The 288,358-nt window shown below is 44.5% G+C and overlaps 1 protein-coding gene, 5 long non-coding RNA genes and 3 pseudogenes across 46 annotated transcripts; 5 read left to right on the forward strand and 4 right to left on the reverse strand.

Annotated features, from left to right (window-relative positions):
- Positions 1-3,769: 3,769 nt before the first annotated feature.
- LOC140605330 (aldo-keto reductase family 1 member D1) lies at positions 3,770-130,564 on the reverse strand. Of its 15 annotated transcripts, none has more exons than XM_072777612.1 (17): positions 130,157-130,564; positions 126,165-126,223; positions 124,244-124,287; positions 123,192-123,267; positions 91,692-91,767; positions 91,039-91,151; positions 89,383-90,641; positions 77,480-77,638; positions 59,875-60,050; positions 48,711-48,878; positions 38,606-38,722; positions 31,700-31,777; positions 26,910-27,032; positions 18,537-18,646; positions 17,654-17,819; positions 7,950-8,032; positions 3,770-6,004 (listed from the first exon to the last, which is right to left on the reverse strand). In XM_072777612.1, exons 9-17 carry the CDS (start codon positions 59,965-59,967, stop codon positions 5,962-5,964), a joined length of 981 nt encoding a protein of 326 aa, XP_072633713.1. In that variant the 5' UTR covers positions 59,968-60,050; positions 77,480-77,638; positions 89,383-90,641; positions 91,039-91,151; positions 91,692-91,767; positions 123,192-123,267; positions 124,244-124,287; positions 126,165-126,223; positions 130,157-130,564; the 3' UTR covers positions 3,770-5,961. The 15 variants fall into 15 exon arrangements, with proteins under 15 accessions (XP_072633713.1, XP_072633710.1, XP_072633709.1 ...); XM_072777609.1 differs by having other exon boundaries at positions 89,383-90,766; XM_072777608.1 differs by having other exon boundaries at positions 89,383-89,511; positions 89,730-91,151.
- LOC140605377 (synaptotagmin-17 pseudogene) lies at positions 53,313-54,205 on the reverse strand (annotated as a pseudogene).
- On the forward strand, positions 97,806-100,792 carry LOC140604538 (sal-like protein 4 pseudogene; annotated as a pseudogene).
- On the forward strand, positions 130,322-158,503 carry LOC140605332 (uncharacterized). Of its 2 annotated transcripts, XR_012008039.1 has the most exons (5): positions 130,322-130,608; positions 130,696-130,766; positions 130,967-131,610; positions 152,601-152,729; positions 158,489-158,503. It is a non-coding gene; the product is annotated as an uncharacterized lncRNA (long non-coding RNA). The 2 variants fall into 2 exon arrangements; XR_012008038.1 differs by lacking the exons at positions 152,601-152,729; positions 158,489-158,503 and adding an exon at positions 131,696-132,003 and having other exon boundaries at positions 130,323-130,608.
- An 18,960-nt stretch (positions 158,504-177,463) lies between these two features.
- Positions 177,464-191,776, reverse strand: LOC140605338 (uncharacterized). 2 transcript variants are annotated; one of them, XR_012008073.1, is made up of 6 exons: positions 191,491-191,776; positions 191,333-191,403; positions 190,489-191,132; positions 178,374-178,502; positions 177,841-177,996; positions 177,464-177,719 (listed from the first exon to the last, which is right to left on the reverse strand). It is a non-coding gene; the product is annotated as an uncharacterized lncRNA (long non-coding RNA). The 2 variants fall into 2 exon arrangements; XR_012008074.1 differs by lacking the exons at positions 177,464-177,719; positions 177,841-177,996; positions 178,374-178,502 and adding an exon at positions 188,489-190,403 and having other exon boundaries at positions 191,491-191,773.
- On the forward strand, positions 191,741-226,201 carry LOC140605336 (uncharacterized). 23 transcript variants are annotated; one of them, XR_012008056.1, is made up of 11 exons: positions 191,758-191,942; positions 196,118-196,176; positions 198,054-198,097; positions 199,074-199,149; positions 219,535-219,641; positions 221,392-221,905; positions 222,410-222,582; positions 222,787-222,878; positions 223,896-224,004; positions 224,303-224,501; positions 224,656-226,201. It is a non-coding gene; the product is annotated as an uncharacterized lncRNA (long non-coding RNA). The 23 variants fall into 23 exon arrangements; XR_012008054.1 differs by having other exon boundaries at positions 219,538-219,641; XR_012008055.1 differs by lacking the exons at positions 219,535-219,641; positions 221,392-221,905 and adding an exon at positions 212,619-213,761 and having other exon boundaries at positions 191,742-191,942.
- Positions 226,202-232,006: 5,805 nt separating this feature from the next.
- On the forward strand, positions 232,007-241,781 carry LOC140604540 (sal-like protein 4; annotated as a pseudogene).
- Positions 241,782-253,501: 11,720 nt separating this feature from the next.
- On the reverse strand, positions 253,502-258,814 carry LOC140604474 (uncharacterized). The gene is made up of 3 exons (XR_012007337.1): positions 257,942-258,814; positions 254,139-254,315; positions 253,502-253,685 (listed from the first exon to the last, which is right to left on the reverse strand). It is a non-coding gene; the product is annotated as an uncharacterized lncRNA (long non-coding RNA).
- Positions 258,815-268,896: 10,082 nt separating this feature from the next.
- On the forward strand, positions 268,897-282,886 carry LOC140605333 (uncharacterized). 3 transcript variants are annotated; one of them, XR_012008042.1, is made up of 7 exons: positions 268,897-269,743; positions 269,948-270,039; positions 276,383-276,583; positions 276,687-276,825; positions 277,292-277,343; positions 278,713-278,816; positions 280,623-282,886. It is a non-coding gene; the product is annotated as an uncharacterized lncRNA (long non-coding RNA). The 3 variants fall into 3 exon arrangements; XR_012008041.1 differs by having other exon boundaries at positions 277,292-278,816; positions 280,623-282,880; XR_012008040.1 differs by lacking the exon at positions 280,623-282,886 and having other exon boundaries at positions 278,713-280,093.
- The last annotated feature ends 5,472 nt before the right edge of the window (positions 282,887-288,358 follow it).

The following is a 288,358-nucleotide window of genomic DNA, read 5'->3' on the forward strand; positions in this document are numbered from 1 at the left end:
TAAATTATGTGACATTGATAAATTTTGACTGGATGAATTTGCAAAATGGATCCTAGAAGAAGTAGAAAATGGACAGGCTCCCTATAGACAGAGCTGAAATTCTTAAGTAAATTACATCAACACTTGAGGAACAAATAATTTTTGTATTTTTATTTTTTATTTATTAAAAAACGTTTTATTTAAATTCTGGTTAGTTAACATAGTGTTATCTTAGTTTCAGTTGTACAATAGAGTGATTCAACACTTCCTTACAACACCCAGTGCTCATCACACCAAGTGCGCTCCTTCATCCTCATCTATTTCACCCTTCCCCCCACCACCTCCCCTCTGGTAACCATCGGGTTGTTCTGTGTGGTTAAGAGTCTATTTCTTGGTTTCCCTCTCTCTCTCTCTCTCTCTCTCTCTCTCTTTATCCCTTTGCTCATTTGTTTTGCTTCTTAAATTCCAAATGAGTGAAATCACATGATATTTGTCTTTCTCAGACTGACTTATTTTTGCTTAGCATAATCCTCTATAGCTCCATCTATGTTTTTGCAAATGATAAGATTTCATTCTTTGTCATGGCCAAATATAGTCCATCGTATTCATATACCACATCTTTGCTCATCAATTGATGGACACTACAGCTGCTTCTATATCTTGGCTATTGTAAATAATGCTGCTATAAACATAGAGGTGCATGCATCCCATTGAATTAGTATTTCTGTGTTCTTTGGATAAATACCCAGTAGTGCAATTGCTGGATTGTAGGATAGTTTTATTTCTAACTTTCTGGGGAATGTCCATACTGTTTTCCACAGTGGCTTCACCAATTTGCATTCCCACTAACAGTGTGCAAGTGTTCCTTTTTTTCCACATCCTTCCCAACACCTGTTATTTTTAAGTTTTTGAGTTTAGCCATTCTGATAGGTGTCAGGTGATATCTCAATGTATTCTTGATTTGCATTTCCCTCATGGAAAGTGATGCTGAGCATCTTTTTCTGTGTCCCTTGGCAATCTGTGTATCTTCTCTCTCTTTTTTTTTTCCAAGTTTTTATTTAAATTCCAATTAGTTAACATACTATGTAACATTATTTTAGGTGTTTAGTGATTCATCACTTACATATAACACTCAGTGCTCATCACAACAAGTACCTTCCTTAATACCCATCACTGATTTAATCCATTCCCTCCCTCCATTAACCCTGTTTGTTCTCTATAGTTGTGTTTCCTGGTTTGCCTTTCTTCCCCCTAACCTGCCACATTCAGCTGTTTTGTTTCTTAAATTCCACAAATGAGTGAAATCATATATATTTTCCTTATTCTGACTGACTTATTTCACTTAGAATGCTTTCTAGCTCAATCTGTGTTTTTGAAAATGGCAAGATTTCATTCTTCTTTAATGGCTGTGCGCACACACACACACACACACACCCCACATCTTCTTTCATTCATCAGTTGATGGATGTTTGGGCTCTTTCTGTAATTTGGTTATTGCTTTTTTGGGAGAGGGGGATTGGCTATTGATAATGCTGCAATAAATATGGCCTTTATGATATTGAGGTATGTTCCCTCAGTCCCTACTCTTTAAATGTTTAGTAGAATCCTCCTGTGAAGCCATCTGGTCCTGGACTTTTTTTGGGAGATGTTTGATTACTGATTCAGTTTCTTTGCTGGTTATCAGTCTGTTCAAGTTTTCTATTTGCTCCTGTTTCAGTTTTGGTAGTTTATATGTTTCTAGGAATTTATCCATTTTTTTCCAGGTTGTCTAATTTGTTAGCAGATAGTTTTCATAATATTTTCTTGTTATTGTTTGTACTTCTGTGGTGTTGGTTGTTACTTCTCCTTTCTCATTTGTGATTTTATTTATTTAGGTCCTTTCTCTTTTCTTATTGATTAGTCTGGCTAGGAGTTTACAAATTTTACTAATTTTTTCAAGGAACCAGCTCTTGATTTCATTGATCTGTTCTACTTTTGTTTGTTTCTATATCATTTATTTATGCTCAAAACTTTATTATTTCCCTTCTGCTGGTTGGTTGTTCTTTTTCTAGATCCTTTAGGTGTAAAGTTAGGTTGTTTATCTGAGGTTTTTCTTGCTTTTTGAGGTAGGCCTGTATTGCTATGCACTTCCCTCTTAGGACATCTTTTGCTGCATCCCAAAGTTTTTGGACCATGATGTTCCCGTTTTTGTTTGCTTCCATGTATTTTTTTTTAATTTTTATTTATTTATGATAGTCACACACACAGAGAGAGAGAGAGAGAGACGCAGAGACACAGGCAGAGGGAGAAGCAGGCTCCATGCACCGGGAGCCCGACGTGGGATTCGATCCCGGGTCTCCAGGATCGCGCCCTGGGCCAAAGGCAGGCACTAAACCGCTGCGCCACCCAGGGATACCCCATGTATTTTTTTTAAATTTCTTTTTTAATTTCCCAGTTGATGCATTCATTCTTTAGTAGGATGTTCTTTAACCTCCATATATTTGTGGTCTTTACAGATTTTTTCTGTGATTGACTTCAAGTTTGATAGTGTTGCGGTCAGAAAATATGCATGGTATGATCTCAATCTTTTTGTACTTGTTGAGACCTGATTTGTGGCCTAGTATGTGATCTATTCTGGAGAATGTACTATGGGCACTTTGAAAGTATGTGTATTTTGCTCCTTTAGGATGGAATGCTCTCAACATATCTGTTAAGTCCATCTGGTCCAGTATGTCATTCAAAGCCCTTGTTTCCTTGTTGATTGTCTGCTTAGATGATCTGTCCATTGATGTAGGTTGATTGTCTGCTTAGATGATCTGTTCAATAATGCATGTGTAGATCTACTATCATTGTATTATTATCAAAGAGTTCCTTTCTGTTTGTTATTGTTTTATATAAGGAACAAATAATTTATTTATATTTTAAAAAGATTTTATTTATTTATTCATCAGACACGCATACATACACACATACATAGGCAGAGACATAGGCAGAGAGAGAAGCAGGTTCCCTGCATGGAGCCCAATGTGAGACTTGATCCCAGGACTTCGGGATCATGACCTGAGCCAAAGGCAGATGCTCAACTAGTAAGCCACCCAGGTACCCCAGGAACAAATAATTTAAAGCATCACTCTGATCTCTGTCTTGTTATGTACATGGTGTTCTCCCTGTATGTTATCTGTGTCCAAATTTCCCCTTGTTATAAGGTACCAGTCTTATTGCATCAGGGGTCGCCCTTTTCCATTATGGCCTCATCTTAACGAATTACATATGCAATGACCATATTTCCAAATAAGGTCACATTCTGAGGTGCTAGGCTAAGTTTTGAATTTGGGGAGGCGGGAACACAATGTATCCCAAAATAGATGGGAAGCTTGTGAGGGGTGAGAGTGGAGGGAGAGGTGACATGCAGAAGCTCATATCAGATTGTCACTATTTCCTGACCTTCCATTTTCTGTCTTCAACCCTTTCTCCTCATCTCTGTGTAACTAAGGTAGAGTTCCCCTCCTCTAACCTTTGGAAATATTTTTCCCCCTGTGAAATCGTAAAACTCTATCCCAATACCTGTCTTTTAAATGTGGTTTCAACAATATGAACTCTCCTTCACACCAGCCTCCCCCCAAATATTTTGAAGACATTTGATAACAGGGAACAGGGCTTAAGTTTCTGTTCTTGCACTATGATACTCTTTTTTCCTCCCATTTCCCAGTGCTAAATGTAGAGTAAGAACTTCAAAGTCTTTCAATTGAATTGAATTCAGATGATTTCTCCCCTCCCTCTGTCATTAGCAGCAAAAAGGAGATTTGTGTGGTTCAATAAATCATCACATTTTATTATTTGTTGTAAGGAAAATATTTTCCAGAGAACAGCATTACATTAGAATCAGTAGATACAGAGAGTAGAGATCAAATTTTCTTCAAGTGCTGATTTTTCAGAAATGTGTGTTTTCAGGTCACTGAAGATCATCTGTAAGCAATTGGTCTTGAAAAAACATAATTTTTGAAAAACCCTCTTACCCTATGAGAGTGACTTAATATGAATGAAAAAATACATTGCTCTAGTTGAATTGAAAATTGGTACATCTCTATTATAGAATTCTAATAATCTTCATACTCAAAAATTAAAAATTTACATGCAGTAAAATTAACCAATGTTTGGGCAGCCCCGGTGGCGCAGCAGTTTAGTGCCGCCTGCAGCCTAGGGCATGATCCTGGAGACCCTGGATTGAGTCCCATGTTGGGCTCCCTGCATGGTGCCTGCTTCTCCCTCTGCCTGTGTCTCTGCCTCTCTCTCTCTCTGTGTCTCTATGAATGAATAAATAAATAATCTTTAAAAAAAATTACCAATGTTCTTTTGAGAACTTGCTACTTCTTTAAATTCACATAGTTATTCTTATAACACTTTCAAAGTCCTAAGTATAATATCTTTTTTTTTAAGATTTATTTATTTGTTCATGAGAGACACAGAGAGAGAGAGAGCTGTGGAGATATAGGCAGAGGGAGAAGCAGGCTCTTCACAGGGAGCCCAATGTGGGACTTGATCCCAGGACTCCAGGATCATGCCCTGGGCCGAAGGCAGTGGCCCAACCGCTGAGCCACTCAGGCATCCCCTAAGTATAATATCTTATGAAGCCTCCTTTTTATTTTTATTTTATTTTTTTAAAAGATTTTATTTTTAAGTAATCTATGTACCCAGCATGGGGCTTAAACTCACAACCCTGAGATTAAAAGTCACATGCTCCACCAAGTGAGCCAGCCAGGCACCCCTAATGCCTCCTTTTAAAATTCCTTCCTTTAAAATAGTTATCTTTGGGGATCCCTGGGTGGAGCAGCGGTTTAGCGCCTGCCTTTGGCCCAGGGCACGATCCTGGAGACCCTGGATCGAATCCCACGTCGGGCTCCCAGTGCATGGAGCCTGCTTCTCCCTCTGCCTGTGTCTCTGCCTCTCTCTCTCTCTCTCTGTGTGACTATCATAAATAAATAAAAATTAAAAAAAAAAGAAAACTGGGATTTCATATCCATTAAAAAAAAATAGTTATCTTTGGGGTCACCTGGGTGCCTCAGTCAGTTAAATGTCTGACTCTTGATGTCAGCTCAGGTCTTGACCTTTGAGTTGTGAGTTCAAGCCCTGTATTGGGCTCCACACTGACCATGGAGCCTACTTTAAAAAATAGTCATCTTTGGATTATTTTATGATTCAGAGTTTTATTTGTGTATGTTGACTGTCTCAAGCTACTTCATATAATAGTGGTTGTATGATGAGTAAGGCAAGAGTGATAGGCAGTGTAAGTATGGATCATCAGTTATGTTTATGCTCAGGCCCTTGAAAGCATGCAAGAGAGAGCCAGCCATTAACCATCCCTTAGAGTGGGTAAAAGCTAAATGAACACACATGGGATGGAAACAAACAACAACCAAGTCATTATGTCCTTGATGACCACTGTGATTGTTGAATTAGCTCTATTTTAAGACTTTTCTATGCTTAGCTCTTTCTCATTACACAAGGTGCAGGAAATCATGTCCTTGTTAATAATGCAAGTGTGGATCTTATCTTGGCTGTGTCTGTGTTACAGTCAATGGTCCAAATCATCAAGGTCACTGCTAGCACAGGCATGCACTACTTCACCACCCTCTTTGTTGCCCAGTTTACTGCTTAAAGTAAGGAACTCAGACTACGAATGGCAGTGCTCACATTCAAGAGTTATTTATCTTCACACATTGCCTCTGAAGTCTTTTCTAAAGCCTAATATTTTTCTATCTGGGACCCAGAAGGCCTTGATCCAAGCTTATAATTTCCAAATAATTATTCAACAGATTTAAACATATGTTTTTCTTCACATACGTAAGCCAAAGTCATTTACGTGGCACAAAACTTAAGCATGTTAACGTCATCACTTTATCTAAAGAGAGTAAAACTTTTTAAATTTCTCCATCAGGAGGAACCACCCAACCCAAGGTTCTGGCATGCATGGGAGGGAAAAATCAATTCAGGAGCATTCTGAAGTCAGTATTCATCATGAAATGGGTACTCAGGATGATCACACCACCTGTCAAAACAAATTCCCGAAAGGGAAAAAGTTCACTTGCAAACATTGCACAGCTGTATGCGTTACTAGCCTCCTTTGACAATTTCACTGACCCTTCCCTTTCTCCCCTAGTCCTCCCTCTCTGTTTCTCACCCAGTCTCCTCTGTTTTCCTGCAAGCCAACATGTTTTACTGAAGCTCTGGACAGTAGTGTGTGTGTACTTGAGTAAGTGTGTGTGTGTGTGTGATGGAAGGCTGGCTGCCTCCACATCAACATTTTGCTCAGAACAAAAGCACAGGAAGTGAGAAATGACTGCTCATTTTTTTTGTGCCCCTTCTCAATTCCTTCCTTCCCTCTGCTGTTTTGACACAGGCTGCCTTCCATGTCAATGATCCACATATGTGTTTCTCTTCAAAATTCTATTACCCATCAGTATCACTTTCTTTCCAGAGTTTTTACCTGTCCTTCTCACTGGACCTCTTCAGAATTGAAAGTTTGAAATCTAGAAGCGTGAATTTAAGTTTCCATGATAATGATGATGATCATGAACCTATCAAATAACAGTGATGGAATAGCCAATAAAAAAGGACTAGTGTGTGTTGTGCCTTCCATGGACCATGTTTAAATTCAGTTCTCTGCAAGTACTATGAGCTTTAATTAAAATAGAAAACAAATTAAGGTTCTTCAATGTTAGAGATCAACTGGATGAAAAACAGAAGAATCATAGCCTAACATCCCTAAGTGGTACATTTTTTTTTGATCAATGAGGCCTAATGTTTGTTTCTCCTTGCGGATTTATCTAGTTATTTCTTATGAGTTATTTTCCCATTGTTGTGGGAATTAGGTATTAAATATGTCAAATGTCAAACTAAATAATTTCACCAATTAACCATAAAAAAATCAGTACATTGGTAGCTTGTCTCTTACTATCTCTTTTGAATTTAATGATATTTATTCAATTGAAATAATTTATCTTCAAGAGCTATTAATTAACCATTAAGTGTTGGTGTGTTTGTGTTTACCTTTCTGTTCCCGAGGCTTAGTGGTACCTTTTAATGTTGAATAATGTTTTACTCTAGAAAATTAACATTAGGAGGCTGTTGTATTAATTCAGAAATTGATTCAGAAATTTGGTATTAGCATTGTCAGTGTGCTTTCTGACTCATGAGAAATAGTGGGACCAATAAGGTAAGTGTTCAAGCTGTATGAATTAACCTAATGAGCATTTTCCAAATGCTCACTTAAAGAGGAGATTACAAACAGATTACTGTCCAGGTGATTTAAAAAATTGGATATACTAATGAATAAAGAGAAAGAAAAGTGTATACACCAATATATGTATGTATGTATCTATCTATATATATCTATGAGAACCGTATTATTTTAAAGACCCTATACTATTTAGAGAATAAAGGGCTAATTCAGTTGATTAGCTGAATTTACAACATTTTGAAGGAGTGTAAGGAATTTTGCTTGTGGGAAGTCAGCTAATAGGTGGAATTAGAAGCTCCACATCTTATAGGCAGGCATTTGCCTAAAACCCTAGGTTCTTCACTTCTAATGTGGCACTCTTTCTACTCTACTCCCATGTCTCTTTCATTTTTGTTGATAACTTTGCTCTAAATTGTGCATCACTTTGATTTTTAGGAAAAAATAAATAGGTTCGAGTATACGTGTTGCTGTTATATTAACATATATACACTATGACTTAATTCTCATCAAGATATTTAGCCTGCCATGCCTTAACCTAAGTCAAGGGATGTCATGAATACCAGAAATCTTTTTTTTTAATACCAGAAATCTTTTAAATAAAACTGTGGCATGTAGGAAATTCCTAGAGTAAAAGTAATTTACCCAGACCTGTTTAATATTCAAAACATGCTGCCCACTGGCTTTACCCTTGTGATTTCTATGGGCCTATCCAGTACCACTGGGTAGTATTTGATGAATGGTCCCCTGAACTCACATGAGCATCTCCACAAAGCGAACATTTTTATTCAAGGCCTCAATGTCCTTCATTTCTTCTTCAGTGAGAGAAAAGTCAAAGATCTGAAATAACAGAAATAAGACATTTTTGAAGGTAGGAAATGGGTCAAGCTTGGGATCAGGGAATGAGGCCAGTAGGAAGATCCCCTCAAAAATTTATGAGCATCTTTTTTTTCTTATGAACATGTTTAAAATAATTATTCACCATGACCAAGTGAGGATTTATTCTTAGGCTACAAGAGTAATTCAATATTCGCAAGTCAATCGATGTGATACACCACATTGATAAAAGAAAGGATAAGAACCTTATTAACTTCTCAATAGATGCAGAAAAAGCATTTGACAAAGTACAGCATCCATTCTGGATAAAAACCCTCAACAAAGTAGGGATTGAGAGAACATACATCGATATCATAAAGTCCATAAACAAAAACCCACAGCTAATATCATCCTCAATGGGGAAAAACTGAGAGCTTTCCCTCTATAGTCAGGAACAAAACGTATGTCCACTCTCACTATTGTTATTTAACTAGTAGTGGAAGTTTCAGCTTCAGCAATCAGTCAATAAAAAGAAATAGAAGGCATCCAAACTGGCAAGGAAGATGTTAAACTTCCACTGTTTGCAGACAACATTATACTCTGTAGAAAAACCAAAAGACTCCACTAAAAAATTGTTAGAATTGATACATGAAAAAAGTGGGAGGAGGAGCAGAGGAAGAGAGACAAGCAAACTCTGCATTGGGTGAGGAGCCCAATGCAGGGCTCAGTCTCAGAACCCTCAGGTCACAACCTGAGCTAAAACCAAGAATTAGACACTTAACCAATTGAGCCATCCAGGCGCCCCAGAAATCTGTTGCATTTCTATACACCAATAATGAAGCAGTAGAAAGAGAAATAAAGGAACCGATCCCATTTACAATTGCACCAAAAACTGTCAGATACCTAGGAATAAACCTAACCAAAGTGAGGGGCAATTTATATTTTGAGAACCAGAGAACACTTAGGAAAGAAATTAAAGATGACACAAAGAAATGGGAAAACATTCCATGCTCATAGATTGGAAGAAAAGTATTGTCAAAATGTTTGATCCACCCAAAGCAATCTATACATTCAATGTAATCCCTATCAGCAAAAGATTTTCCACAAAGCTAGAACAAATAATCCTTAAATTTGTATGGAACCACAAAAGACCCCAAATTAAAAGAAAGACCCTGAGTAACCAAAGCAATCTTGAAAAAGCAAATTAGAGCTGGGGGCATCATAATTCCAGACTTCAAGCTATATTACAAAGCTGTACTCATCAAGACAATATGGTACTGGCACAAAAACAAGCACATAGATCAATGGAACATAAGAGAAAAACCCATAAATAAACCCAAAACTATACGGTCAATTATTCTTCAACAAAGCAGGAAAGAATATCCAATGAAAAAAAATTTGTCTCTTCAACAAATGGTATTTTGTTGGATTACTTTCTTACACCATACATAAAAATAAATTCAAAATGGGGGAAAGACCTGGGGCACCTGGGTAGCTCAGTGGTTAAGCATCCACCTTTGGCTCAGGTTGTGATCCTGGGGTCCTGGGATCAAGTCCTGCATCAGGCTCCCTGTAGGAGGCCTGCTTCTCCCTCTGCCTATGTCTCTGCCTCTTTCTATGTGTCTCTCATGAATAAATAAAATCTTTATAAAAAATGGATGAAAGACCTAAGTGTGAGACAGGAAACCATCAAAACCATAGAACACAGGCAGTAACCTTTCTGATATTGGCCATAGCAACTTCTTACTAGACACATTGCCAGAGGCAAGGGAAACAAAAGCAAAAGATGAACTATTGCGACTTTATCAAGATAAAAAGCTTCTGCACATCAAAGGAAACAATCATTAAAACTAAAAGGCAGCCTATGAAATGGGAGAAGGTATTTTCAAATGACGTGTCTGGTAAAGGGTTAGTATTTAAAATATATAAAGAACATGTAAGACCTGACACCTAAAAAAAAAAAAAAAAAAATTCAGTTAAAAAGTGGGCAGAAGACGTGAGTAGACATTTTTCCAAAGAAGACATACAGACGGCCAACAGACACATGAAAAGATGCTCAACATCACTTATCATCAGGGAAATACAAATCAAAACCACGATGAGATACTACTTCATACCTGTCAGAACGGCTAAAATTAACGACACAGGAAACAACAGGTGTAGGTGAAAATGTGGAGAAGAAGGAACCTTGTTACATTGTTGGTGGGAATGCAAACTGGTGCAGCCACTCAACCCAGCCACTGGAAGGCAGTATGGAGGTTCCTCACAAAGTTAAAAATAGAATTACCCTATGATCCAGCATTGCTGGATGTTTACCCAAAGGATAAAAACATACTGACTTGAAGGGATACATGCACTTTGATATTTACTGCAGCATTATCAACAATAGCCAAATTATGGAAAGTGCCCAAATACTCATAAGTGACGAATGGAAAAAGAAGATGTGGTATCTATATATTGGAATATTACTCAACCATAAAAAGAATAAAATCTCTCCATTTGCAATAACGTGGATAGAGCTAGAGCGCATTATGCTAAGTGAAACAAGTCAGTCAGAGAAATACAAATACCATACGATTTTATTCATATGTGGAATTTAAGAAACTAAATGAACAAGGGCATGGAAAAGAAAAAGAGGGAGACAGTGAACCATAAGAAACTCTTAACCAGGGCAGCCTGGGTGGCTAGTGGTTTAGCGCCGCCTTCAGGCCAGGGCATGATCCTGGAGACACGGGATCGAGTCCCACGTTGGGCTCCCTGCCTGGAGGCTGCTTCTTCCTCTACCTGTCTCTGCCTCTCTCTCTCTGTGTGTCTCTCATGAATAAAATATAAATAAAATCTTAAAAAAAAAGAGAGACTCTTAACAATAGAGAACTGAGGGTTGCTGGAGGGGAGGTGGGTGGAAAATGGGCTAAATGGGTGATAGGCATTAAGGAGGGCACCTGTTGTAATGAACACTGGGTGTTATATGAATCTCTAAATTCTACTCTTGAAACCAAAATTACACTATGTATTAACTAACTGGAATGTAAATAAAATTGATACAAAAATAATTGTTAATATCTTTGTTTCAGTTCTGTCAGGTATTTCCTTTTAGTCCTTCATATATGTTGAAGCTCTGTTATTAGTGACATACACATAAAAGATTATGTCAAAAAATTTATGTCAAAAATTTACATCAAAAATTTATGAATATCGGGATCCCTGGGTGGCGCAGCGGTTTGGCGCCTGCCTTTGGCCCAGGGCGCGATCCTGGAGGCCCGGGATCGAATCCCACGTCAGGCTCCCAGTGCATGGAGCCTGCTTCTCCCTCTGCCTCTCTCTCTCTCTCTCTCTCTGTGTGTGTGTGACTATCATAAATAAATAAATAAAAAATATTAAAAAAAATTTATGAATATCTGCAAATGTGAAAGAAGTTGGGCTGGTGCTGGGGGGCCACATCCCCATGCAGAGCTGGGGATGGTCTTTGTCTTTGAGACACTTCTGCTGGGTCCATCTTGCAGGACATTCCAAATACTCTGCAATAACATATATTCAGGACACCTAAAATTTCAAGAGTGAAGAATTTTTTATTATTTCTGGATGAGATGCTGAACTTCTGATTCTGGACTATGGCTTTTGTGCACTTGTATTTAAAAATATTCCCTAGTCTCTAAATTTGCTTATGTATTTTTAACTTTTAATTTGCTTTATCTTCTTTTTTTTAAGATTTTATTTATTTATTCATTATAGACATAGAAAGAGAGAGACGGGGGCAGAGACACAGGCAGAAGGAGAAGCAGGCTCCATGCCGGGAGCCCGACGTGGGACTCAATCCCGGGGCTCCAGGATCACACCCTGGGCCAAAGGCAGGCACTAAACTGCTGAGCCACCCAGGGATCCCCCTTGCTTTATCTTCTTAATCATTTTCCCTATCATTTTTAATAGGTTTTCTACTTTTTAAATCTATTACATTTTCATTGATTTATTTTTTCTTAGCTTGTAAATTTTATACTCTTGTTCTTTATTAACATTTTAATATTTTATTTTAGCTTATTTGTTTTTAATATTTGCTTTGTTAATAATTATCTCCTCTTTATTGCCTTATCTTGTTATCCCTTCATTTTTATTTTAGTAATTTATATTGATAAATTTTAATTATATAAGTAATACATAAATATATGCTTTTTTAATGAGAAATTACTACAGAAGTATATTGGCATGCATGGAATAATAAATGAAAGGTCCTCTTGTTACCCACCAACCCTAGTCCTATTCTTCCTAAAAATTCCTTCCAAACATTCAACATATAAGTAAGATGCAATAATTTATTCCGCAACTTTTTTTCATGCATATAATATATCTTGGTGACCTTTTCTGTCAAAATAGACTGATTTAAATTTAATCACTGCATCCTAACACAATTTACCTAATCCCCCATGGATTGCTTCCAAGTGCTCTTTTCAGGGAATGATTTTCTTTGATTATTATTATTATTTTTTTTTATAAAGGAATTTTTTTTTTTTTTTTTTAATTTATTTATGATAGTCACACAGAGAGAGAGAGAAAGGCGCAGAGACACAGGCAGAGGGAGAAGCAGGCTCCATGCACCGGGAGCCCGACGTGGGATTCGATCCCGGGTCTCCAGGATCGCGCCCTGGGCCAAAGGCAGGCGCCAAACCGCTGCGCCACCCAGGGATCCCTAAAGGAATTTTTAAAAAATTTTTATTTATTTATGATAGTCACACACACAGAGAGAGAGAGGCAGAGACATATGCAGAGGGAGAAGCAGGCTCCAGGCACCGGGAGCCTGATGTGGGATTTGATCCCGGGTCTCCAGGATCGCGCCCTGGGCCAAAGGCAGGCGCCAAACGGCTGCACCACCCAGGGATCCCTTTCTTTGATTATTATCCAAATATTGAGTTTATGAGATTATATAGGGAATCAAAAGTTTGCATTACATAGAAACAGTCATGAATGAACTAATCACTTATAAAATAAATCCTTACTCAAACCTTCTTTTTCAGTGTTGGTGAGTCATTTTCTGATTTCAATGAATATATAATGTAGAATGAAGTTGAAAATCTTGCCAAAGATGCAAGATTTCATGAAGTCAATGAAAGTGATCTTGGTTTAGGGATGCCTGGGTGGCTCAGCGGTTGAGCATCTGTCTTTGGCTGAGGGTGTGATCCGAGGGTCCAGTATCGAGTCCAGCATCGGGCTCCCTGTGAAGAACCTGCTTCTCCCTCTGCCTATGTCTCTACCTCTCTCTGTCTCTCATGAATAAATATAGAAAATCTTAAAAAAAAAAAAAAGATCTTGGTTTGCTTTAATTACAGGTAAAATATTTTCAAATAAGAATCTGATGCAGTTAAAATCTACTTTAGTAGATGTATCAGAAGAGTGTGACTTGAAAAAAAAATCAAAGGATTTACAATATTCAGATGAAGCCCTGTGAAATTTTACCAGAATTATTCTTTTTATGATCACTTAGCAAAAACCTTTGTGAAATAGAGAACATCACATTGTTATTATGTAATTTCATCTAGCATGTTTTTAAGAATGAATACTGATTCATTCAGGTTCTTCTAAGATTTAGGACACATATACAATTGTAACCTAAATTTTGTTGAATCTAAAATAAAATGATTCCATGATTTTCAATTTTAATTTTTTTTAAGTAGGCTCTACACCCAGCATAGAGCCCAATGTGGGGCTTAAAATCCTTGCCCTGAGATCAAGACCTGAGCTGAGATCAAGAGTTGGACGCTCAAGTTACAAGACAATCAGGCACCCTTTAGTTTTAATTTTAAGGTAAATTTCCAAATTCTTCCTCTCCATTCTTTCTATGCAATGTTTTTCTTTATTTTATATGAATTTTCTTTAAAAAAAAAAGATTTTATTTACTTATTCATGAGAGACACAGAGAGAGGCAGAGACGCAGGTAGAAGGAGAAGCAGGCTCCATGCAGGGAGCCCAATGTGGGACTCAATCCCAGGATCCTGGGATCACACCCTGAGCCAAAAGCAGACGCTCAACTGCTGAGCCACCCAGGCATCATTTTATTTTATATGAATTCATTTTATATGAATTTTAATTTTTTTAATGACACAAATTATCCTAAATTATTCACTTATTTAAGATTATATATAACTGAATACCTGATATTCTTTCACGACCCCAATCTACTTCTCTTATAGTAAAGATTTCTAGAAACAAAAAGTATTAACTATATTAAATGCTGTTGAAAAATCTACCAGGACAAGGACAGAGAAGTGATTATTGGATCTAGCAAGGTGGAGGCCATTGGTGACCTTGACAAGAGCTGTGTCAGGTTTCAATGGGTTTAACAAAAAGTAGGGGAAAGGGACTTGGAGACAGTGAGGATAGAATTCTCTTTTGAAGGGGTTTGCCGTAAACAGAAAGAAATGGATAATAGCTGGGGCGGGGGTGGGGGGGTGGGGCGCGGGAAAGAGTCTAGATTGGATTCTACCTTTTAAGACTGGAGGTCACAGCATGTTTGTATGTTGATAGGAGTTATGCAGTAGAGAGATAATGCAGGAGAGAGGGGGATTTTTGAGGGGTATAGAGGAGTTATTAGGTATTAGTAAGGCAAGTTTCCAAGGAATAACAGTGGGAATTAGTGGCTGAAATATATAGGACAAGATCATTGTGGGGGAGGAGGTTAAAGAACTATTAGGCCAGGTTATTGGAAGGATCATCCATATTTATGTTGAATTTACTAAGAATTGTGACAGGAGTAGTTTTGGAGAGAAGGAAAGTGAGTCAAGAGATAAAACCTTCGGAGATCCCTGGGTGGCTCAGTGGTTTAATGCCTGCCTTTGGCCCGGGGCGTTATCCTGGAGTCCCGGGATTGAGTCCCGCATCGGGCTACCTGCGTGGAGCCTGCTTCTCCCTCTGCCTGTCTCTGCCCCTCTCTCTATCATGAATGGGTAAATAAAATAAAATCTTTTTTTTTTTTTTTTAAAGAGAGATAAAACCTTCAAGGAATGGGGGTCAGTGGATGATGGCAACAAGGCAGATAGTGGGTGTTAAAATTTGATTTTTTGTTATTTTAATGTTAACAATATACCACTTTTTAATTTTCTTCATTCTTTTAATTTAATATAGTTTTTTGTTTTTAACTTTTTATTATATAATTTTTATTTGTATGACTTTTTCTTCTCATTGTAAACATATTTAATTTTCTCTTTATCCTTTACATTTTGTGGTTATTTCCCATTATTTTATTTTATTTATTTTATTTTTAAATTTCTCATTATTTTAAAATATTTTTAAAGGTTTACCTCAGTTCTAAAAGAGAATAAATTTCTATTTTGTCAATTTTTGGTTTTAATAACCATCAAAATCTGTGGTTACAGGACAAGTATAAACCCTATAGAGTGGTATTGGCTGTGATTTCCACTGTCATTTTCCTTGTAGATTGGTATCTCCTTCATATTTTTTTTGTGGTATGTGAACCTCTGGACTCAATTTCCGTATTATCAGGGCTATGGAAATATACGGAATAAAACAAATAGTTGCAAAACATTTTTAAGGAGAATGATAGTATCTCTAGTACAAAATTGTGATTCACTAAATGACATAAAGTGCAAAGGCTTTAGACTTCCATTGCACAGACCACTAGTAACCACTCTCATTTTATTTATTTATTGATTGATTATTTTATTTATTTATTCATGAGAGACACAGAGAAAGAGAGAGGCAGAGACACAGGCAGAGGGAGAAGCAGACTGCATGCAGGGAGCACGACGTGTCCCGGGTCTCCAGGATCATGCCCTGCGCCAAAAGCAGACGCTCAACCTCTGAGCCACCCAGGCATCCCACCACTCTCAGTTTCTGAACAGTAAAATTTTGAGTCCATGAAAACATTTGTTGCAGGTGCATTAAACTTGTTTGTTTTAATTTTTGATGAACTAACACATTAGCCATCTAGTTAGCTTATTTTTTTAAGATGACTGAAAACAGTGTCAACTACTTTTAGCAAGAAGGATTTTGTTAAGTGTTAAAATACTGCCAGTAGTGGCATAACTGTTTATCATTCTTTCCTCTTTTTGCCAATAACAGTATCCCCCTTTTCCTTTTATGAATTTCTCCTCCATCACCTAGTAGGGCTATTTGTCATGAATTCATTTCCAGCACAGGAATAGAGGTGTAGCCCAGGGGGCCAGTCAAAGTATCTTATTCACTGGATATAGTCATTAATATGGGAGTGGTGCATGACCCAGAAAAGGACAATCAGGGGTTGATAGAGATCCTCACAGAAGCCTTTATCTGTGATCATCTTCACTGAGTATGAGTAATAGATTATTAGCCTGGAGCTGTCAGGGACTGTTGGTGCCATCATGTAGATACAGAGAAGGTTGGGAGAGGCGTGGGGAGTGTGGAGGGAGGAAAAGAGCTCAGTCCTTTTATAAATCATTTGAATACCTGTTCCTGGTCATGCCCGATTTATCCATGGACTTTCCAGTTATGTGACCCAATAAATCATGTCTCTCTCTTTCTTTGGTAAGTTTGAGTTGCTTTCTGTCATACAGTAGCAAAAAAGCTCTGAAGATAAATTGTCTAATATCATGAATATCTTCCCATGGCAGCACTTATGTTTTCACTCTATTATTTTAAAAAAAAGGGTATATAATATTTCATTGTATAATTATAATTTGTTTTATAAGATTCTACTGAAGATTGTTTTCAGTTTTTTAAAGTGATAAATCATGCTGTAGTAAACATCCATATATGTGTGGTTAAATATAGGACCAAGATTGTTTGGGTCAAATAGATATGTGGGTTGGAAAGGTGACATCCTGCTCCTTCAAATCTTATATAAATTAATGTTTCTAACAGGAGTATATGAAGGTGCCTGTTTTCCTACATATTCAATATTCTGATTATTTTCCTAACTCAGGGGATAAATCTGGTCTTATTTTTATCAACTTACTTTTTGAGATTATTAAACTTATTAAACTACTTATTTTATTTAGTAAAAACTTATTAAACTACTGAGATTATTAAATTTATAAACTACTTATTGAAACAAAAACAACTTAGCTTTTGAGATTATTAACTGATCAGTCATTAATTAATTTTGCATGATATTTTTCTATGGCTGTATTTACCTAGCAGTTTAGTCTTGAGTAGTAGTAAACTAATCATGCCTTTGTCTAGCGGCCTCTTCTCACCTGTAAGTTATGAGGCTGATTCCAAATTATTTATAGAGGAGATAAAGGCAATTAGCATTCATGAAGTCTAATGATCCTCTTCAATAATGTCCAAATTTGTCCCCAGCAAATAAAAAAAGAAGATGGAAAGTTTCCTATTACGAATTTCAAATTTTATATCTTCTATTTCTGCTGTGCTGGTGAAGTGAGTAGGTAGTGCCAAGAGTCAATAGGTTAAGGAAACGGAAGAAAATAAGGGAGCTAGGTAAAGTACAAACAGCAAAGCAATCCCCAAAGTGCTGGGAACTGTCTCAAATTCACCTAAAGTTAAGTTCAGATATAAAAAATGTGGGTTAGAGAGCAGGTGTACAATAAAATATGAAGGCATTACGAGTTTCTTATTAATCTGAACAGAAAATTCTCCAAAAAATAAACAAACAAAACAAAACAACTCTACTTTCTACATTTCCAGAAGCAGTTATCTTACTTGAAAGTTTTCCTTGATCCTTTCAGGGTTAAAGCTTTTAGGAATAACAACCACTCCTCTCTGGATGTTGAAACGCAAAACGATTTGAGCTGCTGTCTTCTTGTACTTTTTTCCCAGTGCGTTAAGAAGTTCATCCTTTAGCAAAGGTGGGGAAGATATGTTCACCCTTAAAAAAGAAAAAATCAAAACCTGCATCATATTTAGCTCAAGTAATGAGAACAGATGGTTAGTCAATCACCTCCCTCCTCTGGCTCCCTATCCCCCTGGCCACCTACCACTTCAGGTCACCTGTAACCAATTTCTCAGAGAGCAGAGCACTCAGTGAAGAGTTGCTTTTAACATGAAAAGATCAAGAGAGGCAAATTTATAGAGCTGCCTCTTTTGGAGGGTAAATGGTATTTCTTTGATGGGTCTTACAGAGAGAACTGGGTTGGAAGTAGGCATATGGGGAAGGCAGGAAGACCAAAGTGGAAGAAATAGAGGCACAACTATTAGAGTCATCTTCACGTAGAAATATTTCTACTTAAGCCTATGGAACACATCACAGCAGAAGTGCTATACTGGAATACAGAAATCCAAAAACTCTAAAATTTCAGTATATGGTCATGGAGACTGTCAGATAATACCTAAACATTTGTGGGGGTATATCCCATGTTTCAGGCATTGTTAGGTAATTTCATACATACAGTGTAATAAATTCTTATACCACCTTTGTGAGGAAGGTTTTATTAGCTCCAATTTGTGTATATAGAGAATGACTCAAAGACTTTGTTACTTTCTTAAAATCACAGAGCCATATAATCTTGCCAACCAAGTAATTCACATCAGTTTCATACTCTACACCAAAGGAAACACTGCTGAAGAGATATACAGCATTGCTTACCAGGTTGGATTCCTAGAAGTCCCCAAAGGGCTGTATGCAATAATGACGATGTCATGCTGTTGGCAAAATTTCAAGAGTTTTGGCTGGGTGAAATACGGATGGCACTCAACCTACATGGTTGCATTAGAGAGCAGAGCACAAAATTAAACCCTTGGAGTGAATGCAGTTTTACACAGTTTTTAAAAATTTCTTCAATAAAACCCATTTAAAAGTATGGATAATGAGGCAAATGCTAAATATTATTCCTAACAAGGAAGTTGGCATTGTTTATTGGTGAGATTAATTAAAACATGGTTACTGAGGTCACCATCTGTAGAATAATCCTAAGATCAGTGGGAAGCAAATTCAGTTTTGTCAAGTTAGCATAGTTTAAAACTTTGAAGGAACAGACCTATCTAGTCACCATTCTAGCAAGCACATTTTTTTTTTCAAATACAATTTTCTGTAACAAAAAAGCAGTCTCAAGGTTCAGATTACAGCCTGGTAAGTAGAAGTGACATGTTGCAAAAGCCCTTTCTCTGCAGCTATCAGGCATCTAAGAATATTTTCACAAGAGGTAGAATATGTATAAAATGAAATTTAAAGATGAATTGTGTCGTCTTGGCCAAGAGTTCTTTACACTGTCCAGTGCAGGCCTGCATTCATCTTCAGTATCTTACTGGCAAGATTCCTGCATTAAAAAGTGCTTGTGTCATAAAGTTCTTCTCAACATGTCTTCTTAACCACTATGGTAATATTTGACCTATGCTTTTCTTTCCTTTTTGGTTTAAAATCAACCAACGCTGAATTAAAATAATTGAAGTATATACTTATCTTGATTGTCTGGAATAGTATTTGGTGAGTTTTATTTCTAGAAGGTACAAGGAGATGCTACTGATGAAATGGCAAAGGTAAACTGGGCCTCTTTGTAGTGGGTCTTCTTTCTTCTTTCTGTTCTCTAATTTGATACACTTTTTTTTTTTTCTGACATAATCTTGTTCCTTTATCCTAAGAAACACTTGTGGGCTTTCCACCCCTTGGAACATTTCTTAAATAATTCTAGAAAGTAACACAGACTAAAAAAAGGCAGGAATCACACTCTTTAGTGTTTCCTTCCTTTATCTCTCTGACTTCCAACATCGCTTTCTACTTTTTCACTTCCAATCTTGTCTATTATTGGTAGACTAGTCTCTCCAAGACATGTGTTTTATCACATCACTTCACTGCTTAGAAACTAAGTATGAATTCCTTAATTTAATGCCCACCTGCTCATTCCAAATACAAAATTTAAGGACTCCTTTCTAATCAGACTGGTGTGCTGTTGCATGTCTCTGGCCTTATTAAATATGTAGAAGTATGTAGGTATACATCCATATGTATATGTGTATGTGTGTGTTCATAAACACATTGAACGTTTTATAATCTACTCTTTGAAAAAGGACTTCATATGGCTTATACCAACATGTGTGCATAATAAGGCTATCACAATTAGAAATAGAACAAATAGATAAGTGCATGTTGAATCTATGACTGAACAATCTGTGAACTGAAATCTGGGAGATTAGAGAGAGTTGCATTGGGCAACATACTAGAAACATCTGCTCAATGGGAACTTTTGAGTTAATATATAAACTCAAATAACAGCATAACAATATAATATAAATCTTTGCATAGAGAGTTGTTAGGTAAAAATCCTAGGGCATATCACTAAAGAGACACCCAGTGAGGGAAATTCTGGGGGTGGGAGTAGATAAGTTAATAAGATCCAAGTGCATACGAACTCACAGAGAACCATATTCCTTCTTTTCAGAGCATTTATCTAAGTTTCTAATTACCAATAACTTTTGTGATTGATTCATATCTGCTCCCCACTAGGCAGCTAGTGCCCCAAGAGGAAGGGCTGTATCTGTCATTGGTCTCTTATGCATGCCTAAAGCATAGCAAAGTGACTGGCATAAGGCAGGTGCTCAATGACTGTTGAATGAAAACAGTAACAATACAGAGAGAACCAAGTCAGCATCTTAGGAAGGGGCTTCATCAGGGCTGCAGCTTGGTGGGTCATTTCAGGCCAGTGGATGATCCTTGTTTGGTATGCTGGCACTGGATGCTCAGTTTCAGGTAGAGGGTAGTGATAGTTTCTGTTGTCACTTGATGTCATCATTGCCCTGAACTAGCTCATTTCCAAGGTGAAGCATATCTAAGCACACTTGCTTCTGTCTTTCTTAGGAGCTGGTTATAGCCCTTTGTGGATGGGCTAGTGGAGATTCAGTCTTTACTTTTTCTTGTTTATTCTGTAAAATTGAGGTCACTTGTCAGTGTCTTGATATGTCTGGGGCTTTTACAACACTATTTGATAGTGCAGAACTTCAGATATCAAGAATCTCACAAGGTGAAGTTAAGCTGGCTCTTACGACAGGTGAGTTCTTTGACTTGACTTTTTTTTTTTTTTACTTTACTTTCTTAAAGATGGTGGTGCCAGAAAGTGGACTATTAATTTGCATTACTATTTCCCCCTTTATAGCTTACTTTCTGAAAATTGGAACTGCTGAAAATGAATGATGGTTATGACCTGTTCCTCCTACCCTTCTCTCTTAGACAGACTCTGTGAAGGAAGACAGTAAACTCATTCTGTGTCTTTCTTAGAAGAAGTGTGTTGAATTTTCATTTAAGTTACTCAAAAAATATATATAGATTCCGAAGTCAGGACACCTGTGATTTAGGCATAGTGAATAGGGTTAGGAAAAACTGAAGAATTTGGAGATCTTGCCTTTCTCCCCACCTCTCTCCCTTCGTTTGTTACTAGAGTTAGGTTTGTGAGATTAAATGGCCTGAGGTAGAGCCACAGTCTCCTTTGAATTAGGCTGGGAAAACACTGCATGACAAATGACCCACTAGGAAGGCATTCAGAGAGATTAAGTGAGGGACGGAGCCTGGAGACACCTTTGTGTAGACAGGCATCAGAGGTAGTACTAAGGAATGCTCAGTTCATGATTGGATTGTTTGTTTCTTTGGTGTTGAGTTTAAGAAGTTCTTTATAGATCTTGGAAACTAGCCCTTTATCTGATACGTCATTTGCAAATATCTTCTCCCATTCTGTAGGTTGTCTTTTAGTTTTGTGGACTGTATCCTTTGCTGTGCAAAAGCTTCTTATCTTGATGAAGTCCCAATAGTTCATTTTTGCTTTTGTTTCTTTTGCCTTCGTGGATGTATCTTGCCAGAAGTTACTGTGGCCAAGTTCAAATAGGGTGTTGCCTGTGTTCTCCTCTACGATTTTGATGGACTCTTGTCTCACATTTAGATCTTTCATCCATTTTGAGTTTATCTTTGTGTCTGGTGCAAGAGAGTGGTCTTGTTTCATTCTGCTGCATGTGGATGTCCAGTTTTCCCAGCACCATTTAATGAAGAAACTGTCTTTCTTCCAATGGATAGTCTTTCCTCCTTTATCGAATATTAGTTGACCATAAAGTTCAGGGTCCACTTCTGGGTTCTCTATTCTGTTCCATTGATCTATGTGTCTGTTTTTGTGCCAGTACCACACTGTCTTGATGACCACAGCTTTGTAGTACAACCTGAAATCTGGCATTGTGATGCCCCCAGCTATGGTTTTCTTTCTTAAAATTCCCCTGGCTATTTGGGGTCTTTTCTGCTTCCACACAAATCTTAAAATAATTTGTTCTAACTCTCTGAAGAAAGTTCATGGTATTTTGATAGGGATTGCATTAAACGTGTACATTGCCCTGGGTAACATTGACATTTTCACAATATTAATTCTGCCAATCCATGAGCATGGAATATTTTTCCATCTCTTTGTGTCTTCCTCCATTTCTTTCAGAAGTGTTCTATAGTTTTGAGGGTATAGATCCTTTACCTCTTTGGTTAGGCTTATTCCTAGGTATCTTATGCTTTTGGGTGCAATTGTAAATGGGATTGACTCCTTAATTTCTCTTTCTTCAGCCTCATTGTTAGTGTATAGAAATGCCACTGATTTCTGGGCATTGATTTTGTATCCTGCCATGCTACCAATGGGCAAAAGACATGAAGAGAAATCTCACAGAGGAAGACATAGACATGGCCAACATGCACATGAGAAAATGCTCTGCATCACTTGCCATCAGGGAAATACAAATCAAAACCACAATGAGATACCACCTCACACCAGTGAGAATAGGGAAAATTAACAAGGCAGGAAACCACAAATGTTGGAGAGGATGCGGAGAAAAGGGAACCCTCTTACACTGTTGGTGGGAATGTGAACTGGTGCAGCCACTCTGGAAAACTGTGTGGAGCTTCCTCAAAGAGTTAAAAATAGACCTGCCCTACGACCCAGCAATTGCACTGTTGGGGATTTACCCCAAAGATTCAGATGCAATGAAACGCCGGGACGCCTGCACCCCGATGTTTCTAGCAGCAATGTCCACAATAGCCAAACTGTGGAAGGAGCCTTGTGTCCATCAAAAGATGAATGGATAAAGAAGATGTGGTCTCTGTATACAATGGAATATTCCTCAGCCATTAGAAACGACAAATACCCACCATTTGCTTCAGCATGGATGGAACTGGAGGGTATTATGCTGAGTGAAATGAGTCAATCGGAGAAGGACAAACATTGTATGTTCTCATTCATTTGGGGAATATAAATAATAGTGAAAGGGAATATAAGGGAAGGGAGAAGAAATGTGTGGGAAATATCAGAAAGGGAGACAGAACATAAAGACTCCTAGCTCTGGGAAACAAACTAGGGGTGGTGGAAGGGGAGGAGGGGGGGGTGGGGGTGAATGGGTGATGGGCACTGAGGGGGGCACTTGACGGGATGAGCACTGGGTGTTATTCTGTATGTTGGTAAATTGAACACCAATAAAAAATTAATTTATTTAAAAAAAAGGAATACTCAGGCTCTGAGAATGAGTACAGAGTGATAATATTTTATGTGCCCTTGTTCATAAAGTCTTTGAAGAAACATAAACACCGGGATCCCTGGGTGGCGCAGCGGTTTGGCGCCTGCCTTTGGCCCAGGGCGCGATCTGGAGACCCGGGATCGAATCCCACATCGGGCTCCTGGTGCATGGAGCCTGCTTCTCCCTCTGCCTGTGTCTCTGCCTCTCTCTCTCTCTCTCTGTGTGTGTGACTGTCATAAATAAATAAAAAATTAAAAAAAAGGAACATAAACATTTTGCAAATTATGCTTTTGATTTATTCTAATGGGAAAATTAGTTTTTAAATATGTGAATTATGAATTACACAAGGTCTTCAGGTATGTATCCCTTATATATAAGTTGTGACCACCCTGTATAATGCCCACAATATGTCATCATGTTCCTGGGCTGAAAGCTGTTTGAACTAAACGTGTGTTTCTGGAGTGTAGGTGGTCATACCCCAGGCATAGGGTAATGGCAGGTGGCCAGTAGACCTGCACTTTGATCTGCACCATCTCAAGAGTATTGATATACTCTGCTTTCCATATCATGAAGCAAACAAACAAGCCTGGGATATGATCTTCCCACATGTCTTGTTTCCTTTGCAGGGTACATTTGTGAAGCTGTTCATGATTCTTGTGCCAACATATCAGGGTATTTCTTCCTTGGCATGAGAAGACACACTGTCAAATTCTTACTCCATTTTTCCTTCTGAGGTCAAAAAGCATCATCTTTTTTTGTACATTTGTAAGAAAAAGTGTGTCATTTTGGCCTTTTATAACAAAATATTGTCCTTGGGGGTGCAGGAGGGAGATGAGCTGGTGAGAGTTAGGGTAGGAATAAAGGGAGAGATTGAGATCAATTAGGAAGTCAAGGGTTGTTGCTCTCTGCTCCTTAGAGCATATGGTATAGTGTTGGCTTAGGTGTCAATTAGGAAGTGATCCTTCTAAATATAGCAACACTTCTATTTTAGCTGTGGGCTATTGTCATGATAGGTAATAATTCATTCTTTCTGTTATGAACTCAAACAAGACTGTTTTGAGTTACTAAATATGATGAATCAAGCAAACAACTCAACCATAACTCCAATACATGAATCTTTACCCTAAGGGCATTTTTAAATGTAGCCTCTTAGTGTTTTATGAAGTAGAGTGAAGAGAGTATCATTATCCCCATTTAACAATATTTTGTTGTGATTATAAAAATAACATATACTCCTTACAGAAAATTTGGAAAATATAGAAAAGCATAAAGAAGAAAACAAAATTCACTTGTAAAATTCACAGGCAGAGTTAACCACAGTTAGTATTTTGATATATTTCTTTCCAATATTTTTCCTATGCATGTTTTTATTTTTATTTTATCTTTATTTATTTTTATTTTTTTTAAGATTTATTTATTTATTCAGAGAGAGAGAGAGACAGAAACACAGGCAGAAGGAGAAGCAGGCTCCATGCAGGAAGCCTGACGTGGGACTTGATCCTGGGTCTCCAGGATCACGCCCTGGGCTGCAGGCAGCGCTAAACCGCTGCACCACCAGGGCTGTCCCCTGTGCATGTTTTTTTTTTTTTTTAATAGTTTTTTTTTAAATTTTATTTATTTATGATAGGCACACAGTGAGAGAGAGAGAGGCAGAGACACAGGCAAAGGGAGAAGCAGGCTCCATGCACCCTGTGAGCCCGATGTGGGATTCAATCCCGGGTCTCCAGGATCGCGCCCTGGGCCAAAGGCAGGCGCCAAACCACTGCGCCACCCAGGGATCCCCCCCTGTGCATGTTTTTAAATAATGTCTTCACATCAATACTCTATTACATTTTGTATCCTGGTTTTTCCCTTTAATATTATCGCCACTGCTCTTTTGCTCAAAAATGATTCGAGAACTTCTTTTATTAAGATTTTATATTATATGAGATTTATAATTTATTTAAATATCCCCCTAATTTTTCATATTTGTGTTGTTTCCTTTTTTTTCCCCTCTTGGCCTTTATCAACAGTGCTGTGACAAACACACTTGAAAGCTTTCAGATTTTTTTCACAAGGATAAATTCTTTTTTTTAAGATTTATTTATTTATTTATTCATTCATGAGAGACACACAGAGAGAGGCAGAGACACAGGAAGACAGAGAAGCAGACCCCCCACAGGGATCCCCACCCTCCCCACCAGGGATCATGTCCTGAGCCTAATGCAGAGGCTCAACCGCTGAGCTACCCAGGCATTCCCACAAGGATAAATTCTTAGGAATATAAGACTGTGAACAATTTTAAGGCTCTTGACAATTATTGCCAAATTGCTTCCCAGTAAGGCTGAACAAATTTGCACTTGCTAGCAATTCATCACTTGCTTATATGGAACGTTATGTTAAAAAACAAAGCAAAAGCCTTGCTGTTTTGACACAATATAAAATAATACTTTAAATTTCTGTAATTATCAGTGCAGTTGAACATTTTTCATATGTTTACTAGTCTTGCAATTTGTCTTGAATTTCTGTTCATAGTTCTTTTACTCACTTTTCTGTTGAGCTTTAGTGTTTTATCTTTGATTTTTTTCATTAATTTTTATTAGGCTCTTAATTCATAAGGATATGATCCCCTTTTCTATTATATTCAAAAATATAATTTTCCATTTTACTTGCTCTTTGTTTCTAATTTATCTATCTATCTATTTATTTATTTATTTATTTATTTGAGAGGGAGCAAGCAAGAGCATGGGGGGGGGAGGTAGATGCAGACCCCCTGCTGAGCAGAGCCTAGTCCCCCACCTCCTACCCCATCTGGGCTCTATCTCAGGATCCTGGGATCATGATCTGAGCCGAAGGCAGATGCTTATCTAACTGAGCCACCCAGGTGCCCCTGTTTCTAATATTTTTAGAGTTTGATGTTTTTATACTATAAATATGTCCAATTTTTAAATAATTTTCCCATGGCTTCATTTTCTATCTACAGATCTAGAAAACTAAAATTGTTTTGTAGCACTCACAAATGATTTCCTCTTTCTCCTTTAACTTCTGATCAAAGAGATACTAGGAGTAGGACATGAGGCAAAGATCTGTATTGGCTTCTACATAACTAACTATTTCCTCCACACTATTTACTGAAAAATTCACCTCTTTGCCACTCGTTTGTGTTATTGTCTCTATATTAAGTTTTTATCATACTTGGGCCTGTTTCTAAGATATTTCTTATTTTCTGTTAATTTAAACTCTGTATATCCTAATGTCTGGCAGATCTAGTTCCTCCTCATTTTTCTTCAAAAAAATTCTTTGGATTATTTTTGCCTGGATTTGAACTTGCAAATCTTTTTTTAAGAGACATAAATTGAGAGAAGTCAAAAGACTTGCTCTTATGGTCCTATGATGAGATATGTGTAATGACCACAAGATTTCCAACTCCTACTCCAGCATTCTCCTGTTAAGTAAATATTGGAATCTCCCTCTACTCCTCACATTCCCCTCTCCCCTCCCACCTCCTGTCAAACTGTACCTGGTTGCTGACTGGCTTATGTTTGAGTCCTGGTTTGTTCAAGATGAGCTCCAGCTGCCTGCGGTTAAAATTGGAAACTCCAAGGGATTTCACCAAGCCAGCATCTTTGCAAGCTTCCAAAGCCTGTTGAGTAAAGGCCAAAGGGTTAAGACAAAAGCCTTAAAACAAATGAGAATGTCTACGGGGGTGACAATGAATTCTTTAAAAGGAAAGTCCCTGGGTATGTTAACAGACATTCTGTGAAGATTTTAAAAAAGTGGGAGAGATAGACAGGAATTCTGTATTTGAATTAGTTTGGGAAACATTGTACAGCATATCTTCCCCTTGCATTTTCACAATATATACCAGTACATTAAAAATGATCTTATTTCTTGAAATCTGTTGAGGTTTGCTTTATAGCATGGTATCTGATCCATTTTTATAAATGTCTGGTGTGTGTGAAAAGGTATATTCTCCTTTTATTAGATACAAATTTCTCTCTCCTCTTGCTCTGTGTCTCATACACACACACACACACACACACACACACACACACACACAGACACACACACACATTATATACAAAGCTGAGTCTAGCTTTTCCTGGCTTCTCAATAATTTAAAGGAATATGTTAGAAATTTCCCACTATATTAGAAGAATTTATCAGTGTCTTCTTATAGTTTATTGACTTTTGCTTTATATATTTTGAAGATATTTTATATGATACGCATGTGTTTAAAATTGGCATATTTTCTTGGCAAATTGACTCTTTTATCATTATGCTATTTGCACTTCCCTATAAATTTTTTTAAAGATTTATTTATTTATTCATGAGAGACAGAGAGAGAAAGAGAGAGAGAAAGAGAGAGAGAGAGAGAGAGGCAGAGGGAGAAGCAGGATCCATGCAGGGAGCCCGATGTGGGACTTGATCCTGGGTCTCTGAGATCACAACCTCAGCCAAAGGCAGAAGCTCAACCGCTAAGCCACCCAGGCATCCCCCCTATAAATTTTAGAATCAGCTTTTCAATTTCTTTTGGTATTTTGACTGGGATTGCATTGAATCTATCAGTTTGTGGAAAATTAACATCTTAATATATTCGGTCTTTCTATCAAAGAAGACGATGTATCTCTCACCTTAGAGTTTCAAAAATTGCTCTCAGTAGTGGTGCATGGCTGGCTGAATTGGTAGAGCATGTAACTCTTCATCTTGAGGTTGTGAGTTCAAGCCCACATTGGGCATAGTAGGTTACTTAAAAATAAATTGCTCTTAGTAATATATTTTAGTTTTTACTGTTTAACTCTTGCACTGATTTTGTTGGATTTATCTCTAAAACTTAATATCATTTAAAAAGATTTAATTTCCAATTATGTGTTGCTAACATATACATTATGTATAAATACAGATCTTATTTCTCGTCCTATGGGTTATTTACATGTATGTTTTCAGTTTCCAAATATCTGATGGTTTTTCAGATATATTGTTGTTCATGACTTCAAATTTAATTATAATTTTATCAGACAGCCTACTTTGCATAAAGAATATAATTAAATGTGTTGAGATTTGTTTCATGTCTCAGTGGACTATTTTGTTAAATGTTCTATGTGTACTTGAAAAATAGCATTTTGCCATATTTTGGTGAAATATTCAATAAATGTCAATTAGGTTAAGCTGGTTGATAATGTTTATTTTTAAATTTTTAAAAATATTTATTTATTTATTTATTCATGATAGAGAGAGGCAGAGACACAGGCAGAGGGAGAAGCAGGCTCCATGCAGGGAGCCCAATGAGGGACTTGATTCTGGGACTCCAGGATCACGCCCTGGGCCAAAGGCAGGTGTCAAACCACTGAACCACCCAGGGATCCCCGGTTGATAATGTTTAAATCTCTTCTATAGATTTTATGTCTACTTATTATCTCAATTATTGAGATAGAGGTTTTGAAAACTTTGAGTATAATTGTAGATTATTCTCCTCTTCAGTTCTCTTCATTTAAGATTCATGTATTTTGGAGTTCTGTTATGAGGTGCTGTCACTAAGTTCTGTTATTAGGATAAACACACTTCTTTATCGTTGGTAATACTTTTTGTTCTGAAACCTTTGCTAACATTAAAATAGCTCCAACTTTCTTTTGAAGGAAATAAAAAGCCTAGTATATCTTTTTCTATCCTTTTACTTTTTTTTCTTAATCTTTTACTTCTAACCTATTTGTGTCTTTTTATTTAAAACAGGTTTCTTCGACAAATACCCACCATTTGCTTCAACGTGGATGGAACTGGAGGGTATTATGCTGAGTGAAGTAAGTCAATCGGAGAAGGACAAACATTATATGTTCTCATTCATTTGGGGAATATAAATAATAGTGAAAGGGAATATAAGGGAAGGGAGAAGAAATGTGTGGGAAATATCAGAAAGGGAGACAGAACATAAGGACTCCTAACTCTGGGAAATGAACTAAGGGTGGTGGAAGGGGAGGAGGGTGGGGGGTGGGGATGAATGGGTGATGGGCACTGAGGGGGGCACTTGACAGGATGAGCACTGGGTGTTATTCTGTATGTTGGTAAATTGAACACCAATAAAAAATAAATTTATTATAAAACAATAAAATGGGTTTCTTATAAATAATATATACAGTGGGGTTTTGCTTTCTATCTATTCTGATAACCTCTGCCTTTTAACTGAGTTGTTTAGACCATTTACATATATTGTGATTATTAATATAAGTGAGTTTATTTAATTTATTTTTTTATAAGTGAGTTTAAATCTCTCATCTTGCTCTTTGCTTTCTATTTTTCCCATCTATTCATTTTTCCTCTTCTTTTCCTGTCTTCTTGATTTATTATTGTTTCTTCCATCTTTTTTCTTTATTGGCTTGTTTGCTATACTTGGGAAGTTTTATCATTTTCTCTGTATATTTGATATTCTGAAATTTCACTGTAATGTACCTAGGTAAGGTTTTTCTTCTCTTTTCTCTTTGGTGATCCACACCTTATCTTTTTTTTTTCTTCAAATATTACCTCCTTTTCTTTTTTTCTTTCTTTTTTTCCTGAGACTCCTATTGTATGGATGCTAGAAATTCTAATTTTATCCTTTACAACTCTTAGCCTTTCTTTCATACTTAAAACATTTTCTTGTCCTTTCCTTCTTCACTTTTTGGGGGAGGATAGTTTCCTCATTCTGATCTTTCAATCTGATAATTTTTTCTTTGTTTATATCCATTCTATTTTTAATCCCATTTATTGCATTGTTTTACACTTTACTAAGTATTATTTTCACTTTTTAAAAAAAGTATATTCTTGTTCTTGTTTCATATTGCTAGCATCTTTTCTTATCTCCTTTGTTATATTAATTGGCTAAAAAAGCTAAAAGTTCTTGGTCATCTGTTTATGTTTGGATCTCTAATTGAGATGTGCGGTTTCTTTATAAAATAAATGCCTTGTAATTGGGAGTTTTAACACATTTTTTTTCTGAGGATACTGTCCTTTGGAAGGGAACACGTGACTCCAAACCTAGTCGTCTACAATGAGGTCAGGAATGAGTGTATGGTCTCTTGGGTGGAGATCCCCAGGCATCAGAAAACCCAATCAATGGCTTCTCACCCCTCAAAATAACTCTGCAATTCAGATAATCATCTATTACCTACGGAGGGTGGAGGGGAAGTCCATTAGAAAGAGGTACATGTTAGGGGCGCCTGGGTGGCACAGTCAGTTGAACTTCTGCCTTTGGCTCAGGTCATGATCCCGGGGTCCTGGGATCAAGCCCCATGTTGGGCTCCCAGCTCACTGGGGAGCCTGCTTCTCCCTCTCCCCCTTGTTTGTGCTGGTGTGCTCTCCTTGCTCTCTCTGTCTCTCTCAAATGAATAAATAAAATCTTTAAAAAGAAAGAAGGAAAGAAAGAAAGAAAGAAAGAAAGAAAGAAAGAAAGAAAGAAAGAAAGAAAGAAAGAAAGAGGTACTTGTTAGAGTGTAATTTCCCAGCCTTTGGAGTTTTGAATGGGAGAAGGAGGGAAATGGTGGCCAGAGGTCAGATAGTAACTTATGTTTTTTCTCAGTCTCTCACAAGTGTGGGATTTCAGTGCTATTCTTATTTGATTCCTGAAGACATCTGAACATGAGTCTTAAGTTTCTATATGTGTGGAGCAGATAATATTTGTTCCAAGGCTACAGGAGGAGAGAAGGAAGAGCAAAAAGAACTCTAAGGTCCTTTCCTATGTTATCCTCTTGCAGCTTGTTGGGTTGCCTTCTACTCTAGGTAAAAGCTGCCATATTACCTCATAAACAAACCAGTTGAAAGATCTGCACCCCTCACCCCCAACATGAATCCATATAGGTTTCCTTAATTACTTTCCCCAGTTTTCCTACTCTTATGATTTTGGGGAAGGAGCCATCAGCTTGTTCAGAACTGGAACCAGAATTATTTTTCAGTTTTTCATGTATCACTTTACGTTTGTTTCTTTTAAACATCATATTATTGATTTTCATAAATTCAATTTGAGAAATTTCAAAAATTTGTGATTTTATCTCATTGATATAGTCCTATTTATGGTTACATTAGAACTTATTTCCTTTACTTTCTTTTTCCTTCTACACTTCTCTCTTCTTTGGCATTCTTCTTTTCCATCAAAACAAAATCAAGAATTTTTCAGTGTACAGAAATGGGGATTTTACACATCTTTGCTTATGATTAGAAATACCTGTTCCAATTATTACTATACATTAGGAGTAAAGGCTGCATCTCTCTATAAATTGAACAGAAATAATCAGATCAGTTTAAAAATGTAGTCTTCAAGAAAAGAGGCCCATTTGAACTTACCTCCCAAGTGGCACACAGATTTGACTTGTGATATAACCATTTGCCATTCTCATCTTTAGGGTAGATTTCATCTCCAGGCTATAAAAAAGAATGAGTATAACTTATTTCATTTATATCTGGGAATTAAAATTATGGCATTTGAGTTGTCATTATACCATATACCCTGGGCCTGGGAAAGCAATTCAATTTTAATTATGTATAATAAATATGGCATGTTAGTCTCATCTCACTCTGGCATTCATTTTCCTTTATTTATTGACAGATTATTATTGTTCTTTATTTTTTTAAAAAGATTTTATTTATTTATTCATGAGAGAGAGAGAGGCAGAAACACAGGCAGAGGGAGAAGCAGGCTCCATGCAGGGAGCCAAGCGTGGGACTCTTTCCCGGGTCTCCAGGATCACACCCGGGGCTGAAGGTGGCGCTAAACCACTGAGCCACCTGGGCTGCCCCCTTATTATTGTTCTTAAACCATGAAGTTCTCTCATAATAAAAGGAATCTGTTCAACTACCCCAATGACACAGACAAAACTAACAGGTGTCTGCATTTGGCCCTAACTCTGTTTTTCTAGGGCATGGTGCCCTACATTCTTGAGAAATAAACTTCAACCACAAAATATATTCTTCTCTAGCCTGACCACGATCCACATCTCAGACAACCCCTGGACAGAGCCAATATACCTGCCATTTCTTGCTCTACCTGGCTAAGAGTTCATCCCCTCTCTACACACCAATTCCCGCATGGGTACAGCTACAATCCTCTCACATCCTTCAAAACTCCTTAAAAGGCCCAGCTTGACATAAACTTGGGGCCAACACTTTTCTAGATGTCGGGTTCCTCTCCTCCCTTGGAGAGTGAATAAACTCTCCTCTTTATTGCTCCACTCTTTGTGCAATTCTTTGCCACCCTCATTACCAGCCACTCTAACACTTAATAACAAAATTATTCATAAATAAAGAGTAGAAGTTGAGAATTAGGATATTTAGGCTCAGCGTTTTGATCTAACCCTAAGCCCAAAGTTGAGAACAGCAATTTTTTTTAAAGATTGTATTTATTCATGAGAGACACACAGAGAGAGGCAGAGACATAGGCAGAGGGAGAAGCAGCTCCTTGGAGGGAGCCTGATACTGGACTCGATCCCCAGACTGGGGATCATGCCCTGAGCCAAAGGCAGAAACTCAACCAGTGAGCCACCCACGCATCCTGAGAATAGCAAATTTTTCACTCTAATAAGAAAACAAGGATCATCCTTAAGGGTGAAAAGAAGTTTTTCAGCTAAAAAAAGTGTAGCTAATGAATGGAACACTCCCTAAACATACGGAAAACTTAGCACATTACTTCTTGGTTCTGAATAATCTGCCCAGTGGCTCTTTCTTTCCCTTTCTGGGACCTCCAGGAGTTTAGCATCTGTTTTCTACTTCACAAATTATCTCAGTATCAAACCTAGGTTTTTGGTGATCCTTTTCCAACTAAGACTGACTGTTGGCTTTCATATTTTTCCTCTTTCGCTATATCTAAAAATGGAAAACATCTCTTATGGGCTTGGAAATAGGATAGAGAGAAATAAAAGATGATTTCTAGGCTGCTTGGTTGGCTAGTGGTGATCATTCCCTGAGTTTAGGCTAGCAATCAAGAGTTTTATTTTGGATATTTTGAGTTTGAAATGGCAATTTCCACATTCAGTGGGTATTTGAGGAGGTAATTGAACAGAGAAGTCTGAGAGAGGCTCAGAGAGAAGTCTTGGTTGCAGACAAATTTGGGAGGGATCAGCACATAAAGTGGTATTCAATCCATGGGATCACTTGTAGAGAAAGTGTGGCTCAGTAAGACAATATTGAGGATAGAGTACTGGGCATAATGGCGTTTGGACGTTGGCAGGGAAGATGCTGTCAAAGCATCTGGAGAGGGTGATACAATAGAACCATAAGCTGAAAATGTTTAAAGAAAAAGGTAGTAGTCATCTGTATTGAAACAGATCAAATAACATGGGGACAAAGTGTCTTTTAGATGTGGATGATAGCATGGAAGTCTGTAGACCGTGATAATTTTTTTTGTTGAAAATCAAGCATTTGGACAAAGTCAATTATATTCTTAAATATTTAAAAAATTTTCCTTCTGCCATTTCACCTGAATGAAACTTCCCCTGGTGATAACATTTTCTTCATTGTCCTCTTTAGTGAAAATAATTTCTTCTCAATTCTGCCTGTCTCAATGAGTGAGAGCGGGGAAAAGGGCTCCTCTCCCCTTGATGTCCCATAATCACTCATGTTAATTGCCCTTTCTATCTCTGATTTCTAAGCTTTTTAACCTCTCAACACTTATGACCCACATTTTCACTCCAGTCTTCCTCCATATTTCTTGCCTTTTGCATATCCTAGTTTTACCTCTGTTCAGAAATGGCTTTATGCCTCAATTCTGAACTCTGCTAAATAATTTTTACCTCTACATATTTTAATTAAGTCCTTATCAAGCCTGCACCCATGTTAAATATTTCCATGATGCCTCCCTTAGGCTTCTGCTGTGTCTACTTTACTAGTCCATTCATCCTGATAAAACCATTGTCTTTATCCTCTGTTCTTTCTCTTTAGTGTAGGCCATTGCTGGAATAATCCAACCCTCTAAAAACCCATGATATTGACTCTCATTCCTGCTCAGCAGTAACTTCATCTTTCAAAAATGTTTTATTGTGGGGTGCCTGGGTGGTGGAATCAGTCAAGCGTCATGCTCATTTTCAGCTCAGGTCATGATCATAGGAGTCTGGAATGGAGGCCTGCATCTGTCTCTGTGCTCAGCATGGAGTCAGCTTGAAATTTTCTTTCCTTCTCCCTCTGCCCCCCAACGCTTGTGCTTTCTTCTCTAAAATAAAATCTCTTAAAAAATCCTTAAAAATGTCTTGTGATTTTTTGGTATTTTGTTGTTCTGAAATTGTGTCTGCTTGTTAAATTGACATTCAAAAAATAATAAAGTGCTAAAATGTTTTAGCAAGAAAGGTTTCTTGTTAAAAAAAAATCAGGAGAGGGCAGCCTGGGTGGCTCAGCAGTTGAGTGCCACCTTCAGGCCAGGTTGTGATCCTGAAGACCCCAGGTTGAGTCCCATGTCGGGCTCCCTGCATGGAGCCTGCTTCTCCCTCTGCCTGTGTCTCTGTCTCTCTCTTTCTGTGTGTCTCTCATGAATAAATAAATAAAATATTTTTTAAAAAGCATGCGATATTTTGGCTTTGAAGATTGATTTCTCAATTATAGGAATTACAGGTTCATTTGGGAAGCAATGTCTTTATACTGTGTCATTTTTCACTGTTAAAAATTTTACCTTCTCTCTGTATCCTTGAGCCTTGGCCCCATCTAAGAATAGGAGTGGAAATTTTCTGTTTACCTTTCCCGAAAAGATTTTACACATCATCGGTCAGCCACAGAAAAGTAAATTTCATTTTCTCACTTTTAGACATAGGTTTTTTCCAAATCTTTAAGAGTTAAGTGTAGAAATCTACTCTTTGAATATGAGTGAAGTTAGTTGTGTGAGGATGAGGGCTGAGGTTATAACACCCAAGAACCTGAAATTAAAAAATCACTGTAGTCCACAGGGTATTGGGATTGCTAGGTTCATGAGGACAAAACAGAGGGGCAGTGTTATGGGGTTGGCATCAGGGAGCCCACCTTGTGGTCCTGTTCTAATGGACTTTAAACCTGAGTGAGTTACTTCCTTGTTTGGGGCCTCAACTTTCTCTTCTGTGAAATTAGGTTATTGGGATATCTTATACTAAGGTTCCCTTCTACCTAAACATTTCAGAATATTATCTATAAAATGTCAGATATTGTGCCTGTAATTTCACATATATAATCTTAATGACTCCTCGCAACATTTGTCAAGTTAGTTGCTATTGTCTCCATTTTACTGATAATGAAATTGAAGTTCAGAAAGAACAACAACAAAAAAAGATCAAAGTGATTATTGCTAGTAAGTAGTAAAGCTGAAAATAAGTCCCTCATCTGTGTGACTCCAAAGCCCATGCAGACTTTGTCCACTCTACTATGTTAAGACTATATGGAAAAGATCAGATAATAACCTGACCAAGTCATCTGGCTTGTATGTGACAGAGCTGGGATTCAAACTAGGCAGCCTGCTTCTGGAACCCATGATCTTTATCACTATGCTAAGTGGCCTCTAATTAATTACAGTAGAAATCTGTTATTTTGTTTTCTATCATACTTGTGCTGTCTCCTCTGAAGGAGCCCTTTCCATGTTTTTTGGGTGGGTTGACCCAGCTCTTATTCTTGGTCAAAGATGTCAGTCAGTCCCCAATTTGGCCTTTTGCAAAGGTTAGTCAGTAACAGGTACATGACCTAAGGAAGGCTAGTCAATATTTCTCTGTGAGGTTTAATGTGTGTTCTCTCTTTCTCTGAATTGTCATGTTGTGTTGACAATGTAGGCTTGGCATGCATGTAAATGGCCATTTTGCCATCAAACAGAAAAGGATTTTTGAGGACGAAGCCAACCAAACCAGAGATAGAGGGCCAGATACATAGTTTGAATTTCTGGATCCAGCTGTGCCTGAATTAGATATCCCTTGGAATTCCTGGCTCCCTTTTTAGCTAACATCAACTTGAGTTGGATTTCTGCCATTTATAAAAACAAGTTCTGACTAATTCAAAGATTTTGGGGTATGGCAAGTAATGAGAAGTTGGTTAGGTCAACATGGGATAGTGGACAGTGAGAAGTATCCCCCCTCCAGCTGAGAATTGGCAATCCTTGCTCTGCAAGAGCATAGAATCTGTTAAATTGTTGTCTTGAGTCTCAGACAAATAGGCCTACTAATGGTGGAGCTTTAGGGAACATAGTAGAAAACCACTAGGTATTAGAATTTTCTGGCCATTTTGTAGTCTTCAGGCATGTGTTGAAAGAGGTTTGTTGCTACTGGGCTTGTAAAACAAGAGGTAAGATGACATTTTATTTTATTTTATTTTATTTTATTTATTTTTTAAAAGATTTGATTTATTTATTCACAAGAGACAGAGAGAGAGAGAGGCAGAGACACAGGCAGAAGGAGAAGCAGGCTCCATGCAGGAGCCCAACGTGGGACTCGATCCCGGGTCTCCAGGATCACACCCTGGGCTGCAGGTGGTGCTTAACCACTGCACCACCAGGGCTGCCCATGACATTTTATTAAAATGGGTACTTCGTACTTCTGGATGTCATCCAAAATGACAGAAGTTCATATCTGAGCCTTCTGGAGATAGATAAATTAGTGACAGCCAAGAAAGGAAGGTAAGAATCCTAGAGGGAAGTAGTATTGGACTTTATGAGAATGCTGGTTGTCTTTAAAGATAAGATCTCAGGCCACAGATGCCCTACTAGACAAAGGGGCATCCAATGAATTGCAGACTGGGTATAAGGAACACATTAACTGTGCCTGCCTGTTTTATAGTATTTTTTTCTTTTCTTTTCTTTTCTTTTCTTTTCTTTTCTTTCTTTCCTTCCTTCCTTCCTTTTTCTTTTTCTTTCTTTCTTTCTTTCTTTCTTTCTTTCTTTCTTTCTTTCTTTCTTTCTTTCTTTCTTTCTTTCTTAAGATTTTATTTATGTATTTGACAAAGAGAGAAAGAGAACAAGCAGGGGGTGCTGTAGGCAGAGGGAGAGGAAGGAGCAGACTCCTTGCTGAGCAGAGAGCCTAATGTGGGGCTTGATACCAGGACACTGGGATCATGACCTGAGCCAAAGGCAGATGCTTAACGGACTGAGCTACCAGGTGCCCCCGTTTTATAGTATTTCCAATCAGATGGAGGTCAGTAAGCTAAACGTGAGGCAGATGAATGAAACAAGAAGCTTCTTTACTAAGAGACAGAAACCATAGGCCACGGATTAGATATAAGAAATGTGACCCTATTAGATTTTTAGTTTTAATTACTCATTCATGGACCTGACTGAATGTAAATTTACTGAAAGCTTATTACATTTTAAGGGATATTGCCTTGTCCATTAAATCTCAACCTGACCAGTAAAAGCCTATGATTACCAAGGCCATTGTGAAGTCTCCAAACTTCTATCTACATGAAGTAGGATGCAAAAGGGAAATCTTTCCCAAAGCCCATCTTGGATGTGACTACAGAGGAAAGCCAACAAGGAAAGTATTTCCAGAGAAAAGAATAGGGGCAGCCAGGTTGGTCACATAAAGGAATTCTGGCCACTGTAATGGTAGAGTCTTTGTTCTTTATGACTAGCAGCAGAATCTGATTTACCTTGTGAACAAGTAGCCAATTTCATTGTTCAATTTCTCCTTCCCTCAATGAAATTTTAAAGCAGTGACTGCTCTTTAGCAGTGTATATATACATATAGGTGTGTTGTTTGTTGCTGGTTAAATAAACAAGTCCATAGATTGAGAAAGTTCAAAAAGGTAGTGAATTTGAACTAGAGGAATAGATATTACATAGATCCCCTGCCCTTGATCTAGCTCCAAGAACCTGACTATTCTTTGGGTTATTTCTTTTTTGGAGGGGATGGAGGATGAGTAAGTTTTCAGTTGCATATATTATGTTGCATTATGTTCTGCAGTGACATTTTCATGACTTTGTAAACAGGAAGAAGGATGTGTCTGAATGCCAGGTAACTAAAATGTAGAGTATAGTTGGGGGACTACACGTTGGTTTGGTGGGGAGAGTTTAAACTATAGTTAAAGACAAGATATAATAGCAAGTACATTGGATTATGAATCAAAAACTAGGGTTCCAGGTCTGAGTCTGTTATATATAATCTCTATAGGCATTGGAATTGGTCAGTACTATCTGATTTATAATAACAGAACACCTTACCACTCTACGGTGATAAATAATGAACTAGCTTCATAGCTTCACACACAGCTGCTGGCTCATGGTTGCCTAAGAGCAGAGACCTAACTTTAGGCATCTGAGCTCACCTTGAAAGCCATGGGTATTTCAATGATGTAAAGATCCACATAATCTAGCTGGAGGACGCTAAGTGTCTTCTCCAGGGTTGGGCGGACCATCTCTGGGTCATGCTTTGTAGCCCACAGCTGAAAGAATAAAAGGTGATAGTTAACTAACATCTGCACTTTTTTTTTTTTTACAATAATACAACCCTTAACAAAGCACTCATATACATTATTCATTCATTTCATTTTACAAAAATATGCTTACGCTGCAGTATCATCTGAGTATAGGATGAGCTCAAACAACTCCTGACACCCAGAGTATACTTTATCCAAATACAGTACCAGAGACTGGAAGATCCATCTGAAGTATAGAGTACCTAGTTTGGTGACAAAGTCTTGCCCTGCTCCCTGCTAATTTCTGAATTGACCCTCAGCACTTTCACTTTTCCTTATTGTGTAGGTGGGAACATTATCTGACTAGCTGGCTTCAGCATTGCATTTTCATGACAGTCTGATAAAAGGTGTGCTTTAGCGGGACAAGAAATATGGTTAGGTGAGTGACTTCACTGGATCCTTCACCTTGTGACAGGTGGTGCAGAAGCTGGGAAAACTTTAATTATTGCAAATGTTTAGATTTCCTTTTTTTGCTGCTTTGTTCTCATTTGGTCCTACTGAGACCCCAGGGAAACTCTGCCAATTCCTACCAAGAAATTACTGGCTCTCTGGCTAAACTGATAATGTCACCAAAATGGTGGTGTGGGAGACCCCAGCTTCATCTTCCAATAATTAGCTATCCACAGATGAAAATGGGGAGATATTCGTCAAACAGTACCAAATTCCAGTTATAAGATGAATAAATTCTGGGGATCTAATATGAAGCATAGTGATTATAATTAAAAGTTGCTGAGGGAATAGATCTTAAATGTCCTCACCACCAAAAGGAAATGGCAATTTTTTGATATGATAGAGATGTTAGCCAATACTATGGTGTTGTAATCATTTTGTAATACATTAGTGTATCAAGTCAACATGGTGTACACCTTAAGCTTGCAAAATGTCATATGTTGATGATATCTCAATAAAGCTGGAAAAAATAAGAAATTTAGCTTAATGAAAAAAATGAAATTAGACAATCTCTAAAGTGTTAGGTAATGAAAGATTAAGGTTTACATTGTCAAACTGAAGCAAGTGTACCCTTAAAGTCTTTTAAGCACAGGGTACTGAGGGATCCTCAGAGCCTTGGGATAAAGTAATACAACTCCTTGGAGCATCAAATTTGTTCAAAGTGTTTTTGGGAAAAAATCTTGAATTTCTGTACCCTTTTTGTCACAAGTTAGGGAAAGTAAAATTGATAAAATTAGATTTTTCTGTACATTGGACAATAATTTTTTCTTGCCTTCAATGCATAAAGAAGAGAAAACACAGTGAAAAGAGTAGTGGAAAAATATGTTTTTATCATTACTGTAGGCCCTCTTGGTGAGTTATTGCTGCCATCCCATCTAGCTGAAAATTGTTTTACACATTTTAATTTATTTTTATTCAACAAACACATATCGTCCTAGCTCTGTGCCAGGTACTATGTTTAAGTGCTTTGTAAATGTTAACTCATAGCAACTTTATGAACTAGATGACTTAATTTGTTTTAAAAAAATTTATTTATTTATTTATGATAGTCACACACAGAGAGAGAGAGAGAGAGAGGCAGAGACACAGGCAGAGGGATAAGCAGGCTCCATGCACCGGGAGCCCGACATGGGATTCGATCCCGGGTCTCCAGGATCAAGCCCTGGGCCAAAGGCAGGCGCCAAACCGCTGTGCCACCCAGGGATCCCTAGATGACTTAATTTGGTTCAAATTTTCCAACATGATAGATATCGCAATAGCTTCAACTGTTTACCAGAGTAGATGAGAAGAAAAGGTTTTCGGTTTAGTTTCCTTGGTGGTAACTTAGAATCTAATTTTTACACTGAAACAAAATGAAACAAATGAGTTTATATTATGGGGAAAAATATAAAAGTCTAAAAAAAATTTTAGGACAAGACATAAGTCTTCAAAAATACTTCTAACTTTGGGCAGGCTGCTTTGGCCTAAGTTCTCAGGATCTGAGTTCAATATTTTTCTTCCCCAGAAATATTTTGGGAGCAGCAGGTTAAGATTTGGTGTTTGCTCTAAGGAGAGACTGTGTAATAATAAAATCTTAAGGAATCAGAATTATAAAGCTATAATAAAGGAAAAAGCTTCAGGCTGATATTTTGGGATAGTGGTGATATGTGGCCCCTTGGAATCATAATCCATAAGTGGCTGGGGAGTTGGGGAACTACAAACACCTAGGGAGCTTGGCAAGGAGCCTGGATGGGGAGCTGGGAGGAAGGGGGCGGTGTATGGGAAATGGATGAAGTTAGAAGCAGTATCTTGTTTTCTTTTAGAACACTCAGGAGAATTGTATTACATGTTCTCCAAAGTTGTACAGCTTTATTTCTGCAAAGCTGCCTGTAAATATACATCCTATATTCCCACTGGCTTGCATTTTAATCATGATGCTTTATCCTTCTCATTGCACTTCAGTGGATAGTGATTTCTAATATTGGAAATCTCAAATGCTCAAAATGTAGTGATATAAACATCGTATATCCATGCAATAGAGCATTATTTGGCCATAGAAAGAAAATGAAATTCTCATACATGCTATAACATGAATAAACCTAAAAAAATGTTATACTAAGTAAAAGAAGCTAGACACAAAAGGCCACATATTGTATGATTCAATTCATATGAAATGTCCAAAATAGGAAAACTATAAAACAGAAAGTAGATCAGTGGTTGTCAGTGACTGGGGGGAGAAGGAAAAATGGGGAGTGACTACTGGTGGGTATGGGGCTCCTTTTGGAGTGATGAAAACATTCTGGAATAAAGGAGTTGAGATGGTTACATAACCTTGTGAATACACAAAAAAGCCACTGGTTTAAGTTGGTGAACTTTATGGCACGTGAATTGGAGCTCAATTTAAAAAAATAGCAATCTATGGACAAATAGGCATAGAGAAAAGAAAAAGAAGTCTGCCCTTTTATTTTTTTTTAAATTTTTTTACATTTTTATTTATTTATGATAGTCACACAGAGAGAGAGAGAGAGAGAGAGAGGCAGAGACACAGGCAGAGGGAGAAACAGGCTCCATGTACCGGGAGCCTGACGTGGGAATCGATCCCGGATCTCCAGGATCCCGCCCTGGGCCAAAGGCAGGCGCCAAACCGGGATCCCAGAAATCTGCCCTCTTAAAGAAAGCTTTGGCAAATGCTTATGTAATATGAACCAACTTCTGTCTTGCCTCTGCTCCTCAATTTTTCTGCTCTGTAGATTTGTTCTTCCCATATTGTCTTAACATTTTTTTTTTAAGATTTTACTTATTTTATTTATTCATGAGAGACACACACACAGAGAGAGGCAGAGACACAGGCAGAGGGAGAAGCAGGCTCCATGTAGGGAGCCCAACATGGGACTCGATCCTGGGTCTCCAGGATCACGCCCTGGGCTGAAGGTGGAGCTAAACCGCTGAGCCACCCGGGCTGCCCCCCATATTGTTTTATTTATTTATTTATTTATTTATTTATTTATTTATTTATTTTTAATAAAATAATTTTTATTCGTGCTCAATTTACCAACATACAGAATAACACCCAGTGCTCATCCCGTCAAGTGCCCCCCTCAGTGCCCGTCACCCATTCACCCCCACCCCCGCCCTCCTCCCCTTCCACCACCCCTAGTTCGTTTCCCAGAGTTAGGAGTCTCTCATGTTCTGTCTCCTTTTCTGATATTTCCCACACATTTCTTCTCCCTTCCCTTATATTCCCTTTCACTATTATTTATATTCCCCACATGAATGAGAACATACACTGTTTGTCCTTCTCCGATTGACGCATTTCACTCAGCATCATACCCTCCAGTTCCATCCACGTTGAAGCAAATGGTGGGTATTTGTCGTTTCTAATGGCTGAGGAATATTCCATTGTATACATAAACCACATCTTCTTTATCCATCATCTTTCGATGGACACCGAGGCTCCTTCCACAGTTTGGCTATTGTGGACATTGCTGCTAGAAACATTGGGGTGCAGGTGTCCCGGCGTTTCATTGCATCCGAATCATTGGGGTAAATCCCCAACAGTGCAATTGCTGGATCATAGGGCAGGTCTATTTTTAACTCTTTGAGGAAGCTCCACACAGTTTTCCACAGTGGCAGCACCAGTTCACATTCCCACCAACAGTGTAAGAGTCTTCCCTTTTCTCCGCATCCCCTCCAACATTTGTGGTTTCCTGTCTTGTTAATTTGCCCCATTCTCACTGGTGTGAGGTGGGATCTCATTGTGGTTTTGATTTGTATTTCCCTGATGGCAAGTGATGCGGAGCATTTTCTCATGTGCATGTTGGCCTTGTCTATGTCTTCCTCTGTGAGATTTCTCTTCATGTCTTTTGCCCATTTCATGATTGGATTGTTTGTTTCTTTGGTGTTGAGTTTAAGAAGTTCTTTATAGATCTTGGAAACTAGCCCTTTATCTGATACGTCATTTGCAAATATCTTCTCCCATTCTGTAGGTTGTCTTTTAGTTTTGTGGACTGTATCCTTTGCTGTGCAAAAGCTTCTTATCTTGATGAAGTCCCAATAGTTCATTTTTGCTTTTGCTTTTTTTGCCTTCGTGGATGTATCTTGCAAGAAGTTACTGTTGCCTGTGTTCTTCTCTAGGATTTTGATGGAATCTTGTCTCACATTTAGATCTTTCATCCATTTTGAGTTTATCTTTGTGTATGGTGCAAGAGAGTGGTCTAGTTTCATTCTTCTGCATGTGGATGTCCAATTTTCCCAGCACCATTTATTGAAGAGACTGTCTTTCTTCCAGTGGATAGTTTTTCCTCCTTTATCGAGTATTAGTTGACCATGAAGTTCAGGGTCCACTTCTGGGTTCTCTATTCTGTTCCACTGATCTATGTGTCTGTTTTTGTGCCAGTACCACACTGTCTTGATGACCACAGCTTTGTAGTACAACCTGAAATCTGGCATTGTGATGCCCCCAGCTATGGTTTTCTTTTTTAAAATTCTCCTGGCTATTCGGGGTCTTTTCTGCTTCCACACAAATCTTAAAATAATTTGTTCTAACTCTCTGAAGAAAGTCCATGGTATTTTGATAGGGATTGCATTAAACGTGTACATTGCCTGGGTAACATTGACATTTTCACAATATTAATTCTGCCAATCCATGAGCATGGAATATTTTTCCATCTCTTTGTGTCTTCCTCAATTTCTTTCAGAAGTGTTCTATAGTTTTTAGGGTATAGATCTTTTACCTCTTTGGTGAGGTTTATTCCTAGGTATCTTATGCTTTTGGGTGCAATTGTAAATGGGATTGACTCCTTAATTTCTCTTTCTTCAGCCTCATTGTTAGTGTATAGAAATGCCACTGATTTCTGGGCATTGATTTTGTATCCTGCCACACTACCGAATTGCTGTATGAGTTCTAGCAATATTGGGGTGGAGGCTTTTGGGTTTTCTATGTAGAGTATCATGTCATCAGCGAAGAGGGAGAGTTTGACTTCTTCTTTGCCAATTTGAATGCCTTTAATGTCTTTTTGTTGTCTGATTGCTGAGGCTAGGACTTCCAGTACTATGTTGAATAGCAGTGGTGAGAGTGGACATCCCTGTCTTGTTCCTGATCTTAGGGGAAAGGCTCCCACTGCTTCCCCATTGAGAATGATATTTGCTGTGGGCTTTTCATAGATGGCTTTTAAGATGTCAAGGAAAGTAACCTCTATCCCTACACTCTGAAGAGTTTTGATCAGGAATGGGTGCTGTATTTTGTCAAATGCTTTCTCTGCATCTAATGAGAGGATCATATGGTTCTTGGTTTTTCTCTTGCTGATGTGATGAATCACATTGATTGTTTTACGAGTGTTGAACCAGCCTTGTGTCCCGGGGATAAATCCTACTTGGTCATGGTGAATAATTTTCTTAATGTGCTGTTGGATCCTATTGGCTAGTATCTTGTTGAGAATTTTTGCATCCATGTTCATCAGGGATATTGCTCTGTAATTCCCCTTTTTGGTGGGGTCTTTGTCTGGTTTTGGAATTAAGGTGATGCTGGCCTCATTGAACGAATTTGGAAGTACTCCATCTCTTTCTATCTTTCCAAACAGCTTTAGTAGAATAGGTATGGTTTCTTCTTTAAACGTTTGATAGAATTCCCCTGGGAAGCCATCTGGCCCTGGACTCTTGTGTCTTGGGAGGTTTTTGATGACTGCTTCAATTTCCTCCCTGGTTATTGGCCTGTTCAGGTTTTCTATTTCTTTCTGTTCCACTTTTGGTAGTTTGTGGCTTTCCAGGAATGCGTCCATTTTTTCTAGATTGCCTAATTTATTGGCGTATAGCTGTTCATAATATGTTTTTAAAATCGCTTGTGTTTCCTTGGTGTTGGTAGTGATCTCTCCTTTCTCATTCATGATTTTATTAATTTGAGTCTTCTCTCTCTTCTTTTTAATAAGGCTGGCTAATGGTTTATCTATCTTCTTAACTCTTTCAAATAACCAACTCCTGGTTCTGTTGATCTGTTCCACAGTTCTTCTGGTCTCGATTTTGTTGAGTTCTGCTCGAATTTTAATTAACTCTCTTCTTCTGCTGGGCGTGGGGTCAATCTGCTGTTTATTCTCTAGCTCCTTTATGTGTAAGGTTAGCTTTTGTATTTGAGTTCTTTCCAGTTTTTGAATGGATGCTTGTATTGCGATGTATTTCCCCCTTAGGACTGCTTTTGCTGCATCCCAAAGATTTTGAACGGTTGTATCTTCATTCTCATTAGTTTCCATGAATCTTTTTCATTCTTCCTTAATTTCCTGGTTGACCCTTTCATCTTTTAGCAGGATGGTCCTTAACCTCCACGTGTTTGAGGTCCTTCCAAACTTCTTGTTGTGATTTAGTTCTAATTTCAAGGCATTATGGTCTGAGAATATGCAGGGGACGATCCCAATCTTTTGGTATCGGTTCAGACCTGATTTGTGACCCAGTATGTGGTCTATTTTGGAGAAAGTTCCATGTGCGCTTGAGAAGAATGTGTATTCAGTTGAGTTTGGATGTAAAGTTCTGTAGATATCTGTGAAATCCATCTGGTCCAGTGTATCATTTAAAGCTCTCGTTTCTTTGGAGATGTTGTGCTTAGAGGACCTATCGAGGGTAGAAAGAGCTAGATTGAAGTCACCAAGTATAAGTGTATTATTATCTAAGTATTTCTTCACTTTGGTTATTAATTGGTTAAATATTTGGCAGCTCCCACATTCAGGGCATATATATTGATGATTGTTAAGTCCTCTTGTTGGATAGATCCTTTAAGTATGAGATAGTGTCCCTCTTCATCTCTCACTACAGTCTTCGGGGTAAATTTTAGTTTATCTGATATAAGGATGGCTACCCCTGCTTTCTTTTGAGGACCATTTGAATGGTAAATGGTTCTCCAACCTTTTATTTTCAGGCTGTAGGTGTCCTTCTGTCTAAAATGAGTCTCTTGTAGACAGCAAATAGATGGGTCCTGCTTTTTTATCCAGTCTGAACCCCTGCGCCTTTGGATGGGGTCATTAAGCCCATTCACGTTCAGAGTTACTATTGAGAGATATGAGTTTAGTGTCATCATGATATCTATTCAGTCCCTGTTTTTGTGGATTGTTCCACTGAATTTCTTCTTAAAGGGGAATTTTAAGAGTCCCCCTTAAAATTTCTTGCAGAGCTGGTTTGGATGTCACATATTCTTTCAGTTCCTGCCTGTCTTGGAAGCTCTTTATCTCTCCTTCCATTTTGAATGAGAGCCTTGCTGGATAAAGTATTCTTGGTTTCATGTTCTTCTCATTTAGGACCCTGAATATATCCTGCCAGCCCTTTCTGGCCTGCCAGGTCTCTGTGGAGAGGTCTGCTGTTACCCTAATACTCCTCCCCATAAAAGTCCGGGATTTCTTGTCTCTTGCTGCTTTAAGGATCTTCTCTTTATCTTTGGAATTCACAAGCTTCACTATTAGATGTCGAGGTGTTGAACGGTTTTTACTGATTTTAGGGGGGGGATCTCTCTATTTTCTGGATCTGAATGCCTGTTTCCCTTCCCAGATTAGGAAAGTTTTCAGCTATGATTTGTTCAAATACATATTCTGGCCCTCTGGCCCTTTCGGCGCCCTCGGGAACCCCAATTAAATGTAGGTTTTTCTTCCTCAGGCTGTCGTTTATTTCCCTTAATCTAACCTCATGGTCTTTTAATTGTGTCTCTTTTTTCCTCAGTTTCCCTCTTTGCCATCAACTTGTCTTCTATGTCACTCACTCGTTCTTCCACCTCGTTAACCCTCGTCGTTAGGACTTCTAGTTTGGATTGCATCTCATTCAATTGATTTTTAATTTCTGCCTGATTGGATCTAAATTCTGCAGTCATGAAGTCTCTTGAGTCCTTTATGCTTTTTTCTAGAGCCACTAGTAGCTGTATAATAGTGCTTCTGAATTGGCTTTCTGACATTGAATTGTAATCCAGATTTTGTAACTCTGTGGGAGAGAGGACTGTTTCTGGTTCTTTCTTTTGAGGTGAGGTTTTCCCTCTAGTCATTTTGCTCAGTGCAGAGTGGCCAAAAACAAGTTGTATTGGGAAAAGGAGAAAAAGAGAAAGAAGGAAAGAAAAGAGAAAAAGAAAAAAGAAAAAAGGAAGAAAAAAAGAGAAGAAACAGAGAAAGAGAAAGAAAAAGAATGAAAGGGAAAAAAGGGTGGGGGAAGCAAACAGAAATCAAAAAGAAAAAAAAAAAGAACCACGGGGGAGTATCCTCTGATTCTGTGTACTTTAAGTCCCTTGGCTTCCCCTGGAAGTTGTCAGTCAGTCTAGCTGGTCTTCTGGGGGAGGCGCCTGTTGTGCTGATTTTCAGGTGTTAGCACTTGGGGGAGCTGCTCTGCCCCTGCCTGGTGCAGGGCTCAGTGGGGGTTGTTTACCCCGTGAGGCCCCAGGAGGAACACCCGCAGTGGCTGCGGCAGCTCTGGAAACCTGGAGTCAGCCCCCGCAGTAGCTCCGGCAGGAACTCGGTCTGCAGGGCCTGGAGGCTCCGGGGCGGGGCCGCTGATCTGCTCAGCTGGGGCAGGAGCGTCCTCGCTGTCCTGGGCCCTCCCGGCCTCTGCCTGTCCCGGGGCAGGCCGGATCCTGGGCTGTGTCCCGGCGCCCTGTGCTCCGGAGCCTGCCCTGGTGGATTCGCGCTCCCTCCCCGCAGCCCTCTCCGCGGAGCCGCCCCCGAGCCCCCCGAGCTGCTCCCGCCCCGCAGCCCCCTCCGTGGAGGCCCCCCCCGAGCCCCCCCGAGCTGCTCCCGCCCCGCAGCCCCCTCCGCGGAGCCGCCCCCGAGCCCCCCGAGCTGCTCCCGCCCCGCAGCCCCCTCCGCGGAGCCGCCCCCGAGCCCCCCGAGCTGCTCCGGGTCCCCCGTGCGCCGCTGCAGCCCTTAGGGAGCTCGGCGCACTCCCCGGGGCGCAGGTGTCTGTTAGTGTCCCCGGGAGCCCGAGGGCATCCCCGCCCTCCTGGGTCCTGCGCCACCTCCCCGCGAGCCCCTTTCCGCCGGGAAGGTTGGTGCAGCTCCTGCTCCTCCAGGACGGGGCTCTCCTGTCCTGGGGACACTCGCCCCGGCCTCAGCTCGGCTCCTCGCGGGGCCCCTCCCCCTTGGAGGCCTTTTGTTTCTTTATCTCCCCCCGCCCCCCCCCCCGCCCCCCCGTCTTCCTACCTTGGTAGAAGTGCGAACTCTTCTCACTGTAGTGTTCCAGCTGGTCTCTCTTTAAATCTCAGGCCGAATTCATAGATTTTCAGGATGATTTGAAGGCTTTCTAGGTAATTTGGTGGGGACAGGTGATTTGGGGACCCTACTCTTCTGCCACCTTGCCCCGCCCTGCCCCCCATATTGTTTTAAATCAATACCCATGTATGAAGAAGGAGATTTGCCTTAACCTTCAATGGCTAATTAATCAGTCCCTAAATTCTGGGCAAGAATGAGAAATTTGGGAGTTGAGAACTCACCTTTTTTTGGAGTTCTTTTGGGAGAAAAGTGACACCAGATCCACTATTAATATAAGGAATTAGAGATTGAAGGGAAGATCTTACCTTTCCACAGTAGAAAATATCCTCCCTCCGCACCTTTCCTTCAGCTATCTTCTCCCTGATGGCCTCCCCCACTTCATGCTCATTTTGGTAGATGTAGGCCCCATCAATGTGCCGGTATCCTGTGTCAATGGCAATCTTCACTGACTTTGTACAGGTCCCCTTAGGGGTCTGAAATGGCAAGGGGGTTATGGTGGGGAAGAAGAGAAATGGATCTTTCTTTTCATGATTCTTCATCAGGACACTCAGCACACAGACATTTTTTTTACAACAAAAATGACAAATTCCCAATTACATGTTGTGATTGAAAGATGGGTGTCTGGAGGCTAAGGACACTGACCTCACAGGAAACTCCCTTCCCACCCCCCATCCCTCTATCTTTCCCAAGTCTGCCCTAGCTTTGTGGCCTCAGAGATGGAATTTGATCAGTTTTACCAGGGACGAGAGATTTCACGACAGCCAAGTTATTAAAGGGCACAAGTTCATTGAAGAAGTCTCCATTATAAATTAAAGTTTGGGATAAACAAACAGATATATCCACAGAAGGGAATATCATTCAGTAATAAAAAGGAGTGAAATACTGATAATAGCAACATGAGTGAATATGAAGACAATTATACTAAGTGAAAGAAGCCAGACGAAAAATAAATAATGATTCCATTTGTGTAAAATACCAGAAAATGAAAACTAATGTATAGTTCAGACGCAGATCTGTGATTATCTGGGGTGGGAGACAAGGGGTGAATCCCTCCATGGGTGACAGGGAGGAATTATGAAAGAACACAAGGAAACTGGGGATCCCTGGGTGGCTCAGTGGTTTGGCGCCTGCCTTTGGCCCAGGGCGCGATCCTGGAGTCCCGGGATCGAATCTCGCGTCGGGCTCCCAGCATGGAGCCTGCTTCTCCCTCTGCCTGTGTCTCTGCCTCTCTCCCTCTCTCCCTCTCTCTCTCTCTCTCTCTCTCTCTGTGTGTCTATCATAAATAAATAAATAAATCTTTTTAAAAAAAGAACACAAGGAAACTTTTACAATGCTGGATATGTTTACCATCTTGATTATAGTGATGGCTTCATGGGTGTACATAGGAGTCAAACGCATCAAATTGAATACTTCAAATATGTATAGTTTATTGTATGTCAATTCTTCCTCAATAAAACTGGGAAAGAAGAGTGTTGGGGGGTGTTAGATTTTTCAAATTTGGTATCCAAATCTTTGTTCATTTTATTAACCTGCATGAAGCATAAGAATATTCTCTCCTCTGAACATTGAGAGAACCTAAAGACCTGACAAACTCTTGACACTGGAAACATAAGTTATCCATTCTTCAGATTGCACATAAATTGCTGTTCTTTAGGTCTGATGACATTTTAAATATACATGAGTATGTCTCATATTAGTTACATTTTTTCTTAAGGAGAAATGGAAGCCGTGATGGATATTTCCATCAAAGATAAGCATCTAGTCTCACTGAATAAAATATTCAAATCATCTTTTAGGTTGTGTGTGGAGGAGAGGGTTAATCCTATTTATAGATTTTTAATGACCTCATATTCAGATGGTGATCATTCTAATCTTGTTTACAAATACTGAGAACTCCTTGTGCTTGCTTCTATATCTTCAGTGTTCTGACCAAATTCTTGACAAATCTCAACAGACCTGTGAATTCTGGCCCACAGAAGTTGATTTATTGAGAATGAGTGAGAAAAGAAATCTCTTGCATTTCTAGTGACTTTGTAGTCCTGGCCTGGAAATAAAAAGCATTGGAAGCATAAATTGTATCTTCTTTCCCTACTTCAGCTGAAAGTCATCACTACTGAGAAGATAAGAGGATATGAAAAATGAAAAAATTGGCTACACAGATGGTATTAGGAAATAGGATTCATAGTCGCAAATATCAAATAGCTGGGAAAAGAGACACACTTCCCAGGAATGTCAGAAATATCTCTTTGCTTTATTAATTGACAACACGATTAATAGAGCTTGAATAGAAATTGAGGCAACACCCCCTCCCCCCAAACACCCTGGAAAATGAGATGTTATGGATGACAGCAAGCGTGATAACAAAACACACTGGAAGAGGAGACTTGGGGTAGATTCCAAATATTCAACGGTCAAAATAAAAATACTACTTCCATTATCAGGTATATACATAGTATTAATGAAAAGAATAAAGCTTCATATGAGATGGTAAATACAATCTCAGAAATAGCACTGAGATTTTGTGGCTGGAACTGATAAATGGAAGTACAGAACTCAAAATAGATTTAATACAAGGGGAAAACCCTCTAACAATGCATATTAAAGTATATGCTTATTTTTTCAAAGATCAACCCAAGACAAGAGGCACAGGGGAGAGAATTTAGGATAAAGAAAACAAGAAAGACAAAGGCTAAGTTAGGAGTGCAGTACTGAAGCAATATACGAAAGATGCTTTACTTCACGAGGGCACAGAAGCAAGTTATAGTAGTTAGAGTCTTCCATTATTCAGCTACCATTAAAGAGCCTTTTCTAAAAGCTGAATATCTGGTACAGTCTTTGCTTGCTAAAAATATTTTCCTTCAGATGGCAGAAGCAGTAATGAGGTGAATTACTATTTTGGACTTGATTTTAATCAATATGGAAGAACTAGTTGGAAATGTGGATGTGAGAAAAATGCTTCTTTTTAATTCTTAAATGTAGCATAAGAGAACTTGTATGTAGATTCTGACAGATTCTTTAAGAAAATTCACTTTAAGGAAAACTCAGGAAGATCAAATAGAATACTATATTTGGAGACTCAAATAAATGACACGACAGTAGAATCTTAAATGCAAAATTTTGACTCCACACATTAAGGATGGTATCAGTGAAATACAGAATTCAGTTTCCTAAAATGGTCAACAGCACCCTTCCTTCACTCAAGAAAGGGGAGAGTCCTATAAGGATACAGTGCCACCTTCCAGGAGGTAACATATATCCTAGGTCATCATCCATTATATAGTCCTGTGTCTCCATTAAGTGGAATACACAAATCTGAAAATGCAGCTGGAGTGGTTCAGCTTAGCATTATTCCCTTTGACTCACTTAGAAAATGTGTGCTTCTCATCCCTGAATTTGAGGCTCTGTGGATTCTAGGTCCTAGTTCCCAGGGGAACCCAGGGTGCTTATTTCAAGAGTTCAGTATTTGAGGAAAGATGTTGCCAGGCCGGCAGGGGTAAGTGACCTTCTCACAGGAGGAGATAGGGCTTCTCCGCTGTTACATGATGAGCCAAGGAGGAGAATGTTGGGTACCTAGGGCATCCAATGATACACCCCTTCCCAATTTTGATAGTTAACAGCTAAGAGCAGCACCATAATCTGAGAAGGACTGGTTGACCAGGAACTCTTACAACTCAGAGATGAGCATCTAGCTTCATAAGCCACCTAGCCCAGAAGAGATGTTGGATAAGGATGCAAGAAACCTAGAATGGGTAGTTCAGGAAGGAGATTAAGTTGTAACTTGAAGACAGCTTTCATGGCAGGAGTTATTCCCTCCCCCCCCCTTTTTTTGCATGGCACAAATAAATAATCTTTAATTTCAATAAATAGCTCCCCATTACGCCAGACAACAGGCTGTGGGAACGATACAGAAGCATCCAACAGGGAAAGATCTATTCTAACTACACTAATTCCTTAGCACGAGAAAAATGACTTTGGGTCACACACAAACACAGAGAGATGCTCAGAGTATGACAAAGGAAGGAGTCATCTTGGATGGGAGTGTGGTGGCCATTTTAATCCACGTAGCTGTCCTTTGCAGGTCTTCTGGGTGCCACAATCACCACGAATCGGTCAAATAAGGTTACTTTTGCTCTGTCATATTCTGATTACTTGATATACGCGCATGCTGTTACTGAAGGTGGGGTCTTGACAGACAGGAGGACACTGGGTGAGATTTCACTGGGAGAGGCAGAGAGAAGGGAGGGCGGAGGGCTGAGGTCCCGCCGAGCGCCTTGCTCACCAGGAGGACACACAGGGACACACACGTGTTCACCTGCGAGGGCACACACATGAGAGCGTTCACATACTACCCACAGGGGGTCCTTAGGAGTAGGATGACATGAGGACAAGTTCAGTTAAGCCAGGGGAGTTTCTTACACCGGCATATTTTTGGAAGCCACTTGGTTTCTTCAGAGTCTAATCTATCACGTCTACTAAAGAGAAGACAAAGTACTTACATTTTGGGAGAAAGGTATCAGGTTTGAAGAACCCCAGGGAACAGCAGGCTGTTCAGAAGCCACCCAGTCAGCAGCTGTGCATGCTGGGTGTGGGGGTCGGGCCTCCCGCACACTGGCCAAGCTCTTAGAGAATTTCATCTCAATGGAGGCTGGCACCCTTGGGGAGGCCCTTTCTCTGGCCTGAGGGTTGAAAGTGCATTTGGGGGTAGGGGTATCAACAGGAGCAAGCACTGCCAGTAAGTCTCACAGCAGAGTCCACTCCGCTCGTGACATACAGATGGGGTTTCCAGAAAGTTCTCAGGCTTTGCTCATTGAGGGCAACCGTTTTGTGTTCAATAGTCAGCCTCCTCTCAGTTCTCAGAGGATTTGTGTATGTGTGTTTGCGTTGTGGATATAATAGGCACGTGACACATTTTTTCTGTCTTAAATTTTCTTCCTTTTTTTTTTTTTCCCTCCAACAAATGAAAGCTGCTTTCCCTGCAGCCCTCGGGTCACCTCCAGCGAGGCGGGAGACACGCGGTCACACTCAGCCGGGGACCTCGGGCTGTGCCACTGCTCCACGGCGGTGCGGTGAGTGTTGAGCACCCGCTGCCAGTGGTTGGATTCAGAGGGGCCCGAGGAGTACTGGCCGATGACAGTTCTTCCGATGAAGTCATTGCTGCTTGGCATGTTGTGGCCAAACACTGTACACACTAAGCTGGCATTTTCAAGTTCTTCTTGGGGAACTTTGAAGCTGAAGGATTCATTGTAAAAGGGATCGAGTGTTCCTCTTAAGAAGGATGTCTTCTTTGTTTTCACAAGCTTGAGTCCATGTACCAGCTGGATTGTCACAAAGGGGTCTGAACCTTGGGTCACATCGATTTGAAGAAGCTGCTTGGCTCGAATGACATCCACATTCAGTGTCCCAGCACTGGGGAGATAATTCAGTGACAGAAGCAGCTCCCCCAGCTCCACTTCATTCTGAGAGCCGGGGACCAGCGCCTTCCACCAATGCCCGCCTTTCATCAGGTCAACCTCGCACAGAGGCACCGACACCTTCCCAATGACACGATGGCGGGAAAACTTCTCAAAATCCACCACGGTTGGCAGCAGGGTCCTCCTCTGAGCTTGGAGGAGGGGGATCTCGAAGGTGTAAGGCTCCTCACAGGCTTCTGGGTCTTGCGTTTGGCCCCCGTCTGCTTAGAGTTGCTCTGGTCTGGCAGGAGACGGATCTGGACACAGGGGTTCCATGGGCCCTGTCCCGTCCCGGCGCCAGCCGTCCTGGGGCACGGGCGGGGCGGGTCCCTGGCCTCCGTCCCCCGGCGTCAGGCGGCGGTGGCAGGTGGCACCGGGAGCTGAGCGCAGCACGCCCCGCTGGCCCCCGGCGGGGCCTCCCGGACTGTTAGGCAGCCCGCGTGGTCGCGCTGGAGTGGGGCGCGCAGCTGGGGCCGAGCGCTCTGGAGCAGTGCCTGGGCCGGGTCCGCCTGAGCCCCGCGGCCGGATGGCTCCTTTTTGGCACTGAGAACACCAAACTCCACGGCTTTCATGCCAGGAGGTGGGGAGCCGGGTCGTCTGGACTCGAGACTTGGACCCCTCCGGGTCAGGCTGCGCAGCCTGAGATGTGTCTGAGGACGAGCCTCCGCGTGCGATCTGGGGAGTTGGTCCGAGCGGTCAGAGGGGCTTTCCCGGCTGTGTGGACGAGTCCCCGTCCTGGTCACGCTCCGGCGGGCCGTCCTGGAGGTCCGCCACCTCCCCCTCGCGCTCAGCCGCCGGGGCGTGCCCTCCCCGCAGGGGCCGGGGGCGGGAGCCCAGGGGGGAGGAAGGAGGAGGCAGCCGGGCGGCCCCAGACCGGAGCGGCGGGCTCAGGAGCGGCGCCCGCCCCTCCGCCGGCCGCGCGGTCCTGGCCCTTCCCGTCCCCCTTCCCCTTCCCCGCGCTCCGGCTCCCGGGTTCGGGCGCTGGAGCCGGGGCGGCCGCGGGGCTGGAGGCGGCGGGGGCGGGGCGGGCCGGGGCGGGGGGAGCGGGGCGGCGCCCGGCGGCGGCACCTGCCGAGCAGGAGCTAGTTCCTCTTAACCTACCTCGTTAAAGACCTTTCCAGGGGAGAGACCAAACCACTCTGGGAGCGCTTCTCCCAGGGGGTGGACTTCGCATACGAAGCCCGCAGGCTCAGGAGACCTCCGGTAGCCGTAGTGGCGGTGGCGGGTGCCGCAGGGCAGACGCCCTCCTTGGCTTAGCTGCCAGCAGTGTGGGCCGCTGCTTACTCCCGTCTGATTCCCTGCACGCGCGATCCAGGGTAGAACAGGCTGGCTCTCGCACCCCAACCCAGCACAACCCCGTGGCCCCCTCCAGAGCACCCTGTGGGACCAAGGAGCGACCGGATCACAGTGCACTCTTCCCACTGTAGGAACTGCTATTCTCCCTTCTACAGGCCTGAGTCCTGAGAGTGTTCTCCGCTGAGCCGCCCGCATGCAAGTCTCCTTCTCAGAGGCTGTTCTCCAGAGGACCCAACCCAAGAAGACACTAGGGTAAAGAAGGATTTCTTGAGCTACAGAGAGTACTAATGATACATACATTAAGAGCGATAAACGGGACTATGAAAATAGACTCTGTTCATCGAGACACCATTAAAAGCGTAAAAAGACAAATAGGAAGGGGTATTTTCGCATAGATGTAACTGACAAAGGTCTCATACTATATATTTTACAAATCCACTATCAAGAAGAAAAGAGAAATCCAAAAAAGAAAAATGCACAGAAGGCACACTTCGTGAAAGATATCAAAAATGTTTAATAAAAATAGGAAAAACTGGCCAATTTCATCTAGAGTAAAGGAAAGGGAAATTAAACCACAATAAGAGTTTATTCTACACTTATAAAATGACATTAATTAAAAAGACACCAAATGTTGATGAGAATGAGGAGCAGAGCCACCCTCATACATTGTTGGAAGAAGTGCAAATTATACGAATACCTTGGAAATTATTTATATTGACATCATCTCCTAAAATTGAAGATACTGTACTCCACGGGACAGCAGTTCCACTCTTACATGTATATCTTAGCTAAATTCATACATGTGTGCAATAAGACCTGTGTAGGACTCTTTCTAGAAATAGTGTCTGCAAAGCCCCAAACTGGAAGCAATTCAAATGCCCATCAACAGTGAAATGGATACTGACATATTCTTATGATTAAGCAGTCATACAGCAATAAAAATGGCCAAAGACCGTGATTAATTACATGGGTGAGTTTTACAAGATTATATTTAGAAAAAGAAGCAGAAAAAAATGGGGCAACCAGTGTTTCTATTCATGTGAAGTTCAAAAATTGTATAGAAATGTATGTTACAGTTGTGTAACTCTTAGAAAATTCTTACAAAAAAAAGCAAGAAAAGTCATCACCGTAAGACTTAGAAGAGCAATCCCCTCTTGAGGGAGGAAGGCTTTCAGGTTGGGAAGGGCACACACAGAGTTTCTGGGGTCTGGTATGTTCTAATTTTGGATCTTATAGCTAAGGAGCGACAAAAAGCATTTGTCCCGCCTTAAGTCCATTGTACTTCAAAATTTTAAATGTTAAAAAAAGAAAAGGAGGTAGATAAAAAAATAAGGGAGTAAGTGACTCAGTAAGTTTCAAAGCCTTAGATTTGACTCAATAAGTTTCAAAGCCTTAGATTTGGGCCTAAAACATCATTTTTGGCCTTAGATCTACCATCTGCTCTCCTTAGCCTAGATCCAATTGGTTGCCAAGCTTTGTAGAGCTTCCCTCAATGATGTGTGGTCTTCGGCCAAGTTCCTTCCTTCCTAGGCTCCAGCCAAATTAGTTTCCTCAGAGCTACCAACCACGTTCAAGTCTTTGTTCTTTTTTGCCTGATTTATTATAGAAGCCTTCTCACCTGATCTCTATGTGTTCTGTCTCTTCTCATTTTAATTCATTGTAATTTGGACAGGTTAATATTTTTGAAAAAGAAACCCATTCTTTGCTCCCTGGTATTTTGTTGTTGTTGTTACCCGGCCCAAACTATTTTTTGCAGCTTGATGTGTAGCACTAATTGCCTCTGGAGAGGAATGATATGTGTGTGTGTGTATAAAACAAAATGCAGAGGTCATTTCTTGGTGTTTGATTTTTAAAAGCCAAGGCTTCTGTGGCAGGTGTGTGAGTATGAGGGGATCACAGGTATTGGAAAGAACTCAGGATATACACTGTACTAAAGTAAAAACAAACACCAACTGAATTCTTGACCCTCAGAATATCAGCCCACAGAACATTTTACAAAACCATAAATGAGTTGCCATTACCTAAAAATTCATAATTACTTTATAATGTTTTCTGAAAATTGTTAGAAAGTCAGACCATGCTGCACCCTTGCTTGTGCATACAACTGACTGTAGTGGAGAAGGTGCTATCCTTGGACTGGTCAGTGGGGTCTCCAGTTTTGCTGATTCTTGCACTCATGCCTGCTATCAGAATGGGAAAGCAGAACAAAACACAGAAATAGACTTACCTCCTCAGGACACTTATTTGTGCTTGCTGTCTGGTTCCTGGTCTCTTTAGGTGGAGGATATGGAACCACTCCGACTGCTGACAAAGATTCTTTTGTTTTTGCATCAACCGACTTCAGCAAGAATCCTGATAAGTCAGTTTAGGAACAACTCCTTGCCCTCTATGTATGATCTCTCTCCCTGTCTAATCAGGAACCCTCAACTGCCACCATCGCCCAGGCAATGTCATAGCAAGAATCCTGTTAATCAACCAATTTAGCCCTTATCCCTGATGTTTTCTCTCAGCATTTTTCCAGCCACTGACCCCCACCCTGCTCCTTTGCTGTAAATTCCCATGCTGTATTTGAAGTGGGAGCTCAACCTCTCTGCTCCCCCACTCCTGCAAAATCCCATTGCCGTGGTTCTTAGACCTATCACAACAGCACCTGCCCTTGAATCAAGTTCTTTTACCGTGCTTTCACAAGTGTCATTGCATTATTCTTTTCCTTTAGCATGTTGCACCCAGGATATAATAAAAATGCCTGGTATAATGTGAAATAAGTTTTCCTGGGTTGAGAGGAGGGGATTTGATGGGCATTGAAGAGAAAGTGAGGAATACTTAAAGGATGGCAAAAACCTGAGAAGGAGTCCTAAGCATATCCCCTCCCCCCCATCCCCTTCCAGCTCAGGGGCAGAACAGACTTGATTTTTCAGGCTCTCCCTTACTACTCATCAAGGGTTTGGACTTCACCTTTCCTTTGTCCCAGATACAAAGCCCTTGGCTCACTCTTCAGACTGTGAAACCTGCTTTTAGCTACCAACAAGGGCCACCCAGGAAAGAATACAGGATCATTTATGACTCCCAATCTACTTCCCAGATCACCACTCCTTCCCCATAACTTGATGTTTCTTGATCTACCTCATAACTGGATTTGCTCATTGCTACTTTAACATTGAACCAGTGTTCTCTCTCTTAAAGCACTTCAGCTTTTCCTTACATTTTAGTTATATGTGTGTGTGTGTGTGTGTGTGTGTGTGTGTTTATCCTCAGTCACTCCACTTAAATCCCTTGTTTCTAAACCATTGTTTCAATCCCTATGCTACCTAGAAAAATGCCCTGCATTTGGTGGGCACACAATAAATATCTGTCAAACTAAATTATTGTCCATTTTCCAAAATATTTACCATTGGTCCTGAATTTGTGTCATTTGCACATCTGGTAACATTCTTGAGTTTTTCTTAAAGTTTTTGATAAATAAGGATTATTAACCCCATGGGCTGATGTTCATAAAAACAGGATTAATTTCTATCAAAACTGAAAAAAAGGAGTAAGACCCAAACTCTCATCTGTTGGGGCCTTCCCAGATGGAGCTGTAGGGAGGTTATTATAGATTATTGCATCCCTGTATGAAAACATTCTGAGAAGCTTTCAAAAGGAGAAAGTCACATGGATAATTTGTAGGTGTTACTTTTCATTAGTCATCATGAGGTGGGATAATGCACAGAGTGCTTAGTGATACTAGGAGTTGGTTCCATCTCAAATTCCCTGAGTCCATAGGCATGAAACACTTTTACAAGAAATTTGGGTTCACTCAGTGTCCATCCAAAGATGAATGGATAAAGAAGATGTGGTCTCTGTATACAATAGAATATTCCTCAGCCATTAGAAACGACAAATACCCACCATTTGCTTCGACGTGGATGGAACTGGAGGGTATTATGCTGAGTGAAATAAGTCAATCGGAGGACAAACATTGTATGGTCTCATTCATTTGGGGAATATAAAAAATAGTGAAAGGGAATAAAGGGGAAAGGAGAGAAAATGAGTGGGAAATATCAGGGAGGGAGACAGAACATGAGAGACTCCTAAGTCTGGGAAACAAACTGGGGGGGGGGGGGAGTGGAAGGGGAGGTGGGTGGGGGGTGGCGGTGTTCACATAGCCCCTTTGACTTGACTCTACTGTCAAGGGGGTGAAGGTCAAATTAACGATTTTCTTTTCTGTATTTTCAGAGAGATAGTTTATAGTTCTAGGATAGCATTTACTGTTATTTTCATTGTTCTACAATTAGCTATTAGAGTCTGCTTCCTCTATTTGATTTTTAATCCCTAGGCAGCACAGACACTGTTCTCCTTACATTTGAAGCTCCTAAAGACTAGGTCTTTACACCTGGTAGGTTTTTACCAAGTATTTCTTAGACTAAAGTAGAAAGTCTCAAATATAAGTTTCTAAAACCCCACAAGTAATAAATTCAGAAATTTCATGTGCCTCAGTTGGTTCTAATGATCAGCATTCAGCTAAATTTCAGCAAAGGAAGAAGAAAGGTCTCATTTTCTAATTCAAGATAATTTTAAATTATAAACTGGTATAGTTTTAACCTCTGGTTCAATACTCAGGGATGCCAAATAGTACTCCTTGAAGATTACTTTCATTATTATGAAAAGTAAATCAATGAGATCAACACAATTAATTAAACATTATGCTCTAGGAAAGTTAAAAAAAAGAGACAGAGAAATTTACCAGTTTAGGTTCTGAGTAGGTCCCAAGACCGATGATAGGAATGCTGTTTCCATCACTTAAGGGTATGCGGTGATTTGCAGCACTGAGGTACATCCTGGAGGGAGTTTGGGTTTCAAGTTTTTAGGAGTGATTCTGGATGCCTCTAGAGAAGTCTTTTAGAAAAGATGTTCTAGGGCCTAGTTAATTAAAGAAAGGAGAGCCAGAGGGAGGAGAAGTGGGAGGGAAGAGAGATTAGCAGATGTATTTCTCAATCTGTTTTTTTTTTTTTAGGTTGTTTTGAAAATCCTGAGCTTGTCCTTTGAACTTTATCAGAGGCATGTAAATAACATAACCCATTGACAGTTGATTCTTACTTCTCTACAAAGAAAAGAGGGAAAACAAAACAAAACAAAACAAAAAAAAGTCTAGTTGGTTTCTACCAGTGAAGATGCTTTCATTGCCAAATAACATGCCGGTCTCAAATTCTCTTAAATCATAAAGGACATTTATTGGTTCATATTTTTGAAAGCTTCAATCTTAGGGCTAGCTTCAGGTGAGACTACAACAGTTTCCCAGGATTTGCCTTTTTTGCCATAATCCTCCCACCCCCCACCCCCGCCCAGTGAATGAGCCTGGGGATTCTAATGCAGCAGGACTAGGAAGGGGTTTAGGATTTTATTACCTAGTTAAGTTTGGGAAACACTGGGCCAGAGAAATAAGTAATATGGCCAGGAACCAGTTTCTCATCCTCCAGTCCATGTCTCTGTTTCCTTCCCCCTCAGCCGACTTCCCCCTTATTGTTAAAAGATGATGCCTGGCCCATGGAGTGATGTGATTCCAGATACAGACTCCAGAAAAAAGAGATTTTTATTTACCTCATTGCTCACACAGCAACCTAGGCATGGTTTTTTTGGTCTGCACTGCCAATCATGATGGTCAAAGGAAATAAAAGATTAATCACCTGCAGATAATTAGAAGCCATTTCTAAGTTTAGAGTTAGGGTTAATCTTATCTGGGCAGAATTTGGAGATTGTTAAGGAAAAGGAAAGAAGTAGCAAGTAGAGAAACAACTAACCAATGTTTATTATGCCTTTTCTCCAAAAGATTGTGCTGTGTGTAAAACGTGAGCTTTGGACTCTGTGACCTCAAAGATAACCATGTTCAGGATGGTGAGAATGTGCTGAAGTTTGCTTATAATTCACTTGCTCTCTGGGGCCATCATTCTTGCTTACAGATACATAAGCAGCCGGGGGATATAACGATTTCAAGTAGGTTGGGGAGCATGGAACATGGGCCATAGTGGTCTTCAACATTGCAAATTGATCCAACAAATACTTATTGTACACCTTTGTGTGCTAAGATGCTGGCTAGTATATGTTTCTCTATTTTTATTACTTTTGACTTTTTTGGTGTGTAGCTAAATGAACTTCTTGGATATTTAGATTCATGATTTTCATCCAATTTGGGAAGTTTGGGGTATTATTTCTTCAAACATTCTTTTAGTTTCTTCCTCTCCTCTCCTTCTGGGACTCTTGTTTTATATATGTTGGTGTATCAATGGTGTCTCTCATAGGTGTCTCAAGTTTGGTTATTTATTTATTTATTTATTTATTTATTTATTTATTATTTATTTTCATTCTTTTCTTGAACTGGATGATCTCAATGGATCTATATTCAAGTTCCTGGATTCTTCTGCAGGCTCAAATCTACAGTTGAAACCCTCCAGTTATTTTTTCATTTCAATGATTATATTTTTAATCTCCAGAATTTCTGTGTGATTCATTTTTATAATTTGTCTCTTTAGTAATGTTCTGTATCTGGTGAGATGGTGTTTTCCTGGTTCCTTTAGTTCTTTCCCTGTGACTTTATTTAGCTCTTTGAGCATATTTAAGAGAGTTGATTTCATGTCTTTGTCTAGTAAGTCCAATGCCCTGGTGTCCTCATGGACATTCATAATTTCCTTTTTTCCTCCCTGTGAATGAGCCATATTTTCTTGTTTCTTTGCACATTCTGTAATTTTTTGATTGAAAATTGGAGATTTTGAATATTGCAGTGTGACTGTTCTAGAAATCAGATATTTCCTCTTCCTTGGGGTTTGTTTCTGCTGCTTGTTTGTGAGTTGTTATTATTTGCTTTTTTTATTGACTTCTCTATTTTTGGCAAGTCTATACTGTTTGTCATGTGAAAGCTGTGTTTGGCTATCTTAGTGATCATGGTCACTTGGTGTTTTGACAGTTTCCTTTAATGCTTGCCTCAAAAAACCCTACAAATTCTCTTAGTGTTGCAGATTGGCTCCTTTGGGGGCATCACTTTGCTTTCCCACGCTGCTTACCATGTTGCCTTAGTCTTTGCTTCCAGCTTGCATAGAGCCTGAAGGCCAGTCAGAGATGAAAGCTGAGGGTGTTCTCAGGCCTTTCTGACCTTTTTCACCAGCCCTGAGAATATGTGTGGCTTTCATGATTAAAGTGCCCCCACCCCCACCGTCACATATCCCCTTTCCCAATTTTTTCTTTCTCAGGCTTTTCAGTCTTTTGGTCGTTACAACTAACTTAAGGCTGCCAGAGCCAAAATTTCTATCTTTTTTCTTCAAGTTTATATATTTAAATACTCTCTATGCCCAACACAGAGCTCAAACTCATGACCAAGATCAAGATCCGCATGCTCCACTGACTGAGCCAGCCAGGTACCCCTACATTTTCTGTCTTTAAGTACACAGAGCAAAAGCCTCCTAGGCAGCTGCCTTTGTCCCATAGGAATGCTTGAGTTAGGCAAAATAAAAGCAAGCCCTTTCGTGTTCCTTCACGGTGCCACCAGACAGGCTGGGACCTACAATGATGATTCTTTGAGAGTAACATCTCCATTGGTTCCTATGGCCCTAGCATCCTGTACCAGGAGTATGGGCTTAGTCCTCATGGCTGCCACAGATCAGGCTTATGGGGGATGGCCAGCAGGTCATTGGAACCACCACAGCCCTCTCTCTTAATGCAAAGCAGCAGCTTCTTTCTTCACTATGCTTATTACTGGTTGTTTTAGACTCTTGACTATACTCCAAAGTTCTGCAAAAAATGAGGCTGACAGCTTTACCAACTCATTACTTGTTTTTTTTTTTTTAATAAAAGGACAGAGCCCTAGAGCTCTCTACTCTGCTACTTTCCTCTTTTCCTTTTTAAAAAGATTTAAATCTTAGAATTATATTCTATTGTCTGGATGTACCACATTTCTCTCTTCCGCCACCCTCTTGCTCACTTTCAGATTGGTGGGAGGGATACTGAGACACTCCAGTGGTACATGAGTTCTGCTGTCTCTTTCCACATCTACCTGCTACTATTTATTTTTCAGATTCCTGAAATAACTTTCACATATATATTTCACATTTTGTCACTGTATTCAGTGGGAGAGCCATCTTACCTGGAACTAGAACCCTCACATATTTCTTAAAATAATTTTTAAAAAAGATTTTATTTATTTATTCATGACACAGAGAGAGAGAGGCAGAGACATAGGCAGAGGCAGAAGCAGGCTCCCTGCGGGGAGCTCCATGTGAGGCTTGATCCTGGAATCCCAGGATCACACCCTGAGCTGAAGGCAGATGCTCAACCATTGAGCCACCCATGTGTCCCCTTAAAATAATTTTTAATTTATTACACATCTTGATTAAATTGAGGTGAATTTAAATATTGGATTGTTTTTTGAGTGTGAGAAATGGCTGAAATTACTCTTTATATATTGATATTGTCAAAATAAATTGACTTAACCTATTTTTATTCAATAAAAGAATTGCTTGTAGATTATTATTCTCTTTTCTGCTCTAAATTCACAAATGATTTTAATTATAATGGAGATTATTTTTGAGTATCTACTATGTCTCTTACATGTAATTTCTCATTTAATTTTCACAACAGGGTTCAGAAGAAGGAGGTCTGAGGCTTGTGGGAACAAAAATAGCTTTTCAAGAATTATAGAATACAAGATTATGACCTGACTGCTGGTACACTGTTCCTGCAATATTATAAAAGTCTCCCCATCAATGTTTATTTATAGTCTGAGTCATCTTGTAGGTGAAGGAATGCAAAAACTGAAAAATGGGGTTTGTCAGTGAGCCACAAAGACCCAAGTTAAAAAGCAGTTAGTTAAAAAGATTTATTTATTTAAGAAGTGGGGGAGGGGCAGGGAGAGAGAGAAAATCTTAAGCAGACTCCACTCCCAGCATGTAGTCCAACAGGGGGCTCCATCTCATGACCTTGAGATCACCACCTGAGTTGAAACCAAGAATCGGACACTTACTTAGCCCACTGTGCCTCCCAGGTGCCCCTTCTAATTTTTAAAAAAATATGTTTAATTTCTGTTTTGAGATTGGATTACTTACTACTGACATCTATTCAGGTTTACTAACTCTTTCCTCTGTCTTCTTTCCTCCATTCTGCTACTGAGACCATCCAATGAGTTCTTTTTTCTTAGACCTTATTTTTTAGGGAAGTTTTAGATTCACAGCAAATTTGAATAGTAAGTAGAGAGGGTTCCCATCTGCTGCCCTCACACAGGCTCTGATTTCTCCCACTACCAATATCCCCCACCAGAGTGGTACATTAGTTACAACTGAGGTAGTTGTTTGACATATTACTATCCACCAAAGTCCATAGTTTACTTTAGGATTCACTGTTAACATTGTACATCTATGGATTTTGAAAGATGTATAATGTCAGGTATCTACCGTACTAGTATCATACAGAATAGTTTGATTGCCTTAAAAATCCTCTGTGTTCTGCTTTATTCATCCCTCTCTCCTTCCTAATCCCTGGCAGCCACGGATCTTATTACTGTCTCCAAAGTGTTTTTTTCAGAATGCCATACAGATCTCCAAATTGGCTTCTTTCACTTAGTAATATGCACATAGGCTTGCTCCATGTCTTTTCATGGATTGGTAGCTTGTTTGATTTTAGTGGTGAATTATATTCTTTTCCCTCTGCCCCTACGGCCCTGTTAATGTGAAATTCCCTAAGGACATTGGGCATCTTTGTGCATGTTTATGTGCCATCTGTGTACTTTCTTTGATAAGGTGTCTGTTCAGATATTTTGCTCAGTTTTAAATTGCGTTAGTTTATTGATGAATTTGAGTTCTTTGTATTATTTTAGATTGGATACCAGTTCTTTATCAGATATGCATTGTGCAAAAATTTTCTCCCAGTCTGTGGCTTGTCTTGTCTTTCTCTTCTGTGTCTGTGTCTCTTTCTTGCAGCAGAAGTTTTTAAATTTTCATGAAGTCCCCCTGAATCCATTTTTTCATTCATGGGTCGTACTTTTGGTGTTGTTTGAAAAAACTCATCACCAAACCCAGGGCCATCTAAGCTTTCTCCTATGCCGTAACCTAGAAATCTTATAGTTGTGCAGTTACATTTAGGTCTATGACCCATTCTGAGTTGATTTTTGTGAATGGCATAAGACCTGTGTATTTATTTATTTATTTATTTATTTATTTATTTATTTATTTATAGCTGTCTAGTTCCAGCACCATTTGTTGACAAAAGTATCCTTTATTGATTGCCTTTGTTCCTTATCAAAGGTCAGAGATTAGTTCCATTGATCTATTTGTTTATTCTTTTGTAATTATCTCACCATCATGATTATTGTCCCTTTAGAATAACTTTTGAAGTCAGGTAGTATCAATCTTCTGACTTTGCTTTTCTTCAATATTATGTTGGCTATTCTGGGTCTTTTGCTTAGCATATAAACTTTATAATTAGTTTGTTCATATCCACAACATAACTTGCTGGGATTTTGATTAGGATTGTGTTGAATCTACAGATCAAGTTGGGAACTATTGATATCTTGATAATTTTGAGTTTTCCTGTCTATGTACATGGAATACTCTTCATTTATTTATATCTTTGACTTCATTCATCAGTTTTGTAATTTTCCTTATATAGATCTTGTACATATTATTCTTATATATGTGTATATTTAAACATTTCAATTTTATGTGCTAATGTAAATATTACTGTTTTAAAAATCAAATTCCAAGTGTTCATTGCTGGTATATAGGAAAGCATTTGACCTCTGTGTCTTAACATTCTGTCCTACAACCTTGCCATAATTGCTTATTAGTTCTGGGATGCTTTTATTTGATTCTTTGGGATTTTCTACATAAATAGTTATGTCATTTGCAAACAAAGTTTCCTTCACAATTGTATATCTATTATTTCCTTTTCTTGTTCTTATTGTATGACCAAGGAGTTCCAGTAAGATGTTGAATAGGAGTCATAAAAGACATTCTTGCCTGATTCTGGATTGAATTAGGGAAGCCTCTAGTTTCTTACCATTAAGTGTTTGTTAGCTGTAGGCTTTTGAAGAGGAGCTTCCTCTACTCCTACTTTGCTGAGGGTTTTTACCATTAATGGGTGTCATAAATGCTTTCTCTGTATCTATATTACACTTTTTCCTCTCTGGCCTGTTTATGTGATAAATTACATTAATTGATTTTTGAATTTTGAACAAGTCTCACAAACCTGGAATAAATTCCACTTGGTCATCATATATAATTTCTTACACATCATTGAATTCAAACTGTTAATATTTTTGCATTAAAATTTGTGAGATATATTGATCTGTATTTTTCCTTTCCTTTATTTTTTTTAATAGATTTTATTTATTCATGAGAGACACAGAGAGAGAGGCAGAGACATAGGCAGAGGGAGAAGTAGGCTCCATACAAGAAGCCTGTTGAAGGCCTCAATCCCAGGACCTTGGGATCACAATCTGAGCCAAAGGCTGTCCCTCAACTGCTGAGCCTCCCCCCCAGGCGTCCCTGTATTTTTTCTTTCTTGTAATGGCTTTGGTTTTGGTATTACGGTAATGCTGACCTCATAGAATATATTAGGAAGTATTTGTTCTGCTTCTATCTTCTGTAAGAGATTGTAGAGAATCAGTACAATTTCTTCAATAAATGTTTGGTAGAATTCACAACTGAAATCATCTAGGTCTAGTGTACCTACTCCAATGGCATCAGCAGTGATGGTCCCTCTTCTGAGATTGGCAATTTGTGTCTTCTCTCTTTTTTGTCTGAGTAAACCAGGCTAGGGGTTTATCACTTTCACTGACTTTATTTTATTTATTTATTTATTTTTTAAATTTTATTTATTTATGATAGTCACAGAGAGAGAGAGAGAGGCAGAGACACAGGCAGAGGGAGAAGCAGGCTCCATGCACCGGGAGCCCTACATGGGATTCAATCCCGGGTCTCCAGGATCGCGCCCTGGGCCAAAGGCAGGCGCTAAACCACTGCGCCACCGAGGGATCCCCTCACTGACTTTATTTTAAAGAATCAGCATTTGGTTTCATTGTTTTTCTCTACTGATTTCTTGTCTTCAATTTCATTGATTTCTGCTGTAATTTTTATTATTTCTTTTATTCTATTGATTTTGAATTTAGTTTGCTCTTCTTAAAATTTATTTATTCTATTATTATTATTAGTAGTAGTTAATATAATCTCCACTCCCCAACATGAGCTTCAAACTCATGACCCCAAGATCAAGAGCTGCATCCTCCACCAACTGTGCCACCCAGGTGCCCCAAATCTAATTTGTTCCTTATTCTCTAGTTTCCTAAAGTGGAAGCTTAGATTATTGATTTCAGGTCATTCTTCTTTTCTAACATTTGTGTTTAATGCTATAAATTTCCCTTGAAACACTGCTTTTGCTACATCTCACAAGTTTCAATAAGCTGTATTTTCCTTTTCATTTACTTTGAAGTATCTAAAAATTTCTCTTAAGATTTCTTTGATTTATGTGTTATTTAGAAATGTATTGTTTAATCTCCAAGTACTTGAGAGGTTTTCCAGCTATCTTTCTTTTATTAGTTTCTAGTTTAATTCCATTGTGGTCAGAGAGCATACTTTGTGTAATTTCTATTCATTTAAGATTGTTAAGGTATGTTTTATGGCCCAGAATGTGATTTTTTTTTAGATTTTAGTTATTTATTTGAGAGAGAGAGTGTGAGTGCACAAAAGAGAGAGTATGAGCAGAGAGAGGGGCAGAATGGGAGAGAGAAGTAAATTCACTACTGGGCAGGGATCCCAACACAGAACTCAATCCGAGGACCCTAGAATCCTGACCTGAGCTGAAGGCAGATGCTTAACCAACTGAGCCGCCCAGGTGCCCCTAGAATGTGATTTCTCTGGGTGAATATTCCATGTGAGCTTGTAAAGTATGTGTACTCTTTTATTTTTAGATTACATAGTCTATAGACATTAATTAGATCCAGGTGTTTGGTGATGCTGTTCAGATTAATTATATCCTTACTGATTTTCTATCTTCTCCATCTGCTCACCTCTGATAAAAGGATGTTGAAGTCTCCAAATATAATAATGGATTCATCTATTTCTCCTTGCAGCTCTATCAGCTTTTACATCATGTATTTTGTGGCTTTTTTGGTTAAAAACTTTAGTCTAACTGTTGTTAGGTACACACATATCAGGAATTAAGTTTTCTTAAAAAATTGACCCTTCTACCATTATAAAATTCTTTCTTTGCTCTGAAGTCCACTTTGTCTGATATAGAATATTTGTGAGAGTATATACATATTAGAAAAAAAATCCAGAAACAACCAAATGCCATTGACAGAAGGATAAATGATTTGTAGTGTATTTACACAATGGAACAGTACACCTAAATGAAAATGAATAACAGCTACACAAAACTTGCACAAATCTCATAATAGAATATTGACTGACCAAAACAGTCCTAGAAAACAACAAATAGGGATCCCTGGGTGACTCAGTGGTTTAGCACCTGCCTTCGGCCCAGGGCATGATCCTAGAGACCTGGAATCAAGTCCCACATCAGGCTCCCTGCGTGGATCCTGCTTCTCCTTCTGCCTGTCTCTGCTTCTCTCTCTCTCTCTCATAAATAAATAAAATCTTAAAAAAAAAACAAATAGTAAGATATCTTTTCTATGAAGTTCAAAAGCCATCAGAACTAAAATGTATATTGCTTGGCACAGATATTCTACATTTCATGGATTGTAAAATGCAAGCTGAGGAAAATTTTTTGAAGGGGAAACACTGGAATGACAAATCAGAAATGAATAAAAATAGTTCCCTCTAGTGGAGATGGTGGTAGCTTGGAATCCTGGTGAAAGGTTTTGGAATAAAAGCAAATCCATGAGGATATATTTTTTACATAATTGCCACCTTGAAAGTACGTGTTTTTCATGTTTGAAAAAAAATAGATCATAATAGGAAAAAGGGAATCCTTAAAAATAGAAAAAAGGAAACAAATGAACTTGAACATATGTCCACTTGATAACATAATCTCAGAGAAAAAAAGAATTATTCCAAGTGAGCTTTGAACACAGAACTCTGTTCATCTTTAGTGAGATATAGATTAAGGATTTTTAAAAAAGAATAAATTTGGGAACTACAAATGAAACTTTTTCCTCTGTTAATAGTTTTATTTTTAGGAGTGATACTGGTATTGTAATTTTGAAAGTATTTTATGTTTATTTTAAGATAAAGCAAATCAGTAAATATCTTCAAGTTATTAGGAACCAAGATTTTTAGTGTTGAAGAGCTATAAATACAAAATCATGCCAAATCATGTTAAATCTTAGTTGGATATTACCAATATAAATTCAAGTTAAAAATATATACATATATTCTGCACACTGAAAGAATTTAAAAGCAAGACATTCCAGCAGTGAACCTTGCTGGAGCTCAGATTTATGTATTTATGTACTTTTCTCCACTCTAGGGAATTAGGGCTCTTCGGAGAAATGGTTGAATATGGACTGGGTCTGGGAAAGGATAAGGTGGGCTCATCATTTCTGGATGTACCAAAGAGAAGCAAGCATCAAAGACTACTGGGGTGATATCAAAGACACAGAGGGGGCAGCCCGGGTGGCCCAGCGGTTTAGCACCGCCTTCGGTCCAGGGTGTGATCCTGGAGACCTGGGATCGAGTCCCACATTGGGCTCCCTGCATGGAGCCTGCTTCTCCCTCTGCCTGTGTCTCTGCCTCTCTCTCTCTCTCATGAATAAAAAAATAAAATCTTAAAACAAAAAAAAGACACAGAAGTCAGCTTGCTCAAGCTGCCACTGGTAAAATTTGGGGCAATTTGATTATCAAAAAGATTAGTGATTATAAAAACTTGAAAGAAATACAACTTTACAAGTCCAAAGTTACAAAGTTATTAGAAAAAAGGAGTAGAGGGCGGGGGTGGGTGGGGGTGACTGGGTGATGGGCACTGAGAGGGGCACTTGATGGGATGAGCACTGGGTGTTATTCTATATGTTGATAAATTGAACACCAATAAAAAATAAATTTATATAAAAAATAAAAAAAAACAAAAAAAAAGAAAAAAGAAAAAAAGAGCAGAAAAGATTTACAGATGACCATTGCAGACAATTATTATATAAGATACAACAGAAATTGGTAAAGAAAGATAATTAAATTCTCATTCTGCCTTTGGCAAGGAACGACAGTTTATGTCCACTTGATGAGAGATGACTCTTCTTGATGGAGGATGCAGGCGATTCATGTAAGAATTACAATATAACTATTTTGAAACTCCCATTAAATAATCAATTTGGGTGAATATCACCGTGCTTGTGAAACCTCTACTTCCAAATATATTGGGCAACAAGATAATTTGCACTGTACCAAAATATCACCCCAGAGAGAAGTTTATATCAATGTGATCTAGGAACTATCATTTTTTAAAAAAATATTTTATTTATTTATTTTAGAGACATAGGAGAGAGAGCACAAGTGTGTGAAGGGCAGAGGGGGAGGGAGAGAGACAAGTAGACTCTGCACTGAGCACAGAGCCTGACGTGGGGCTTGATCTCAAGACGCTGAGATCATGACCTGAGCCAAAATCAAGAGTCAGATGCTTAACTGACTGAGCCACCCAGGCACCCCTAGGAACTACCTACCATCTTAATGAAATAATCAAACTTTGCATGTACTAATACATGTTTTGTTTTGTTTAATTTTTTATTTTATATATAGAGAGAGCACAAGCTGGGGGAAAGGGAGATGGAGAAGCAGACTCCCCATTGAGCAGGGAGCCCAATGCAGGGCTCCATCCTAGGACTCCCAGATTATGACCCCAGCCGAAGGCAGACTCTTAACTGGCTAAGCCACCCAGGTGCCCCTCTCATTGTTAAGCAAGGATAAGGGAGAAGTTGTATAATATAATCCCATCTTTTCATAAAAAAATACCCCATATATACATGTTTACAAATATGAGCATGTGTGTGTGGGGTATGTGTGTTTGTGTGCATGTGATTGTGTTTGGATAAGCGAGTGTGAACCTGAATAAAGAAATTTACACACAGGTTGTTAATAAGGATACCTGAAAGGCAAGAGAAGGTGATGTTAGTGAGGGAGGAGAAAAAAGAGAAGGGAAAATGATGTATTTTCTAGAAAAGTATAAAATTTTATTATATAAGCTAAACAAAATCTCTAGATCAATGAGATAATGGCAATAATCTAAATTAATTAATTTACCCAATGCCTTGGCTGTTAAATAATTTTAAAATTTAATTTTTCTCAATGTTACATTAAGATTAAATAGAGGCTTGGGAGATATACAAAAGACGCAAATCAGCCTTCCAGATGTCTGAGATGAAGAATTCACTGGATGAAGTTAATAATAGATTAGACATTTCAGAAGAAAAAGTTAGCAAATTCAAAGCCATAGAGGAAGAAACTGTTGAATGTGAAACAGAAAAAAAAAAAAAAAGGAATTTTAAAAATAAAAATAAGACCGGTGAGCTGTGGGACATCAGTCACCCTAATATATGGGTAACTGGATTTGTTGATGGAGGGGAGATACATGAAACAATAAATAGTTGAAGAAATAATGGCCAAGATGTTCCAAATTTAAATAAAACTGTGAATCTATATATCCAAGAAGTTTAACAAACTCTAAGCACAATGATAATGAAAGAAAGTATTAACTGGGAGGACATAACAACCCTAAATATTTGTGCATCTACTAAGAGAGCTTCAAAATACATGAGGCAAAAAACTGACTGTCAGCAAAGATAAACTGACAAATCCACAGTTACAGTCTTGGTCTCAAAACCCTTCACTCAGTAATCGACAGAACACTTAGAAAATTGCCAAGGATAATGGCAGACTTGAACAACACTATCAATCAACCAACTTGACCTAATTAACGTTTACAACAAAAAAGAATGTACATGCTTCTCAAATACACATGGAACATTCACCAAGATGCCATTCATTAAGTGGAGATGAGGTCATACTATGTAGAGTGGATCCTTAATCCATTATGACCGGTGTTCATAGAGAAGAGAAGACACATAGAGAGACACATATGATGAAAGAGGAGGAAACCAAGTAGACAAAAATCATGAAGGGCATTTAATATTTGATTATAAACTCTAGCTGACATTTATAGAATACAACATCCAACTATTGCAGAACACATGCTTTCCGTGTGTACAGGGAACATTCACCAAAATAAGCCATGTCTCAAAAAATCTCAAAAGATTGAAAAACTACACAATACGTTCTCTGACTGCAATGGAATTAAACTAAAAATCAACAACTAAAAGATACCCAGAAATTTCCAACATATTTGGAAATGAAGAGTAATCTGTAGGTACAAGGAAAATTTACAATGGATCTTAGATGATATTTGAACTAAACAGTGAACACAAAACATCAAAATATATAGGATGCTGTTAAAGCAGTATTAATAGGAGAATGTATAACTCTAAGACATTTATTGAAAAGAAGAAAGATCTCAAATTAATGATGCAAGTTTCTTCTCAAGAAGGAGGGTTTTCAGTATTAGAGCAATTGGATGACTGTATGGACAAAGACAACCTTGATCTTTGCCTCACATCATACAGAAAAATTTATTTTGAGATGGATTATAGACCTATAGGTAGAAGGTAGAATTATAAAGCTTTTAGGAATAATAGGACACAAAAAGCACTAACCCTAAATAAAACATTTACAGAATGGACTTAATTGAAACGTAAAATTTCTTTTTTTTTAAAGATTTTATTTATTCATGATAGACACAGAGAGAGAGAGAGAGAGGCAGAGACACAGGCAGAGGGAGAAGCAGGCATCATACAAAGAGCCTGACGTGGGACTCGATTCCGGGTCTCCAGGATCACGCTCTGGGCTGCAGGCGGCGCTAAACCACTGCGCCACCGGGGCTGCCCGAAATGTAAAATTTCTACTCATCACAAGTCACCATTAAGTACATGAAAAGGGAAACCGCACAGTAGGAGAAAATAGAAACATTACTTGTTACAATACATTTCATGTATTTGACAAAGGATTTATATGCAGAGTATAAGGATTCCCATATATCAGTAATAAGAAAGATAAACATCCCAATTAAAAATGGACAAAAACTTGAAAAGGAACTTCATAAAGAAATATCCAGATGGTCAGTAAATGTATAAAAAGGTGTGCGGCATCACTAATCATTGGGAAATACAAATGAAAACCACCAGTGCACACCCACCAGAACAAATACAATTCAGAAGACTATCAGTGGCAGGTGTGAAGACGTGGAATGCCTGAAACTCTCATATTGCTGATGAGAGTATAAAATGGTAAATTACCTTGGAAAACTGTTTAAGAGTTTCTAATCAAGCTGAACATGTACAGTAATTTCACTCCTCCAAGAGAAATGTGTGCATTTTCACAAAATAGCTTGTACGGGAATGTTTATAGAGCCTTACTTCATAGTAGCCCTCAACAGGAAACAACTCCAAATTCCATCTATGGGTGAATGGATAAACAAATAGTGCTATATACATACAATGGAATATTACTTAGCACTAAAAGGAACAAAGAATAGATACAATCGATCCTTATTATCTATGGATTCTATGTTTGAGCATTTCCCTATTTGCTGAAATGTATGTGTAAGCCTAAAAGCAATACGGCGCTCATGACCATTCATGGACATGCACAGAGTAGCAAAAACTTTGAATTGCCTGGTATGCAGGTTTCCAGTGAGGATGAATAAAGTCATGCTGTCTCTTTCTGTCTCAGCCCTCATACTATAATCACGTAGTATTTTTGTGGTCTATTTAGTTCTATGTTTGTCATATTTTATGCTTTTTGGTGATGATTTCACTGTTCAAAATGGCCCAAGTGTAGTGCTGAAGGCTCCTAAGTGCTTCAAAGTGCAAGAAGACTGGTGTTCCTTTTGTTTTTTAAATATTTTATTTATTTATTCATGAGAGACAGAGAGATAGAGGCAGAGACAGGCACAGGGAGAAGCAGGCTCCATGCAGGGAGGCTGACATGGGACTCGATCCTGGGCCTCCAGGATCATGCCCAGGGCTGCAGGCGGCGCTAAACCGCTGCACCACCAGGGCTACCCAAGACTGGTGCTCCTTACAGAGAAAATACATGTGTTGGATAAACTTCTTTCAGGCACATGGCTCATATAGTGCTGTTGGCAGTGAGTTCAAAGCTAATGAATCAACAATAAGTATTAAATAAGGCATCTTTAAATAGAAACACACATAAGGCAAAGTATTTGTTTTGATTTTGCTTGTTTACATGTATTCATCAGTTGACATACATATATAAATATCGGTATGTTTGTTTATATGTATCGATGAGGTGAGTTAAGACTGAGACTCACAGGAATCTACTGCTGTATTTCCCCTATAAGCGATTTCCCCCAGAAGCAATGGCCCAGTATTCACTAATTCAGTGTTTGTGGAGAATTTACAAAACACCATTACTGGGAACAACTAAGGATTAGCTACATGCAACAACACGGGTGAAACTTATAGACACTGTGAACCATACACAAAAGGGTATGTACTATAGGATTCCATTTATATGATGTGTAAGAATAGCGAATCTAGTGGAAGTTGGAAAAATGATGTTGGGGAAGTACTGATTGGAAATAGTATAAGGACATTCTTTGGGTTGATGGAAATGTTTATATCCTGACGCGGGAGGTGCAAATTAAGATAGAATGCGAGAACCGGTTCTATTTAATAACTGCTTCCAACCCATCACTTCCAGGTTTGCTAGCTGCAATGTTCCACAGCCACATGGTGGCAGTGTTGTAGAACTGACCAAAATTCTCCCTGAAACTTAAGTTCCTGTTCTCTCTAGTTCAGATCTTTAGTTTCAGGTTGTCTTCCACTCTCCTTTAAGTGATTTATGGCCTCTTTTGTGACACAGCGTGAACAATATCCTAAGGTGAGGACCTCACATTGGTCAGAGGCAAAGCTGTGGTATGGCAAAGAATATCCTTATAGCCCGTGTTCCTTCCCTGGCCCTTCATGCCACTTCAGCTCCCTTCCTAAGGTCTACTTCTTGGGTACCTGAGGCTCTTAGGCTGTCAAATTCAATGACCTGAGCCTAATTTGCCTTTACTGGGAAAAGGGCACTTACAGGAAAATTCAAAATATAAAGGTGTATCATCTCCCTGTTATGTAATTTATGTTTCCAGAAGTAAAGTTTGGAAATGGGTTAAATACTTGTCAATTGGGAATAAAAAGTGCTTTATTCTGTTTAAGCCAGGATAATAGGTACAAAATGGAGCTGCTTATGCTAAGCTCCATATCACCCAAACCAAGATGTAATGTAAGTAGTGTTTTAGGGCTCCCAGAAATGGAACCAATCAGGAATCAGCTGGCCAGCACTGGTTAGGTAATTTGTCTGAGAGACCCCTGCCATCTCCCAAAGGACAGCATGCTTGCATAATTAATGGGCTTTTTTGCTTTGTACAACTTCCTTGTTCCTGCTCCATTCTGCCTATGCAAATCTTTCACTTTCTGTTGCCACTTGGAGTTCTTTTGTATTTGCTAAATTGGATGCTGCCCAATTCAATCAGTGTTTGCTTAAATAAAGTCTTAAAGTGTTTAATATGTCTCAGTTTATCTTTTAATGATCCTTTTTCAGTCATCATTAACAAGAATGCACTAGATCTCTATTGGAGGACTTGGGGGATTTTCGAGATCTGTTGTTACGTAAGAAAAGCAAAATGCAGGGAAGTGTACATAATACCACAATGATTGAACTCCCCTGTAGGTGTATTTGTATAGGATTATACAGACATAAAGAAAAGTGGGGAGGGCAGCCCCCGTGGCTCAGCGGATTAGCCCCGCCTTCAGCCCGGGGCCTGATCCTAGAGACCCAGGATCGAGTCCCACGTTAGGCTCCCTGCGTGGAGCCTGCTTCTCCCTCTGCCTGTGTCTCTGCCTCTCTCTCTCTCTGTGTCTCTATGAATAAATAAATAAATAAAATCTTAAAAAGAAAAGAAAAGTGTGGAAAGGTACATACCAGGCTGTTAATACTGTTTACTTGGGATGAGATGGGAGTACCAGGAAAATCAGTTAAAAAGACCTTTACCAAAAAGACTCAGGTTAACAACAGCATGGATAATACTTTAATTCTATTTACTTAAATTATATATTCTGTGTGGATGTGTGTGTGTACACACATATATATACATCAATCTATGTATAAATAAATCTAGTTTTTTTCTTTTTTTTAAAGATTTTATTTTTATTTATTCATGAGAATATACAGAGAGGAGAGACAGGCAGAGACACAGGCAGAGGGAGAAGCAGGCTCCATGCAGGGAGCCCGATGTGGGACTCGATCCCGGGTCCCTAGGATCATGCCCTGGGCTGAAGGTGGCGCTAAACTGCTGAGCCACCCGGGCTGCTCAAATCTAGCTTTTCTTATGTTTTCTGCCTTTTATACTATGTCTAGACCTTGCCCACACTAAAATTATAAAAGTATTTTATTGCTATTTCTTCTGGGTAGCTTTGCTTTATTTTATACTTTTGTTCTTAGTCCATCTGAAATTTATTTCCATATAAGTTGTGTGGTAGGGATTGAATAAAATTTTATTTTCTCAGTCAGTTGCCTGAGAAGATATCCTCTAACTTTTTTTTTTAAGATTTATTTGTTTATTCATGAGAGACACAGCCTGAGATAGAGAGAGAGAGAGAGAGGGGCAGAGACATAGGCAGAGGGAGAAGCAGGCTCCTCAGAGGGAGCCTGATGTGGAACTTGATCCTGGATCCCAGGATCACGAGCTGAGCTGAAAGCAGACGCCCAACTTCTGAGCCACCCAGGCATCCCTATCCTCTAACTTTCTAAAAGGAGCTGTAGTGTATTGGCAGGCTGAGTCTCAGTGGCAAAGCAGTGTTGAGTATGGATTCAGAACATTATTGTGAAACTGCCTTATGGCACTGGAAGGGTAGGGATCAAGATCTCTGGAGATAGCAATGGTAGGGCAGGGCCAGTGTGACATGTGGCTGTAGCTGCTCGCACCTGTGTGACCCCTATTGTTCATGGAGGCTCCTACCATCTCTGATCTTCCCAAGATTGTAAGAGGTTAACAGATCTTTTTTTTATTATATTTTCAATATTATTTTTACTAGCTTGCTCTCTAGGTCTTTATAGTCCCTTTTCTCAGAAATTGAGAGACAGTGACATGTTTCCTTGGCTTTAGGCAGAGTGGCCTACTTCAGTGGCTATTCTCTATTAGCAAGCAATCATATCTATAGCCAAGGCTCTTATGACTTCCAGCCCTTTCCATCTCACTATCTGGCCAAGGCACACTTCTCAGAAGTCAGAAACAGTAATGCTTACCTCCTCCTTTCGTTTGATTCTTTATTTCAGTGCTCAGAGTTTTCATTACCATTTATTTCAGGATCCCCCAGGGCTGAAAGGACTCCAAAGTCTACCTTATAACACTGGATCTCTTAGAGAGAGATTGCAGATTCTCCCAGAAATCTTCTATCCTTTGCTCTACAGGAAAGAGAGAAAAATGACTGTGATACCATTTCTGCCTAAATAAGGATAATTTAAAGAAATTCCTGGGAGTGTCTTTTGTTATGCCAAAAAGCTGGGACTCTCCTTTGTTATACCAAAGACAGAACAAGAAAAATTAAAGAAGGAATGTCAAGTGATAGTAAAGATTTGATTTCATTCCAAACTAGAATCAGAATATAAAACATGTTAAAAAAAAAAGTGACATCTGAGTGGCTCAGTGGTTGAGCATCTGCCTTTGGCTCAGGGTGTGATCCCAGGGTCCTGGGATCAAGGCCTGCATCAGGCTCCTTGCATGAAGCCTGCTTCTCCCTCTGCCTATGTCTCTACCTCTCTCTGTGTGTCTCTCATGAAAAAAATATTAAAGAAACATTAAAATAGAAAGAAAACTCTCAACGGATGACAGAAAGCCATTTTTGTTGTTATAGAACAAAACAGACAGGTGCATCTTTAGAATCTATTAAAACTATGTTGAGACAGGATAGATGGGATCACATGGTTGGTTATAATGAGAGGAAACTGTTCAAAGGAATGAGAAGTTATCAAAAATGCAAATCTGATCATGTAATCACAAATGGTTCAATACAGAAAGCAAGAGGGTACTTGGAGAACTTGGTGTTTGTTTGGGGAAGTACTAGGGTAAGTTCTTGAATGAACATGTATGAAAAGAAGACAGAAGAGGGGTACAAGGGCATGGCATACATCTTGAAGAGTAACAACAGGGATGCTAAATTCTAAATGTAATGAAGTCTTTTTTTTTTCTTTTTTTAAGGCTGTGGTGGTTTTACCAAAGAATCAAAGACATGTTTACAAGTATTAAAATGATCAAGAAAGGGATGAGGGATGTGCTTGCACTAGGAACTCATGGATTAATGTTCATGGCTTGATGGGTGTTATGGGTTGAAATGTGTCCCCCCAAAATATATGTCGAAGTCCTTCCTAATTGCCAATAATTTAAAATAAAATCCTATTTGGAAATATGGTCATTGCATATCTACTTAGTTAAGCTAAGTTCATACTATGTAGAATGGTCCCTTAATCCAGTATGATTGGTGTTCTTAAAAGAAGAGATGAGAGAGATGTTTAGGAAGGAGAATTCCACATGAAGACACTGACACATGAGGGGAGGATGCCATGTGAAAATGGAAGCAAGGATCAGAAATGAAAGAGGAAATAGTATAACTGATACCACAGGAATACAAAAGATCATAAGAGACTGCTATGAACAGTTATATGCTAACAAATGGGACAACCTAGAAGAAATGGATAAATTCTTAGACACATACAACCTGCCAAGACTAAATCATGAAAAAAGAAAAATACGAACAAATTACTAGTACAGAGATTGAATCAATTATCAAAAATCTCCCAACAAACAAAAGTCCAGGACCAGATGGCTTCATTGCTGAATTCTATCAAACATTTAAATAAAAATTAGTATCAATCCTTCTCAAACTTTTCCAAAAAATAGAAGAGGAGGGAACACTTCCAAACTCATTTTATGAAGCCAGCATTACCCTGATTCCAAAACCAGATAAGGACAGCACAAAGAAAAGAAAATGACAGGCCAATATCCCTGATAAACACAGATGCATAAATCTTCAATAAAACGTTAGTAAGCCAAATCCAACAATACTTTAAAGGCATGATATACACCATAATCAGATGGGATTTATTCCAAGGATGGTTTAACATTCATAAATCAATGTGATGTGGCACATTAACAAAATGAAGGATAAAAATCATATGATCATCTCAATAGATCAGAAAAAGCATTTGACAAAATTTAACACCCATTTATAAGAAAAAGTCTTAACAAAGTAGCTATAAAGGGGACATATCTCAACGTAATAAAGTCCATATATAACATAGCCGACATCATATTCAGTGGGGGAAATCTCTAGAATCAGAAACAAGACAAGGATGCCCACTCTCACCACTTATATTCAAAATAGTACTGGAAATTCTATCCCAGGCAATTAGGCAAGAAAAAGAAAAGGCATCCAGGTGAGAAAGGAAGAAGTAAAATTATTGCCATTTGTAGATGACACAATATTTTATATAGACAATCCTGAAGACTTCATTGAAAAACTGTTAGAATTAACACACAGGTTAGGGAGGGGGCACGATGGTGGAGGAGTAGGGTCCCCAAGTCACCTGGCCCCACCAACTCACCTAGATAACTTTCAAATCATCCTGAAAACCTACGCATTTGGCCTGAGATCTAAAGAGAGAACAGCTGGAATGCTGCAGTGAGAAGAGTTCGGGCTTCTATCAAGATAGGAAGGTGGAAAAATAAACAAATAAAAAAGCCTCCAAGGGGGAGGGGCCCCCGCGAGGAGCTGGGCTAAGGCCACAGCGAGAGCTCCCAGGGACAGGAGAGCCCAGGCATGGAAAAACAGGAACTTTACCAACCTTCCTGGATGGACAGGCACTTGCAGGGAGCTTGGGCAGGATCCCGGGAGGGGCGGGGATGCCCCCAGGCTCCTGGGTCACTAACAGGGGAGGGGCACCCCGGGGGAGAGCACGCTGCACCCTGCTGAGCTCCCTAAGGGGCTGGAGCGGCCCCAGGAGCAGCTTGGGCCGTGCAGGCCCCGGAGCCCAGGGCGCTGGGGACACAGCCCAGGATGTCGTGCTCCCCCTGGGACAGGCAGAGGTGGGGAGGACACAGGGCAGCCAGGACGCTCCTGCCACCAGGCACCCCGAGCTGTGCAGATCAGTGCCCCGCCCCCAGAGCATCCAGGCCCCTGCGCACTGGGAGCTTCGGTAGTTACTGCGGGAGCTGACTCCAGGGCTGGACAGCTGGCCACCACCACTGTTGTTCCTCCTCCTGGTGTCACCTTGTACCTGAGACTGAGCAGGGGCCTCACAGCTTAAACGGCTCCCACTGAGCCGTGCACCTGGTGGGGGCGGGGCAGCTCCCCAGGGGCACACACCTGATAATCGGCACAGCAGGCCCCTCCCCCAGAAGACCAGCTGGAAGGGGAAGAGTAAGTTCTTGACCAAGCAGTGCTGGAAAGCTCCAGGGGAAGTCGAGGGACTTACAGTATATAGAATCAGAGGATACCCCTCCTTTTTTTTTTTGTTTTTTTGTTTGTTTCCCCCCACTTTCCCCTTTTTCCTTCCTTTGTCCAGTACAACTTGCTTTTAGCCACTCTGCACTGAGCAAAATGACTAGAAGGAAGAACTCACCACAAAAGAAAGAATCAGAAACAGTACTTTCTGCCACAGAGTTACAGAATTTGGATTACAATTCAATGTCAGAGAGCCAGTTCAGAAGCACAATTATAAAGCTACCGGTGACTCTGGAAAAAAAGCATAAAGGAATCAAGAGAATTCATGACTGCAGAATTTAGATCTAATCAGGCTGAAATTAAAAATCAAGTAAATGAGATGCAATCCAAACTGGAGGTCCTAACAATGAGGGTTAATGAGGTAGAAGAAAGAGTGTGTGACATAGAAGACAAGTTGATGGCAAGGAAGGAAGCTGAGGAAAAAAGAGAGAAACAATTAAAAGATCATGAGGAAAGGTTAAGGGAAATAAATGATAGCCTCAGAAGGAAAAATCTACCTTTAATTGGAGTTCCAGAGGGCGCTGAAGACACAGAGGACCAGAAAGTGTATTTGAACAAATCAAAGCTGAGAACTTCCCTAACTTGGGGAGGGAAACAGGCATTCAGATCCAGGAGATAGAGAGATCCCCCCCTAAAATCAGTAAAAACCGCTCAACACCCCAAAATTTAATAGTGAAACTTGCAAATTCCAAGGATAAAGAGAAGATCCTTAAAGCAGCAAGAGACAAGAAATCCCTAACTTTATGGGAAAAAGTATTAGGTTAACAGCAGACCTCTCCACAGAGACCTGGCAGGCCAGAAAGGGCTGGCAGGATATATTCAGGGTCCTAAATGAGAAGAACATGCAACCAAGAATACTTTATCCAGCAAGGCTCTCATTCAAAATGGAAGGAGAGATAAAGAGCTTCCAAGACAGGCAGGAACTGAAAGAATATGTGACCTCCAAACCAGCTCTGCAAGAAATTTTAAGGGGGACTCTGTAAGACAAAGAGGATGCCCAAAGAAATAATCCAGAAAAACAGGGACTGAATCGGTATCATGATGACACTAAATTCATAGCTTTCAATAGTAACCCTGAATGTGAATAGGCTAAATGACCCCATCAAAAGACGCAGGGTTTCAGACTGGAGAAAAAAGCAAGACCCATCTATTTGCTGTCTACAGGAGACTCATAAGGACACCTACAGCCTGAAAATAAAACTTTGGAGAACCATTTACCATTCAAATGGTCCTCAAAACAAAGCAGGGGTAGCCATCCTTATATCATCAGATAAATAAGTTTATCCCAAAGACTGTAGTAAGAGATGAAGAGGGACACTATATCACACTTAAAGGGTCTATCCAACAAGAGGACCTAACAATCATGAATATTTATGCCCCGAATGTGGGAGCTGCCAAGGATATCAATCAATTAATAACCAAAGTTAAGGCATACTTAGATAATAATACACTTATACTTGGTGACTTGAACATAGAGCTTTCTAAAATCCATAGATCTTCTAAGCACAACATCTCCAAAGAAACAAGAGCTTTAAATGATACACTGGACCAGATGGATTTCACAGATATTTACAGAACTTTACGTCTGAACGCAACTGAATACACATTCTTCTGAAGCGCACATGGAACTTTCTCCAGAATAGGCCACATACTGGGTCACAAATCAGGTCGTAACTGATACCAAAAGATTGGGACCGTGCCCTGCATATTTTCAGACCATAATAATTTGAAATCAGAACTAAATCACAAGAAGAAATTTGGAAGGATTTCAAACACGTGCAGGTTAAGGACCATACTGCTAAAAGATGAAAGGGTCAACCAGGAAATTAGAGAAGAATTAAAAAGATTCACAGAAACCAATGAGAATGAAGATACAACCATTTAAAATCTTTGGGACACAGCAAAAGCGGTCCCAAGGGGGAAAGACATCGCAATACAAGCATCCATCCAAACTCTGGAAAGAACTGAAATACAAAAGCTAACCTTGCACCTAAAGGAGCTGGAGAAGGAACAGCAAAGGAAATCTTCACCCACCAGAAGACGACGGTTAATAAAAATTCGAGCAGAACTCAATGAAATAGAGAGCAGAAGAGCTGTGGAACAGATCAACAAAACCAGGAGGTGGTTCTTTGAAATAATTAAGAAGAGAGAGAAACCATCAGCCAGCCTTATTAAAAAGAAGAGAGAAAAGACTCCAATTAATAAAATCATGAATGAGAAAGGAGAGATCACTACCAACACCAAGGAAATACAAACGATTTAAAAAACATTATTCTATTTTAATTACTCCATTTTCTCCATTCAAGATTCAGCTTTATTTCTTTTTTATTTAATTATCTTCAATGATGTTACTTCTCCTCTGCTAACTTCCTAGTTCTGCATATGTGTCTACATTTATATCCGTTTCTCTGTTTCTCTGTCAGTGCGCGTGGATACACAACATGATTTCAGTTCAGTTGGTGGTCAAGCTGGAGAGTCAGTGCCTCCTGTCTACTTACAGTTCTGTGGCTGACAGCAGGTTTCCTACTTCTAAACGCTCAGTCCTAAGGTTCACTAGATTGATTCATCACGCTGCCTTTTGATGATCACCGTCATATGTTTCAATTCTACATGCCTGCAACCACACTAATTCTTATTTTTAACAGTCAATGTTCATTCCCCCTTTTTACAGCATTATTTCCATATATATGTGTATATATATGTGTGTGTGTGTACACACTCACACACATACACAATTCTTGCTCTCATTTCACTCATACAGTCTGCACTTCAAGTAGAAAATTTTCATTCAGCTTGAGGAGATGTCTTTTGTTTGTTTTGTGGAGCAGATCTGGTGATGTGTTTTCTGTTTTGTGGGATATGATTCAGAATTCCTGGGTTTGTGCCTCCCTGCTCATGGGACACCTGCTTCTCCCTCTCCCTCTGCCTGTCTCCACTGATCATGCTCGCCCTCTCTCTCTCTCTCTTAAACAAATAAATAAAATCCTAAAAATTAATACTACTTCTAATAAATAACACACAGAGTGAGCATAAAGGTGGACATGCAGGCCTTCTAGACCTGGCTGGAGACCCCCTCCCTCGTGCCTGTGTTTGTTTTCTTCCCCTTGTGTTGCTGGCTGCAGAGGTGCATGACCTCCCGGGGACGGAGGAGGCCCATGGAGGAGACACCCTGGCTCCTGAAAGACCCCGTGAATGAGTTCAGTCTCCAATCTGAACAGCCACTCAGTGCTGTCAGGTGGGGCAGTCTGTGCTGACGCGGTACTGACACTGGGGGAGTCACTTGGTAATTTAGCATAATGGGATAGATCTACAAAATGTGGATCACCAAATTAACTGAAGTAGTTATCAGTCTACTAGTTTTCAAATGACCAATGGACGCCTGCCTGGCTCAGTCTGAAGGGTGTGTGGTTATTGATCTCGGGGTCCTGAGTTTGAGTCCCACATCGGGCACAGAGTTTCCTTAAAAGAAAGAAAGAAAGAAAGAAAGAAAGAAAGAAAGAAAGAAAGAAAGAAAGAAAGAAAGAAAAGCACAAGTATTTAAAAACGCTCCAAATCAATAAGGCTCCCACCGCTGAGCTGGCCCGTGGTGAGATGGGTCTCCCACCTGCTCCTTCAGCCACTAAGCCCTGAGCACGGAGAGTGCCCGAGTTGATAAACAGGCCAGATCCTCCCTCTCGGAGCTCATGCTTCAGGGGGGAAAATGGACAAAATACGGAACAACGTCAGGAATGGAAAGAGCAATTGCTCCCTAGAAAGAGAGCCTGGTGCTTCCCTGGGTCCTGAGCTCCGGAGGTGAGGCTGTGACAAACTGGGGGGCTTTGGCAAATGCAGCAGCTGGGGCTCCAGGGGGCCACTGAGGGGAGGAGGTGAAGACCCCAGCAGGGCCACTGCCTTGCCAGGATCACAGCCTGGGAAGGAGGCTGAAGGGGGCATGAAGCCAGCTCTGTGTCCTCTGTTGGGGGTCAAGGCAGCCCCTCCCTTCCTGAGGGGGCTGGGAAAAGGTTGCGTGGATGGAACTGGCTACAGGCATGGAGATGTGACGGGTTGGGGGTGGGCATTGACAGCCCAGATGGGAGGCATTCCAGCAGGTTCCAGTCTGAGGAAGAGCCCAGATCAGAGCGACCCACCAGGTGCACCGTCGTCCACAGCTCACCCAGTGGAAACGAGGGAATGGCCCGTAACATACGACAGGCAGGGTTTCAGGATAAGGACGGCCTCACACCTTCTATGCCAAGACCCTGACACCTTCTGTAGGGTTTGCCTTGGATTCAGGAGCCTAGGATCGTGGGAAGCTATTGCCCATCCCTGCCCCGGTAGGACTGTCATCTTCTGGGCCTCCAGAATGAGAGTATCGGTGCCCACGTGTGTGCACACAGGACCTTGTGGGCCTGGAGACACGTACACACCAAGGAGGAACATGTGGTTGGAGGTATTTCCTGCATGTGTGACACCCGCCTCCAATGTCATAGATATGATGCCACAGGGATGTCTGGAGGAAGCACCTGCTAGGATAATCCCTGTCCTACAGGCAAGAGGTGGACCATCCCCGACGGGCTCAATGGCTTCTCCGGGGTGAAAACCAGGGAAGAATGGAAAGTTGTGTCTGAACCCAGGTGTGTTTCCAGGCTGGGGCCCTGGCTGCACACAGTCGTTGGAGAGGGGTGCGGTTCTGTCACTGTGTGCACACAGGCCATTGCCTGCAGGGAGGGGGGGCATCGGCAGCCCCGAGCGCTGCTCCTGAAGGTTCCTCCAGGAGTGGGTCAGGGAAGGGGTCCCAGGCAGTGAGGTCACTTCATTCACAACAAAGGCCAACAGAACTTGGAACCCCTGCACCCGGGCCCCCACATTCTAGTGCAGCCCCACCTCAGGCTCACTTTCAGGAGACTTCTGCTACTGAAAGATGTTCCCTTCCGGCTTTCCCAGTTTCGAACAACGCCAGGAACCCCAGGGATGCGGCTGCTTCGAATGCTGGAGACGTTGGTGCCACCGTCAAACCCAACGCCTCAGGGAGTTTTTCAGGAGGCGCCGTAGGGTAATACAGAGCAGGCCAGGCCAGGCCACCTGTGCCAGCCATCCTGGGCAGCCCCATCCATCCCCTCCTCTTCAGGGAACCAGGGATGTGTGGGCAGGTCGCATCCAGGCTGGAGGACCTTGCAGGGCAGCAGGTTCCCCGGTGATCCCTTCAGGGTCACCCTGATGTCACGGTGGGCAGGGTGGAAACAGGATTCCCGAGGCGCCTCTTACCCGCCCCAGAGTTAACCCAAGGCCCTGCAGCAGCATCCCTTTGCTCTCCTTGGGGGAGGTGTGTGCCGGCTGTGCTGTGGCGTGTCTGCAATGGAGTCAGCTGGGTGTGCGGCCCGGCCGAAGGGGCCAGACCGGGCGCTGAGGCCTCCTGCCTGGCTGGCATACACTGTCTTTACAGAGCTCCACATGGGACAATGGGTGGCGGCAGAGGCGGGAGGAAGAGGACATCCCCCACACCCCGGTGGTGATCAGGAAGCAGCCCAGCACAGCTAACGGAGGCCTGCAAGGGTTCAAGGTGAGTGCAGGGGCTGGGGCCACCCGACACCCAGGGCCCCGATGCAGCAGGAAGGGCCCCGGGTCCCAGAAGCCAGCCTGTGCTCCCCTGGGCTCCCCCCTAGACTTCTGCTGCTACAGGAGTCTGGATTCTCCTCCTCCCCAAACTTGCCCCCATGGCCCTGCCCCTGCCTGGGCCAGATGCATGCAGAGTCCCTGTGCACAGATTTGTAGGAATATCAGAATAGAGCCGTCAGGGGATGCCTGGTCGCCCAGTGGTTTAGCGTCTGCCTTCCGCCCAGGCCCTGATCCTGGAGACCCAGGATCGAGTCCCGCTTCGGGCTGTCTGCATGGGGACTGCTGCTTCCTCTGTCTGTGTGTCTGCCTCTCTCTCTCTCTCTGTGTCTCATGAATAAGTAATAACAACTTTTTTTTATAATTAAATATTTTTAAAGATTTTGTTTATTTATTCACGAGAGACCGAGAGAGAGAAGCAGAGACACAAGCAGAGGGAGAAGCAGGCTCCATGCAGGGAGTCTGATGTGGGACTGGATCCTGGGTCCCCAGGATCACGCCCTGGGCTGAAGGCAGTGCTAAACCACTGAGCCACCCCAGCTGCCCATAAAAACTTTTGAAAAAGAGACACACCGTGTCTCATCGCACGCGCTCTCTAGTAGTTTGCACTGTGCTATGCTTTCTCCTAACTGGTGCTCCCAGGAGGCCCCATTGCCTGACGTCCTTCCCCACCTTCTCCAAGGCTTGAGCATGGTCCTTGTGAGTTGGGAGACTTTTCCCCAAAGGGACACGGAGCTCACTGTATTATGTCTATCGCTCTGCAGTTAGGTTTTGAAGGAGCGCATCCCTGCCCCCCACCCCCCCCCGGGGTCAGGCACAGGGGCCTCGTGTGCAGCACAACATGTCAGAAGGCCAGTTGGTCCCAACAGCCACTGAGCCCTTCACTGATGCAGGACTTCGATGCGATTCCCTTCTGTTGCCAAATCACAGGGTGGCGCTGCACATCCTGCGGCCCTCACGCCCTGGGCCCTCCCACCCAAGGAAAGGTCTCCGTGTGGGCACCTTGAGACAGGGACGTGTGGTCAAATTCAAGGGGTGAAGCCGCTAATGCAGGGAGGTGCTGTCAAAACTCAGCTGACAAGCGGCCCTGGGAGACTGACCCCTCCCACTTGAGATCCTTGTATTGATCCATATTTTTTTGAAAATTAATCCCCTAAGATTATTTCTTTATTGGATACTTTGTCTGTTTAAGAGACAGGCAGAGAAGCAGGGAGCGGAAGAGGGAGACACAGGCTCCTCAAGCACACTCGGCCCCAAGCGCAGAGCCTGCCAGGGGCGGGATCTCAGGATGCTGAGACCATGACCTGAGCCACAACCCAGTCAGATACCTAGTGACTGAGCGGCAGGCGTCAAGCCCCGTGTTCCTGCTGTGGGCATTCCTGCCCCCCCCTGCCCCCCGTCCCCCGCAGCCACTGAGAGCTCGGGCTTTGGTCTGCGCTCCAACTCCCAGGTGGTCTGGAGGCTACAGTGCAGGCTGCACGTCTCCTCTGTCCCACCTCAGGCTGAAAGGGCCTCAGCCCTGAGAAGGAATCAGATCTGCCCAACCACCCCCAGCCGGAGGGAGCTGCTGGAGCAGCAGGTAGAAGAACTGGTGCCTGCCTTGCTGCGCTTGGACAATCCATTCCTATTTGAATTCCTAAAATGTTTTGGAGGAATATGGCAGCCCTGAAGAGGTGCTGGACCTGCTGTTTGCAAAGTGAGCACCCTGACTCCACAGCCCAGGGGGATGGGCCACCTACTGGTTGGGAGTCTTGGGGAATGTTCCTGACCTTCCCGGCCCCTGGGGCTGCTCCTCCGACTGGAGTAGAGTCAGGCAGGGCCTAGTTGGGTCCCACAGGGCAGCCCCCGGGCGTGGCCTGTGACAGGTCGGCTAGAGGGGCTGTGCTTGTGCTCAGCAGTCGTCGTTCTGTCCCCATGACGAAGCCTGTGCCGCCTCCCCACCGTCACCAGGGTCTTGAGCTGGCCTGTTTTGCCATGGAAAGGGAGTTTTTGGTCCATCTGGGGTCTGTATCCTGGGGCAGTCGGAGTAGGGGTCCCCGGGGACACTGGGGCGCCCTGGCCCACTTGGATATCGGCCATGGGCCTGGCTGGAGCCCTTTCATTCCTCAAGCATTCAGGAAGCGCCAGCAGGTGCAGGTGCTTCTCCAGGAGCTGCCCGTGGCCCCACGCACAGAGCTGACGGCCCCCCAGGGTTCTGGACTAGTTGGGGTTCAGAGGGTGACAGCAGCTATGAGGAGAGGTTGGGTCCACAGGACGATTCATGTGATGCCCCCCTCCCTCCTCTAGGTATCGATGCGTTGTAGCTTCCTGTAAGAAGGAAGGAATCCTGGACCAGTGGGAAATGTGAGTGAGCCCTGGCTCATGCAGGGGAGCTTTCCCTCTCCAGGAGGGCCACGAGGGGGCTGTGGGCTGGAGGGGCTGCTGGATCCCTCACCTCACACGTCTGCAATTCCTGTGACAGGACAAAGGTCTGAGGCCCCTTTTCCTCTCAGGAAAAGAGCAAAGGAGAGCTGTGGGTGGGGTGCGGGCTTTGTGGGAGAGCCCTGGGACGTCAAAGGGAGACCTCCTCCATGCCCATCCCCCCAACCCTCTGTTTGCCCCACACCTGGGACGCAGAGCAGAGGGTGTGGGGAGCATCACACTCACCAAATTGGTGGCACCTGGACCCGGGTGCACGGCAGGTGCTCAGGAGGGCCAGTGAGTGCTCACGGACCAGACGGCCCCCGCCCCGTGGGAGATTAGAGTCAGTGGAAGGACACCCCCTGGGGGCCCCTCGTGAGTGAGGCAGGGCAGACCCACGGGAGGGAAGGTTCCCCGGGAAAGACAGTGATGGTCACGCCGCTGGTCATGAGCTCCCACGCACAGAGGCTTCGTGCCAGCCCCTCCTCAATGAGCAGGCCTGTGGCAGGCAGGACCGCCAGGTGGCAGGTGGACAAGGAGCAGCACTGGCCTCCGACAGCCCCAAGCGGGAGGCTGGGGGCCCCGTTCCTGCAGGGCTTCCCCAGGACACCTTGGTGTGAGGGAGCCCTGTCATCCAATGCCTCTGCCCATCCGTACCTCCAGCTCCATCTCCTGCATCCTGGACACCTGGCTGGACTACTATCGGGAGGATTTCATCAGCCACCGGAATTTCTCTCCCTGAGGAAGCTGCTGGCATTCATGGGGCTCAACACGCCAGGCTCAGACCTGGAAAACCGGGCCCAGCATTACCTGGAACGATTCAGCTACCTGGAGCTCGTGGAATTAGACGATGAGGATGAGGAGGACTGGGGTGGCCGAGCTGGGGACAGGGTGGGCCACACAGACCCAGCCTCCGTGCAGCTGGGCCGGGAGCACAGGGTAGGCTCACATCCCATCCCCATGGGCTGCAGTCTGGGGAGACCTCCCAGGGCTCTTGCACTTACACACGAACGGTGGGAAGAGTGTCCTTGATTTGAGAGGGACGTGGAAAGTCCGTCCTGGTGATGATACTTTGTTTTCTTGGGGCTATAGCTTCGGACACTGAGCAACACGCTGACCACCTCAGGAGCCTGCCCCAGCCCCGACTGTGGGGCCTGCTGCACCTTCAGGGCCTGAGGTGACCGAGCCAGTCCCGGCTGCTGGAGGTGAGGGCTTGGCCCGAGCTGAGATGCTGGCTGCTGAGTCCAAGTCAATGAATGTGGTTTTGGCACCTATGATTCCCCACCCCGATGAGGAGCCACCTGCACCCTTGGCCACCCGGCGGAGGAGTAGGCCCTGACACTTGCAGTCGGGGTCCCCAAAGTGCCAGAGCCGCCACCTGCCTCTGGAGCAACTGGCTTTGACCCCTGAGCAACCCCCTGAACCACCTCGGGAGCCGCCCCAGCTCCTACCGCGGGGCTCCTGATGGCTGCAGCCCAATGGAGGCTTCCCTCCCCAGCATTGCGCTGTTTCTATATTTTGTTTTCCTTTAACCTCTATAATGGCTTATGAATTTTATTTGTAATTAAAGATAAGTTAACGGCACAAAATTGACTCTGATGCTTTTCAATTATACATCGTGGTACTTTAGGTCCATTCACAGTGTCACAGGCCCCGGAGCCCAGGGCGCTGGGGGACACTGCCCAGGATCCGGCGCTCCTCCCAGGACAGGCAGAGGCCGGGAGGGCACAGGACAGCAAGGACGCCCCTACCACCGGGCGGCCCTGAGCTGGGCAGATCGGCGCCCCCCACTCCCGGAGCATCCAGGCCCCTGCAGACTGGGAGCTGGGGTAGTTACTGCGGGAGCTGACTCCAGGGCTGGACAGCTGGCCGCCACCAGTGTGGCTGTTCCTCCTGGTGTCACCCTGCACCTGGGACTGAGCAGGGGCCTCATAGGATAAACAGCTCCCACTGAGTCGGGCACATGGCAGGGGGGAGGGCAGCTCCCCCAGGAGCACACACCTGAGAATCAGCACAGCAGCCCCCTCCCCCAGAAGACCAGCTGGAAGGACAGGGGAAAAGCAAGTTATTGACCAAGCAGCACTGGAAAGTTCTAGGGGAAGTCGAGGGATTTACAGTATATAGAATCAGAGGATACTCCCCCTTGTTTTTTCTTTTTTTCCCCTTGTTTTTTCTTTTCTGTTTGTTTCTGTTGTTTCCCCACCCCCTTTTTATTTTTTGTTTCTTCTTTTTTTTCTCTTTTGCTCCTTTTTCCAGTATAACTTGTTTTTGTCCACTCTGCACTGAGCCTAATGACTAGAAGGAACAACTCACCTCAAAAGAAAGATTCAGAAACAGTCCTCTCTCCCACAAAGTTACAAAATTTGGATTATAATTCAATGTCAGAAAGCCAATACAGAAGCACTATTATAAAGTTACTGGTGACTCTAGAAAAAAGCATAAAGGACTCAAATTAATAAAATCATGAATGAGAAAAGAGATCACCACCAACACCAAGGAAATACAAGCGATTTTAAAAATTTATATTATGAGCAGCTATATGCCAATAAATTAGGCAATCTAGAAGAAACGTACACATTTCTGGAAAACCACAAACTACCAAAACTGGAACAGGAAGAAATAGAAAACCGGAGCAGGCCGATAACCCGGGAGGAAATTGAAGCAGTCATCATCAGAATCCTCCCAAGACACAAAAGTCCAGGGCCAGATGGCTTCCCTGGGGAATGCTACCAAACGTTGAAAGAAGAAACCATACCTATTCTACTAAAGCTGTTCCAAAAGATAGAAAGAGATGGAGTACTTCCAAATTCGTTCTATGAGGCCAGCATCACCTTAATTCCAAAACCAGACAAAGACCCCACCAAAAAGGAGAGTGATAGACCAATGTCCCCAATGAACACGGATGCAAACGTTCTCCACAAAATACGAGCCAATAAGATCCAACGGTACATTGAGAAGTTACTCACCGTGACCAGGTGGCATTTATCCCCGGATGCAAGGCTGGCTCAACACTTGGCAAACACTCCATGTGATTGATCAGATCTGCAAGAGAAAAAACAAGCAATGTCCACAAGAGCCAAACTGTGGAAGGAGCCTCGGTGTCCATCGAAAGATGATGGATAAAGAAGCTGTGGTTTATGTATACAATGGAATATTCCTCAGCCATTAGAAACGACAAATACCCACCATTTGCTTCAACGTGGATGGAACTGGAGGGTATGATGCTGAGTGAAGTGAGTCAATCGGAGAAGGACAAACATTATACGGTCTCATTCATTTGGGGAATATAAATAATAGTGAAACGGAATATAAGGGAAGGGAGAAGAAATGTGTGCGAAATATCAGAAAGGGAGACAGAACATAAAGACTCCTAGCTCTGGGAAATGAACTAGGAGTGGTGGAAGGGGAGGAGGGCGGGGGGTGGGAGTGAATGGGTGACGGGCACTGGGGGTTATTCTGTATGTTGGTAAATTGAACACCAATAAAAAATAAATTAAAAAAAAAGATAGTGAAAGGAAATAAAGGGGAAAGAGAAAATGAGTGGGAAATATCAGAAAGGGAGACAGAACATGAGAGACACCTAACCAGGAAACGAACAAGGGGTGGTGGAAGGGGAGGTAGGCAGGCGGTGACAGGACGACGGGGTGACAGGCACTGAGGGGGGCACTTGATGGGATGAGCACTGGGTGTTATGCTATATGTTGGCAAATTGAACTCCAACAAAAAATAAATTAATTAAAAATAAATAAGATTTAACTGTTGGGGTGCCTGGCTGGCTCCTATGGTGGTGCATGGGATTCTTGATCTCAGGGTTGTGGCTTCGAGCCCCACCTAGGGTATGGGGATTACTTAGAAATAAAACCTTTAAAAAAATAAAGCACTTTTTTAGCACTTATGCAGAGGATAACCTTTGGTCCTTTCGATTATGAAAAATGTGGCAAAAATATAGGAATGCGAAATGATCTGGTAATATTAAAAGTAAAATTTTTTAACAAGTTTAACTTTTACTATAGATCAACACGGAAAAATATTTGAAAAATAAAACGTCTTGCTAAAGAAGCTACATGTTGGTATTCTAGTTTTCTCTTTGTAGATCCAGGTCTGTACTTCCGGGCATGTGGGTTAGAGACTCATCAGGACTCTGAGTCTCCCCTTTCTTCAACGGCCCCTTCCATACAACTCAGCTCCACTTAGTCCAACTTCCCATCACCATGGTCTGTCTGCCTTAATGCCCTGGTGGTGGCACAATGGTGACCTTCAGCCCCACTTGCCAGGTTTCTCAGAAGGTCATGGCCCTGGTCAGACAGGGTCAGACGGGCACTGTCAAAGATATCCAGTAAAGATTTTGGTCGCCCTCAGGCTATGTCTCTGCTACTGGAAGCAACCTGGTGCCAGGTTTTATCTCTCCGATAAAAGGCAGCTTTTATCTCTCCGTCTCCAGAAATCTCTTTGTATTTTGTCTCCAAACTTCTGAATTGAGCTAAGAGTAGGAGAAAGGGTTTATTCTGTGACCACAGTCTATCTAGTATTATTAAGGTAATTCCTGGGTTATGCATCCTCCAGTCACCTTAGATAGCACCGTGGCTGTTCACCACCCCACCCCCACAGACCAGAAAATAGGGCTCCAGTAGGATAAGATACCTAAACCTATCAGCCATCACTTAAGCGGTTTTGTTTTGTTTAAATAATTAGTGCAAAGTACTTTCCCCCTGAGTGAAAGCCACATTCTCACAGAGGGGATTTCCCTAGGGATTCCCGTGCTGTGGTCCCAAGGCTTGGAAATGTTTTCCCTCAACCAAAACCAGTACTGAACTTAAACACCAAGGGGAAATACTCCAAGGAGTCCTGAGCTGACCTGTGCTCTTGCCAAACTAGCAAACTCCTAAAACCATGGGCTAGAGACCAAATAAATGAGCACATCCCTGGTTGAAACTGATACATCATTTAAAAAAAATCTCCTCCGATGATTCTGTGGTACACTTAGGGTAGAAACACACTGTCAAGTCATGTGTGAGGATGATGAGCAACCAATTCTATTGTCTGACTAAGGCAATACATGTCCTACTCCCAAGCTCTAGTTGTATTGAACTGTAATTCTGGGAAACCACTTTATTAGAGACCCATCTGGTGGCTCAGCCAGGAATCGCACAGGGTGTCTCCAGGAAGGAAGGGGCCAGTCCTGGGGCCTCTGCTAGTGCTGGGACCCCTAAGTTTTATGCACACACTCCCTTCTCAGAGGAGGCCCCGTTCTGGTAGGATTATCTCCACTGACCCATGGATGTGTGTCGGGCAGTTGTACTGAGATCAAGGGACTTCAGCATAGGGCTGATAATGTATAATTATATAATCACACAATAAGACTTATTTGGATGGCACGCTGACAGCTTAATTGAATGGAGAGGTCCCTCACAGGATATCTTTCAGTGGCAACAGTATTGGGCCGCCACCCAGAAAGCTAGGATAGAAAAGAAGCTCCCCAGAGGAGAGGGATTGAAGAAGGGCTTACTTAGGGAGATGAAGTCTCTCATCGAGATATGGAGTCTCTGAGCCAGGGAATTATGAACGGATGACAGGATCCTGGAGACACTAATATTCATGATTTATCTTATCTACTGTTAGTAGATGTCAGGTGGTGATTCACAGGATATGCCCAGAAGATATGGCTAAGCTATAAATGGCTTAACCTCTACCAATCTGGGCTATGTTTAAATCAATTCAGTGTGTAAAAATTTGAGGTTGGTAACAGTGGTTTTTTGAGTTAAAGGTCTCTGCCTGCTGTGAAAAAATAAACAGAGGTCTGCTGTGCAAAGATCATCTTTGGCTCATCCATAAACCTTGACTGATCATTTCAAATGATTTGTCTTCATGGTCATGGATTAGTTTTCCTCTTGATCAAATCCAATGCTAGAACCCTCTTCTTATATAGAGTTTTTTCATTTCAACTATTGTACTTTTCAACTCCAGAATTTGTAACTGCATTTTAAAATCTATCACGATGTATTGAAAGTCTTGATTTGGTAAAAATGAATCCTTTCTGGTTTCATTTTTTAGGAGGGAGAGAAGGAAAAAAGGAAGAGAGAATCTTAAGCAGGCTCCACACTGAGCATGGAGCCCATGGAGGGCTCGATCTCATGACTTGAGCCAAAATCAAGAGTCAGACAATTTACCAACTGAGCCACCCCAGGTTTCATTTCTTAAGCATCACTGAAATAGTTCTTTTAAAGCCACTTCCTTAGGAGCATGGTCCTCAGTTTCATTACCAATCTCTGCCCACTCCCATGAACGGTACTTCCTTTCTTTGAGTGACTGCCATCTTCTGTCGTTGAATATTGACACTTTGAACATCACAGCGTGGTAATTTTGGAAACGGCACTCTTCTGCCTTTTCTGGGTTTTGTTTGTTTGTTTACAACTTGTGTGGATGGTGTTACGTGTTTAATGCTTTTCTCAACTTTTTGTAAAGGATCTTTGTTATGAGTGCCCTGAAGTCTCTTCTGTTAGCCCAGCGGCCACCTTGTGATTTGAGAGAGAGCCCCTTAAATGCCGGGAGCCAAGCCACCACGAAGCACTCTGCTAGTCACTGCAGACGCCCCTGCGCTGCGCTCCGCCCCACAGGGCGCAGGCAGGGAGTTAACTCTGTCTTCCCTTCCCTTGCTGTTGCCCTGGTGCTGAAGGCAAGCTCATGTGGTCCTCTCAAGGGTTTTCTAAGAATATGTCCAGCCACGGGCATCAGCATGGCCCTTGGATTGCCTGGCACACAGCAGATTTTCGGTGTCCTTCGTCCCTTGATAACCCCCAGCATCTTCCTTCCCAGGTGTTTCGGTCTGCCTGCCTCTGGCCTCTCTGGTTGGCCCCTTGCCCAGACAGGTGTGGCTAGTATGTTCACTGACATGCTCTTGGCAGTGTCACCCGGGAGCTCCTAAAAGCTCTGAGGCAGTTTGAAACTGCCTCAAACAATGAAAGACCCTGAGTCAGTGCTTCTTGGAGTCCCCAAGGAGGTCAGAATACACAACCACAATTCTCTGAGAATAATCAGTCTTGCTGGCATGAGCACACTGTCCCAGGAAAGTAGACCACTGTCCTCATGGTGACCACAGAGCTGGGGAGTGTGGCATGGTAGGTGGTTAAGTTAAAATGCCATAAAGACTGTTTTACTGAAGTTCAGTACCTTTTTCTTTTTTTCTTTTAAGCCCTTCCCCAGGTTTTGTGTTTTTTAGAAGTCAGAAAAAGTTGATTCCAATAGTTTTTGTCAGCTTGATCATTGCCTTCATGAAGGGATGGTGTGTCGGAGTTACTTACACTAGCATTTTAGGTGACATCATTCAACATATTTTATTTTATTTTAAGATTTTATTTATTTATGAGAGACAGAGAGAGAGAGAAATGGGGGTCAGAGACACAGGCAGAGGGAGAAGCAAGCTCCATTCAGGGAACCCAATGTGGGACTCAATCCCGGGTCTCCAGGATCATGCCCTGGGCTGAAGGCAGCGCTAAACCACTGAGCCACCCGGGCAGCCCCATTCAACCTATTTTAATTGTACATTCCTTTTCAAAGGTGATACTAGTAGGTCTCACCTGAGCATTCATACATTTTCAATTTATTTTTTCCTTTTGTTTATTTTATTTTTTTAAATTTTTATTTATTTATGATAAATAGAGAGAGAGAGAGAGAGAGAGAGAGAGGCAGAGACACAGGCAGAGGGAGAAGCAGGCTCCATGCACCCGACGGTGGGATTCGATCCCGGGTCTCCAGGATCGCGCCCTGGGCCAAGGGCAGGCGCCAAACCGCTGCGCCACCCAGGGATCCCTTTCCTTTTGTTTAATTTCAAATTTGGAAAACATATGTATACATCTTGTTCAAGTTTTGTGTTCATCAGCATATTGTCAAAGATAGATACTTGCTCTTCTTTGTAATAACCAAAGGGTGAGCTTTATAATAAGCATGCAGCTTTATAAAATATCAAGATGTTTCACTCGAGAGCTTTATTGACTTACTTCATAGTGTTCAAAATGTCACACCACAGTGATTAGTTGAAAAAACATTGTGATCCCTTTGCATGAATATGCTTTTGATTTATACATATACTTTGATTTTGTCATAGCATTGCTTTCTGTAATCTATCTCTTTTTTAAAATTTTTATTTATTTATGATAGTTACAGAGAGGGAGAGAGAGAGAGCTAGAGGCAGAGACATAGGCAGAGGGAGAAGCAGGCTCCATGCACCGGGAGCCCGATGTGGGATTCGACCCCGGGTCTCCAGGATCGCGCCCTGGGCCAAAGGCAGGCGCTAAACCGCTGCGCCACCCAGGGATCCCTGTAATCTATCTCTTAATCCTCAAAAGGACCTCATAAAGACAATATTATTCTGGTGGAGTTTAGGCTCTAAGTAGGCCCCAAAGACAGTTAATACTAGAGGTTGAGGCAGTTGGGTTCAAAGAAGAGAATCCAGAGAAGGTGCAGTATGTTTACAGAGTACGCAGCTTATTTTCATCGGGGTGAAGTAAACTCAGACAAACCATGTAAATTCCCAGAACCAAATTAAATTTTCTAAACGTCTAGAATATTTATTCACATGGTTGTAAAAAGCTCCTAAATTCCAAGGTAAAAAATGATCCTTACTTCAGCTCATGACCTTGAATGTATGACATTGAAGGTAGACCCACTAGTCACTAATCAGTCACTTAAACATGCATGCGGCAGCTCATTGTGGATCTCATGTTGCTTGCTTTCTTCTTTATAATTTTATTTAAATTCAATTATTAACATATAGCATACTATTAATTTCAGGGGTAGAGATCAGTGACTCATCAGGTGCATGTAACACCCAATGCTCATTACATCACGAGCCCTCCTTGATGCCCATCACCCAGTTACCCCATCCCCCCACCCACCTCCCCTCCAGCAGACTCAGTTTGTTTCCTAGAGTTAAGAGTCGCTTATGTTTCTTTCTCCCTCTCTGATTTCTTCTTATTTTATTTTCCCTCCCTTCCCCATTACCCTGTTTTGTTTATTAAAATATGAGCAAAGAACTCCAGGAATTTGCAGCGGAGTGGGCAAATAACCGAGGCCCTCCCGGGGCGATGCTCGCACCGCGTCGGGGCGCAGGCAGGCGGAACCCGCGCGCCAACGCGGAGGAGGACGGGCCCAGTGACCCCCGGGCGGCGGTGAAGCCAGCAGGGCCGGAAGCACTGCACACAGGACTGGTGGGGAGGAGACTCGCAGCTGTGAGAAGGGCTGTGCAGAGCTCTCCAGCTTCTCGGGTTCCTAGGACAGAGACAACCGCCCTGCCCCGGCTGTGCGCACACGACCCCGGCAGGGGCCGGGCCGGGCAGAGTCCCCGGGGCGCGCTCAGCCGCCGCCGCCGCCCGGGGGTGCGGAGGGTCCCAGGGAGGGGGCGGCGGCCGGGGGGCTCAAGGACGAGCGGGCCGAGTGTGTCGTGGACCTGAAGGCCGAGACCGCCTGCCGAGCGCGCCCCAGGACGGAAGCTACTACCCCAAGGCAAAGCGGCCGCCACCTGGTCACTGCGAGCCCCGCGGGGCACAGGGTGCGGGTGACCCATGCAGCGCCCGGCGCCAGCAGCCCCGCGGCCGGAGCAGATCCTGCGCCCGCAGCAGCCGCAGCTGCAGCACATCAGGCTCCCGGGGCCTCCGCAGCCGGGCAGCACGTGGGCCTGCGCGCCCTCCGCTGGGGGGGGGACCCCCTCCAGACCCTGGGCCGCCGCACGCCCCGCAGCTCTCCGCGGCCCCCAAGCCGGCAGCGGGGCCTGCCCTGTCTCCGGACCCCGACACCAGCCCAGGTGAGGCATCAGGCGAACACCCCTTCCCCGCAGCTCCCGGGGTGCGCCCTTGCCCTGGAGCCCGACGGACGAGGGTGCTGCCAACGCCAGGTCGCGCCTTCCCGGTGCTTTGCTACGTCGGCCCCGGGCTCTGTGCTCCTCCAGAGCCCTTCCTCCACCGAGGCGTTAGGCCCGTCCAGGAAAGGGAAGGGGAAGCCGCCGAACGTGTCCCCGGGGCAGGCCAAACCCAGACAGGCCGGCCTCTGCAAGCACGAGCCTAAGTACTGTAGCAGGGCTTGGGGGGCCCATAGCTCCCTGCAGATCCCCGCGGCTCCCATACCGGAGAGAGACCCTTCGTGGGCTCTGTCTGTGGCCACCGGTTCACCACCCAGGGCAACCTCAAGTGCACTTGCACCCACATCCCCAGGTGAAGGCCCACCCCCAGCTCTTTGCCGAGTTCCAGGACAAAGCATCGGCAGGCCATGGCATTTCCTATGCACTCTCTGCAGCCGTCCCCGTCGGTGAATCGAGTCTCTCTTTAGACAGCCCACCTGTCCTTGTAACAGAGACCCCGGCCTAGGGCTACCTCAGAATCTCTCTTCAGGGACTAACTCCAAGGACCTCCTGGGCGGCCCGCTGCCCAATGACCTGCAGCCCGGGCCTTCCCCGGAAAGTGAGGACGGGTCCCTACTGTCTGGAGGGGGGAGGCAAACCACACTTCACCGAGGGGAGGTGGCTTCCAAGGGAGTGGGACCCCCGAGCTGGGTCAGAGACCCTGAAATGACGGCAGCTGGTTGGGAACATTGACAAGGCCACCACCGACCCCAACGAATGTCTCTTTTGCCACCGGGTCTTGAGCTGCCAAAGCTCCCTGGAGATGCATTACGGCCCCCACAATGCAACGGGAAGAGGCCGCTCCAGGGAAGATCTGGGGTTGGGCCTTGTCCACCAAGGGCAACCTGAAGATGCACCTCGGGGTTCCCCGGACCAACACGTCCATAGAGACGCGGCACTCGTGCCCCATCTGCCAGAAGAGGTTCTCAGACGTGGCCCTGCGGCAGCAGCACGTCCAGATGCACATGGGCAGCCAGATTCCCCACACGCCTCTGCCCCAGATCCCCTGTGACTTCCCGGGTCCCGAGGCCCCGACGGTCAGCCACACGGCAGCACGGGTGCCACCTGTCACGATGATGTCATCAGAGCATTGACGTGGATGAGCGGGGCCCCCAGGACGCTTCGAGCTGCTCCCTGAAGGTCCCCGGGCGGCTTCCCAGCACCTACTCGCATCCCCCACGCTCGGGGTCGCCCTGCCGGCCGCCCTGGGCCCGGGGAAGGGGGTCCTGCTCCTCTAGTCCTGCGGCGGCAGAGCCCAGAACGGCTCGGTGGAGCGAGGCTTGACCGACAACTCGTCGTCCTCGGTGACGGGGTCCAGGAGGACCGGGCCGGAGTCCAGGTGCGCTGCAGCCCGCGTCCTTCCAGGCCCCGGCCCGCCGGCAGCCAGCAGAGCGTCAAGGCCAGGTCCCCCGACGCTGGGGCACAGCGGACACTGCGAGGACGGCCGCCCGGGGGAGGCGGGACAGCTGCCCGCAGCACGTGCCCGAGCCCAGCCAACCTGTGTCAAGGCGGAGGCCCTGGTGCGCTTGTTGGGCCCGCGGCCACGTCCCCAGGCCTGTCACCTCCGCTAGCGGCCCGGACTCGGCGACAGGCCAAACCCCGCGGCCGCACAGGGTGTGGGAAGGATTTCTCCTCGGAGCGCTCTTCAAATTCACGAGTGGACTCACCTGGGGACAGGCCTTTCGTGTGCAACCTACGTGGGCGAGCTGTTACCACCAAAGGCAACTTGCAGGTCCGCTCTATGGCGCACGGGGCGACCAGTGGCTCGGCTGCCTGGGAGGGAGCTGGCCAGCAAGCACCATGGCTCTGTTAGGAGCTGATGGCAAGGGAGCCCCTGAGATGTGTCCAAAGGGAATCCTGGCCCCTTCGGGGACCTTGGACCCTGCCGTGTGGAACCAGTACACCACCGTGCTCAGTGGAGGTCTGGCCATGAAGACCAATGAGATCTCTGTGGTGCAGAGTGGGGGGACGCCTACCTCCCAGTGCCCCTGGAGCCAGCTCCACTGTGGACACCACCACTAGCTCCAGGATGGATGGCTCCAGTCTGCCATCAGTGCTGAAGTGGAAAAACCAGGTGCTGCCCACGGCGTCCCCAAACACCAATTCCCTCACTTCCTCGAAGAAAATAGATTGCAGTCAGCTGAGCTCTTTGTCGAGGGAGAAATGCAGGCAGAATAACCTCTAGAACTCTACTTTTTTTCCTTATTAAAAGAACCCATCTCCTCCTGTTTTTCCTATGATGTGCAAATGTTTACAGTTGTGATCACAACCTCAGGCAAGTCCTACAATCAGATGTTGTTATGCTGCTTTGCAAAAAAAAAAATTTTTTTTTTGATAAAATCGAAAACAATTAAAAAAGAGAAAAGAAATTGAAAAAAGAAAAAAAAATAATTGAAAAAGAAAAAGAACAAAAAATACTAAAACATATACGGACTAGAATTTTTTTCTTTAACTTTGGAAAGAAGCGGGTCCTGCAAAGTAGCTTTGTTACTTGGGACAAACTGTATACATAAAACCTTTGTACAACTGAGAGTAACTATTTCCAAAGACTGTCCTCCTATTTCAAGTTGGAACTTACTGAACTACAATGGACAACTGTTAGCCTAATTGGGGGAGGGGGTTGTGTACTTCCCTGGTGACTGTATGCGGGTACGTGGACAAGATCTGGCAGTTGTTTAGGGACCTGTTTTGCATGACACCCCCCATCCCTGTACCCATCCTTCCTTTCTTTTTTTCCCTGAATGTACTTTTTTTTCTTTAAACTAAGGTTGTAGAATTACAAAATTCCTTCAACCTTGGGACCTTAGGTAGGATACCCTCAAATGGGCTGGTTTAGTCCTTAGGGAGTCAATGTGTGTTGCTGCTTATTTAAATAGAGTTCATTCGGAGCCCCAGGAGTGCCAATGTACTCCCGACGCGTTCCAGATGCCTCCTTCCTGAGCCACCAGGAGGGCTAGACACCTAAGCAGGGACCCTCAGGTGACTTAATTTGGTTCGCCAGTGCCTACTCAATCAAAGACCTGGGTTTTCCTTCTTGAAGAAACTCATGGAAAGGGCATATTTCTTATAGGTTCACATACTACTTTGTACAAAAAAATGTCCTTGGTGCAGCTTATGCCAAGTTAGTATGAAGATTGTTCTTGAGTATTGCATGAAGGCTACGAAGTTCGAATGGCAAGTCATGGGTGTGAAAGCTTTAATTTATCTACCTCATTTATTTTTTACTTTTGTAGCCATAGTGTCTATTTTCCTATTTTATGACCCTGGCTTAAACCTGAGTTGATGTGTGGTGGGAGCAGCTGGATATTGAAGATATTTTCATGATTCTTTTTTTTAACTCGAGCCCCCCCCCCCCCACCTTTTGTATATGTAATGATGAAGCATGCTCTGATGGTTGAACAAGGAAGGAGAAAGAAAGACCTTAATTTCCGAGTGGAGAATCTCTTTCTTTGTGGAAAAGTAGATCAAGACTGTTAACAAATGTTGGTCTGTGTTATTGTGCCTGACTTTAGGATCCAAATTTTTTTTTTTGCCACGTTTTGCTTTTCCTTCTGGAATTGTGAGTTGAGAACACAATGCTAGTACCTGTTTACACTGTGAAGTGGATATTGTTACAGAGAACACACCAGAGCCTTTCTCCCTGTTAAGCAAATCATGCCCGTGTGAATGTATGACCTGTGGAGAAACCCCTGTAGGTTTTACCTGCTGATACTGTCTGTCTTGGAGAATAAATTTTGGATGTTTTTTTTTCTTTCCCCCACAAAAAAATGAGCAAAATCATGTGATAATCATCTTTCTCTAACCGACTTATTTTGCTTAGCATAATAACTTCTAGTTCCAACAACACTGTGGCAAATACTAAGATTCCACTTTTTTGATGTCTGAGTAATATTCCATAGTGTATATATATATACACTGTGTTGCTTTCAAAACCCCTGCTCAGGCTGCTTCACCGCCTGTGAAGGAATTCCATCTCACTCAACTCCACCCAGCAAACATCCCTTTGGGAGATACTCATTTTTCCTTCTCTTCAACACTCTCCTGTCTATTCCTTGGGACCAAGGTCTCCCACTTTTGTACTCAGAGGCTTTTTCCTGATGCTTCCATTATGAGTGATGACATGATTTGTGACATTAAAAATACTTGTGTCTCTCAGACAGGACATCTTAAGTTCTTGAATTAAGGGTATGGTTTATTCCTTATGGAGCCTAGAATATGGCCAGTGTCCAATATACATTAGCAGAGCTCCTGTTTCTGGCTTTCTATGAATGCCTCTTTTCTTGTCTATAAAGTACACCTGCTGTGGGGCTCAGAATGGAGATATGACATACAGCCTGTGATGTATCCTAAGGGACTTGAGGAAAATTGCCATGGCTTCAGGCAGGTTTACCCTTACATTACAGATCACTACAATGTCAACTATTTTGTGTTATATGCAACCGATGAATTAATGAACACTACATCTGAAACTAATGATGTCCTGTATGCTGGCTAATTGAACTAAAATAGGAAATGAATGAAGTAAAATATGAATAAGCTTGACAAGTACTGTTTAGTGCTTGTATTGTTCTTATATTCATACCAAATGGAATAGGTGGGGGCAGTAGAAAGCATTTGAATTGCCATCAACATGGAGGTTACAGACTAGGAGCCAAAAATTGCTTCAGAAGGACTGCCATGGGGTAACATACCGACAATTATGGAAAAAAAAGGCAAGTCATCTTTCTTTTCTTTTTTTTTTTGCAAGTCATCTTTCATTCATAGTGGCCTACAGACCAGAATTTAGAATTTCTTTTTTTAAGATTTTAATCGTTTATTCACAAGAGACACACACAGAGAGAGGCAGAGACACAGGCAGAGGGAGAAGCAGGCTCCATGTAGGGAGCCGGACATGGTACTCGATCCCGGGACTCCAGGATCATGCCCTGGGCCAAAGGCCATGCTAAACCGCTGAGCCACCCAGGGATTCCCCCAGAAGTTAACATTTAGAAATATTTGGATATGACAGACAAAAGCAGCAATATGAAAGAAAACTGAAATCAAATGAAGTAATGATCAGTGTCTTGGTGCCTTCCCCTTCAACAGTTTTCAAAGGAAGAGCATCAGTTCCAGAGAAAATGCCACCTCTCCCACTTAGTTCCACCAGAAGCTTAGAGCAGTTGACAGATACTATAAGAATAAAGTACCACCACTAAACATGTCACTGTCTATATTCGCAAATGTGAGCAAAACCAAGGAGGATGTCCTGCTGCATTAAGACAGGTCATCCATGGGTGGCTCAGTGGTTTAGCGCCTGCCTTTGGCTCAGGGTGTGATCCTGGAGGCCTGGATCAAGTCCCACATAAGGCTCCCTGCATGGGGCCTGCTTCTCCCTCTGCCTGGGTCTCTGCCTCTCTCTCTCTCTCTCTCTCTCTCTCTCTGAGTCTCCCATGAATAAATAAATAAATCTTAAAAAAAGAGGTCATCTCAGGGCAGCCCAAGTGGCTCAGCAGTTTAGCACTGCCTTCAGCCCGGGGCCTGATCCTGGGGACCCAGGATCGAATCCCGCATTGGGCTCCCTGCATAGAGCCTACTTCTCCCTCTGCCTGTGTCTCTGCAGCTCTGTGTGTGTGTCTCTCATGAATAAATAAATAAAATATTTAAAAAGAGAGAGAGGTCATCCCAAACTAATCAAGAAGTCAAGAAGCCCCAGACAGATATGAGGCATTTCTCTGACATGTCCATCCCTTCCTTCACCATGAACTCTACTAGGTCATTATTAAGACATTAAGAACACAGAGACTGAGGTCAAATGGAAGTTCTTTCTGTGCCTGTAAAAATAGTGAAATTTCGGAGACCTTCTTCAGAACTTTTCTGCTCCTTGACTTTCAGAATTGTACAAATATAACATTACACCCATCCTGCTCTAAATGTGAGGTAACAGAGGATCAGGGAAAAATTGGCTAATCTACCCAGGATCACACAACTTGTTAAGAGCAAAACTTGATGCGTGTGCCTGCAAGACTTGGTTCATTTCCTCTTTGCTTCCCTCCCTGACAAAGAGATCTTCTATCCCTGGAGATGCTGAGCTTGAACCAAGAATAAAGGGTGGGAACTTCTAGTCCCACCCCCTGACCTCTGAGGAAGGGAGAGGGGCTGGAGGTTTGAATGAATCAGCAATGGCCGACGATGTAATCAATCATGCTTACCTAATGAGGCTTCCATAAAACCCCCAAAGGATAACATTGAGAAAGCTTCTGGGTTGGTAGACACATGGCCGGTGCTGGGAGAGTGGCATGCCAGAGAGGTCATGGAAGCCCCGTGTCTCTTACCACATAACTTGCCCTGTGCATATCTTCCATCTGGCTGTTCTTGAATTATATCCTTTTATAATAAACCAGTAATCTAAGTTTCTCTGAGTTCTATGACCGGCTCTATCAAATTAATCCAACCCAAGGAAGGGGCCCTGGGAACCTCTGATTCATAGTCAGAATGACAAGTCAACCAGACTGTGACTGGTATCTGAAGTGGAGCTAGTCTTGTGGTACTGAACCCTTAACGTGTGGAATCTGAAGCTATCTCTAGGTGAGCAGTGTCAGAATTGAGTTGAAAGGTCACATACCCAGTTGATGTTGAAGAAGTGCTTGGTGGTATGGGGAAACCACCCCCCCACACAAACGCACACATTGGAATTTGGTGATCAAACCCATTTAATATGAAAGTAAGGTTAAGAAGACTGTAAAATAGAATTTAAGAGTGCAACATCTGAGGGGGGCACTTGATGGGCTGAGCACCGGGTGTTATGCTGTATGTTGGCAAATTGAACTCCAATAAAAAAAATTTTTAAAAAGAGTGCAACATATGTCTGATAAAAGTATAAGATGCAGAAACTAGAGAAAATAAGGAAGAGGAAATATTCAAAGTGATAATAACTGAATTTGTTCCAGAAATGATAAAACACATTAATCCTCAGAATCGGGACACATTATGAAATCTCACAGAAACAAGAAATCCACAGCTAGCTCTAACAGAGAGAAACTGTGAACATTAAGGATTAAAGAGACCTTAAACGCAGTAAGAGAGGGGCACCTGGGTGGCTCAGTGGTTGAGCATCTGCTTTTGGCTCAGGTCATGATCCCAGGGTCCTGGAATTGAGTTCTCATCAGGCTCCCCACAGGGACCCTGCTTCTCCCTCTGCTTATGTCTCTGCCTCTCTCTGTGTCTCTCATGAATAAACAAGAAAAAAAAGGCCTCCGAGTGGGGGGGGGGCGCGAGGAGCTGGGCTAGGGCCGCGGCGAGAGCCCCCAGGACGGGAGAGCCCGGCCCGGAGGAGCAGGAGCTTCCCCAATCTTCCCGGGCAGAAAGGCGCTTGCAGGGAGGTGGAGTAGGACCCCAGGAGGGCGGGGATGCGCTCAGGCTCCCAGGGGCACCAACAGGACCTGCACCAACAGGACCTGCACCCCCAGGCCCACACCCTACGGCCGAGTTCCCTAAAGGGCTGCAGCACACACGGCTGGACCCAGGAGCACAGGGTGCTGGGGACACAGCCCAGGAACCGGCACTCCCCCCCGGGACAGGCAGAGGCCAGGAGGGCCCAGGACAGCAAGGACACTCCTGCAGCCGGTGGCCCCGAGCTGAGCAGATCAGCGGCCCCCCCCCCCCCCCCCCCCGCGGGAGCATCCAGGCCCTTGCAGGCTGAGAGCTCCGCAGTTACTGTGGGAGCTGACTCCAGGGCTGGAGAGCTGGCCCCGCCACTGAGGTGGTTCCTCCTGGGGCCTCAGGGGTAAACAACCCCCACTGAGCCTCACTGTGTCCTCACAGGACAAACAGGTTAAACAACCTTCACTGAGCCCTGCACCAGGCAGGACGCTGAGCAGCTCCCCCAAGTGCTCACACCTGAGAATCAGCACAGCAGACCCCTGCCCCAGAAGACCAGCTAGACCGACAGGGGGAAAAAAAATTGACCAAGCAGCACTGGAAAGGTCAAGGGAAGTCGAGGGAGTTACAGTATACACAACCAGAAGATACTCCCCCTTGTTTTTTGTGTTTTGATTTCTGTTGCTTCTTCCCCCTTTTTTGCTTTTCTTCTTTTTTTTTCTTTCTTTTTCCCTTTTTTTTTCTTTTCTTTTTCTTTTCTTCCTTATCTTCTCTCTTTTTCTCCTTTTCCCAACAACTTGTTTTTGGCCACTCTGCACTGAGCAAAATGACTAGAAGGAAAAACTCACTTCAAAAGAAAGAATCAGAAAGAGTCCTCTCTCCCACAGGGTGACAAAATCTGGACTACAATTCAGTGTCAGAAAGCCAATTCAGAAGCACTATTAAAAAGCTACTGGTAACTGTAGAAAAAAGCATAAAGGACTCAAGAGACTTCATGACTGCAGAATTTAGATCTAATCAGGCAGAAATTAAAAATCAATTAAATGAGATGCAATCCAAACTGGAGAGGTCCTAACGACGAGGGTTAATGAGGTGGAAGAACGAGTGAGTGACATAGAAGACAAGTTGATGGCAAAGAGGGAAACTGAGGAAAAAAGAGACAAACAATTAAAAGACCATGAGGATAGATTAAGGGAAATAAACGAAAGCCTGAGGAAGAAAAACCTACATTTAATTGGGGTTCCCGAGGGCACCAAAAGGGCCAGAGGGCCAGAATATGTATTTGAATAAGTCATTGCTGAAAACTTTCCTAATCTGGGAAGGGAAACAGGCATTCAGATCCAGGAAATAGATCCGCCCCCTAAAATCAGAAGGACCCACATGCAATGAATACTTGATAAGATAGTGGAAGAGAAAACACGAAAAAGAGGTGCCATTGGTTTTAGAGAAGTGGGATTATGGTCAACTCATTCTCTATCTTCCCAACGTTCAGGGTGCAGTCCTAACACGATGTTGACTGGGGCTTTCCCTGTTGTATCCACTTTCTCGAAGAGGCTCAATGAGTGCTAGACGCAAAGCAGTCCTGTGATCGTCGCCCGTCATCATGCACTGGTAGACTGCATGAAAAGACTTGAAACGGGAAAGGGAGTTTCATTACATAGGAGAGTGTGTGTTGGCTTTGTGCTAAGGCAGCCCAAGGTCCTCTTCTCCTCCCCTTCCAGCGAGGGAGAGGAATGGTACTCCTTGGTCCCTCACCCATCAAGTGGGGGAAGCTCTAAGAGAGCGAATGGTCAGAGAAGCTGGCAGAGAGAGATTTGTGCTGAAGCTGTAGCAAATGTAGGTCTCCTCTCCACCCTGGCCCCAGAATGCAGTCAGACAGGTACACCATGAGCGACTGGGAGACCTCTGTGCGTGGGAGCCCATACCAGCAGCGTGACCATCACTGTCTTTCCTGGGGAACTGGGACTCACTCCTCAGCCTGGCTCCCTGCCCACTTGCCCCTTGAATCCACCGGCAGATGTCCGGGGAAGGGGGGCGTTGGCCTGTCATTGCCCTCACTGCACACACTGTCACTCTGGGAATGTCCAAGCGGGGAGGGTGTGGGCTCTGTGTCTCGCCAGGCCTTGCCAGGAGCCGCCCGGTACCACCGCCTTCCCTCCTGTGGCTCTGCGCTGCTTCACTCATGAGGGGCACCCAGGGGGTGTCCTTCCACTGACTCTAATCTGACAGGGTAGGGGCCATCTGGTCCAAGAGCCCTCACTGGCCCTCCTGAGCACCTGCTGTGCACCCGGGTCCAGGTGCCACCAGATTGGTGAGTGCGATGCTCCCCACACCCTCTGCTCTGGGTCCCAGGTGGCGGGGAGACAGAGGGCTTTGAAGGGGGCAGATGTGGAGAAGGACTCCATTAGGGGTCCCAGTGCTCTCCCACAAAGCCCGTATCCCATCCACAGCTCTCCTTTCCTCTTTTCTCAAAGGACCCATTAGACCTTTACCCTGTCACAGGAATTGCAGACTTGTGGGGTGAGGGTCCAGCAGCCCCTCCAGCCCACAGCCCCCTCGCGGCCCTCCTGGAGAGGGAAGGCTCCCCTGCATGAGCCAGGGCTCACTCACATTTCCCACTGGTCCAGGATTCCTTCCTTCTTGCAGGAAGCTACAATGCATCGATATCCAGAGGAGGGCGGGGGGCATCACATGAATCGTCCTGTGGACCCGATCTCTCCTCATAGCTGCTGTCACCCTCTGACCTCTGACTAGTCCGGAGCCCTGGGGGGCCGTCAGCTCTGTGCGTGGGGCCATGGGCAGCTCCTGGAGAAGCTCCTGCACCTGCTGGCGCTTCCTGAATGCTTGAGGAATGAAAGGGCTCCGGCCAGGCCCATGGCCGATATCCAAGTGGGCCTGGGCGCCCCGGTGTCCCCGGGGACCCCTACTGCGAATGCCCCAGGATACAGACCCCAGATGGACTCAAAACTCCCTTTCCATGGTAAAACAGGCCAGCTCAAGACCCTGGTGACGGTGGGGAGGCGGCACAGGCTTCGTCATGGGGACAGAACGACGACTGCTGAGCACAAGCACAGCCCCTCTAGCCGACCTGTCACAGGCCAGGCCCGGGGGCTGCCCTGCGGGACCCAATTAGGCCCTGCATGACTCTACTCCAGTCGGAGGAGCAGCCCCAGGGGCCGGGAAGTTCAGGAACATTCCCCAAGACTCCCAACAAGTAGGTGGCCCATCCCACTGGGCTGTGGAGTCAGGGTGTTCACTTTGCAAACAGCAGGTCCAGCACCTCTTCAGGGGTGCCATATTCCTCCAAAACATTTAGGAATTCAAATATGGACAAGGAGTCAATGTGCAGCAAGGCAGGCACCAGTTCTTCTACCTGCTGCTCCAGCAGCTCCCTCCGGCTGGGGGTGGTTGGGCAGATCTGATTCCTTCTCAGGGCTGAGGCCCTTTCAGCCTGAGGTGGGACAGAGGAGACGTGCAGCCTGCACTGTAGCCTCCAGACCACCTGGGAGTTGGAGCGCAGACCAAAGCCCGAGCTCTCAGTGGCTGCGGGGGGCAGGGGGAAGGCAGGAGTGCCCACAGCAGGAACACGGGGCTTGACGCCTGTGGCTCTGTCACTTAGCATCTGACTCTTGGTTGTGGCTCAGGTCATGGCCTCAGCATCCTGGGAACCCGCCCCTGGCAGGCTCTGCGCTTGGGGCCGAGTGTGCTTGAGGAGTCTGTGTCTCCCTCTCCTGCTCCCTGCTCTCTGCCTGTCTGTTAAACAAACAATCCAATAAAATAATCTTAGAGGATAAATTTTCAAAAAAATTTGGATCAATACAAGGACCTAGTGAGAAAGGTGAGTGTCCCAGGTCGCTTGTCAGCTGAGTTTTGGCAGCACCTCCCTGCATTAACGGCTTCACCCTTTGTCAAATCCCAAATCTTAAAACTTCTCTGTCATATTTTTAAAAATATTTTAAAATAAAAGAGAAGCTTTGAAAATACACCAAGATAAGTTTCTTCTCACATCCAACTAAATGTTTTGATATTTTACATGTCTCCTCCCACTACATCTTTATAAAAGCAAGCAACATCGATAATCCTTCATCTCAATTGCAAATTGACTCCCTGTCAAAGCATTTTCAAAAAATACAAGAACTTTCATAGTGGTGACATAGAATATCAAATGTCAAGTTGAATTTGAGCACTATGTGCCTCGTAAGTGGAACTTCACAACAATATTCTAGGCTTGATTATTTATTAAGAGAGCTTAGAATCCCATATAAGGCTAATGTTCTGGTGATTGCCCTACAAGTCATCACTACACTAATGTCCCTTTTTGCTCCAAAGTATGCTTCAATGTGTGTCTCTGTGTGTGTGTGTGTGTGTGTGTGCGTGCGTGCATGCATATGTGTGTATGTATGTTAATATATAATTTGAAAAATATAGTCAACCCTTAATTTACTCTTCATGATGATGTTAAATTAAGTTAAAATGAAAGGAATGTGGTCTGGTCTTGACTCTTTCAATGTGTTGCTATTTCATAGTTCCTAACACTTTAATTGTACTGAAATGAGCTTCCCACATTACTTAAGAGGGCAAATATTTGGATCCGGATTACCTTAAAATTTTGCAAGATTTATAAAAGATATATAAAGCTTGTTAAAATAATTTGTAAATTATTACATTTCATAAAAATACAAATTCGAAAATAATAAAATAGGCTTGAAACTAGAAAATAGTAAAGAAACTTTTGTCTGCCTTGATACTTATAGTTAGAGAACATCAAGCCTGATATTGCTAGGACTAATAAACAGCTGGATCACCAAGCTGACTATTCCCTTTGAAAGGTTATCCTGACTTTGGAATGGCATGAGTCAGACTCTAAAGGAGAATAAGTGTCTCTGAGGACGTTCAGATATGAGCACCAAGAAGGTAATGAGCCTGGAAATCCTCTGATACACAGAAAAGTAATAAGAATTGGGGAAAATCTTAAATGAAAAAACTATGTGTATCCAACCTGAAACTATTTAAAAAGCTCTCATCTAAAGAGAGTTTATAAAGAGCCTCATTCAGTTTATGAAACAAAAATAGAAATGATGGCAGGGATTTTATGAGAAAGCACATTCTAATCAATCTAAGAAATAACGTTCTAACAGCAATGTTTTACTTTTGGAGTTAGTAGCTTATTATCCCCCAAATCAGATGAAGTTAGTGGAGTTGGCTTTCAGTGAATTTGTGCTCTTGGTGAGATGCTGGACTCAGAGAAGTATTGAGGTTCCTTCCATTTCTAGGGTTTCTTTTTTAAGTACTGATACCACAAAAAGTGTTAATGAATTTCCATGGTTCTCTCTAACTTTCAAATAAAGAACATATCAGGCTACATGATACCTACTTACTTAATATTTTATATGTGCATCTTATTTTTTTTATTAAAGTTACAGACCAGAATATGTCATCTACCTCTATGTATGGAGATATAAAGATACATTCATACACTATATCTATCTACAGACCAGTATATGTCACCTATCTCTATCTATAGATATGGTATGCAGCTATATCTATATCTACATACCTATACCTATATCTATATCTATATCTATATCTCCATACATAGAGATAGATGACATATTCTGGTCTATATCCTTAATGCCAGAAAAGCAGGATTAATTTTTCCTGATACATTTTTTGACTTTGGCAGACAATAAAGAATGACCTTAAAAAACATTAAATTTCTCAAAAAATATAATAGAGAAAAATAAAAATGGCTCATTATTCCACTTCCCAGAGATAACCACTATTAATATGTTGGTTCATATTCTTTTCCCTCTTTCTGTTGATAATAGACTAGTCAAAATATATTAGTGTCTTTTCACACACGTGGAATAATACTATTAATACTAAAACTATGTTTTTCAAAGTATTTCTTGCCTTTTCTTCCACATAGATTGATCTTCTTCTTTTGCGTGACTCTGTTGTATTCTATTCAATGAACCTAAGTTTATTTAACTGATATCCCAGTTGAATAAGGGGCTTGTTTTGAAACCTTAACTATTATAAATGATGTTGCATAATATTTATAACAATATTATCTTCACTACAAAGACTAATAAACATCTCTCAAGTACTTAGGAGGTGCCAAACTCTTTCTTACACACTTTATAGACATCATTTCATTTAATTCTCAAAGGATAGTGAAATCTAGACATGCTATGTAACTTGCCTAAGCTCACATATCTAGAAAGTAATGCCATTAGAAACGACAAATACCCCCCATTTGCCTCGACATGGATGGACCTGGAGGGCATTATGCTGAGTGAAATAAGGCAGTCGGTGAAGGACAAATATTATATGGTCTCATTCATTTGGGGAATATAAAAAAATAGTGAAAGGGAATAAAGGGGAAAGGAGAGAAAATGAGTGAGAAATATCAGAGAGGGAGACAGAACATGAGAGACTCCTAACTCCGGAAAGGAACAAGGGGAAGTGGAAGGGGAGGTAGGTGGGGGAGATGGGGTGACAGGGTGATGGGCACTGAGGGGGGCACTTGATGGGAGGAGCACTGGGTGTCATACTATATGTTGGCAAATCGAACTCCAATATATATATATATATATATATATATATATATATATATATATATATATATATATTAAAAAAGAAAGTAACGAAATGGTAATTACAACTCAGGTCTGTCTGATTCTAGAGCTAAAGCTCAACACTCACTCAGCAAATACTTCTGTGCATACATTTTTGTATGACTTGTGTTAGTACACACATGGTCCATTTATAAACATAGTATCGCTGAGTCAAAGGTTATGCAATATTTGAAACTCAAGATGTATTTTCTCTTTTTTTTAATATATTTTTTCAATTTTTATTTATTTATGATAGTCACAGAGAGAGAGAGAGAGGCAGAGACACAGGCCGAGGGAGAAGCAGGCTCCATGCACCAGGAGCCCGATGTGGGATTCAATCCCGGGTCCCCAGGATCGCGCCCTGGGCCAAAGGCAGGCGCCAAACCGCTGCGCCACCCAGGGATCCCTCAAGATGTATTTTCAAAGTAATTTCCAAAAAGTTTTACCGATTAGCACTATTGCAGAAAATCAGAGCACTACTTTCTCCATACTCTTGCCAGCATTGTGTAGTATTTATCTTCCCCCTCCATATGATATGCAAAATAATTTGTGTTATTAGTGTTGTTTCAATTGTCATTTCTTTAATAATTTACTGTTTTAGTAATAAAATGTATATATTTAAATATCATTCTTGTCATCAGCTGTTGCATTATACCTCATATGCCTATCATCTCTGTTTTGAAGACATGGCATAAAATTCTCAAGAAAGTTTCTTTTTTGTGCATTTGTTTATGTGTGTGTGTGCAGTACATTATTCATTCTCTGTGTCACCGCATGTATCCAAATTCCTTGTTTTTCTTTTTTTTTAAAGAATTTTATTTATTTATTCATGAGAGACACACACAGAGACAGAGAGAGAGAGAGGCAGAGACACAGGCAGAGGGAGAAGCAGGCTTCCTCAGGGAGCCTGACCCAGAACTTGATCCCGGGACTCGATCCCGGGACCCCAGGATCACTCCCTGGTCCAAAGGCAGCCGCCCAACCGCTGAGCCACCCAGGGATCCCTCAGTTAAGGTTTCAGGACTTGGGCAAGGTAACTGACTAGAGAGTAGGAACACACTATTTAAAGTTGCTTTTTTTCTCATAAAAATGATGGCAGTTATGGAAAGAGAGAAGAAAAAGTTTTTGAAAACTAACGTGATATGAGTTAATACATGTATACACACATGCATATGTACGTGTTCTTTAAAAGAGTGAAGAGTTCAAGGGAAAAATAACATTAAAAGAAGAGCTGTTCAAAATTTTTCTTAAATTTTAAAAGTCCTTCAGAAAATCAAAAGTGATTAAAGATTTTGAGGTCAAGAATTCTTAGAAATTAAGAAATCAACTCACCATTTACATTTCTTTTAGAGTCCCTCTATAGGAGCACCTGAGTGGCTCATGGGTGACCATCTGCTTTTGGCTCAGGTCATGATCCTGTGATCCCAGGACCTGGGATCGAGTTCTGGATGGGCCTCCCCATAGGGAGCCTGCTTATCCCTCTGCCTGTGTCTCTGCCTCTCTCTCTGTCTCATGAATAAATAAACGAAGTCTTTAAAAAAATAAAAATAAAAAAATAAATTCCCTCTATACACTCCAACAAGTGCATATCACATTGCAGAAAAATGCACCGGAGTCCACCAAATGCTACCAAGTCTAGGAAGTAGTCAGGGTTAACATTTATTCCAAGTGGAAAAACGTGGCACTCAGCTACATCTAATGGCATGAAGATCAACTAAGGCACACAAAAGCACTTGTTTTTTGTAATATATTCAAAGGTACAGCCATTTGCTGTGCTTAGCATTCTCAAGACGATAGTTTTGTCAATGGTAATAAGAGTAAGTATGATTATGTTATAGAATTATCATCAATAAAAACAAAAGTGTCATAAGTGGTGTCCTTAAGGTTGGAACCAATTAGCAGCACCTGTAATCATTCTCCTTAATTATTCTCATTTTCTTAGAGGAGAAGAGAGGAGAACTTAATGTGTATCAGGTTAAGTGTTTCCTCCCTAAAGTTAAATACTCTTTTCTATAATAATCTCTAATGAATGCATGTTTGATATTTTATACTTCTTTTCTTTTGCATGAGCAGACCTACTGACATTTTTCACCTTGTTCAAGCAAAAATGAAAAAGAATGCTAAGTAATTACAATGTGGAAGTAGCCTTTTTCTTTTTCTGAGTGTTACTTGGAAGAATGCATCTTGCTACAAAGCCAGTATTTTTTCTTCAATTAATATAAATAAGAAATGGGACAGATTAAGGGATTGGGTATGTGGTTTATCTCTGGTCTGTAATTTGTTTAAAAAGCAACTCCTATTTCTTTTCTAACCTGTTCATTTCTCTCCTCTACATAGCTTAAAAAAGAAAAAAAGACCACCTACATCCACACAATATCATGTCCCCCAAAGCCAAACTTAAAAAAAAGGAAGCATCAGTAAAATATTTATTTAACTTTTCTGCTCTAACAGGCAAATGTAACACAAAAGGCAACAAAATCTACATTATGATTTCATGATTATTAATTTGAATATGAATGGAAATGCCGGATTCCAAAGCTCGATTGAACTGCAAAAGTAATATACTGTGCTGTAAGTCATTTTTTTTCCTAATTATATGGTGAAATCATTAAAAAATAATGATTAAGTTCACTCAAAATGACATTGGAAAGCTTGTAGAAATATAAAAGCAGAATCTTTACATATATGTGCGTGTGAATATATATATATATATATATTTCATTTTTTTATCATGGTTCATACTGCAAAGATTTTAAGGAGATTGACTTTTATCTTAGAATTCCTATCGATAAGGAGGATAACTACGTAAAAACAAACAAATTGACCAATCTATCAATGGAATACTACAAATTAATTTCATTATTGGTTATGTACACTGTATTATGAACTTGTTTTCTCAATTGCAGAAATGTCTCCTTTACAATGAGCATTGTTTATTTGAGAAAAGAGAGATTAGACAATCTACAGGTAGAAAAAAACTGAGTGAGAAAAAATTTATTTTATTTTTTATATATCTGATTTATTTATTTATTATTTATTTCAGAGAGAGAGAGAGAGAGCATGAGCGATGGGAGCCATACCACCCTGAACATGCCCAATCTCATCTGATCTTGGAAGCTAAACAGGGTTCGGGCCTGGTTATAGTACTTGGATGGGAGACACATATATCAAAATACCACATTGTAGGGACGCCTGGGTGGGCAGCTGCCTTCGACTCAGGTCATGACCCCGGGATCCCAAGATCGAATCCTGTATTGGGCTCCTGGAGGAGCCTGCTTCTCCCTCTGCCTGGGTCTCTGCCTCTCTCTCTCTGTGTGTGTCTCTCATGAATGAATAAATAAATCTTAAAAAAAAAAAAAACAAAAAACCCAAATACCACATTATTCATCATCAATCTAAATGATTTTTATTTTTCAATTATACCGCAGTTAACTTAGAAACAAAATGAATGAATGAATGAATGAATGAATGAATGTTATATGACAATGCACATAAGTACTATAGTGGGTGCCCGTATCACACCTTCCTATAATGCTCTATACAAGAAGATGAAACACAGCTTATAACCTTTAACTCAAGAATTTTTTTTTTAAATATCTTCTCAGAAACTATAAATACAATATGTCCAAAGTTTTACCAACATAGCTGATTAAAGTTGTATTATGTGTCTGTAGATGTAGGTGAAAATAAATATATATTCTCTCTCTCTCTGAATATACGCATATGCACATGCAGTAAATACTATAAACTATATTATATTTAATGAAACCATACAATAATTAAAAATTTCCTATACAAAAGAATTTAATGATATGGAGGATGTTCATATTATTATCAAATGAGAAAAAGAGATCATGGAAGAATGTTCCAAAATAGCCCATTTCTATAAAAAATTAAGTTCCATGATGTACATGCCCTTGTCATCAGTGAAGATTAGTAGCGATTCATTAGAAGAGTTTTTACATCCTTTCTTTAGAATTATCTGTATTTTCTCAATCAGTCCCTTGCCACATAAGATGATTTCAGCCCATATTAATCAGAAATGTGGCTTCAGTGAAGAGAGACACAACTTGCTGTGACAGTGACAGGTACAAAGTAAAGTCAGTAGGATGCTGGTGGCATGAAAAAAGAAGGATCAGTGTAGGGTGGAGTTCCTGAAGGAAGGAAAGCTTCTCACTGTACATAAGATGAAAAACAGGTAGATCACCCATAAAGAATTATGGTGTTTTTTTTTTCCCCCAGCTGGAAAGTTCTTTCCAGGAGCTTCAGTACAGCTTACAGATAAGGAAAACATTTAGTAGCCGAGCAAAGACAAGTAGCAAAGTCCTTGGTTTCTTTTTAGGAAAAAGCAAATTCCTATATTAGTATAAAATGTTTGACTTTGTTTTCATTAATCGTCCTTCAAAAACATGGTACACATCTATTAAGCTAGGGCTATTCTTACGTTCAGTAAGAGGTTGTTTGGCACATGCTAGAGTCATAAATGTTTCCTGGAAACAATTGACCCAGCGTTTAAAGTGTTCGCTGAGGTAATAAATAATGTTGAAATATGAAATTACTTCCTTCTACATTAAGAATGAGCTTCCTCATTAAAACTATTTAAAAGACCTTCATCTTGCAATAGCTCTAGTAATAGCCTTAGTTTGAGCTTTAAGTAGGAAATCCCACCTCCAACCTCTGCCTACACTGCCAAAAAAACAAAAACAAACAAACAAACAAATTCGGAAGCAAAAGCAACAATTTAGGCTGCCAGCTGCTTTGGGAAGCCCTCTGTAAAGGCACATTTCAAGTAGAAAAATGGTCATTTTATTTATTTTATTTTAGGATTTTACTTATTTGAGAGACAGAGCATGAGCGGGGGGAGGGGCAGAGAGAGAGAGGAGAGGGAGAAGGAGACTCCCCACTGAGTGTGACCTGGCACAGGGCTCTATCCCAGGACCCTGAGATCATGACCTGAGCAGAAGCCAGATGTTTAATCAGCTGAGTCACCCAGGCTCCATAACAATGGTCATTTTAAAGAAGCCCCTTACATAGCCTAATACTTAATATAAATTGTTCCTAAGATACAAAATGATAAACTCCCAGCATTTGATCTGTCATCACACCTGTGATTCACCAAGTTTGTGAAAATATACCCATTTTACCCACCCCCTATGCCCCAACCAGCATAAAGGGAGAGAGAGCTTGAGGTCGTGATCTACACTAATCCTCGAGCAGTAGCTGACAAGTTGGGCCACTGGTAAGGGACTTAAAAGAACCCAATTGAAAAGTTGATGACAAGAAGTTCTGATGAAGTATAGGAGTGGTCCCCTTCGAAAGAGCATAAACTATGGATATTCATGTCCCATTTAATCTTCCAGAGAAGGCTGACGCTGCAGAGGGACCTCAATAATCAGACGCACAAAATTACCTATTCTATAGCTATTAGTCTTCATTTTCATTAATCCAAGTGGTTTCTCAATGGGAAAGTTACTAGTAGGCCAGGATAACACAGGGGGCCAGGTTTGACAACATGAAATTCTCTTCACACACACACCAAAAATCCTCTTTACAGTTGATACAGTTATGGCCAACCAGTGTGCTGACGGCAGAAGACAACACAAAGCCATTCATAGGGCACCTTCTGTCTAACTGGTATGACATTGTTTCTACTTGACTCCTTTTATCACGATGGGAAAATATGTTTTCTTGCAGGAAGAGACATATATGGAATCTTCCTTCTTTGGTCACAATTCTGTCAGCATCATGACCTGTATGTAGGCTTACAAAATCCTTATTTTCTTTGGATCTGACATAATCTTACCTCAGACAAAGGGAAGTAGTTTGCAACAAAAGAAATGTGTCCATGAGCTCACCCCAAAATCCACTGGTCTCAACATCTACAAGTAGCAGATCTGATAGAATGGAATAATCTGCTAAAGACTGCTGTAGCATCTTTCGAGAGACAAAATCTTGTGGATTTGGGATGGCCTCCCACCAGATGTTACAGACCTTACACCATTATCCAACACATGCCATCTCTCCTGCTGTCAAAATGCACAAATCCAGAAACTGAGGAAGGTAGTGAGAGTAGCTTCTTTCAGCAAATAGGTAGAAGTGCCCTAGTTTACACAGAAGAAATGCTTCCCCTAGACAACACAATCTCTGTTAAATTGGAAAGTAAGTATGCCCTCAGGCCATTGTATACTCCTCGAGCTCTTAAACTTACTGGCAGAGAAAGGGACTACAACCATGGTTGAGGTGATTGATGTTATTTAACAATAGGAAATCAGGTTGCTGCCGCACAATGGAAGCAAGAACCATTTCTAGAACCTAGAGGTTTCTCTGGATTGCCTCACTTCTATAAAAGGTCAGGTAACAGAATAATGAAGCAATCCAATCAAGGCAGAAGCAATCAAAGGCTTATACCACAAGATCATATCGCCAGATAAAGAATACTATAGCCCAGTCACTGACAGAGCTTGGAATACACATTGAGTGGATGTAGCTAGAAGAATATATAATTGCCATTTAAGGTCATATGAGAGGTTACACAAGTTATGGGACTATGGCAGCTATATTTTATGTTGAGAATTTCTTCTCTCACTTTTCCCCCTAGATTATTTTACATAAAGCTGGCATACTGAGGTTTGCCAACATTATAGATTTTATGTGGGAATATGACTAAACTGACATCAAGTCATAAGGTTATGGTAGGTGATGGGATTCATGTATCCCTTGTATTAGAGACACCTTTTTTTCATCTGGAAAAGAAAAGATGCCAAGAATAAAGAGGAGTGGAATGCAGCAGGAAATTTTCAATTTTTTCTTGCATATCCACACTCCACTTTCTTTCTCAAACTATGCCCAAGGAGGCTGTCCTGTATGGACTACATCTGTGCACGTCCTTCTCTGGCTTCAGATTGGATCCGGCCAAGGGGAGGGACCAGGAAGAGTTTGGAGGGTGGCAAAAAGTAAAGTCAAGATATCTACTCCCTTGGTTCTTCCTTGGAGAGTAGACATCATCTGTCCCCAAACCAAAGGCCACAGTCTCTGTCAGGTGACCCTCTGCAAAAAGGTATTTTTTATGAGCTCATATAATTGCCTTCTCCCTTTCCGTTTAAGATTTAGGAATAGTGATGACTTAACCGCTGATTACTAGCCCAGTGTACAACCAACCATTCCTTGTTTTATCTAAACTCTATTGACTCCTGTATAAGTAGTTCTCGTATTATATTTTCCTTGGCTACCTCCTGAAGTGTACATCTGTTTCCTGCTGATACAAATTTTTAGAAATGTAAGTGAGAACCATAGCAGAACCACTTACATGATAAAGCTGATAGTTAAACCACTCTAATAAGCACTTAACCCAACATTTTCTCTATATTCAATTTTACTTTTCAGTTAAACTCCCTAACATGCTTCCCTAAAAGTCTTCAACATTTTTTGGTGTCATATTCTTCAACCAGTTAAAAAATATATGACGATATATCTGTAATATATTATGATTCTCTGTTCATGATTAATAAAGGTATTACAGGAAACCAAAAGTAGAAAACTAAAAGATTAATAAAATAATTCTAATACTCTCTTATTCTACCCCAGTAATGTAACTTATGCATCCTTGAGGTGGATATAGTACATTCTGGAAACCATTGTCAATAAATAAATCATAGCATGCATTTCTTCTTGCTGTCAAAAATGGTTGTTCGTTGACATTGTTGGTTGATTGGCTGTTATACAGATACTACTTCATTTTGGTATTCACCTCACAGTGCTGTACATGGGGTTGACTCTCCTACTGATTATTCTTAATGGTATAATATCAAGAAAAAGGAAAAGTTAATGGATAGGATTTCTTAGGTCAAAAATACGGATTAGGTTCAAGTGGTAGATGTGCATTGTGATCATAACATTGTCACATTTCATGGAAAAAGGTATGTTAATCTTTGTATTTATTCATAGTTATTATAAATTTTATTGCTTAACTTTAACTTAACTGAATTTGAATTTTCTACTACCTTTGGGCAATAATAAAAGCAACCAGGAAATTAATAATGTGCTTCAATAAAGGAAGATTTCATATTAATAGTCAAAAAATAAATTGAATGTTAGCTGAATAGTATAAATGTCATTAAAATTTCAGAAATCCATATACACACACACCTTTTTCCTTTTTAATAAGGACAACTTATTAACTCAGTTGTCCTGCTTATCAACTCAGAAACTCAACCATTTAAAATACCCAAGACCTAAGTCAATACTCACTTAGTAAACATTTACCGTCTGTGCCAAATATACATGATAATTCTAATATTTAAAAGTCATAGAAATCAAGATGCTCAACTTTTAGCAAGGTACCTGTCTAAATGAACATAATCTTTCTTAAAATTCATCAGAACTACATGAAATATTGTCAAGTAGACCCTGGCTTTTATTATCTAAGCCTTGTTTTTATTTGTTTTGTTTTTTAAAGGGACTTTTGGTTACATCATAAGGTTAAAGGCATATTGTGGATACTTACTCACCTAGACGAGCTACAGATTAAATTAGTGTGAACCTATGTAAAATAACAGTCTCTCGAGTCTGAGGATAAGCAATGCTTTCTTTCTTCTTCTTTACAGTTTCCTCTTAAAATCCTTAACATTCTACCTGTTTATATAATAAGTATATATATGCACATATATACACAGATGTATGCTTATGCTTACGCAAAAAAATTGTATAAACACACACGTAGACATGCCAATATATAGACTTTTTGTGGAATATTTAAAATATCTTTAAAAAATAAAAATAAAATATCTATTGATACTAGTATTTTCTTTCGTATTTGATGATTTCATCTTCACCTTTTTATAACTACATATGAAACAGTTTAATTTTCATGAAGTATGCATTGCTAATTTAAATTGTGTACTACATAAACCTATCACAATAGGTTAAATTTATTGATATTGAGATTATGCACTTAAATTTGATTTTCCAGATAACTATGAACCCTTTGAGGTATTTTTTAAAATTTATTTTAACCTGAAGAAAAAAGTAGTTTACTCTGACATAGTTCACTGCCAATGTTTAGGAATAAATCTGTTTTTCTATAGGAATAATTACTAGTAGTCAGTTTAGGAACTGGATCTAAAATCTCTTTATATTAGGGGTTTTGTCATCCAATAGGTAATTCCATTGAAATTTATGGTTGATAGCTCTTTATTCATGCTACTGGGAAGGGACAACTAATTTAATATCTATCATTATATTCTTATATTTTCACAGTTATTTTATATTTACTCTTCTGTATCACTGAACTAATATAAGAGGAGTGTTCTTTTAGAAGTGGCCTTTAAGACTGCTTATTGATAAAATTTTAGTTCATCTTCCATTACAGCATAGCAAAAGCATTTCACTTTTTAGAGATTTCACATTTCACTCATAGACATTGTTTCCTTCAGCTCCGTTTCTTCACTCTGGCCCCGTTTTTCCAATGTACTGTCCTATTTCATGCACTCTCCAATGAGAGATCAGTTGGGTGAAAAGACTGACTCTGGACAGGTAATATGCGTGGCCATATTAACTTGCATTCATCAAGACCCACACCCCTGCATCTCTTCTAAAATTATAGACTCACAACATATCAAGATTGGGAATTCAGTTTTGCCTGAATGCACAAGACTTTGAATAGAGAATTGCTTAGACCCAGAGTATCTCTCTTTGCATTAGCTGTTTACAAAATCAAGTTGAGTTCAGTGTGCAAGTCAATCTTGCAAATCAGCCATGGTCTCACCAATAGTTCATGATAACCTAAAGCGTAAGAATATGTGTCTCAGGAAAAACAGACTAATGGGAGAATAGAAAAGATAGAACAATGCTGTAAAGTTCCTTTTCATAGGAAGTATCACAGGAAAGTAAACAGAATCACATGATAGTAGCAACTTGCTCTAGTCCCTTGCCAACTAACTGACATAATTGGCTCACTCACTGAAGAGCAGTCAGGGATGCTCAGCTTGAGGTGTTGAAGAAGGTACATTATCTCTTTTGTAATGAAGCATCTGGGGCCATTATGTAAAGCCATTCTGCTCATGTAAAAAGGTGTTCCTAAGACTTTAAAGCAAGCTGTATATGGACGTCCAAGGCAGAATTAAAAGTTTAGTTTTCATGATAATCATTTTGTGAACTTCCATTCATATTGGTCATCTCTTAACCATATAGACTAGCAAAAAGGAAGGGAGGAAGATGAAACCAAATTTTGTCAAGTTTAACTGTGCAAGGTTCAGTGTGATACGTTCCTCATAGAGAAGAAGTAAGGAATTCCCTGATCAACAAAAACTTGTTTCCTTAGAGTTTTTCCATTTCCTCCCATTTTTTCCCTCAGCTAATGTAAATTATTGCCATCTTCTTTTAGTCCTATCAGATGCCTTTGACTTATCACCAAGGCCCTTTGTAGCCTTTTTTCCTACCTGCAAATTATCTACTTCATGCAGATTTCATTTTTCAAGTTTGGGACAGTAGTTCATGAAACAATTTCAAATTCTATTCCCATGTGCATTACATGTTGAGCTGTAGATGTTCACATGTAATGGAATGTTTAATTTTCATAAGTGTTGGACATGCGGGAATTGTACCTTCATGTCCATGCTGATTCAATTCCACAAGCATCTATTGACTTCTCTATGCCAGACTCTATTTGGGATACTTGGCCTATATCAGTGAACAAGAGAGAAAAACATTCTTACTCTAGTGCTTCTTACATCTTATAATATACATTCTCTGGTTCTGCTCTGCCCACCAAAAGTTTCCATTTCCTTCCATGTTATTCATTCTTATAAGTACTACTAGAAAGTTTCCAATGAAAACTTGTGCTAATGTCCAATAAAAACAATAAAAAAAGCAAACAACTAGTACTTAAATTGTGTTCATGTGTTATGCACTGTTCTAAATTTGTTACATATATTAAGTCATTTAATCTGCATAACAAGTATACGGGGTGCACACTGTTTATTATCATCATCCATACTATTGAATATATCAGTAGTCATTTCTCCTGAGTAAATACCTAGAAAGTAATTGCTGGATGGTATGGGAAGTATATTTTTAAATTCATAAGAGATTGCAAATTTTCCTCTAAATCACATTCCTATCATCAATGCCTGACAGACCCAGTTGCTCTCAATCTGTGCACTGCTAGATATTGTCATCCATTCTGATTTGGTCCTAAAGATGATATGTAGTAATATCTCATTATAGCCTTTTTTGAAGGATAACAATATTTTATTTAATAGTTTTCTAAACATTTATACCTTGTAACTATTTAAACATAGGGGATAGTACCTACCCTTCCTATCTTGATCTCCATCTGACAAATGTTTGGAGGCGAGCCTGTGCTGAGGCATTGTAGGGCAATAACAGGCAAACAAAACACAACACCCAAGACTGGGACAAAGTAAAAAGTACGACATTTAAGTAATTGGGATAACAGAAGGAGAAGAATGGGAAATGAGCAGATGAAATATTTGAAGACACAATGATTTATTTCCTCAAATCACAGATCCCAGGAGCTCAGAAAACACAAGTGGGATAAATATCAAAAGCACACACCTAGGCAATTCATATTGAAAGTGCAGAAAACAAAAGACAAATAGAAACCTTTAAGGCAGCCAGAGGGGAGGAACCTTACCTGCAAAGGAATGACAATAATTAGAGCCAGCTGGTCATCAGAATCTATGCAAAGAGAAGAGAGAGCAGTCAAACTATGAAAGTATGAAAAAGAAAAAAAACTACCTGTGTAGAATTCTACATCAGATGAAACTGTTCAATTAATGAAATAAGCATTTTCTTAAAAATTAAGAAAAATTTATTGTTTGCAGACTGTACTATAAGGCATTTTGAAAGTTCTTTTAAAGGAGCAAGATAACATGTCAAAACCTTGGATTTACATAAAGAAATAAAGTGTACCGGACAAAAAATGCAAGAAAAGATCTGTTGTTATGAGTAAGGACCAAGAGAAATAGATGGGACATCCTTAGAAACTTCTGAGATAAAAAATAGATTAGAAATGGGAGCATGATTAACTGACACATGGAAATACATAGGTCAGCATCTATACTGTCAACCTAGAGAAGGAATTCCTGCTGTGTTAACAGAGTTTATTTCTTTTTTTAAAAAGATGTATTTGTGTGTGTGAGAGAGAGAACGTTAGCAGGCAGTGGGGAGGGGGGCAGTGGAAGGGACTCCTCAAGCAGACTCCGTGCTGAGCGTGGAGCCCGACCCTGGCTTCATATCACACCCCATGAGATGATGACCTGAGGCACCCAGGCAGCCCATGGTGTGTTTCTGTAAAGTCCACTCTAGAATGGTGTCGGGGATTGAAAGTAACTGTTTCCCTGTTACTGCCCTACAATGCCTCAGCACAGGCTCGCCTCCAAACATTTGTCTGATGGAGATCAAGATGGGAAGGGTAGGTACTATCTCCTATGTCTAAATATTTACAAGGTATAAATGTATAGAAAACTATTAAATAAAATATTGTTATCCTTCAAAAAAGCCTATAATGAGATATTACTACATATCATCTTTAGGACCAAATCAGAATGGATGACAATATGTAGCAGTGCACAGATGGAGAGCAACTGGGTCTGTCAGGCATTGATGGTAGGAATGTGATTTATACTTTTGTATCCTTGCGCTTCCGTTTGGGTAATTATTGCTACCCTATGTTCAAGTTTGCTATTTCTTTCCCTGGCTATGTTAAATCAGCTATGAGCACATTGAGTACATTCTCTCTCCTACTGCTCTCTATTAAAATAAATCAAAAAATCTTTTAAAAAATAAAAATAAAATCAGTTGACCAATACCTGTTTATCTAAAACAGTAATAATGATGTTACTAGCTGATATAGCATATAGCCAAGTGAAATGAATGAAAGAATTTTCCTAAGGCTTACGATGGACGAATTGGTAATACTCTATTAAAAGATACCTGTACTCTATGTGAAGTGGTATAGCATCATTTCAAAGTATACTTAGATTAGTTTAAACTGTATGTATGACTAGAAATATCAACACCTCTCTTTCAAGAACTGGTTGACCTAGCAGGCTGAAAATCAGTAAGGATATAGATGAGCTGAACCTGAAATCGGTAGAATATAGAACCCTATGAATCAACTTGATCTAACCGACATTGACAGTAGGTGGCGAATACTCCTAATGAGAGAAAAATACACAGCCTTTGCAAGCTCACTCGGCGGACTCCACAAGATACCATATTCAGAGACACCACAGATCACAGCATAAAAAAATTAAGATAATAAAAAACATACAAGTATGTTTTCAGACCACAATGTAACAAAACTAAAAACCAATGTGTATGAAACCTATATGTGGAAAATTATAAAACTTGGATGAGACAAATTGGATGTAAAAGAATAGGAAATATTCTATTTTTATGGATTCATAGACTCAATACTGGTAAAATACCAATTATTCCCAACTTGATCTATAAGTTCAAAACAAATGCAATGAAAATCTCAAATACTATACATTCCACATTCACAATCTTTTCTATTTATCTACTCCTTTCCAATTGTATAGCTTACTCACTTTGTTTGACGATCTAGTCAGCAGGCAATTAGTGATTGTCTCCTACTAGACGTGCACACCTTGGAAAGGAAACGATGAAATTCATTAGAGGTAGCTCTCCTGAAGGAGGAGGTGGCTACACTTTGCCACCTCTTAGATGCATCATTTATCATACTTTTATGGTCAGGATCACCTGCTCCTTTAGGATCAAGCGGCAGACCTGCCACATTAGTTGTATGCACTGAAGAGGAAAATGAGGAATGCGTGGGCTTCAGGGACTAGCAGAGGCTCCACCGGTTACCTTGGTTTGTCAGCTCTGGTTTCCTTACCCCATCAATTAACCAAGAGTGCCCCAACCAATTTTCATATATTCATTCTAGAGCTGGTTATACAATACGGCAGCCACTAGCCAGATGTGGTTGTTTTAATTTAAATTCATTGAAATAAAATAAAAATTTAGTTCCTCAGTTGCAACAGCCACACTTCCAGGACTCAAGATTCACATGGGGCTAATGGCCACTGCATTGGACAGTGAGAATTTTACAACATATCCATCACAGCAAAGAGTTTTGTAAAACAGTACTGACTAGATTCTCTATACTAACCCAAACAGACTTTTATGATCCTATCCAATTCTCTTATAAATGTCAAGAAAAAAAACACCTATTTTTGCTAAGATCCTTAAATCTTTTCTTAACAAAAATGTAATTCTGAAGAAATTTTCAGAGCCTAATACTTATTGCATTAGCCATATTTAATGAAGACTAGGAGTACTGCATTATGTGAGAAGGAAGAGTCTTCATGGAATGAGTACTAAAGGCTCAAATATCAGAATATTTCTGGAGATAGTTCAGTAATTTTATAATGTTACTGTACAGTGTACATTATCTTTCATGTTAGGTTTATCAAGATTAATACAGAAACAAGCATTTTCTTAATTCTGATTTATTTATTAAGTTTTCCTTTAACTAGAATCAGTTGCTGGATAGAAAATTAACTTTTCTTCCCTCCTACCATCATAGCACATCATTCACCTATAACAGTATTTCTCTTATTTAGTGTCATCCCAAAGGTTTTGTGTTATCGTTTGGTGTTGTTTATGTGTTCATCTGGCCCACTAGTTTCTGAACTTTGGGAAAATGCTTTAGGAGAATACCAAAACCTATACCAAGTTTCCCCATAAAGCCTAGTATATAATGCTTTGAAGCTCTTCACCACTTAAACCTTCACTGAAATAATAACTGATCATTAATTTGAAAATATGTGTAACATGGCAATTTCCTGTGAAAATCAGGACTTCTTAGAGTGACAAGAAACACAAGACATGATCTGTGTGTGTTCTAAGGCTTAAAAAAAGATTTACTTATTAATTTACATATTTATTTCCTTATGTATTTATTTTGAATAGATACGGGATATGCTCTTCCCAAATATCCCACGTCACATTTGGTAGGTCTGCTTGATTCTCTCAATCAGTTAACCATTTGGTTCTCATACTGAGTAACCTGTGTCTTACAATTTAATCTTTATCTTTAAGAAAAGTACTACTTTAGCCTGCTGCCACTAACATCTTTTCAATTTTCCATTTTTTTTAGAATTTATGTAGGAAATAAGGTTGCAATTTATTGGTATTCCTCACAGTCCTTGTCAGCAAGGACTTGATATCTATGCTATTAATTTTGGATTTATCGTGGAGGCGATAAGAAGTTATAATAGCATTTGAGCTACATGGTGTAAGTATAGTATTTTATAACTAATCAGTAGTAGGAAAGGGAATGGTTGTTTATGATTAAAATGAGAAGCAAAAATATCACTTGAGAAAATTTATGAGATGACATTTCTGTGTGCACAAGTCTCTTAGTCTCTGTATATGCAAGAGATGAGAAGGCTTTGAGAGCCATTTCAGTGTTGAGACTTTTTCTCTTGTAATTTTTAACTAAGATTGAGATTACTATAAACCGTTTCAATAGTCACTGCCCATAACCAGTTGTAAAGACGACATACTTCTTATGAACCACCTCTGATTCACAAAAAGAGTATTTGTCTCTTTTCTCCACCCTACCAATTATGCTAGCTTTATATGTTCCAGAACCAGAAGCCAGAAGTGAAGGAACAGAGTTAGGGGACTGAGGTTTAGAGGGATGAAAAACACTCCCCAGAACCTGTGATTTTATTTTATTTGAATATGTTACATAAATTCCACCGGAAGGCTTAAAATTCTATTTTGAGATCTGCCCTACGACCCAGCAATTGCACTGCTGGGGATTTACCCCGAAGATACACATGCAGCGAAACGCCGGGACACCTGCACCCCGATGTTTCTAGCAGCAATGTCCACAATAGCCACACTGTGGAAGGGGCCTCGGTGTCCATCGAAAGACGATGGATAAAGAAGCTGTGGTCTATGGATACAATGGAATATTCCTCAGCCATTAGAAATGACAAATATCTGGAGGGCATGATGCTGAGTGAAGTAAGTCAATCGGAGAAGGAGAAACATTGTATGGTCTCATTCCTTTGGGAAATATAAATAATAGTGAAAAGGGAATAGAGGGGAAGGGAGAAGACGTGGGTAGGAAATGTTAGAAAGGGAGACGGAACATGGGAGACTCCTGACTCTGGGAAATGAACTAGGGGTGGTGGAAGGGGAGGAGGGTGGGGGGGGGTGACTGTGTGGCGGGCACTGACGGGGGCACTTGACGGGATGAGCACTGGGTGGTATTCTGTATGTTGGCAAATTGAACACCAATAAAAAATAAATTTATTATTTAAAAAAATTAAATTCTATTTTGATTTGTTTGTCCAAAAAATACATATTTTAATACCAGTGATAACTTAAAAATAAATATAATTCTTCCTTACACTATAGACAGTAAGAATACACAGACCAGATTACCTGTTCTTCAAGCTACAAGGACCCTCAAATCATTATCTTGTCTAACACCATGCTAATAAGAAAACATTATCAACTATGATGTGTAGATAGGTAACCTACGGAGAATAAAACCACTTATTTTAACCTATATGTTTTGTGGTTCAGTCGCTGATCAATGCACTTTGAAAATAACAATACTCAAGTGATAAGAGTTTATGCTTAATTCTTAAATCTTTCACAAGGTACAAGCTCAAACCCATCATATTCCATATTACAAATATTAAAGCAAGTGTCTTTTAAGTTATGTAAGTTAATTCCTTAGAACTTATTCAGATGAAATTACGCAAATTATAACTTATCCTATAAATAATCCAGGTTATACTCACAGCTTTTTAAATCTACAATTCGTATGTCTTATAAAAATTCTCGCCATTGTCTGCTAAACTTGCAGAAATTTAGAAAATGGAAAGAATTTTAATTTTGTGGCCACAATCAGAGAGTCCATGAGGGTTCGGGTAAAAACAGGGGCCTTAGCACGTTCCTTAGGGCGGTACCTCGGGACCTGGACAGCGGGGCACAGAGCAGCGGGGGGGCGAGCGGGGAGCCAGGCTTGGCCAAGTCCCCATGCAGCCCAGGGGCGACCCGGGGCCTTCCCCGCCGCGCCCCGCCCCCGCGACCCCCGCCGGCCTCAGGTCCCGCCCTCCCCGCTCGGGGTCCCTCCCGACCCCCCAGCATCCCGGGCCCCTGCCCGCCCCCCGCGACGCCGCCGGCCTCAGGTCCCGCCCTCCCCGCTCGGGGTCCCTCCCGACCCCCCAGCATCCCGGGCCCCTGCCCGCCCCCCGCGACCCCGCCGGCCTCAGGTCCCGCCCTCCCCGCTCGGGGTCCCTCCCGACGCCCCAGGGTCCTTGGCCCACGCTCCCCTCTCCCGACCCCCCAGCATCCCGGGCCCCTGCCCGACCCCCGCGACCCCGCCGGCCTCAGGTCCCGGCCTCCCCGCTCGGGGTCCCTCCCGACCCCCCAGCATCCCGGGCCCCTGCCCGCCCCCCGCGACCCCGCCGGCCTCAGGTCCCGCCCTCCCCGCTCCGGGTCCCTCCCGGGGCCGCCCTCAGCCCCCATCGCGCAGTGGGGCGCTGCTTACCGCAGGCCGAGTGCGGGTCAGAGCCCTGCCCCAGGTGGAGCCGCCGCTGTGGGTCCCGGTCCAGGCCGCGGCTTCCCCAACGCCCCCCGCCCGGGTCCCCCCCAGACTGATGCGCCTCTGCCCCCCGCGCCGCCTTCCGTTGAGGCCGTTGGAGCCCGGAGGCGCGGCCGCGGGGGCCTGGCCTGGGCGGGGCGGCGGGGCCCGGGGAGCCTGGGGCGCGCGCTGCTGCTTGGCCACTTTGGGCTTTAACCGCCGCTCCTCCCCTGGGCTGTGGGGTTTTTTTGATTACAGGAAACTAGAGGACTGTAGGGAAGTCCGGCCTTGAGCGGGCTGAAGCGACTGCTGTCACTACTACATTCTTTTTTAGGTGTGACAGGGCCTTGGATCTATAGACAAGCTTCTTGTTCACCAGGAGCACCCCTGCAATGTGCATTTTCGTGTCAAAGCCACATGTAAATGCCTGTTTTTAAATACTTCATGCACAGGTTTTTAGCAGAGAGTCATGTTTTAGTTCTATGACTGCTTATTTCTTTCTTTAGCGTTGCCTTTGTAATGAATCAGCACTTACACCTGTACTAGGCAATCATGCAGTTGGCACCCCAAAAGAAAGGTAATTTTCGCTCATTTTTTAAATAGCTTTTTTTTTTGAATTTTATTTATTTATGATAGTCACAGAATTTTCGCTCATTTTAAAAATGTAACAAAAACAATTATATTTGCATTTTAGGCCTCGTTTAATGATGTGACATCTAGAATGTTTATCAAATCAGATCATCATGTTTTTTTATTTTATTCATTTATTCATGATAGACCCAGAGAGAGAGAGGCGGAGACCCAGGCAGAGGGAAAAGCACGCGGGACTCCATCCCGGGTCTCCAGGATCAGGCCCTGGGCTGCAGGTGGCGCTAAACCACTGAGCCCCCGGAGCTGCCCGGTTCATCATGTTTTGCGTTTGTGGTGCTCCGTCCTTGAATAGGACATTTCATACCACTCTGCCACAAACATTTAATGTCCTTTGAATTCTGAAAATTCTGATCTAAAAATATTTGCAACAATTTGAAGGACTTTGAATTTGTGAAATTGTGAAATAAAGTTGAAACAGTAGAAAAGTTTATTCGGAGGGGATTGACCTCTGCGCATGTGTTTGAGTTAAAATAATGATGAAAAAGTAAACTTCGTCTATTTCTTCCTGTATTCTTATTTTGAGTTTTTAAACAGTATTTTCAGATTCTCAGTGTAGAATTAAACATTGCTGACACTAAAAAAGAAATACATCTTGTGTCTTCCCCCAAATAATACTATGGTTGCCGTGTCATGAGAAATAACACCACAGTGATTATGTCCTCAACTGCCAGGCTTTTTTCTTTCCTCTCCTGCTACCGTATCATAAGCAGCTTCACCACATGGACTGAATTCCATTAGCTGAGCAGAGATAGAGCAGTGTCAGCTCTCAGGTGAGTATGGCTACTTCTAAACTTTTTGAATCTGCAAAATGTACAACCCAGAGCTAGTGAAAATCCCTCTCTCTTTCTTTCAAAGACAGAGGATATTTACCCCCGGATCCGCTGGGATGGCATCTGAAACTCTGTAGACACTCCTGGAAATTTAGGTTTTTAGTACTTTTTTAAGTTGTCAGTAATGATGCAGTTTGTTGTACAAGTCTGCAGCTTAGGACCTCCAAGGACCTCTTCCTTATTTACAAATGTTCCACTGCCTTTTTAAAAAATGTAAAATGCTCTTACCAATATTTTCTGTGTTTACAAGCAGTTTAGCTTGACTCTTCTATTGCAGGCCTAGTATTTTCTTTAGCACGTTAGTTTGGACGTGACTATTTGTCAAAGTACTGAGCGTAATGTATGCCTACTCCTTGTATTATGATGTCTGGTACTTCTCTTTGCAGCATTATATTTAATTTGAGCCAAACTCTGTGTATTTAACATATCCTGAACGCATTATTCTTCAAATTCTACAAATTCTTCATCACTTAAATTCTAATTTGGAACTTGTCAAAGTTTTGTTTCATGAGTCTATAAGGAAGTGGAAGCAAAACATTTGTAATGCCGTGTTTTTGTTGCTTCCACATGCATGATCTCAGTAATCACTCTGAGTTGTTATTAGCAGCGCAGCATTATTCCAGGTTTTTAGATCAAAGGACTGAGATTGAGGAATGTGTAGTAACTTACTCAGTGTTGTTGTTTTTATTACTCAATATTAGAATTGTTACTTTTCTGACTCTAATCCCATTGTCCTTTCTTGTACTAATTATCTCCCCTTGAGAATCTTCACATATAGGTACTTCGTATATTTTGTTCCCCAAATAAATTTTGAATGAAAACAGATCAGATGATTACTGAAAAGAAAATCCTTCCCCTCCTGTGTAACTAGTATATGTTTTGAACTCAAATGTATCATTTTGCTTTTTATTTAGGAATTTAAAAACGTTAAATAAGTTTTCACATCATTTCGTACAATGAAAAATTCATTACCTGATACATATTTTTATCCTCCAAGGACTTAAATACAGTAGACACCTCTTGTGTATTATGACAGGAGGGGGAAGAGCCCACATGTACTGTTTGGTTCCCATGACCTTTTCCGTATCCTCCAGGGACACTTGCTGGTGTCCGCTCATTTCCTCCCTTGACACGTAGAGGGAGGCCACACTGAGGCAAGAGAAACATGGCATGTCTTTCTACCCTTTGAGAGGTGCTAAGCCTTTTCCCTGGCATTAATCCGGTTTTGCTTCTAAATCAAGAAAGGAACCTCAAGAGGGAAAATACACCGTCTTCTGGGTCCTGACCCCCATGTAGTCCAGGCTGTTGAGTTCCTCTCAACTGAGCATCTTCCATTGAATTGTTATTCCAAAGACCTCTGTGTTTCAGAAGCCTTCTGGTTTAGGACACCTGTTTCTGGGGTGCTCCCTCTCTCTGCACAAAAATACCAAGTCAGAAGGCCCGGAGCCCCACAGCAGTGTCCTCTCCCAGTAGACCTGCTTAGCTGGGGAGAGTCACAGTCAAGTAGCAAAGCCAGTGCCAAAGAGCTCCCATTCCACCCTCCTTCCTACCTTGGAGAGGGAATTGAGGCCTTTTCATGGTTTCTGGAAACAAAAGAACTCTTTATCAGCAGGTTGAACCTTCCCTTTGGGCACAACTGTTCTTTAAGTTAAGGTAAACATTGTTTTTGTTTGTTTGTTTGTTTGTTTTGTTTTTACCTATTTAAAACATGAATGCCTTGGCTCTGATTTTGTCAGCTTGCTGTATTTTAATTTCTCCAGGACAAAATAATCGGCTTACTTTTTTAGGTTTTCAATTTGATTCTCCCCCTTATGCATTGCATATTATAGCAAATAGTAATAGAACTTCGCCAAATAGGCTGTGACAATTAAATTTTTTTCTTGGAGTTCAATTTGCCAACATATAGCATAACACCCAGTGCTCATCCCACCAAGTGCCCCCCTCAGTGCCCGTCACCCAGTCACCCCAACCCCCCACCCACCTCCCCTTCCACTACCCCTTGTTCATTTCCCAGACTTAGGTGTCTCTCATGTTTTGTGACAATTAAATTAATAATTCATTTTGGTTGCAAGTGTTTAGGCCTTGTGCTTTGACTGATATATGCAAAAATGATAATTTATTACAAATAAATTCATATACTTGCACTATAGTTTGATGAACCGGTAAATTTTGTCTGCATGACTGTCATTAAGCACAAAGTCAGATCATTTCAAATGTATATGTTTGACTTCAAGAATACCTGAAATGACGGCTCGCGGAAGAACATGTTTTTGGGTTTTTTTTGTCCCTAAATTTGTATGAACTTACTTAAAAGGTACTAAGAACACTCCTGTATTTCTGAAGTCTTGTACACTTAAATATAAAGAACTAAACATAACACATTCAATTCACATTCCAAAATAATAGACTCCGATTAATTTGCAAGTTCATTCTAAAGTCTTTCTTATTTTCAAGGAGTAATTCTGTTTGTAATATAGTAAGCCAAAGTACCTTCATGACTGAGTTTGCTCATAGGAATCGAGAAAATGAGCCTCTGCACAATGACCACCGCTGAAACAGCCCTGCTAAGTTTTTCTCGCGTGGGAGTCAGGTGCATATTCTCATAGAAGGAGATGGCATTCCTAGTTCCCTGTGTGGAGGTCAGCTGGGCTCTGAGTGACTGTAAATAGCAGGAGGGGAAAAGGCTCACTGGGAATCCGAGTTTGTGGTGTCCAGGGGCCAGCAAAGTTCTCTGCCCTGACAGCGTCTCAGGGGGGCTTTTATGCCCCAACCCCTTTTTCCACTAGAAGATTTTAAATTGGATCCACGTGTCAGAGCGTCTAAGACCTAAATAATTTCATAACATGGGAAATGTACCTGTTTCTTTCAAGTTGTTAATTAATGAATACCTCGATAAAAACCTTAGTATTTCCTTAGTGAAGCAATTTGGGAGGCATCGAGTCAGGTTGTAAAACTCAGAGAGTGTGTGGTGGTTGACAAAGGGAGTCTTTAGGCCCCAGGGCGAGCCCAGGATTGGTCAGGGCTTTTGTTCAGGTGAATGGGTTTTCCCTAGGCCTGTTTCAGATCCCCGAGCTCTTTTCGTGGATGCTGGCTCTATCTCCTTTTTACCGGACACTTGGGATTTGTGATTCATCATCTTCCTTGTCATAGTATCTTTGATCTTATTGATAAGTAAAATCTTGCCCCCCCCCCCATTTTTGTCCATACCAGGTATTACCTAGACCCCTGTGCAATAGAAGTACTGGCAGCTCTGCTACTTGGTTCTGGTTTACTGTAAACCGTTCGGCCCAGACGACAAGACGTGATACCCTATAAGGTTTCGGGGTCTTGCTTGTCTCTTTTCCTTTTTCTCCTTTTTCAGAAATGCTTGTATTGCAATGTTAAAATTTTATGAAAGCATCATTGTTCCTTGCTTTTTGGTTTAGATGGAAACATAACTCTTTCTGAAAACATGAAAGTATCCCAAACCTAAACATTCCCAGAGAAAAAGCATACCAATGTGCACATGCAGTTGTCTTTGCAACTTTGCTAACAGTAATTTGGGTTGATTAGAAACTTCACTGACTGTCGGGGATTTTCCCCAAATTTACGGATGCAATGAAACGCCGGGACGCCTGCACCCCGATGTTTCTAGCAACAATGTCCACAATAGCCAAACTGTGGAAGGAGCCTCGGTGTCCATCGAAAGATGAATGGATAAAGAAGATGTGGTCTATGTATACAATGGGATATTCCTCAGCCATTAGAAACGACAAATACCCACCATCTGCTTTGACGTGGATGGAACTGGAGGGTCTTATGCTGAGTGAAGTTAGTCAATCGGAGAAGGACAAACATTATATGGTCTCATCATTTCAGGGAATATAAATAATAGTGAAAGGGAATAGAGGGGAAGGGAGAAGAAATGTGTGGGAAATATCAGAAAGGGGGACAGAACATAAAGACTCCTAGCTCTGGGAAACGAACTAGGGGTGGTAGAAGGGGAGGAGGGCGGGGGGGGGGTGACTGGGTGACGGGCACTGAGGGGGGCACTTGACGGGATGAGCACTGGGTGTTATTCTGTATGTTGGCAAATTGAACACCAATAAAAAATAAATTTATCATTAAAAAATAAATAAATAAAATGAAAAAATAAAACGAAAAAAAAAGATACTTCACTGACATTTATTTATTGAAATATTTTGTTACCAGAGAGAGAGAGAGAGTATACCAGGGAAGAGGGGCAGATGGAGAGGGAGAGGGAGAAGCAAGCTCCCCGCTGAGCAGGGAGCTCAAAGTGGGGCTGGATCCCAGGACCCTGGGATCATGACCTGAGCTGAAGGGAGACACTTCACTGACTGAGCCACCCAGGCACCCCCAAAACCTTAGGTTACCTTTAAATGAGAGGATAATACAGTTTATAAATATTCTGAATTACGTTTATCTAAAGAGATTCAAAATTTTCCTATCAGAAGAGTATGAGCTTAACTCCTGGAATTGTCACTTGATTGTCCGTTAGAAAGAACTGTGTTCCTTTGGCTAAGTTGTCATCATTACTTTCATTTTCTGTATTAAAAGATCATCATCAGGGTGTCTGGGGGGCTCACTGGATGAAGCCTCAGACTCTTGCTTTCTGCTCTTGATCTCAGGGTCTTGAGTTCAAGCCCCACATTGGGCTCCATGCTGGGTGCTGGACATGGAGTCTACTTATCTACAAAAAAGGTTCGTCATCTTCCTCAGTGTTTATTCCTTATGAATGTCTGTAGGGTAAATACCGTTTTCTGTTCTACCACTGAAATGGGTACCTTATTCTCATGGATGCATTCAGATATTTTCCTCTGTGTTGAGTGACCATCGTGTGATGTCTGTGGAGTGTTCTTGGTAAAACTTGTTGGTCACTTTATGCCTGCTGACCTCAGGCTCCCTGTCACCATGACTCGCCCACTGCTTCTTGGTCTTCCCCTCTCATTTCTTCTCTTACCCCAATGGTTAGCAGTATTTTTTCCCTTTCTATCTTTTTTTTAAATGATGGCCCATTTGAAGAAACATGTTTATAGGCTCTTTTCTGTTGCAAAATATATATATATATATATATATTTATACCAGAAATAACTCTTGAGCCAAAATGGAGGAAAACATATCTTCTTTACACCTCGGCTTGCTTATGTTAAGGAGTGAGAGGTTGTCCGATGTTATTGCCTCAGTGTTGCCTGAGCTCAGGACTCTGTCTCTTCTGTCTTTTCCCATTTCTCCATCTGCAGACAGTATCCAGGGTAGAATAGAATTAATATCTTGTGATCATTTGCCACGGTTTAATTGTGAACAAGTAGGATCGAACAGACATATAGCCCTGCTTAGTGATCACTTCTCTGTGGAAAGATAGAAGTCACATCAATTCATCTAAAACCAAGGTTATTTATGATTTCTAGAAAATTTCCCTTTATATGTTACTGATTTAAACTCACAACTTATTCAGGTGCCTACAGAGATAAGCATATATCTTCCACGAAAGCTATCTTGTCAGTGTCTAGGAAATCTTTCTCAATTAAGTGGGTAATTTCAATGTTCTTTGGTTGCTTCCTGACCAGTGTTTTCTTACTGAAATGGGTGTTTTCTAACTGCGACTTGATGAATGTTCCTGGTGGAAGTGAACAGAGGTGTCAGTGGTCCAGAAGGTCGGGTTCTCGGATCCTCGTGTGTTGGCTGAAGTTTCCACCTTACTTTCTTGGCAAGGGATTTGGACCTCGTTAGAGTTCATTCTCGGGGCTCATCCGCAAGGGGATGGAAATCCCTCTCTCCGGCTCCCGCCTGCCTCTGGCTCCACAGCCTCCCTGGAGCAGTGGCGGCCCTGCTCCTCCTGCGGCCCAGTGCTCAGGAGCTGCAGGGCGGCTCCGGCCTCTGGGCCTCTGTGCAGCGGTTGCCCTGCCGGCCTGAGCGCACGTTCCTTGCCTTCCCTTCCTCGTGTGCTTCCACTCCCCCTTGCCTTAGCACCTCGCAGGAGAGCCCCTTGCCCTCTCTGCCTTGCTTTTGTTTTCTAAGGCGGAATGGACTTCCCAGTGTTTGTGGTAGTGACGTGCACTTAAGGATGTTCAAAGAAGTGACCTTATAAAATGCATATCTGTGTTATTAAGATAGTGCTCAGGTTGCCGCTCCGGCAAATAGGTCAGATCTTCCTGTGAGATCCAGGGGCCGGTTCTCCCTGGTCTTAATTCCAGGAAAGGCTGTGCTTTTCTGAAACAACTTGTCATTTTGGTCTTAAGTAGCAGCACATCTTCTATCTAAGTGAGTTTTCCTCTTTCTGTTTACTGCTGTGTGTTATTTTCTTTTTGAAAATAATCTTAATTTCCTTATGGTTATTTGTTAATTTTATCCATTCTAGAGAAAGCCTTTGTGCTTACCGAGTATGCTAGAACTGTCATCCAAATAGTGATATATCTTTCTAGACTGAAGAAATCTAGATGTATTATTGTGTTTCATATCTTTAATACTTGACTGGCTTTAAACAAAATAAATAGCTGTTCATGCATGACTGAGAGGGTTTTAGTTTTGTCACCCAGTGAAATAGGCTTGGGGATTAGGCATAGGTCATCATCAGTTTAAAGAGAGGAAAATACACTTGTTTTAATATCTGTGTGATCGAGATACCAAGCTACACTTTCCTCTCTAGCAGAGATGTGTCACACGAGGTTGTAGCTGTGTTCAGGTAGTCCGGTGGATGGATGCAAAATGGAGGGCAACGTTCCAGTCTGAAGCATTGTTATCTTTTCTCCTAATGAGCCTAAAATTCTAACAAACAATGCACTTTTGCGTTTTTTTGTATTGTTTTTTTTTTCAGCAGGTATATATATGCTTTCATTTTATTCATATGATAGTTTACCCAGTACAGCTCTAGGCTCCAACACCTTAAAAAATAACTCTCCTTTCCATACAAATATCACATCAAAATTCAGGTCCAGATTAATTTCACACACATTAACCTCCAACAGTTAAGCAACTATTTCCTCTGAGATACTTGCTACTCTCATTTCACAATGGATTTGGTTCATATAAATTGATGAAGACAACAGAAAAGAAAAGAAATGAAACGAAAAGTGTTTTCTGGACTTAGGTGATTTTGCTTTGCTTTTTAGTAAAACCTAAATGCATTTGTTAAGTTTGTGGTGTCTTGGGAAGACCAGAGACAATCCAGTTACACATTCTTTTTTTTTTTTTTTTTTGTATCACTTTTATTGTTTTCAGTTGTTTGATACTGTTTATTACATGGTTCAGATATTTGACTGCTCTGGTTGAAAATGCCTAAATCTTCTGAAGCTTTTTGAGGACATTAATTCTCTTCTTGCCTCTGCCTGTCTACCGCTGAGCCCAGCACAGTGTCTTCCATGGGGCACGGTTTCAGATATCCGATCGACTGATTTTTTTTTTTTTTTAATAAACTGACACCAAGAGGTTATAAGCTGTAACTTTATAATTTGTAGGACAAAAGCTCTGGACTTTGAAGGGAAGCCGTGATCACTGCTCGGTCCCTGCCCACCCCAAACTCTTTGTCCCCAGATGCAGCCACTCTGGACCCTTTGAGATGCTTGTCTGTTCTCCGCGTCCTTGTATCTGAAGAATGAGTATCTGCTGCAACTTCTTGGTTTCCAGGCTCGGGTGCTGTCCGCGTTCCTGCGTGGAAGGGACAGATTGGCGCCCCCTCGCATGCCTCCCCACACACAAACTCACGCCTCCTCCCACCCGCGGTGCAGACGCGGCTCTGCCGCAGAACCCGACCGATGGCCAGCGAGGGTGTTTCCTAACACGGAAGCACCAGGTGCAGCTCGGGAACCTGGGAGGCTCTCTTGCCATTTCCAGGCTCGCACAAGTTTTCATTTCTGCCGATTATGGTTCGTGAAGCAGGATGAGGCCTAATCAACGTGGTCCCCGCCTGACTCTGGCTTAACAGTCCGGGTGTCGGTGGCCAACAGACCCCTCGCGGTCTGGAAAGCCAGCCGTGTGAGTCAGGGAGAAACAGAACCAACTGGAGGTAAGTGTGTAAGTAGATCTACTTTAAGGAGTCGGCTCACACGATGGTGGAGGCTTGGTGACTCCAAAATCTGCCGGGGGGAGGCCGGCAGCTGGAGGCCCAGGAAGAGCAGACTTCTCCCTTGCTCGGGGGACTCAGCCTCTGCTCTAGGCAGGCCTTCACCCGATTGGACGGGGCCCACCCACATTATGGAGGGTGACTTGCTTTGCGCAAAATTGCCTGATTTAAAAGTTGATCTCATCCAAAGCCAGCCTCAGAGGAACAGCCAGAAAAGTGTTTGACCGGCTCTCTGAGACCACACTCCAGGCGACCTGACACATCAGATTAACCATCTCACCATCAGAAATTCATCCTCGAGTGGAAAAATCTCCTCTTAATACACTCACCACACAGCAGCTGTTGTGGCGAACACCGGTCTCGCAGGCATCTCTCCTGCTCGGCGGACAGACAAGCCCCTTTCAAGGTCTTGGGAAATTCTTCACCCCTCTCCTGTCTGCTCTCTGACTGGTGGAACTCCTGTCTTTTTCTTTCTTTCTTGGTTTGCTTCCTCAGTTTTGGTGCTTTGCTGAGACGTATTTTGAAAATATTGTCTTTCCATCTGTGGCTTGTCTTTTTATTCTTTATAAGAGCAGAACTTGTACATTTTCATGAAGATTAATTCATCATTTTTTGTGTTTATGGATCATACTTATGTTGTATCTGAGAAATCTTAGTCCAACATAAAATAAAAAGACATTTTCTTATATTTTCTTGTGGAAGTGTGATGTTTCAGGCTGTACATTTAGGACCGTGGTTAGCTTTATTTTTGTATATGATGCAATCTATCAATTTCTTTCTTCTTTCTTTCTTTCTTTCTTTCTTTCTTTCTTTCTTTCTTTCTTTCTTTCCTTCCTTTTCTTTCTTTTCTTTCTTCTTCTCGTTCCTTTTTTGGTATTTATCTATCTCTAGCTGTTTCAGCACAGATTTGCTGAAAGACTTTTCTTTCTCTGCTCCCTTTTATTTCTTTTTCTTGTCTTACTGAAGTGGCTGGAACCGCATATGAATGTCACACAGAACAGTGAAAACTGGAGGCCTTGTCCTGTCACTGATCTCAGAGGGAAAGTGTCTGCTGCTCTTCTGTCAATGTGATGTTAGCTATGGCGTTTTTGTACACGACTTTAATCAGTTTGAAAAAGTTCCCTTCTGTTTTTAATTTGCTGGGAATGGATGCTGCTTTTTCTGCATTGAGGTGACATGTGCATTTTCCTTTCTGCATATTAATATGGTGGATTATACTAGTTGATATTTTAATTTAATTTGATTATTTTAAAAAGATTTTATTCATTTATTCATGAAAGACACACATGGAGAGAGGCAGAGACAGAGGCAGAGCGAGAAGCAGGCTTCCTGCAGGGACCACGACGCAGGACTCGATCCTGGAACTCTGGGATCATGACCTGAGCTGAAGGCAGACGCTCAACTACTGAGCTGCCCAGGTGTCCCCAATAGTTTAATTTTAAACCAACCTTGCATTGAACCCCAGTTGGTTGTGATTTATCTTTTTAAATATTGTTAGCTTCAATTTATTAACATTATGTTGAAAATGTTTACACCCATGCTTGTGATAGATATTATATGTTATTTTATTTTATTTTGGAGGAATGTCTGTGTCTGGTTTTGGTAGCAGAGACTTCCAGCCACTTGTGGGCAGGCCCTCGTCCACTTCTCTGCCTTTGTCTAGAATTGGTTTGATTTCTGTTTCTTTTTTTTTCTTGATTTTATTTATTTATTTGAGTGAGTTGAGAGAGCAAGAGCGAGTAAGTGCATGCATGGGGGGAGGGGCAGGGGCAGAAGGAGAAGCGGACTCCCCGCTGAGCAGGGAGCCCAACATGAGGGTCCAATCCACGACCCTGAGATCATGACCTGAACTGATGGCAGTTGCATCACCGACTGAGGTACCCAGGTGCCCCATTTTATTTCTTAAATATTTGGTGGATTCCCCCAGTGGAGCTCCCTGGGCCTGGAATTTTATCTGTACCTTGGTTTTTACTACAAATTCAATTTTGTTAACAGACATAAGGCTGTTTGTCTTCTTTTCTTGAGTGAGCTTCGGTAGTTTGTCATCCAAGGACCTTGCCCACTTTGTCTTAGTTGTCAGAATTATTGGCATGCGTCTGTCCACAATAGTCCCTTAATATGCTCTTAATATCTATATCACCTGAAGGGCTGCCACTTCTCACTCCTGCTGTCCATGACTTTTTTGTTCTCTTGCTTTTCTTGGTCAATCTAGCCAAAGACTTATTCATTACATCAGTTTTCTGAAGGAACCAGCTTTCTGTTTCATTGATTTTTGCTGTTGTTTTGCTTTTTTTTTTTTCATGGATTTCCATTCTCATCTGTATGATTTTTTTTTTCCTTCTCGTACTATGTTGATTTTTATTAGCTTTTTTTCCCCCAGTTTCCTAAGATGGAACTTGGAATTGTTGGTTTTAAACAAACTTTTCTAGGTAGGTGCTAAGTGGTATGTGTTTCCCTCCAGACGCTGCTCCAGCAGCAGCCTGCACGTGTTGATACAGTGCATTTCATTGTCACTCAGCTCAAAACCCTTTCTAATTTCTTCTTAAAGTTTCTTCTTTGTTCAATGTCTTATTTGGAAACATTTTATTTAGTTACTAAACATTCAAAGATTTTCTAGACATGTTTCTAGTATTGATTCACAACCTAGTTTCATTTTGTGATGGGAGAACATATCTTTATGACTGAAATCCTTCACGATTTGTTAAGATTTGTTTCATAGCCCAGACTATGGATTATCTTGACAAATATTCCATTTGTACTTGGAAAAAATGTATGTTCTGCTGCTGCCAAGTATCATGTTCTTCTGGAATGTCCCTCACGTCAGGTCCTCGGTGTTGTAACTGATGGGCTGTCTACATCCACCATCCATTTACTGAGAGGGATATTGAAATCCGTGACTCTGTTTCTACCTCCTTGTCTTTATCATGTTTGCTTCATGTATCCTGAAGCTCTGTTAGGTACATAAGCACTTAGGACTTTTGTCATGTCCTCTTGATGATCGGACATCTATTTCTTCACGACAGTTCTGTTTCTCCCCTGTAACAGTCTGGGTCTGAAATCAACCTTGTCAGACATTAACATGCGACTACTTGCTTTTGATTAGTATGGAATATCTTTTTGCATCCTTTACATTTAACTTATTTGTCTTTGCATTTAAAGTCACTTTCTCGGGGCGCCTGGGTGGCTCAGTGGGATGGGTGTCTGCCTTTGGCTTGGGTCATGGTCTTGGAGTCCTGGGATGGAGTCCCGAGTCAGGCTCCCTGCTCAGCTTCTCCTTCTCCCTCCACTGCTCTCCCTGCTTGTTCTCTCTCTATCTCTCTCTCAAATAAATAAATAAAACCTTAAAAGAAATAAAGTCATTTTTCTGGTGGGTATTATGTGCTTCGGCTGTGGTTTTTCATTGGATTTGACAATCTCTAACTTTTAAGTGGGTTTTGGACCATTTACACTGAGTGTGATTATGGACATGGTTGAGTCTAATTCTATCCACTTGCTACTTGTTTTCTACTGTCCCGTTTGTTCTCTTTTTCTTGTTTCTCTACTTTCTCTTGGATTCATTGACTATTTCTTTTTTATAATTCCATATCATTTATGTTGCTACATTATTGGCTATTTTTTTGATGTGATACTTTAGTGGTTTATTTAGTTTTTTAGAGTTTATGATATACATCTTTAATTGATCTGCCTTTGAGCAAGATCGTGCCCCTTCCCATATAGTAAATGCAACTTACAATATGCTCCTACTTCTTCCTTTCTGTTCTTTGTGCTATTATTGTAACGTATTTTACTTTTACATATGTTATACATTCCACAATATAGTTCTGTCATTATTGCTCTAAACATTCAGCTATGTTTTATAAAGGTTAATTCATTTTTAAGTCTTCATAATTTCCCATCTAGTTATCATTTCTGATGCTCTGCATTCCTTTACGTTGGTCCAGATTTCCATCTGGTGTAATTTTTCTTCTGTTTGCTGGAAGTAAGTTCTTCTGGCTATAGTATGGATGGAAAATATTTTATTTTACTTTCATTTTTTGAAAGATATTCTTTTTGGGTAAAGAATTCTAGGTTTACAGTTATTTTTATTCAAATGGTAAAGAAGTTTCTTCATTGTCTTCATTGAGAAGACTTCATGAGAAATTAGCACTCGCCCTTACCTTCATCCTTCTCTATGTAGTTGTTTTGTTTCTCTGCTGCTTTTAAGATTTTCTCTTTGTTCGTGGTTTTGGGCAAAATGGTACAACATGTAGTTTTTGTCATGATTCTCGTGATTGGGGTTCAATGAGCCTCTTTAATATAGGAGATTATACTTTTGTAATATAACTTTTAGGAAAGTGAGTCTGGATGGTTATGGGAGGACTGGGTTTGGGAAGGCTGCTCTGGATAGTCCTGGAGGAACTTTGAGGAGGTTGGCTCTGGGTGGCTGTCTCAGATGATGCCATGGCTGAGAGCAGGGAAGTCACAGGTGCTTTAGGGCAGCCTATCACTCTCAGTCTCTGTCTTGTCCAGATTCCCCTTCTTAGTGTGGGTTTCTCTAACTCCCCAGGCCTACATGGGACCCTCACATAGGTTTCCTTTGCACTGGGAAGTTGTCCCTCTAGTGTTTTCTATTGTTTAATTATGTTTAGTACTTCTCCAGTTTGGGTCTTTCTGTGGATCCTAAGGCTCCATGAGAGCCTCTGATATTCTGTGTGGCTCAAAGTCACTACTCAAGGATTGCTGAATTAGTGAGAGAAGGACCAGGTGAATGAGCTGTGTGCTGCTGTTCTTCAAGTCTTCAGTTTATCATTTCGTCCATAGCTTCAGGTCCTACTAACCCCAAGTCTCTGACCTTTTAGAAACTCTGTTCCAGGAGATTTTGAGGAAAGCGAGGTGCCAGACTTTCTGGGGAATGTGTCTGGCAGGAGGGACCTGGGGGTTGAGGTGTTCAATAGCTGTTCACACACCACTAGGGGTTTCATGATGTGCTGCCACCAGCTCCATACTCCTGGTGTCCCATCTACAAAGTGCTGCCTCTCTAACCACACGATGAAAACTGAGCATTTGGTTGTGGGAGTGTAGCAGGATTAGAACACTAATTATAGTGCTCTCTGGGGGAGCCTGGAGCACTGGAGTCATGGTTACGATTCTGGTCTATGTGGGATTTACTTGAGTTCTTTTTTTTTATTTTATTTCTACACTTGGTGTGACAATAGATTTACATAATGAATATGTGTCAAGGGTTTCAAGTCACAGCTTTTCTAGGCTTCCATCATTTCTTGAAAGAAGACAGATTTTTGATGTTTTTTGAATTTTGCAACAATGTGGGCTGGTCTACATGGACAATTGGTATGTTGTGAGGATTGAAGCTCATTCGCGTATCACGTATCACATCTGAAAGCCCTGAAACAACACCCGGGGCTGATGGTGTTGGAGTCCCTTAACGATCTGAATAGTCATGCTGTTCATTTGCTTAAAACTTGTCTTTGAGAGTCATTATAGCACAAAAGATGCAGAGGGAGAATGAGGGTGAAAGACGTGAGTTTGAACCAAAGATCTGCTACATAAAAATAATACAGTGAGGCCTCCAGCCCGGACATAGTAGAGTAGACCTGCCTCTCCATATTCCTCTTTGCCCTGGAAATAAAGCAAGAGGCAGCGAGAGGAAGGAGGAGGGTAGGCTACCGTGGGACCCGAGGGATGAACAGCAATCCGTGGTGGGGATCTTACACTCCCCGACCCAACAGAGGGAGGTGGTCCAGGCCCTGAGGCTGGCAACAGGAGACAAGGGAGTCTCCATCAAAGCAGTGGAAAGAAACATCCACGGGAGTGACTGACCAGGGACCCCATTCAGTGACGAGTGGCTGGTGGTGAGGTCGTCCCTTTCCTGCTAGATCCTAGACTCCTTCCCCACCCTAGACAACGACCAGCTGGCTGGCTCTGGTAGAAAGAGTCCTACCCCGGGTCACATGTTGTCATGGTGGGATTGAGGTTCCTTTCCTTGTCTCGGCGACACTGGGGAGTGGGTCTTGCTCTGTAGGCTGTGGTAAGCCTTAGGTAGCTACTGTAACCAGGACAGTGTGGCATCGGGGGATGATAGACACAGACTGATGAACAAAACAGAGAATCTGGACATGGACCCACACAAAGGAGCCCAACCAACTTTCAACAAACGTGCAAGAGCACTTAAGTGGAGGAAGGCAGCTCTAACAACAAGTTGTGCTGCAGCCGTTGGACATCCACAGGCACACTCGGAAAACGAAACCTGACCTACACTTTACACCTTGAAATAACTCTAAGTAGGTCCTGCACTTAAGTGTAAAGTGTAAAACAACAACTTTTGGGAAAAAAGGGAAGCTCTTCAGGGTCTAGGGCCAGAGTCCTTATTCTTGACACCAAAAGCACGATCCATAAAAGGAAGATGGATAAATTGGACCTCAGCGGAATCAAAAACTCAAACTCGTGCTCTGTGCAGGACCACGTGACCAGGCTGAAAAGATTACAGGCTGGGAGAAAAAATTCGCAAACCATATGTTCCAAAGAGAACTAGTATCCAGAATAGATAAAACCTTACAAGTTAACAGTAACGAGCGATCCAATCACAAAATGGGCAGAGACGGCAGTCAGTCTCTTGACAAGGAGGTAGGGATGGCAGCGAAGCACAGGAGGAGATGCCCAGCAACACAGCCATCAGGGACGGGCTATGGAAACCACAGTGGGACCTCACTGCACACCTCTCAGAACGGTAACAAGTGACCTCTCTGTCAGTTGGACATGGGCCCCTGCACTCGCGGAGGGCGGCGAGATCCAAGACACAGGAGGCCACTCCTGCCTGGTGGGTGGCAGGTTGAATAAGCAAAGGAACGTACTTGCCAGGCTTGTCGTGGGTGGCTGTGTGACCAGTGCATCTCCGCCCCTGCCCACTGGAATCTTGCGAGTTAAGGAGTGAGCCTGACGAGTTCCATCACACGCGCCATCCAGGTGGCCCAGCTGCACGCGCCATCTGGCAGCTGCGCCCCGTGGGAGCAGCAGGCAGAGCTGCGACCCAAGGGCGGGAGGGGATGGGCAGCCCCTGCCAGCTGATGGCCTCATGGGTCCAGCAGCCATCACCCCTCTCTGAGCTCCTCCTGCAGCCACCAAACATCGGGGGGACCTGGATCTCTCCTCCACGGCTGGCCGTGGTTAGATGGCACAGGCTCTGGGAGACCAGTCTGCTGGCTTCTTCAAAATTAAACGTACAGGGAACCCTGGGTGGCTCCGCGGTTAAGCACCTGCCTGCAGCCCACGGCGTGACCCCGGGGTCCCGGGATCGAGTCCCGCATCGGGCTCCCTGCATGGAGCCTGCTTCTCCCTCTGCCTGGTTTCTGTCTCTCTCTGTCTCTCTCTCTGTCTCTCATGACTAAATAGAATCTTCTTTTTTTTTTTTTAAACTAAATGTGCAGCTACAGTGTGACCTAGAAACTGCACCTCTGGGCATGCATCCCAGAGAAATGGAATTATTTTCCCTGGAAACCTGTCCATGAATAGTCAAAGCAGTTTTATCGGTAAGAGCCCCTGACCTGGGAGCAGCCCGGGTGCCCTGCAGTGGGCAGTGGTCCCGCGGGCTGGGCCCATCCCCCGGGAGCAGCTCTCAGCCCCTAAAGTGAACGAGTTTTTGCTACACACGACGTGGCGATGTCCCCGAGGCTCACGCTGTCGCCGGGTCACTGCGGGGTTCCATCTGCAGCACATTGGTGAAGTGACAAAAGCTTGGAAATGTGGAGCAGAATGTTGGTGCCCGCAGTGGGGGGCGAGGGGCCGGGAGGGGGCGGGACCTGCTGGGATGGATGGTCTGGTCCTGCCCGTGGGGGGCACCGCAGGAACCCACGGAATCGCACAGAACAGGATCGCCCAGAACTAACCCCCCACGCAGCAGAAGCAGCAAACCTGGGGCCCCTGGTGTCCAGGCCCTTCCTGGTGGCGGCTCGCGCGGGCTCCGGGCACCTGCCACCTGCCACCGGGTGGGGGCCTGGGCCCTGTGGGCTCCTGCAGCTGTGGCTGAAGCTCCAGATTCCCCCGCGACGACCTCGGCTGGGGAACAGGTGACCAGCCCCGCGGGGCTCCTCTCTTTCCGTGGAGAGTCTAGAGGAAGGTGAGCCTCCGGCTGGAGGGGGCGAGCTGGGGGCCGAGCCGCACTCCTCTGCACCCTACGTGCCCCTCTCACGCCATCCTGGCCACTCCTGGCTTCCCTCGTGACAGACACCGAGGCCTCGGTTTACCCAGCCTTCTGGGGTCGGGGTGAGGTGTCACGTGCGGTTCCCATGGGAGGTTAGCGGGGGACACAGGGGCTGCCCCAGGGAGCTCTCAGGTCAGCACGGAAATCGGTCCCGTTTCCCAGACGACGGGGCCCGCTTCTTCCCTGGAAGCTTCTGGGCACGCAGAGGCGGGGGGGGGGGGGGGGGGGGGGGGGGGGGGGGCGGTGGCGGGGGAGCAGAGGGGAGCCCGGGCCCCTGAGGCCTGCAAACAGCGGCCTGAGGCCAGAACGAGCGAGGAGGGGCCTGTGACCCTGACCCCACAGCCTCATCTGGGACCAGCGCAGAGCTCTGGGGCCTGGGGAACGCATCCAATGGTGGTCCTGGGACCCAGCACACTTCTGCTCACCGAGTGGAAAAGGTTCTGGGCCAATTCCAGCAGGTGTGTGTGTGTGTGTGCTGGGGGGCGTTGCCCTCCACCCAAGAACTTATCTTACCTGGCTTTGGTATTGGGTATTGGAGTAGTGCTAGGAAGTGTGTCTGCTTCCTTTTTGGGGGCTAAAGCTCTGGAAAATTCAACTTTCAAAATTTGTGAAATGCAGCTATTGCAGTTGGTGAAGGGGAATGTACGGCATGGAAATGCACATATGAGAAGACAAGGAGGATCTAAAGCTGGTCATCTGAACTTCTGCTGTGGGAAATGGAGTAAGATGAACAATTTAGGGCTCGTGCAAGCGGGACGGAGTACATCATAACAATTTGGCCAGAAGCCAACAACATTGAAAACAGGTACACAATAAATAAATAAAATCAACAAAATGAAAAAGTAGGTCCTTGGAAAATCAGTAAAATTGAGCAATCTCTAGCCACAGATGTGGAAAAAATATTTGTAAATCACCTTCCTGGTAAAGGCCGTACATCCAGAATATACAAAGAACTCTTACAACTCAATAATAAAGAGCAAGCCGCTTGATTAAAAAATAGACGATGGATCTGGTTGGATGCTGCTCTAAAAGCAATACACAGACCTTGAGTGAGGCTGCACGGATTCCAGACATCACCTGTCACTATACGGGGCCACGGCATTGAGGTGTGACCAGAGCTTGTCAGAACGACTGGAATGGGGGCACCTGGGTGGCTCAGTTGGTTGAGCATCTGCCTTTGGCTCAGGTCATGATGGCAGGGTCCTGGATCAAGTCCCTCATGGGGCTCCCAGTTCAGAGGGACTCTGCTTCTCCCTCTCCCTCTGCCCCTGCCCCTCATACTCTCTCTTGCTCGTGCATACTCTCTGTTTCAAATAAATAAAATCCTTTTTAAAAAAAGAATGACTGAAATGGGAAAATGGTTTTATACCAATTTCTGGCGAGGATGTGGAGCAGCAGGAGCTCTCATTCACTGCGGGTGGGAATGCGAAATGGCACAGCCGCCTTGGAAGACCATTCAAAGTCTCGGATAACACTAAACAGCCTTACTGAATGATCCAGGAATTGTGCTTCTGGGTAGTTTTCAACAGATTTAAAAAATGATATCCATACAAAGAGCTGCATATGAAGCACCCTTATTCACAGTCACCCCAGTGGGAAGCCATGACGCTGGGCTTCGGTAGGTGAATGGATCCACCAACTGGTCCTTAGTATGGTGGGATGCCACTCGGTGATGAAAAGGAGTGAGCGACCCTACCGGCATGGGTCTGAGCTGGATATTGAGAAGTGAGAGGCTACGTGGTGTTGATTCAATTGATAGGACATTCTGGAAGAGGCCAAAGAGAGAGAGCCGGGGGCCTGGAGGCCTCATCACGACGTGTGCTCAGCACTTGATTCTCCCCTCCTCTGGGAAAGGGCCCCACGGCTGCTGGGAGGACTGGCTGGTTCTGGGCCCATCAGAGAACACAGGAGGTGAGCGTGGAGCACCTGGTGGCACCAGGACAGGAGGTGTCTGAAGAAACAGGACGATGCCGTGGAGACAGAGGAGCCGCACAAAAGACGGGCCCGTGGCCAAAGCTGGGGCAGGTATGGCAACACATCAAATAAGGTAGCAATTGGTTTACAACCCATAGAATAAAATAAATATACATGAATGTGCTATAAATAAATGGAAGACTAGACAAATCTCTCACACAGAAGAATTCAAGGAGGTGGAACACAGCTCCCCATCCCTCAAATGTGGGCTGTGCACAGCGCCTTCTCTCCGAGCGCCCAGCATGCAAAGGGGAGAAACCTCGCAGACACGACCTCAGCCCTGTGATCCCGGTGGCCAGGAAAGGAGTCCTGCTGGTGGCACGTGCCCTGGCTCTGATGGCCAGGGGCACTCTTCCTCTGTGGTCTTCCTCCTGAGAGCCCATAACCCCAGTGTAATCGCGGGAGAACATCAAACACTCCCAAGTTTGCAGATTTCTCAGAACTGTAAAAAGATTTCTCAGAACTGTAAAAATCATCCAAAACAAGAGAAAGTTTGAGAAATGGTTACAGCCAAGGAGAGTCTAGGGACACGTGGCAACTGAATGTCATATAGTGTCGGGGGGCGGGGGAAGAGGGGACCTGGAGCAGAAAGGACAGTAATACAAAACTTGATCAACGTTAATTGATAATGATCTGTCGATATTGATTGATCAGCGGAACCATACTAAGATAAGGTGTGGGCTCTAATTTAATGATACACACCACATATAGGTCAATAAATAATATAATCGTATTGCATGTGGTGTAGGGTATATGAGAACTGTGCCATCTTCACACTTTTCTGTAAATCTAACACTATTCTAGAATAAAAAGTCTTTAAAAATGATCTCCTTTTGTAATAATAGTCTCCAAAAATAGAAACCACTCAGATTATTAAATTAATCAAATCAGTCTTGTTTGTTATTCAATATTAGTAATCCATGTTTCACTGAATGGAGAGAAATGAATGTTTGTTTACAAAACCACAATACAGTTATAGATTGCTCCTTTGACTTCCTATTTTTAGTTAATAAATTGAAATCAAATCACTTTTTGTAACCTCCAAAGGACTCAGTGATTACCTGATGAGGAGGAGATTTTAGGCTCTTGTTTTATAAATGAACATGGTGAATCCCTAAGGATTATTTTGATTGGTGGGAATTAAGGTTTCAGCAGTTTAAAAAGGTTTAAAGGGGACCCAAATCAATAGGGGCTTTCTATTTGTGAATAGTTACAACCTCTTATTTATATTGCGTATGTGAGGAAACATTGTCTCCACTAAACACTCAGGGCATTTTGGCACAATTTCACATCTGGATAAAAGTATATTTATCATGATCTCTTGGGGAATGTTAATATCGCATTGCTTAATACCTCTGGGTCCCCTCTTTCTAAAGTATTTTGTGTTCGAATTTAGTAAAACACACAAAGTGGTTGATCACCTAGATGGTTTTTAATTCCTTCTATTTCTGTTAGGTTACTGAGTAATTCCAGATTCACCCCATCCTATCTGATAAATCAGTGCAAGTGACTTGGGTTTGTCTTATGAGTGGTTTTTTTTTTTTTTACAATAAACATAAATAGAAAAGAAGGAAGAGCCAGAGCTAAAAAGCAAATTGAGCTTTAAAATATTGATTTTGCACACATTTTATTTCCCATTTGAATACCAAGGATTCTGCCAATTTTTTTCCTTCTTAATTAGAAAATTAAACCCGAAAGCTCAGCGCTCTGAAAACGAGTGTGTGCGGCACGGAGCTGCGACAACACTGCGCCCGTGTCTCTGTGCACGGCTGTCTCCCTCTGCCAGCCACTTCTCACTCTGCTTGGTTTCCTGGGAGTGCCCAGGGACTCTCCAACTCATGGACAGCAAGGTGGCTGCACTCTGTGATCTTTAACCCTCTGCCTCTGTCCTACCTCGGTTTCCTTGCACTTTCTTCTCTTTCACCCTCAGTGGGAGGGTTTTCACCAAATTGATTGTGAAAGACAGGCTCTCTGCTTGTCTGGTGACTCCTGGAAGATCACTTGTGTGGGCTGTCCTTGCTTTGTCCTGTTGTGTTCGGAAGTCCATCTGTCCTCAGGGGCAGGTTACCCAGTTTTCAAATTTGTAAATGGTTGACTTGGACTGTCCCACATATTTGAGAGCTCCAAGGTAATGTGAACCGCGCCCCCGATATGCGCTTGCCTGTTCTAGGGGCTTGGCCTAAGCAAGCTCACTGGATCCTCACACAGCCCTAGACTCGGCATGGCTCTTGCAGACATGGAAAAGGCACCCAGGTGTGCCCCCGTGGGGTCTGCACACTTACATATGCCCAGCACTGTAGAAGCACTAATCATAGCGTATCTGCTTCCTCCACACATAAGATGCCAGCGGGTTAAACATGCTTCCAGCTGTCATGTATCAAAACAAACATATTTTTATGGCACATTAAAGGAATCATACACCACGATCAAATGAGATCTATTCCAGGGATGCGAAGATGGTTCAACTTCTGCAAATCAGCCAATGTGATCTCAGTAGATGTAGAAGAGGCGTTTGACAAAATGTAATTCCAGTCATGATAAAAACTCAGTGAACGGGGTTTAGAGGGAACATTCCTCAACCTAGTAAAGACATAATGACAAGCTCACAGTCAATATTATACTCAATGGTGAGAAGCTGAAAGCTTTTCCTCTAAGATCAGGAACAGGACAAGGATGCCCACTCTTGCCGCTTCTGTTCAGCAGAGTACTGGAAGTCGTGGCCACAGCAATCAGGCAAGAAAAGGAAATAAACAGCTTCCAAAGTGGAAAGGAAGAAGTAAACTTCTCTCACTGAGCATCATGTCCCTAAGGTCCATCCATGCTGTCAGAAAGGTAGGATTCTCTTCTTTTTAATGGCTGAACAATATTTTAGCCCGAGTGTGTATGTATTACACTTTTAATCCATTCGTCCACCGAAAGATACTTGGGCTGTTTCCATATCTTGGCTACTGTAAATAATGCTGCAATAAACATGGAGGTGTCAATATCTCTTCAAGATAGTGATTTCAGGGGTGTCTGGATGGCTCAGTTGGTTGAGCGTCTGACTCTTGATCTCAGCTCAGGTCTTGATCTCAGGGTCATGAGTTCGAGCCCTGCATTAGGCTGCATGCTGGGCAAGGAGCCTGCTTAAATTGGATATACACCCAGAAGTGGGATTGCTGCAAAAATGGTATTTCTACTTCTGATTTTTTGAGAACCCTCTGTAGTGTTTCCTATAGTGGTTGCACCAACTTACAGTCCCACCAACTGTGCACGAGGGCTCCCTTCTCTCCCAGTCCTCACCGACATTTGTTCTCTGCTGTCCTTCTGATAACAGCCTTTCTAACACAGGTGAGGTGACATCTCATCGTGACTTTGATTTGCATTTCCCCGATGACTAGTGATGTGGAGCATCTTTTCATGCACCTGTTAATTATTTGTAGGTCTACTTTGGGATCATGTCATTTTTTTAAAAAACATCCACTTTTTAATTGGATTATTATTAGTTTTTTGCTCTTGAGCTGTGTGAGTTCCTTATATATTTTGAATACCAACCCCTTACCATGTTTGTGGTTCGCAAATCTTTTTCCTTTGCTGTATTTGCCTTTTCACTGTGTCCATGGTTTCTCTGCTGGGCGGAGCCCTTTAATTCGATGTCCTCCCACTTAGTGAATTTTGCTCTCATTCCTTGTGTTTTTAGTGTCATATGCAAACAATCATTGCCAAGACCAATGCCAAGGAGCTTTCCCCCTATATTTTTCTTTTAGGAATTTTACAGGTTTAAGTGTTATGTTTAAGTCTTTAATCCGTTTCAAGTTAATTTTTGTGAGTGGCCCAGTTTCACCCTCCCCCTGGGCAGGCTCCACAGCCCTCCCAAGGCCTGGATGAACCACCTGCCCAGACTTTCCTCCCCCTCCCTTCTCTTGTTTTCTGCCATCCCTCCCCACTCCTTCCTCCCCTCCTCCTTCCTCCCTCCCCTTCTCCTCATCCTCCTCCTCCTTGCTCCTCCTCCTCCCTTCCCTCCTCCCCACTTCTCTTCCTTCCCTCTTCCTCCCTCCCCTTCCCTCCTCCCCACTTCTCTTCCTTCCCTCTTCCTCCCTCCCCTCCCCTCCTCCCCTCCTCTGGTCTCTCCCCCTCTCTCCCTCTCCCCCTCTCTACCTCTTCCCCTCCCCTCTCTCCTTCTTCTCCCCCTCCCCTGCTCCTCTACTTGGCTGTTCCTACAGATCCCTTAGGACTGCATTCTCCTGGATGCAGCAATCTCACCACTAGGAAATTATCCTGGGGATTCCCAGTGAGACTGGAGGAACTCGACCGCGTGAGGATGTTCACTGCAGCATTTTCTGCAGTTCGGAAAGCATGAGCTCTCAAGGGAAGGCTGGTTAAATCATGAAAATGCCAACAAGCCAAAGTCCTGTGATCCTTAGGGGTGAGGACGGGGGCAGTGTTTGCCGGCACAATCCTGGTGAGATCAGCAGGCGACAGCCCTCTGATGGTTTGGGAATCTGTGTTTCCTGCGTGTCTTTGAGTCTACGAGGGGGGCTGCCCCAGAGAGGGGACTGATCCCCGGTGGGCGGGGGCGGCGGCCTTCTGAGGTTCTCCAGGGAACACAGGTTGCTTTTGTAAAATGAACAGGTTTGGTGGGGGCAGAAGTGCTTCTGGGAACACAGTCCCCACAGGCCTGTGCTGGTGGAAGGCAGAGCTCGACGGGCGAGGAGAGAGGGCCTGTGGGGTCGGAGGTGACATCGGGCCGGGAAGGGAAACAAGAAGTCCTCTGGTTCACACCGGGACACGGATGGCGCTTGAGGAGCAAAAGCGTCTGGGCGGTGGCACCGGGAGTGGGCAGGACAAGCCACCACGTCCAAGTCTCCAAGTAAATGAACAACGTGTGCCCTGTGGTCCCCAGGTGCAGAAGCTGCACGACAGAACACCCGCCTACAGCCAGAACTCCCGGACGGTGCTGGTGCCCCAGGGCATCCAGGCCCCCCTTCCCCGTGTTCCATCCTGTATCCGGTGCGGACTCACCGGCCGCGGCAGGGCTGCTCCTGGGGGGCGCGCAGATGGGGTGCTCTCCGCCCGCAGGGTCCTAATGGCTCAGGGAATACAGGCCTTTCAGAAGGACTGAGAATGCCGCGGGAGGCCGAGGGGGTCTTCACTGGGGGTTCAGGCAGATGGGGAGGCGGGCCCCGCACTCCCTGGGCTTGCTCGGTTGCAAGAGGAGAGGACAAAGTCCTGGAAGATTTTCAAGATTTCCCGAGGAGGAGGGGCTCGGAACAGAGAACTAGATGGGGGCTGTGCCTGGGGGCTTCCTCCGGCTCTGGGGCCCCCACCGGCTCCTCATCCCTCCCGGGCCCTCCACCCTCCCTTCCACTTTGGGTGTGGATTTATCCTCCTGCCTAGCCCCACCCGGCGGGGGCCTACCCGGGCGCAGCCCCCTCGTGGGCCTGTCGGGGTCTCCGCCCCCACTGCCTGTACCTGCTGGAGTTGGCGGCCCCTCTCTGCGTGTCCATCGGGGAGTCACAGCCTTCATGCTTCAAGGTGCTCCGGGCTGTTCCCACTCCGGGCCTTTCCCGGCTGTGGGGGTGCGGCCCACGCTGAGGCCGCTTTGCGGGGCTCCCCCAAGTCTACTGCGCCCAACGTCTCACCCACGTCCCTGGGCGCTCAGAAGCCAGGAAGGTGGACCTCGTCGGGAGGGGCCCTCTCGAGCTGCAGGCTGGGCCATCCCGGTGCCCACCCCATCCGACCGGCCGGAACTGGGCTCCTTATTAGGCCATGGTTGATTCTCGTCAAATCATGGAAACTGGTGTGCGTTTATGGACTCTGTCCCCATCGCTCTGCATCGTGTCCTCCTTCACCAAGGACTCCGGAGGGAGACAGCAGCCCTGCGGCCCGGGGGGCCTAAGCGACTTCATTAGTCACTTCTTTTATTGCCTGGCCATCATTTCTTTGGGGTCACCGTCCTTCCCCACCCCAACATGTGCTCCGTTTGCCGATGTCAGCCTGGAGTTGGGCGCACGCCTTGGGGCTGGCCAGTGAGAGTACCAGGCTCCTTGGCCACAGCGGCCGGCGGAGGGATGAATCGTGACCCATGGCAGGGCCATCACAGCCACCCCCGGGATGCTGCTGGGAGCACTGGGCCGTGCGCTCCTCTCTCCTCCACAGACAGTGGAGCTAGGGACCAAGGAACCAGGGTCTCCCGGGACTGTCCTTGTCAGCAGGGGACGAATGTCACCCCAGGCCACACCCAGCACCCCTGGGCCTGGGAACGCGTGGCCAGGCGCCACAGGCTCCAGTGCGGGGCTCTGCAGCCTCTCTGCCTTAAGCTCCCTCCCTCACTGGGCTCTTCTCTGCTCTGCTCTTGTACAAACCCATTTAAATTCAAGCTTTTTGTGGAATAGCTGCAGTCAACAAGCCCTATTTTAATTTTCCTCAAGTGAAAAAGAAGGCCCAGGGGAAAAGCATTCTATCTGCTTCTGTGCCTTAGTTCAGTGGCTCACACCCCCTGGGCTATGAATGCCCAGACTCAGTGTGTCCTCATGCCGGGGGCCTCACGGGGCCTGCCTGGTTCCAGCTGCCACACTCAGGCGTCGCTTCCTTGCACCGCTGGGCAGGGCCGGGCCTCCCCGGGGTCTGTGCCAGCCACGCACTGGGTCTCAAGTTGGTGATGAAACTGCCTGGTCCTAATGCAGGTGCAGCCTCTGGAAGGAAACCCATTTCCTGCCCTCTCCGACTGGAGCTCCTGCCCCCCTCCCCCTGCCCCGAGCTTCTGCCTCTGTCCCCAGCACCTCGGTGGTCAGCGGTGGACATAATGGGGGGTAGGGTGGGAAGCCATGCCCGAAGTTCCTGCACTTGCATGGGGTCCAGAGGATACTGTCTCTGCCCAACGCCCTGCACCGAGAGGTTTGTCCCCTGGGTCCTGTCATCCCCTGGGCTGGCCCTTGGGGCAGGGTGTATGGTGACCCCATGCCAGATATTTTTTAATTTTAAAGTATTTATTTAAAACTCATGTAAATCCCGAAACTCATTCCGTGGGGTGACCCTCCACTCCACCTCAGCTCCCTTCCATGCCCTCCTGGGTGGGTACTTATGGGTACATCACCCCTTTGAAGTCATTGCCTGGAAGGCAGAAGCTTCCAGCAAACTTGGTGCTTGAGAAGCTCCCTAGCTTGCGGATCTGAGCCTGCCTCTGACCCCACTGCTTGGCCTGTTCTCAAAAAGCCTCCACCTGCCCCTCCAGGCGGGAGCACCTCTGCCTGGCGTATCCCCCCCTCCGTCTCATGTGGCATCGCGGGAGGCCCGGCTTTCCAGAAAGGCCTTCTTTAAACTGAATCCTTCTGTGACACCAGCCGACACAGCAGATTTTTCCGTCTTTGATTTCCTTCTTCACATATTGAGAGCAAATCTTTTAGCTTGGACACTCTCTGAGAGAGAGATTTATTCCTCTGCCTGCTTGTGTTCAAAGCTTCCTTCATAAATTCAACCATTTTTGTCAAACTCTGTAAAAGATTTATCAGTTTCTATTTTCACAGACAGCTCCTCCAACATCTGGTCTACCTCTTATTTTAAGGCACAGGGTCCGAGGCTCCCTCTGAAAGGAGCTCCCCAGAAGATGAGGACTCCCCCGGTGACAGGCCACCAGGACACGTCGGTCCCAGGCCAGAGGACAGCCCAATGCGGGGACTGCACTCTGAGTGGCTCCAAACGCATAATTTCCAATTTCTGCACCATCATCCCGTCGAATGGACGTTGCATATAGTTCATTTAATCAATACCGTATTGTTCAGAATTGATGAGAAATTCTTCAGGTGGGATATTTCATTATCTGACGGAAATCTTCAAGTGCACACTTCCAAACACACCCACGATTGCCCCTGAGGGACACATTTCCAGATCCGGACTCTCTTCGGAGCTGCTGTACAAAGACTCTTGGTACTTTCCTGACACAATTTTGATATCAAATTGCTGTCATGAATTTTGTATCAGTTTCCGCTCCTCAAAGCGCGTGTCAGCTGCTCTCGCACTGGGATTATCCACGCTTTTAATCCTCGCCAATTCAATAGTGAAAGAAATAGCATCTCATTATTGTAATTGGTAGTGTTTCAGGCCCACAACTGAAGGTCAGACATATGGTGGTGATTATCTTCTGGAGTCAACCGTTTAAAATGTCCTCGTTCTAGAGGATTCCATTTTATCATTTGGGGGATTTTTAACAAGCTAACAGAAAATATTGATGTAACGTCATGAACCTTGGCGAGAACGCAGCTCTCTGCTTTGAGTGGTCATTAGGGGGAAGCTCTCCAGCTCGGTGTTTCGCCAAAAATAAGATAAATTGTCCAGGCGGAAAATGGGGACCCCGAAGCAATGAGTGAGGACTTGGTTATTAAAACACGAGCATCCTCTCAGGAATACGGCGTGCGTGAATTCTCTGGTAACCGGGTTGCAAGAAACTCCGTGCTCGCTGCTTGCTCAGCTGATGGGTTTATTTATCCTATTGTTCCGACACTGCTGTTCTGTAATTTTACAGATCACTAATTTCAAAGGCACAATCTCTAAGCAGAATGAAGTGTCTACATTCTTCCAATTAATTAACCAACACGCTTAATCTCACACCGCAGAGCTTTGGAATAGCTACTGTTGACCCAAATTACCACTGCAACTAATGGAACCGGATGTCTACACAACCAACACTTCGCATTGTCAATTAAGTCGGGGCCACAAGGTAAGGAATTCCACACGCCCCCGAGAGCCATCGCCCTGGGCCACCTTCCGTGGGGGACCCTCCCACGAGCGGCCACAGACGCGTCAGCCACGTGCCCTCGGGTTTCCGAAGACCAGATTCCTGGCCGAGCAGCGATATGAGCAGCGGCCCATGTGCCGAGCTCCGGGCTCAGGTGCGTGGTGCGTCCCTTTGTCCCGCTCCAGCCTCCCGGGGGCAGGTGCACATTGGACACGGTCCGCGAGCGTGGGGACTCCGCCCGTGGCCACGGCGTGAACGCCTTCAACACCCCCGCGCAGCCATCGGGCACCACCTCGGGTCGCTGGCCATCGTGTGGCTGGACGGCCGCCCGTCGCCCTCCTCCGTGGGCACCTGAAGGATTCCCGGTGCCGCTGCCTAGGGGTCACGAGTCGTGGGCTTCTTCGTGGTTTGGGGTAATTTTTGTAGAACGAGTTCACAGCACCCAGACCTCAAAGCAGAGGGGGGCCTGGCATCTCCACGTCTGATGCTTCTCGCCACCGTGTCAGGCTCCTGTGAACGTCCTCGTCTGCAAGGTCTTTCCCCCTCGGTTCTTTGGATTAAATCAACCCGGGAGAAACAGGCTGTTTGCTGCCCAGGACCCCCTCGCCCCCACTGCCTGGATCCCGCCCGGTCCCCGTGTTGCTGGCTTCTTTTCCGGAGGCAGAGTCCACTCACTTCCTAGGACTGGCCACGGGCAGGACTGATGTCCTTAGGCCGTGTCCCACGATGCGCCCGCCTTGCCGGAGTTGGAGGAGCTGGCCAGGGGTGTGGACCTCTGCCCCCACGAGGGTTTGCAGACCGTGCTTGGCCTTGGGGGGCCCTCCTCAGCCTCCCTCGGGCCTCCCCTCCCCTGGGCCCGCCTCCTGTGTCTGGCCCTGGGTCCTCTGTCTAGGCTGCCATCGCCCTCTTATCCCCCCACGTGCCCCGGCCCCTCCTGCTTTCCTGGAGCATCACCTTTTTCCTTCCGGGCAGCCCGTCTCAGGGCACCTGCCTGCCAGCGTCCTGTCTTTTGCCTGGTGTCTCAGCTAACGAGGAAGGGAGCCAAAGCCTCTTACCAGGCCCCGGGCTCCAGCCTGGAGGCTTTTCCAGCAAAGCATCAGTGCTCTGCTTGGCCCATGGGCTTCACTGCACAGTGGAGTGGTGCCACCTGACTCTGCCTGCACGTCCTTCCCCCGAGCTGTGCCCCGGGGCTCATCGGAGGGGAGGCAGGGGCCTTGCTCCCCGTCCTGCGAAGACAACATCAGGAGGCTTTGTGGTGTGTGCAGGTGAGGACGGGTGGGTGCATGGCTGGCCTCGTGCGGACACAGAGGTCGAGGCCAGGGGAGGAGGAGGGGCTGCAAACTCCTCCCGGGCCGGGATGCTGTGTTAGGGAACAGCACGGTGCAAGCCGGGGCAGGAAGCACCTGCTGTCTGCTGTGCAGGTGGGGGCAGTGCTTGCCCATCTTCCAGGGCTCCCCCTTAGACAGGGATCCATCCTCTGGGCAGGACAGACCTGGACGGCGGAGAGTCTGTGGTCTTTGGGGTGCTGGGGCCGGGTGCTGGGACCAGACCGCAAAATTGAGATGCGTCAAGAGGAGGGAACCCCAATGCAGGCTTTGCTATAGGGGCTGTGCCCGGCTGAGCTGCAAGAGGACAGAGGGGTGCCGTGCTGAGCAAGGTGGGGGATCTCCCGGGGTTTCTGAAGAGTCAGGACAGGGCAGGCTTGGGAGCTGACCCCAGTGCCTCCCACTCCTCTAGCCTGTGTCACCGAGGTCACCGGTCCATGAGACCAGAGCTGCCAGGCTCCCCCTGACGTCAGGGACCTGGTGCGGCAGAGTGGGAGAGAGGAGGGTCCTGGCCATCTCTGGACTCCTGAAGCATCTGCCCACAGCGGGCAGCTCCTGGGAGATGGAGGCCCTCCCGGCCCCAAGGAGAGGACAGAGGGCCGTGCACGTGTGTGGTCTGTGCACACTTGGGAGGAATGACGCCCTGTCCTCGTCTGCTGCCAGGACCTAACTAAGGAGGAATAGGAGCCGGGCCCCTCAGCCCAGTGTGAGCTTCCCCGGAGTTTCCAGTTTGAGGGACGCCCCCGCCCCCGCTCGCCCCACTGCCCTTCCTCTGTCCCTCCCTCCCTTCCAAGGAAACGTTTCCAACCTACTGAAAAGCATGGAGAATAACGTCCTAACCGCCACCTCACAGCCACCGTCCATGTGTAACAAATATAGGTTTTGATCTTATTTGCTTTACATTTTAAAAAGTTCACATCAAGAAGTCATCACGGACACAGTGGAAGCGATGACGCATCTGAGCCCAAACAGGACTCTGGTCTCGCCGTGTGAGTCCTCAAGGCGGAATCAGAAAATAATCACACCGTTTCCGATTAATTTTGCCACGTGCCAGCGGGAAGCTCAAGAACAGTTGTCAGAATAAAGGAGAGTCACCTGATGGGGTACGACCCACCACGCGGGTTCCGGCCTTGGGTCTGAGGAGAGGAGCTCCGTCCCCAAACCGAGCGGGAGCCGGACACTGTGTATTAATCCAGTTCAGCCATATGATCCGGGATGCCCGCCCCCCAGGACTTTGCCTAAAGATCCATGAAGCCCCCCCCCGACTCCGCCTAAACGGAAGCCTTCGGATCAATGGAAGGTGTTGTTTCCAGTGGGAAAAGACCAGCCAGTCACTGGTGACGTGTTTCCGAAGCCCGTGTTTGTCGAGGAAAGTGCGTCCAGCCCATAGACGAAGTCTCCAAATTCCATGATATGAAAAGAAACAGCTCAATAAAAACCGGGGAAAACATGTGTGGGATCGGCCGCAGAAGGACGGCACGTGGCTGTGAGGACACTGCCCACCCCGTCCATTGCCAGGGAAATCCAGGTGAGAAGCACCCTGAGAGGCCCGGTTTTCATCCCCTCGTTCCTGGCGGGGTTGGTGGGTCGAGTGCCGACGTCAGGATGTTTGGTTTAGTTTTGTGTAGGGGAGCCTTGATTGGGGTGGCCGTAAATTCACAGGGAGGCCGGGAGCAGGTGGCAGGGGGCCCCGTCCCCGCGGCCACCTCCCCGGGGCCGACAGCGCCGCTGCCCCCACTACAGCCGAGAAGCCAGCGCTGAGCCATCCTCGCCGCCGGGCAAGGCCCGGGCTTCATTTCCATCCCCGGGTGTTCGCTCGTGGCCCTTTTCTGTCCCAGGCTTGAGCCCCGGGCAAGCACAGGACACTCAGCCACCCCGCCGCCGCCTCTTCCTCCTCCTGTGTCTCTGGGTGAGATGGTTTCTCAGGTCTTGCCCGTGTGCGGCGACCTGGACATCCGCAGTGTCCTGCATTGCACGTCTGTCCTGCAACTTCACGCGCGGGGAGGAAGGAGCACGAGAGAAGTGTCGCCGTCGTCACGTGGTGCCAAGGGTGTCAGCTGCCCCCAAGGCTCCCCAGTGGGACTGTGGCCATGATCACCTGGCTGGGGTGGTGCTTGCCAGCATCTCCCCGAGAAGGGACTGTCGCCCGCCCCGCCCAGCCTGTGCTCCGAGAAGGAAGGCACCGGTGCATTCGCGCCTCCCGGGGTGGGCGGTGCTGTTTCAGTGCCTGGGGGACGGGCTCCCCGTGGGGACACCTGTCCTGTCTCTCCCGCCCCCTCATCATCCAATCAGACCCCAGCAAGGACTTGGGGGCACTCACATCATATTTATGTGGACAGTGTGTAAGGTCTTATCCTACGGAATGGACCGGGCTGACCGCACTAGTCCGGTTTCTGGAGCCCCTCCGGGTGGCTCCCGTGTCACATGGGTGAGACCACCCTCATTCCCTGTGCTTTAGGGTGCGAGATCCGCTGGACTGTCGTTCTCACTCCGGCCCCCGTCCCAGAATGAGACTGCCTCCGGGCCCAGGTCTGGGTGTGGGGTTCGCTCCCGGCTGCAGGGGTGCAGCTGCCCCCAGGTCTTCTCGGCGAGGGGGCTGTGAAGCCGGGGCGCCCTCACCCATGCGTCCGCCTAGTCATCACAGAGCTCACGCAGGCGTGTAATTAAGCCTCCAGCTTCTATCCGGGACCATGCAGTTCGCGCTGTCTCCTCGGCTTCCCTGACACGTGGCTCACTCGGTGGCACGTGTTCCGCAAAGATGCGCGGTACCTTCGGACCTGTCCCACCGAGCCTGAGGACAGCGTGGCTGAGCGGAGCGCAGCGGCCAGTGCTTCCCTCCTGGAGTCCCGCAGACTCCGCGGCTCCCGGGGCTCTCTCGGTGGGGGCCTGCGCCTGCCCCGATGGCATCGAGGTGACGTCTGCGGTCCTGTCCTGCTCTCCGTCCCGGGGAAAGCACACCCGAGCCGTGATGCAGCGTCATACACCCATGGCCCTGTGGCCCGGCCTCCAGCTGCTGCAGGGGCCTGCGCGGACTCTGGGCCGCAGGACGCATGAACAGCCCAGGCAGAGGCGGGGCCACCTCCCTTCTCCGCCTTGAGCTGGTGGCTCTGAACGGCACGTGGTGTGGGCGCGGGGCCGTGTGACAGTCCCCCCGCTCCCGAAGCAGAGGACGGCAGGCCTGGGCCAAGCTGGGGGGCACGTGGCGTGCCAGGTCACTGTGTCCACGGCAGACACCGTGGAGGTAAGGCAACAGTGGCTTAGGGCCGGGACATGGGCACAAGGGGAGTGGGGGCGGGAACTGAGGTGCAGGCGAAGCTGGGACGATGGCTTGTCCCTCCTAAGCCCAGGTGCGGGGTGCACCGGGGAAATCCCAGTGGGCAGGTGCTTTGGCTCTTCCCACCTGGGATCCATCCCCGGAGACCCCTACTCTGTGTGCCTGCAGCACCCCAGGTCGCTGAGCCGCGGCCCCCAGCCCCAGCTGCTCTGGGTGCACCTCTGTGGGCAGGTCCCGAGGGTCAGGCACGTCCCGGGAAGCTGAGAAGGGGCAGGGTCAGCACCTGGGGGCTCCCCCGTCTCTGACCCGCCCGTAGGCCTCACCAGCCCACGCTGCCGAGAGGCGCCCCGGCCGCCCAGCCCGCAGTGGCTGCCCTGCAGAGAGCTCGGGCCGGGGCCATGGAAGCTCCTGCGCACGGTTTCCCTGGGGTCCAGGGACGGGGTTGGGTCAGAGCAGGATTCAATCCCTTCCCTTCCAGGAGGGTTCTCCATCCCAACAAATGTCCGGGGGTGTCTGGGGACAGGGACCGTCTCTGTCGGCTGCCAGCAGCTAAGACCCCAGCCCCGAAGGACAGGTCGGGGAGCGGGGTGATGACCCCCCTGGGCAGGATCGAGCCCCCGGGCTGACCCGGTGGACGCTCCCACTTCTCACCATCTGGATCTGTGGGCGGGGGCCTGCTGGCGTGGAGAGTGCGCAGGAGGAAGCCGGAGGGCAGCGAGCCAGAGGCTGGTTGTCGCCCGGCCACCAGGAGTGACTCAGTCAGCCTGAGTCGGGCCCCTTGCAAGCAGGACCTGGTCACGTCCACACCCACCGCTGACCTGGCCCGGAAGCTGATGACCTCGCTGACCTGCCCTGAAGTACAGAGCAGTCAGGTCATGGGCATCATTTTGGCAGACTGGAACGTTCCAGCCACATGACCTCGTGCCGTCCTCACAGGGGCAGACCCGTGTGGGCACCAGGACAATGGGAGGTCACCAGGGGCCCATGGGGCCATCAGTGTGACAGTCTGCACTCCCGTGATGGGGCCATGCCAGGGTGCTGCCCGTCGGGAGGGGCAGGCTTCACTGGCAGGGCAGGTAACCAAGGCCGGCCTCCCTGCCCGGGTGACCTCTGTGACTTCCCTTGTTCTGAGCTTCCAGGGCTGACCCTTGGACCCTTGCACGACCACACGGCCCGTCCTTTCAGAGGGGATGGATAGTAGGGTCGCAGCCGGGGTCCACGGGGCTGGCGGTTCAGGCTCAGATCTGAGCCCCACGCCCCGAGCTGTGCACACCTCCTGCCACTCATCGGCGCTGGCGCAGCAATGTCCTTCCCCGCCCATGTCTCCGGACCCCCGTCACGTGGGCCACGCTGTTGCCATCAGGACAACAGGTGCTTAGGAAGGCGCCAGGTGCAGAGCACGTGCCCCGTGCATTTTGGCTGCCGTGTGCTGCACAGGGCCGCGCCCTTGAAGGCCGGCTGGGCATGTCTGCGAGACAGCGGGTGGAGCTCACAGCGGTCCTGAAGGTCCCTTATCGACCCGCTTCCCGGGATGGGGGTGTCTACGGGGGTCCCTGTGCTGCTGTCCCCTCTGCTCCTGACAACGTTTCCCGTTCCCACCGTGGATTCCATCCCCGAGTCGGAGGGTGGGGGGTGCAGAGTCCTGGTCCTCCCAGAGGACCCTCTCATGGATGACTTCCCTGTGCACCTGGAAGTGGGGACTCAGACCCCAGGACGGGAGCGGGTGTGAGGCCTGGTGCTGGCCAGGCACCCCCTCCCATCGGTCTCAGACTCTCAGACACCCCTGGTGGCAGACAGTCCCCGGCACGGACACTGCGGCTCCTGGACACAGGGGGCGTCACCGTCCATCATTCCTTCATCCACTCAGTGAGCCTGCATTGCACAGGGCCGTGTGGCAGGCACGGTGCTGGATGGGGGCAGGCCGACCCCTGTTCCACGGATTGCACGTTCTAAAGGGCAGAGGGAGACGCCAGAGGCACGTGGTGTCAGGTGCCCGACATGGCAGTAGGCAGAGCAGGATAAGATGACGGCAGGCAGGAGCCGGAGAGGGAGAAGGGGCAGAAAGAGAGGGCGGTCCGGGGCCAGCAGAACCCCAGAAGGCCGCATCCCCGCCGCTCGGCCTGCAGGGAGGGTGGGGGGGCCACAGGGCAGGCGCAGGGAGCTCAGGTCAGGCGGGGCTGATCTGCAGACTGAGCTGGAGCCGCTGCAGGGTTTGGGGCGCAGGAACCACGGGGTCCCGGGGAGCTGGCAAGTGGGCGGCTGGACTGCAGGAGCACTTGAGTGCTGCAGCGGGTGCACTGCAGGCACACGTGGCTTGCTGGCACATCACACGTCGGGTGTGAATAAACGGGGTGCCACGTTCCTCTATGCAGCTCTGACCCCGAGGCCCCTGCTGAGCTGCCCTTTGGGGGTGAGCATGTCTGCAGGGGGTGGGCGTGGAGGGCTGAGATCCACACGGATGAGCATCCACATCCACGGTGTGTTTCACACTTGCAGTGTAGACAGCGCACAGGCTGCTGCGGCTGAAGGTGGGAGAGTCAGGATCTGGGGAGGGCTGGGCGCTGACTTCAGGGGGTGGGTCAGAGGAATGGGGTGCAGGCGGCGGCTCACCTAACCAAGAGGCGGAGCCTCATCCCTGGTCACCGCTCTGGACGCCTGCTGTTCCCGGAGCGGGACGGAGGCGGGAACGGACTCCGGACGTCCCGAGCCTGTGGGGGGCCTGCGGGGAGGGGGGGGGGCTGACGCACAGGTCATGCTCCAGGTTGCACACACGTGGGTGAGCCTCACGGTTCACACAATTAGCTGCCAGGCTTGCTCCCAGCTGCTGGCGGAGCAGAGTCCGCTGGCGCCCACGGGGAGGGTGGACACGCTGTCCACCGCCGCGCTGCTCCTTCTGCAATGACCTATGCAGGCGGATGTGGGTCGCTCACAGCTGCTCAGGGTGACGAGGAGCCACCGCTGGAAAGACATACGCGGCCCAGCGCTGTCTGCGCCCGGCAGTTGCGGCCTTGTCCTCCGTCTGGGGATCGGCCGCTCTGGAGGACAGCGCCGCATGGACAGCGCGCTGTTGGGCCGAGCAGCGACCGCCTCCTGCGTGGCTGTGGTCCAGGGGGAGCTGTTTCCACGAGCATCTGTGCCAGCCCGGGGAGGCCTGTGCTAGTTCCAGGTCTGGTGCCCCGGCTTGTTCCGGGCGCTCGGTGAGCGGCCGCACCTGCGCCCCGTGGGGCGTACTGAGCCCCATCCACGGACCACTCAGGCGCTTGGCCTCTGTCCGCTGAGCCTTCCGGGCCCGCCTCCCCAGCTCTCGTAGCTCCTCGCACACCCCTCCCTTCTGCAGAGCCTGGGCCTGCAGGGTCACGCCTCAGCCCTCCCAGACCCACTGTCCTTGGGGTACTGAAGGGCGGGATGGTGGGGCCTCGCGGGGTCCAGCTCCCTGCTTCCAGCACGAGGCTCTGTGCGCTGAACGCGCAAATGAGTGAAGAATGAGTGGACGGGTCTTGCCAAGGCACGTCTTGTCCAGGGGAGCTGACGCCGTGACGGCAGGGGAGGACACTGACCCCAGCTCCCCCGTGTCAAAGGGCGCGACGGCCCTGGCTTCGCTGGCGGTGATGTCTGCACATCACCCGGTTCTTGCTACTGCAGCCTCTGAGAGAACGGCCGGATCCACGTGGGACTCCGAGCGGTCCTCAGCGACTCGCCCCGGGGACGACAGGAGGGCCGCTCGGGGCAGGCGACTCAGGTATCTTGTGAGTCGCCGAGGAGACAGGGGGCCCTGGACACGCGGACTCTGCAAGCCGCCCTGTCCCCGCGCACACGTGTCTTTCCTCTGGCCTCCTGCGACTTTCCCTGAGGACTCAGGGAGGACTCGGCCCGCGGGGGGTGGGAGCCGAGGGTCAGTGTCCGCTGCCTCCGGGGCGGCCGCTCCACGGCCCGCTTGGCCCCGACACCCCGGAGCCCCGCTCAGGGAAGGGCTGCTAAGGGAAGGGACCCCGCCTTCCTCCGCAGGTGGTTGCGGGCGACCCGCTCTCCGTGTTCCGGGCCTGGGGGCTGTGCCCCGCGGCCACCTCCCTCCTCCCGCTGAGCATCCCTGGGAAATACTTTTCCTGGAATTTGTGTTTGATGAAGACAGGGAGAGAGCGGCTCTCGGAGGCAGGAACTGAGGTGCGGCCTGGCGCGCACCCCGGGAGGGGATGGGGCCGAGGTCTCCCAGGCCCGGCCAGCGCGCCTTGCACCTGCCGCCAGGAGGGAGGAGGAGGCCCGGGGCGCCCCTGCGTGTCTCAGGCGCTCGGTGCGCAAGAGTCAGGACCAGCAGCTCCGAGCTGGCGCCCGATGCGTGGCTGGGCTGGGAGGAGGCGGGGGCCACGCACCCGGGGTGGGACCGGAGGCCCCGGGAAGCACCGTCGCCTCCCCGCAGTGGCAGCGGGCGGCTCCAGCCAGTAGGTGCCTTAACTTTTTATTGGGTTATTCCTCGGAGCACTTTAATGTCGTGAGAACCAGTGCGCTGCGGCTGACCTGAGCCTGGAAGGGCTCCCTCCACCCCGGGCTCCTGCGGCTGGTCGCCCCGCTGAGACGCTGAGACGGCCGAGTCTGGCAGCCAGCCAGGGCCACCACGGCCGGCGGCGGATCCGTGGGGAGCCCACCCCTGTGTCCAGGGTCACGATGGGGGAGAGGGGAGTGTCCTCGTCTCTGTGTGGGGAGATGCAGCCCGGCGGGTCCTTGGCTGCTGGCTCGACTGGCTTCCAGGATGGGGGTCCTGGGACACCCTCAGGGGAGCCAAGCGGGGTGAAGCTGTCAGGGCGGGCGGTCACTGGCAGCCGCCGGGGGTCAGCACACACACAGTGAGGCCACCTTCCTCCTCCCGGTGCTCCTTGTCCCTGAGAGCCCGGGGCAGGGAGCAGAGGCTACACTAGTGAGGGCAATGGACAGCACCCATGTGTCACTCTTCCGGGCCCGAGGGAGGGGGCTCGTTACAAGTCCCCTCCTGACACCAGAAGGACCCTCCGGACCGGCTGAGAGCAGGCCAAGTCAGGACCCCCAGCACCTCCCACCTGTGAGGGGGCCCAGCCCAGCGGTGCTCTGCCCTGGGCCGTCCTGCCTCCCACTGCACTGTAGGACCCTAAGACCCCCGCCTCCCCCCCCCCCCCCCCCCCCCCCCCCCCGCCCCACGCTCAGGCTGCCTCTTGGGGGCAGGGCAGGAGCATGGTTTGCACTTTGCAGTTGGGCCAAGAGAGGCTGCGTCTGGGCTTCCTCTCCCTGCCTGGGGGCCTGGGGGAGGTGGAGGGAGGAAGCAGGTGGGGAGGAGGTGGCAGGCGGCCTCCCTGGGGCCCTGAGCCGGAGGCAAGGAGCCCGCAGGCCTCATGTGGCCACGTGATGCCTGCGACCAGCGGCTCTGTGATTGCCCATTACTGTCCTTGTTTTGAAAGACTCTCTGAGGGATCCCCCCGCGGGCGGTGCAGAGGGGCCCAGCCCAGAGCTGGGGGGGGACGCAGCCGAGAGCAGGTCTGCAGAGAGGCTGGTCCCAGCATGGGGTCTGCGGTGAACGTGTTACTAAAAGCACGAACTATTTCAGACATTCTGGCCTAATTCACAAGCGTTTCAATTACTTACGGGCAGCAAGCACGCCCCGAGTGGTCCCTCGGGCCCTCCCGGATCCCAGAAAGCACTTTCCACCTTCATTTGAGAACCGAGAAATAGGGAAGACCCCACACGTCTGCTGTGTAGCTGGACAATGTCCCTGTAGCCTATGTTCCCGAAGCAAGACGGCCCCCTGGGCTCCAGGGCTGGGCAGGCCTCGGCCGCCCACCTCGCCACCTCTGCCTCGGGGTCGGGGGCAGGAGCGGATGGCCGAGTGTGCGGAGGATGGACAGGCCACACCAGGGCTCCAAGGACTCGGGGGGGTTGTGTTAAAGGTGACAGGAGGAAGGACAGAGCCCTGGGGCCAGTCTGGGTGTGGCCAGCTCGGCCCTCACTGGGGACACACGGTGCAGTGGCCGTCCATTGCCTTCTGCTCACAAGGTGCACCGATGGCAGGTGATCTAAGGATTACAGGCTCTGGGAAGACAGGTGTGGGGGCCACCCAGCCCCGCTCACACCCCAGGATTGCTGCCTTGGGGGGCTCCCTGAGATCCCTACACGTCTGCCTGACCCCCAGTCCTCAGCCTACACTGTCCCCACAGGACAGTGTAGACGGCGGGACGGCCTCCTCCGCCCGGCCCCTCCCGGGCCCACTGCGGAAGGGGTCCGTGGCTGTAGCCAAGCTCAGAGTCCCTCAGGCGCCGAAGTCCAGGGGGCTCCCAGGCTTCCCCCCACCCCCGGGAGGACCCAGCACCTGGCGGCCAGCTCCACCTCAGCTCCGTGCACAAGTGGGTTCAGCTGACCTGTTTTCACTAACAGAGGCTGGGAAAGTAAACGAGGTCACCCGGTTTTAAACCAGGTCCCCACCCGTGGTCACGGCCAGCCACCGCGTGTTCCCAACGTGATGACTCACGGGTCCGGAAATGGGACTATTTGAATGATGATCCCTTATGCTTCAAACACTGTCACCGCGCGGGTCTGTCTGCGATGTGGCCTCGTCGGGACAACGCACTGAGGCACACATGTCACCAGGTGGCTCTGTATCCTGAGGAAATGCTAGTGAAGGAGGACTTAGCCCCTCCACACTCCAGGGTCACCCTCACCCACCCATGGGGCTGGGGCAGGGGTCTGTACCCAGACGGTAGGGTTGTGTGAGGCTGGCTCAGTGCCGGGGCCCTGCAGGGCAGTGGGGGATGCCCTGCAGGGAGGGTGGGTGGGGAGGACCCCACAGGGACCGGGGGCTCAGGGAGCCCGGGAGATGGTGGGCTGTCCTGCAGGGCCGGCTGCCTCTGAGCCGTCTGGAGGCCTCCGCCGCCGGGGACTTGGCTGAAAGGTGACGAGGCCCCGGCCCGCATGTCACACACGGGGACCTGCCTGCTGCCACCGCCCTGGTTCAGAATGACCGCTCAGCTCTCTACCCTCACTAGCTGGCCAGGGGACAGCAGCCTGAAGCTGGGGGAGGCGATCACAATCCCCCTTTTGCAGAATAGGTCTCGGGATGGACGCACAGACTTGGGAACCCCAGCGCCCGCAGCTCTGGTCCTGCTCACAGAGGGGTGTGCAGAAGGCAGGGTGAGGCACATGGGGGTGGGGTGCCCTCAGGTCCCACCAGATCCACCCCTTTCCGCTCGGCGTACAATCCCATCTCTAGAACAAGAGAAATCTTGCAGGGAAGAGGCAGAGATACATTGAAAAAACATGGAAAAGCCAAAGGCACGTGTTGGGTGAGCTGTTCTAGAAGGAGCATCCACTGGCATCGTGGGGCACACCTGCAGGGATGGGACCCTGCCTCACTAGGGCGCCGCAGGCAGCGGCAGGGCCTGGGTGAAGCCTCCTGTGGGAGGACCAGAGCTTTCCGCCAAGGTAGCCGTGGACAGGGCTGGGCCCGCCTGGGGTTTCAGCCCTGAAGACCGCCTGCTACTTGCGAACACTTTGAGCACCCCTAAACGCAATGCCCGCAGCCTGGTGAGCTCAGCCTGTGGAGCCAGGGACTCTTGATCTCAGGGCTGTAAGCTTGAACCCCATGTTGGGCGGAGAGGATACTCCAAAATAAAAAAGTCTTAAAAAAAAACTCCAAATACAAATATGTTTTCTCAATTTACTTTTGACTTGGGATCCGTGGCTTGGGTTTATAACGGGGCCGGGTCTCCTTGTTCTTGTGTCCTCTGGGGGCATCTTCACTTCGTAAGACCGTCAAGAGGGTCCGAAAACACAGAGTTGCCAGGCCAGTACTGGTGAATGTGGGCAGCCTGTCCCGGAACCGCGTGGCCTGCAAAAGGCCTGGGGCACCCTGCTGGGGACCGGGGGACTCTGGGGCGCCTGCCAGACTTGCTGCGTGCTCTGCAGGACACAGGATATAGTCCATGTCCGTGGACACAGGATAAAGTCCATGGATGGGCGCTTGGCCTGGCACACAGCACAGACCGCCAATCTCCAGGGGCAAAAGTTTGCTGAGAAGCCGTCAGCTTGTGCTTCAAAAGTTAGCAGCTATTTTAAGAACATAATTCGCAAAGGTGAGGAATTAAGATGTACAATGTCAGAGGCTGCATTTAGCAATTGCTTTGAGAGGCATGACTTTTCGGATCAAATGGCTGTCATTGTTCATTAGTTTTTTTTCGCTTTTATTTCTGGATTTTCTGCATGTATCAAAAAGGAAAGCCGTATCTGTTAATATGTGGCCTCCACACCCAAAAATAGAACTTCAAGATCAGTTGAATAACATCAGTTTTTGTGGGAGTCATTAGATCCTTTAAAGTAGAAAATAAGTAAAATTGTGTCAAGGTCTTCATTCAATTCTTGGGGTCAGCAGGAAGCTTTCAGAGGTTTGTCTCACGGACAGTGACATATCTGACGTGATCTGGACGCTACCGTAAGTTTAGTCTCAAAGTGGATGTTGAAGATTAAATGAGTTGTCTGTGGTGCTAACATAAGCACGCTCTCGCCAAGCGCAGGCCGTGGAGGAGTAGTGCTTGTATGGACTGAAGAGACCACAGCCTGGAATGTTCTTACTGGAAATGTGAAGATGCGGGAGCCTGTGACCCACAGTCCAGGAAACCGAGTCTCTGAGCACAGACTCGCAGAGGGTGTGGGTGCGTGACCCTGGGGTCCTGGGATCGAGTCCCGCGTCGGGCTCCCTGCATGGAGCCTGCTTCTCCCTCCGCTTGTGTCTCTGCCTCTCTCTCTGGGTCTCATGAATAAATAAATAAAACTCTTTAAAAATAGATAAAGTCGAAGTAATATTAAAGGCAAAACTGTCAACACCGCGTTTGGGGATGATGGTATTTTAAAGTGGAATATGCACCCACAGAAGCCAGGAGGCCCGAGGGTTTTCCGGGGCGGATGCTGTTAAGTCAAGGTGTGCTGCGGGAAGTAGGGACGGCTGTGCATTGCACGCTGCAGGGGGGTCCCTAACACGGAACACGCAGACGTGTGGCTGGAGGGTAACGATCTTGTTGTTTTCCGGGACTCTGGCCGAGACTCTTTTACAAGCCCATCATGTTGAAGCCGACCTGTCAGTCAAAAAAACATATCTCAAGAAATTACAGAATCCAATGAGCTCCGCACCTTTCCTTGGTCCTTAAGGGTTCCTCGGAGCGGCATGTCAGTGAGAGCGCTCCCTGCTGCGGGGGCGAGGAACAGCAGCCTGTTCGCGGGCGGCTTCGCTTACCTTTCCCACACATTCCCCGGGTTGGGTCCCAGGGAAGCGCCACACTGAAGAATGTGGACGTGTACGAATTTTCCTTTATTTATTTATTTTTGGCCAAATGCTAAATGAAGAGTTTTTAATATGATCAAGTTTCAAACGGGAAGTTCCTAAGCAAATCTGTGCTTTAACCAAGCGCAAGGTGTAGACTGAGGGTCAGGGCTCGTCCGCCGATGCAGGCCCCTGGGGGAGGCAGGCCGTGAGCCCACACGTCCAGGGCACCGGCCACAGGGCCACCAGCGCCCACCCTGGCCCGCCTGCTCCTGGGACAGCCGCGTGCGCGCAGCCTCCTCCTGCCCGGTGGCAGGGCCCGGCGCGCCGTCGAGGCGTCCCCAAGGCGTGGTCTGCTCCTGTCCTCCCGTTTCTGGTTTCCGCGGGGACAGCACTGCAGGCCTCCATGTCACGCCTGGGTGCGCGATGTTCGGGCGCACAAGAGACGCCACGGTGGTGAAATCCGCCTCCCAGTAAGGGATGATGGTAAAGAAAATGTAGGTCCCAGCAGAATGATAGACGCTCCATGTTCTGTGGGAGAAACCGTCTAGGGATCCCTGGGTGGCGCAGCGGTTTAGCACCTGCCTTTGGCCCAGAGCGTGATCCTGGAGTCCGGGGATCGAGTCCCACATCAGGCTCCCTGCATGGAGCCTGCTTCTCCCTCTGCCTATGTCTCTGCTTCTCTCTCTCTCTGTATCTCTCATGAATAAATAAATAAAATATTAAAAAAAAAAAAAGAAAAAGAAACTGTCTACTTCTTTCAAATACATCTCCTGGCGGCTCCTTCCCAAGCTTTTCTTTTTAAAAAAAAATAAATAAATTTACTTTTTATTGGTGTTCAATTTGTCAACGTACAGAATAACACCCAGTGCTCATCCCGTCAAGTGCCCCCGTCAGTGCCCACCACCCAGTCCTCCCCACCCCCAGGTCCCTTCCCCTTCCACCACCCCTAGTTCATTTCCCAGAGTTAGGAGTCTCTCCTGTAGGAGCCTCGGTGTCCATCGACAGATGAATGGATAAAGAAGATGTGGTCTCTGTATACAATGAAATATTCCTCAGCCGTTAGAAATGACAAATACCCACCATCTGGTTCAACGTGGATGGAACTGGAGGGTATGATGCTGAGTGAAGTAAGTCAATCGGAGAAGGACAAACATTATATGGTCTCATTCATTTGGGGAATATAAATAATAGTGAAAGGGAATATAAGGGAAGGGAGAAGAAATGGGTAGGAAATATCAGAAAGGGAGATAGAACATAAAGACTCTCAACTCTGGGAAATGAAGTAGGGGTGATGGAAGGGGAGGAGGGCTGGGAGTGGGGGTGACTGGGTGACGGGCACTGAGGGGGGCACTTGACGGGATGAGCACTGGGTGTTATTCTGTATGTTGACAAATTGAACACCAATAAAAAATAAATTTATTAATAAAAAAAGGAGTCTTTCATGTTTTGTCTCCCTTTCTGATATTTCCCACTTATTTTTTCTCCTTTTGTCAACTTCTGACTGCAGGTTCCACGTCCTCCTGGTAGCAGGAGTGTTGGGGCAACACCTGCAGCTCTCTGTGGGGTTCTTGTACCTAAAGTAGGCTCGCCATCGCCTGCCTGCCTGCCTTCCTCCCTTCTTTTTCTTTCTTTCTTTCTTTCTTTCTTTCTTTCTTTCTTTCTTTCTTTCTTTCTTTCTTTCTTTCTTTTTCTTTCTTCCTTTTAAAGTTTTTATTTAAATTCCGGTACAGGGGATCCCTAGGTGGCTCAGTGGTTTAGCACTTGCCTTCAGCCCACGGCGTGACCCTGGGGTCCCGGGATCGAGTCCCACATCGGGCTCCCTGCATGGAGCCTGCTTCTCCCTCTGCCTGGGTCTCTGCCTCTCTCCGTGTCTCTCAGGAATAAATAAATTAAATAATGGCCCCTGGGTCAATGACAAAAGGGAAATCATTGTTCATATATCACCCTGGGTTGGTCCCCCTGCTGGGGGAAGCCACGAGAGCGACGTTGCCCAGCTAGTAAGTGTGTTTGCTGCACAGAATAAAGCCGGGGAGCAAGTTTGCACTGTCAGGACCACTTCTCTCCAGCTGGTCGGGTTCCAGGTGACTTACTTTCCTTTCTCTTTCCCATGTATTTCAGGATTCGCCACCTAAGTAAGACTTTCTACTTTTTAAAGATTTTATTTAAAAAAATTTACATGTGCTGCTTTCTGGAAAAGAAGGACAATTTTATCATTCACATTTTTTTTCCCTAACTGATAAAGTTACATGTGTTTTTTCTTTTTATGCCAATCGCCAAATTCTCGTGTCTCTGCAGGATAGTAGCTGGCATGAAAATTGCTTCTCGGATTTCAGTTTAAAAATGCATTAGGAGACATTCTACATAAATTCTGTAAAGAGAAACTGCATCTCCTTCAAATAAACATCCCCCTTTCTCTGCTGTGATTGCAGAATAATAGAGTCTCATGCGAATGAAAAGAAAATTGCCCCAGACGTCTGGCCGATAAAATACAAGTGATGATAAGCATCATGATAAACAGCAGAATCGACGCGGCTGGGGTTTTACTATAATACGGCCCTGGACAAACGTTCTGTCCCGAGTCCTTGAAGACGCAGGAAAGACGGGTGCTAATATGAAGATCGGGTGGTGACCCCTCAGGCTCATTAGTTCCATCTCCGCTGCCACAAGAGCGGCTGGGGTGGGGACCCAGGGCTGCAGAGATCACATCCTCAGGGCTCGAGACACCTGGCTTTCACGCCCCCCCCCCACCCTGAGATCTGCCCACAGACTGGCCACAGGCCCGTCAGGTGGGACCTGGGGTTCCCCATAGTCAGAGGCGACCCGAGTGACTCACGGGGGTGAAGATGGGGCGGCTAGGGCCCCCTTGCAGATGGAGGGCTCACGGGCCAGGTTCTCATTCCTGGAGGACACCAGAGGCTCCAGGACTGTGTGGGTGGTGGGGAAGGTGCTCCCCCGACCTCAGGCACTTCCCGGGGCGGTCGTGCAACCCAGAGGCAGGTGGGAGTGGTGGAGGTGGCAGGGGAGGTGGTGGCTGCAGGGCCCAGCAGCCCCTCCTCACCCCTCCAGGGCCTCGGGCCCAGGCTGGTGCTGCCCCCCGCAGCTCTGCTTTGGACACAAGATGCCCCGCGGGCTCCCTGCCGCCGCCCAGGCCCCAGCTTGGATGTGCTTCCTCCCATCTGGCCGCTGGGAGATGTTGCCTATTGGCCTCCAGCCCATTGCGGGCCTGTGGACACCGGGCCGTGCCCCTTGCCCCCACGCAGCCAACCCAGGCCAGATGTGCTAGTTCCTTCCCAGCTCAGAGCTGTCCCTGTCCCCACCTGCCCAGGGCCGCCCGCCAGCCTGCCCGCCGCCACCCGACCTGGGCCCTGGGGCACCTCGGGGAGCTCCTTCTGGCTTCCACAGCCTGCTCCCCCACCTGGTCACCCCGGCTTGGCTCCCTCTGACCACCCCCAGCACGGGGCCTACGGGGACCGTCCACTGGTCCGGGTACACGTGCATTTACTGCGTGCGGGGTACACGGTGCGGGAGGCCTGGGGGCATGAGGCTCCCTGGGCAGCGGGGCTAATGAGCGTGTGGCCCGCGACCTGCTGCTCTCCCGCCGGGACAGGACCTCTGGGGCCTCAGAGGACGTCCCCAGCGCGCGGACAGCCAGCCTCGGCCCTGAGCGGGGGTGCTGGTGTGCAGCCCTTGCTCCCCGCCGCGGGCAGCACCTGCAGACCCCGAAGGGCTGGGGGCGAGTGGCTCCTGCTCCGAGAGCCACACGCTCCTGTCACCACTTGCCACTGCGCCACAGCCGGAAGTCAGCGGCGAGCGCCAAGGCCCCCGCGTCTCTGCGCCAATAAAACTTGGTTCAGGTTCACGGGATCCGCATCCCACGCGGTGCTCACGCTCCAGGAAGCAGTCTTCTCTGTGGATTCTCTTCAACCTTCTAAAGCCGTGGAGACGCTCTTCATCCCCGGGCTGCGCGGCAAGACGGTGGTGGGCTCGGCCGGGCCTGTCCTGCGCTGACCCCCGCCCCCGCCCACCTCTAGGGGGGTCAGAGGGGGGCCCGGCCCCCCGCAGGAGTCTGCTCACACCCCACTGGGCCGCGCCTGCCGCAGCCGTGCAGCCTGTGGAGCAAAGCAGGGGGCCTGGGGGCTCAGTGACACCGGGGCCACCTCGTCTCCTGTGGGGCTCGGCGTGTCCTGGCTCTTGACCTCTCCTCAGAGGCCCGCTATCCCCCAGCCAGCAGTCCTCGATGACACAGGCTTCCACGTTCTCAGGATCTTAGAAAGCCGTGACGCAGGACAGAAGGGCGATGCTCCCCCGCCAGCCGGTAGGGTCTGCCCCCATTGGGTGCTTCTGGGCCCGCTTCCCAGGTGACCCCAGGCCCCTGGGCGGCAGGCAGGGCCCCTCCTCCCGCAGCGATGCCCAGAGCTGCGGCAGCCAGTGACTGGGCCTCGGAAGCAGATGACCCCTGTCCCCTGTCCCCGGCACCAGAAGGAGCCGCCAGCCATCTCGTTCCAGTGCTTGCTCTGTTTCGCGTTCAACAGACCTTAATGGGTGCCTCCTATTGCCCACCCTAGGGGCACAGATTGGTGAAGCACACAAACATCTCTGCCCTCACAGCGTTTGTGTTCTAGAATCTTCCTCCACACTGCGGCAGGAAAACCTGGCTTCTCGAGGCACCGAGGGTCTACTCTGGTGCTCATTAAATCCCTCGCCTGCCCACCCAGCTGCAGCGGGGCTCCAGCATCACCCTCCCCACCCGGGACACAGTTTGGGTCTCCTTGCAGGGTCCCTGAGGGCGTCCCATGGCCCGCCACTCTCCGGCCCTTCCCTGTCCCCCATGCTGGCCCGTGTCCTTGCTCCCTGCCCGCGTCCTTCCCCATCAAATCCCAGTGCGATGAACCAGGCCAAGTGCAGCCAACCGCCAAGCTCCCCCCCACCCCCAGAAGGCCCTGCCTCAGCTCCCGGCTCCCTCCGGGTCCTCGCTGTGCAGGTGGACACCTGGGCAGACCCCAGGGTGTGTGGACAACGGTGGCTGCCCGGCAAGACGCACTGAGTTATTTGCTTTCTGCGGCCGGGCCTCTACCGGCAAGTGAGACACAGCTCAGACTCACGCCTGCAGAGCTCAGACAGTTTGATCAGCTTTTTCTTGGTGGATGATAAATACTGAACTAATTGAAATCAAATCAAACTGTGTGGATGTGTGTGGAGCTTCATTAGCGTCCAGGTGACTTGCCAGGCCTGATGGGAACTGCAAAGATAAATGAGAGGTGGTTACTGGTCTCAGGGGAGTGGCAGCCACGCTGCCAGCTTGTTACTGGGTGACTAGTGAGTGTCAGTCCTATGCCAAGGGCAACGGCAACAGGTGGTACCTGGAGCCAGGGTGACGGGAGCCTGTCCACATGCAGGAGGGACGGCGTGGGGAGATGAGGAGTGCTGTTTCTGCACCAACGGGCCCCGTGCAGTTCTCGGGGCTCCCAGAATGTCTTGGGGCTGGGGCTGGACGAGCCACGGGGCAGGATGCACGTCTGGAAAATGCACATATCCTTCTGATTATAAGAATAGAAAATAAAGCAAAAAAAATCTAAGGAACATTTAAGTTGCCAATGATACTTCCACCCAGAGATAACCATAGTTACCAGTTTTGTGTTTTTCCTGCTTTTCAAAAATTTTATGTAGCATGTAGAATTTTCACATATTAAAGCCTGCTTTAAAGGATAATGTCACTGACTGCACAGCATGCATGGCCAGTGTGACACAGTGTCTTTGCACACCCATCTGTTGATGGGCATTTACATCGTTGAATTCTATTCCTACAATTCACACTTGTGAGAACTTCCTCCTACAGAAACGTTTCCTCTCACTTTCACTTTCTCCTCAAATAAACTCCCAGAAGCGGGATTACCTGTCAAAGCTGAGGGCAAAACTCTTTTCCATTTGGCGCTTGCTTCCCATGAAGGAAATACCAGGTGTCTCCTCCAAACAGGCGTGGAGGTCTCTTCTGGTTTGAATCACCAGCGTTGAACATCGGCACCTGCGTGTGTGAAAGCATGTGTATGTGAGTGTGAGCTCCTGAGTGCGAGTTTGTGTTCATGAATGTGTGTGCACATGCACATGTGAGAGCTTGTGCATGTGTGCATCTGTGTGTGCATGTGTGAACATGTGCACAAGTGCATACATATGAGCATGTGCACGAGTGTGCATGCACATGTGTGCATTTGGGTGTGTGAGGATATGCGTGTGAGCACATGCAGGTAAGCATGTGTGTGCAAGCATGTGACTGCATGCATTGTGTGCATGCATGTAAGCATGTGCATGCAAGCATGTACACGTGGATGTGGGTGAGTGTGTACCCATGTGTGAGAGCATTGTGTGTGTGCACAGGTATGTGCATGCACGTGAGCATATGTATGATTGGTGAGTGGTGCATGTGAGCATGTGCATGTGTACAGGTGAGTGCACATGTGCAAGAATGTTGCGTGTGTGAGTGTGTGCACAGGTATATGCATGCATGTGAGCATATGCATGAGTGGTGAGTGGGTGCATGTGAGCATGTGCATGTGTGAACAGGTGAGTGCACATCTGCGAGAACGTTGTGTGTGTGTGTGCACAGGAATGTGCATGCACGTGAGCATATGCATGAGTGGTGAGTGGGTGTGAGCATGTGCATGTGTGTTCAGGTGAGTGCACATGTGCAAGAACATTGCGTGTGTGAGTGTGCGCACAGGAATGTGCATACACGTGAGCATATGCATGAGTGGTGAGTGGGTGCATGTGAGCATGTGCATGCGAGTGCGTGCAGGAGTGTATGAGTGAGCCAAAATGAGTCGCAGAACAGGATGCACATGACCCTGCTCTGCAGAGACAGCTGGGGACTGAGCTGTTCTGTGGTCCTGTCCCAATGCCAAAACTCCGCCTCCCCTCTGTCCGAGAGGTCATCCCGTGTAGACAGTGACGTGACCCCAGTGATGCTGACGTAACGCTGGGGCTTGGGTCACTCACATCGCGCACCCTACACCCGGGCTGCTCCTGAAGTTCGGGAGAACAGTGCAGATCCGATCCTGGCTGCTAACCTGCCCGGTGCCTCCTGTGCCTGCCTCCCCCCGCGTCTCGGGACGTAACGCCGCTCTGTCACCTGTACAGGGTCTCGGTCGGTCACGTCACAGTCGTTCCTGTAACTGAGTTGCAGGCTGCCTTATTTCTAATAGGTCATGACATTTAAAAACCAGTAAGCGAGGACCTGTAGGTCAACATGGCAAAGCAAATTTGTGCTTTAAAATCCTCTGTTCCCGGGACAGAAGAACTACGACGTGCAAGAGGGAGAGCGAGATGGAACAAGCCTCCACACGACAGGTGTGTGTCTCTGGGGACAAGAAGAGAGCCCGCTGGGGGGCATTTCTAGTGACTGCTGGGCCCGGGGGTCGCTGGGCGCCAGGGGGGCAGGCCCGTGCGGGCTGGGCCTCGGCCTCCCCCTGCGCAGGCTCCGGGCAAGAGGGGCTGCACCACGTCACCAGGTTGCGAGGGCCGAGGGGACCGACCGACGGCCAGAACCCCGAGATCCCCACGTGGGCTGGTGGAGGTGGCTGAAGGCAGGTGTTCACAGGAGGAGAGAGAGAAAAATACCCGCCCTCACCAACCGTGCCCGAAAACCCAAGCTCTGGGCCATGTGAAGGGACCCACCCGCACCAATGCGGCAGCGGGTGCTGTAAAACACAGGCCTGCGGGGTGCGGCGGCCAGGTGGGCTCTCTTTCCTCACACTCCATCGGTTGTGCAAAATCGGACCGTGTTGCAATCTGCGTTGTGCATTCTGTTCTTTCCAGGGGTAACATGTTAGTACATGCAAGGGGCTGAACCGTGTCCCCCCAGGACCCACCCGGGAAGCCCGAACCCCCGGACCTCAGGCATGACGGTTTGCAGATGGGGTCAGTGATGGAGGTACAATGAGGCCACTGGGGTGGGCTCTAATCCCATAGGACTGGCATCCTCGTGGGAAGGGGACATCAGGACACAGACCAGCAGAGAGGACAGCCACGTGGGGACACAGGGAAGAGACGGGCCCATGAGAGGCCCGAGAGACCAGCCTGGAGCCAGCGGGATGCCTGGGGACCCAGCCAAGGGCAGCCGAGGGCCTCGGGTTCTTGCTTTCTCTGTTGGCTTTTTCTTCTGTTGCTGCAGCACATTTTCAAATAACTTCCAAGAAAGGTACAAACCCAGATGCTTCTGGAAGCTTCTGTGTGTCTGGCGGTCCTCGGCGGACCCGCAGTGTGGCTCCTGCCTGGGTGCAGAGCTCCACCTGGGCCTCCCTGGGAGTCTAGAATTTCCAGGGACCCTTCAGATGTCTACTCAGGTCTAGTCCCACTGCTGGTGACCTGCGTGTTTTCGTGGAAGCTCCTAGAATCCTGCCTTTATCCTTGGCATCTCCCAGGCAGTTACACAAGAGGTGGACTCTGTGGGTCTGTTCCCATCAGTGCCGTCACCTCCTGGTTGCCTCCGGGACTGCAGCTTCTCGATGTTACCCCAGGGACTGACCAGAACACACCTGTCCAGCGGAGGCCGTCCTGCCCCGACGCTCTGTCTGGTTTATCGGGGTCCCTGCAGGAAGCCTGCTTCTCCCTCTGCCTGTCTCTGCCTCTCTCCATGTGTGTCTTTCATGAATAAATGAATAAAATCTTTTTAAAATAATCAAATTAAATTAAAATATCAACTAGTATAATCCACCATATTAATATGCAGAAAGGAAAATGCACATGTCACCTAAATGCAGAAAAAGCAGCATCCATTCCCAGCAAATTAAAAACAGAAGGGAACTTTTTCAAACTGATTAAAGTCGTGTACAAAAACGCCATAGCTAACATCACATTGACAGAAGAGCAGCAGACACTTTCCCTCTGAGATCAGTGACAGGACAAGGCCTCCAGTTTTCACTGTTCTGTGTGACATTCATATGCAGTTCCAGCCACTTCAGTAAGACAAGAAAAAGAAATAAAAGGGAGCAGAGAAAGAAAAGTCTTTCAGCAAATCTGTGCTGAAACAGCTAGAGATAGATAAATACCAAAAAAGGAACGAGAAGAAGAAAGAAAAGAAAGAAAAGGAAAGAAAGAAAGAAAGAAAGAAAGAAGAAAGAAATTGATAGATTGCATCATATACAAAAATAAAGCTAACCACGGTCCTAAATGTACAGCCTGAAACATCACACTTCCACAAGAAAATATAAGAAAATGTCTTTTTATTTTATGTTGGACTAAGATTTCTCAGATACAACATAAGTATGATCCATAAACACAAAAAATGATGAATTAATCTTCATGAAAATGTACAAGTTCTGCTCTTATAAAGAATAAAAAGACAAGCCACAGATGGAAAGACAATATTTTCAAAATACGTCTCAGCAAAGCACCAAAACTGAGGAAGCAAACCAAGAAAGAAAGAAAAAGACAGGAGTTCCACCAGTCAGAGAGCAGACAGGAGAGGGGTGAAGAATTTCCCAAGACCTTGAAAGGGGCTTGTCTGTCCGCCGAGCAGGAGAGATGCCTGCGAGACCGACGGTGTTCGCCACAACAGCTGCTGTGTGGTGAGTGTATTAAGAGGAGATTTTTCCACTCGAGGATGAATTTCTGATGGTGAGATGGTTAATCTGATGTGTCAGGTCGCCTGGAGTGTGGTCTCAGAGAGCCGGTCAAACACTTTTCTGGCTGTTCCTCTGAGGCTGGCTTTGGATGAGATCAACTTTTAAATCAGGCAATTTTGCGCAAAGCAAGTCACCCTCCATAATGTGGGTGGGCCCCGTCCAATCGGGTGAAGGCCTGCCTAGAGCAGAGGCTGAGTCCCCCGAGCAAGGGAGAAGTCTGCTCTTCCTGGGCCTCCAGCTGCCGGCCTCCCCCCGGCAGATTTTGGAGTCACCAAGCCTCCACCATCGTGTGAGCCGACTCCTTAAAGTAGATCTACTTACACACTTACCTCCAGTTGGTTCTGTTTCTCCCTGACTCACACGGCTGGCTTTCCAGACCGCGAGGGGTCTGTTGGCCACCGACACCCGGACTGTTAAGCCAGAGTCAGGCGGGGACCACGTTGATTAGGCCTCATCCTGCTTCACGAACCATAATCGGCAGAAATGAAAACTTGTGCGAGCCTGGAAATGGCAAGAGAGCCTCCCAGGTTCCCGAGCTGCACCTGGTGCTTCCGTGTTAGGAAACACCCTCGCTGGCCATCGGTCGGGTTCTGCGGCAGAGCCGCGTCTGCACCGCGGGTGGGAGGAGGCGTGAGTTTGTGTGTGGGGAGGCATGCGAGGGGGCGCCAATCTGTCCCTTCCACGCAGGAACGCGGACAGCACCCGAGCCTGGAAACCAAGAAGTTGCAGCAGATACTCATTCTTCAGATACAAGGACGCGGAGAACAGACAAGCATCTCAAAGGGTCCAGAGTGGCTGCATCTGGGGACAAAGAGTTTGGGGTGGGCAGGGACCGAGCAGTGATCACGGCTTCCCTTCAAAGTCCAGAGCTTTTGTCCTACAAATTATAAAGTTACAGCTTATAACCTCTTGGTGTCAGTTTATTAAAAAAAAAAAAAAATCAGTCGATCGGATATCTGAAACCGTGCCCCATGGAAGACACTGTGCTGGGCTCAGCGGTAGACAGGCAGAGGCAAGAAGAGAATTAATGTCCTCAAAAAGCTTCAGAAGATTTAGGCATTTTCAACCAGAGCAGTCAAATATCTGAACCATGTAATAAACAGTATCAAACAACTGAAAACAATAAAAGTGATACAAAAAAAAAAAAAAAAAAGAATGTGTAACTGGATTGTCTCTGGTCTTCCCAAGACACCACAAACTTAACAAATGCATTTAGGTTTTACTAAAAAGCAAAGCAAAATCACCTAAGTCCAGAAAACACTTTTCGTTTCATTTCTTTTCTTTTCTGTTGTCTTCATCAATTTATATGAACCAAATCCATTGTGAAATGAGAGTAGCAAGTATCTCAGAGGAAATAGTTGCTTAACTGTTGGAGGTTAATGTGTGTGAAATTAATCTGGACCTGAATTTTGATGTGATATTTGTATGGAAAGGAGAGTTATTTTTTAAGGTGTTGGAGCCTAGAGCTGTACTGGGTAAACTATCATATGAATAAAATGAAAGCATATATATACCTGCTGAAAAAAAAAACAATACAAAAAAACGCAAAAGTGCATTGTTTGTTAGAATTTTAGGCTCATTAGGAGAAAAGATAACAATGCTTCAGACTGGAACGTTGCCCTCCATTTTGCATCCATCCACCGGACTACCTGAACACAGCTACAACCTCGTGTGACACATCTCTGCTAGAGAGGAAAGTGTAGCTTGGTATCTCGATCACACAGATATTAAAACAAGTGTATTTTCCTCTCTTTAAACTGATGATGACCTATGCCTAATCCCCAAGCCTATTTCACTGGGTGACAAAACTAAAACCCTCTCAGTCATGCATGAACAGCTATTTATTTTGTTTAAAGCCAGTCAAGTATTAAAGATATGAAACACAATAATACATCTAGATTTCTTCAGTCTAGAAAGATATATCACTATTTGGATGACAGTTCTAGCATACTCGGTAAGCACAAAGGCTTTCTCTAGAATGGATAAAATTAACAAATAACCATAAGGAAATTAAGATTATTTTCAAAAAGAAAATAACACACAGCAGTAAACAGAAAGAGGAAAACTCACTTAGATAGAAGATGTGCTGCTACTTAAGACCAAAATGACAAGTTGTTTCAGAAAAGCACAGCCTTTCCTGGAATTAAGACCAGGGAGAACCGGCCCCTGGATCTCACAGGAAGATCTGACCTATTTGCCGGAGCGGCAACCTGAGCACTATCTTAATAACACAGATATGCATTTTATAAGGTCACTTCTTTGAACATCCTTAAGTGCACGTCACTACCACAAACACTGGGAAGTCCATTCCGCCTTAGAAAACAAAAGCAAGGCAGAGAGGGCAAGGGGCTCTCCTGCGAGGTGCTAAGGCAAGGGGGAGTGGAAGCACACGAGGAAGGGAAGGCAAGGAACGTGCGCTCAGGCCGGCAGGGCAACCGCTGCACAGAGGCCCAGAGGCCGGAGCCGCCCTGCAGCTCCTGAGCACTGGGCCGCAGGAGGAGCAGGGCCGCCACTGCTCCAGGGAGGCTGTGGAGCCAGAGGCAGGCGGGAGCCGGAGAGAGGGATTTCCATCCCCTTGCGGATGAGCCCCGAGAATGAACTCTAACGAGGTCCAAATCCCTTGCCAAGAAAGTAAGGTGGAAACTTCAGCCAACACACGAGGATCCGAGAACCCGACCTTCTGGACCACTGACACCTCTGTTCACTTCCACCAGGAACATTCATCAAGTCGCAGTTAGAAAACACCCATTTCAGTAAGAAAACACTGGTCAGGAAGCAACCAAAGAACATTGAAATTACCCACTTAATTGAGAAAGATTTCCTAGACACTGACAAGATAGCTTTCGTGGAAGATATATGCTTATCTCTGTAGGCACCTGAATAAGTTGTGAGTTTAAATCAGTAACATATAAAGGGAAATTTTCTAGAAATCATAAATAACCTTGGTTTTAGATGAATTGATGTGACTTCTATCTTTCCACAGAGAAGTGATCACTAAGCAGGGCTATATGTCTGTTCGATCCTACTTGTTCACAATTAAACCGTGGCAAATGATCACAAGATATTAATTCTATTCTACCCTGGATACTGTCTGCAGATGGAGAAATGGGAAAAGACAGAAGAGACAGAGTCCTGAGCTCAGGCAACACTGAGGCAATAACATCGGACAACCTCTCACTCCTTAACATAAGCAAGCCGAGGTGTAAAGAAGATATGTTTTCCTCCATTTTGGCTCAAGAGTTATTTCTGGTATAAATATATATATATATATATATATTTTGCAACAGAAAAGAGCCTATAAACATGTTTCTTCAAATGGGCCATCATTTAAAAAAAAGATAGAAAGGGAAAAAATACTGCTAACCATTGGGGTAAGAGAAGAAATGAGAGGGGAAGACCAAGAAGCAGTGGGCGAGTCATGGTGACAGGGAGCCTGAGGTCAGCAGGCATAAAGTGACCAACAAGTTTTACCAAGAACACTCCACAGACATCACACGATGGTCACTCAACACAGAGGAAAATATCTGAATGCATCCATGAGAATAAGGTACCCATTTCAGTGGTAGAACAGAAAACGGTATTTACCCTACAGACATTCATAAGGAATAAACACTGAGGAAGATGACGAACCTTTTTTGTAGATAAGTAGACTCCATGTCCAGCACCCAGCATGGAGCCCAATGTGGGGCTTGAACTCAAGACCCTGAGATCAAGAGCAGAAAGCAAGAGTCTGAGGCTTCATCCAGTGAGCCCCCCAGACACCCTGATGATGATCTTTTAATACAGAAAATGAAAGTAATGATGACAACTTAGCCAAAGGAACACAGTTCTTTCTAACGGACAATCAAGTGACAATTCCAGGAGTTAAGCTCATACTCTTCTGATAGGAAAATTTTGAATCTCTTTAGATAAACGTAATTCAGAATATTTATAAACTGTATTATCCTCTCATTTAAAGGTAACCTAAGGTTTTGGGGGTGCCTGGGTGGCTCAGTCAGTGAAGTGTCTCCCTTCAGCTCAGGTCATGATCCCAGGGTCCTGGGATCCAGCCCCACTTTGAGCTCCCTGCTCAGCGGGGAGCTTGCTTCTCCCTCTCCCTCTCCATCTGCCCCTCTTCCCTGGTATACTCTCTCTCTCTCTCTGGTAACAAAATATTTCAATAAATAAATGTCAGTGAAGTATCTTTTTTTTTCGTTTTATTTTTTCATTTTATTTATTTATTTTTTAATGATAAATTTATTTTTTATTGGTGTTCAATTTGCCAACATACAGAATAACACCCAGTGCTCATCCCGTCAAGTGCCCCCCTCAGTGCCCGTCACCCAGTCACCCCCCCCCCGCCCTCCTCCCCTTCTACCACCCCTAGTTCGTTTCCCAGAGCTAGGAGTCTTTATGTTCTGTCCCCCTTTCTGATATTTCCCACACATTTCTTCTCCCTTCCCCTCTATTCCCTTTCACTATTATTTATATTCCCTGAAATGATGAGACCATATAATGTTTGTCCTTCTCCGATTGACTAACTTCACTCAGCATAAGACCCTCCAGTTCCATCCACGTCAAAGCAGATGGTGGGTATTTGTCGTTTCTAATGGCTGAGGAATATCCCATTGTATACATAGACCACATCTTCTTTATCCATTCATCTTTCGATGGACACCGAGGCTCCTTCCACAGTTTGGCTATTGTGGACATTGTTGCTAGAAACATCGGGGTGCAGGCGTCCCGGCGTTTCATTGCATCCGTAAATTTGGGGAAAATCCCCGACAGTCAGTGAAGTTTCTAATCAACCCAAATTACTGTTAGCAAAGTTGCAAAGACAACTGCATGTGCACATTGGTATGCTTTTTCTCTGGGAATGTTTAGGTTTGGGATACTTTCATGTTTTCAGAAAGAGTTATGTTTCCATCTAAACCAAAAAGCAAGGAACAATGATGCTTTCATAAAATTTTAACATTGCAATACAAGCATTTCTGAAAAAGGAGAAAAAGGAAAAGAGACAAGCAAGACCCCGAAACCTTATAGGGTATCACGTCTTGTCGTCTGGGCCGAACGGTTTACAGTAAACCAGAACCAAGTAGCAGAGCTGCCAGTACTTCTATTGCACAGGGGTCTAGGTAATACCTGGTATGGACAAAAATGGGGGGGGGGGCAAGATTTTACTTATCAATAAGATCAAAGATACTATGACAAGGAAGATGATGAATCACAAATCCCAAGTGTCCGGTAAAAAGGAGATAGAGCCAGCATCCACGAAAAGAGCTCGGGGATCTGAAACAGGCCTAGGGAAAACCCATTCACCTGAACAAAAGCCCTGACCAATCCTGGGCTCGCCCTGGGGCCTAAAGACTCCCTTTGTCAACCACCACACACTCTCTGAGTTTTACAACCTGACTCGATGCCTCCCAAATTGCTTCACTAAGGAAATACTAAGGTTTTTATCGAGGTATTCATTAATTAACAACTTGAAAGAAACAGGTACATTTCCCATGTTATGAAATTATTTAGGTCTTAGACGCTCTGACACGTGGATCCAATTTAAAATCTTCTAGTGGAAAAAGGGGTTGGGGCATAAAAGCCCCCCTGAGACGCTGTCAGGGCAGAGAACTTTGCTGGCCCCTGGACACCACAAACTCGGATTCCCAGTGAGCCTTTTCCCCTCCTGCTATTTACAGTCACTCAGAGCCCAGCTGACCTCCACACAGGGAACTAGGAATGCCATCTCCTTCTATGAGAATATGCACCTGACTCCCACGCGAGAAAAACTTAGCAGGGCTGTTTCAGCGGTGGTCATTGTGCAGAGGCTCATTTTCTCGATTCCTATGAGCAAACTCAGTCATGAAGGTACTTTGGCTTACTATATTACAAACAGAATTACTCCTTGAAAATAAGAAAGACTTTAGAATGAACTTGCAAATTAATCGGAGTCTATTATTTTGGAATGTGAATTGAATGTGTTATGTTTAGTTCTTTATATTTAAGTGTACAAGACTTCAGAAATACAGGAGTGTTCTTAGTACCTTTTAAGTAAGTTCATACAAATTTAGGGACAAAAAAAACCCAAAAACATGTTCTTCCGCGAGCCGTCATTTCAGGTATTCTTGAAGTCAAACATATACATTTGAAATGATCTGACTTTGTGCTTAATGACAGTCATGCAGACAAAATTTACCGGTTCATCAAACTATAGTGCAAGTATATGAATTTATTTGTAATAAATTATCATTTTTGCATATATCAGTCAAAGCACAAGGCCTAAACACTTGCAACCAAAATGAATTATTAATTTAATTGTCACAAAACATGAGAGACACCTAAGTCTGGGAAATGAACAAGGGGTAGTGGAAGGGGAGGTGGGTGGGGGGTTGGGGTGACTGGGTGACGGGCACTGAGGGGGGCACTTGGTGGGATGAGCACTGGGTGTTATGCTATATGTTGGCAAATTGAACTCCAAGAAAAAAATTTAATTGTCACAGCCTATTTGGCGAAGTTCTATTACTATTTGCTATAATATGCAATGCATAAGGGGGAGAATCAAATTGAAAACCTAAAAAAGTAAGCCGATTATTTTGTCCTGGAGAAATTAAAATACAGCAAGCTGACAAAATCAGAGCCAAGGCATTCATGTTTTAAATAGGTAAAAACAAAACAAACAAACAAACAAACAAAAACAATGTTTACCTTAACTTAAAGAACAGTTGTGCCCAAAGGGAAGGTTCAACCTGCTGATAAAGAGTTCTTTTGTTTCCAGAAACCATGAAAAGGCCTCAATTCCCTCTCCAAGGTAGGAAGGAGGGTGGAATGGGAGCTCTTTGGCACTGGCTTTGCTACTTGACTGTGACTCTCCCCAGCTAAGCAGGTCTACTGGGAGAGGACACTGCTGTGGGGCTCCGGGCCTTCTGACTTGGTATTTTTGTGCAGAGAGAGGGAGCACCCCAGAAACAGGTGTCCTAAACCAGAAGGCTTCTGAAACACAGAGGTCTTTGGAATAACAATTCAATGGAAGATGCTCAGTTGAGAGGAACTCAACAGCCTGGACTACATGGGGGTCAGGACCCAGAAGACGGTGTATTTTCCCTCTTGAGGTTCCTTTCTTGATTTAGAAGCAAAACCGGATTAATGCCAGGGAAAAGGCTTAGCACCTCTCAAAGGGTAGAAAGACATGCCATGTTTCTCTTGCCTCAGTGTGGCCTCCCTCTACGTGTCAAGGGAGGAAATGAGCGGACACCAGCAAGTGTCCCTGGAGGATACGGAAAAGGTCATGGGAACCAAACAGTACATGTGGGCTCTTCCCCCTCCTGTCATAATACACAAGAGGTGTCTACTGTATTTAAGTCCTTGGAGGATAAAAATATGTATCAGGTAATGAATTTTTCATTGTACGAAATGATGTGAAAACTTATTTAACGTTTTTAAATTCCTAAATAAAAAGCAAAATGATACATTTGAGTTCAAAACATATACTAGTTACACAGGAGGGGAAGGATTTTCTTTTCAGTAATCATCTGATCTGTTTTCATTCAAAATTTATTTGGGGAACAAAATATACGAAGTACCTATATGTGAAGATTCTCAAGGGGAGATAATTAGTACAAGAAAGGACAATGGGATTAGAGTCAGAAAAGTAACAATTCTAATATTGAGTAATAAAAACAACAACACTGAGTAAGTTACTACACATTCCTCAATCTCAGTCCTTTGATCTAAAAACCTGGAATAATGCTGCGCTGCTAATAACAACTCAGAGTGATTACTGAGATCATGCATGTGGAAGCAACAAAAACACGGCATTACAAATGTTTTGCTTCCACTTCCTTATAGACTCATGAAACAAAACTTTGACAAGTTCCAAATTAGAATTTAAGTGATGAAGAATTTGTAGAATTTGAAGAATAATGCGTTCAGGATATGTTAAATACACAGAGTTTGGCTCAAATTAAATATAATGCTGCAAAGAGAAGTACCAGACATCAAAATACAAGGAGTAGGCATACATTACGCTCAGTACTTTGACAAATAGTCACGTCCAAACTAACGTGCTAAAGAAAATACTAGGCCTGCAATAGAAGAGTCAAGCTAAACTGCTTGTAAACACAGAAAATATTGGTAAGAGCATTTTACATTTTTTAAAAAGGCAGTGGAACATTTGTAAATAAGGAAGAGGTCCTTGGAGGTCCTAAGCTGCAGACTTGTACAACAAACTGCATCATTACTGACAACTTAAAAAAGTACTAAAAACCTAAATTTCCAGGAGTGTCTACAGAGTTTCAGATGCCATCCCAGCGGATCCGGGGGTAAATATCCTCTGTCTTTGAAAGAAAGAGAGAGGGATTTTCACTAGCTCTGGGTTGTACATTTTGCAGATTCAAAAAGTTTAGAAGTAGCCATACTCACCTGAGAGCTGACACTGCTCTATCTCTGCTCAGCTAATGGAATTCAGTCCATGTGGTGAAGCTGCTTATGATACGGTAGCAGGAGAGGAAAGAAAAAAGCCTGGCAGTTGAGGACATAATCACTGTGGTGTTATTTCTCATGACACGGCAACCATAGTATTATTTGGGGGAAGACACAAGATGTATTTCTTTTTTAGTGTCAGCAATGTTTAATTCTACACTGAGAATCTGAAAATACTGTTTAAAAACTCAAAATAAGAATACAGGAAGAAATAGACGAAGTTTACTTTTTCATCATTATTTTAACTCAAACACATGCGCAGAGGTCAATCCCCTCCGAATAAACTTTTCTACTGTTTCAACTTTATTTCACAATTTCACAAATTCAAAGTCCTTCAAATTGTTGCAAATATTTTTAGATCAGAATTTTCAGAATTCAAAGGACATTAAATGTTTGTGGCAGAGTGGTATGAAATGTCCTATTCAAGGACGGAGCACCACAAACGCAAAACATGATGAACCGGGCAGCTCCGGGGGCTCAGTGGTTTAGCGCCACCTGCAGCCCAGGGCCTGATCCTGGAGACCCGGGATGGAGTCCCGCGTGCTTTTCCCTCTGCCTGGGTCTCCGCCTCTCTCTCTCTGGGTCTATCATGAATAAATGAATAAAATAAAAAAACATGATGATCTGATTTGATAAACATTCTAGATGTCACATCATTAAACGAGGCCTAAAATGCAAATATAATTGTTTTTGTTACATTTTTAAAATGAGCGAAAATTCTGTGACTATCATAAATAAATAAAATTCAAAAAAAAAAGCTATTTAAAAAATGAGCGAAAATTACCTTTCTTTTGGGGTGCCAACTGCATGATTGCCTAGTACAGGTGTAAGTGCTGATTCATTACAAAGGCAACGCTAAAGAAAGAAATAAGCAGTCATAGAACTAAAACATGACTCTCTGCTAAAAACCTGTGCATGAAGTATTTAAAAACAGGCATTTACATGTGGCTTTGACACGAAAATGCACATTGCAGGGGTGCTCCTGGTGAACAAGAAGCTTGTCTATAGATCCAAGGCCCTGTCACACCTAAAAAAGAATGTAGTAGTGACAGCAGTCGCTTCAGCCCGCTCAAGGCCGGACTTCCCTACAGTCCTCTAGTTTCCTGTAATCAAAAAAACCCCACAGCCCAGGGGAGGAGCGGCGGTTAAAGCCCAAAGTGGCCAAGCAGCAGCGCGCGCCCCAGGCTCCCCGGGCCCCGCCGCCCCGCCCAGGCCAGGCCCCCGCGGCCGCGCCTCCGGGCTCCAACGGCCTCAACGGAAGGCGGCGCGGGGGGCAGAGGCGCATCAGTCTGGGGGGGACCCGGGCGGGGGGCGTTGGGGAAGCCGCGGCCTGGACCGGGACCCACAGCGGCGGCTCCACCTGGGGCAGGGCTCTGACCCGCACTCGGCCTGCGGTAAGCAGCGCCCCACTGCGCGATGGGGGCTGAGGGCGGCCCCGGGAGGGACCCGGAGCGGGGAGGGCGGGACCTGAGGCCGGCGGGGTCGCGGGGGGCGGGCAGGGGCCCGGGATGCTGGGGGGTCGGGAGGGACCCCGAGCGGGGAGGCCGGGACCTGAGGCCGGCGGGGTCGCGGGGGTCGGGCAGGGGCCCGGGATGCTGGGGGGTCGGGAGAGGGGAGCGTGGGCCAAGGACCCTGGGGCGTCGGGAGGGACCCCGAGCGGGGAGGCCGGGACCTGAGGCCGGCGGGGTCGCGGGGGGCGGGCAGGGGCCCGGGATGCTGGGGGGTCGGGAGAGGGGAGCGTGGGCCAAGGACCCTGGGGCGTCGGGAGGGACCCCGAGCTGGGAGGCCGGGACCTGAGGCCGGCGGGGTCGCGGGGGGCGGGCAGGGGCCCGGGATGCTGGGGGGTCGGGAGAGGGGAGCGTGGGCCAAGGACCCTGGGGCGTCGGGAGGGACCCCGAGCGGGGAGGGCGGGACCTGAGGCCGGCGGGGTCGCGGGGGGCGGGCAGGGGCCCGGGATGCTGGGGGGTCGGGAGGGACCCCGAGCGGGGAGGGCGGGACCTGAGGCCGGCGGCGTCGCGGGGGGCGGGCAGGGGCCCGGGATGCTGGGGGGTCGGGAGGGACCCCGAGCGGGGAGGGCGGGACCTGAGGCCGGCGGGGGTCGCGGGGGCGGGGCGCGGCGGGGAAGGCCCCGGGTCGCCCCTGGGCTGCATGGGGACTTGGCCAAGCCTGGCTCCCCGCTCGCCCCCCCGCTGCTCTGTGCCCCGCTGTCCAGGTCCCGAGGTACCGCCCTAAGGAACGTGCTAAGGCCCCTGTTTTTACCCGAACCCTCATGGACTCTCTGATTGTGGCCACAAAATTAAAATTCTTTCCATTTTCTAAATTTCTGCAAGTTTAGCAGACAATGGCGAGAATTTTTATAAGACATACGAATTGTAGATTTAAAAAGCTGTGAGTATAACCTGGATTATTTATAGGATAAGTTATAATTTGCGTAATTTCATCTGAATAAGTTCTAAGGAATTAACTTACATAACTTAAAAGACACTTGCTTTAATATTTGTAATATGGAATATGATGGGTTTGAGCTTGTACCTTGTGAAAGATTTAAGAATTAAGCATAAACTCTTATCACTTGAGTATTGTTATTTTCAAAGTGCATTGATCAGCGACTGAACCACAAAACATATAGGTTAAAATAAGTGGTTTTATTCTCCGTAGGTTACCTATCTACACATCATAGTTGATAATGTTTTCTTATTAGCATGGTGTTAGACAAGATAATGATTTGAGGGTCCTTGTAGCTTGAAGAACAGGTAATCTGGTCTGTGTATTCTTACTGTCTATAGTGTAAGGAAGAATTATATTTATTTTTAAGTTATCACTGGTATTAAAATATGTATTTTTTGGACAAACAAATCAAAATAGAATTTAATTTTTTTAAATAATAAATTTATTTTTTATTGGTGTTCAATTTGCCAACATACAGAATACCACCCAGTGCTCATCCCGTCAAGTGCCCCCGTCAGTGCCCGCCACACAGTCACCCCCCCCCACCCTCCTCCCCTTCCACCACCCCTAGTTCATTTCCCAGAGTCAGGAGTCTCCCATGTTCCGTCTCCCTTTCTAACATTTCCTACCCACGTCTTCTCCCTTCCCCTCTATTCCCTTTTCACTATTATTTATATTTCCCAAAGGAATGAGACCATACAATGTTTCTCCTTCTCCGATTGACTTACTTCACTCAGCATCATGCCCTCCAGATATTTGTCATTTCTAATGGCTGAGGAATATTCCATTGTATCCATAGACCACAGCTTCTTTATCCATCGTCTTTCGATGGACACCGAGGCCCCTTCCACAGTGTGGCTATTGTGGACATTGCTGCTAGAAACATCGGGGTGCAGGTGTCCCGGCGTTTCGCTGCATGTGTATCTTCGGGGTAAATCCCCAGCAGTGCAATTGCTGGGTCGTAGGGCAGATCTCAAAATAGAATTTTAAGCCTTCCGGTGGAATTTATGTAACATATTCAAATAAAATAAAATCACAGGTTCTGGGGAGTGTTTTTCATCCCTCTAAACCTCAGTCCCCTAACTCTGTTCCTTCACTTCTGGCTTCTGGTTCTGGAACATATAAAGCTAGCATAATTGGTAGGGTGGAGAAAAGAGACAAATACTCTTTTTGTGAATCAGAGGTGGTTCATAAGAAGTATGTCGTCTTTACAACTGGTTATGGGCAGTGACTATTGAAACGGTTTATAGTAATCTCAATCTTAGTTAAAAATTACAAGAGAAAAAGTCTCAACACTGAAATGGCTCTCAAAGCCTTCTCATCTCTTGCATATACAGAGACTAAGAGACTTGTGCACACAGAAATGTCATCTCATAAATTTTCTCAAGTGATATTTTTGCTTCTCATTTTAATCATAAACAACCATTCCCTTTCCTACTACTGATTAGTTATAAAATACTATACTTACACCATGTAGCTCAAATGCTATTATAACTTCTTATCGCCTCCACGATAAATCCAAAATTAATAGCATAGATATCAAGTCCTTGCTGACAAGGACTGTGAGGAATACCAATAAATTGCAACCTTATTTCCTACATAAATTCTAAAAAAAATGGAAAATTGAAAAGATGTTAGTGGCAGCAGGCTAAAGTAGTACTTTTCTTAAAGATAAAGATTAAATTGTAAGACACAGGTTACTCAGTATGAGAACCAAATGGTTAACTGATTGAGAGAATCAAGCAGACCTACCAAATGTGACGTGGGATATTTGGGAAGAGCATATCCCGTATCTATTCAAAATAAATACATAAGGAAATAAATATGTAAATTAATAAGTAAATCTTTTTTTAAGCCTTAGAACACACACAGATCATGTCTTGTGTTTCTTGTCACTCTAAGAAGTCCTGATTTTCACAGGAAATTGCCATGTTACACATATTTTCAAATTAATGATCAGTTATTATTTCAGTGAAGGTTTAAGTGGTGAAGAGCTTCAAAGCATTATATACTAGGCTTTATGGGGAAACTTGGTATAGGTTTTGGTATTCTCCTAAAGCATTTTCCCAAAGTTCAGAAACTAGTGGGCCAGATGAACACATAAACAACACCAAACGATAACACAAAACCTTTGGGATGACACTAAATAAGAGAAATACTGTTATAGGTGAATGATGTGCTATGATGGTAGGAGGGAAGAAAAGTTAATTTTCTATCCAGCAACTGATTCTAGTTAAAGGAAAACTTAATAAATAAATCAGAATTAAGAAAATGCTTGTTTCTGTATTAATCTTGATAAACCTAACATGAAAGATAATGTACACTGTACAGTAACATTATAAAATTACTGAACTATCTCCAGAAATATTCTGATATTTGAGCCTTTAGTACTCATTCCATGAAGACTCTTCCTTCTCACATAATGCAGTACTCCTAGTCTTCATTAAATATGGCTAATGCAATAAGTATTAGGCTCTGAAAATTTCTTCAGAATTACATTTTTGTTAAGAAAAGATTTAAGGATCTTAGCAAAAATAGGTGTTTTTTTTCTTGACATTTATAAGAGAATTGGATAGGATCATAAAAGTCTGTTTGGGTTAGTATAGAGAATCTAGTCAGTACTGTTTTACAAAACTCTTTGCTGTGATGGATATGTTGTAAAATTCTCACTGTCCAATGCAGTGGCCATTAGCCCCATGTGAATCTTGAGTCCTGGAAGTGTGGCTGTTGCAACTGAGGAACTAAATTTTTATTTTATTTCAATGAATTTAAATTAAAACAACCACATCTGGCTAGTGGCTGCCGTATTGTATAACCAGCTCTAGAATGAATATATGAAAATTGGTTGGGGCACTCTTGGTTAATTGATGGGGTAAGGAAACCAGAGCTGACAAACCAAGGTAACCGGTGGAGCCTCTGCTAGTCCCTGAAGCCCACGCATTCCTCATTTTCCTCTTCAGTGCATACAACTAATGTGGCAGGTCTGCCGCTTGATCCTAAAGGAGCAGGTGATCCTGACCATAAAAGTATGATAAATGATGCATCTAAGAGGTGGCAAAGTGTAGCCACCTCCTCCTTCAGGAGAGCTACCTCTAATGAATTTCATCGTTTCCTTTCCAAGGTGTGCACGTCTAGTAGGAGACAATCACTAATTGCCTGCTGACTAGATCGTCAAACAAAGTGAGTAAGCTATACAATTGGAAAGGAGTAGATAAATAGAAAAGATTGTGAATGTGGAATGTATAGTATTTGAGATTTTCATTGCATTTGTTTTGAACTTATAGATCAAGTTGGGAATAATTGGTATTTTACCAGTATTGAGTCTATGAATCCATAAAAATAGAATATTTCCTATTCTTTTACATCCAATTTGTCTCATCCAAGTTTTATAATTTTCCACATATAGGTTTCATACACATTGGTTTTTAGTTTTGTTACATTGTGGTCTGAAAACATACTTGTATGTTTTTTATTATCTTAATTTTTTTATGCTGTGATCTGTGGTGTCTCTGAATATGGTATCTTGTGGAGTCCGCCGAGTGAGCTTGCAAAGGCTGTGTATTTTTCTCTCATTAGGAGTATTCGCCACCTACTGTCAATGTCGGTTAGATCAAGTTGATTCATAGGGTTCTATATTCTACCGATTTCAGGTTCAGCTCATCTATATCCTTACTGATTTTCAGCCTGCTAGGTCAACCAGTTCTTGAAAGAGAGGTGTTGATATTTCTAGTCATACATACAGTTTAAACTAATCTAAGTATACTTTGAAATGATGCTATACCACTTCACATAGAGTACAGGTATCTTTTAATAGAGTATTACCAATTCGTCCATCGTAAGCCTTAGGAAAATTCTTTCATTCATTTCACTTGGCTATATGCTATATCAGCTAGTAACATCATTATTACTGTTTTAGATAAACAGGTATTGGTCAACTGATTTTATTTTTATTTTTTAAAAGATTTTTTGATTTATTTTAATAGAGAGCAGTAGGAGAGAGAATGTACTCAATGTGCTCATAGCTGATTTAACATAGCCAGGGAAAGAAATAGCAAACTTGAACATAGGGTAGCAATAATTACCCAAACGGAAGCGCAAGGATACAAAAGTATAAATCACATTCCTACCATCAATGCCTGACAGACCCAGTTGCTCTCCATCTGTGCACTGCTACATATTGTCATCCATTCTGATTTGGTCCTAAAGATGATATGTAGTAATATCTCATTATAGGCTTTTTTGAAGGATAACAATATTTTATTTAATAGTTTTCTATACATTTATACCTTGTAAATATTTAGACATAGGAGATAGTACCTACCCTTCCCATCTTGATCCCCATCAGACAAATGTTTGGAGGCGAGCCTGTGCTGAGGCATTGTAGGGCAGTAACAGGGAAACAGTTACTTTCAATCCCCGACACCATTCTAGAGTGGACTTTACAGAAACACACCATGGGCTGCCTGGGTGCCTCAGGTCATCATCTCATGGGGTGTGATATGAAGCCAGGGTCGGGCTCCACGCTCAGCACGGAGTCTGCTTGAGGAGTCCCTTCCACTGCCCCCCTCCCCACTGCCTGCTAACGTTCTCTCTCTCACACACACAAATACATCTTTTTAAAAAAAGAAATAAACTCTGTTAACACAGCAGGAATTCCTTCTCTAGGTTGACAGTATAGATGCTGACCTATGTATTTCCATGTGTCAGTTAATCATGCTCCCATTTCTAATCTATTTTTTATCTCAGAAGTTTCTAAGGATGTCCCATCTATTTCTCTTGGTCCTTACTCATAACAACAGATCTTTTCTTGCATTTTTTGTCCGGTACACTTTATTTCTTTATGTAAATCCAAGGTTTTGACATGTTATCTTGCTCCTTTAAAAGAACTTTCAAAATGCCTTATAGTACAGTCTGCAAACAATAAATTTTTCTTAATTTTTAAGAAAATGCTTATTTCATTAATTGAACAGTTTCATCTGATGTAGAATTCTACACAGGTAGTTTTTTTTCTTTTTCATACTTTCATAGTTTGACTGCTCTCTCTTCTCTTTGCATAGATTCTGATGACCAGCTGGCTCTAATTATTGTCATTCCTTTGCAGGTAAGGTTCCTCCCCTCTGGCTGCCTTAAAGGTTTCTATTTGTCTTTTGTTTTCTGCACTTTCAATATGAATTGCCTAGGTGTGTGCTTTTGATATTTATCCCACTTGTGTTTTCTGAGCTCCTGGGATCTGTGATTTGAGGAAATAAATCATTGTGTCTTCAAATATTTCATCTGCTCATTTCCCATTCTTCTCCTTCTGTTATCCCAATTACTTAAATGTCGTACTTTTTACTTTGTCCCAGTCTTGGGTGTTGTGTTTTGTTTGCCTGTTATTGCCCTACAATGCCTCAGCACAGGCTCGCCTCCAAACATTTGTCAGATGGAGATCAAGATAGGAAGGGTAGGTACTATCCCCTATGTTTAAATAGTTACAAGGTATAAATGTTTAGAAAACTATTAAATAAAATATTGTTATCCTTCAAAAAAGGCTATAATGAGATATTACTACATATCATCTTTAGGACCAAATCAGAATGGATGACAATATCTAGCAGTGCACAGATTGAGAGCAACTGGGTCTGTCAGGCATTGATGATAGGAATGTGATTTAGAGGAAAATTTGCAATCTCTTATGAATTTAAAAATATACTTCCCATACCATCCAGCAATTACTTTCTAGGTATTTACTCAGGAGAAATGACTACTGATATATTCAATAGTATGGATGATGATAATAAACAGTGTGCACCCCGTATACTTGTTATGCAGATTAAATGACTTAATATATGTAACAAATTTAGAACAGTGCATAACACATGAACACAATTTAAGTACTAGTTGTTTGCTTTTTTTATTGTTTTTATTGGACATTAGCACAAGTTTTCATTGGAAACTTTCTAGTAGTACTTATAAGAATGAATAACATGGAAGGAAATGGAAACTTTTGGTGGGCAGAGCAGAACCAGAGAATGTATATTATAAGATGTAAGAAGCACTAGAGTAAGAATGTTTTTCTCTCTTGTTCACTGATATAGGCCAAGTATCCCAAATAGAGTCTGGCATAGAGAAGTCAATAGATGCTTGTGGAATTGAATCAGCATGGACATGAAGGTACAATTCCCGCATGTCCAACACTTATGAAAATTAAACATTCCATTACATGTGAACATCTACAGCTCAACATGTAATGCACATGGGAATAGAATTTGAAATTGTTTCATGAACTACTGTCCCAAACTTGAAAAATGAAATCTGCATGAAGTAGATAATTTGCAGGTAGGAAAAAAGGCTACAAAGGGCCTTGGTGATAAGTCAAAGGCATCTGATAGGACTAAAAGAAGATGGCAATAATTTACATTAGCTGAGGGAAAAAATGGGAGGAAATGGAAAAACTCTAAGGAAACAAGTTTTTGTTGATCAGGGAATTCCTTACTTCTTCTCTATGAGGAACGTATCACACTGAACCTTGCACAGTTAAACTTGACAAAATTTGGTTTCATCTTCCTCCCTTCCTTTTTGCTAGTCTATATGGTTAAGAGATGACCAATATGAATGGAAGTTCACAAAATGATTATCATGAAAACTAAACTTTTAATTCTGCCTTGGACGTCCATATACAGCTTGCTTTAAAGTCTTAGGAACACCTTTTTACATGAGCAGAATGGCTTTACATAATGGCCCCAGATGCTTCATTACAAAAGAGATAATGTACCTTCTTCAACACCTCAAGCTGAGCATCCCTGACTGCTCTTCAGTGAGTGAGCCAATTATGTCAGTTAGTTGGCAAGGGACTAGAGCAAGTTGCTACTATCATGTGATTCTGTTTACTTTCCTGTGATACTTCCTATGAAAAGGAACTTTACAGCATTGTTCTATCTTTTCTATTCTCCCATTAGTCTGTTTTTCCTGAGACACATATTCTTACGCTTTAGGTTATCATGAACTATTGGTGAGACCATGGCTGATTTGCAAGATTGACTTGCACACTGAACTCAACTTGATTTTGTAAACAGCTAATGCAAAGAGAGATACTCTGGGTCTAAGCAATTCTCTATTCAAAGTCTTGTGCATTCAGGCAAAACTGAATTCCCAATCTTGATATGTTGTGAGTCTATAATTTTAGAAGAGATGCAGGGGTGTGGGTCTTGATGAATGCAAGTTAATATGGCCACGCATATTACCTGTCCAGAGTCAGTCTTTTCACCCAACTGATCTCTCATTGGAGAGTGCATGAAATAGGACAGTACATTGGAAAAACGGGGCCAGAGTGAAGAAACGGAGCTGAAGGAAACAATGTCTATGAGTGAAATGTGAAATCTCTAAAAAGTGAAATGCTTTTGCTATGCTGTAATGGAAGATGAACTAAAATTTTATCAATAAGCAGTCTTAAAGGCCACTTCTAAAAGAACACTCCTCTTATATTAGTTCAGTGATACAGAAGAGTAAATATAAAATAACTGTGAAAATATAAGAATATAATGATAGATATTAAATTAGTTGTCCCTTCCCAGTAGCATGAATAAAGAGCTATCAACCATAAATTTCAATGGAATTACCTATTGGATGACAAAACCCCTAATATAAAGAGATTTTAGATCCAGTTCCTAAACTGACTACTAGTAATTATTCCTATAGAAAAACAGATTTATTCCTAAACATTGGCAGTGAACTATGTCAGAGTAAACTACTTTTTTCTTCAGGTTAAAATAAATTTTAAAAAATACCTCAAAGGGTTCATAGTTATCTGGAAAATCAAATTTAAGTGCATAATCTCAATATCAATAAATTTAACCTATTGTGATAGGTTTATGTAGTACACAATTTAAATTAGCAATGCATACTTCATGAAAATTAAACTGTTTCATATGTAGTTATAAAAAGGTGAAGATGAAATCATCAAATACGAAAGAAAATACTAGTATCAATAGATATTTTATTTTTATTTTTTAAAGATATTTTAAATATTCCACAAAAAGTCTATATATTGGCATGTCTACGTGTGTGTTTATACAATTTTTTTGCGTAAGCATAAGCATACATCTGTGTATATATGTGCATATATATACTTATTATATAAACAGGTAGAATGTTAAGGATTTTAAGAGGAAACTGTAAAGAAGAAGAAAGAAAGCATTGCTTATCCTCAGACTCGAGAGACTGTTATTTTACATAGGTTCACACTAATTTAATCTGTAGCTCGTCTAGGTGAGTAAGTATCCACAATATGCCTTTAACCTTATGATGTAACCAAAAGTCCCTTTAAAAAACAAAACAAATAAAAACAAGGCTTAGATAATAAAAGCCAGGGTCTACTTGACAATATTTCATGTAGTTCTGATGAATTTTAAGAAAGATTATGTTCATTTAGACAGGTACCTTGCTAAAAGTTGAGCATCTTGATTTCTATGACTTTTAAATATTAGAATTATCATGTATATTTGGCACAGACGGTAAATGTTTACTAAGTGAGTATTGACTTAGGTCTTGGGTATTTTAAATGGTTGAGTTTCTGAGTTGATAAGCAGGACAACTGAGTTAATAAGTTGTCCTTATTAAAAAGGAAAAAGGTGTGTGTGTATATGGATTTCTGAAATTTTAATGACATTTATACTATTCAGCTAACATTCAATTTATTTTTTGACTATTAATATGAAATCTTCCTTTATTGAAGCACATTATTAATTTCCTGGTTGCTTTTATTATTGCCCAAAGGTAGTAGAAAATTCAAATTCAGTTAAGTTAAAGTTAAGCAATAAAATTTATAATAACTATGAATAAATACAAAGATTAACATACCTTTTTCCATGAAATGTGACAATGTTATGATCACAATGCACATCTACCACTTGAACCTAATCCGTATTTTTGACCTAAGAAATCCTATCCATTAACTTTTCCTTTTTCTTGATATTATACCATTAAGAATAATCAGTAGGAGAGTCAACCCCATGTACAGCACTGTGAGGTGAATACCAAAATGAAGTAGTATCTGTATAACAGCCAATCAACCAACAATGTCAACGAACAACCATTTTTGACAGCAAGAAGAAATGCATGCTATGATTTATTTATTGACAATGGTTTCCAGAATGTACTATATCCACCTCAAGGATGCATAAGTTACATTACTGGGGTAGAATAAGAGAGTATTAGAATTATTTTATTAATCTTTTAGTTTTCTACTTTTGGTTTCCTGTAATACCTTTATTAATCATGAACAGAGAATCATAATATATTACAGATATATCGTCATATATTTTTTAACTGGTTGAAGAATATGACACCAAAAAATGTTGAAGACTTTTAGGGAAGCATGTTAGGGAGTTTAACTGAAAAGTAAAATTGAATATAGAGAAAATGTTGGGTTAAGTGCTTATTAGAGTGGTTTAACTATCAGCTTTATCATGTAAGTGGTTCTGCTATGGTTCTCACTTACATTTCTAAAAATTTGTATCAGCAGGAAACAGATGTACACTTCAGGAGGTAGCCAAGGAAAATATAATACGAGAACTACTTATACAGGAGTCAATAGAGTTTAGATAAAACAAGGAATGGTTGGTTGTACACTGGGCTAGTAATCAGCGGTTAAGTCATCACTATTCCTAAATCTTAAACGGAAAGGGAGAAGGCAATTATATGAGCTCATAAAAAATACCTTTTTGCAGAGGGTCACCTGACAGAGACTGTGGCCTTTGGTTTGGGGACAGATGATGTCTACTCTCCAAGGAAGAACCAAGGGAGTAGATATCTTGACTTTACTTTTTGCCACCCTCCAAACTCTTCCTGGTCCCTCCCCTTGGCCGGATCCAATCTGAAGCCAGAGAAGGACGTGCACAGATGTAGTCCATACAGGACAGCCTCCTTGGGCATAGTTTGAGAAAGAAAGTGGAGTGTGGATATGCAAGAAAAAATTGAAAATTTCCTGCTGCATTCCACTCCTCTTTATTCTTGGCATCTTTTCTTTTCCAGATGAAAAAAAGGTGTCTCTAATACAAGGGATACATGAATCCCATCACCTACCATAACCTTATGACTTGATGTCAGTTTAGTCATATTCCCACATAAAATCTATAATGTTGGCAAACCTCAGTATGCCAGCTTTATGTAAAATAATCTAGGGGGAAAAGTGAGAGAAGAAATTCTCAACATAAAATATAGCTGCCATAGTCCCATAACTTGTGTAACCTCTCATATGACCTTAAATGGCAATTATATATTCTTCTAGCTACATCCACTCAATGTGTATTCCAAGCTCTGTCAGTGACTGGGCTATAGTATTCTTTATCTGGCGATATGATCTTGTGGTATAAGCCTTTGATTGCTTCTGCCTTGATTGGATTGCTTCATTATTCTGTTACCTGACCTTTTATAGAAGTGAGGCAATCCAGAGAAACCTCTAGGTTCTAGAAATGGTTCTTGCTTCCATTGTGCGGCAGCAACCTGATTTCCTATTGTTAAATAACATCAATCACCTCAACCATGGTTGTAGTCCCTTTCTCTGCCAGTAAGTTTAAGAGCTCGAGGAGTATACAATGGCCTGAGGGCATACTTACTTTCCAATTTAACAGAGATTGTGTTGTCTAGGGGAAGCATTTCTTCTGTGTAAACTAGGGCACTTCTACCTATTTGCTGAAAGAAGCTACTCTCACTACCTTCCTCAGTTTCTGGATTTGTGCATTTTGACAGCAGGAGAGATGGCATGTGTTGGATAATGGTGTAAGGTCTGTAACATCTGGTGGGAGGCCATCCCAAATCCACAAGATTTTGTCTCTCGAAAGATGCTACAGCAGTCTTTAGCAGATTATTCCATTCTATCAGATCTGCTACTTGTAGATGTTGAGACCAGTGGATTTTGGGGTGAGCTCATGGACACATTTCTTTTGTTGCAAACTACTTCCCTTTGTCTGAGGTAAGATTATGTCAGATCCAAAGAAAATAAGGATTTTGTAAGCCTACATACAGGTCATGATGCTGACAGAATTGTGACCAAAGAAGGAAGATTCCATATATGTCTCTTCCTGCAAGAAAACATATTTTCCCATCGTGATAAAAGGAGTCAAGTAGAAACAATGTCATACCAGTTAGACAGAAGGTGCCCTATGAATGGCTTTGTGTTGTCTTCTGCCGTCAGCACACTGGTTGGCCATAACTGTATCAACTGTAAAGAGGATTTTTGGTGTGTGTGTGAAGAGAATTTCATGTTGTCAAACCTGGCCCCCTGTGTTATCCTGGCCTACTAGTAACTTTCCCATTGAGAAACCACTTGGATTAATGAAAATGAAGACTAATAGCTATAGAATAGGTAATTTTGTGCGTCTGATTATTGAGGTCCCTCTGCAGCGTCAGCCTTCTCTGGAAGATTAAATGGGACATGAATATCCATAGTTTATGCTCTTTCGAAGGGGACCACTCCTATACTTCATCAGAACTTCTTGTCATCAACTTTTCAATTGGGTTCTTTTAAGTCCCTTACCAGTGGCCCAACTTGTCAGCTACTGCTCGAGGATTAGTGTAGATCACGACCTCAAGCTCTCTCTCCCTTTATGCTGGTTGGGGCATAGGGGGTGGGTAAAATGGGTATATTTTCACAAACTTGGTGAATCACAGGTGTGATGACAGATCAAATGCTGGGAGTTTATCATTTTGTATCTTAGGAACAATTTATATTAAGTATTAGGCTATGTAAGGGGCTTCTTTAAAATGACCATTGTTATGGAGCCTGGGTGACTCAGCTGATTAAACATCTGGCTTCTGCTCAGGTCATGATCTCAGGGTCCTGGGATAGAGCCCTGTGCCAGGTCACACTCAGTGGGGAGTCTCCTTCTCCCTCTCCTCTCTCTCTCTGCCCCTCCCCCCGCTCATGCTCTGTCTCTCAAATAAGTAAAATCCTAAAATAAAATAAATAAAATGACCATTTTTCTACTTGAAATGTGCCTTTACAGAGGGCTTCCCAAAGCAGCTGGCAGCCTAAATTGTTGCTTTTGCTTCCGAATTTGTTTGTTTGTTTGTTTTTGTTTTTTTGGCAGTGTAGGCAGAGGTTGGAGGTGGGATTTCCTACTTAAAGCTCAAACTAAGGCTATTACTAGAGCTATTGCAAGATGAAGGTCTTTTAAATAGTTTTAATGAGGAAGCTCATTCTTAATGTAGAAGGAAGTAATTTCATATTTCAACATTATTTATTACCTCAGCGAACACTTTAAACGCTGGGTCAATTGTTTCCAGGAAACATTTATGACTCTAGCATGTGCCAAACAACCTCTTACTGAACGTAAGAATAGCCCTAGCTTAATAGATGTGTACCATGTTTTTGAAGGACGATTAATGAAAACAAAGTCAAACATTTTATACTAATATAGGAATTTGCTTTTTCCTAAAAAGAAACCAAGGACTTTGCTACTTGTCTTTGCTCGGCTACTAAATGTTTTCCTTATCTGTAAGCTGTACTGAAGCTCCTGGAAAGAACTTTCCAGCTGGGGGAAAAAAAAAACACCATAATTCTTTATGGGTGATCTACCTGTTTTTCATCTTATGTACAGTGAGAAGCTTTCCTTCCTTCAGGAACTCCACCCTACACTGATCCTTCTTTTTTCATGCCACCAGCATCCTACTGACTTTACTTTGTACCTGTCACTGTCACAGCAAGTTGTGTCTCTCTTCACTGAAGCCACATTTCTGATTAATATGGGCTGAAATCATCTTATGTGGCAAGGGACTGATTGAGAAAATACAGATAATTCTAAAGAAAGGATGTAAAAACTCTTCTAATGAATCGCTACTAATCTTCACTGATGACAAGGGCATGTACATCATGGAACTTAATTTTTTATAGAAATGGGCTATTTTGGAACATTCTTCCATGATCTCTTTTTCTCATTTGATAATAATATGAACATCCTCCATATCATTAAATTCTTTTGTATAGGAAATTTTTAATTATTGTATGGTTTCATTAAATATAATATAGTTTATAGTATTTACTGCATGTGCATATGCGTATATTCAGAGAGAGAGAGAATATATATTTATTTTCACCTACATCTACAGACACATAATACAACTTTAATCAGCTATGTTGGTAAAACTTTGGACATATTGTATTTATAGTTTCTGAGAAGATATTTAAAAAAAAAATTCTTGAGTTAAAGGTTATAAGCTGTGTTTCATCTTCTTGTATAGAGCATTATAGGAAGGTGTGATACGGGCACCCACTATAGTACTTATGTGCATTGTCATATAACATTCATTCATTCATTCATTCATTCATTCATTTTGTTTCTAAGTTAACTGCGGTATAATTGAAAAATAAAAATCATTTAGATTGATGATGAATAATGTGGTATTTGGGTTTTTTGTTTTTTTTTTTTTTAAGATTTATTTATTCATTCATGAGAGACACACACAGAGAGAGAGAGGCAGAGACCCAGGCAGAGGGAGAAGCAGGCTCCTCCAGGAGCCCAATACAGGATTCGATCTTGGGATCCCGGGGTCATGACCTGAGTCGAAGGCAGCTGCCCACCCAGGCGTCCCTACAATGTGGTATTTTGATATATGTGTCTCCCATCCAAGTACTATAACCAGGCCCGAACCCTGTTTAGCTTCCAAGATCAGATGAGATTGGGCATGTTCAGGGTGGTATGGCTCCCATCGCTCATGCTCTCTCTCTCTCTCTCTGAAATAAATAATAAATAAATAAATCAGATATATAAAAAATAAAATAAATTTTTTCTCACTCAGTTTTTTTCTACCTGTAGATTGTCTAATCTCTCTTTTCTCAAATAAACAATGCTCATTGTAAAGGAGACATTTCTGCAATTGAGAAAACAAGTTCATAATACAGTGTACATAACCAATAATGAAATTAATTTGTAGTATTCCATTGATAGATTGGTCAATTTGTTTGTTTTTACGTAGTTATCCTCCTTATCGATAGGAATTCTAAGATAAAAGTCAATCTCCTTAAAATCTTTGCAGTATGAACCATGATAAAAAAATGAAATATATATATATATATATATTCACACGCACATATATGTAAAGATTCTGCTTTTATATTTCTACAAGCTTTCCAATGTCATTTTGAGTGAACTTAATCATTATTTTTTAATGATTTCACCATATAATTAGGAAAAAAAATGACTTACAGCACAGTATATTACTTTTGCAGTTCAATCGAGCTTTGGAATCCGGCATTTCCATTCATATTCAAATTAATAATCATGAAATCATAATGTAGATTTTGTTGCCTTTTGTGTTACATTTGCCTGTTAGAGCAGAAAAGTTAAATAAATATTTTACTGATGCTTCCTTTTTTTTAAGTTTGGCTTTGGGGGACATGATATTGTGTGGATGTAGGTGGTCTTTTTTTCTTTTTTAAGCTATGTAGAGGAGAGAAATGAACAGGTTAGAAAAGAAATAGGAGTTGCTTTTTAAACAAATTACAGACCAGAGATAAACCACATACCCAATCCCTTAATCTGTCCCATTTCTTATTTATATTAATTGAAGAAAAAATACTGGCTTTGTAGCAAGATGCATTCTTCCAAGTAACACTCAGAAAAAGAAAAAGGCTACTTCCACATTGTAATTACTTAGCATTCTTTTTCATTTTTGCTTGAACAAGGTGAAAAATGTCAGTAGGTCTGCTCATGCAAAAGAAAAGAAGTATAAAATATCAAACATGCATTCATTAGAGATTATTATAGAAAAGAGTATTTAACTTTAGGGAGGAAACACTTAACCTGATACACATTAAGTTCTCCTCTCTTCTCCTCTAAGAAAATGAGAATAATTAAGGAGAATGATTACAGGTGCTGCTAATTGGTTCCAACCTTAAGGACACCACTTATGACACTTTTGTTTTTATTGATGATAATTCTATAACATAATCATACTTACTCTTATTACCATTGACAAAACTATCGTCTTGAGAATGCTAAGCACAGCAAATGGCTGTACCTTTGAATATATTACAAAAAACAAGTGCTTTTGTGTGCCTTAGTTGATCTTCATGCCATTAGATGTAGCTGAGTGCCACGTTTTTCCACTTGGAATAAATGTTAACCCTGACTACTTCCTAGACTTGGTAGCATTTGGTGGACTCCGGTGCATTTTTCTGCAATGTGATATGCACTTGTTGGAGTGTATAGAGGGAATTTATTTTTTTATTTTTATTTTTTTAAAGACTTCGTTTATTTATTCATGAGACAGAGAGAGAGGCAGAGACACAGGCAGAGGGATAAGCAGGCTCCCTATGGGGAGGCCCATCCAGAACTCGATCCCAGGTCCTGGGATCACAGGATCATGACCTGAGCCAAAAGCAGATGGTCACCCATGAGCCACTCAGGTGCTCCTATAGAGGGACTCTAAAAGAAATGTAAATGGTGAGTTGATTTCTTAATTTCTAAGAATTCTTGACCTCAAAATCTTTAATCACTTTTGATTTTCTGAAGGACTTTTAAAATTTAAGAAAAATTTTGAACAGCTCTTCTTTTAATGTTATTTTTCCCTTGAACTCTTCACTCTTTTAAAGAACACGTACATATGCATGTGTGTATACATGTATTAACTCATATCACGTTAGTTTTCAAAAACTTTTTCTTCTCTCTTTCCATAACTGCCATCATTTTTATGAGAAAAAAAGCAACTTTAAATAGTGTGTTCCTACTCTCTAGTCAGTTACCTTGCCCAAGTCCTGAAACCTTAACTGAGGGATCCCTGGGTGGCTCAGCGGTTGGGCGGCTGCCTTTGGACCAGGGAGTGATCCTGGGGTCCCGGGATCGAGTCCCGGGATCAAGTTCTGGGTCAGGCTCCCTGAGGAAGCCTGCTTCTCCCTCTGCCTGTGTCTCTGCCTCTCTCTCTCTCTGTCTCTGTGTGTGTCTCTCATGAATAAATAAATAAAATTCTTTAAAAAAAAAGAAAAACAAGGAATTTGGATACATGCGGTGACACAGAGAATGAATAATGTACTGCACACACACACATAAACAAATGCACAAAAAAGAAACTTTCTTGAGAATTTTATGCCATGTCTTCAAAACAGAGATGATAGGCATATGAGGTATAATGCAACAGCTGATGACAAGAATGATATTTAAATATATACATTTTATTACTAAAACAGTAAATTATTAAAGAAATGACAATTGAAACAACACTAATAACACAAATTATTTTGCATATCATATGGAGGGGGAAGATAAATACTACACAATGCTGGCAAGAGTATGGAGAAAGTAGTGCTCTGATTTTCTGCAATAGTGCTAATCGGTAAAACTTTTTGGAAATTACTTTGAAAATACATCTTGAGGGATCCCTGGGTGGCGCAGCGGTTTGGCGCCTGCCTTTGGCCCAGGGCGCGATCCTGGGGACCCGGGATTGAATCCCACATCGGGCTCCTGGTGCATGGAGCCTGCTTCTCCCTCGGCCTGTGTCTCTGCCTCTCTCTCTCTCTCTGTGACTATCATAAATAAATAAAAATTGAAAAAATATATTAAAAAAAAGAGAAAATACATCTTGAGTTTCAAATATTGCATAACCTTTGACTCAGCGATACTATGTTTATAAATGGACCATGTGTGTACTAACACAAGTCATACAAAAATGTATGCACAGAAGTATTTGCTGAGTGAGTGTTGAGCTTTAGCTCTAGAATCAGACAGACCTGAGTTGTAATTACCATTTCGTTACTTTCTTTTTTAAATATATATATATATATATATATATATATATATATATATATATATATATATATATTGGAGTTCGATTTGCCAACATATAGTATGACACCCAGTGCTCCTCCCATCAAGTGCCCCCCTCAGTGCCCATCACCCTGTCACCCCATCTCCCCCACCTACCTCCCCTTCCACTTCCCCTTGTTCCTTTCCGGAGTTAGGAGTCTCTCATGTTCTGTCTCCCTCTCTGATATTTCTCACTCATTTTCTCTCCTTTCCCCTTTATTCCCTTTCACTATTTTTTTATATTCCCCAAATGAATGAGACCATATAATATTTGTCCTTCACCGACTGCCTTATTTCACTCAGCATAATGCCCTCCAGGTCCATCCATGTCGAGGCAAATGGGGGGTATTTGTCGTTTCTAATGGCATTACTTTCTAGATATGTGAGCTTAGGCAAGTTACATAGCATGTCTAGATTTCACTATCCTTTGAGAATTAAATGAAATGATGTCTATAAAGTGTGTAAGAAAGAGTTTGGCACCTCCTAAGTACTTGAGAGATGTTTATTAGTCTTTGTAGTGAAGATAATATTGTTATAAATATTATGCAACATCATTTATAATAGTTAAGGTTTCAAAACAAGCCCCTTATTCAACTGGGATATCAGTTAAATAAACTTAGGTTCATTGAATAGAATACAACAGAGTCACGCAAAAGAAGAAGATCAATCTATGTGGAAGAAAAGGCAAGAAATACTTTGAAAAACATAGTTTTAGTATTAATAGTATTATTCCACGTGTGTGAAAAGACACTAATATATTTTGACTAGTCTATTATCAACAGAAAGAGGGAAAAGAATATGAACCAACATATTAATAGTGGTTATCTCTGGGAAGTGGAATAATGAGCCATTTTTATTTTTCTCTATTATATTTTTTGAGAAATTTAATGTTTTTTAAGGTCATTCTTTATTGTCTGCCAAAGTCAAAAAATGTATCAGGAAAAATTAATCCTGCTTTTCTGGCATTAAGGATATAGACCAGAATATGTCATCTATCTCTATGTATGGAGATATAGATATAGATATAGATATAGGTATAGGTATGTAGATATAGATATAGCTGCATACCATATCTATAGATAGAGATAGGTGACATATACTGGTCTGTAGATAGATATAGTGTATGAATGTATCTTTATATCTCCATACATAGAGGTAGATGACATATTCTGGTCTGTAACTTTAATAAAAAAAATAAGATGCACATATAAAATATTAAGTAAGTAGGTATCATGTAGCCTGATATGTTCTTTATTTGAAAGTTAGAGAGAACCATGGAAATTCATTAACACTTTTTGTGGTATCAGTACTTAAAAAAGAAACCCTAGAAATGGAAGGAACCTCAATACTTCTCTGAGTCCAGCATCTCACCAAGAGCACAAATTCACTGAAAGCCAACTCCACTAACTTCATCTGATTTGGGGGATAATAAGCTACTAACTCCAAAAGTAAAACATTGCTGTTAGAACGTTATTTCTTAGATTGATTAGAATGTGCTTTCTCATAAAATCCCTGCCATCATTTCTATTTTTGTTTCATAAACTGAATGAGGCTCTTTATAAACTCTCTTTAGATGAGAGCTTTTTAAATAGTTTCAGGTTGGATACACATAGTTTTTTCATTTAAGATTTTCCCCAATTCTTATTACTTTTCTGTGTATCAGAGGATTTCCAGGCTCATTACCTTCTTGGTGCTCATATCTGAACGTCCTCAGAGACACTTATTCTCCTTTAGAGTCTGACTCATGCCATTCCAAAGTCAGGATAACCTTTCAAAGGGAATAGTCAGCTTGGTGATCCAGCTGTTTATTAGTCCTAGCAATATCAGGCTTGATGTTCTCTAACTATAAGTATCAAGGCAGACAAAAGTTTCTTTACTATTTTCTAGTTTCAAGCCTATTTTATTATTTTCGAATTTGTATTTTTATGAAATGTAATAATTTACAAATTATTTTAACAAGCTTTATATATCTTTTATAAATCTTGCAAAATTTTAAGGTAATCCGGATCCAAATATTTGCCCTCTTAAGTAATGTGGGAAGCTCATTTCAGTACAATTAAAGTGTTAGGAACTATGAAATAGCAACACATTGAAAGAGTCAAGACCAGACCACATTCCTTTCATTTTAACTTAATTTAACATCATCATGAAGAGTAAATTAAGGGTTGACTATATTTTTCAAATTATATATTAACATACATACACACATATGCATGCACGCACGCACACACACACACACACACACACAGAGACACACATTGAAGCATACTTTGGAGCAAAAAGGGACATTAGTGTAGTGATGACTTGTAGGGCAATCACCAGAACATTAGCCTTATATGGGATTCTAAGCTCTCTTAATAAATAATCAAGCCTAGAATATTGTTGTGAAGTTCCACTTACGAGGCACATAGTGCTCAAATTCAACTTGACATTTGATATTCTATGTCACCACTATGAAAGTTCTTGTATTTTTTGAAAATGCTTTGACAGGGAGTCAATTTGCAATTGAGATGAAGGATTATCGATGTTGCTTGCTTTTATAAAGATGTAGTGGGAGGAGACATGTAAAATATCAAAACATTTAGTTGGATGTGAGAAGAAACTTATCTTGGTGTATTTTCAAAGCTTCTCTTTTATTTTAAAATATTTTTAAAAATATGACAGAGAAGTTTTAAGATTTGGGATTTGACAAAGGGTGAAGCCGTTAATGCAGGGAGGTGCTGCCAAAACTCAGCTGACAAGCGACCTGGGACACTCACCTTTCTCACTAGGTCCTTGTATTGATCCAAATTTTTTTGAAAATTTATCCTCTAAGATTATTTTATTGGATTGTTTGTTTAACAGACAGGCAGAGAGCAGGGAGCAGGAGAGGGAGACACAGACTCCTCAAGCACACTCGGCCCCAAGCGCAGAGCCTGCCAGGGGCGGGTTCCCAGGATGCTGAGGCCATGACCTGAGCCACAACCAAGAGTCAGATGCTAAGTGACAGAGCCACAGGCGTCAAGCCCCGTGTTCCTGCTGTGGGCACTCCTGCCTTCCCCCTGCCCCCCGCAGCCACTGAGAGCTCGGGCTTTGGTCTGCGCTCCAACTCCCAGGTGGTCTGGAGGCTACAGTGCAGGCTGCACGTCTCCTCTGTCCCACCTCAGGCTGAAAGGGCCTCAGCCCTGAGAAGGAATCAGATCTGCCCAACCACCCCCAGCCGGAGGGAGCTGCTGGAGCAGCAGGTAGAAGAACTGGTGCCTGCCTTGCTGCACATTGACTCCTTGTCCATATTTGAATTCCTAAATGTTTTGGAGGAATATGGCACCCCTGAAGAGGTGCTGGACCTGCTGTTTGCAAAGTGAACACCCTGACTCCACAGCCCAGTGGGATGGGCCACCTACTTGTTGGGAGTCTTGGGGAATGTTCCTGAACTTCCCGGCCCCTGGGGCTGCTCCTCCGACTGGAGTAGAGTCATGCAGGGCCTAATTGGGTCCCGCAGGGCAGCCCCCGGGCCTGGCCTGTGACAGGTCGGCTAGAGGGGCTGTGCTTGTGCTCAGCAGTCGTCGTTCTGTCCCCATGACGAAGCCTGTGCCGCCTCCCCACCGTCACCAGGGTCTTGAGCTGGCCTGTTTTACCATGGAAAGGGAGTTTTGAGTCCATCTGGGGTCTGTATCCTGGGGCATTCGCAGTAGGGGTCCCCGGGGACACCGGGGCGCCCAGGCCCACTTGGATATCGGCCATGGGCCTGGCCGGAGCCCTTTCATTCCTCAAGCATTCAGGAAGCGCCAGCAGGTGCAGGAGCTTCTCCAGGAGCTGCCCATGGCCCCACGCACAGAGCTGACGGCCCCCCAGGGCTCCGGACTAGTCAGAGGTCAGAGGGTGACAGCAGCTATGAGGAGAGATCGGGTCCACAGGACGATTCATGTGATGCCCCCCGCCCTCCTCTGGATATCGATGCATTGTAGCTTCCTGCAAGAAGGAAGGAATCCTGGACCAGTGGGAAATGTGAGTGAGCCCTGGCTCATGCAGGGGAGCCTTCCCTCTCCAGGAGGGCCGCGAGGGGGCTGTGGGCTGGAGGGGCTGCTGGACCCTCACCCCACAAGTCTGCAATTCCTGTGACAGGGTAAAGGTCTAATGGGTCCTTTGAGAAAAGAGGAAAGGAGAGCTGTGGATGGGATACGGGCTTTGTGGGAGAGCACTGGGACCCCTAATGGAGTCCTTCTCCACATCTGCCCCCTTCAAAGCCCTCTGTCTCCCCGCCACCTGGGACCCAGAGCAGAGGGTGTGGGGAGCATCGCACTCACCAATCTGGTGGCACCTGGACCCGGGTGCACAGCAGGTGCTCAGGAGGGCCAGTGAGGGCTCTTGGACCAGATGGCCCCTACCCTGTCAGATTAGAGTCAGTGGAAGGACACCCCCTGGGTGCCCCTCATGAGTGAAGCAGCGCAGAGCCACAGGAGGGAAGGCGGTGGTACCGGGCGGCTCCTGGCAAGGCCTGGCGAGACACAGAGCCCACACCCTCCCCGCTTGGACATTCCCAGAGTGACAGTGTGTGCAGTGAGGGCAATGACAGGCCAACGCCCCCCTTCCCCGGACATCTGCCGGTGGATTCAAGGGGCAAGTGGGCAGGGAGCCAGGCTGAGGAGTGAGTCCCAGTTCCCCAGGAAAGACAGTGATGGTCACGCTGCTGGTATGGGCTCCCACGCACAGAGGTCTCCCAGTCGCTCATGGTGTACCTGTCTGACTGCATTCTGGGGCCAGGGTGGAGAGGAGACCTACATTTGCTACAGCTTCAGCACAAATCTCTCTCTGCCAGCTTCTCTGACCATTCGCTCTCTTAGAGCTTCCCCCACTTGATGGGTGAGGGACCAAGGAGTACCATTCCTCTCCCTCGCTGGAAGGGGAGGAGAAGAGGACCTTGGGCTGCCTTAGCACAAAGCCAACACACACTCTCCTATGTAATGAAACTCCCTTTCCCGTTTCAAGTCTTTTCATGCAGTCTACCAGTGCATGATGACGGGCGACGATCACAGGACTGCTTTGCGTCTAGCACTCATTGAGCCTCTTCGAGAAAGTGGATACAACAGGGAAAGCCCCAGTCAACATCGTGTTAGGACTGCACCCTGAACGTTGGGAAGATAGAGAATGAGTTGACCATAATCCCACTTCTCTAAAACCAATGGCACCTCTTTTTCGTGTTTTCTCTTCCACTATCTTATCAAGTATTCATTGCATGTGGGTCCTTCTGATTTTAGGGGGCGGATCTATTTCCTGGATCTGAATGCCTGTTTCCCTTCCCAGATTAGGAAAGTTTTCAGCAATGACTTATTCAAATACATATTCTGGCCCTCTGGCCCTTTTGGTGCCCTCGGGAACCCCAATTAAATGTAGGTTTTTCTTCCTCAGGCTTTCGTTTATTTCCCTTAATCTATCCTCATGGTCTTTTAATTGTTTGTCTCTTTTTTCCTCAGTTTCCCTCTTTGCCATCAACTTGTCTTCTATGTCACTCACTCGTTCTTCCACCTCATTAACCCTCGTCGTTAGGACCTCTCCAGTTTGGATTGCATCTCATTTAATTGATTTTTAATTTCTGCCTGATTAGATCTAAATTCTGCAGTCATGAAGTCTCTTGAGTCCTTTATGCTTTTTTCTACAGTTACCAGTAGCTTTTTAATAGTGCTTCTGAATTGGCTTTCTGACACTGAATTGTAGTCCAGATTTTGTCACCCTGTGGGAGAGAGGACTCTTTCTGATTCTTTCTTTTGAAGTGAGTTTTTCCTTCTAGTCATTTTGCTCAGTGCAGAGTGGCCAAAAACAAGTTGTTGGGAAAAGGAGAAAAAGAGAGAAGATAAGGAAGAAAAGAAAAAGAAAAGAAAAAAAAAAGGGAAAAAGAAAGAAAAAAAAAGAAGAAAAGCAAAAAAGGGGGAAGAAGCAACAGAAATCAAAACACAAAAAACAAGGGGGAGTATCTTCTGGTTGTGTATACTGTAAATCCCTCGACTTCCCTTGACCTTTCCAGTGCTGCTTGGTCAATTTTTTTTCCCCCTGTCGGTCTAGCTGGTCTTCTGGGGCAGGGGTCTGCTGTGCTGATTCTCAGGTGTGAGCACTTGGGGGAGCTGCTCAGCGTCCTGCCTGGTGCAGGGCTCAGTGAAGGTTGTTTAACCTGTTTGTCCTGTGAGGACACAGTGAGGCTCAGTGGGGGTTGTTTACCCCTGAGGCCCCAGGAGGAACCACCTCAGTGGCGGGGCCAGCTCTCCAGCCCTGGAGTCAGCTCCCACAGTAACTGCGGAGCTCTCAGCCTGCAAGGGCCTGGATGCTCCCGCGGGGGGGGGGGGGGCCGCTGATCTGCTCAGCTCGGGGCCACCGGCTGCAGGAGTGTCCTTGCTGTCCTGGGCCCTCCTGGCCTCTGCCTGTCCCGGGGGGGAGTGCCGGTTCCTGGGCTGTGTCCCCAGCACCCTGTGCTCCTGGGTCCAGCCGTGTGTGCTGCAGCCCTTTAGGGAACTCGGCCGCAGGGTGTGGGCCTGGGGGTGCAGGTCCTGTTGGTGCAGGTCCTGTTGGTGCCCCTGGGAGCCTGAGCGCATCCCCGCCCTCCTGGGGTCCTACTCCACCTCCCTGCAAGCACCTTTCTGCCCGGGAAGATTGGGGAATCTCCCCGGGGTGCAGGTCCTGTTGGTGCCCCTGGGAGCCTGAGCGCATCCCCGCCCTCCTGGGGTCCTACTCCACCTCCCTGCAAGCGCCTTTCTGCCCGGGAAGATTGGGGAAGCTCCTGCTCCTCCGGGCCGGGCTCTCCCGTCCTGGGGGCTCTCGCCGCGGCCCTAGCCCAGCTCCTCGCGCCCCCCCCCCCACTCGGAGGCCTTTTTTTTCTTGTTTATTCATGAGAGACACAGAGAGAGGCAGAGACATAAGCAGAGGGAGAAGCAGGGTCCCTGTGGGGAGCCTGATGAGAACTCAATTCCAGGACCCTGGGATCATGACCTGAGCCAAAAGCAGATGCTCAACCACTGAGCCACCCAGGTGCCCCTCTCTTACTGCGTTTAAGGTCTCTTTAATCCTTAATGTTCACAGTTTCTCTCTGTTGGAGCTAGCTGTGGATTTCTTGTTTCTGTGAGATTTCATAATGTGTCCCGATTCTGAGGATTAATGTGTTTTATCATTTCTGGAACAAATTCAGTTATTATCACTTTGAATATTTCCTCTTCCTTATTTTCTCTAGTTTCTGCATCTTATACTTTTATCAGACATATGTTGCACTCTTTTTAAAAATTTTTTTTATTGGAGTTCAATTTGCCAACATACAGCATAACACCCGGTGCTCAGCCCATCAAGTGCCCCCCTCAGATGTTGCACTCTTAAATTCTATTTTACAGTCTTCTTAACCTTACTTTCATATTAAATGGGTTTGATCACCAAATTCCAATGTGTGCGTTTGTGTGGGGGGGGTGGTTTCCCCATACCACCAAGCACTTCTTCAACATCAACTGGGTATGCGACCTTTCAACTCAATTCTGACACTGCTCACCTAGAGATAGCTTCAGATTCCACACGTTAAGGGTTCAGTACCACAAGACTAGCTCCACTTCAGATACCAGTCACAGTCTGGTTGACTTGTCATTCTGACTATGAATCAGAGGTTCCCAGGGCCCCTTCCTTGGGTTGGATTAATTTGATAGAGCCGGTCATAGAACTCAGAGAAACTTAGATTACTGGTTTATTATAAAAGGATATAATTCAAGAACAGCCAGATGGAAGATATGCACAGGGCAAGTTATGTGGTAAGAGACACGGGGCTTCCATGACCTCTCTGGCATGCCACTCTCCCAGCACCGGCCATGTGTCTACCAACCCAGAAGCTTTCTCAATGTTATCCTTTGGGGGTTTTATGGAAGCCTCATTAGGTAAGCATGATTGATTACATCGTCGGCCATTGCTGATTCATTCAAACCTCCAGCCCCTCTCCCTTCCTCAGAGGTCAGGGGGTGGGACTAGAAGTTCCCACCCTTTATTCTTGGTTGGTGCCCCTGACAACCAGCCCCATCCTTAGGTGCTATCCAAGTCACCTCACTACCATAAACGCAGTTGTGGTGGTAGTGGGAAGGGGCTTGTTATAAGTAATAAGACACTCAGTAACCTTTATGGCTCTGAGGTGATTTCAGGAACTGAGAACAAGAGACCAAGTGTTATGACAAAGGATGCTCCCCTTGCTCTTATTGCTCAGAAAATTCCCAGGGTATTGGGAGCTATGAGCCAGGAGCTGTGGACAAGGGCCAAATAAATGAGAAATATATTTTGGTCATCTGAATGGCCAAATACATATTTCATATAAATCAAAATATCACAGATTGTTTCCTTCTTTCATCTCTTTGTGCTGTCTCTTGATAATTCCCTCACATCATCCTTTCTCTCTTCAGTGCCATCTAATGTCAAGTTTATCTTATTATTATTACATTATTATTTCAATGATCATATTTTTCAAGCTGCTATTAGAAAATGGTGTCCAGGGACACCTGGGGGGCTCAGCAGTTGAGCGCCTGCCTTTGGCCCAGGGCCTGATCCCGGAGTCCTGGTCCCGGGATCAAATTTCACTTTGGACTCCCTGCATGGAGCCTGCTTCTCTGTCTCTCTCTCTCTCTCTCTCTCTCTCTCTCTCTCTCTCTCTGTGTGTGTCTCTCATGAATCAATAAATCTTAAAAAAAGAAAATAGTGTCCAATCTGAAGTGTATACTACCCACTGAGTTTACTTCAATGACTATATTTTTCATTCTGGTGTTGGTTTTGTTGTTTGTTTGTTTTGGCATCTGTTCTGCAGTATCTTGTGCTTTTTAACAGAATTTCAAGTTTTTGTTCTATGCCTTTAATTACATGACATTATTGCTGAAGTGTTTGTGTAAATATGCCCTTCTTTATGCCTGCTGACCATCCCTCACACGGATTGTTTGCTCATATGTTTTCTAAATTTGGATTGTGAGCTCCTCTTCAGCAGGGCTTTCCTTGTGACTTGGACTATGGTGGTGTTACTACAGAGAGATAGACTGTGTATCTAACACCTCAGAGGTATCACTGACCTAAAAACAGTTTAATTTTTGGCTGTGGATTTCTGTATCACATAGTTCACGTTTTGGACTCAAAACAGGGTCAGGAGGTAGGCACAGAATTCTTTTTTTTTAAATATTTTATTTATTTACCCATGACAGAAACACACACACACACACACACACACACTCACAGAGACAGAAGAGAGAGACAGTGAAGCAGGCAAAGGTAGAAGCAGGTTCCCTGCAGGGAGCCCGACACAGGACTCAATCCCAGGATGCCAGCATCACCCTCTGAGACTAAGGCAGATGATCAGCTCTTGAGCCACCCAGGCATTCCAGGCACAGGATTTTAATATCTCAGGAGAATTTTTTTTTTAACTCAGACCTCAGTAGGAAACCTTACCATTTCTTTGTGATAACAGTTGTTTTAGATCCATATAGAAAAGCAGCAAAACCTAAGCTCCTAGCAGTTAACAAATTTAACAATCTGCACGCCAACCAATCCTAGACTGCCATAACATCACCTCAAGTGCTTATCTCTACTTATTTTCTTCAACTGGACATTTCCTTTTCATTATCTAGGATTGGCTGCACCATAATTTGCCTAAATCCTTATTTACATGCATTAAGGTTGTCTCGCATATTTCTCTAACTCTCATAAAAAATATCACCATGAATAGTCCTACAGGTATTGAGAATTATGGGTGTTGTTTTGTATCTTCCTGGTGTATGAATTTTTTTCTCAGCAGCATTCATCAACATCAGAAAGTCAAATTGTTGGAATCTCTCATACTGGGGATTTTCTGCCCAGGAAAGCAGAATAAAAAGATCTGTCAAGAGAGCATAGACTATGGTAAGAAAACCAATGAAATTATGAATCATAGATTCTGAAGTGGGCGAGGAGAGAAAACAAGATAACAGGAATCAGAATTAATAAGAAAGAGTGGGTGTAGGCCCCAGTGAAGTAGGATCAATTCAGTGATTACAGTGTAAGTTCAGGAAGTAGTAGCCAGAAAATGCAATGTATGTGTACATGATATCATGGGTGGGATAATTCTTGGGTCCTGGAAAAGACCAGGTATGGCCACAAGCAGCTGAAGTCGAATGGATGGGTGGATATTATTGATAAAGAAATCAAAGGAGAAGCCAAAGTATTGAATCTACATGGACACTGTGGATTCGATGGGATCATCTACATGGACACTGACATCACTCAAGACGAAGGACACTGAAATAGGCCTCAGTCCTATTTCTGGGTCCCTGGGTTGCTCAGTGTATTGAGCATCTGCCTTTGCTCCAGATCATGATCCTGGAGTCCTGGTATCTAGCCCCATGTCAGACTCCACAACTAGTGGGAAATCTGCTTCTACTTCTCCCTCTGCCCCTCCCACAGCTGTTTCTTTTTCTTTTTTCTTTCTTCTTTCTTCTTCCTTCTTCCTTCTTCTTCCTCCTTCTTCTTCCTCTTCCTTCTTCCTCCTCCTTCTTCTTCCTCCTTCTTCTTCTTCCTTCTTCTTCCTTCTTCTTCCTCCTCTTCCTCCTCCTCCTCCTCCTCCTCCTCCTCCTCCTCCTCCTCCTCCTTCTTCTTCTTCTTCTTCTTCTTCTTCTTCTTCTTCTTCTTCTTCTTCTTCTTCTTCTTCTTCTTCTTCTTCTTCTTCTTTCTCTTCTTCTTTTTCTTCCTCTCCCTCCCTCCTTCCCTTTCTCTCTCTTTCAATCTCTCTCTCTTGCTAACTTTCTCAAATAAATAAATTTTTTTTTTAAAAATGATGATGGACTCAAGACTAAGACTTTGAAATAAGCACAAATTATTCACAGAAACAAAGGTATCCATATCAGAAATGTCAGGAAAATGGTGAGTAGCAAAGTTTCTATGGGACAAGAGATTTTCTAATTGGAGGACAGGAAAAATAGTTTCAAGGAGTCAGAAGAAACAAGGAAAATACTCTACATCCCCACCTCAAAGAACTGTAGAGTCTGGGAGAAACGGTCCCTATTTAAGACATATGCTAAGGAAGCAGTATTTTCATGGAAAATCCAGGTTACAGTTAAAGCCAGGAGATTCAAGAAACAGGAAATCAAGAAACTGTCTAAGGAAACAGGAAGTTTTCCAGGCATGCAGCTGGACCACTTAAGGAATGCAATGGATGGTTGGGTGAAGTACGCAAGGATATGGATATTGGGCCAAGGAAGCACAATCAGAATATGATGGGGATAAGAGTACAGGAGAGAATACAGGACCAAAGGGGCCGATGATTTGGGTGATGGTCGAAAAACCCAAGAATAATAAGCAGAGAGAACTGCTACATCAGACAAGGGAAGGGCAAGGACACAAGAGTCTCCTAACTCACCTGACATGCAGTTGGGCATCTCAGGTAGTGAGCCAGGAAGGAAGCCCAAATGTAGGTACTGAGCACTCGGGAGCTGTTGGCCTCAGTCCTATTTCTGGCTACAGGGGAGGGTCAGGCAACACACCAAGGGACCCCGGGAACCAAGAAAAAAGCTACACTGTCAAGTCCTGTTCCAAAGCATCCCCACAAGATCCTGTCCAGAAACATGGGAGAGGGTCAGCTGACAGTACTCTGTGCATGCTGTGCACTGTCCCACAGGCCTGCCTGCGACACCCCAAGTTTTGGCTCAAGTGTCAGTCACACCGGTTTGGAACCCACTGCCTGCCTATCTACTTCCCTGTCTGGCCTACAGTATCCTTACGGGAAAAATAGACATAATATCACTGACCACTCCATGTTCATGGAGGGACCTAAGTGATGCACAAGGGCTTTGGAGAGTGTAGTAAGTTAACCAGCTGGAGGCATGCACGTCCCACTTTGCCCACACCTGCTTCAGATCCATTCTCTTGGTGCGCAGCCCCTGACTGCAGCACAGCCCTTTCACTGATCTTTGCCTAGTAAGGGGCAAAACTACAGGTTATCCCAAGGCCTAGGGACTCCTCGATATTTCTTCTGTCTGCTATTTCCTGGGGTCAGTCTCCAACCTCGCACCCGGGGCCCTGTCCCTGGCTGGTGAGCCCGCTGACACGCCCGGAGGGAGGGGCACACATATTTCATAATGGGCATTGAGCCAGGGGATGATGCGGGGCTGGCGTGGGACATAAAGACTGGGGTAAGTCTGAGCTTATGTCCAGTTACTCATTTGGTCAAGATGAGTAACTAGCCAAACGCCGTTTGGAGAAATGACCAAAAAGCTGCCTCGGATCTCCTGTTCTCGACCCCAGGCTCCACCTGCCTACTCTATTCCTTCCTCCTCTGGACCCTGCCCTCCACCTATCTACTCTATTCCTCCCGCCTCTCGTTGTCCTTCCTCCTCTCATCGTCATCCAAAGCCGCTTCCTCTTGTGTCCATTTACACCCCCAACACTCCCCAGGATTGTCCACCTCTCTCAACTCACAGGCCTACCTGTTTCCCTCCTGTTCCTAGTGCTTTCCTTTCTAGCCGCGCTAACCTACAGGTTTCCCCACGCACTCCTTGCTCTATTCCTTCCAAAAGGTCCAGTCCCCGCTGTTTTTGTCTCGCTCCTGTTCCCTGTTTCCCCACTGTCTACTTTCCTCCTATTCCCACTCTCAGCCCCAAGAAGACTTGAAAGTCTTATCCTCCCCAACCTTCCAGCCAACTCCAACCAGACCTCCGTGATTCACAAATCCTATCCTGGAGAGATGATTTCCCTGTGAGTGGGCCGGTCCTGATATCATCCGGAATTGCCAGAACAGTCGATCCCCAGGAGCTTGACTTGGTGAAGGTTGGGAACTCAAGACAATGCCAATCAACATTTAGCTCGGAGGGTAAGCCTTTTCCATGATGGCGTTTTCACCCATAACAAGGTTATTGTACTATTCTCTGTATGTTACCTTCATCCTTGGAAATCGCCTTCAGATGCCGGAGATACCTTTAGCAAGATCCTTTTTTCCAGAAAACCTGTTTCTTTCCTCTCTTTCCCAATTAGCCAGCCTGAATGAATTCTACATTTATAACTGGTTTCTCCGTAGAATTTGGTCTGTGACCACAGAGCAAACAGCAAGACCAGGGACACAAGGTAGAGAAGAGTGAGTGGAAAACATCTCATCTGATCTCTACACGGGTGAGTCCTATTGATCTGCCCTGGATGAAAGTGAATGCGAGAATGGGCGACCCCTAAGAACTCACACACAGAGCACAAGACCCCTATTATAGACATACAAGGATTCAAGGTTCCTTGGTCTGGTTCCTCCAAGACTCTATTGTCCTGCACCCTAGGACTTGTAGAAACGTACTAGGGATTTTCTGTTTTGAGAAATGCCTCCTGCAAAAAGGTGCGGGGTGGGGGCGCACCTCCCATTGTCTTGTCATCAAAGCTCTGAGGGTTGAACCTCTGGATCCCAGAAAATGGCAAGTACCAAAGCCTAGAAGGCAAGGATACATCCATATCCTTTCCAGATGATAGCATCAGACAAACTTATGATATATATAGATATTTATATATTATGTCCATCACAATATATTAACATAATTCACATAATAATTAATATAATATATATGTATTTATTATATATATATTTAAAGTTCTCTTAAACCAATATACAGATTCAGTGGAATCTCAATCAAAATTCTAACGCATATATTTGAACACTTGACAAGCTGATTATCATTGCACGGAGAAGGTAGAGAGATGAAGGTGTGGAATGGGGCTTGCTGAACCAAATGCCAGGGCTGATACGACAGACCCCGCATCCGTGTGCATCCAGTGTGTGCAGTGCAGCGTGCGGGCAGAGCCAGGCTAGGCGAGGCAGGCAGAGGAGCCCCCAGGCTAACAGGGTCCACATTTGGGTGATGGTGCTGTCCTTGCTGATTTGGTGTGGGGTTTGTGGCTGGACAAGTGACCCTACACCAGTGAGTGTGTGGAGCTTGGCACATGCCAAGGCAGACCCTGTCACAGGCCCTGCATGTTAGAAACTGCCTGGACGACCTGGTGGGTCACTGTAGTCAGGGTGGGGGCAGAGGTGGGTGTAGAATGGCTGACGAGGGAAAGGACCATGTTGGCCCAAACCCAGGGCTGGTGTCTGGCTGGAAGACGGGGAAGGGAGTTCCTTCTCCTCTCAATGCTTTGATTTCTGTGCAGGCAAGTAGCCGAGCAGAGGAAGGCCCTGCTCCACAGGTTCCCCAGGAGACCCCGGGAGGGGCAGAAGCGCACCTGGAAGGAAGACACAGAATCTTGTGATTATGTGAGGGTGAGTGTGCACTGCTTCCCCGTGCTGTGCCCTGTGGGGACTCGCTGGGCTCCACGGGCCTCCTGGGGGTGGCGGGGCTCCACTTCCACTCTGACCAGTGCAGTTGAGTGGCGCGGTCTTTGCACCCATTTTTCCCTTGGTGCCCATGAAGTTGCCTTATACCTTGTATGTGTGGGAATGGTGGGCCGGTTGGCGTGTGAAGGTCATTGGCGGGCACCTCTGGAGCCCATACCATCCTCAGAGAAGAACAGGTGACTGTCCTTTGTGACACGTTACCCCCCTGCCCATCCCCACTCAGGAGCTTCCACTGTGACCCCACAGCAGCAGGACTTCTATCGCCTCATGAGCAGAGCGGATGGAAGAGCCGGTCCAATGGAGGAAGCATGGATGTGAAGCAGGACCTTTGTGTGCTCCTCCCTGATGTCAAAAGTGCATCAACAGCATCCTGTCATGCCTTTGTTCTGGACCAGCCCTGCAGCCGGATTCCCTACTCCTAGGTCAACAGATCCGTTTTCTGTCTTTCCCTGTTCCGGGGGAGGGGGTGGTTAATAAGGTCTTAGGCATTTGTTGGTTTCTTTCCTTTCTGAATGTTCATTTTGCCTTGGTGCGAGGCCAAACTCATGGAGTCCCATGTGTTCTCTTTTCCCACAGCGTCCACACATGCAGATGCCCGTCTACACCACCAGGAGGACTTCTATCCCTGAGCCTGCCCTGCTGATGGAACCACGTACTGAGAACCCTGACGTGAGAGTCCGGTCCCATTCCACATCTCCTCTCAGTAGCCCTAAAGTTAGCCTCTGCCCACCTGGTGCACCTCCTGATGGTGATGTCCAGGAAGTGCCGACCACTGGCATACCTCAGCCGGCACGCCGGCCTTTCGTCAGGGCTCATAGCCTGGTTGTGCAGCAGAGATAAAAACAAACAAACAAGGCCCTGACGAGTCTCCCTCAAAGGTCCCCACGGTCCATGGGCTGGGAGACACCCAGGCACCACCCAAATATCCTGGGTGGATAGTTCCCTAAGGGGAACCCCTGTCCTGCTGTCAGCAACACTTTGGCAGAGAATTCCCCAATGCCCCTCCAGACTCCAGACAAGAAATATGCCCAGATGCCCCTAGACATGTTCCTGAACCTCCAAAAGAAAGCAGGATGGAGCCCCTCCGAACACACCCCCAAGATCATCCAGGGAGCCCCTGTGGGGTTTTTGGAGAATGTGTGTCCTCCAGCAAGCAGATGTGCACGTGGATGCACAGCTGTGCCCCCACAGACCAGGAAGACACCTGCCCTCTTGCCAAGAATGACCCCCAGCCCACACCTGCCACACCTCACCTGGAAACGCTGCTGCCGCGCACTGTGCCCCCTGGCCGTCCTCTGTGCGGGCCCCCACTCAGCCCCTGAGAATGGTCTTCACCAGATTGGACACGGGCTGCTGGAGCTCCAGGTTCCTAGCAGCTCCCTCATTCCATCCTCCGGAGAAGCCAGGCCCTGCTCAGGGCCCTCCTGCCACCCACATGTTGGGCGGAGCCTGTGTCTGTGTCCCCTGGAGTGTCCACGATGACCTGCAGCTGTCCTCATCCTCAGAAGACACAGAGAGGGAATGAGCCAGCTCCTGGCCTCGGTCACTTGTCCTCCACCCCACAGGACACTGACAAGTGTCTGTGGACCTGAAGAGATGGCCCACTCCTGGACTCATGTGGGGAATCCGCACTTGCTCAGCTGCACCGCATGGAAAATTTCAGGTCCACAGCGTCCTGACTCGTGTTCCTGGGGCCCGTGCTCAGACGCCCACCCCTCAACAGACACAGTGTACTTTTCTTTAGGGAAATCCATGCGCTGTGGCAAAGGCTACTCTTCCCTGTGGAATGTCAAGTTGTTCTTCTGGAGATACGTTACCTATGAAATGGAGGGAGGTTTGAGTGAGCACTTGTCACTTCAATGGAAATAAAATCTAAGATGTTGAGCTCTCTTTGGTTTTCACATGTCTGCATTTGGGGATTCGGCATGGGGTACCCACTGTGTGCTCTGCAAATGGATACCATACTTTTCCTGAGATGAGTTTTTCTTGACTCTGTGGTGGTAGTTTGTGGGAATTGCGATGGGCAATATTTCACCCATGTAGTTCATTTTTGTCCTTGAATGTTATCTTAGAGTTGTGTGTAGTGTTTTATTTCCCTTAATAAAATGTTAGCACCAATGAATAGTATGCATGTCTTTCCTTTGATTTTGTTCTGTGGATTTTTGTTTGTTTGTTTTTGCTCATCATTTCTGAACCTCCCTGTAGTTCTTTTAATTCCTCCAGCCTTAATTACCTGAGAAGAGACAGCAGCATGTTATGACCAGGGGATTCTTAGACATTGAGGGTCTAGGGCACACCCAGCTCTCCTGCATGAAGGGCTGTATAGGGAACATTGATCCCATGCATCCTGTGTGGGTGCCATGTGCACCGCAAGGGGCCAGGGTCACACGCTGATCTATAAAGGGATGAGTTTGTGGTTTCCCTCTATCCATACTCCAGAACCCACTTCACTGTTGGATCATGATGCCTCCTTTCTGATGCCTCGGCATGGAGATTTTTCACCCTCAAGATGATTTCTTTAGGAAGCAATCTTTGACAACTGGGTCCGTGTTGGTCCAAATAGCAGGAGATCCAGGCTACAGCTCTCTCTGTGTCTCTAGGAAATCTCTGATGAGAACCCATGGAAACAAAACAATACCACACCAAACCAAAGCAAACAAAGCCACAGTCATGTTGAGAGGATTCCTTTCTTAGGTAGAGCAACTGACTGCTCTTTCCTCACTCCAGAGCACCTATTTAAGAGTGCTCCCTCTTTCTCTGCAGATGCCTGTAGGTGAAGGTTGGAGGAGCTCCTCGATGAGCACACTAGGTTTTTAAGAGGCAGGGGACAGTACAGAAGCCACGGTGTGGGATCCTATCTCCTGCCCCCAAGCCCTCCGTAATGCCCATCCATGTAGTCATTATGTGACCTGGGTCAGTCTCTGGCCCGTTGAGCCTCAGGCCCCTGTCTCATCTCATGAATACTACCCTATTGCTATCTCATGGCCTCTGAGGAAAACCCGGCTTCCTGGCTCTTGATTTCTGGCCACTCAATGTATAGGTGGAGAAACAAACATTCCCTACCTTCTGGAAGCCTATGAAGGTCCCAGAGGCCCAGGAGTAGAAAGGCCTATCCTCACGGGGGATCTCAGGATTGGAGCTAGTGAAGTAGCATAAGGATTCTTGGACCTGTAGGTATATAGGGTACAGGGGTGAGGAGGCAGGCAGGCTTGAGGAAAGGGCCTTAATGCCGGGCCCTCCAGCAGAATTGGGACTTCATGTGCAGTTGAGGGGATTCCATCCTTGTGCCCAGGGAGACCAGTGAGAAAGGCTAGCTGAAGAAGTCCTGAGCAGACCTGTTCTCCCCCTCTAGTCCCCTCTTGTGTCTTTTGCTTCTCCACCAACATAAAACCAAACCAAAGCAAAGCTATCTTCCCAAAGGAAAATCCACTCTCATCCAGAAATGGAAGAAGAGTTAAATTCTGGACAAACTGGTATAGGTTTTGGATATACCAGGAGTGTGCCCTCACTTGGAATCAACCCAGGAGCAATTTCTGGAGCAGAGACAGTAGGAGTGGTATTGGCCACAATCCATCAGCACGGACTTCCAAAATTCTTAGAAAGACCAACTCCCATACTATTCACTCAAATTCATGATGGGGATTGACAATGGGCAATGCAGTTGGACTCCATTTTTGCAAGTGGATGTGAGAAAACAGGCATCCCCTTCCGAAGCAGCTGAAACGATCCAACTTTGTGTACTTCCAATAGATTCACTTCCTAGCTGCCATGTACTTATGGGACCTGCTTCCTTGCCCAGAGTGGAGACCATCTTTTCAGAAGGAGAGAGGCAAAACTGCCTTCTAGTTGCCGATGAAAAAGGTCTCTCAAAGAGTCCACTGCAAATGTCCATGAATGATGGGAATCCAACTCTCTGGATGTCAAAGAAGCAATATGGCCTGTCATCCGCGTGTATGTCCAAGGCATTCGACTTGACAAACCATCTCCAGGACTGAATCGAAGGGGTACCACAGAAAGGATGAGAGAAATCCCCAGGTAGATACTACAAGATGGAGACATTTCCCAAAGGTGACATATGCAGGAATGGATGTCAGATAGAGGACAGAGGACAGAGAAATAGGTGGTAAAAGTGTTCTTTTGGGGCCAATTCACAGCCCTCCATCCCCACTGGCAATACCCTGGCCGGGTCTGAGTGCCAGGGACCAGGAGAACCCGTGCTGTCTTTCCAGTGTGAAAGCTGGCAGGCTGGAGACCTGGGAATGACCATTGTGTCACTGCCAATGCTGTCCCACAGGGGCAGGGTTCTCGTCCTGGGACATAGGCGAGCTGTGTGCTCCAGGAAGGCCTGGGCTTGACTGGCTGAGGTCACTACACCAAGGAGGACATTCTGCTCCGCTAAGCCCACGGAGGTCAGAGTTCATAGCATCTCAAACTGTCCATCGGACCCCCTGGTGGATTGTATAGGGAAAGAGGAAATCCCCACAGACCCTTGAATTGAGGAAGAAACAGGTCCAACCTTGGTGCATGCAAATTGGCCAGTGGACTTGTCATTTGACACTTTTCTATTCTGTTTTTAGCCTTTATTTTTCAGCAGATGATTATTTTATTTGGTCAAATTCAGGTTGATTTAGTTCATAAAAATATAATTCATGATCCCACTTCAGATTCTTGTCTTCCCCACCTAATTGTCAGCTGAGTCTGTTGTATTAAAAAAATTTTCTGGTCCAACACTCCCCAAAAATCCCTTTTAAAACGTATTGCCCATCATTTTGGAGATGAATTGACCTGACCCTATAGATCAGTATTCTTCGTTTATGTCCCACACATGATCAGTGTCTCCATGATTGAACTGGTTCTTAATTTATACTTATTGGTGTTCACTTTTATTGTTTAGAAATGCTACTGCTTTTTGTGTGTCAATTTTGCAGGTTGCAATTTGGAAAAAAAGTTTCGTTAGCAGTCTGTGTGTATGTGTACCGTTTAGGGTTTTCTATATATATGATCAAGTGACTTGTGTAGAGAGATTGATAATTTTACTTCTTTTCAGATTTGGATGCTTTTTCTTGATTAATTGCTCAGAGTAGTACTTTCACTACTAAGTGAAATAGAAGTAATGAACTCTGACCTCTTTGCTTTGTACCTTAAAAAAAACCTTCCAGTTTCTCAACCTTGAGTCTGATGTTAGCTGTAGATTTTTATTGATTAAAATGATTAATATGATTTTGATTAATATGCTGAGGAAATTTCTTTTTATTAGTAGTTTATTGAAGGCTTTTGGTTAAGAAAGCTGGTGAACCTTATAGATGCTTTCTCTGCATCAATTGAGATCTCTGCTTATTGTGATTTTATTCATGCACTCTACTACATTGATTGCTTTGCCGATGTTGAACAATGCTTGCATTCGAGTAATAGAATCCTGGTTGGCCGTGGTGGTGTATAATCCTTTCAGTATGCTTTTGAATTAATTGTGCTTGTACTTTGTTGAAGATTTTTATATCAATGTTTATAAGGCATCTTGGTCTATACTTTCTTTTCTTGTAGTGTCTCTGTTAGGCTTTGGTATCAGGGTACTGCTAGCCTTATACAATGAGTTAGGAAGTATTTCCTACATTTCAATACTTAGAGATTGTTTGAGGAGTACTGTTGTTAATTCTCCTTTAAATATTTGGTAGAATTCACAAGTGGAGCCATCTTGTTTAGGACTTTCCTTTGTTGGGGATTTTTGATTACCAATTCAATCTCTCTCTCTCTCTCTCTCTTTTATACTTGAAAGTGCACATTTTGAATTTTATTGCATATATATATATTTAATTGGAGTTCTATTTGCAGCATATAGTATGACACCCAGTGCTCATCACATCAAGTGCCCCCCTTAGTGCCTGTCACCCAGTCACTTGGTCCCCTGCCCACCTCCCCTTGCACTACCCCTTGTTCGTTTCCCAGAGTTAGGAGATTCTCATGTTCTATCACCCTTTCTGATATTTCCCACTTATTTTCTCTCCTTTCCCCTATAGTCCCTTTCACTAATTTTTATATTCTCCATATGAATGAGACCATATAATGATTGTCTTTCTCTGACTGACTTCTTTCACTCAGCACAATACCCTCCAGTTCCATCATCCATGGCAAAGCAAATGGTGGGTATTTTTCATTTCTAATGGCTGAGGAGTATTCCATTATGTAAAGAGACCACAGCTTCTTGATCCATTCATCTGTTGATGGACACCAAGGTTCCGTGCACAGAGTGGCTATTGGGGATGTTGCTGCTCCTTTTTCCAGTATAACTTGTTTTTGTCCACTCTGCACTGAGCAAAATGACTAGAAGGAACAACTCACCTCAAAAGAAAGAATAAGAAAAAGTCCTCTCTCCCACAGAGTTACAAAATTTGCATCACATCAATGCCAGAAAGCCAATACAGTAGCACTATTATAAAGCTACCGGTGACTCTAGAAAAAAGCATAAAGGACTCAAATTAATTAAATCATGAATGAGAAAAGAGAGATCACTACCAACACCAAGGAAATACAAATGATTTTGAAAACTTATTATGAGCAGCTATATGCCAATAAATTAGGCAATCTAGAAGAAACGGACACATTTCTGGAAAACCACAAACTACCAAAACTGGAACAGGAAGAAATAGAAAACCGGAGCAGGCCGATAACCCAGGAGGAAATTGAAGCAGTCATCATCAGAAACCTCCCAAGACACAAAAGTCCAGGGCCAGATGGCTTCCCTGGGAAATGCTACCAAATGTTGAAAGAAGAAACCATACCTATTCTACTAAAGCTTTTCCTGAAAGATAGAAAGAGATGGAGTACTTCCAAACTCATTCTATGAGGGAGCATCACCTTAAGTCCAAAAGCAAAGACCCCACCCCACCAAAAAGGAGAGTGATAGACCAATGTCCCTGATGAACATGGATGCAAACGTTCTCAACAAGATATGAGCCAATAGGATCCAACGGTACATTGAGAAGTTACTCACCGTGACCAGGTGGCATTTATCCCCCGACGCAAGGCTGGTTCAACACTCGTCAAACACTCCATGTGACTGATCAGATCTGCAAGAGAAGAAACAAGAACCAGATGATCCTCTCAATAGATGGAGAGAAAGCATTTGACAAAATACGGCATCCATTCCTGATCCAAATGCTTCAGAGTATAGGGATAGAGGGAACGTTCCTCAGCATCTTCAAAGCCATCTACGAAAAGCCCACAGCAAATTATCATTCCCAAGGGGCAAACGCTGGGAGCCTTTCCCCGAAGAAGATCAGGAACGAGACAGGGATGTCCACTCTCACCGCTGCTATTCAACATAACACTAGACGTCGTAGCCTCAGGAATCAGGCAACAAAAAGAAATAAAAGGCATTCAAATCGGCCTAGAAGAAGTCAAACTCTCCCTCTTCGCAGATGACATGATACCGTACACCTAGAAAACCCAAAAGACTCCACCCCAAGACTACTAGAACTCATACAGCAAATTCGGCAGTGTGGCAGGGTACAAAATCAATGCCTAGAAATCAGTGGCCTTTCTAGACGCTAACGATGAGACTGAAGAAAGAGAAATTAAGGAGTCAACTCCATTTACGATGGCACCCAAAAGCATGCGTTACCTAGGGATAAACCTAACCAAAGAGGTAAAGGATCTCTACCCAAAAAACGACAGAACACGTCTGAAAGAGACTGAGGAAGACACAAAGAGATGGCAAACTATTCCATGCTCATGGATCCGAAGAATGAATATTGGGAAAATGTTCACGTGACCCAGGGCAATTTACACAATTAATGCAATCCCTATCAAAATACCACGGACTCTCTTCAGAGAGCTAGAACAGATCATCTGAAGATTTGTGTGGAATCAAAAAGGACCCCGAATGGCTATGGGATTAGTAGCCAAGAAAACCACAGCGGGGGGTAGCACAATGCCGGATTTCAGGTTGCGCTGCAAAGCTGTGCTCAGCAAGACAGTGTGGTACAGGCACAAAAACAGACACATCCATCAATGGAACAGAAGAGGAATCCAGAAGTGGACCCTCAACTCTACGGTCAAGACCATATATTCGACCAAGCAGGAGAGACCATCCACTGGAAAAAAGACAAGTCTCTTCCATAAATGCCTCAGGGAACTCCAGACAGCCACATGCAGAGGAGTGAACCTGGACCACTGTCTCACACCAGACACAAAGATAAACTCAAAATGGATGAAAGATGTAAATGTGAGACGAGATTCCGTCAAAACCCTGGGGGAGAACACAGACAACGCCATTCCCGAACTTGGCCACAGGAACTTCTTGCAAGATACACCCATGAAGGCCAGAGAAACAAAAGCAGAGATGAACTATTGGGACTTCACCAGGATGAGAAGCTTCCGCACAGCCAAAGAGACACTCAACAAAACCGACGGACAACCTCCAGAATGGGAGCAGCTACGTGCAAATGACCCGTCGGATAAAGGGTCAGCATCCAAGATCTCTAAAGAACCTATTCAACTCCACAGCAGAGAAACCAACCATCCAATCCGGAAATGGGCAAAAGACACCAATGGCAACGGCACAGAGCAAGACGTAGACGTGGCCGACAAGCCCATGAGAAAGTGCGCCACATCACTGTATTTCCATCAGAGAAACACAGATAAAAACCACAAGGAGATCCCACCTCACAGCGGTGAGAATGGGGAACATTGGCCAGACAGGAAACCACAAATGTTGGAGAGGATGTGCAGAAAGGGGAGCCCTCCTGCACTGTTGGTGGGAATATGACCTGGTGCAGCCACTGTGGGAAACTGTGGAGGTTCCTCAAAGAGTTAACAATGGATCTGCCCTATGACCTAGTAAATGCACTGCTGGGGATTTACCCCAAAGATACAGATGCAGGGAAACGCCAGGATACCTGCACCCCAATGTTTCTAGCAGCAATGTCCACAAGAGCCAAACTGTGGAAGGAGCCTCGGTGTCCATCGAAAGATGAATGGATAAAGAAGATGTGGTTTATGTATACAATGGAATATTCCTCAGCCATTAGAAATGACAAATACCCACCATCTGCTTTGACGTTGATGGAAATGGAGGGTATTCTGCTGAGTGAAGTGAGTCAATAGGAGAAGGACAAACATTATATGGTCTCATTCATTTGGGGAATATAAAAGATAGTGAAAGGAAATAAAGGGGAAAGAGAAAATGAGTGGGAAATATCAGAAAGGGAGAGACACCTAACCGGGAAACGAACAAGGGGTGGTGGAAGGGGAGGTAGGCAGGCGGTGACAGGACGACGGGGTGACAGGCACTGAGGGGGGCACTTGATGGGATGAGCACTGGGTGTTATGCTATATGTTGGCAAATTGAACTCCAACAAAAAATAAATTAATTAAAAATAAATAAGATTTAACTGTTGGGGTGCCTGGCTGGCTCCTATGGTGGTGCATGGGATTCTTGATCTCAGGGTTGTGGCTTCGAGCCCCACCTTGGGCGTGGGGATTACTTAGAAATAAAACCTTTAAAAAAATAAAGCACTTTTTTAGCACTTATGCAGAGGATAACCTTTGGTCCTTTCGATTATGAAAAATGTGGCAAAAATATAGGAATGTGAAATGATCTGGTAATATTAAAAGTAAAATTTTTTAACAAGTTTAACTTTTACTATAGATCAACACGGAAAAATATTTGAAAAATAAAACGTCTTGCTAAAGAAGCTACATGTTGGTATTCTAGTTTTCTCTTTGTAGATCCAGGTCTGTACTTCCGGGCATGTGGGTTAGAGACTCATCAGGACTCTGAGTCTCCCCTTTCTTCAACGGCCCCTTCCATACAACTCAGCTCCACTTAGTCCAACTTCCCATCACCATGGTCTGTCTGCCTTAATGCCCTGGTGGTGGCACAATGGTGACCTTCAGCCCCACTTGCCAGGTTTCTCAGAAGGTCATGGCCCTGGTCAGACAGGGTCAGACGGGCACTGTCAAAGATATCCAGTAAAGATTTTGGTCGCCCTCAGGCTATGTCTCTGCTACTGGAAGCAACCTGGTGCCAGGTTTTATCTCTCCGATAAAAGGCAGCTTTTATCTCTCCGTCTCCAGAAATCTCTTTGTATTTTGTCTCCAAACTTCTGAATTGAGCTAAGAGTAGGAGAAAGGGTTTATTCTGTGACCACAGTCTATCTAGTATTATTAAGGTAATTCCTGGGTTATGCATCCTCCAGTCACCTTAGATAGCACCGTGGCTGTTCACCACCCCACCCCCACAGACCAGAAAATAGGGCTCCAGTAGGATAAGATACCTAAACCTATCAGCCATCACTTAAGCGGTTTTGTTTTGTTTAAATAATTAGTGCAAAGTACTTTCCCCCTGAGTGAAAGCCACATTCTCACAGAGGGGATTTCCCTAGGGATTCCCGTGCTGTGGTCCCAAGGCTTGGAAATGTTTTCCCTCAACCAAAACCAGTACTGAACTTAAACACCAAGGGGAAATACTCCAAGGAGTCCTGAGCTGACCTGTGCTCTTGCCAAACTAGCAAACTCCTAAAACCATGGGCTAGAGACCAAATAAATGAGCACATCCCTGGTTGAAACTGATACATCATTTAAAAAAAATCTCCTCCGATGATTCTGTGGTACACTTAGGGTAGAAACACACTGTCAAGTCATGTGTGAGGATGATGAGCAACCAATTCTATTGTCTGACTAAGGCAATACATGTCCTACTCCCAAGCTCTAGTTGTATTGAACTGTAATTCTGGGAAACCACTTTATTAGAGACCCATCTGGTGGCTCAGCCAGGAATCGCACAGGGTGTCTCCAGGAAGGAAGGGGCCAGTCCTGGGGCCTCTGCTAGTGCTGGGACCCCTAAGTTTTATGCACACACTCCCTTCTCAGAGGAGGCCCCGTTCTGGTAGGATTATCTCCACTGACCCATGGATGTGTGTCGGGCAGTTGTACTGAGATCAAGGGACTTCAGCATAGGGCTGATAATGTATAATTATATAATCACACAATAAGACTTATTTGGATGGCACGCTGACAGCTTAATTGAATGGAGAGGTCCCTCACAGGATATCTTTCAGTGGCAACAGTATTGGGCCGCCACCCAGAAAGCTAGGATAGAAAAGAAGCTCCCCAGAGGAGAGGGATTGAAGAAGGGCTTACTTAGGGAGATGAAGTCTCTCATCGAGATATGGAGTCTCTGAGCCAGGGAATTATGAACGGATGACAGGATCCTGGAGACACTAATATTCATGATTTATCTTATCTACTGTTAGTAGATGTCAGGTGGTGATTCACAGGATATGCCCAGAAGATATGGCTAAGCTATAAATGGCTTAACCTCTACCAATCTGGGCTATGTTTAAATCAATTCAGTGTGTAAAAATTTGAGGTTGGTAACAGTGGTTTTTTGAGTTAAAGGTCTCTGCCTGCTGTGAAAAAATAAACAGAGGTCTGCTGTGCAAAGATCATCTTTGGCTCATCCATAAACCTTGACTGATCATTTCAAATGATTTGTCTTCATGGTCATGGATTAGTTTTCCTCTTGATCAAATCCAATGCTAGAACCCTCTTCTTATATAGAGTTTTTTCATTTCAACTATTGTACTTTTCAACTCCAGAATTTGTAACTGCATTTTAAAATCTATCACGATGTATTGAAAGTCTTGATTTGGTAAAAATGAATCCTTTCTGGTTTCATTTTTTAGGAGGGAGAGAAGGAAAAAAGGAAGAGAGAATCTTAAGCAGGCTCCACACTGAGCATGGAGCCCATGGAGGGCTCGATCTCATGACTTGAGCCAAAATCAAGAGTCAGACAATTTACCAACTGAGCCACCCCAGGTTTCATTTCTTAAGCATCACTGAAATAGTTCTTTTAAAGCCACTTCCTTAGGAGCATGGTCCTCAGTTTCATTACCAATCTCTGCCCACTCCCATGAACGGTACTTCCTTTCTTTGAGTGACTGCCATCTTCTGTCGTTGAATATTGACACTTTGAACATCACAGCGTGGTAATTTTGGAAACGGCACTCTTCTGCCTTTTCTGGGTTTTGTTTGTTTGTTTACAACTTGTGTGGATGGTGTTACGTGTTTAATGCTTTTCTCAACTTTTTGTAAAGGATCTTTGTTATGAGTGCCCTGAAGTCTCTTCTGTTAGCCCAGCGGCCACCTTGTGATTTGAGAGAGAGCCCCTTAAATGCCGGGAGCCAAGCCACCACGAAGCACTCTGCTAGTCACTGCAGACGCCCCTGCGCTGCGCTCCGCCCCACAGGGCGCAGGCAGGGAGTTAACTCTGTCTTCCCTTCCCTTGCTGTTGCCCTGGTGCTGAAGGCAAGCTCATGTGGTCCTCTCAAGGGTTTTCTAAGAATATGTCCAGCCACGGGCATCAGCATGGCCCTTGGATTGCCTGGCACACAGCAGATTTTCGGTGTCCTTCGTCCCTTGATAACCCCCAGCATCTTCCTTCCCAGGTGTTTCGGTCTGCCTGCCTCTGGCCTCTCTGGTTGGCCCCTTGCCCAGACAGGTGTGGCTAGTATGTTCACTGACATGCTCTTGGCAGTGTCACCCGGGAGCTCCTAAAAGCTCTGAGGCAGTTTGAAACTGCCTCAAACAATGAAAGACCCTGAGTCAGTGCTTCTTGGAGTCCCCAAGGAGGTCAGAATACACAACCACAATTCTCTGAGAATAATCAGTCTTGCTGGCATGAGCACACTGTCCCAGGAAAGTAGACCACTGTCCTCATGGTGACCACAGAGCTGGGGAGTGTGGCATGGTAGGTGGTTAAGTTAAAATGCCATAAAGACTGTTTTACTGAAGTTCAGTACCTTTTTCTTTTTTTCTTTTAAGCCCTTCCCCAGGTTTTGTGTTTTTTAGAAGTCAGAAAAAGTTGATTCCAATAGTTTTTGTCAGCTTGATCATTGCCTTCATGAAGGGATGGTGTGTCGGAGTTACTTACACTAGCATTTTAGGTGACATCATTCAACATATTTTATTTTATTTTAAGATTTTATTTATTTATGAGAGACAGAGAGAGAGAGAAATGGGGGTCAGAGACACAGGCAGAGGGAGAAGCAAGCTCCATTCAGGGAACCCAATGTGGGACTCAATCCCGGGTCTCCAGGATCATGCCCTGGGCTGAAGGCAGCGCTAAACCACTGAGCCACCCGGGCAGCCCCATTCAACCTATTTTAATTGTACATTCCTTTTCAAAGGTGATACTAGTAGGTCTCACCTGAGCATTCATACATTTTCAATTTATTTTTTCCTTTTGTTTATTTTATTTTTTTAAATTTTTATTTATTTATGATAAATAAAGAGAGAGAGAGAGAGAGAGAGAGAGAGGCAGAGACACAGGCAGAGGGAGAAGCAGGCTCCATGCACCCGACGGTGGGATTCGATCCCGGGTCTCCAGGATCGCGCCCTGGGCCAAGGGCAGGCGCCAAACCGCTGCGCCACCCAGGGATCCCTTTCCTTTTGTTTAATTTCAAATTTGGAAAACATATGTATACATCTTGTTCAAGTTTTGTGTTCATCAGCATATTGTCAAAGATAGATACTTGCTCTTCTTTGTAATAACCAAAGGGTGAGCTTTATAATAAGCATGCAGCTTTATAAAATATCAAGATGTTTCACTCGAGAGCTTTATTGACTTACTTCATAGTGTTCAAAATGTCACACCACAGTGATTAGTTGAAAAAACATTGTGATCCCTTTGCATGAATATGCTTTTGATTTATACATATACTTTGATTTTGTCATAGCATTGCTTTCTGTAATCTATCTCTTTTTTAAAATTTTTATTTATTTATGATAGTTACAGAGAGGGAGAGAGAGAGAGCTAGAGGCAGAGACATAGGCAGAGGGAGAAGCAGGCTCCATGCACCGGGAGCCCGATGTGGGATTCGACCCCGGGTCTCCAGGATCGCGCCCTGGGCCAAAGGCAGGCGCTAAACCGCTGCGCCACCCAGGGATCCCTGTAATCTATCTCTTAATCCTCAAAAGGACCTCATAAAGACAATATTATTCTGGTGGAGTTTAGGCTCTAAGTAGGCCCCAAAGACAGTTAATACTAGAGGTTGAGGCAGTTGGGTTCAAAGAAGAGAATCCAGAGAAGGTGCAGTATGTTTACAGAGTACGCAGCTTATTTTCATCGGGGTGAAGTAAACTCAGACAAACCATGTAAATTCCCAGAACCAAATTAAATTTTCTAAACGTCTAGAATATTTATTCACATGGTTGTAAAAAGCTCCTAAATTCCAAGGTAAAAAATGATCCTTACTTCAGCTCATGACCTTGAATGTATGACATTGAAGGTAGACCCACTAGTCACTAATCAGTCACTTAAACATGCATGCGGCAGCTCATTGTGGATCTCATGTTGCTTGCTTTCTTCTTTATAATTTTATTTAAATTCAATTATTAACATATAGCATACTATTAATTTCAGGGGTAGAGATCAGTGACTCATCAGGTGCATGTAACACCCAATGCTCATTACATCACGAGCCCTCCTTGATGCCCATCACCCAGTTACCCCATCCCCCCACCCACCTCCCCTCCAGCAGACTCAGTTTGTTTCCTAGAGTTAAGAGTCGCTTATGTTTCTTTCTCCCTCTCTGATTTCTTCTTATTTTATTTTCCCTCCCTTCCCCATTACCCTGTTTTGTTTATTAAAATATGAGCAAAGAACTCCAGGAATTTGCAGCGGAGTGGGCAAATAACCGAGGCCCTCCCGGGGCGATGCTCGCACCGCGTCGGGGCGCAGGCAGGCGGAACCCGCGCGCCAACGCGGAGGAGGACGGGCCCAGTGACCCCCGGGCGGCGGTGAAGCCAGCAGGGCCGGAAGCACTGCACACAGGACTGGTGGGGAGGAGACTCGCAGCTGTGAGAAGGGCTGTGCAGAGCTCTCCAGCTTCTCGGGTTCCTAGGACAGAGACAACCGCCCTGCCCCGGCTGTGCGCACACGACCCCGGCAGGGGCCGGGCCGGGCAGAGTCCCCGGGGCGCGCTCAGCCGCCGCCGCCGCCCGGGGGTGCGGAGGGTCCCAGGGAGGGGGCGGCGGCCGGGGGGCTCAAGGACGAGCGGGCCGAGTGTGTCGTGGACCTGAAGGCCGAGACCGCCTGCCGAGCGCGCCCCAGGACGGAAGCTACTACCCCAAGGCAAAGCGGCCGCCACCTGGTCACTGCGAGCCCCGCGGGGCACAGGGTGCGGGTGACCCATGCAGCGCCCGGCGCCAGCAGCCCCGCGGCCGGAGCAGATCCTGCGCCCGCAGCAGCCGCAGCTGCAGCACATCAGGCTCCCGGGGCCTCCGCAGCCGGGCAGCACGTGGGCCTGCGCGCCCTCCGCTGGGGGGGGGACCCCCTCCAGACCCTGGGCCGCCGCACGCCCCGCAGCTCTCCGCGGCCCCCAAGCCGGCAGCGGGGCCTGCCCTGTCTCCGGACCCCGACACCAGCCCAGGTGAGGCATCAGGCGAACACCCCTTCCCCGCAGCTCCCGGGGTGCGCCCTTGCCCTGGAGCCCGACGGACGAGGGTGCTGCCAACGCCAGGTCGCGCCTTCCCGGTGCTTTGCTACGTCGGCCCCGGGCTCTGTGCTCCTCCAGAGCCCTTCCTCCACCGAGGCGTTAGGCCCGTCCAGGAAAGGGAAGGGGAAGCCGCCGAACGTGTCCCCGGGGCAGGCCAAACCCAGACAGGCCGGCCTCTGCAAGCACGAGCCTAAGTACTGTAGCAGGGCTTGGGGGGCCCATAGCTCCCTGCAGATCCCCGCGGCTCCCATACCGGAGAGAGACCCTTCGTGGGCTCTGTCTGTGGCCACCGGTTCACCACCCAGGGCAACCTCAAGTGCACTTGCACCCACATCCCCAGGTGAAGGCCCACCCCCAGCTCTTTGCCGAGTTCCAGGACAAAGCATCGGCAGGCCATGGCATTTCCTATGCACTCTCTGCAGCCGTCCCCGTCGGTGAATCGAGTCTCTCTTTAGACAGCCCACCTGTCCTTGTAACAGAGACCCCGGCCTAGGGCTACCTCAGAATCTCTCTTCAGGGACTAACTCCAAGGACCTCCTGGGCGGCCCGCTGCCCAATGACCTGCAGCCCGGGCCTTCCCCGGAAAGTGAGGACGGGTCCCTACTGTCTGGAGGGGGGAGGCAAACCACACTTCACCGAGGGGAGGTGGCTTCCAAGGGAGTGGGACCCCCGAGCTGGGTCAGAGACCCTGAAATGACGGCAGCTGGTTGGGAACATTGACAAGGCCACCACCGACCCCAACGAATGTCTCTTTTGCCACCGGGTCTTGAGCTGCCAAAGCTCCCTGGAGATGCATTACGGCCCCCACAATGCAACGGGAAGAGGCCGCTCCAGGGAAGATCTGGGGTTGGGCCTTGTCCACCAAGGGCAACCTGAAGATGCACCTCGGGGTTCCCCGGACCAACACGTCCATAGAGACGCGGCACTCGTGCCCCATCTGCCAGAAGAGGTTCTCAGACGTGGCCCTGCGGCAGCAGCACGTCCAGATGCACATGGGCAGCCAGATTCCCCACACGCCTCTGCCCCAGATCCCCTGTGACTTCCCGGGTCCCGAGGCCCCGACGGTCAGCCACACGGCAGCACGGGTGCCACCTGTCACGATGATGTCATCAGAGCATTGACGTGGATGAGCGGGGCCCCCAGGACGCTTCGAGCTGCTCCCTGAAGGTCCCCGGGCGGCTTCCCAGCACCTACTCGCATCCCCCACGCTCGGGGTCGCCCTGCCGGCCGCCCTGGGCCCGGGGAAGGGGGTCCTGCTCCTCTAGTCCTGCGGCGGCAGAGCCCAGAACGGCTCGGTGGAGCGAGGCTTGACCGACAACTCGTCGTCCTCGGTGACGGGGTCCAGGAGGACCGGGCCGGAGTCCAGGTGCGCTGCAGCCCGCGTCCTTCCAGGCCCCGGCCCGCCGGCAGCCAGCAGAGCGTCAAGGCCAGGTCCCCCGACGCTGGGGCACAGCGGACACTGCGAGGACGGCCGCCCGGGGGAGGCGGGACAGCTGCCCGCAGCACGTGCCCGAGCCCAGCCAACCTGTGTCAAGGCGGAGGCCCTGGTGCGCTTGTTGGGCCCGCGGCCACGTCCCCAGGCCTGTCACCTCCGCTAGCGGCCCGGACTCGGCGACAGGCCAAACCCCGCGGCCGCACAGGGTGTGGGAAGGATTTCTCCTCGGAGCGCTCTTCAAATTCACGAGTGGACTCACCTGGGGACAGGCCTTTCGTGTGCAACCTACGTGGGCGAGCTGTTACCACCAAAGGCAACTTGCAGGTCCGCTCTATGGCGCACGGGGCGACCAGTGGCTCGGCTGCCTGGGAGGGAGCTGGCCAGCAAGCACCATGGCTCTGTTAGGAGCTGATGGCAAGGGAGCCCCTGAGATGTGTCCAAAGGGAATCCTGGCCCCTTCGGGGACCTTGGACCCTGCCGTGTGGAACCAGTACACCACCGTGCTCAGTGGAGGTCTGGCCATGAAGACCAATGAGATCTCTGTGGTGCAGAGTGGGGGGACGCCTACCTCCCAGTGCCCCTGGAGCCAGCTCCACTGTGGACACCACCACTAGCTCCAGGATGGATGGCTCCAGTCTGCCATCAGTGCTGAAGTGGAAAAACCAGGTGCTGCCCACGGCGTCCCCAAACACCAATTCCCTCACTTCCTCGAAGAAAATAGATTGCAGTCAGCTGAGCTCTTTGTCGAGGGAGAAATGCAGGCAGAATAACCTCTAGAACTCTACTTTTTTTCCTTATTAAAAGAACCCATCTCCTCCTGTTTTTCCTATGATGTGCAAATGTTTACAGTTGTGATCACAACCTCAGGCAAGTCCTACAATCAGATGTTGTTATGCTGCTTTGCAAAAAAAAAAATTTTTTTTTTGATAAAATCGAAAACAATTAAAAAAGAGAAAAGAAATTGAAAAAAGAAAAAAAAATAATTGAAAAAGAAAAAGAACAAAAAATACTAAAACATATACGGACTAGAATTTTTTTCTTTAACTTTGGAAAGAAGCGGGTCCTGCAAAGTAGCTTTGTTACTTGGGACAAACTGTATACATAAAACCTTTGTACAACTGAGAGTAACTATTTCCAAAGACTGTCCTCCTATTTCAAGTTGGAACTTACTGAACTACAATGGACAACTGTTAGCCTAATTGGGGGAGGGGGTTGTGTACTTCCCTGGTGACTGTATGCGGGTACGTGGACAAGATCTGGCAGTTGTTTAGGGACCTGTTTTGCATGACACCCCCCATCCCTGTACCCATCCTTCCTTTCTTTTTTTCCCTGAATGTACTTTTTTTTCTTTAAACTAAGGTTGTAGAATTACAAAATTCCTTCAACCTTGGGACCTTAGGTAGGATACCCTCAAATGGGCTGGTTTAGTCCTTAGGGAGTCAATGTGTGTTGCTGCTTATTTAAATAGAGTTCATTCGGAGCCCCAGGAGTGCCAATGTACTCCCGACGCGTTCCAGATGCCTCCTTCCTGAGCCACCAGGAGGGCTAGACACCTAAGCAGGGACCCTCAGGTGACTTAATTTGGTTCGCCAGTGCCTACTCAATCAAAGACCTGGGTTTTCCTTCTTGAAGAAACTCATGGAAAGGGCATATTTCTTATAGGTTCACATACTACTTTGTACAAAAAAATGTCCTTGGTGCAGCTTATGCCAAGTTAGTATGAAGATTGTTCTTGAGTATTGCATGAAGGCTACGAAGTTCGAATGGCAAGTCATGGGTGTGAAAGCTTTAATTTATCTACCTCATTTATTTTTTACTTTTGTAGCCATAGTGTCTATTTTCCTATTTTATGACCCTGGCTTAAACCTGAGTTGATGTGTGGTGGGAGCAGCTGGACATTGAAGATATTTTCATGATTCTTTTTTTTAACTCGAGCCCCCCCCCCCCCACCTTTTGTATATGTAATGATGAAGCATGCTCTGATGGTTGAACAAGGAAGGAGAAAGAAAGACCTTAATTTCCGAGTGGAGAATCTCTTTCTTTGTGGAAAAGTAGATCAAGACTGTTAACAAATGTTGGTCTGTGTTATTGTGCCTGACTTTAGGATCCAAATTTTTTTTTTTGCCACGTTTTGCTTTTCCTTCTGGAATTGTGAGTTGAGAACACAATGCTAGTACCTGTTTACACTGTGAAGTGGATATTGTTACAGAGAACACACCAGAGCCTTTCTCCCTGTTAAGCAAATCATGCCCGTGTGAATGTATGACCTGTGGAGAAACCCCTGTAGGTTTTACCTGCTGATACTGTCTGTCTTGGAGAATAAATTTTGGATGTTTTTTTTTCTTTCCCCCACAAAAAAATGAGCAAAATCATGTGATAATCATCTTTCTCTAACCGACTTATTTTGCTTAGCATAATAACTTCTAGTTCCAACAACACTGTGGCAAATACTAAGATTCCACTTTTTTGATGTCTGAGTAATATTCCATAGTGTATATATATATACACTGTGTTGCTTTCAAAACCCCTGCTCAGGCTGCTTCACCGCCTGTGAAGGAATTCCATCTCACTCAACTCCACCCAGCAAACATCCCTTTGGGAGATACTCATTTTTCCTTCTCTTCAACACTCTCCTGTCTATTCCTTGGGACCAAGGTCTCCCACTTTTGTACTCAGAGGCTTTTTCCTGATGCTTCCATTATGAGTGATGACATGATTTGTGACATTAAAAATACTTGTGTCTCTCAGACAGGACATCTTAAGTTCTTGAATTAAGGGTATGGTTTATTCCTTATGGAGCCTAGAATATGGCCAGTGTCCAATATACATTAGCAGAGCTCCTGTTTCTGGCTTTCTATGAATGCCTCTTTTCTTGTCTATAAAGTACACCTGCTGTGGGGCTCAGAATGGAGATATGACATACAGCCTGTGATGTATCCTAAGGGACTTGAGGAAAATTGCCATGGCTTCAGGCAGGTTTACCCTTACATTACAGATCACTACAATGTCAACTATTTTGTGTTATATGCAACCGATGAATTAATGAACACTACATCTGAAACTAATGATGTCCTGTATGCTGGCTAATTGAACTAAAATAGGAAATGAATGAAGTAAAATATGAATAAGCTTGACAAGTACTGTTTAGTGCTTGTATTGTTCCTATATTCATACCAAATGGAATAGGTGGGGGCAGTAGAAAGCATTTGAATTGCCATCAACATGGAGGTTACAGACTAGGAGCCAAAAATTGCTTCAGAAGGACTGCCATGGGGTAACATACCGACAATTATGGAAAAAAAAGGCAAGTCATCTTTCTTTTCTTTTTTTTTTTGCAAGTCATCTTTCATTCATAGTGGCCTACAGACCAGAATTTAGAATTTCTTTTTTTAAGATTTTAATCGTTTATTCACAAGAGACACACACACAGAGAGGCAGAGACACAGGCAGAGGGAGAAGCAGGCTCCATGTAGGGAGCCGGACATGGTACTCGATCCCGGGACTCCAGGATCATGCCCTGGGCCAAAGGCCATGCTAAACCGCTGAGCCACCCAGGGATTCCCCCAGAAGTTAACATTTAGAAATATTTGGATATGACAGACAAAAGCAGCAATATGAAAGAAAACTGAAATCAAATGAAGTAATGATCAGTGTCTTGGTGCCTTCCCCTTCAACAGTTTTCAAAGGAAGAGCATCAGTTCCAGAGAAAATGCCACCTCTCCCACTTAGTTCCACCAGAAGCTTAGAGCAGTTGACAGATACTATAAGAATAAAGTACCACCACTAAACATGTCACTGTCTATATTCGCAAATGTGAGCAAAACCAAGGAGGATGTCCTGCTGCATTAAGACAGGTCATCCATGGGTGGCTCAGTGGTTTAGCGCCTGCCTTTGGCTCAGGGTGTGATCCTGGAGGCCTGGATCAAGTCCCACATAAGGCTCCCTGCATGGGGCCTGCTTCTCCCTCTGCCTGGGTCTCTGCCTCTCTCTCTCTCTCTCTCTCTCTCTCTCTGAGTCTCCCATGAATAAATAAATAAATCTTAAAAAAAGAGGTCATCTCAGGGCAGCCCAAGTGGCTCAGCAGTTTAGCACTGCCTTCAGCCCGGGGCCTGATCCTGGGGACCCAGGATCGAATCCCGCATTGGGCTCCCTGCATAGAGCCTACTTCTCCCTCTGCCTGTGTCTCTGCAGCTCTGTGTGTGTGTCTCTCATGAATAAATAAATAAAATATTTAAAAAGAGAGAGAGGTCATCCCAAACTAATCAAGAAGTCAAGAAGCCCCAGACAGATATGAGGCATTTCTCTGACATGTCCATCCCTTCCTTCACCATGAACTCTACTAGGTCATTATTAAGACATTAAGAACACAGAGACTGAGGTCAAATGGAAGTTCTTTTCTGTGCCTGTAAAAATAGTGAAATTTCGGAGACCTTCTTCAGAACTTTTCTGCTCCTTGACTTTCAGAATTGTACAAATATAACATTACACCCATCCTGCTCTAAATGTGAGGTAACAGAGGATCAGGGAAAAATTGGCTAATCTACCCAGGATCACACAACTTGTTAAGAGCAAAACTTGATGCGTGTGCCTGCAAGACTTGGTTCATTTCCTCTTTGCTTCCCTCCCTGACAAAGAGATCTTCTATCCCTGGAGATGCTGAGCTTGAACACAAAGATCTTTCTCATAGAAATGCATAGTTCTGGAATCCTGTGGAAGAACTTGGAAATGTCTTTCTGATAGGAAAAATATTACATATAGGAGTTGTTTTAGGCACAGATAACTAATGGAGAGAGATTTACTTTTCAAAAATGCATGATACTGTAAAAATACCAAAGAGTGCAGAAATAAAAGATGAGGCCAGGAGAGGTGATCTACAAAAATGTAGGTCTCCTGACATATTCAGTTACATGGAAAATAATCAAATATCAATCTTGCCCTCCTGTCCTATATTTACTTGGGAATAGATTCCCAAGCTGCTGTTCTTCAAAGGAGTTGTACCAAGTTCTGGATCTTATAAAGCCCAAAGAACTCATGGATACTTATTCTGACTTGTGTATTCTGCACAGAAGAATAAAAAATCTTCCTTCTCTTTCCTCCTTACATTCTTTATCACACTCAGATCTCTTACCAGCAACAGACAGCTCCTGAGATGCCTCTGTTGACCCTTGAGGATGAAATAGAGGCCAATCTCTTGACCCTTCAGCAAGACACTACAGAAGTCTAGCTGTAGGGTCAGATGTTCTCTTAATGAACCAACCAGTTATGGGCAACTCAGAGTACAAATTAGCAGGAACTTGGTACTAAAAAAGGGGGAGCCTCCAAGACACTTACAATATAAGTGTATAATATAAAAAATTATATTTCTTACAGTATAAGAAAAGGTTTACAATGAAAATAAGAACTGCCTTGCAGAGAAAAAAGACCAATAAGCTATACACATTAACAGCCCTGGTCCCATAGTTCAAGCCACAAGGGGATTTTTTAAACATTTAATCTAGACTCCAATATCCAAATAGGTAATACGTAAACAGTTATACTTAGATATGTGTTATAAACAAGATTGCAATAATGAAATATGGAAACCACTATAGAAATTAATAGTTTAACACATACCTTAAACATTAAAAAGAAATACACAGAAATTTATTAGTAAAAGACTATATTCACAATAAAAATGTAAACTAAACAGAATAAATAAATATCCAGGACCAAAAGAATAAGTAAATGCTTGCTATCTAAAAGCAAATTTTGTAGTAGAATATCTACCAAGACAGGGTTGCTTGGCTGGCTCAGTCGGTTAAGCATCAGATTCTTGACTCTTGATTTCAGCTCAGGTCATGGTCTTATGGTCCTGGGATCAAGTCTCACATCAGCTCTGTGCTCAGAGGGGTGTCTGCTGGAGATTCTCTCTCCCTCTCCTTCTGCCCCTGCATGCTTGCTTTCTCTCAAATAAACAAATAAATCTTTAGATAATGATAATAATAATATTAAAAGAATATCCACCAAGAAAATCAAGGAATAATCTTTTCTATTCTGGATGCACAGGCCACTTTTAAATATTATTTGCATTAGGTTTTCAAAACAAAGAGAAATTGATTTTCCTCCTGCCCAGGAAGGACTCAATTCAAATGTGTTTTTTCATCCTTTCTTAGAAATGCATATAGTTAGAAATGAAAGCAAAGGAAGAGATAACTTCCTGTAAAGAAGAAAGTAAGTATTATAGCAATTTCTCAAAGAAATAAAATAAAAGTCAATGAATTATCAGTAAGGTGCTCAAAAAAGATAATTATCTGTCAGAATTCTAAAGTTAATGAAAAGTCCTTTAAAAACAGAATTAAATACATTTTCATTTAAGAACAAACATAATGCTTTCTACAGAAAAGCATTATCTTCAGATAAATGATAGTGATCCCAGGTACAGGAAGCCTAAAGAATCAGGAAAGGAGAAAGAAAACAAAACATACAAAGCAAATTTTCAGGTGGTTAAAAAATAAGCAAGTAGTGTATAGCAATGCTAATTTTATAAAAAGTCACGTATGGCATATAAACACATACATGCACTAATATATATATAGGCAGAGCTAACTAATGGAGAAAGTATATTATACATATATAGAGAGATAAATTATATTATATATAATTTATATATTTAAATACATATATTTATATATTTAATTTATATATTTAGATACATATATTTATATATTTAAATACATATATTTAAATAAACTAATACACTAGTATCATAGTACACAAGCCATAAAGGTAAAAATTAGTTAAATCCCGAAGACACATGAAATACTAGTTCATTCTTGACATTAGTCTTAAGTAAGTCAAGGTTGTAAGTTTTCCTTTTTGAATATTACTTTAAATATAAATGAATTAAACTCCCAAACCTAAAGACATAGAATGGCAGCATGGATTAAAAATTTTAAACAAAGCTGCAAACAAAAGAATCATGATCTAATTACATAATGTCTACAAGAGACTCCCATTGTATCTAAAGATACACATAGATGAAAAGTTAAAGGAAAGAAAAAATATGCCATGCAAATAGGCACCAAAGAGAGCTAGGGTGGCTATTTTAATATCAGACAAAATAGGCATTAAGTCCAAAACTGTTCCAATGACAAACAAGGACAGTGTATATTGTTAAAGAATCTATACAGTAAGAAGATACGGTACTTAAAATCATATACATGACAAATATTAGAACTCCCATATGTATGAAGCAAACACTGACAAAATCAAAGGGAGAAAAGGAAATAGTTCTACAATAATTGATGCAAATATCAATATCTACTTTCAATGATGGGTAAAATAACCAGATAGGCCAGATAGAAGATCTGTATAGAAATAAAGTGACTTAAAAAAAAGAAATAAAGTGACTTAAAAGGTAGCATATCAGTTAGTCCTTGTGGATAATTCAGTAAACTCCACCCAACAACAACATAAAAATCAAGTGCATGTGAAACATTCTCAAAAAGACCATGTGTTTGGCTACAAAAAAATTCTTAGTAAATCTAAAAAGATTGAAATCATACAATGTATCATTTCTGTTCACAATGGAATAAAGGTAGAAATCAATGACAGAAATCTATGACCAATGAAAACTGGAAAGTATGCAAATGTGCGGAAATAAAACAACATCTTCTTAAACAGTCAACAAGTAAAAGAAAAACACAAGAAAAATTAGAAAATACCTCAGGATAAATGAAAACAAAAATACAGTATTCTGAAACCTGTGGAAAGCAGTGAAAGCAGTGCTAAGAGGGAAGTTCTTATATGTAAACACATAAAAAAGAAATCTTGTCTAAATATAATAACTCAACTTTACACCTTATAAATTAGTAAAGGAAGAGCAACCTGAACCTAAAGATAGAAGAATGAAGAAAGTAAAGATTAGAGAAAAAATAGAGTATGGAAAAAATATAGAAAATATCTTAGAAAGTTAGTTCTTTGAAGATAAAAACAAAATAGGCAAAATTTTGGCTGCATTGCCTATGGAGAAAAAAGAGTAAAGTTAGAAGTGAAAGTGGGGATATGATTAGTGAAGTGATGGAAATATAAAAAGTATGGAAGGAGCCTCGGTGTCCATTGAAAGATGATGGATAAAGAAGATGTGGTTTAGGTATACAATGGAATATTCCTCAGCCACTAGAAACGACAAATACCCACCATTTGCTTCAATGTGGATGAAACTGGAAGGTATTATGCTGAGTGAAGTAAGTCAATCGGAGAAGACAAACAGTGTATGTTCTCATTCATTTGGGGAATATAAATAATAGTGAAAGGGAATAGAAGGGAAGGGAGAAGAAATGTGTGGGAAACATCAGAAAGGGAGACAGAACATAAAGACTCCTAACTCTGGGAAATGAACTAGGGGTGATGGAAGGGGAGGAGGGCGGGGGTGGGGGGTGAATGGGTGACGGGCACTGAGGGGACACTTGACGGGATGAGCACTGGGTGTTATTCTGTATGTTGGTAAATTGAACACCAATAAAAATAAATTTATTAAAAAAAGGAAATATAAAAAGTATTATAAGGATGCTTTGAATATTTGTATGTTAACAAATTAGATAACTTAGATGAAATGGACAATGATAGAAACACACAATCCACCATAACTAAGTGAAGGAAGAGAAAACCTAACAAATGAATAACTAGTAGGAGATTGAATTGGTTTTGTTGACTGTTTCTTTTGCTCTGCAGAAGCTTTTTAGCTTAAGTCCCAATAGATAAAGGGCTGGTATCCAAGATCTATAAAGACTTTATTAAAATCAACAGCAAACAAACAAACAATCCAATCATGAAATGGGCAAAAGACATGAACAGAAATTTCACCAAGAAGACATAGACGTGGCCAACAAGCACATGAGACAATGCTCCACTTCACTGGCCATCAAGGAAATACAGATCAAAACTACAATGAGATCCCACCTCACACCGGTGAGAATGGGGAACATTAACAAGGCAGGAAACCACAAATGTTGGAGAGAATGTGGAGAAAGGGGGACCCTCCTGCACTGTTGGTGGGAATGTGAACTGGGGCAGCCACTCTGGAAAACTGTGTGGAGGTTCCTCAAGGAGTTAACAATGGATCTGCCCTACGATCCAGTAATTGCACTGCTGGAAATTTACCCCAAAGATACAGATGCAGGGAAACGCCGGGACACTTGCAACGGGATGTTTATAGCAGCAACATCCACAATAGCCACTCTGTGGACGGAACCTCGGTGTCCATCGACAGATGAATGGATCAAGAAGCTGTGGTCTCTTTACATAATGGAATACTCCTCAGCCATTAGAAACGACAAATACCCACCATTTACTTTGCCATGGATGATGGAACTGGAGGGTACTATGCTGAGTGAAAGAAGTCAGTCGGAGAAAGACAATCATTATATGGTCTCATTCATACGGAGAATATAAAAATTAGTGAAAGGGACTATAGGGGAAAGGAGAGAAAATAAGTGGGAAATATCAGAAAGGGTGATAGAACATGAGAATCTCCTAACTCTGGGAAACGAACAAGGGGTAGTGCAAGGGGAGGTGGGCAGGGGGACCAAGTGACTGGGTGACAGGCACTAAGGGGGGCACTTGATGTGATGAGCACTGGGTGTCATACTATATGCTGCAAATAGAACTCCAATTAAATATATATATATGCAATAAAATTCAAAATGTGCACTTTCAAGTATAAAAGAGAGAGAGAGAGAGAGAGATTGAATTGGTAATCAAAAATCCCCAACAAAGGAAAGTCCTAAACAAGATGGCTCCACTTGTGAATTCTACCAAATATTTAAAGGAGAATTAACAACAGTACTCCTCAAACAATCTCTAAGTATTGAAATGTAGGAAATACTTCCTAACTCATTGTATAAGGCTAGCAGTACCCTGATACCAAAGCCTAACAGAGACACTACAAGAAAAGAAAGTATAGACCAAGATGCCTTATAAACATTGATATAAAAATCTTCAACAAAGTACAAGCACAATTAATTCAAAAGCATACTGAAAGGATTATACACCACCACGGCCAACCAGGATTCTATTACTCGAATGCAAGCATTGTTCAACATCGGCAAAGCAATCAATGTAGTAGAGTGCATGAATAAAATCACAATAAGCAGAGATCTCAATTGATGCAGAGAAAGCATCTATAAGGTTCACCAGCTTTCTTAACCAAAAGCCTTCAATAAACTACTAATAAAAAGAAATTTCCTCAGCATATTAATCAAAATCATATTAATCATTTTAATCAATAAAAATCTACAGCTAACATCAGACTCAAGGTTGAGAAACTGGAAGGTTTTTTTTAAGGTACAAAGCAAAGAGGTCAGAGTTCATTACTTCTATTTCACTTAGTAGTGAAAGTACTACTCTGAGCAATTAATCAAGAAAAAGCATCCAAATCTGAAAAGAAGTAAAATTATCAATCTCTCTACACAAGTCACTTGATCATATATATAGAAAACCCTAAACGGTACACATACACACAGACTGCTAACGAAACTTTTTTTCCAAATTGCAACCTGCAAAATTGACACACAAAAAGCAGTAGCATTTCTAAACAATAAAAGTGAACACCAATAAGTATAAATTAAGAACCAGTTCAATCATGGAGACACTGATCATGTGTGGGACATAAACGAAGAATACTGATCTATAGGGTCAGGTCAATTCATCTCCAAAATGATGGGCAATACGTTTTAAAAGGGATTTTTGGGGAGTGTTGGACCAGAAAATTTTTTTAATACAACAGACTCAGCTGACAATTAGGTGGGGAAGACAAGAATCTGAAGTGGGATCATGAATTATATTTTTATGAACTAAACCTGAATTTGACCAAATAAAATAATCATCTGCTGAAAAATAAAGGCTAAAAACAGAATAGAAAAGTGTCAAATGACAAGTCCACTGGCCAATTTGCATGCACCAAGGTTGGACCTGTTTCTTCCTCAATTCAAGGGTCTGTGGGGATTTCCTCTTTCCCTATACAATCCACCAGGGGGTCCGATGGACAGTTTGAGATGCTATGAACTCTGACCTCCGTGGGCTTAGCGGAGCAGAATGTCCTCCTTGGTGTAGTGACCTCAGCCAGTCAAGCCCAGGCCTTCCTGGAGCACACAGCTCGCCTATGTCCCAGGACGAGAACCCTGCCCCTGTGGGACAGCATTGGCAGTGACACAATGGTCATTCCCAGGTCTCCAGCCTGCCAGCTTTCACACTGGAAAGACAGCACGGGTTCTCCTGGTCCCTGGCACTCAGACCCGGCCAGGGTATTGCCAGTGGGGATGGAGGGCTGTGCATTGGCCCCAAAAGAACACTTTTACCACCTATTTCTCTGTCCTCTGTCCTCTACCTGACATCCATTCCTGCATATGTCACCCTTGGGAAATGTCTCCATCTTGTAGTATCTACCTGGGGATTTCTCTCATCCTTTCTGTGGTACCCCTTCGATTCAGTCCTGGAGATGTTTGTCAAGTCGAATGCCTTGGACACACATGCAGATGACAGGCCATACAAGGCATGACAGGATGCTGTTGATGCACTTTTGACATCAGGGAGGAGCACACAAAGGTCCTGCCTTACATCGATGCTTCCTCCATTGGACCGGCTCTTCCATCCGCTCTGCTCATGAGGACAGTCACGAAGGACAGTCACCTGTTCTTCTCTGAGGATGGTATGGGCTCCAGAGGTGCCCGCCAATGACCTTCACACGCCAACCGGCCCACCATTCCCACACATACAAGGTATAAGGCAACTTCATGGGCACCAAGGGAAAAATGGGTGCAAAGACCGCGCCACTCAACTGCACTGGTCAGAGTGGAAGTGGAGCCCCGCCGCCCCCAGGAGGCCCGTGGAGCCCAGCGAGTCCCCACAGGGCACAGCACGGGGAAGCAGTGCACACTCACCCTCACATAATCACAAGATTCTGTGTCTTCCTTCCAGGTGCGCTTCTGCCCCTCCCGGGGTCTCCTGGGGAACCTGTGGAGCAGGGCCTTCCTCTGCTCGGCTACTTGCCTGCACAGAAATCAAAGCATTGAGAGGAGAAGGAACTCCCTTCCCCGTCTTCCAGCCAGACGCCAGCCCTGGGTTTGGGCCAACATGGTCCTTTCCCTCGTCAGCCATTCTACGCCCACCTCTGCCCCCACCCTGACTACAGTGACCCACCAGGTCGTCCAGGCAGTTTCTAACATGCAGGGCCTGTGACAGGGTCTGCCTTGGCATGTGCCAAGCTCCACACACTCACTGGTGTAGGGTCACTTGTCCAGCCACAAACCCCACACCAAATCAGCAAGGACAGCACCATCACCCAAATGTGGACCCTGTTAGCCTGGGGGCTCCTCTGCCTGCCTCGCCTAGCCTGGCTCTGCCCGCACGCCGCACTGCACACACTGGATGCACACGGATGCGGGGTCTGTCGTATCAGCCCTGGCATTCGGTTCAGCAAGCCCCATTCCACACCTTCATCTCTCTACCTTCTCCCTCTCAGCTTGGTTCAACAGCCCAGCCTGGTCCCGCTGGTCCCGCTCACTCCACGGCTCCACTTTCTCTTTCAGCCTCCTGGAGCCCAAGGCCACGGGAACGAGGGTCGGACCCCAGTGTTTTTTGGGACATCTGGTGCTTGATGCCTTGTATTCAAAGGCTTCACAGTCCCTGCAGTTTACCTGGTGGAGGAAGGGGGAGGGGTCAGGGCATCCACTCAAATGCCAGGGAACTTGCCAAGCACACGAATGTGAGGCCACCCTCAGGGAGTGGCACATGGGAGGAGGACAGGGGACATCGTATCTGGCTAGTGAGGTGCCAGCATAGTGAAGACCTCTGGATGCTTCCTCCCCCAGCCCGTGGAAGGGAGGGGAGGGGAGGTGGGATTGCAGGTGTCAAGTTGAAGACAGGGGGAAACATCATTAAGATTTGGGACAAACACAAGCCTGGATCTGATCCTATGGTGCCTGAGGCTGATGCTCAGCTCTGAGCCTCTGAGTGTGTAGCCTGCTGGGATTCCAGCCGATGTCAGGATGGACAACTGAGTCCGGACGACGATCAGCCAGGACACTAGCCTGTCTCAAGACTCCTGGCAGAGCTCCTGCTTCAAAACCCATGCCAGCCTCCCCACTTACCCTGGGATCCTCCTCCTCCGGTCTGGGAACTCTGAGGGCCAGTCCTGCTGTCTGTGGCCTCTTGCCTTTCTGGGCTCTCAAGGGTCTGTCAGGCCCAAGCTGAGCCTGATGGGCCACCATCTTTCCCACGTCCTGAAGGGACAAGTCAGTGGGTGTCTGGGATGGGATTCAGGTAGCCTGAGGGAAAAGAAACAAGGGAGTCCTATTCACCATGACCCAGGCCTGTTCCCTGTACCATCTTCCCAAGGGGGCATTAGCGAGTGTCAGGACATTCATGGCAAACACACATTTCCCTCTGTCACTTCTCTTTCCTCCTTCCTGCCTACACTCTCCTGGCCAAGCCACATCCCTGCCTTGAGGAAGGCCAACCATAAGCAAGGTTGTTGAGTCTGCCTAGAAGGACTCTTGCCAACACTATCATTAAGTCTGTCCAAATCTCCTGTGGAAGCAAAACCAGGGATGGGACCTCTCCCGATTGAGGTCCAGAGGGACCTCTGAGATCCACCATGAAGGACTCAAAGGGCACAAGCTTCAGGAAAGGGGGCTTCCCTCTCTAATCTCTGAATGCCCCAGGTGACACCCCAGGAAGCCATGGTTAAGTCCAAACTCACTTGGGAAAATACATTCTCCTCTACTCGATGGGAAGCTGCCCATATGAGCTTATGAACACGTCCATTCCATGTGTTCTTGGCAGTGCCCCCAATTAACTGCCATCCAGAATTTGGGATATGAATTTCTTTTCACCTTGTGTAACCAGCTAATTTTTCTATTGAAAAAAATATAAGTTACTTACAGGAGAGAGTGTGTGTGAGTGTGTATAAGGAGAGTGATCACCTGAGCTGTAGGAAGGACAGAGGGAGAGGCAGACACTCCATGGGCAGGAACCCACTGAGGGCCTGGATTCATCTCCAGAGCCTGAGATCATGACCCAACACAAGTCAGACCCTGAAACAATGGAGCTGCCCAGGTGCCCTGATCCTGTATCTTCTCTAGGTCTGCAGTGTTCACTGAGACATTTACGGGCCTTCTGTCCCTGCTCATCCACCACCCCCACACCGATGTGACACCTGTGGCCCTATTCTATTGGCATTGGAACCTCCAGGTGTCCAGGGCTTTCACAGCCGTGCCTTGGCTAGGTCTCTGTTCTCAGGACATGTTAGACCAGAAAGAGTCTTTAACCCCCAGAGGAAGGGCTGATCCCTCCATCATTTCCTCATTGTCCCATTTCTTGGTCAGGGAAGGTAGGACCAGTGGTCTGGAAACTCATGTGAAGTGCAATTGTGTTCCTCCCGTCTGTCAGGAGAGGCTGAGAAAGGTCCTGGACAGACTCCACTGCAAGAGACTGTGTGTCCCATGGAGGAGAGGGATGGTCAGGAATGGCCACTTCTGTTCCTCCCTGACTTTTATACTGCCCCAAGGTCATGTGATGATTCACCCACTTGAAAGACATCCATCTAATCCTTTTGGCTGCAGCAGGGATTGAGCCAATCAGCAGCTGCAAGGAGGCTAATGATGCCCTCATGAGAACGATTTCAATTACTGTGTGTGTGCCTGGGTGTGTGTGTATGTCTCTGAATGGAGATGTCAGTCCATGAGGATTTGGTGGATACCAAAATCTCTGCAAGTGAAAATAAATATATTGGTGTATTTCAGCATGGGAATTAACCTCAGGACTCATGTTTCCTGAACTATTGGTATTTTACCAACACTTCTGCTCAATTTAGAGCTAATGGCAATAAAAATGGCATCGAAGTTTGAGGATATTCATGATGTAACATCCTGTTTTGTTAATTAAAACTTTCTGTTAAAAACTGAAATATCATAAAGAGCATCCTACACAAGTTTTTTATTGGACTCCATGGATACAGAATCAATATGCTATAACATGGTGGCTTTGGAGAGGACGCATTTATTCTCTTAGTGTCCAGGGATGACAAGAGCATCAAGAATTCAGCAGGGCCCCAGGGTTTGTGAAGCCTAGTCACTGACCAAGGCCTGGTAAAATGTTCCTGTTTCTCTTGGCCTCTGTTGAGTAAAGAAGACAAATGGACTTAGGTTTCCACCTTTTCTGAGACTTCTCCAATTTCCTAAACTTCATTATTCTTGTAGTTCTATCCTGCACAAGGATGCCTCTTCTTCCAATGCAAAGGATCGTGGTCACAGGTAGGAATATATTGTCATGTCGACTCAAAAATCTTTCAGCAGACACTACCAATTCTGTAGGCGGAATTGGCCCTAATGACACGTTCACACCACAAGCTAACCCAGTGCCCTCCTCCCTGCATCTACAACTGCCAAGCCCATAATGTAGAAAAAGGCACAAGCCTACTGAATCATACGCCAACTGAATCAAGAGAATATAAAGGACGTTGGTGTAGAATTCCCTGAGGAACAGTTAAAATTAGGCATATAAACACTGCATTTAGGATATAGACTCTTGTAGGAAAGGGAGTTACAAAGCAATGTTTCCAAAAATCACAAAACCAGCCAGAGGATTTCTCTTGTGGTGGACCCAGGCCACACCTAGGCAGAAAATGATATTCATCAAAACCTTCATAATCTTTGTAGATTGGAATCCTAGTCGAGACAGATGGAAGTGTAGAAGCAAAGCAATGGACACCATATTCCAAAATAATTGGTTACAGCTACAAACATTCTGGCTGGTGAGGAGAACGTGTTCCTATGTGATACCTGAGCTCCTTTGGGAGAGTGATCTTCCCTGTCCTAGAGGACTAACATCTAACACTCCTGGGCTCGCTTGAGGTTACTCAAAAAGGAAAAGGACATTCATTAAGATTTCCACTGAAAATAGAAACTCAACAAATTCTGTTCAGAAATGGGCAGGGGCAGTTAGGGAGGTTGAGAAAGATTTAAAGGTGCTGTCTGTTGTGGGAGGCATGATTAGGAGGTGGGCTGACCTGAATGGTCTCTATCAGAAAGGGACCACACCCAAATCCCTTAACCCAATCAAGCGATTAGAACATATTAGAGGCTTCTGTGCCTAATACGAGGGCTGAGTAAGCCATAAAAGATGGACGTGAGGGTCACTCTGCCATTTGGGACTGACTCAGTGAGAGAAGCATCCCCCTGGGATCTGAGGCTCCTGGTTGAATTTATCTTGTGGCAACTGTTTCTGGAGACATGGATGCTGCCTACCTCCATGGCTCAGAGGAGTCTCAGTTCAACAAATCTCCCAAACTCTAATCATGTGGTCAAAGAGAGGTGGTGCTGAAGTCCACGGAGGACCCTCTCTGCCTGAGAGGACATCCCCTGCATCAAAAGCACTCTCCTCCCTGACTGATCCTTTGGCTCCCGCATCAGCAGGGCTCCCTCCCACCAAGATGCCTCTGAGTTGGAAGAGCCTTTCCCAGGTGGGAGCTGGGCCTCAGAACATGGGGGACACTTGCTATGTGAATGCAACCCTACAGTGTCTGACCTACACAGAGCCCCTCGCCAGCTACATGCTGTCCCAGAAGCACAGAACAACCTATAGGAAGCAGACATCCTGCATGCTGTGCACTCTGCAGGCTCACATGACCCGGGTTCTCTGCCATCCTGGACGTGTGCTCCGGCCCCTGCCACTCCTGCTCACCGCCTCCCACAGACACAAGCAGGAAGATGCCCATGAGTAGTTAATGTTCATTCTGGATGCAATGCAGCAAGCATGCTTGCCTGAGGACAAGCCCTCAGACCCTCAGCAACCCCAGGACAGCACCCTCATCCGGCAAATCTTTGGGGGGTACTGGAGGTCTCAAATCCAGTGTCTCCAGTGCCAAGGCATTTCCAGCACTCTGGAACCTTACCTGGACATCAGCCTGCACATCGGTGTTGCTCAGAGTGTCAGCCAAGCTTTGGAGCAGTTGGTGAAGCCCGAAATGCTCGAAGGTGAAAATGCCTACCATTGTAGTAAGTGTCTAGGGAAGGTGCCTGCGTCCAAGGTGTTGACTTTGCACACTTCCCCAAAGGTCCTCGTCCTGGTCTTGAAACGATTCTCAGACTTCACAGGCAACAAAATGACTAAGGAGGTGCAATATTCTGAGTGCCTTGACATGCAACACTACGTGTCTGAGCAGAGGGCAGGACCCTTGGTTTATGTGCTCTATGCCGTGCTGGTGCATGCTGAGAGGAGTCGCCACAGTGGGCATTATTTCTGTTTCGTAAAGGCAGGAAATGGCCAGTGGTATAAAATGGATGAGGCTAAGGTCAGCGCCTGTGATGTGACTTGTGCACTGCGCCAATCTGCCTTTGTCCTCTTTTACATGCAGAAGACCGATCTGGAAAGACACCTTGTGAGAGAGTCAGTCGAGGGAGGAATCGCATCTCCCGAGGCAGACCCCACGGTCGTGGGTGAGGCCTCATGAGAGCCAGCAGCGGATCCCTCTGTGAACCTTCCTGATTTGGAGGAGCGTGGGGAAGAGACCTCAAGGCAACAAATCGCATTAGACCAGCGGAGATGCCTCCAGGAACGCAACCGACCTAAGCCTGAGCTTCATGAGAGGAGAAGAGAAATCGCTCTTCCTGAGAACGCAGTCATCCTTCACCACTCCAAATACAGACCTGAGATGCCGAAGAATCATCCTCAACAGACCGTCGACCTGCTCAACACTGCAGCTGGGATGATCCCACCTCAGGTGGCCGGGGACGTGGCCAAAGTCCCGCATGTGCCAGGGAGAGCCAGACCTACCAAGAGGACAAGTAAGAAGGGACACAGGACTGGGGAAGCAGTCCAGGGATGTGTCTAGTAACTTTGTTGCACATGGGCACACACACACCCACACCCACAACGTCACTCACTCATGGAACCCAAACACAGTCCCATACTGGAAATATTTTGTGTTATATGAAGTGTGTGTTCTGTAGGTATGGAAGAACCATCCATCCGGGTGTGTTCATGGGATACGATCTTCAACTGAAACTAGAGGACATTGATATTTAAACCTGGTTTATTGTCATGATCTTATATTGGGATAGTGTGGATTTCATATGGGGTCTATCCAGGAACCTGCCTCTCCTTCAGCCTTGGGGAGAGTGGGGGCCACTTGCAGGTGAGAAGCAGTGAGCAGTCAGGATTGAGGGTGGATATGATGCTGAGGACCTGGAGTTGAAATGAGTATGTTTGACCCTCTGGTCATGCTCCCCGCTTCCCATTCCTTCTCTTCTATTTATATTGAAAGAATATTTGTCTGAACGGAAGTGTGCATGGGTTCTTGCTAGCGATGTGTTTTGGTCATTGCTTGGAAATTGTAAGAAGGGAATTAAATGCTTATTTTGGGGGAGATAACTGCATCCAGCCTGATTGAACCACGGCGATTATATTATGTTCCCTTCACTCTCTAACATTAAGACTGAAGAGAAGCAAACTGACAAGGACTCTTATTCTAAAGGGAAATGCCCAGCCTCCCACCGAACATAAGTTTTTAGGAATATTTTGCCGCTATCTGCTATGTGGCATCTCCTGACACAGAAGAAGTGGACTCTGGATTTCAGACCAGTTCAAATTCAAATTTGGACCTGGGTGGATACCTCAGGAAAACAGTGCCAAGTTCATGAATCTAGCAAAATGATTTTTGAGGTCAAGTTATAGGTGCTCTGTATTATCGTTTTATTTCTTACAGAAGAGATTGACAAATTCATTGTAGAATGGAAATCATTGCATGACCACCAAATGCCTCTGAGTGTGACCATAGATGTGCAGTTGTAACATCTCATCATAATGTATTTTCACTCTATATTCAAACTTGGACATGCCACCCTTACTGGAGAGTAAGGGACAATAGGATCTGTGCAGAAGAAATCACTCTTTTCTGTAGATTTTCATGTATCAAAGGCAGATTAGAGATATAAAGTGTCAGGGTTTCTTTCATGTGTGGGAATTGTGTTTCTTTTGACCAATACAGTTTATTGTGTCGTAAAGAGTGAGGGAACCTGTGTGCATGTCTTGCTGAGAGCTCCCTAAGAAGACCTGCAGGTATCCCCATCCTCTGATGACTGTCATAGGGAATGAGACAGCTCATGGACTCGGGGACTTGTCCTCCACAGCAGAGGACCCTGAGGAGGTGTCTGTTTTAATGAGGACATGTCCCCCTCCTGGACTGATGTGGTGAACCAGCAATTTCTCCACTGAACTGGATGGAAATGGTCAAGTCCACAATGTGATGGGTGTCATGCTTTTGGGCGCCTACACATACACTCCTTCCACTACACAGATACTGCAGTTTTTCTTTAGGTAAATCTTTGGGACTCTCAAAGGGTGCTTACCAATCCAGAATGTCAAGTTTGTCTTATTGAAATACATTTTCTAACGAATGGAGGGAAATCATCCTGGCAATTTGTAAATTGGTTGTAAACAGAAATTAACAAGTTAACCTGAAATTGTTTTATAAATCCCTGAATTTCTGATTTAGAAAAATATCCCATCCAGAGTTCTGAAAATTACACCATGTTTTCTCCTAGAAGACATTTTCTGTACTTGTTGATATTATTTTTCTGAAATTGTTATGGGGAATATTGTACCTACTTTGTTCATTTTTTTTCTAAAATGCTATTAGGAAGTTGAGTGTTTTTGTATTCTTTTTTTTTTTTAATTTTTATTTATGATAGTCAGAGAGAGAGAGAGAGAGAGAGGCAGAGACATAGGCAGAGGGAGAAGCAGGCTCCATGCACTGGGAGCCCGACATGGGATTCGATCCCGGGTCTCCAGGATCGCGGCCTGGGCCAAAGGCAGGCGCTAAACCACTGCGCCACCCAGGTATCCCTGTTTTTGTATTCTTAATAAAAGATTCCCACGTATGATTTAGTGTGTATGCTTTTACTCCTCAGTATTTCAGAACTTTGAAATAGTTATTTATTTCCAGGCTGGCTCCTCACAGAGGCTTCTTTGTCTGTTTACCCTGAGCGGAATTCCCACAGCCACCTCTAGGTCACCTGCAGCTCAAATTCATATTGTCCCTCTATGGGAATGTCTCACTCCTACTCACTGGCTCAATATAGGGGCAGCGCCAGCAGCCATTTAAGAGGAAATGCAATGGGACATAGGGACATTATTCTTCAGGGTCTCTTCAGTTATGAGGACTCTGACCAGGAAGAAGGGCGTGTGAGAAATTAGGGGGGGGAGTAGATTTGAACCAGGAGCACCCCATCTCTGGCCAAGGCTAGCAGAGACCCCTAGGAGGGATGACATGGAGATGGTTGGATAGCACACTGTGGGGACTGTGGAGGCTGGACAGTCAGCAGATGAATTATCTGGGTAGGTGTCTGGAGGTCAATGCTCATCCTGTCCAGGTATGCAATAGTTATTCGAGGGGTATCTCTCTCTATCAAGATCTATTAGTCATGAGGACATACCGAAGAATCTGCATAGCCTCCCACAGAACAGATTCCCCAGTCCTTTCCTGGGAACACGGAATTGCCAATCCTGGATGGAATTCTAGGTAGACCTCCTACCTGTTTCCAGGTTACAATATGTTGAGTCCTGGCTCCATCAACCTGTGGCAAGATGTCAGGCTGGAAATGTTTTCACAATAGGGATCTGGGCTGAAACTGGGTTTTGGGGACAGCCCCAAGGCTAGATTCCATGGTGGTACGTGGAGGTTTAACCTGGGAGGCCACATCCAATCAATAATCTGTGAGCCTGACAACAAGGGTAGGTTCCTGGCCAGGGTGGGTGAATGTAAGCTGAAGAATTACCTGACTTCCCTTCATGAGCTTTTGTGTTGTCCAGCAGGAGAAAACAAAGTCAGGACTTTTGACAGGAGATATCCCAGGGCATGTGTGCCTCGTGGCAGGTTTGAGCTCATGCAGGAGACTTGTGGAAACAGCTTCTAGGTTTATGTATACAATGGAATATTCCTCAGCCATTAGAAACGACAAATACCCACCATTTGCTTCGATGTGGATGGAACTGGGGGTATTATACTGAGTGAAATAAGTCAATCGGAGAAGGACAAACATTATATGGTCTCATTCATTTGGGGACTATAAAAAATAGTGAAAGGGAATAAAGGGGAAAGGAGGAAAAAATGAGTGGGAAATATCAAGGAGGGAGACAGAACATGAGAGACTCCTAACTCATGGAAACGGACTAGGGGTGGTGGAAGGGGAGGTGGGTGGGAGGTGGGGGTGACTGGGTGATGGGCACTGAAGGGGGGCACTTGATGGGATGAGCACTGGGTGTTATTCTATATGTTGGCAAATTGAACACCAATGAAAAATAAATTTATTAAAAAAATGAAACATAGTATAAATATTAAATATTCCAAAAAAAAAAAAAAAAAAGGAAACAGCTTCTAGGGAGATTGCCTCCTCACATGGGAAATGCATCATCCCATTACCATCTGCTCTAATAGAAGATACTGCAGATGGACCACATCTTACCTCTGCCTCTCCACTTGTTGGTCAGCAACCGCAGTAAAGGCATGGAGATAAGAACAATCCATTGCCCAGTGATATTATTAAAAGTGCTCATTTTAATGGGAAAAGAAACCCAACTGAGTGGTGATAAGGGAACATAAAATACATGAGCCTCCTGTTACCAGAGGGTGAGATGAGAAGGTTTCAATACAGTGTTTTAGTTTCTTTAGAAGAAGCCATTGCAGTTGTTCTTCTGGCAGTGGACAGAGCTAATCCTGTCTTTAAAATTTTTGGTGATAGTGTGTGTGATGCACAACTTGGAAATGTATGGAATCAATACATTGTGTTGCATTAGGGATTTTTCCATTTGGAGACATCTAAGTAAATCAGTTCCATGTGGCGGCTCTAGCAAGTTGGGTCTCACATGCCAGTGATCATACAGAAGCAAAGAATCGAAGGAAAGATGGTACCTGCAGACTCCATAAGCAAGGAAGGGAACTCAGGGAGAGAATGGAATTTTAAGAAATCCCTCACAGAGTAAGAGCATGGGAGTGAAGACACTCTGGTTACAGAGAAGTGAGACAGTAGTGGATAAGGAGAAGCACCACCACCACGAAGGATTCAGACGCTGCCAATTCCTTCCAATGTGGCTGATTTCGCACTTGAAGTGTCCTAGATAATGTCTGGTAGAGCACCTTGCTGTCCTATGCTTCTTAACTGCAAATGAAAAATAATGCCAAACACGTTGGTCTTAGGAATGTGGGAGGGAGCCCAGAACCCAGCAGCATGGCCACTGGGGAGTCTCCTTGAGAATCTCTCTCCCTCTATTTTTCAGCCCCCACTTTCCTGGTACTCTGTGGTTTCTCTCTGGTCTCTCCCTGTCTCAAATAAATAAATAAATAAATAAATAAATAAATAAATAAATAATAAATAAATAAATAAATCTATCTATCTTAAACAAGAAACAAACAATGAAACATGTTTGCATCTTTGCATATATGTTCCCACATCCAAGTCGATTAGATCCGTGGAGCCCAGTGTTAGTATTTCAGGGTGTGGGAAGCACTGAAGTCCTTTGGACTTTGCTACACTGACCTCCTCTCTCATGTACGACTTTCCAAATCAGGGACATTGTCAAGACTTTTTCAACAATGTGGTTTACTTTTGGGGTCTGCCATGCACAGTCTGGGTCCCTGCTCAGTGAGAAGCTCCATCTCACTCTCCAACTGGCACAGATCTATCGCCATAGGTTTCTATCTCAATCAGACTAATGAATAAATAAAATGTCAAATAAAACCCTGATATTTTCTCTACAAAATTCAAAGTGTCACATTATTTTCTAATAACTGTGATATGTGCATGTTATAATCCATTCTGAAAGGAAGTAATTGAAACCTTAAATGCATGCATATTGACCAAAGTTTAAAACACCATGAGAACAATTGCCCAAATAATAAGAATCTGCATAATCATGCAAATTTACCTTTCAACAATGGATTTAGTCAATCTAGCCCCTAAGATATATAATTGTAACAGAGCATCCATTAGTTAACCTCAAAACCCACATTCATTCAGTCGAGAATGTCTTTCTGAGGTGTCAACCAAGGACCAAAATTGGACTGGAAGTGATCTGAAATCCCGTGTCCACCTCTTCTTTGTTAGGAGATTGTCACACAGATGGACAATAGTAAAGTGTTCTGGACAGGTTAGAGTTGCTGGGATATGGAGCAATTCCCTGAGGGAGAAGGGTCCTTGCCAGTCATCTTCTCTTCAGTCAAAGGTGGGGGTGGATTGTGAAGGGACCGTGATGTAATCAATACTATCTAATGAGGCAGGATGCATTTAACTCCTGAAATATAAGCATTCCATTCCTCTTTGCATTTCCAAAAATTATCAAGCATTTCCATATTTATAGGTTGACTTCTCAATATATATTTTGTGCACATAATTTCCTGAAAAGAGGTGTGTTGCCATCCAAGGCTGTAGGTCATCGGCTTACATGGTAGTTTGTCATTTCTCTGTGTGGGTGCCCTGGGTTTTCAAATTGGTGCTGGTTGTATATTACCAAACGCATTGCTACCAAGACTCCACCCATGCTTATTTGGACAAATAGTCTTTCCATATAAAGAGAAGATAAGCAATGGGATGAGGGATGCATGAGGACACGGTCAGACATGCTCACACCGACTCCAGGTCCTCAGCATCATTTCCACACTCAGTGCTGGCTGCTCACTTCTTCTAATCCTTTCACCTGCAACTTGCCCCTTTTTTCCCCAAGGCTGAGGGAGGGGAGGTTTCACCCAATGTGCTTTAAACTGTCCCTGAATGCATCTATTATTAATGTTTGCTATGAACCTAGATATTAAAATCCTCTAACAATGTGTCTATGTACATAATAAACTCAAAATATCTTCCACACAATAGTCGATCTTTCATAGTAACTTACAGTAGACATTAGGCATTTTCTATGTATCAACTCCCCGAGCAACCTTTTAAAATTGATTATTGTCATCTCAAGAATAAATGTATTTTATAATTGAGTGGAGTTAACTATGTAAAACAATAACAAAATACATTTAGAAAAGAAATATTATAGAGAAGAGGCTAGCTGTTAGAAGATAGGGGCCCCCATATCATCTCATCACTGGAACTTAGGTAGATACCTATCAAATCATGATGAATGCCCATGAATCCAAGCTCTCCGGTAAGATAAGAATTGCTGGAATGCTACAAGTAGGAAAGCAACTACTTCCTTTTTTTGAGTTCAATTTGCCAACATATAGTTTAACACCCTGTGCTCATCCCATCAAGTGCCCCTCTCAGTGCCCGACAGTCACCTCAACCCCACTGCCACCTCCCCTTCCACTATCTGTGTCCTCCATTGGGGACCAAGGCTGCCCCTCCCTCCCTGAGGGGACTGGGAAAAGGTCGCGTGGATGGAACTGGCTACAGACATGGAGATGTGATGGGGGTGAGGGTGGGCATTGACAGCCCAGATGGGAGGCATTCAGGCCTCGTTCCTGAAACCCAGCCTGTGGGCTGTGTGGATAAATAAAGATGACTTTCCAGCGTCAGTCTGACCTTTCCGTTGTGGAGTCTCACATTTTTCTGCCGGCACGCCCTGGTTCAAGTCCTTCATTTGGGAATCCCTGCATGGCCCAGCGGTTTAGCACTTGCCCTCGGCCCAGGGCGTGATCCTGGAGTCCCAGGGTCTATCCCCATATTGGGCTCCCTCCAGGGAGCCTGCTTCTCCCCCTGCCCCTGTCTCTCCCTGTCTCTCTCTGTGTCTCTCATGACTCAATATAGAAAATCTTTCAAAAGTATGTAGTGTTCATCTGAAGTGCATACTTCCCACTGAGTTCTTTATTTCAGTGACTCTAGTTTTCATTCTGGGGTTGGTTTTGTTGTTTGTTTGTTTTGGCATCTGTTCTTCAGTATATTGTACTTTTTAATAGAATTTCAAGGTTTTGTTCTATGCCTTTAATTACATGAAAGTGTTAGTGGAGTGTTTGTGTAAATATGCCCTTTTTTATAGCTGTTGACCATCCCTCACATGGATTGTTTGCTCGTGTGTTTTCTAATTTTGGATTGTGAACTCATCTTCAGCAGGGCTCTCCTTGTGACCTGGACCATGGTGGTGGTCCTACAGCATGATAGATTTTGTATCTAACATCTCAGAGGTAACACTGACATAAAACCAGTTTCATTCTTGGCTGTGGATTTCTATATCACACAGTTCACATTTTGGACTCAAAACCAGGGCAAGCGGTAGGCACGGATTTCTCTGATTTTGTTTTAAGATTTTATTTATTTCCCCACGAGAGACACACAGAGAGGCAGTGACACAGGGAGAGGGAGAAGCTGACTCCTTGCAGGGAGGGAGCCCGATGCAGGACTCAATCCCAGGTCCCCAGGATCAACTCCTGATCCACACAGGTGTTGAGCCTCCCAGACATCCCAGGCACAGGATTTTAACATCTCAAGGGAAATTTTTGTTAACTCAGATCCCAGTAAGAGACCTTTCCAATTCTTTGTGATGATAGTTGTTTTGTCCCAGATAAGCAGCAAAACCCAAGCCCCTAGCCAAATTTAATAATCTGCACACCACCCCATCCTAGACTGCCATTAACATCACCTCGAGTGCTTATTATCTCACCTTATTTTTTACAGCTGGACATTTCCTTTTCATTATCTAGGATTGGCTGCACCATAATTTGCCTAAATCCTCATTTTTGTGCATTAAGGTTGTCTCACATATTTCTCTAACTCTCATAAAAAATATCACCATGAATAGTCTTACAGGTATTGAGAATTATGGGTGTTGTTTTGTATCTTCTTCATTGCATGAAATTGTTTTTTCAGCAGCATTCATCAACATCAGAAAGTCAAATTGTTGGAATCTCTCATACTGGGGATTTTCCTCCCAGGAAAGCAGAATAAAAAGATCTGGCAAGAGAGCATAGACTATGGTAAGAAATTCAATGATATTATGAATCATAGATTCTGAAGTGGGTGAGGAGAGAAATCAAGATAACAGGAATCAGAATTAATCAGAAGAAAGTAAGAGTCAGTGGTTGTAGGCCCCAGTGAAGTAGGAACAATTCAGTGATTACCATGTAAGTTCAGGAAGTAGTAGTCAGAAAATGCAATGTATGAGACAAGATTTCAGGGGTGGGATAATTCTTGGGTCCTGGAAAAAACCAGGTAGGCCACAAGCAGCTGAAGTCGAATGGATGGGTGAATATTATTGATAAAGAAATCAAAGGAGAAGCCAAAGCATTGAACCTACATGGACACTGTGGATTCAATGGGATCATCTACATGGATAAAGACATCACTCAAGACGAAGGACTGAAGGGGTCCCTGGGTTGCTCAGTGTATTGAGCATCTGCCTTTGCTCCAGATCATGATCCTGGAGTCCTGGTATCTAGCCCCATGTCAGACTCCACAAGTAGTGGGAAATCTGCTTCTACTTCTCCCTGTGCCCCTACCCCAGCTGCTGCTGCTTCTCCTTCTCATTCTTTTCTTCTTCTTCTTCTTCTTCTTCTTCTTCTTCTTCTTCTTCTTCTTCTTCTTCTTCTTCTTCTTCTTCTTCTTCTTTCCGGCGTCTTCGTCTTCTTCTTCTCTCTCTCTCTCTCTCTCCCTAACTTTCTCAAATGAATAAAAAAATTTTTTAAAAATGATGATGGACTCAAGACTAAGACTTTGAGATAAGTGCAAATTATTCACAGAAAATAAAAGGTATCCATATCAGAAGTGTCAGGGAAATGGTGAGTAGCAAAGTTTCTATGGGACAAGAGATTTTCTAATTGGAGGACAGGAAAAGTGGTATGAAGGAGTCAGAAGAAACAAGGAAAATACTCTACATCCCCACCTCAAAGAACTGTAGAGTCTGGGAGGAACGGTCCCTATTTAAGACATATGCAAAGGAAGCAGTATTTTCATGGAAAATCCAGGTTACAGTTAAAGCCAGGAGATTCAAGAAACAGGAAATCAAGAAACCGTCTAAGGAAACAGGAAGTTTTCCAGGCATGCAGCTGGACCACTTAAGGAATGCAATGGATGGTTGGGTGAAGTACGCAAGGATATGGATATTGGGCCAAGGAAGCACAATCAGAATATGATGGGGATAAGAGTACAGGAGAGAATACAGGACCAAAGGGGCCGATGATTTGGGTGATGGTCAAAAAATGCAAGAATAATAAACAGAGAGAACTGCTACATCAGACAAGGGGAAGGGCAAGGACACAAGAGTCTCCTAACTCACCTGACATGCAGTTGGGCATCTCAGGTAGTGAGCCAGGAAGGAAGCCCAAATGTAGGTACTGAGCACTTGGGAGCTGTTGGCCTCAGTCCTATTTCTGGCTACAGGGGAGGGTCAGGCAACACACCAAGGGACCCCAGGAACCAAGAAGAAAGCTACACCGTCAAGTCCTGTTCTAAATCATCCCCACAAGATCCTGTCCAGAAACATGGGAGAGGGTCAGCTGACAGTACTCTGTGCATGCTGTGCACCGTCCCACAGGCCTGCCTGCGACACCCCAAGTTTTGGCTCAAGTGTCAGTCACACCGGTTTGGAACCCACTGCCTGCCTATCTACTTCCCTGTCTGGCCTACAGTATCCTTGCGGGAAAAATAGACATAATATCACTGACCACTCCATGTTCATGGAGGGACCTAAGTGATGCACAAGGGCTTTGGAGAGTGTAGTAAGTTAACCAGCTGGAGGCATGCACGTCCCACTTTGCCCACACCTGCTTCAGATCCATTCTCTTGGTGCGCAGCCCCTGACTGCAGCACAGCCCTTTCACTGATCTTTGCCTAGTAAGGGGCAAAACTACAGGTTATCCCAAGGCCTAGGGACTCCTGTGATATTTCTTCTGTCTGCTATTTCCTGGGGTCACTCTCCAACCTCGCACCCGGGGCCCTGTCCCTGGCTGGTGAGCCCACTGACACGCCCGGAGGGAGGGGCACACATATTTCATAATGGGCATTGAGCCAGGGGATGATGCGGGGCTGGCGTGGGACATAAAGACTGGGGTAAGTCTGAGCTTATGTCCAGTTACTCATTTGGTCAAGATGAGTAACTAGCCAAACGCCGTTTGGAGAAATGACCAAAAAGCTGCCTCAGATCTCCTGTTCTCGACCCCAGGCTCCACCGACCTACTCTACTCCTTCCTCCTCTGGACCCCGTGCTCCACCTGCCTACTCTATTCCTTCCTCCTCTGGACCCCGCCCTCCACCTATCTACTCTATTCCTCCCTCCTCTCATTGTCCTTCCTCCTCTCGTCGTCCAAAGCCGCTTCCTCTTGTGTCCCTTTACGTCCTCAACACTCCCCAGCGTTGTCCACCTCTCTCAACTCACAGGCCTACCTGTTTCCCTCCTGTTCCTAGTGCTTTCCTTTCTAGCCGCGCTAACCTACAGGTTTCCCCACGCAATCCTTGCTCTATTCCTTCCAAAAGGTCCAGTCCCCGCTGTTTTTGTCTCGCTCCTGTTCCCTGTTTCCCCACTGTCTACTTTCCTCGTACTCCCCCTCCCAGCCCCTCGTAGACTTGAAAGTCTTATCCTCCCCAACCTTCCAGCCAACTCCAACCAGACCTCCGTGATTCACAAATCCTATCCTGGAGAGATGATTTCCCTGTGAGTGGGCCGGTCCTGATATCATCCGGAATTGCCAGAACAGTTGATCCCCAGGAGCTTGACTTGGTGAAGGTTGGGAACTCAAGACAATGCCAATGAACATTTAGCTCGGAGGGTAAGCCTTTTCCATGATGGCGTTTTCACCCATAACAAGGTTATTGTACTATTCTCTGTATGTTACCTTCATCCTTGGAAATCGCCTTCAGATGCCGGAGATACCTTTAGCAAGATCCTTTTTTCCAGAAAACCTGTTTCTTTCCTCTCTTTCCCAATTAGCCAGCCTGAATGAATTCTACATTTATAACTGGTTTCTCCGTAGAATTTGGTCTGTGACCACAGAGCAAACAGCAAGACCAGGGACACAAGGTAGAGAAGAGTGAGTGGAAAACATCTCATCTGATCTCTACACGGGTGAGTCCTATTGATCTGCCCTGGATGAAAGTGAATGCGAGAATGGGCGACCCCTAAGAACTCACACACAGAGCACAAGACCCCTATTATAGACATACAAGGATTCAAGGTTCCCTGGTCTGGTTCCTCCAAGACTCTATTGTCCTGCACCCTAGGACTTGTAGAAACGTACTAGGGATTTTCTGTTTTGAGAAATGCCTCCGGCAAAAAGGTGCGGGGGCGGGGGGGGGGGGCGGCACCTCCCATTATCTTGTCATCAAAGCTCTGAGGGTTGAACCTCTGGATCCCAGAAAAAGGCAGGTACCAAGCCTAGAAGGCAAGGACACATCCATATCCTCTCCAGATGATAGCATCAAATAAACTTATGGTGTATATTATATAATGTTCATCATAATATATTAACAATTAACATAATAATATAATATATATGTATTTATCATATATATTTAAAGTTCTCTTAAACCAAGTACAGATTCAGTGGAATCTCAATCAAAATTGTAACACATATATTTGGAAACTTGATAAGCTGATTATCATTTCCACAGACAGGCAAAAGACCCAAGAATATCCATGACTCCCTTAAGAACTGGTAGGAGTAATTTTCCTGCCAGACACCAAGACTTACCACAAAAATTGTAGTAATTAAGATCGCATAGTATTAGTGCCAGCATAAACAAATAGATAAGTGGCAAGAAGAGTCCAGACCCAGGTTCACACCTATGTGGACACTTGACTGAAGACAAAAGTATCATAACAGAATGATGCAGATGGACTGTGTTTGCAACACATTGGTTCTTGGTCAATTGGATACTTATAGAGAAAAAAATTAAGCTAGATTCCTACGACATAAGCACACTCAAGGATCCACTTCAGGTAAAAATTACATCTAAATGTGAAAGAGCAAAAACAAATTGTGTAGGATCGCTCGGGTCATCAATGGCTATTGAGCACTGGAGACGCACTGTAAGGTATAAAATTTACACTGGATTTTAAACATAGTATCAACAATCAATAAAACATCTCAAGAGTATTTATATTGAAATATTGATGATTTGGACATACTGGATTCAATAAAACATATTTTTTTAAAAGATTTTGCTTATTTATTCATGAGAGACACAGGGAGGGAGAGGCAGAGACACGGGCAGAGGGAGAAGCAGGCTCCATGCAGGGAGCCCGAAGTGGGACTCGATCCCGGGTCTCCAGGATCAGGCCCTGAGATGAAGGCAGCGCTAAACCGCTGAGCCATCGGGCTGCCCCTCCCTACAACATGTTTGAAATTAATTGACCTGTTTCTTTTTGCTCTTTTCATTAGATACTAGAAAATTTTGTGCCCAATGTGGCTTGTTTCAGATTTTTATTGGACAATACTGACTTGAAGGTCATGTGAGAAAAATATTTTCACAGCATCAACTAGGAAAAATGTCTTAAGTGTCACTTAGAAAGCACGAAGCAAACCATACCCTGGGAACCTAAGTGTGCAGAACACACGGCTCCCAAAAGGGCTTATTATATCCCTATTGGATAAAGAACTCCAGCAAAATGGTGAAGAAAAGACCAGCGATACAAAAGAAAACTAGGAAAAGATTGGTAACAGGAACTTCACAAAAGAGGATATCCAAGTGACTGACGGGCATACAAAAAATGTGGCCAACCTCATTAGTCAATAGGAAAAAGCAAATCAAAATCATAATGAGAGGGGTGCCTGGGTGGCTCAGTTGGTTCAGTGTCTGCTTTTGGCTAGCCCTACTAAACCAATCGTATCTCTTTGGAAAACCCCATTTGGCTATGGTTGGTTCAGTTTTCTTCTTATATATTGCTTGACTTAAATTCCTAATGCCTTGTTAAGGATTTTTGACATCTGTGTTTACGAGGTTATTTATCTTTAGTTTTCTCTTTTGTACCATTTGTCTGGTTTTAGTGTTGATGTAATGGTAAACTCATCATGACTTAGGAAATGAGGTTTTTGGCTGGCTCAGTCGGTAAGCATGTGACTTTTGATCTCAACCCAGGTTGGTGGATGAAAAGCTTTCTTAAAAATTTTTCTTAATCAAGAAATAAAAATAGCCAAAACCAATGAGCTGGGAAATGTGTCTTCCACTCCCGTCTAATGGAAGAGTTTGGGGAAGAGTGGTATTTTCTTCACTATAGGTTGGACCCACTGACCAGAGAAGACAGTTGAGCCTGGAGGCTATCTTGTGGAAAGTTTTTCAATTATAAATTTAAAAAGAGTTATTTACAAATGAAATTTTTAAAAATAGACATAAAGCTATGCAGATTTTCTATTTCTTTTCTTTGTTTTCATTTTCTGGTCAGTTCTGGAAATCTACACCTTCACAGAATAATCCATTTCATCGAAATCTTCACATTTCTATTGGTTGCTTTTCCTCCTAGCTATGGGTCACATTTTCCTGCTTCTTCTACTGTCTGCTTTTCTAGTACTTTTCAACCGATGCTGTCCTTTGCGAATGTTCTATTGCTGAGTGCTGGATTTGGCTGTGTTTCTTTCAGACGTGCTGGAAATTCTTCCGGGAGGCAGTTTGGCCCCGTGTGGATCCACCTGAAACTTCCAGAGCTTGTTTGGAAGCCGTGTTAGGATAAGGCTAAAGCAACCTCTTCTCTAAGCTAGCGGAGTCCAATTACTGAGATGTAAACTTCTGAGGGCCTCTATCCAACCCTTTCAACTAGGACGCTCTACCCTGTGTGCTCACAACTCCGTCCTGTACACATTCTGGGTGTTGCTGGGCTCACAGCGTTGCCGTCGTCCCTTCACCGAGTTTCTGCCTCTTAGTGCTGCCCAAGACTTCAGGCCTTTCCTTACACATCCCTGACGCTCGCTCTCCCTCCTTCCCCTCTCTCCAATTTTCTGCTCCACAATTTCTCGGCCGCCTCACATGCCTGAACCTCAGTCTGTGTCTCCTCACCCAAGTGCTGTCACCTGCTCATCTTGGCTTCTGCTTTCCTGCATATTTCTCCAAGCAGAAAGCTGGAGCAACTGCAGGGCTCATCTCCTTTGCCTCCCTTTTCACAAGGAGTCATAGTGCAGGGCTACTCGGTACCCAGGGCCTGCATTTAAAAATCTTGTTTTATTTTTCTAAGCTCTATTTGGTGTCTCTGTTCTCCTTATGCGAATAAACACTCCCTCTGTCCGGGAAGCAGATGTAGGGCAGGGGATTGGTGGCAAGATGCTCTCGTACCTAGTATGCAAAAGGCATGTTTGCTGCTGCTGAGCCGAGTGGGTGGGACTTGCTCAGAAGTCTACATATTTAAACATGTCCTTCTTTCAGTTTCTATCCTACATTACAATCAGGTTGTTGTAATCAAAAAACTAAAATAAAACTCATGAATGAATGTGCACTATAGGCACAGACACAGGAAACTTATGTTTCTCTTTTCTCATCTTTAGCCAAAGGAATGCCAAGCACTTAGTATAGCTGGTTAATCTTGGTTCAAAAAGTATACAATCTTGATGGATTCTGATTTTTTTTAAAGATTTTATTCATTTATTCATGATACACACACAGAGGCAGAGACATAGGCAGAAGGAGAAGCAGGCTCCCTGCAGGGAGCTCGATGTAGGACTTGATCCCAGGACCCCGGGATTGCAACCTGAGCCAAAGGCAGACGCTTAACCACTGAGCCACCCAGGTGTCCCGAATTCTAATATTTTGTGATGTCAGTGGCCACAAACGTAACTGAAGATCTCGCCTACTTTAAATCTTTTCACTATTTTCATCTTCTTAGGTTCTGTCAGCAGCAGCTTTATATCACTGTTTATACAAAAGAGGAAGGTCCTGGCCTACGCTTAATAGCACGTGGTGATTCTATGGAGTCTAACCTTTCTTGCAAGGTTATCTTTCCTTGCACAAATCCATTATGTGCTGGCCTTTCTCAGGCAGCTCTCCACCTCCTAAATAGAACAAACCTAAAGAACCCTGTTGTCTCTGGGCAGGAGGACAAAGCTCCCCCAACCACAGAGAGTTGGTCCAGTCCTAGTTTATAGGAATACTACTATAAGACTGAGCCTGTTGTAGGGTTTTCAATCACCGCCGTTTGAAGGTCTGCCCTCATGCTGGAGTGCCTCCAGGGCGTGGTTCCAGCTGCTGCACAGCAGCTCACCATCATGCAGTGCTTATCTCCTGGGTAGTTAAGACCTTTTGTACGATTGGATAATTTTCATGTGTTTCTTCAGGAAATTTTCATGCATTCCTTGTCAGGTGAATTCCACGAGAGTTGTTTGTTGTTAATGTGGGTGGCATGTTTCTATTACATTTTTCTAGAAGTTGATTTCCCTGTTAGCTGTCTCTGTGCCTGCTTCTAATGGAGAGGTTGGGACAGGATTCAAGAAAAATCTGCAACTTCAGACACTGGCTGAGAAACTAGAGGACGGGGCTGTTATGTTTTTCTATGCTCCAGTATGTTCAACGCATCATCTGAGTTTAGATGCACACTGATGGCCTGGAAGCTCGCCCCCTACAGTCACTCAGCTGGCGGGTCCTGGGCTGGGCTGGGACCCCATAATAACGTGGGGCTGCAGGGGAGAGGAGATGAAACCACAGTGACTCCCACCTCCCTTCAGAGTCTCCTCGGAGCCCCAGGCCTGTGTCGGGGGAGGGCGGCCGGACCCCTGGGCGCGGGCCAAAGAATGGCCAGTTTCACAGGAGACTACGACGGTCTCGCTAGTTCTCCCCGAGCTAAGAGTGCGGCTCCTGAGCACAATGATGCTTCCTCTCGACTCGGGCTTTGTAAGATAGTGAAGACTTCAAAGGCTCATGTTTGAGCCTTGCTAGAAAAAGGCACCCAGCTGTGGCTCACCAGAAGCAACAGAGGTGCTTCTCTAGCTCAGCTGCGGTGTGAGCCAGGGTGCTTGTTTCTGAATCATGTTCAGGTCTATGTAATGACGTCAGCAGAAGAAAGCTCACAGTCCTAACTGAGATGATCTCCAGGCAGCCAGCCAACATTTACCAAACACCTCTATCTTTCCGTACTAAGCCAGGTCCTGGCAACGGAGAGATGGACCAGATATATTTCTTGCTCAGAAGTGACTTTCAGGGATCCCTGGGTGGCGCAGCGGTTTAGCGCCTGCCTTTGGCCCAGGGCGCGATCCTGGAGACCCGGGATCAAATCCCACGTCAGGCTCCCGGTGCATGGAGCCTGCTTCTCCCTCTGCCTGTGTCTCTGCCTCTCTCTCTCTCTCTCTCTGTGTGACTATCATAAATAAATGAAGAAAAAAAAAAAGACTGAGGTACAGGGCAAGCCACTCTGGTGGGCTTTCTTAAAAAAAAAAAAAAAAAAAAAAGAAGTGACTTTCATGTAAAGAAAACAATTTAGCAAAGTGTTCTGGGAACTATAGATGTGGAGTAGACCATGCCTCAGAGAAAACTTGGGCGAGGAGCTACAGGGTCCAGACGGGTTTTACAAGATTACACGTGGGCTCATTATAAATCGGTTTTCCCAGACAGACACAGGGGAAAGAGCCGTGCAGGCTAAGGACAAGGAGCAGCAAGAATTAAAACAAGGAGCCACTCAGTAGGTAGCGGGGTTCAGGAAACTGCCCAGGTGTCTGTACAGCTGTCTGGACAGATGTGTTCACGACTGTGTCTCACACGACACACGTCCTGGACTGTGCTGTGTCTTGAATGAACGAACACATAGATGAATAGATGCAATATTGAGTGTGAGAGAGCATGGGCTCTGCAGTCAAAGTGTAATATAGGAAGTATCTAGAGTAGTCAAATTCCTCGAGAAAGGAAAATGGTCCTTGCCAGAGGACACAGAGCGCAGGGGGCCATGGGAAGTCGTTCCGTGGGGATGAAACAATTCTGGAAATTAGTTTCACACGAGGCAAATATGCTTAAAATTCCTGAATCACATCCTCAGAAATGTTTCCAATGGTAAATCTTATGTGAACTTTACCACAATGACATTTTCTAAAATCAAAAACTGTGAAGTCCCCATGTTACATTCATTAGGTTCTTGAGTCTCTATTATCCCACCTGTAATCAGGGACAGAGAAACTTTTTCAGATTTTTTTTTTATTTTAAAATATTTTTTTTTCAATTTTTATTTATTTATGATAGTCACACAGAGAGAGAGAGAGGCAGAGACATAGGCCGAGGGAGAAGCAGGCTCCATGCACTGGGAGCCCGATGTGGGATTCGATCCCGGGTCTCCAGGATCGCGCCCTGGGCCAAAGGCAGGCGCCAAACCGCTGCGCCACCCAGTTATCCCTTTTTTCAGATTTGAAACCTCGTCCGTTTCCCGAGCTAGACGGGGAGAGTTTTGATCCAGGCAAGGGCTTGATATGGGACAGGTCTCTGACTCCTCCCCAAATCTCTTTTAGCCAATGACTGTCGAAGGGGCGGTGCAATCAGGTCCCTAACCTGCTGGGCCTGCCGCCAGAGGGTCCCGTCCAGGCTGCTGCAGGAGCAGCCCCAGGAACCAGGCCGGACCTCGAGAAGCCGAGGGAAGGGGAGTCGCGGGCTTCAGGCTTCAGAAAGAAGCGAGGCAGGGGAAATCCCTTCTGGAAGGAGGGGGTGAGGAGGTAGCTCCACGTGCCCGGTGGCTGCTATCCTCGGTTTTACCACTCTGGATTGTGAGGTCCTCGCGAGCTGAGCTCCTAGTTACCCCCGGATAATGCTCAGCAGGTGTCTGGCCGAGGGTGAGTCTTCAAGAGGGCGGGACATTAACGCTGTGATGTGAAGCTCTGCCGGTGTTTTTCTACAGTTCACACAATCACCAGAAAGCCCGTGTCTTGGCACCAGAACCTGGAGGAACCTGCAGACGGTAAGTCCCGTGGTTTGGGAACAACACTGAGGTACAGCACAGACAGGCAGCTGGCTGGAGAGACCTTTCAGGGTAGTGTTACCTTGGGCAACACTCTGAGCCTCAGAAAGCTGGACTCACACTCACGAAGCTCACAGGACCGTCAAGCATAGGGCCGTCCCATTAACTGTCAAGGCCAGAAAAATCCTCCTAATGGCCTTCCCAGGGCATTCATATATTCAGTTATCAAACGTGGAGCTGTTCCCAGCAGAGGTCCTGAAGTCATTTTAACGGACTTCCAAGCCTGGTTCTACCACTCGTTAACCATGTGACTTTGAGCCAGTAATTTTAAATGTCTCTGAACCTACCTTCACATAGTGGTGAGGTTAGACAACATCACGTAAGTAACTCAGGACCTAGAATAATATTGTCTTGCCGATCTGGAAATGCGACTGTTTTTCATTAATACCATGTGATGGTCCCTCAGATGGGGCCGGGAGTGGAGACCTCATACCGTGCCGATGGAGACAGACAAGTAGGTAAGGAGTAAAATGGGAATGGCAACAACAGAACACACGCATGCCCCTGGTCAGACAGTGTGGACTTCTGGGAAGGCTTCCTGGAGGTGGAGGTGGAGAAGCTCAAGGATCAAAGACCAGGAGGACATTCTGAGTTCTATGGAAAGACAGAGGAATGAGAGATGCCAGCATGGCCCAAGATATGGCGGTAGTTTGGCCTGGCTGGAGTATACAGGTGCACGGGGCAGTGCTCAGAAACAATGGAAGAGAGGTCTTCGGTGGAGAGCACCATCCTTCCCGGCGGGCTATCCTCCCTCCCTCCTTGGAGTAGAATTTGATGCAGGAAAGATACGAGGTCGATATAGGAGCACGGGGGGTAGGCAGGTGGGGTGGGCAGGAGGAGGGAGGACTCCATAGCAGAGTGGAGACAGACAAGTGAAAAGAGCAGTAGAGCGTCGGTAGAGGAAGTGAGGATGCTATCTGTCCTGGAGAGGCGAGCCCAGCTCGAGGAAGGGAGAGGAGGTGGGGCCTTGCAGCACTAAGATGAACAGGCAGCGAGGGACCTGAACGCTAGCCAGGATTGCCATGCTAACGGCTTATCCTAAGGATGCGCTCAGCCGGGTGCCATGTCCTTCGTTCTCAGCCATCTCGCTGTAGGTGGATATTGGCCCCAATTTACAGTTGAGCAAAGTGAGGCCTGGAGAAGTTAGACCACCTAGTTAGGCTACTAATGGAAGGGCCAGGAAGGGCTGACTATGAAGCCCAGGTTCCTGCCGTTGTCAGGCTGCCGCCCTCCAAGTGAGACTTGGTAGGGGGGAAGCTGAAAACGAAAACTGAAACCTGTGCAAGTCCTCAAGCTAGGGAGTGACAGGCACGTGTGGGCTTGGCAGCCCCAGCTCTTGCAGGAGGGAGGATGTGGCCTCTTACAACCCTCCCCCGCACTCCGTCATGGCCACATTGGCCCCGCTTGCTCCTGCCTCAGCGCCTTGGCTCTTGCTTCCTGTCCGGTGCTTCTGTCTGCCCCTGCCTGAGGCTGGCTGCTGCTTGGCATCGGGAGAGGCCTCCCCTCGCCGTCCCGTTCTAGAGTTGCCAGCCCTGCCTGTACCTCACCGTCGGGTTCGCTTGTCCCCTTGTGTAGCATGTCCTCTGTCCCCCCAGCCAGACCACCAGCTCCAGGAGAGCAGGGACCGTGCCTGCCACACTCTGCTCTACTTGCGGGGTCCAGGAGAGTGCCTGGCACAGAGATTGTGCTCAACAGATATGTGTTGCGAGATGAGGGTTGCAGGCCCTTGGCAGGCCCCTGAGGCCAGCTGCTGAGGCCGGGCCGAAGGACCCAGGAATTCTCGGCCCCAAAGCCTGCTTCCCTCAAGACTCATGCCTCTTCTCCTAGCCAGGTTCCTAAATCTTATCCACCAGGCCGCTCAGGGGCCACGGAAGAGATACCCAGACACGCAAACAGAAAGCCCAGAAATTGGACGGGACTCTGAGGCCTAGGTAAGCATGGCTCCTTGCCTTGGGGAGGCCCAGGGGCAACAGAGGCTGTGGCTAAGAGAATGGTATAGGAGGCCAGACCGCCTGGCTTTGACCCCTGGCTACCACTTACTAGCTGTGTGACCTTGGGGGAGTCATCGAAGGTCTTTAGTGCTTGTGGTTCCGCAGTGGAGCAAAAATGGAGATATTACAGCATGAGGTCGTGTGTTCACGGTGCCCAGAGCAGGCCTAACCCACAGCAAAACACACCCCCTTTGATTGGAGAGGCTCCAGGAGCAGTGAGGAGCCCGGGAAATGCAATCGTCAGCAGTCTCTCCCGAGATGACATAGGGCTTCTGGTGCTAAGACATTTCCGAGAACTTCCTGCCACGCTTGTCTCTTGTGTTGCTCCCGTCTTTCGTCACACGGAAGTTTTCCGTTTTGAAGTCATCAGATGTGCCGGTGTTTTCTTTTCTTTTTTTTTTTTTGTGCCGGTCTTTTCCATCCCGGGGTCTGGGCGCTGTGCCTTGCTTAGGAAAGCCTGCAATATCCAGAGGAGCAACACGACTGGCTTTCCTTTTGGGCTTTTCCTCAAGTTGTCGTGTCTTTTGAACACGTGGCTTTTAGGCCATCCGTGCCTTTTGCCCCTGAAGTGAAGCTGGAGACGCTGATGCTCAGCTGGCTCAGAACTTCCTTCCCTCCCTCCAAGGCACCGAGTTCTGGCGCCCCCCGTCTCCTGGGGCTTACTGCTCCTCAGCCTCCTCCTGACGCCCAGCCTCTACTCCTCGGGGAGGTCCTGCTCATCCTTCAGGAGCAGCCAGGAGTCCCCTGCTTATAAGGTCCCGTTAAGGAACGTGCGCCCCGTGCTCTCCACCCTGCAGATTAGGGCACCTTGCCCGTGTTCCTCTGGAGCATTGCATGCCTCCTGTCCCCCACCATTCAGCCGGATTCCATTACCAATGGAACATGGTGGCTCTGGAGCCAGAGAGCTTGAGTTCAGATCCCAGCTACCGCACTTTGGGGCTGTGGGGCCTGAGGAGGAATGGAAAGCAGAGCTCATAGCGCGGCCACTGAGCAGTCCCGGGCTCGTCCCGGCCCCTTGGTTTGACCCAGTTGTCTTCCTCTGCTGTGGGTGCACCCTTCCCAAGGACGGCCCACATCCTTAGCTCTTGCCTTTCTACCTTTGTACCGTGTGGTCCGGCCTTCCTCCCGTTTTCTACAGCTCCTGCTAGGGCATGTGTCTCTGCCACAGGGCAGCTGCAGGGGGATTGGGGTAAATAGCTCAGTTCTAATGAAGGGAGGGAGGGAGGGAGGGAGGGGGTTTGAAGGGGAGGCAAGAGAAAGGAAGGGTGGAGGAAGAAGGGAGGGAAGGAAGGGAGGAGGGAGGCACGGAAGGAAGGAGGGAGAGAAGGAGGAGGAAGGGCGTAGGAAACAGCTGTTCATTTACTCTAGCTTCTATTTGCCTGTGGGCCTGCACCCCGGGGAGGGCAGACTGGGAGACCAGAGGGTCCAGCAGGGAAGCCCCACCCCCACAAGGGTTGCTGAGCCTGAGAGAACTCCATCAGCCCCAGTGGAACTTTGGGCTCCGTCCCCCCCAGCCCAGAGCTGACCTCGCCCGGGACATGCAGACAAACCCAGTCACAAAGTGGGGACACTGGGAAAGCCACACTCAAATACCTCCAACTTCTGCCCTCTTGGTAAATTTGAGGAAAATGTATCCTTTCAGGCAATTGTGAAGGTTAATCTTACAACTTCTCTAAGTCGTATGTGTCAGCGGTGCTGTTGCTTCTCTGTGTAACCACGTCAACCACGTCCATTCTTTCATCCCAGGAGTGTGTGCTGAGCCCCTGGGGTGCGCTGGCCCAGGCCCCACGGACTCTGAACCCAGGTTGCCCTCCCTCCCCGGGGGTTGGCTTCTGATGCCCACCATCTCCTCTCTGGGTCAGCCCGGAATGTGACGAGCGCAGGCTGAACCGTGTCAGGGTGCACAGCGACATCGCGCCCCACAAGGCTAAAGCGTGGAGCTGGCGAGAAGATGATCGCCTCGCGTCGTATTCAGCGCCCACCTCGGCCTCATCCCTGAAACCCAGCGTGTGGGCTGTGTGGATAAATAAAGATGACTTTCCAGCGTCAGTCTGACCTTTCCGTTGTGGAGCCTCACATTTTTCTGCCGGCACGCCCTGGTTCAAGTCCTTCATCTTGGGAATCCCTGCGTGGCCCAGCGGTTTAGCACCTGCCTTCGGCCCAGGGCGTGATCCTGGAGTCCCAGAGTCGAACCTCACATCAGGCTCCCCGCATGGAGCCTGCTTCTCCCCCTGCCTCTGTCTCTCCCTGTCTCTCTCTGTGTCTCTCATGACTCAATATAGAAAATATTTCAAAGTACATAGTGTCCATCTGAAGTGCATACTTCCCACTGAGTTCTTTATTTCAGTGACTCTATTTTTCATTCTGGGGTTGGCTTTGTTGTTTGTTTGTTTTGGCATCTGTTCTGCAGTATCTTGTACTTTTTAATAGAATTTCAATTTCTTGTTCTATGTCTTTAATTACATGAAAGTGAAAAAAAAATAATTACATGAAAGTGTTGGTGTAGTGTTTGTGTAAATATGCCCTTTTTTATAGCTGTTGACCGTCCCTCACATGGATTGTCTGCTCGTGTGTTTTCTAATTTTGGATTGTGAACTCATCTTCAGCAGGGCTTTCCTTGTGACCTGGACCATGGTGATGGTCCTACAGCATGATAGATTTTGTATCTAACATCTCAGAGGTAACACTGACCTAAAACCAATTTCATTCTTGGCTGTGGATTTCTATATCACACAGTTCACATTTTGGTCTCAAAACTGGGGCAAGCAGTAGGCACAGGATTTCTTTGATTTTGTTTTAAGATTTTACTTCCCCACGAGAGACACAGAGAAAGGCAGTGACACAGGGAGAAGGAGAAGCAGACTCCTTGCAGGGAGCCCGATGTGGGACTCAATCCCAGGTCCCCAGGATCAACCCCTGATCCAAAAGTAGATGCACAGGTGTTGAGCCACCCAGGCATCCCAGGCACAGGATTTTAACATCTCAAGGGAAATTTTTAACTCAGATCCCAGTCAGAGACCTTTCCAATTCTTTGTGATGATAGTTGTTTTGTCCCAGATAAGCAGCAAAACCCAAGCCCCTAGCCAAATTTAATAATCTGCACACCACCCCATCCTAGACTGCCATTAACATCACCTCGAGTGCTTATTATCTCACCTTATTTTTTACAGCTGGACATTTCCTTTTCATTATCTAGGATTGGCTGCACCATAATTTGCCCGAATCCTAATTTTTGTGCATTAAGGTTGTCTCACATATTTCTCTAACTCTCATAAAAAATATCACCACGAATAGTCTTACAGGTATTGAGAATTATGGGTATTGTTTGTATCTTCCTTGTTGTATGAAATTATTTTTTCAGCAGCATTCATCAACATCAGAAAGTCAAATTGTTGGAATCTTTCATACTGGAGACTTTCCACCCAAGAAAGCAGAATAAAAAGATCTGGCAAGAGAGCATAGACTATGGTAAGAAATTCAATGAAATTATGAATCATAGATTCTGAAGTGGGTGAGGAGAGAAATCAAGATAACAGGAATCAGAATTAATCAGAAGAAAGTAAGAGTCAGTGGTTGTAGGCCCCAGTGAAGTAGGAACAATTCAGTGATTACCACGTAAGTTCAGGAAGTAGTAGTCAGAAAATGCAATGTAGGAGTACATGATTTCAGGGGTGGGATAATTCTTGGGTCCTGGAAAAGACCAGGTATGGCCACAAGCAGCTGAAGTCGAATGGATGGGTGGATATTATTGATAAAGAAATCAAAGGAGAAGCCAAAGCATTGAACCTACATGGACACTGTGGATTCAATGGGATCATCTACATGGACACTGACGTCACTCAAGACGAAGGACTGAAGGGGTCCCTGGGTTGCTCAGTGTATTGAGCATCTGCCTTTGCTCCAGATCATGATCCTGGAGTCCTGGTATCTAGCCCCATGTCAGACTCCACAAGTAGTGGGAAATCTGCTTCTACTTCTCCCTCTGCCCCTACCCCAGCTGCTGCTGCTTCTTCTTCTTCTTCTTCTTCTTCTTCTTCTTCTTCTTCTTCTTCTTCTTCTTCTTCTTCTCCTTCTTCTTTATTATTATTATATTATTATTATCCTCCTCCTCCTCCCCTCCTCCTCCTCCTCCTCATCATCATCATCATCATTTCTTCTTCTTCTTCTTCTTCTTCTTCTTCTTCTTCTTCTTCTTCTTCTTCTTCTTCTTCTCTCTCTCTCTCTCTCTCTCTCCCTCTCTCTCTGGCTAACTTTCTCTAATAAATAAAAAAATTTTTTAAAACGATTATGGACTCAAGACTAAGACTTTGAGACAAGCGCAAATTATTCAGAGAAAAATGAAAAGGTATCCATATCATAAGTGTCAGGGAAATGGTGAGTAGCAAAGTTTCTATGGGAGAAGAGATTCTCTTGCCTGAATTCTTCAGAAGACTTGTGGGGTTTTCCTGCCTTTCCCCATGCCCCACTGTAAGATTCTACATGGAGCAGCCATCTCAATCCACTTAAACAAAAGTAAGATCCTCTTACTCTTCTGAAATCATTTGAAGGCTCGCCCAGCTCAGTCACTGTAAAAGCCAAAATGAGGATGGTGGTCAAAAGGCCTATGTGATCTGTCTGCCCTTCCTGGTCTCTTTTATCACAACCTCTATGTCTGCCTTCCTGACCATCTGCGTCTTCCTTTACTGTTTCTCAGAAACCCATACAAGTTCCCACCCTTAGACTCATTCTAGCTCGTTCCCTTGCCTAGAAAATTCTTTGTCTAGAATTTCTCTTAGAAAGCCTTCTCTTGCTTTCTATACCCAGAGGTAACCTGTTCATGAAGGCCTACATTGATCATTTATTCAAACAGTAAATCCCATCTCCGTGGCACACCTCATTTCCGTTGTCCTGCTCCATTTTTTCGTTGCTACACGTCTCTTTCTAAAACGCAATATGATGCTTTGTATTTGTTGCTAATTACTGGCTTCCCACTCTAGGAGCTTCACCAGAGCAGGAACTTTTGTATCTTTCCGTCTCTGCTCTACCCAACAAGGTGAAGACAGTGCTTTACATAAGATAATAGCTTATTGAATAATTGAACAAAGTATGAGATGTGGGTGGTATGGCCATAGACTTTCAGAATAAAAATCAAAGTCCAAAGGTTATGATCAGGGTCCTACATATTCTGGCCCCGGAACGCTCTCTAAACTGCACCTCAATGGAGTCCATTCAAGTCATGCTCCTCCTTCATGGGCCCTCTGAGACCCAGTTATCTCTGCTGCAGGACAGTTATCTCACTTTGTAACTCTCTGTAATTCATTCATGTGATTTTTTTTCTTTCAAGATTTGATTTGAACTCAAGTTAATTACCAATTAGTGTAGTATTAGTTTCATGGGTAGAATTTAGTGATTTGTCACTTGCATAGAACACCCAGAGTGTTCATTACATGACGTGCCCTTCTTAATGCCCATCACTCATTTACCCCACCCCCCTCCGCACCTCCCCTGAGCAACTCTCAGTTTGTTCCCCAGAGTTAAGAGTCTCTTGCAGTGTGCCTTCCTGTCTGATTTCTTGATCAATGTCTGTCTCTGCACCATAAGCTTCAGGAGACTGGGTTCCTTGTTTGGTTTTGTTAATAATCATTTTCCCTGTACCAACCATATTTCTGGCTCAATAAAAATGTGAATGAATCATGGATGGATGGATGGATGGATGGATGGATGGATGAATAAACAAAAGTAATGAGTAAGTTTTTTATCCTTCAGATTCAAAGAATAGTATTAAATCAAAGTATAGTTTAAGGAGGGTGACTGGGTCCAATTGAGGCCATTCAGACACGTGACTCTGATGCTATAACTTAAGGATACATTTTTTTCTTTTTTTGTTTAATAGTAAATTCACTTTTTATTGGTGTTCAATTTACCAACATACAGAATAACACCCAGTGCTCATCCCTTCAAGGGCCCCCCTCAGTGCCCATCACCCATTCACCCCCACCCCCCTCCCTCCTCCCCTTCCACCACCCCTAGTTCATTTCCCAGAGTTAGGAGTCTTTATGTTCTGTCTCCCTTTCTGATATTTCCCACACAAATCTTCTCCCTTCCCTTATATTCCCTTTCACTATTATTTATATTCCCCAAATGAATGAGAACATACAATGTTTGTCCTTCTCCGATTGACTTCACTCAGCACCATACCCTCCAGTTCCGACCACGTTGAAGCAAATGGTGGGTATTTGTCATTTCTAATGGCTGAGGAATATCCCATTGTATACATAGACCACAGCTTCTTTATCCATTCATCTTTCAATGGACACTGAGGCGCCTTCCACAGTTTGGCCATTATGGACATTGCTGCTAAAAACATCGGGGTGCAGGTGTCCCAGCGTTTCATTGCATCTGAATCTTTGGGGTAAATCCCCAACTGTGCAATTTCTGGGTCGTAGGGCAGATCTATTTTTAACTCTTTGAGGAACCTCCCACAGTTTTCCAGAGTGGCTGCACCAGTTCACATTCCCACCAACAGTGTAAGAGGGTTCCCCTTTCTCCGCATCCTCTCCAACATTTGTGGTTTCCTGCCTTGTTAATGTTCCCCATTCTCACTGGTGTGAGGTGGTATCTCATTGTGGTTTTGATTTGTATTTCCCTGATGGCAAGTGATGCAGAGCATTTTCTCATGTGCGTGTTGGCCATGTCTATGTCTTCCTCTGTGAGATTTCTCTTCATGTCTTTTGCCCAGTTCATGATTGGATTGTTTGTTTCTTTGGTGTTGAGTTTAAGAAGTTCTTTATAGATCTTGGAAACTAGCCCTTTATCTGATACGTCATTTGCAAATATCTTCTCCCATTCTGTAGGTTGTCTTTTAGTTTTGTTGACTGTATCCTTTGCTGTGCAAAAGCTTCTTATCTTGATGAAGTCCCAATAGTTCATTTTTGCTTTTGTTTCTTTTGTCTTCGTGGATGTATCTTGCAAGAAGTTACTGTGGCCGAGTTCAAAAAGGGTGTTGCCTGTGTTCTCCTCTAGGATTTTGATGGAATCTTGTCTCACATTTAGATCTTTCATCCATTTTGAGTTTATCTTTGTGTATGGTGCAAGAGAGTGGTCTAGTTTCATTCTTCTGCATGTGGATGTCCAATTTTCCCAGCACCATCTATTGAAGAGACTGTCTTTCTTCCAATGGATAGTCTTTCCTCCTTTATCGAATATTAGTTGCCCATAAAGTTCAGGGTCCACTTCTGGGTTCTCTATTCTGTTCCATTGATCTATGTGTCTGTTTTTGTGCCAGTACCACACTGTCTTGATGACCACAGCTTTGTAGTACAACCTGAAATCTGGCATTGTGATGCCCCCAGCTATGGTTTTCTTTTTTAAAATTCTCCTGGCTATTCGGGGTCTTTTCTGATTCCACACAAATCTTAAAATAATTTGTTCTAGCTCTCTGAAGAAAGTCCATGGTATTTTGATAGGGATCGTATTAAACGTGTACATTGCCCTGGGTAACCTTGACATTTTCACAATATTAATTCTGCCAATCCATGAGCATGGAATATTTTTCCATTTCTTTGTGTCTTCCTCAATTTCTTTCAGAAGTGTTTTATAGTTTTGAGGGTAGAGATCCTTTACCTCTTTGGTTAGGTTTATTCCTAGGTATCTTATGCTTTTGGGTGCAATTGTAAATGGGATTGACTCCTTAATTTCTCTTTCTTCAGTCTCATCATTAGAATCTAAAAAGGCCACTGATTTCTGTGCATTGATTTTCTACCCTGCCACACTGCCAAATTGCTGTATGAGTTCTAGCAATCTTGGGGTGGAGGCTTTTGGTTTTTCTATGTAGAGTATCATGTCATCAGTGAAGAGGGAGAGTTTGACTTCTTCTTTGCCAATTTGAATGCCTTTAATGTCTTCTTGTTGTCTGATTGCTGAGGATAGGACTTCCAATACTATGTCGAATAGCAGTGGTGAGAGTGGACATCCCTGTCTTGTTCCTGATCTTAGGGGAAAGGCCCCCAGTGCTTCCCCATTGAGAATGATATTTGCTGTGGGTTTTTCGTAGACGGCTTTTAAGATGCCGAAGAATGTTCCCTCTATCCCTATACTCTGAAGAGTTTTGATCAGGAATGGATGCTGTATTTTGTCAAAGGCTTTCTCTGCATCTCTTGAGAGGATCATATGGTTCTTGGTTTTTCTCTTGCTGATATGATGAATCACATTGATTGTTTTACGAGTGTTGAACCAGCCTTGAGTCCCGGGGATAAATCTTACTTGGTCATGGTGAATAATCTTATTAATGTATTGTTGTATCTTATTGGCTAGTACCTTGCTGAGAATTTTTTGCGTCTATGTTCATCAGAAATATTGGTCTAAAATTCTTTTTGGTGGGGTCTTTGTCTGATTTTGGAATTAAGGCGTTGCTGGCCTGAAAGAACGAGTTTGGAAGTATTCCATCTCTTTCTATCTTTCCGAACAACCATAGTAGAAGAGGTATGATTTCTTTAAACGTTTGATGACATTCCCCAGGGAAGTGTCTTGGGAGGTTTTTGGACTTTTGTGTCTTGGGAAGTTTTTGATGACTGCTTCAATTTCCTCCCTGGTTACTGGCCTGTTCAGGTTTTCTATTTCTTTCTGTTCCAGTTTTGGTAGTTTGTGGTTTTCCAGAAATGTGTCCATTTCTTATAGATTGCCCTATTTATTGGCGTATAGCTGCTCATAATATTTTTTTAAAATCATTTGAATCTCCTTCGTGTTGGTAGTGATCTCTCCTTTCTCATTCATAATTTTATTAATTTGAGCCTTTTCTCTCTTCTTTTAAATAAAGCTGGCTCATGGTTTATCGATCTTATTAATTCTTTCAAAGAACCAATTCCTGGTTTTGTTGATCTGTTCCACAGTTTTTCTGGTCTCTATTTCATTGAGTTCTGCTCGAATCTTTATTAACTCTCCTCTTCTGCTGGGTGTAGGATCTGTTTGCTGTTTTTTCTCTAGCTCCTTTAGGTGCAAGGTTAGCTTTTGTATTTGAGTTCTTTCCAGTTTTTGGATGGCTGCTTGTATTGTGATGTATTTCCCCCTCAGAACTGTTTTTGCTGTATCCCCAATATTTTGAATGGTTGTATCTTCATTCTCATTAGTTTCCATGAATCCTTTTAATTCTTCCTTAATTTCCTGGTTGACCCTTTCACCTTTTAGCAGGATGGTTCTTAACCTCCACGTGTTTGAAATCCTTCCAAACTTCTTGTGATTTAGTTCTAATTTCAAGGCATTATGGTCTGAGAATATGCAGGGGATGATCCCAATCTTTTGGTATTGGTTATGACCTGATTTGTGACCCAGAATGTGGTCTCTTCTGGAGAAAGTTCCATGTGCACTTGAGAAGAATGTGTATTCACTTGCGTTTGGATGTAAAATTCTGTAGATATCTGTGAAATCCATCTGGCCCAGTGTATCATTTACAGCCCTTGTTTCTTTGGAGATGTGCTTAGACGACCTATCGACCTGTTGAGTGTAGA

The sequence above is a fragment of the Canis lupus genome, chromosome 15 (assembly GCF_048164855.1).
Source record: "Canis lupus baileyi chromosome 15, mCanLup2.hap1, whole genome shotgun sequence".
NCBI classification, from domain to species: Eukaryota; Metazoa; Chordata; class Mammalia; order Carnivora; family Canidae; genus Canis; species Canis lupus.

Coding starts and splice junctions, on each gene's coding strand:
- LOC140605330 (XM_072777607.1), bottom strand. CDS start 53,039: ATGAAATTCTCTAAGAGCTTGGCCAGTGTGCGGGAGGCCCGACCCCCA. Junction 27,033..31,699: donor ATCTGTGTGCCACTTGGGAG/GTAAGTTCAAAT, acceptor TTTACTCAACAG/GCTTTGGAAGCTTGCAAAGA. Junction 18,647..26,909: donor ATAAGCCAGTCAGCAACCAG/GTACAGTTTGAC, acceptor GCAACCATGTAG/GTTGAGTGCCATCCGTATTT.